Here is a 288,358-nt window from a genome sequence, read left to right as displayed (position 1 = left end):
GGACATTAGAGTGTTTAGAGGTCAGATTGCCATAGTTAACACATTGCATCCTGTCTGACCTAAACCATGAGAGTACAGTACCTGAGATACCAATGACTTCCAGACGAACAAGTAATATGTTGTGGTCGACAGTGTCAAAAGCAGCACTGATATCGAGCAGCAGTAACATTGATGAGGCACCGGAATCTATTGCTAAAAGGAGAGCATTGGTTACTTTAGCCAGGGCTGTCTCAGTAGAGTGATTTGCCCTAAATGCTGACTGGACAGTTTCAAAGAGGTTATTTTCTTACATGAAGTCATTTAACTGCGTTGCAGTGACCTTTTCAAGTAATTTTGCAAGAAATGGCAGATTTGACACTGGCCTATAATTACCTAGGCTTTCTGGGTCAAGGTTAGGTCGCTTAAGCGTGGGTTTAATGATGGCAGACTTGAAGGCTACAGGAACAATACGAGGATAGCGATATATTAATAATATTTAAAACTGATGGTCCTAAGATCCCAAACAGATCCTTCACCAGTAAAGCTGGAAACGGATAGTTTGTTTGGCTCTACTGACCATCTGTGTTAGACTATCAAGGTACAAATCATTGAAACTGGAGAATGTTTCTGAACAACCGTCGACACGTTACAGGTTACAGAGCGTTCATTCAAAATTTCATTCCTGATTAGTTGAATCTTTTTATTAAAAAAATCCATAAAGTCATGAGCAGAATAAGTAGAACTATTTGGGTTAAGTTGTTGTCTGGTAAGTTTCGCCATTGTGTTAAACAAAAATTTCGGATTATTCTTATGTTTAACAATAATCTTAGAGAAAAACGATGCTTTAGCTGAGGCAAGAGCTACTTTATATTTCAATGTATTCAATTTTATATTTATATTTCAATGTATTACTGTATTCTAAATAAAATAACTATTGGTTTTATAATCTTAAAATATGTACAGTATAGTGTTTTACTTGTTTCTGACAAAGTACGCCAGGCAGTACTTGCCCAAGACACACCACAGGAAGTGGTGCCCAGACAACCCTGGCGTTTAAGGGATCCATGAACGGTGAGTTATACTACACAATATATTAGTCATTTAAAAACAAATTCAAAAAGGTACTATACCTTGCTCTAATGTCCTATTTCCAATGAGTTTCTAATCAGTTAACGCAAATGTTATTTTAGCCAAGGCACAATTTCTGGGATTAAAAAATCTCAAGTCACATCGTCTCTCGAAAAGATTGAATAATTATTTCCTGGAATCAATTTATTTTTTAAAACGTTAAAGGATCATGTTGCTGTCACAATTGACCATTTTCCTCACTTGGCCACGCTCGTTTGGCCCCAGCTGCGGCTCATTGCCTGATTGGCTTCCCTCCTATTTAAACTCAGTGTTCTCATTCAGTCCTTGTCAGTCCGTCAACAAACCTCTGCACTTGCAAGACTTGTGTTTTGACTCTGTCCGGTTTCCTGCTCGTGTATTCAGTATCCGTATCGATCCCGCCTGTCTCGTCCTGTCCGGTATCTTGCTCCAGTTTCCGGCATTGACCCCGTCTGTCTCGTCCTGTCCGGTATCTTGCTCCCGTCTCCAGTATCCGGTATCAATCCTGTCTGTTGCGTCCGGGATCTACCCTTGTGTCCTGTATCAATCCTGTTTGTCCCGTCCAGTATCTACCAGTGTGTCCTGTATCAATATCATCTGTTCTGTCAGGCCTCAATCTCGTCTGACTTCTCTGTCTCATGACTTCCCCATTACCGTAAAATAAAGCTTGTGTGAAAACGTTACGTGTCTGGGTCCTCCGTCTGAGTAGGTTCTGACAGTTGCCTAAATTAACAGAATAGTCACCTCAGCTCAGCAGGTAATACAGGTTATTTATTTAGTGAATAATTTTGTTCTAATTTTGGATTTGACAATATTTGTAATCAACATGAAATAAACATGTTACCTGCTCAAAAGTGATTTGTATACGGCGTGCATTACCGTTCGATTACATTCACAACAAATACAAAGACGGAATGGTTTAAGTTGTATTACATTCCCAACAAATGCAAGACGAAGTGGTTTTGGTTATATGTTCGCCATTAAATTCCCTAAAAGTGATATAAAAGTGAGATAAAACGAGGTAAAAGTGGTTGTAGTAGCGAGGGGATGGATGCAAATCTCCGCATAACGCCGGCTCGGCAGCTTTTATACCCGTGGTCCACACGAGAAAATGACGCGGAAATGACGCGATGAGGAAGCGGAACAGTCGCCGGCGTCTGTTTTGCGGGCATACCACCGATGAACAGCGGGTTGGCCAATTTTGCGCATTTTCCATCGCGGGCAACCACGGGCGAAAAAAAAAAAATCGCAAAATTTTACCCGCGATACAGACGCAAACGGCTGTGTGACCGGGCCCTTAAACAGCTTCATGAAACAAGAAAAGGTTAATAAAAACATTTCTCTGTAATCCTTTATTTATAAAATATAAATCCTAAGAATACGATACTGCTGATATGGATAAATGTTAGTTACTCGGCTGATCAATGGAACTAAGATAAACTAAAGTTAAGCATTTTCCTGCAGACGTCTCATGGCACACTTTAAATTTCAAAAGACTGATTAAACGCTCAATTAATTGCATTGTGTCAGTTGTCGATTATTAATGTCTGATTGAAAATTGCTGACAAACAATACAACATAACTTATATTGGACATTCGGTCACAAGGTCTGTCCTATTCAGTGACGTGCAGTCAGAGGAGGCTGTGCCTCAACTGTCATCCTGGATATATCGTATTAAAAATACATTATGAAGGCAGTTTTAAAGTTTTTACTCAATTAACTTTACATTTAGGGGTATTTTTTGGTCACAATACCTGATTTTTCACATTTTATCATTAATATTGTTAATCCAATTAGTAAGTAACATTATTGTGTTGAGCATCTGCAGATGCAGGGTGAGGCACGCAATTCTCTTGCTTCATGGCAGAGGGCATTAATAAACCAAGAATTCTGATTTGGTGCACAACTCAGCCCTAAACGATAGAATTACTGATAGTATTCGCATGCTAACAACAAGTCAGGCTTTCCAGTATTTTTTTCTCGATGCATGATTATTTTTTTTTTTTTCATAATGGACGATTACCCATCTAGTAATGCTTTTATTCAAAAAGAGCAACACAAATACTTCATTTTAAGTTAAGGTACAACAATAAAACGTTTTTTTGGGTACATTATTTGTAAATCTGATTGCGCCTCACTAGACACGAACCACACCAAAAGTCATAGATATTGTTTGTCCTATTATTTTTTTTTAATCAAAATTTTTTAATTTTTTTAATCAAAATGATCTTTTTGTGCCAGTTGCACTGATCACTCCGCCATAACCTTTTTTTTTCAAATGCAGGCATTTTTCTTTTCTTGCACTCGACACAATCACTGTAGCAAATCGATGCCTCAGCTTAAAGGAAGGCAAACAGGACGTGTCATAAGAACAATCGTCGACTGTTTAGAGGCTCCGCTCTTGGTCAATACGAAGCCAGGTTAACCAATGGCAGTGCTCGTTAAGGACGCGCCCTCCTCAATACTACTGATCCGCAAATCTTAACATGTAATATCATTCTCATCTCATCTCATTAGCTACACCGCTTATCCTCAATAGGGTCGCGGGGGTGCTGGAGCCCATCCCAGCAATCATCGGGCAGTGGGCAGGGGACAACCTGAACTGGTTGCCAGCCAATCGCAGGGCACACGGGGACAGACAACTCACTCGCTCATTCATACTTAAGGACAATTTAGACTGGCCAATTCACCTGAAATGCATGTTTTTGGAATGAGGGAGGAAACCGGAGTGCCCGGAGGAAACCCACGCAAGCACGGGGAGAACATACAAACTCCGCACAGGAAGTCTGGAGCTGGATTTGAACCCACGCAGGAGGTTCCCAAGACATGAACTGCGCTAACATGCGCTAACCACTGCGCCGCCGTGCTGCCTACAATTATAACTTAATGTCAGAATTTTCAATGATGCTTTACTTTGCTAGCATAGCGTTAGAGTTTTGGCTAAAGGTGCACAATATAATTTTTGTGTAGATGATTCAAGAACGCATAATGGTGTATTAGCAGCGTAACAATGACGTTAGAATTATTGCAGTGACGTGTGGTGAGTTTGGTTTCTGGTGAGGCACAGAATTGCAGAGCAAGAAAGCAACACATCAACTGAAACATAGAAAAAAATATTGTATCATTTTACCTTAACTTGTAAATGAAGTTATTTTATATAAAATCATCAATAAAAAGGTAATTGTCCATTGTGAAAAAAAGGAAAAAAGAATCACTGGATGGCTTGATTTGCTGTTAGCTTGCCAATGCTATCACTAATTCTATGGTTTGGGGCTAAGGTTGTCAGAACCAGAACAGGAGGACCCAGATGCATAATGTTCCTCACACAAGCTTTTTTTTACGGGAATGGGGCAGTCATGCATGTTAACACAAACGCCAATGATTCGGCGATCGCTTGGCGGAAGAAGTAAGGCAGAAGTTCGGCGTGGGACAACAGGCTGACGAGATCGACACAAGATACACGTTCAGATACCGGACAGACGGGGTCTATACCGGACAGGTCGGGACAGACGGGATCGAAACCAGATAAACGAGCAGATACCTGACCGACGGGGTCGATAGCGGACAGGATGGGACAGACAGGATCGGTACCAGATAAACCAGGAGATACCAGACAGACGGGATTGATACCGGAAAAGACTGGACAGACAGGATTGATATCAGATACAGGTAACTGGAGACAGATATCAGACAGGAGGAGACAGACGGGATCGATACCGGAAACTGGAGACTGGCGAAAGATATCGAACAGGACGAGATAGAAGGGAACGATACCCAATACTGGAGATTGTAGCAAGGTATCAGACAGGACAAGACAGACGGGATCGATACCAAACACTGGAGACTGGAGTCAGATATCAAACAGGACGAGATAGACGGGATCGATACCGGACAGGATACACAAGCAGGATACCGGACAGGGTCAAAACATACGTCTTGCGCGTGCAGAGGTTCGTTGACGGACTGACAAAGGGTGAGTGAGAGCACTGAGCTTAAATAGGAGGGAAGCCAATCAGTCAACGAGCCGCAGCTGGCGGCAAACGAGCGGGGCCATTTGGAGGCAATGTGCAACCTAGACAAAGGTGTCCGCCAAATCAGGATTTTTGGTCTCAAAAATACTACTATGGAAATACTACAAAAATACTGCAAATTAGTCATACAGTAAAGCCACAAAAGGCAAAAATATTGATATTAAATGAATTAACTTTAACATGTATGCATGTATATTCATTCATATATAAAAACATTTGATAAGTCTCCCAGACCCGCCCTTGTCCAAAATGTTTAACCCAATGTGAGAAAATCTTCAATTGTAAGGGTAAAAAAAAGTTATTTTTAACTAACTCACCCAAATGCTAATACTGCCGTATACCTAAACTCAAAGGGCGTTTGCTTGCTGCATGTTTTGATTGGTGCTTATTAATGAAAGGTCACCATTAAGGGAATGCGACTATTCCAGTTGTCATTTTTGTGGATAGTCTCATGCTGCAGCTCAGAGCCAAAAACAATAAATATATAGTCAGTCTTTTTTGTACTGTAAGTCTTCACTCAGGTTCAGACCTGCAGGGAAAAGTAGTTATGGTAATGCCGGTGTATGACAATAAATGCTAATCCATCCTTATTTTTTCTCATTGACGTAAATCCAACATAAATCGAGGTGTAATTATGTGTCATGTAACGGCAATTAAATGGATATTAAAAGGTTACCTGGAACCTCCCAGCGTTATTACCACAAATGACTCCACATGCTATTCAAGTGAAGTGGTTTTGTTTTTTGAACAAAGTTTCTTATATTAGGCAAAGTATGCAGGCAGACAAGAACAGTCAAGCTCCTGCTTTGTATACTGTAGTACTGTAACAATAAGCCCAAATCCATTGCGTAATCGCTAGACCACTTGGGATTTAAATGAGGTAGGAGAAGGCATTCGATTTTATCTCATCACAGTTTTTTTGGTCACGGTTCCACACTGAACATTTTGGGGCTGAACTCTTTCCCATATATCTCCATTACAACTTTGTATATCATGGCACAGTGAGTAGAAATAGACTGATGATGAGATAAAACCCAATGCATTATCCTTTTGCACCTACAATTCTATTGGCCTCATAAATAGAATATGGCGGTCCAGCTACTGCAATCCGGCATCGATTCAAATTGTAGTTGCATCCAGTGCTCAGCAATGTTTGTCAATTGATAAATCATTGCTCAATTAGGATGATACGATAGGTATTACGCGCCCTGAGACTCATATACAGTATTACCCAGAAATAAGCCGTGATACTAAACCCCCCAGTACCGGCCATGGGGTAGCCAACCACTGCCCTAATCTACACAAACACTGTTTGAGTTGTGAAACAGTATTTCTGTGATTTATTATTTTAATTTTCATTTCATTTCAATTTTGAAATGTATAAGGCACTGTTAGATTACTCACAAGCTAGAGCTCTTGTTGGTGATAGAAAGGAGTGGAGAGGTGTTGTGAAAGGATAGTGGGATTGTGGACCCGTTCTTAAGGATGGGCTGGGCACCCGTATGATGCGGCAGGGGTAAACCAGTGAAAGCTAAAGGGCCCTGCTGTTGAACAAAAGAGTGTGTTGTGTCACCCTGACCCAAGTGACATGGCCGCTTTCTGGTGTCCCATTTTATCTGAAGGGACGAAAGCATGACCAACTTAGGTGCCGAGGTGCCTAACTTGTTTGGGCAATTGGGTTGGCCATGGTCCAAAAATGTTTGTGTGTGTTTTTTGCTATTTTTTTCACTTTTATTTTCTTTGTTATTGTATGTGTTTGTCTTGCTGTCGGTCACCCCTCTTGAAGGATATGACCAAGATAGATAGATAGATAGATAGAGAGAGAGAGAGAGAGAGAGAGAGAGAGAGAGAGAGAGAGAGAGAGAGAGAGAGAGAGAGAGAGAGAGAGAGAGAGAGAGAGAGAGAGAGAGAGAGAGAGAGAGAGAGAGAGAGAGAGAGAGAGAGAGAGAGAGAGAGAGAGAGAGAGAGAGAGAGAGAGAGAGAGAGAGAGAGAGAGAGAGAGAGAGAGAGAGAGAGAGAGACGAGAGAGAGAGAGAGAGAGAGAGAGAGAGTAATCAAGTGTCAAGTTGTGTATGAAAAATCTAAAATCTAAAAAAAGGACTTCCTCAAGGGACAACAAAAATGAGGGACCAGGGGCATTTATCAATTTATGTATTCAATTAAACAAACAATTAGTGCATGGTTATTTTGAAATTAATACACTTTTACAATTTACATCTACTTAATCTAAAAAGGTTCTCTATTCTTGTCATGATTACTCATTGCACTCACCTGTGCCCGCTCATTTGGCGCCAGCTGCTCCTATTTGCCTGATTGATTCCCCTTTCTATTTATACCCAGTACTCCAATCACTCCTTGTCAGTCCGTCAGCAAACCTCCGCATACGCAAGTAAGGCACTTTGACTCTGGCTCCCGTCGGTCCCATCTTCATCTGTTTCATACTAGTCTGTTCCTGATTTACCTTTTGTCTCTGGCTATCGACCCATTTTGTCCATTTGACCACACTCTGATCTCCCGCTCCGGCTAACGACCCGTTTTTGACCACCGACCACGTTCTGATCTCCTGCTCCGGCTATCGACCCTTTTTTGCCTCTGACCACGCTCCGATCTTCCGTCCCGGCGAATCACTTCCGCCCCGGCCAATCACTTCCGCATTCCGATCACGCTCCAATCCCGTGAGCTCCTTGCTCCCACTGTCCAGGGAGCACTGCATCGCTGGCGTTTGTTTCCTCGACATCCCAATAAACTTTTGTGTGAAACGTTACGCGATTGGGTCTACCATTTGTTCTGGTTCTGACAATTTATAAACTGTATTAAAGCGACACTGTGTAATATTTGGAGAGTAAACATTTGCACTTGTATCGTACTGAAAAAAAAGCAAATGTATATTTTTAAGAATAAAATTTAGCAATGCATAACCTCAGTTGTTGTGCCAATATCCTGAGGTTTTTTTTTGGAAGAAAAAACACGAAATTGGTTCTATTGTTAAGAGACTGTGTTGTCCTTACGACAACTGTTTTTATTAAATAAATGAGTTATTGTGTTTGCGTTGAAAATGATAGTGTAATAATATAACTTCTGGGTTTTCTTTGTCACTTTCTGCTCTTTAATCTAGTAGTCATCAGTAGTAACACACAGGCTGACAGGACAAGTGCATGTTCTAATCTGTCTACATCCATGTTGAAGGATTAACAAGGCAATTCCATGTTTATATGATGGATACACAACTATATCTATAGTTTTGACCGCTGTTATGTTCATGTACTATATTTTGTTGAACTTATTGGCACATGGACTCAATGCATTCTAATGTACTTTGCAGTTTTCACCATTCGGAGAAGGTTTTGACCACTTGATGCCGTAATATTGTGTGGTGCAACCAAAAACAAGTGCTACAAAGCACAAGAAAGAAAACAATTACGGAGACTTAAAGTGACTAAAACGCAACATTTCACTTTTCCTTCTTTACCCCATTTTTTTAAGGGTGGATAATTATGTCAGCCCCATTTAGGTGAGACTAGTATTATGTAAAATAAATGTTCAATTGTTGAAATTACGAGTATTTTAAAAAATGCATTATTTGATGATAGTTCCTGTATTTTTTATTATTATTTAAATCAATATTATTAATGAATGTAGTTTGTACAACTGGGATGCACTAAATAATACACACTGTCCCCTAAAAGATGTGTTTGTCTTTTTAATGTTACCACAACAAAAATATTCATAAAAAATAATTAATGACAATACAGTACAAATATGGAGATTCTTTTTGTTTTTGTTTTGTTGTTTGATCAATAACTCCATTTACATAATTCTGTGTTGAATCTAATAAATGTTTCAGTATTTCTTAAATATGTAGGGTAGTATTTATTTTAATTATGGTCCTATTTACGATAGTATTCCACTTTTTCCACAAAACTGATTACATTTTCAGGTATTAAGATTAAAAAAAATACATTCACATAATTTATATAAATTCAAAGTATAGTATAATAGGACAGCACGGCAGCTGAGTGGTTAGTGCGTCCGCGTAACAGTTCTGAGGCCATGAGTTAGAATCCAGCTACCAGAATTCCTTTGCAGAGGTTGCATCTTCTCCCCGTGCTTGTGTTGGTTTCCTCTGGGTACTGCGGTTTCCTCCCACATTCCAAAAACATGGATGTCAGGTTAAGTGGCCGATCCAAATTCAGTTCTAGGTGTGAATGAGCGTGTGAGTCGTCTGTCTCTGTGTGCCCTATGACTGGTTGGCAATCAGTTCAGGGTGTCCCCCTGTCCACTGCCTGAAGATAGCTGGGGTGGGCTCCAGCACTACCGTGACATTACTAAGGATAAGTGGTGCAGATAAAGGATGGATGAATTATATAATAGTGTATTTTTATAGCAGATCCCATTGACTTTTACTTCCTGCTCACACTCAGGTGAACCCCGCCCTCCACCTGAAAGTCGATTGGCCACCTGACCTCGTCCTTTCCTGTGATTGGTCTTTCCTGTTAATATACTTGAGCTCAGGTAAAACACAAGACAGGTAAAGGCAGCGCGGAACATTTTGCAGGACTTAACCGTGTCGCTTCTTGAAGCAGCGGTAATTATAACTCCCCTCCCCCAACATAATACATGTGTTTTTAAAAAACGAGAATTCAAACTGAAGGGAACGTTTTTGAAATGGCAGCGAGTGTCGGGCCGGTCATGAATCAGCCGCAGGGGAGCGACGAGCGGGTTGTGTTCACGCAGCTAAAGCCGGTGAGGATGTCTGGAGCGGCGGAAGGCGCCGAGGACTTATCTGTGTTTGAGGACGCTAAACCCGGGGTGAGAATCTTGGCAGACACGCTGAAGTGAACCCGTGCTCCGCATTTGTTTGTTTTACGTTTTATACCAATATGCTACGTGCTGTGTGCTCATAGCTCATTTGTGCGGGGCAACGTCCTGCTTGTACACCTGACGTCTTGAATTGTGTAATAGACCAGGGGTTCTCAACTGGTGGGTCGGGACCCAAAAGTGGGCCGACGACCCTTTTTCCACATTTGCTTCACAGATATAATGCTAAAATAAGAAAAAACACAAATAATGGTCCGTTTACACCCCTTTAACAGTAGATGGCTATAATTTGCTGCAAATGCGAGTCGACACCCGCCATTTCACACCGCAGTCAAAGAGGGACAGAGTTTGTTTACACATGTTGAGCATGGTCAAACTTTGATACAGTGGAGTATATTTGCGAGTTTGATATTATTATCTTGAAGCCAAAGCTGTTGTGTATGTAGTCGGGTTGCAGTCGGATTCAGAGACAGGCACGGACGGTACAGTCATAGAGTGTTTACTCCACTTCTTCTTCGGTAGTTCTCTAGCACAAGTACAAGGCTGCGCATAAGTATACAGTGACACCGCAGGAAGGGGAGTGTATTACACGACACCACAAAAGCCACTGAAGTGAAGCGTTTTGGATTTCATTAAAAAATATATGTATTATTTGCCCACTAGGTGTTGCTGTTGTTGTTGTTGTTGTTAGATCGCTTCAAGTCGTCTAAAGATGATCTTTAGGAACGACATGGAACGCTTCGGTTGTGTTACGAGTTCCGCGAATTCGGATCCAACTGCCCATCGTTGACGGTCCGCGATGAAGGCGGGGCAATCGACCCATAGGAGGTGTTGCTGTATTGTTCAGTGCAAATTATAAGAGTGCTGAAAAGCACAAGGAACAATAAAAACTACAGAGACTCAAAGTGTCCAAACCGACAATAATATTGGCTCCCTCTAGGTGAGGCTTATGTTATGTCAAATAAATGCACATTTCCCAGCGTATGAGTAGTTAAAAATGCATGTTTATATGTATTACATGCATTTTAGTAGGAAGTTTTCTGACAACTAAATAATTCACACTGTTTCTCTAAAGGGAGTACTATTACTTGAATTTGTTTTTGGCTTGCTCGCCATTTTGTTTTTTTAAACACACACAAATCCATCTCTTGTTTAAGCTGTACAACTTTTTAATCCAAAAATGAATTATTATTATTATTACATATTTTTTCTTGACCAAGGTCACAGCTTCTAATTAGGGCGTTAGCAGTCTTTCTTGGAATTGAACACAATGAATATTTAAGGCTGAAATATTGTTAGCCATGTCATCACATGATTGGTTAGTTAATTTATGTAAAAGATAATTGCTTCCTGTGGAATTGGTGAGGAATTATCCTAACACTAGGGGTGGGCGATACTGGGATTTTTCATATTTCTCTGATCCTAGTAAATACAAGTTAATATTGATCGATACTGATCCTTTACCAATTATTTTTGCCTGGAAATGTCTCAATCGTTGAATATTATACCATTTAACCTTGCGTTAGCTTATGATTAAAATAAACACAGCACAAATATTTTAGGCACTAATGTTTTCTTTTTTTAATTAAGTAACTACAAGAAAACTTTAAAGGAAGTGTGTGTTTTTAGCACAGGGTCTCCGCGGTTCCTTGAAAAGTCTTAAAACGCATTGAATTAATTATTCTAAAAGCCTTAAAGCTTTAGAAACCCTGTCTTAGTGGTATAAACTCTACTATTAAACGGGCACTTAAAAATACATAGGTCTAAAATTTTGCTTTGATTTGCTATAACATGAGCCTCACCCAGAGGAAGCTGACATCATTGTCAGCCATCTTGCTGCTCCAGGCACGCAAAAAAACTCAAAAAGGCTGGGCAAAAAAATGAAAAGAAACATGGTGAATGTTGGTCATTTTAAGTCTTCATTGTTTGTATTCTTCCTTGTGATTTCTAGCAATCATTTTCTGTTACACAGTAAAGCGACATCTAGGGGTCAAATACTTCACACTGTTCCTTTAACAATATAAAAAGTAAATATAGATAGCTCTATTGTAACTGTTTCAGAACAAGAGTCAAGAGAGTCAAACCAAAAAACATATGAATAATGCCAAATCTGTATAACAATGTAAAAGACAACTGAAATACCTTACGTTGCACAATATTTTTAAACTAAAGTAAGCAATGCCAAGAAGGAGTAAAAATTGATCCATGCCAAGTACTCGCTTGGTATCGATATCAATTTGGATCGATCTTCCCCTCCTTGACACAAATTTCACAAGTGGCAAGATTAATTGATTGGCTGGTAGTAATTCTTAAGACTTGTTCCATTTATGCTGTTTTTATTCTTGCGAGATATCTAAACAGAGTATTTGTACGTAACTGAAAGTAAAGGGGGTAAACTTTTGCAGTAGTGATGTGCGGTGAGTTGTCTGGTGAGGCACATTCTGATTTACTATTAAGTTATCGTACATCTTATTCATCATGTGATTGGTAGAGCAAGAAAGTATTATATAAACTGTAACATAAAAAAATATTTTATTGTTTTACAAAAATTATTTTAATCATCCATCCACCGCTAATTCTCAGTAGGGATGCGGGGGTGCTGGAGCCCATCCCAGCTGTCTTCAGGCAGTGGGCAGGGGACACCCTGAACTGGTTGCCAGACAGTCGCAGGGCACACAAGAACAGACAACTGACTCACTCATTCACACCTTGGGACAATTTGAACTGGCCAATTAACCTGACATGCATTTTTTGGCAATGTGGGAGTAAACCGGAGTGCCCGGGAGAAACCCACACAAGCACGGGGAGAACATGCAAACTCCACACCGGAAGGTTCGATCTCATGACCTCAGAACTGTGCCGCACACACACTAACACTGCGCCGCCGTGCAGCCCTATTATAATCATTTTTGTGAGAAAAAAAAGTCCAAGCAACAAGAAAAAATTTACTGGATTGGTAGACTTGCTGTTAGCTTGCTTATAATATCATTAATTCTACTGATTGCCGCTGAGGAGTGCGCCAAACCAGAATCCTTGATCTCACTATTTCCCTCTGCAAGAGGCAAGAGAATTGCATACCTCACTCTGCATTAGCAGATGCACAGTGATACGTTACATACTAGTTGTAGTGTGTAAAATTCAGTGATTTAGAAATCCAAAAATTGTGAAGTAAAATGAGTAGTAAAAACAAGTATATTTAACAATTTTTATTTTTTTTTATATATCCATGACGACCCCCAAACCTGACTTACCTTGCTGTTCTGCAAGGATGATCGTTCATTCTTTCATCATCCAACCGCCTATACTGATGAACGTTGCAGGGTGCTGGTCTCCATCCCAGCTTTCTTTGGATAGGAGACACATTGAACTGGTTGCCATCCAATTGCAGGGTGCACAAAGACAATCGCCCAAACCTAGAGCAATTAAATCAAAACTTTCCAATCTACCTGCCATGTAAGTTTTGGCATTATGGGTTGAAACCAGAGACCCTGGACCAGAGAATCACTCAGGCACAAGGAGAACATGCATATTCAATATGGAGAAGCCAGTAGATGGGATTTAACCCTGTCTTTTTTAACTGCAAGGCGGTGATGCCTTCCAGTCCACTATGCCGCCAGAATAATCATATTGACGTTAAATCATAATTGCTTCAAAATACATCAAAAGCTATAAGCCTCAGACATGTTATTGTACAGAAAAATATAATAGTTGCTAAAAGTTATAAATTGGTTGAAAAAATAAACTAAAAAAATAAGAAAATGTTTTAAATAGACATATTCTGTTTGTTGCTAAAAAGGATTATTTTTGCATACCAGACAGTCTTGTTACTTAAGTGCCATTTTAATAGTCAATTGTCACGCTTTCATTACAACAACAAAAATCTATGCTACACGTTAATAGTGTAGTGCACAAACCAAACACAGTTGGTAGAACAGTCAAACTTTTGGCTGTTACCAATCCTAAATGTACTTAGCTTGCGGCCCAACCTCTACAACCGCTGCTAACATTGAGAGCACCAACAGTGAGCTCTCTGCTGTTGGCTGTCATATTTGATAGTTGTATGTCTTCAGTAATTGTTTAGGGGTAAGGGGGTGTGCATTTCTGATGGTTTTTGCATTAAATAGCAATCTATAGCTACAGAGGAGTACAACGCAAAGAGAACAAGCAGTGCTAGCATGAGATGTTCAAGAACCTTTTATTAGTTAAGACCCATGCAGTTCGTGCTATGGTTGCAGCACCACGTTATTGTAAGCAAATTAAGTAAAAAGTATCAAAAAAGATGTGAGTGCGGATTGTTAAGATTGTAAAAGATGTGACACATGTATATGCTGAATTTGGTCCAGACATTATATCAAGATTAAGTAAATAAGAATATCTCTGAAACACTAAAAACACCAAGTCTGACTTCTTAAGTGATCATGCTCAAGGTACAGTTGTACAACAACAACTTTAGTCAAGATGTCAACAGCCGTTAACGCCTTTGATGCTCATCTTCAATATTTATGAAAGTGTTAACTGGTGTTGTATACATGAATGCTAACATTAATAAATGTTTTTTGTCCTTTTGGGAGGAGACTTCGATGACAACTGTTGTAAAATTACAACAATGCTATTTTTTCAAAGATGACTATTGCTTAAAAAAAATGCATCAACACAATTGTTCTCATGCTGGTTGCTATAAAAAGAGGTTAAGCTTATTATTATGATTACATTTTAAAGGACTATGTAACTTTAGGCAGAAAAAAATGACAGAAGAACAAACAAAATACATTTAAGAAAAACAAATGGTATTCAGTCTTATCAAGTGTTTTAAGATGTTTTTAAAATAAAGTAAAAGATCCCGCGCTGACTATATTGATTGTGCCAGTTATTGATTGGATTGAATGACAGCAGTTATTGTAAATTTATATTCTCATCGAAAATGAATTGTAAATTTGTGGTTTAAATGCGGACTGCATTTCAAGCCCCTATAATGCCAAAACATGACCATGCACACTTATCCACATATACTTGTTCCCGTATTTCTTCATCATTTTATTCATTCAAATTGTGTACGCATTATAACAATTTTTGTGAGGGTAAAGAAAAAAAAATTTGTACGGCCCCGAGTCGGCCATTAGACCGATATCGTCTTGCCCATTTAGGCTTTAACCCGGATACTCTTGGTCACTGGTGGCAGATGACAACGTAGTTGTAGATTGCTAATATTGCGGTATTCTACTTAATCTGTCATGCCGTGAGTAAATAGGTGATGTGTTGTGTTTGTAAGGTTTATTATCGCTTAATAAGGGGAATTGCAATCAATAATAAGGGGAGCAGTTGGCCTCCTGTCGCCAACCCCATCAACTATTTATACTGACCTTAGTATTTGTTTTTTTATTTCTGTTTTTCTATTGCTCATCTTCAGCCGCATGCTACCTTGTTTGTTTTCTGTCATTCTTTCTCCTTTCTTTGTTGTTTTGAAGTGAGCGTCTCTGTCGTGACAGCAGTATGCGGTCCAACCTGTCTGAGCAGGGCCCACATCTCCATAAGCTGCCTCGGGGCACTGCCGTCAAAGGCCCACCGCCATGAGAAAGTCAAGCAGAAGGGCTGGTGGGGGATATGGTTGAGGGGAGGGCGGTTGAAACTAGGGGTTGTACAGCTTTACCTGTTACATGCACTTTTATTTGAGTTGTGATGTCTGTGTTCGTACCATGGAGTAGACACTGATCTATTAAAGATTTATTTAAGTTTGATTACTTCTTGGCAGTTTTAATTTTGATATATAATAGGCAAAACTGTTTTGCCTGGGAAAGTGGAAAACTGCCAGGTTGACTTTTTTTCCCCATATTCCGGTTTTAGAAATTGTTTGGCTTTTACTGGTGCACAGTGTGGAAGAAGGAAAAAACTGTATGACACTTTTTACTACCTCAAAAGTCGGCAAATTCCAGAAATGACTTCCATCTATGATGCCAGCCAAAAGTTTGGGTGCACGTTATACAAAGTTTTACGGTAGTATATTACCGTATTTGTGCGATGAATGATCAGTCTAAAAATATCGCTGACCACAAACGCAAAACATTGGATGCAACAGGAATCGAACCCGGGTCATCCAGGTGACATTGCAAGTCTTAACCACTAGACCACCGGTGATGGTGTTCGTTAACCTTTTCTGTACCACAGACCAGTTTAATGTCTGAATATTATTTTGTCCTAGCCCAATAATAACATTAGTGATGATAACAATGATAATAAAAATACATGCTAACAATAATAATAATATGCCTAAGCCCATTGTGTAATCACCAGACCACTAGAGATCTGAGTGCCATGATAGGCGTTCAATTTCTGTTGCATCCAATGCCAAGCAAATGAGATCAGTGATAGATGTCCACTGATAAATCATCATTGCCTGATTACTGTGATATACTGCCATAGACCTAAGTAGACCGTGCACCCAAACATTTAATTTCTGTGGATGAAAAAAAATATGTGTTTACACGATTAAATACAGTATAAGCAAAAAATTGAACCTTTTATTTTTTTGTACGGCCCCGTGTCGATCCGCGAACCAGTGGTTGCCTACCACTGATAACCATGACATACAACAAGGCATTATATTTCATCTCATTATCACACTATTTTTAGTCAAGGTACCAGAGACGGATGTTAAATAATGAAGGAAACAGACATTAAATAAGTACATTGCACATTTTATGTTGGTATTGTGTTCATAGTTTACGTCGTGAATAAATAATTTGAATTATGGACACACCTGTTCCAACAAAGTGTGTCACTTACAATGCTAAGTTTGACCTGAGAAAAAGTGAGAGAAAATTGTGTACAGATTTTTAAAACCCAAATTAGAGGTGCCTGATATACACGTGTGCAAATTATACACAAATACAGTACATACACTAACTGCCAAATTTTAAAAAAGGTGTTGAAAACTGGCCATAATTTAGGTTATTGGGCATTCCTGGGGAGTGACAATACCAAGCACTGATTCTTGGTGAGGAAAAAAAATAACTTTTTATTTTTTTAAAGTGCCAATGGTAATCAGGACACACCATTAGTTGGTATTTAATACTTAAATCAGCCTGTGGAAAAAAAAACTTCTTCTGTATATCATGCAAAAATGCCACTTTTTGCCAACAGTGTGACGATGCCCTTTTCTTATAAACCTAATGTCATTGCAGTAACCTAATATTTCTTTGATGGGGACGTCCCCCGCTTTCGACCCTGCCATCCGTAACTGCAGAATGAGTAACCCGTATGAAAGCCTGCACCGGATTCTTTAACCATGATATCAGACGCCGTAAGACGGCAGGGTCGGTTAATCTTTAAGCGTACGGTTACGCGTGATGATCTCGCTGATCAATACTCCGATACAGAGGCCAGGATGATTATAAATGTAATTGTGGCAGACTTTTTCTGCGATATTTTCCAATAAGTATTTATCTTCCACGACGACGTGCATTCATTTTTTGCATTTAAGCAAAGCGTCAAGGAAGGATTCCCTATGCGCACTCTCATCCCTAAAAAGGGCAGTATAGTAGGTAAAGGGACATTATTTAATGTTAACTTTTACGAATATTCATGAGTCGAGAAATTTGTATTTCTCTGACATCGCGAAATCCATGCCTAGTAGTCGGCGCCATGTTTGTCTGAAATGTTGCTGCTCCGCTGTGCTCATTTGGCACCGATTTTTGTTCGGATTACACAATATAGTGCTAAATATTACACATTGTCACTATAAGGTTTGTGTATTTATTATCTTAAACTTATATTTGAAATGAATTTTGCATTTGGAATCAGTCTGTTGTCCATTGAAGGTGTTATACTAAATCCCACAATGTAACACAGTTAGCCGTTAGCTTGAGAAGAGTATAGCAATTTGATTTAGTGTGATTGGCTATCGTGTGTATCGCTATTTTGTGTATGCCACTTCTTGAGCGACTTTGCTTTGTTTTATCTTGAGAAACAGTTACAGGTCTTGTTGTTATCATGCGTTGCTAGCAACCTTCAGGATTGGTCATGGATTTTTAGTCTCTTATTCAAAAGAATATGTTTAACTGCCTAAATAAAGCTTAAAGGATAATGCCTCAAATGGTCAGACAATCTTGAAATTCTCTAAACATTTTTGTGGAAAAAAATAATTTGCTGGGTTTTCAGGATTATGGCTAACCCCCATTGTTGCTGATCATGAAAGGCTCAAAGATTATTTTAGTGATAGCTGTGCAAATACTCTATTGGCCATCCCTAGCACCACCGATTAGTATTCTTCTCCACCATTAAAGACACATTTGGTTTGAGTGTGTTTCATACTAAAAGTGAAATTAAAGGCAAATTAGAGCTCATTTCATAATTTTTACAGGCAAATGGCCTGGCGTTGCCTCCCCGATAGAGGATTGGATTTGGCTGTTTGGAGTGGTCGGTGTTCGGAAGCTGCTGTAACCAATTTGTCCCTTTGGGTACTAGAGACCCCACTTAACCAGGCCACACGAAAGCAGTTTATCGATTTTCTTGATATTTAATGGCGGTGCCGTGACGAAAAAACAAGCCACTCACGGAGGCCTAAGTAAAACTGTTTACAGTTTAACAAGAATTAGTTCAGCCATTTGGGAGCCTATAAATCACAAACAAATTCACACACACATAAATATATATCGATTAGATGTGTTAGATTTAGATAAGATCATCAAATGTAAATTTGAATTGTATGTTACGACCAGGATTCCAGAAGAAAAAACACAATAGACATTCAAAACAGGCCTTTTTATCCCTCACTGCATCAGTAGACCATAAAATATCAGCATTGTCTCAAAGGTTTTGATGCTGACATAAAACTGATCCGGTATTCAACAAGATTGGACAAGATCGCATTTTAATGAAAGAAATAAAAGGTGTTTTCATCGGTTGAATAGCTCGTAATCGCGACTGGCTGGCATATGAAGGGGAGGAAAAAAATCCTTAACGACACGCATGCTTCTCACATAACAAACACAGAGTTCCCTCCAAACGGGTGTGTCGATGGAAGCCTATGCACAAGCCAAAAAAACACAAGCCAGAGGCATGCGAACCATCCAGTGAAACGTAAACTCCGTCACGTAAAAATAGACACAAAAGAGAAAAATGTCTGAGAAAATCGCTTGAGAAAATTGAAAGTTTTAAGAAAAAAAATATTCGGAATAAAGTTCATCGGATGTGTAAGATAATCTGACCTGGACATAAAAAAAAAATTAAAAAAAACAAATTTTCTGCACTAAAAGGTGCACCGGATTTTAAAGCGCACCCCCCAAAAAATAATTTTGTGATTTTTTTTTTTTTTTTTTTTTTTTTTTTTTTGGGGGGGGGGATTTTTTTTTTCATATTAAAGCGCCCCTGACAGGTACAATGCATGGAATTAAAATTACAGTCAGGGTTAAGTTTACACAACAGAAAATAAAGTGGAATATTTCAGTCAGAATATATCACTGATCACACTTGAATACGGGAATTGAATCTTCTGTTGAGTGCACCAGATCTTATCCACTGGACCTCTAGGGATACAGACAACTCATGAAAAGGCATTAGGTCTTAAGTCATTACAAAGCGCCCAAGATTATGAACTCAATGATGATAAAGGCATTGTGGGAAGTAATTTGGTAGTTCTAAACTGAATGAAAATGATGGCATTGTGGAAAGTAATTCTGTCGTCCTGAAATAAATAAATATATACAAAGAAACACAGGGCTGCACCAATTTGTTAAATTAGGCCTCTCAAATATTGGATAGAAAACTTGGGCTCATCCACTAGGTAGCTTTTACCGTCATTGCTTGGTGTATTACTATCTAGAAGCACTCCTGCACACATTATCCAGTTTGATTTTAAAATAACACAATCAAACAATTGGTTCCGGGTGCGTCACAGTTATAAGATTCAATGTGATCTTCAATACTTAAAGCTTTTTGTCACTTACAATGCTTAGTTTGAACTGAGAAAATGTGAAACAACATTCCCTCCTCTCTAATATATGTAGTACTGTGAATTAAAGTAGTGTGATAATGAGCGATTACCATTTCTACCCGAATTGATCCCCGTCGTCTCCATTATTTTGCAATTATGGTCAGCGATAATTAGCGACTAATCAATGTTTGCACAAAAATGGTCATGCATTTCCAATTTTGTCCATATATAAGGCACACTGGATTATAATACACACGTTCAAATCCAGGCCAATTATGGGTTTTTGGGTGCGCCTTACAGTCTGGCAAATACGGTACAGAATTAAACCAACGTTTTGAGGTTACTGAAGTATAGTAATGATTTTTATGAACAAAGTACCCAAAGGTCTACAATAAAGCTGCAAAAATATAAAAGCATCTCAGAATGTTTTTTACAACGTCTCCATGAATTCAGTTAATAATTGTAGAAGGCGGTCGCCTGATCCTGCTCTGAATCCTGGCGTCCGACGATAACAAAACCGTATGAGTCGCTTATCAGCTGCCTTTTTGACTTTATTGAATGAGAAGGGGAGTTTCCGTACTTCCGGTCCACCAAACATTTATCTTTTTATATGACCTCCAGTATGTTCAAAGCAAAGATTTGTAGTTTTATTAGACGGAACCTCAATTCCAAAAAACAGGTAATGCTTTACAGTTGCTGTTTTGGGCCCAAATCAATCAAGTATTGTGGAATTAAAAATATAGTCCAAGGATAACATTTGAATAAAACAGTCCATATGCAACAAACTTTAGATGTTTGTTGATGCATTTTACAAGGCTACCTTTGGTAAATTTGTATTAATTTGCAGTTAAAAAAAAAGAAGTCAAGTGACTTCAATTCATTAATGTTTCAACACAAAATGGCCGCCCTGCACATATGTTGCCCTTCATGGCTCAGTGGAATGCTGAGAAAACTGGTCATTGGCCTGGCGCTGTTTTTATGATCTTCCGATGGAGCATGAGATAACGAGGCTTGTTTTTGGATTATTAGTAAGACGAAATGGCTTTGCAAAGAGAGGACACAGATAGTTGGCAGAAATGGTAAGGTGCTAGGTGAAAATTATTTAAAGCGCAACCTATCCCATTGAACACAGAGGACCCACATGAATAAATAGATAAATAAATACCTACAGAAATATGCCATATAAATATGTAAGAAATTAAATCTCATAATATGTAAATATTAAAAAAATACATTGATGGTATGTATTCATTTATTTAGGCATTTTATTGTATTTATTTTTATTAAATTATTTTGGTATGTATTTTGTCATTGAATTTGTCACAACGAAATGTCATTCAAATGAGGCAGCCCAGTCACCTGAGCTTTTCAGATTGGTTGGCCTGTAATGAACATTATCTATAGGTAAAGGACAGACAGTTTGACCCACCCCCTCATTTGAATAACATGATGTTGTTACAAAATACGAGACAAAATTAATCGCCAGATAAATGAACAAATTATTGTCAATCCACAAAATACATGATGAAAATAATTACTGAGAGAAATAATTTAATTGTCTTTGCCATTGATAACAACCTAGCGAGCAAATAAATGATTCAATAAGCGACAAAATACACAACAGAACAAATGACTAAATGTTAAAATACCCCACAAGACTCATAAAAATGCATAATAAAAAAATACAGACACAAATAATTTAATTGTTTTTGCCATTGATAACAACCTAGTGAAAAAATAAATGATGAAATGGATGACAATATCTGCGACAAAATTCAAAATACAAAAATGAATGCTCTTTTCGTCATTATTTAACAAGGAAACAAAAAAAATGCCCAAAAGCATAAATATCTAAATACATTGCAGTTATGTATTTTAGATATTAGATGATTTGTTTATGTGTTTGATTATATAACATGCACAGTATTTATAGGTATTTATTCATATTTATTTCTACATATGGCAGGATCGGTCCTTAATAATTAAATAAATCTAGTGATGATTGTCCCGCTTTAACACAAATTTTCACTTTTGGTGTTGCTTACCACGCGGACACATTCATGCTACAGCAGAATGGCTATCCAACATTCCACTGTATAAGAGACATAACAGCTACAGACCTGAGGGAAAAAAATCACAGTCGAATTTTGCTTGTACAGCGTTTGATTTCGCTCGAGAGCAAGCAACCTATTCCTCAAGAGCAACATGTCTTGCATGGTTTTGAAAGTTTGTCTTCAGCTAAGGTTATCCAAAATAATAACTCATTGTAACAATCCTGGTGACAGGAATCAGCTGTATAAAAGCAGCGAAACTCCAAATCATGCAAGACATGCCGACCGGGTTTGCCCAACTCTGCTCTTGAGTGACAACTGTGGCATATCTCCTTTAGTTGTTTTTGACCAAATCATCACACTAGATGCAAGGGTAAACATGATTTGCACGTCTCCTGAAAAGGCACGGTTGTTGCGCTATCTTGCTTTGATGGGGGCCATGCAACCAAGTGGTAACGCAGATGTTCTTAACCTGGGTTCAATCAAACCCTAGGGTTCAGCGAGTCAGTCTCAGGTTAGGTAGAGCCTCTTCCGTGGAAGTCAAGACACAAACTTAACATGTCTTTACACAACGACATGTCCCTCTTCGCCATTAATAGTTGCATAATCACGTGACGTTGCTTGGCCAGTTAGTGCTGTGTACAATTTAGCCCACTCAGGAGTGATACATGTGAATCACATGGTTGAACGTCGTGTAATTACTTCCTTCATACTTCATTCAATAATACAGTATGTTGAACAAAAAAAGGGTCTGTCAAATATGTACCATGTGGATTCTCATGTTTCACGAAACAGGATGGGAGTCAGGATCGCATCTTCATGATTTACGATGCCAAGTTAAGCAACTCCAGCCTCGCAGGCTAAACTAATCACTTTGAGAAGATGCGTTTAAATGGGTAATATAAGAACATAATGCTTTCTCAGTTCAAAGTGAAGAGAGAAAGACTTGATGATAAGGCCCTTCTGTCTACTCTTAGATTTATACATTTTAACAACCAATCCTCACAGCATCACATACAGTAAAGGTGCACACATGATTGAAAAAGCAGGGCAAGCCAAACACCATTGGTGAAACATTTGTAAAGCCAGCTGCGTAAAATATGGCGAATCTGATACTCAGAACAGCAGCTGAAGGTAAATTATCCCGAATTACGCTTTCAAATGACATCATTGGTGACAGGATAAACAACATGAGAAAAGAGAAAAAAATGATTGAATTTTCTAGTAGGTTTCAGTGAATGCACATATGAAACTGGTGGGGTTGGGTAGCTTCAACAGGGTTAAGAATCACTGTGTTAATGCTAGCCACCTGATGGACTACTTTTGTGAGACTGAGTCTGATCTCTCCTTCCAGGGGCAGTTGGAGATGGATAAATACCTCTCCCAGGTCACTAGCTCGCTGCTGAGTCCTGCCATTGACCTGAGTGACAAGAAGTATCGGCGGGAGAGCGCCTCAGTGGTGGATGAGTACTTCTCCGAGGACAAACCTGGCGCCCCCTACAGCCTCAACATCAACCTTATCTTCCCTGGCTCTGGCCACCTGCGCACCGGCCTCTATCGCCACAACAAGACTCTACCTCCACCCCATATTAAGACAGAACCAGGCTTGGAGGTGCCCTGCTCCTCCGCCGGCACTCAGGCCCTACCGGACTTCACTTCAGTATTCAACGTGCCACCTGTTTTTGTCAAGCCTGACATGAGTTCAGGGAGTGTCAACCTTCCCAGCGGGTCCCAGCAGCAGCAGCAGCAACAGAGTTTGGATGCTGACCTTCACATAGGACCCACGCCCCCGCAACCTCAAGTCTACCACATGCCGGTCAACAGCACAGCAGACCTGGCTATGACTTTGTCCCATTCCGGACCCTCGGTGTCAGGTCCTCGAACCATGCTGAATCTCAGCAGCGCCAGCGGCTACATGTTAGCTGAGCACCAGTTGGGGACGCCCCACGGTTACTACCAGGCGTCCGCCGCACCACACAGTCTGCCCCCCTCTCCTCCGAACTCGCAACCAGGCAGCCCCGAGGCTCAGGCAGAGCTGCTGAGTTTAGCTAGCCAGCCACCACCCCCGTACCGACAGCATCTGGTGGGTGGGATTAAAGTGACTGGGTTGTCCCCGCATGCCATGCTGATGACACACGGCCAAGGCGTCCTGACGGGGCCTAAATATAATCGGCGAAACAACCCAGAGCTGGAGAAGAGGAGGATTCACTTCTGTGACTATCCAGGTCTTTAGTCTGCTCATGCTAACATTTCAAAGCTAGGTCTACAGCTCTGTTTACAGTGGAACTCAACATAGTTGCATGGTTGACACCCATATGTTCAATTGCGAGGTCATTCCTTCCTCTTAGGTTTCGGTATTTTTCGTGAAAAATAGAGAAGAAAAGGGGGTTCTTTAAATTATTCACCTACACCCCGTTTAAATTGTGGGCTATACATTTTAGTGTGTGTTTAATTTCTTCTATTTGAGGGTTTCCCAATTGCAGACTAGTCCCTTCAACCGTCGAGGTTCCACTGGACCTAGAGGGTTACCTAGTTAGCTTCTATTTATTCTGAAGGCTAGCTCGTAAAACTAGTTAACTTTTAATTTAGGTCAGTTTATTGGGTAGATAACTACTGATTACCCTATTCAGTTCTTTTGGACTTCTTTGAATCATAGTTTTCTGCCCTGCAGGTAAAAAAAAATGATTCAGCCTTATTAGCAGAAAGTTTTACTAATTTAGGTAACATTTTTGTTATTGTATATTTTCATTTTTTGCACTTCATGTTCAACTTGTTTCTTTAGTAGAAGGAGAAAAGGGCAATGTGTTTTTCAGACAATTTTGCTTATGTTAGATAATAAGTTATTTTTTTTATGAGACCAATAAGATTGAAAATATAGAATAGGAAAAATACTTTCCCAATACTTGAAGATTTACCTTGTTAGTTTTATTGATGGCAAAGGTTTGTTAACTTCTTAATGCTAAATAACTTTTAGGTTAGTTTATTGTGTCTGGAGCTGCGAATCTTGCCTTGCAACTAGTGATTGGACTATTTGGAATATAGCTTTCTGTCTGCGCCTAAAAAATATAATCAGCAGATAATATTCCCAATTAAGGTAACATATTTGTTATTGTATATTTTTATTTGTCATACTTTACCTGAATTTATACTTATGTATCTAGTGAAAAGATGTAAAAAAAGATTATATTTTGTATATTTTGCCTATTTTAGAAATTAAGTTATTATTTTACCAGCACAATACGTATTAAAATTTAATATGTGAAAAACAGTACTTCAAATAATCAACATTTTCTGTCAAAGCGGCTAAGATTTGTTTTTCACTTTGTTCAGCTAAAATATATAAACCATATAACGCGCAACAGCCACTAGCACGGCAAGACGGTAATGAAGTCTTGGTACTTATTTTCTCTCAGGGAAATACCTCAGCCATCATTTGCCACCCAATTTTTTCTTTCTTGGCACACAATGCGTACACCGCATTTCTTTTATATTTTAAAAATGGGTTAAACATTCTTATATGCAAATTTGTTTTTATCAGAGGTGCCAACTACTTTTGTTTAGATTTTATAAAGGTGCTTAACTTGTTTGCCTTTCTCACTCTGATTTTGTTTTTCTTCATTTTTCATTTTGGTTCAGGTTGCACAAAGGTTTACACAAAGAGCTCACATTTGAAGGCGCACCAGAGGACGCACACAGGTAATTCTTTTTTAAGTAAGGACATCGGGAAGCGTTCTAATATCCTTGTGTAACTGCAAAAGAATTCACATCTTTTCTCCGGCTGTTCTGCGTGTCGGCACTTGCCCTGGTGAGAAAGAAAAAGCACAAAGGGGGCGGGAGGGAAATGAAAATGCAGTATAACTCACTCAAAAACTAGTTACTCCTGCTTTTTAGTCCTTTTTCAGAAGAAGCTATGGAGCAAGGGGGGGTTGTTGTTGTACGCACTGGATCGGCCGGTTTCGATACTCACTTTGTACGGCGAAACTCTAAAAGCCTTATCCCTTTGTTTTAGTTTTCCTTAAGTTTAGTGATGATATACTCCAAAATGTGAGGTTGAATGAATGTAAATATCATAAAAAGATAACACAGATGGATACTGTGGGAAAGGACTCGTTGTAAACGGCAGCAGTGAGAAAGTTAAACAAAAGAGAACCTACTGGAGGTAGCCGCAATGTTAGGCATCTGAAGCTAGGGATGCTAGCATTTAGCTAATCATGAATTAACTAAGAAAGATTGATCCTTTAAATCAGGGGTGGCAAACTCATTTTTACCAAGGGCCACAACAGCTCAACGCAGTCCTTGAAGGGCCTGATGTAACTTATGAATGTAACTGAATGTAATTGATATGTAAAATATATGTGACTACTCATTCATGTAAAGTAACTCAAAATGTATTAATTATTTAAGTCACAAAAATTACAGTTCCCTTGAAAAAAAAAATGTCAATGCACCATATAAACAGATGAATGTATTATACATTAAAAACCCTACTTTCCGAAGACAGCTGGGATGGGCTCCAGAAACCCTGCGACCCTTCTGTGGATGCATTAAAAACAGTAATACATCTACATACAAGCTACGAATTAAGAGTTGTCTTATGAGTAAAAAAACGTTCCTGAATTTGCAGATGTTACCACTGAAATTGTTTTATTATCATTGTTTCTTACTTTATTTCAATGTTCAATGACTAGTTAAAGGTGTTTTTAGTGATCAGTAAGATGTGTTTAATAGCTATTTTGGGTTAACTTGGATGCTTTTGGGAGGCTGGGGACAATTTAAATTGTTTTCAGTTATTTCATTTCTGGAAAATTTGCCCAAGATACAGGCATTTCTAGATATGAGCACAATCCAGGAACAAATTAATCCCCTGTATAACAAAATAACAAAATCTTCTTGGACATTTTTAGGATATTTTTTTTTCTCAATTTCACTCATTCATATTGATTTTGGAAATACTGACGTGTTGCGGAAATTAACAAAATCATGTGGTGTACCACATTTGGCCCATTTGAGTGTGACACATATGGTCTAAGTTATTATTCATAAACGTAATAGAAATGAGCTACTTAAATAGATAGAATCAAGCTTGCTAATATAAGAATCTAGCTAGTTCGCCATGTGGGAATCCATATAGCAGAATACTTACCCACTTTATCAGCGTATAAATGTTTTATCCTGAATGCTAGCATATTTTGTATCACAAGTAGTCTAACCATGTCAGAAAAGAAGCAATATTAAGGTTAAACGTTTTTAGAGTGGTTAGAATGTCTCATCAGCAGGTTTTACTTGCAAAATGGCACCTGCCCAGTCTTGTTTTTTCCGTTTGGTTGATGGCAATGACTCATGAAAGGAGTATGTGGAATGGTGAGGTCTTTACTGGCACATAGAATAAGCACCCAAAAAAATAGCTTATACAAAATCTTCCATTTGTCCAGGGTGTTAATTCGGTTGTCCCATAAATGGGTTTAAATGAGACCACCGAGTGTCAGGCTGAGTGACAAACCTGAAGGGACAGTGTGTAATATTTAGCACCTCTTAGTAGTAAAAAACTGTTTCATTTAGTTAAAAAAAGAACATTGATATGAATAGTTGCAAAAATACATGAACTATCATACCAATGTTAATTTTTGCAAAAAAAAAAACCATAGGACAAGAAATTTGTATATCTTTGACATAGTGGAATCCCTACCAAGAAGTCGCCGTTATGTTTGTATGGCATCTCGGGACTGGTTTTTGTTCACATTAGACAATACAGTGCCATCTAGTGGTCAAATATTTCACACTGTGACTTTAAGCCTCGTGTACACGTGATGCGGTTAGCTGGAAAATTTGCAGAATTAAGTTGGGCTGTTTTCTGATCTACTCCAAGTTGTGAAGGTCAATTGTTTTCAAACTCAGATAGTGTATACAATGCACATTGTGTAAAGTGTGGCCTTATATTTATTGACAACAGCATACAGCATTTCCCACATGAACAATACTGTGGAGAATAGTGCCAGATTGCCACGCAGATGTGAGAAGTAATTTTTTTCTGTCTGGCACTGATGTTTGCCATCAGACCAAATTGCATTTGCATGTCACATTTACCTGAAAATTAAAGGGACTGTACAGTGACTTAGATCAGAGTTTTCAACGTGGTGCCCCAGGTAGAACTCTAGGAACTGCTGAGTTGCCCGCAGGCTGGTTCTGAAAATCGCTCACCAATGATGGATCATTGCGATCTTTTAGGAAATTTGATTTCAAATTGACATGAGAAATTGAGTTGATCGATGTTTACAAATAAATCATCAATTCATGTAATTCTTCTTAAACGTAGCCTGTAATTGGGTCTTCCTGCCTTCCTACCGCCTCTTGGACAAAGCCCTGGAGAATGATCTTGGAAAGTCCTGATGATCTTGTGACGTGACCATACCACTGAAGTTTTCATCCGTTCAGTTAACAACAGTTGTTCGTAGTGTCCACTGTGCCCCCCTGGTGGCGTTGCACACTGTTTTGTTTGTAACACGGGCTATGTAGAACATGCCTACAAGATTCCTATAACATCAAATATCCGTGGCCTGGATTTTCTTTTCCAGTTTTGCTGTGACAGTCCATGTCCTCGCAAGAGTAGATGAAGATGGAAGTAGCCAGCGCTTGTATGAGTCTGATCTTTGATTTCATTGCTATGTTCTAGCCTCTCCAGACGGGTTTAAGTCTGGCAAGTGCGGCTGGGTTTTTAGCTATCCTGGCCATGGTTTCTGGTTCTGACCGTTTTTTGTTTGTTTTGTTTATGTGACAGCTCCAAGACATTTAAATTTGGTCACAGGTTCAAGCACTTGGTGGTTTATGGTGATGCTTGTGGTGATACCTGGAGGGTTGTTGGTCGTTACATTTGTTTCTTCTGTACTTATTTCCATCTCATACTAGCATTTGACCAGATCTCTGAGTTTAAACAGAACCTCCTGACTATGTGGCGGGACGGCTGACGAAATGTTACTCGCTTTGAACCTTAGTAATGCAAATTTTGTTGCTCTCAGTCATCATGAGACATTGCGATTGTTGGCTTTTGCTAACAAATGCTAATTTAACCCTGCGTTTTGAGCTCGTGGATGTAAACAAGGCAATCGAAAATCTTGGCGGACTTTGTCACAAGTAAATAAGTGTGTTATCGTAACAATCAGCCCTCCTCTATATGTAGGGGCCCAAGGGTTGGTCTAAGGGCAACCTTGACCATGGACTTGTGTGTTCGGATCCTCGGCCCCGCCCACAGTCAAACCACACTGCCCTCTTTACAAACACTAGCTGAGCTGATAAAGACTTTATGGGCGTCCTGGAGAAGTCTGTTAAGTGTTTGCTCTTTGCCTCAGTAAAAGCATGCGGAATTTGTCATAAAATATCTTTGTTGTCATACAAGTTTGTGTTTTTGGAGGTATAAGGGAAAACTAATGATACGGCCGAGAATGAATCGAAAATGCAGTGATGTGCAGTAAGGTTACTGTCTGGTGAGGCACAGTCAGATTTACAGATGTATGAATGAAATGAATCTTCATCTTATTCAATATATTATTGGCAGTGTCAGGAAGAAATACAATATATAAACTGAAGGATAGAAAAAATGTTTTATTGTCTTACCTTAACCTAGTAGTCCCCAAACTACAGCCCGCTGGCTGCATATAGCCCATCTCCACATTTGGTCCGCCCCCTTGAACGATACGAGAAAGCAATTTGAATGCACTTTTCTTTTTCTTTTTTAACCTAAAAATTAACCCCAAGTCGGATTGTGCGTTTTTGGTTGTAACGAGATTCAATCTTGGGTCGCAGCGGTGATGGCGCCAAACTCTTACCACATATCAATCTATCTATCTACCATGGTCATATCCCTCGAGAGGGGTTTACCGACAGCAAGACGAACACATAGAAAAACAAAGAAAATTATAAGAAGGGGAAAAGTAGAAAAAAAACACACACAAAAAAAATTGGGACCATGGCCAACCCAAATGCCCAAACACCCAAACAAGTTAGACACCCAAGTTGGTCATGCTTTCGTCCACATATATGATATAGGAAAAGGCATTGGGTTTTATCTCATTTCCACACAATCTTTAGTCACAGTACCATGTCATTGTTTAATGTGAAACGCACAACAAAATTAACATTTTTCTCTGTTATTGTGACTAAAAATAGAGTGATAATGAGATAAAATCCACTGCCTTTTTGTAAGTCATCTATACCACTGGTGGTCTAGTACTCAACAACTAACAACTAAAATGAACTTGGACCTGTTAAGACTGTCAAAAGCACAACAAAAAGGTTATATTACATTGACTTTCTATCCGTTGGGGACCTCACAGAGTGTTATTTGGTTATCATTTATTTCGTAAATGGTGTTGTTATTTATTTTCTGCCTTTTGTTCTGTGAAGAATACAGAGAGTTATTTGGTTATTATTAAAGTCATTGATAGTGTCAATATTTAATTTCTGGCTTTTGTTCTGTGAAAAGTCCAGATTGGTTATTCGATTGTGGCTTTCTGGAAAGCAATATAATTTTAGTTACTCAGCAAATCATCATGTTTTTTCTTTTTTAAACTGACCCTGGCCCCTCATCGGAGAAGGGAAAAGTTGTGTGTCCCTAACAGGAAAAGGTTTGGGGACCCCTGCCTTAACATATAAATGAAGTTTATGTGCTGTTCCTGTTGAATAAAAGTATTAATAGGTAATCAACCACCATGGGGGAAAAAAAGTCCATACAACGAGAAAAAGAAAATACTTAATGGCTTTATTTGCTGTTAGCTTGCTAGTGCTATCACTAATTGTATTGTTTGGGGCAGAGGTATGCACCAAATAATAATCTTTGGTGTCACTATCGCCCTCTGCCAAGAGGCAAGAGAATTGCATGCCTCACCCTGCATCTGCAAAAATAGCATACTCATTGTATTAATGATGTGAAAATTCAGCGATTTTGAAAAAGAAAATTTAAAAATTGTAAAACTAAATGAGAAAGAATACTATACATTAATACTGAATAAATATAACCATTTAACATCCATCCATTATATGCACCGCTTATCTTTGGTAAGATCGCGGGGGTGCTGGAGCCCATCTAAGCTGTCCTCGAGCAGTGGGCAGGGGACACCCGGAACTGGTTGCCCGGCAGTCGCAGGGAGGAAACAGAGTGCCCAGAGGATACCCATGAAAGCACAGGGAGAACATGCAAACTCCACACAGGAAGGTTTGAGCTCATGACCTTAGAACTGTGCCACAGACGGGCCGACCACTCAGCTGCCGTGTTGCTCATTATTTAACATACTTTTCATATTATATTTCCATGATGGCCTGCCTCCCTTGTCTGCCCTTCACTGCGACAAAGAAACAATTTGCTGCACTGGTCAAATTGTCTGTTTTCACATTTTTAAATCTAATAAAAACCCGATGATTTTATTTTTTCCTCACTCAAAAAAGTAATATTTTTTTGCATTGCAGCTTTTGAGCCTTACTTTGTTGCACTTTCAATTCCCCTCTTAGAAAAGAAACGTCAGGTCTCTTTTAAAAAGGCACACAAAGAGCCTTTTGTGTGTTGAGGAGAGTGATGGATGCACTTTCTACGCTGTTTTGTTTTGCTGTGTTTGCTAGAGCTGTAGCCTCGTTTGAGAAGACGCTTCTCCGCAGACGTTGTTTCGGGTTTCGGATTTGCCAGCTGCTCAAACAGTTGAGTTGAAAATGCTTTTAATGACATTTACAGCAGTGCGAGGAAACTAGGGCCCGCAGGCCACATGCGTCACATCAGGCTTTTTTATCTGGCCCACCAAAAGAAAAGCTCAAGATAAAATAAGAATATATACTCTAGTAAATAAAGTACTACTAATAAAAATGTTTTTTGGTGCCTACATTGTCCCCATTGTCCCTTTGCGTGTCTACACGTAAAACTACCCCAAAAAATACCACAAATTACTTCAAAACTGAATATCAAATTTAGTACTGAAATAACGGAACCTAATCTATTATTTTGTTTTCATTCTAAAAAGAAAAACTATAAAAATACTAGTAGAGAAATTCGATAATACAAAAATACTACTCCATAAATATTAAAACAGAAATATTAGACGAATATAACTACAACAATATGACAAAACTACTACAGAGGTATGACAAAAGTACTATATGGAAATACTACAAAAGTAATATATGCAAATTTAAAAAAAATATTTCTATAGAAATACTAAAAATATCACTACAGGAATACTATAATACATAAGTAGTTCTACAGAAATATTACAATTGAAATACTAAAAAATATAACTACAGTAATACTATAAAAATACTACAGATATACCACTCAAATACCACAAAAATAATACTATGGATATACTACTGCACAAATATTATATAAATGAAAGTAAAGTAACCCTACAAAAATACTTTAGAAATACTAAAAAGAACCGACTGCATAAACACTACAAAAATGGTCCAAAAATACAACTAAATAAACAAAAAATAAAATAATAATGTAACAAAAATAAACAAAAAAAAAATACTACAAAAAATACTAAGGAAATACCACTATGGAAATACTCCAAGAGTACTTCTAGATAAATACTGAAAATACCACTTCATGCTCAAAAATACTACATTGATACAATGACAGATAGACTACAAAAATACAAGTTCAATATGCTACTACAAAAATACTACAGAAAAACTACATAAATACTACTATGAACATATGACAAAAACTATTGTAGAAATACTACAAAAACACGAAAGAAATAACTAAAGTCATACTACGAAACAAAATATTAAATTAGGGGTTTAAAACATGGACTTAGGACATTATTAACCAATTTGATGAAACTAATATTTTTAAAAAACAATATCAAGGAATGTAACATGTAGATGTCTGCATGTATATTTATTCATAAATGGAAAAAGAACTGGTTTGGTCTCTAGGATCTGCCCTTTGGTATATTTTTTTTTTTAACCCTATGCGGCCCCCGACTTCAAAAAGTTGCCCACCCCTGCCTTACACTGACTTTTAGACTGTCAAGCTTTGCAATGTGAAAATTCAGGCCATGGCATCGGTAAGAAAATCTACCAAATCATATCTCTTTCCATTGGTAGGCGTTTAAATCGTAAACTAATCACGTCTTTAAAGGCAGCTTGACCTTTTTTGTTTGGAAAAGTACGCCAGCAGAGAGTGTTTGTTTAGCGCGAGTCGGGTTTCAGCCGCCGTTTTGCGCACCCTGGAGGGTAATAATCTTTGTCAGGTGACCAAGCTTTTGACCAAACACACCATCAGGCCCCTTTGACTATACATTACCATGTTGTTTTCTATTGTATGGCATTTTGTATTGTTCTGAAAGAAGCTGCGGGGAGAAAAAAACACCGTATTTTGAAACGTTTGCTAGCGTCTGTTTATCATGGTCACCTGCCGCCTGCTTTTTGGACTCTCCCTGTCACCGCTAATGACTGCCCACATTGTGATTGATTGATTGGTCAATGGCTGTACGCCAATCTTATCAGCGTTGGCAATTAGCTAGCACTTTTTCGGACCAAATGATAGGATTGCTTTGTAGTTATTGCTTTCTTACTCTCGAAGACTTCATAGACAAGGTCACTTCTTTTAATTATATTTGGAATATTTGCATGTTGGCTAACTTTATTTTGAATGACTTCTGATGTTAGCATGTAAGCTATGCTCTGTATTTGACAAAATGAATTTCAGAAAAAAATAAACTCATTATAAGATATGATCTTAACAAGTTTGTTAACTCATTCAAAATCCGTCAGCTAACATTTTAAAGGCATAAAAATCTCTTATCTTTTGAAAAAAATTTGCCATTCCGAAGTCCAAAAGGGGGACCTAGGTGAAATAATTGTATAGATCCAAGGTGAATTTTTTTTGAGGTGGGGAAGTGTTTTTGTGAGATTTCCCAGAGTGAATCAGGCGTTTGAGGTGGAATTAAAATGAGTGTGGGTCGTGCGGGTAGGATTACTGTATTTATTTGTGTGTAACGCACGTTATATTTTATCTCATCATCATACTTTTTTTATTCATGGTACCAGAGAAAAATGGAGAAAACAAAGTCGTCCTGAAAGGTACAAAAAAACGCAAACAATCCCAACGAGGGAAACAATTCTTTTATGTATCTGATGATGAATTGGACTTTTGAAGGAGATGATATAAAAAGTTTTATGTTGGTATTGCATTCATAGTTATCAAATTGAATCCCGGCAGCATGTATTTGACACTGTTTGTCACTTTCAATGCTTATTTTGAGCTGAGAAAAAGTCAAAGAAAATGTTTTAATCTAAAATTTTTCGCACGTGTTATATTCAAACAAACACAGAATTTCCTCTTAACTTATTCTAACCCATGTACACGTCTGATTTTAGGATGCTAATTGTATAAAATGAGTAAATAATGGAATTTCAGCACTTTTACTATTTGTTTTTAGTTACATTTTAGTTTGACAGAACAGATCCAGACAATGTTTTGTACCATGTAGCGATTTTTATTTCGTGGGTAATTTATTGCATGAATCACATTTGCAAACATTAAATTGTTGACATTAAGCAAATTAACTGATCATTTCACATTTTAGCTTGCAATTTTGGGGAATAATAACTGTATTTTAAATAATTGAAATGATTACCACTTTAGGATGTTAGCAATTGTTTAGCTTGTCCACTCGCTTATTTAAGTGATATATAGCATTCTGTGAGGTAAGTACGTGCTTTACCTGATTGTTCACATATTTGGATAAAAGGGTCACTTTTCAAGATGTCAAATGGTTTGCTAACTTCTCAGAACAAAAAAGAAAAGCTTGTAGCACTAAGTGAATTAATATCTAATTTTCTTATCTTCTTTTCCGTTTGTATGTTTTCCTTCTTCCTGCTTTTCTTGTGGTATGTTTGCATAGGAGCCCATTCAACTTCTTTCTTTTTTTTTAACCTCATAGTTGATGATTAGCTGGCACTTTGGCTGTTACACATTTCGAATGTCAAACAATCGGTATTGTTTGTTGAACATCTGGTATCTATATTTTTCATGTTTCTGAATTGTTATTCCACAACGGTAAAAAACGAAAATAACATTGTATTGGCTTATCTTTTTTCTTGTGTATTGCTGAGGTAACAGATTTAAGACTCTATCATCATATCCCCAAAAAATTGAATGCAGCCATTTTTTTCTGGCCCGGCCCGAATGCAAGTTTTGTCAAACCCGTGCCCTATATCGAGTAGCGTCCAAGTAAATTAAGTCTGAGACCCCGGATGTCAACAGTTCATAATAGTCAAAACAACAAATAACAGTTAGCAATAATAGTCAACATAACCAACTGGCATCCTATGCAATCTCCTTTGCAGCTGTCCAAATTCAAAACAGAATACAGTGGTACCTCTTTATACGAGCACCTCTAACGATGAGAATGTAGGTATGTGAGTTGTTTGTTTTCTAACAAAACTCTACCTTGCTTTATGAAGTTTAATCCTGTTAGCGAGCAGTCTCAGAGACTACCAATAGAAACTGCATGAGATAGCTCAATGCTCGTAACTGCTTACTGCCGGGCATCAGCTCATCCTATTTGTGCAAACTACTAAGGAGACAAAGCAATAAGAAATTGTACTGTATTTTTTTAATGCCTACGTTCATTTTAAGTTACAGTAAGTGCTTACTTATCGAGAGTTTCTCAATCTCTTGCAACCTCTGCCAATTGCTCCCTTTATTAATGATTGCAAATACTCCTTACTAAGTGATAATAAACTTTAAGAGCACTACATGGCACCTATTTACTCACAAGAAGACAGACTGTAGGATACCGAAACAATACTAGCAATCTACGATGACGTCTGCTACCAGTGACCGGGTCCAAAACGATCCAGAATCGAGCAGAAATGGGCCAGTCGAGGTTGTTGTGGTTTTTTGGATGTTCACAGAGTGGAATGTTAAAAAAAGTAAAAAATATGGGGAAAACTGAGTTGACACATATGCACTCTCGTTGCAACCTATTTCCCGGCAGCACGCATACATGTTTGTTAGTGTTCATTATAGACTCATTTTATTTCATTAATATCATTTTATTTACTATTTGAATGTGTATGCATTGCATAGCTATTTAGGGTTCACATTTACAGGGCGGCGCAGCAGATGAATGGTTAGCGCATCCGTGGCACGGTTCTGAGGTCATAGGTTCAAATCCAGCAACCAGCCTTAATGTGTGGAGTTTGCATGTTACTCCAGTTTCCTCCCACATTCCAAAAACATGCATGTCAGGTTAATCGACCGGCCCAAATTGTCCCTAGGAGTGAATGAGCGAGTGAGTTGCCTGTCTCTGTGTACCTTGCGATTAACTGGCAACCAGTTCAGGGTGTCCCATGCCCACTGCCTGAAGGTAGCTGGGATGGGCTCCACCGCTGCTACCCTATTGAGGATAAGCTGTGCAGATAATGAATGGATGGACGGATGGCTCCCTACACAAGCAATTCTGGTTACGAGCACAAATTGCGCTCGTAAGATGTACCACTGTAAACTTCTAAGTTGGATTAAGTGGTTCTGTTGGGTTTTTTTTTTCAGGCGAGAAGCCGTACCGCTGCACGTGGGACAACTGCGACTGGCGTTTCGCCCGTTCGGACGAGCTTACCAGGCATTACCGCAAGCACACGGGGGCCAAACCTTTCAAATGCGTAGCCTGCAACCGATGCTTCTCACGCTCGGACCACTTGGCCCTTCACATGAAGCGTCACCAGAACTGAGAAAGACACAAAGTCGGAAAAATTCACTGCGTTTTTCTTCTCTCAAACTTTTTGCCATTACCAATTTTTTTCCTGGACTGCCTTGTCAAATTGACTTTTTTAAAAATGTCTTCTTTTTATATCAATATGACGAGATTGAATCCTTCTGAGTTGCACATGGATTTAACCTAGTTTTCCTTGAAACATGCACCTCAATATGTTGTCACTTTTGTTTCTCAGTTCTGGCAAGATAAAGTGTTGCCGAAAAATTGCAAGAAAATTAACAAAATGTTCTCAAATTCAGTTAAGTTTGAAAGGGATTTTCAGATTCCATTTTAGCTGAAAAATTAAAAATACAAACAATGAAAAGTTGGGTTTTATTCAAAGGAACTGTGTGTATTAGTTTGTGCCTTTGAGTGGTAAAAGAATAGATAATTTTAAAAGAAACTTGATTTGTATAAGCAAAAGTACATGAACTATTATACAAATGTGTATATTCTTTAAATACTCCTAGGTAGATAAATGAATATTTAGTTCATAACATGAGTCATACTTAACCTTCTCGCCAGGGATCTTTAACGAGACAGTGTCTATTATTTAATGCTTCCTAGTGGTGAAAAGAAAATTAAAATAGTCATTGGTTGAGAAATTGGCATTTATTTTACATAACTTGAGCCCCACCTAGAGTGAGCTGACATAACTATTGGCCATCTTGCTGCTACGGGTACCCAAAAACCTGTCATTTTTCTTTATTTTTCTCTCTTTGTTCTTTTCAATTTTTCTTTCTTTTTTTTATTTGATATTTACTTTTCCTTTTTTGTCCTCATTTCATTTTGCTTCTTTTATTTAAGCCTTTTTTCCCTTTGTTTTCTTTTTTCCAGTTTTTTCTCTTTATTTTCGCCCTTCACCCAAGGTTTGACAAAAACTAAATAAATCAATACGAAAAATGGTTCTTTTTGGTGACTTTGAGTCACCATAGTCTGTATTCTTCCCTGTGCTCTTTTGCACTCGTTTTCAGTTGCATGACACAATACAGCGACATTTAATGGTCAAATAATACACATTGTCTCTTTAAAAGATGTGTTTTCCTTTTTTTTCATCTCGTTTTATTCTTCCTGCTTAGTGAAACCTTTCCAAACTTTGTGTGGCTGATGTGCCCCCCCCCCCCGATCTCATGTAAATACATATACATATTTTATATTTTTAATTGAGCATATGTGTGTCCAGAAGGGGAAAAAACAATGAATGTATTTAGATGTATACTTGATGTTTTTTCTTTCTAGATTTTGATCGTTAGTACTCTGCATAAGTGCGCAAAAAAGCCTTAAGAAAAGTCAAGTTGGATTTAGTCATGAACTAGTTGGGCCTGTTTTGGAGCTTAGTTTGTTGTTTGTGTGTGTTGCTATGGTGATAAAAAGCTTTTGTAATTAACGAGTTTATGTGGTTTCTTTTTCTAAAACATTTTGGACTCCCATCACGGTTGCACAAATGCACTGTGTTGAAATTGTCTTTAATTTCAATCTATTGTTTTTTCTTATCTTAGTAAGGATTCGTGTTCTCAAAGAGCAACATGTACATATATAACAATAAGTGTCTTTTGAATTTGTAATGCTTTTGTAAATATTTTTCAGGATTTTAATGTTTAATCAGAATGTGTGGCATATGCTGCAGTAGAGGTTGTTTTTGTCTGTTTTTTTTTTTTTTTACAGATTTTGGGAGATAATTTAAAAAATGATATGTGACTTTTTTGCTGTTTTTTTTATTTCCATTAAAAAAAAGATGTTTTCATTCTTATCTGAAAAAATATATTTTGTATTATTATCCAACGAGTTTAGTATTTGGTTTTTATACGGACCTATACCTCAAAAATTAGCATTTCTATATATCGCGGAAAGAAATCCTTATATTCTTCTGTTAAAATAATGGTCCAATCAAAAGCATTTCTTTCCCAACGACATATTTTTACATTTTTATGCAAGATATAATCAAACCTTAGACAGGGTCCATACAGGTGCTTGAAATAATTGAAAATGCTTGAATTGTAATGTGTATTCCGAGATTGAAAAGTGCTTGAATTTTGGGTAAAGTGCTTGTAAGCGCTTGAAATTATTGCCATGTTTCACAAGTCTTCTCAAAAAATGCTGCTGACACTGCCCCCTTTCGGCTTCGCTTTGCCATTGCATTTTTACCCCATGATTAACGGCAGCTGGCATAAGTTTGTATGACATTGTCTTATGAAACATTATTGCCTCCCAAACATGCTACACCTAAACTGGGCCAATTCAAATGTGTGTTAGTTCAAGGATTACGAATCAATTCTGGACATTTATCACGGACCTTACAAAAACAAATGTTGCGTCTCCCACTGGTAAATTGCATGGAAATAACTTCGTGCTACAGAATAGAAAGCGAGATATGACTCTCATTTTTACCCAACAACTCTATTGGGAGATTTGTCTCCACAACGAATATATTAGTGATTTACTCAAGATCTAAAAAATATATTTCTTGATAAATGCACACTCAAGATTAAAAATCGCATATGTAAATCACTGATTATTATTATTATATTTGTGACTCAGCAAAATACGTGATTCACACTGGATTTATTTTTTAATGACACTGGAGAAATTTGAAATTTGTCTATGAAAGTCCTTTAAAAGTGCTTGAATTTTGTGATGAAAAATGTGTAAGAAACCCGGTTGGATAGGATTTCAAACAATTTTAAAAGAACATTTGGAAACGCGTTTTTCATCATAGTATGACGTTATAAGTCATTTTTTAATTCATTTTCTGGAATAAGGGGGGCATCACCCTACATACTTAAACACTGAAACCAAAGAAAAAACCCTTTTTACCGGCTCAAGAAATTGCTTAACAAATAAAGGTACTGTATAAATGTTTTGTTAATATACTTTTGTTTACTTTATCATCAAATAACAATGAGCAGTGGACTGCTTAGCTAATCAGAATCCAAAACACAATGCACGATGCGAATCTGTAGAGTACCAACACTGTGAAAAGTAAACCACCATATAGCAAAAGATGACTGTACTAGTTAGTATCCACAACCATAACAAGGAGCTGAGATATTGTTTAAAGCAACACTGTAATATTTGACCACTAGATATTGCTAAATGAAGGCGCTAAATATTACACACTGTGCCAGTTTATAAACAGGAACAGTCTACAGCTTATGATAGATGACCAATTTCCTTGAGTTGAATCAAAAACATTTTGCTGAAGCCTAAGCTTTCAATTTAAAAATGTATTTTTTTAATTTTCAAAAAATTATTACTATTGGTCATCCCACACAGGCGTGTTGTTTTGCCTATCCATGCATCCATCCATGATCTGCACCGCTTATCCTCAGTAGGGTTGCGGGGGTGCTGGAGCCCATCCCAGCTATCTTTGGGTAGTAGGCAGGGGACACCCTGAACTGGTTGCCAGCAAATTGCAGGGCACACAGGGACAGACAATTTGCTCGCTCATTCACACCTAGGGACAATTTGGACCAGCCAATTAACCTGACATGCATGTTTTTGGAATGTGGGAGGAAACTGGAGTGCCTGGAGGAAACCCACGCGAGCACGGGGAGAACATGCAAACTCCACACAGGAGGTTCGATCTCATGACCTCAGAACTGTGCCAAACACGCACTAACCACTGCTCCGCCGTGCTGCCCGTTGTTTTTCATAAATAAATTAAATTAGCGATTTGTGTAATGTGAAATTATTCACATTTGAGGTCTCATTTAAAGTGATTTTTTTTTAGCCAATGTTTTTTGCACATTATTCAAATCAAAATATTTTTTAAATTTTTTTTTATAGATATTTCTCTTTAATGTATTTGTGGGGTCTGTATTTGGAATTGAAACGATGATTACTTAAGACTAAAAGAAATATGAATCCATTTGAATAAAATAATATGGGAAAATACAATTTTTTAGAAAACAAAAACAAGTACTAGAAACTATTTAACCCCCACCCAATACAAACTACCCGTAATACACCAGGACGTGCTAAATAATACATAATGTCCCTTTAAACTAAATACAAGTTAGTATCGAAAACAATAGTAAGTAGTTAAGACTTCTAGGGCGTAACTTGCTTGGTGAAAGTTGAACGTGCCGTTCTTTTTAAGCTGAAGACAGAAGAACAGCAGGTTATGAGAATCGTCTTCTTGACTCCCATGATAATAACAATAGTTTCTAAAAAAAATACTGAGAGAAGCAGACTGGGTGTAGTCGCTGTTGTTATTGAAGTAATTGTAGCGTGATTTGCCTGATCGCGGTGACACGGAGACAACGCCTTCATATTTTTTTTGCCATTACTACTCCTTTCATTTGTGCAGAAGTTGCTGAGCATGTTTGTGCAAGGTAGATGCCCCTTTCCATCGTGCATTATAAATGGCTTAGCAGGAATTAAAGTAGGGAAAAGCAAAATATTTTCTTTTACATTTTTCTTTTAAGAAAAATATTTTTGACTAGCAGCACGGCAGCTAAGTGGCTAGCGCATCTGCGGATCAGTTCACAGGTCCAGGGTTCAAATTCAGCTACCAGCCCTTCTTTATGGAGATTGCATGTTCTCCCCGTTCTTGTGTGGGTTATCTCCGGGCACTCCGGTTTCCTCCCACATTCCAAAAACAAGCATTTCAGGTAGGTAGGTAGGTAGGTAGGTAGGTAGGTAGGTAGGTAGGGACAGTGGGTTGATAGGTACAGTGGGTAGGTAGGTAGGTAGGTAGGAAGGTAGGTAGGAAGGTAGGTAGGTAGGTAACTATTAGATTTGTCTAGCTGGACTGTATTTTATGTTCATTTTTGGTTATTTCTGTCTTGTGTTTTTATGCATTCTTTCTGGTATTTTGAAATTACATACAATAAAGCAATAACCAACATGTTTTATTAGTTTAAAAGCCTGCTTTTAAAACTAATATTACAAAAACATGTTTAATTATTAGTAGCCATGTTATTTCATTCAATATATTTGTTTATCTCTTGAGTCCGTTCACAGTTTAAAATGAGCTTTTCTTTCACTCAAATCATTTGAACTCGTTGGCTTGATTATGCCTGAAATACTTTCTTTTAGGTCCTAACATCAATGTTGGATTCAATTGAGCAATTATTAGGAGAACCATTTTATTTGGCTTCTACTCTAAAGAGCAAAATAACATTGTGCAACATCAACTGAAATCCCGAAACGCACCAAACATACGGTTCAAAATGAAGACATAGCTTGAAGTGCATATCGGGTGAAACTGCGGTATATAAACCCAGCGACCTGTCACTCACTGGAAACGTTTTTCAGGACGTGTCCCGTCCCGCCTCTCTGTTAAACAAATGCATTTAAATAGCTTTCCAGTGATGGAGCCAGACTTTTTTTTTCTTTTCTGGCAAACACTGCAAGTAAGAAGTATTTTAAATTGATTTGGGACTAGTACGACTGAAATTGAGGCCCAAACAAGGTTTTCACTTTTATCTTTAACAGCCTAGTCCTTAGTTTTAGGCAAAATTCAGCCACCAACAAATGCGGAATCCATGTATTTATTTTTTTGATGACAAACGTTAAAAGGACATCATATTTGACCACCCGCTGTGACTGTATTGTTTAGAGCGAGCAGGAACGAGTGCTCAAAGCACAAGGAAGATTACAAACTACAGAGACTCAAAGTGCCCAGACTGCACTATTTTTCATCTGAAATATTTTGGTTCAAGAGGCGGGGGTGCGGGATTAGAAACGAGTGTATGCTCTAGGTTTCGTCAAGGGTGGCGCGAGGAACTTTTTTATTTTTAACTTTTCCAGAATTATGTGCAATTGTACCTCCGCTACGTTAAGGAGTAGTGGCACTCTCATTGTCAAAGTGTTTTGTTTACATTTGGCCTCCACACAGTGCATACAGCACAGAGTATTAGCACTGAATAGTATAAACACAAGTGGAGCAGACCTCATTAAAATATATTCAACCCAATGAGAAGGGCACCGAAAGACGGGGTAAAAAACTAAAAAGTCTCCCGAAAGCTAAGACGAGGATGTTTGATAAAGCATTTGTATGCGTGACCTTGATGCAACCAGGAAAGTGGATATGAGAAAAGCCTGGATTGCTTGCCATGCTAAAACTGTTGGCAGTGGACAGCATGAAGCCAAATAAATGAAGCTTTTACTTCGAGACATTACACCTGATAAAACGCTTCGGTTTTATTCTGAAAAAAACGTGCCGGAAAGGGGCGATGATTTTGGCATGAACGGAGGTGATGTCTTAACACCAATATCGAGCAATCGTTGTTTTGTACCTATCAGTATTGTGAGATGAATTTAAAAAATGATTGATCGATCAAAGCAGTGCAGAAAGGCTTAAATTACGTTCTCTCATGAAACGTTGACGCATGAGACCAATGTATTGGTGGTACCTTTACCTATTTCACAGACGGAGAGAGAGAGGGAGAGAGAGAGAGAGAGAGAGAGAGAGAGAGAGAGAGAGAGAGAGAGAGAGAGAGAGAGAGAGAGAGAGAGAGAGAGAGAGAGAGAGCTAGCCGCTTAACGCGGCTCAAGTTATTTGTCAGAGGACTTAGATGTGCATCTCTTCTGTCTCAGCTAGCAGTTAGGGTTTGTTGAAGAACATTTAAAACAGGGGGGGGAAAACGTTTCAAACTGAATTCTGGAGTGTTTATTTTTAGAGTTGCGTGAACAATCTTGAAGAACACTTACAATGTACATTTTTAGTTTTGTTTTGCTAGTGTGTGATGAGTCAGTGGTGCGGTTAGCATGCTAACAAGGTTAAAGCTGTTCATATGGTAGTTTTATGTTTAGTTGCTATTACAGAATGCATTGACAGTGGAATCATTTTGGCTTAATTGAATGCTAACAATTTAATATAGCTATTATGGTCGTAAAGTACTTTTGTTTTGAATTTTGTTATACAGTAGATTAAAAATGTAGTTCTACTGAAATTGGTATTGAATAAAACTGAAATAAAAATACCTGGAGTTGAACTGCAATCCTAACTAACGTTTAAAACACAAAATCACCTATTGCAAATTGATTTGGTACCAAATTTAAAAAAAAAAAAAAAAAAACCTTAATCATTCTGAACCTCAACTTGAGGACCTCCTTTTCGTTTGAGATATTTTTACAAACGTCATTTTAGTTTGAAAAGAACCTTTGATTTAGAAACTTTTAAACTGTAATCCCCGTTGAATTTTGGTTCCTTGCTCCAACATAAAAGAAAAAAAATATTTTTAAAACGCTGATTTGAAAGCTCTAACCCTCGAGTCCGTTCGTTGGGGTTGTCCATCGATTCGATGATGACCATCTTCTTTTATTTGTGAGTCTGCGAATGTTTGAACAGTCCGATCCTGGATGTGGTCGGAGACTCAGGTAAAAGAGGATATCTGCGCAATGACGGTTTTTAAAGTGGCGTAAGGGGTGCGCTTTCCCCAACGCCACTATCTTGATTGTAAAGAAGATGGTTCCAGTGGCTAGAGTCTAGGGTCTCCCTTGCCACTCCCTAGACGACCGGCATCTTTCTACAACTGCAGGCGGCTAACGGGATCCAGGTCTGTAGGAATCCGCCTCAAAGCGTGCCGCCACCAGCTTTTGGGATCACTCTTAGTCTGGACTCTACCCTTCGACCTGTATGGCTTGGGTAACCCTACCAAGAGTACGAGACTCCCGCCGACATAGCTCTAGGGGTCATGGAGACGCGCAAAGTGCCCCACCACGATAAAGTGGTGATCCGTCGGGACACAACCCTCGAGTCCACATTTGATTGAACGACGTTGAAAAGCTTTGTGCTTTGTGTACAGCGCTCCTCAGTGGTAATTTGATCTTACTACATTTGATATTTCTAGGAAGGTAATAAAAGCCTCGTGTGCAAAAGTAAACAGGACAAAATAAACAAAAACAAAAATTATAATGCAGTAATAAAAAAATGGGGATGGGGACTATGAGTAATAACCACAGGTGTAAAGAAATAAAAAAACAAATTTTAAAATTCAAAATCTCCAAATTAAAAAATGTTTATATTGGTTAATTTTGTTTCTTCTTTAATAACGTTTACATAGTTATTTTTTTGTTCTAGACACAAGACAAAATGTATTTTTATAACAATTATGTTTATAACCCTATTAACTGCATTGTACTGGATGAATAAAGACTACTTGCCCGCACAATTTTTTTGCAACAAAACTGAAAAGGGGGGAAAAATATGTCTGAGGCACTCATACAATGTAGTGCAGCGTTCACAAACTGTTTTGAAGCTGAGAGATAGTTTTGTTACTAAAGAGCTACCAGTTTGATATGCATTTCTGAAAAACAATGGCTCATGTTATTACTAAGTTGTTACCACTCAGGTGTTCATAGGAGCTACCTGTTGCCAGCGATCAGCATGTTGGTGACTCCTGATCTAGTGGCTCATGGTTCACAGTTCACAGATCCCTTTACCACCTGGGTTGTCAGGGAACCAATGTGGACGCAATTCTGGACATCGTTCTCCACTCCACTGTTGACGGTTCCTGGCCAGAGTTCAGGTCATTGCAAAGTTGCTACCTGTCTATTCCTTGATTTTGTCGGTCCTGTTCTTTTTCTGTCCTCCTCTCTTCCTGCTTCCTTGGACTGTGCCCTGGTGAATTATCTTGGCCAGTCCTGATGATCTTGTGACCATGCCACAGAAGTTTCCGTCTGCACAAGGTTGACAACATTTCTTTGTCGGGTCCAATGTGCCCTCTGATGGTGTTGCGCACCATAACTGATGCCTAGAAGTTTCCTGTAGCATCGCATCTCAATGGCCTGGATTTTCTTTTCCAATCCTGCTGTGAGAGTCCAAGATGGAAGTAACCAGCACTTGCATGAGTCTGAACTTTGATTTGCCTGCAATGTTTTTGTCCCTCTAGATCGGTTTGAGTCTGGCATGTGCGGCTGTGATTTGACCTATCCTGGCGATGATTTCTGGTTCTGGCCCCTCTTCTGATATAGCAGCTGCAAGATATTTAGATTTGGTGACAGGTTGTAGCTCTTTGTGGTTGGTGGTGATGTTTGTGGTGATGTCTTTGTGATTATTGGTCATTACTTTTTTTTTCTGTGCTGGTGTCCATCCCTAATGCCCCCAAAGGGCAGGTTGGCGCCTTGCATGGCTGCACAGCCGCTATTGGTGTGTGAATGGGTAAGTGTGAAGCACATTGTAAAGCGCTCTGGGATGTCTTCATTGACTTGAAAAGCGCTATATAAATGCAGATAGTTTCATTTTGGGCAGCATTAGCTCAGAAGGTGCGCTTGTCTTGGGATCAAGAGATCGCAGGTTTGATTCCCGGCTCCTCCGTGTCATATGTCGAAGTGTCCTTGGGCAAGACACTGAATCCCTAATGCCCCCAATAAGCAGGTCGGCGACTTGCATGGTTGCATGGCCGCTATTGGTGTGTGAGTGTGTGTGTGAACGGGGAAGTGTGAAGCACATTGTAAAGCGCTTTGGGAGGTCTTCATTGACTTGAAAAGCGCTATATAAATGCAGACCATTTACCATTTACTACTACTGATGTCATGAATAGCCTTTACATCACTATCCATTGTGGTACAGATGGCTAAATGCTAACAGATTAGCATGCAACACATTAATTTTGGGGTTTCAATCTCTTTTTCACCGAGGGTCTTATCAGCATAACGGCTGTCCTCAAAAAGCCGGATATAATTAATAAATATACCTGAATTTGATAGAATTGTATGTAAAAGAAACATACCGACTGTTTAAAAAAAAAAAAAAAAAAAAGGCGAGTCTCTAAGTCAATTCAATAGAAATAAATGCAAACCAAATGCTCTCTCCGGCTGCTAAAGGGTAGCGTTTAGTTTATGTAGTGTGGTGAGTTGGTTCAGGTGTAAAACTCCATTCATTCAATTGTTAAAATAACTGTTAACACACCCAATATGAAAATATTTTGTACTTGTTTTTGTACTTGTTTCTAACAAATGTCATGCGTTTAGAAAATATCTGCTGTCATCTAAGACTATTATACAATACAGGGGTGGCGAACACGTTTGACACAAAGAGCCGAAATTTTTAACTGTGAGAGTCAAAGAGCCACACAACGCACTGACCTGCCATGACAGACAGACACACACAAACACACACACACAATTTAAAACATATTATATCCCATAACACAAATAATATAACACATAACACTATTTCCGTTTCACTTTGAATTTTGCCATTTTGACCATGAGGGTAAAAGTATGCAATATCATCTCATCTCATGAAATGTTTACTTAATTTCCCAGCATTAGACGTAACCTACGCAGATGATTTGCAGTCAGTTATGTGTCCGGAGCAGCATAAAAACAACAAATCTGCCAAATTAATTTCAAAATATTATTTATTATTAACTCTGATGGATTCAAGTGTGTTTTAAGAGGGGAAAAAAACTATACATGAAACGAGGCAAAGAGCCACAGTATATAGAAAATATGATGAGGCAAAGAGCCGCATTCTGATTGGCCAAGAGCCGCGTGTTTGCCACCCCTGCTATAATACATTGGGTAAAGTTACTTATGTAGGCTGAATGATAAAGTATGATACTGAATAACGGGCCATGAGTTTCACACATGTGCACTAAATCCTTCCAAAAAACAACATCGAACATCCAAATAACAAGAAAATGGTCAATAGTAGCATAAACTGAAAATAAACGCAACCAGGATAAGTTGCAAATACAAAAAAAATCTTTAGCGCTAGATTCTGATTAACTAGCATAAGCACATATGCATTCAATCAAACATGTACAAAAATGCAATGGCAATTAGTTTATCATTAAAAACAAACAATGATACCAACAGGTGTTGTTTTTTTGTTTTTTTTGCATATCAAACGCTTTAATTTTATATGTAGGACAATTTAATCCCTTAAAGAAATACAATGTTTCACAAACAAAGTGACATGCTCACCAAGGTCACTATTGTAAAACAAGAAGGCGACTCTCCATGCAATACAAGTATGCACAACACAAGTGGGATCAGTTATTGTTCTTTTTCTTATTACTATCAATATCAGCATTTGTAAGAAACTACAAAAAAATGAGAAAAGAAGAAAAAAACAACAAAGAAGAATAAAAGGGAGGGGCAAAGAGAAGAGAGGTTCACATTATTTAGTCAGTGTTAAAAATAGAACTTCACCGGTTACATTTACTTTTTCATTATATACATTTATGTACATGGATTGTGTTTTAAAGTCATTTTTTCATTGTTCTTATCATTTATGTTTACAAAAGAATGCATAAACTCTTCTAGAAAAATGTGCTTTTTCCCTTTTCATGTCGTTCGAACAAGCAAAACAGGCGGGAAATGCGCTATTTAAAAAAAAACGAATCAGATTGAATGCATGTTTTGAAAGTATTTTGGTGGTTTTACATGTATTCCAACCGTAAATTCACAAAATATCTTCCTATTTTCGGGCTAGTTTTTGAATTAACATGGAAATTATAATTAAAAATAAACAATTCGTATTTATAGGTGATTACAAAAAGGGAAAAGAGAACTGATACACTTATTCTGTTTTAATATTGGACGCCAACAAAGGAGATTGCATAGGATTTATCTTGACTATTGTACCTGACTGTTTTTGTTATTTTGACTATTATGCACTGTTTACATCATTGTCACTATCGGCCAATGATGTTGGCATTCTATGATTTCACACCCTTTTTGAGATTTGGTATTGTAAGGGGGGTTTTGTACAGTCCTTTCCTGTTCTCCTTGCATGTTCAAAATTAAAACAGAATAAACTTATAAATAACATTTGTCATTTTTCCCTGGTGTAAAACTTTTCCAGGGTTATCATACATCTTTGTTTTTGTCAAACCGGAAATCTCCCAAGTATCTCAGAGGGGTGAATATCTATTTAAAGGGACAGCCTGTATTATCTGACCACTAAATGTCGCTGTATGGTGCAGTGGTGTACTCCCTTAAGGATTGGCTGATGTTATTTAAAATAAATCCTAATACCTCAACCTATGAATAATTAAAACATGCACTTATATGTAATATTTCATGTGTTTTTTATTATAATGCGTAGCAATATTTTATCATTATTGGATCGTTGTTTGACCAGTAGGAGACACTAAATAATACACATAACACACAAATAATAATTTACCCTTTTAAAATATTAAGATAAATCAATTATTTTCGTCAAACTTAGTAACTGAATTTTGGAATATTTTTGAAAAAAAAAAATATGTGAACCAAGAATGTGGAATCAAGTACATAGAAAAATACTCAAATGTAAAGAAAAAAAATAATAAAATAAAATATAAATGATCATCTTTTAAAATTATCTTGAATGTTTGGACAATCATTTTGCTATTTTAAATAACATTTTTTTAGATCGTATCATTCTTTTCTGTAAAATAAGGTAACTCAATCTAACTAAATTATCTACTATATTGTTTAACTAATTTCCCAACCTGCGAGTATTTTAAGAAATGCAAAGGATAGTTCATGAATCCTTGCTCATTATGTAAACAAATATTTTTTTAATGGATAAAGTTTTTAACCACTAGAAGTCGCCAAATGATACACACTGTCCCTTTACACAAATGAGATGGTATGCTGCTTTTAACACACCTGGGATGTTTTATGAGGAAAAGTGCAAAATTCCAATTTTCTCAAACACTGTATGAGCAACATCCCAACGTGCGATACTCCAACTCTCACAGTGGAGGCCGTTTTAAAACAAAAAAAAACAATGGTGGATTAATGCGGCACAGTCACAACAAAATTCGAATTTTTCCAACTAACGATTTTGCAGATATTTCTGGGTTTAACTTCTGAATTCTCCTGTCGACTTCGGTTCGAAAGGCTCAACAGGCAAGAGTGCCTGTCCAAATGCCCGTAACACACGTTTGTTATTTAAAAATCTAACGGGGGGAAATTTTATCTGAATTCCGGTCATGTGGTTATCGCAAAACATACACACAAACTAACATACGCACACAAAAATATGCCCGATCACTCATCAACGACTGAAAAAAAATTGCAGTAATTCACCACAAGACCACTTTACCTTCCCCGCCGACTGTGTCTTCACAGTCATTAAAATATATCTAAAATGAAATTGGCAAGAAGAAAAAACACAATAAAGACAATTAATCTTGTCACAAGGGAGAGGAAAACAATAAAACGCAAATACTGTTTTTATGTGATATTAAAGTGAGTGCAGGAAGGGTATATGCAAAAAACAAGGTTACATGAAAAGTTTCACAGTTCTCACAGGGTGAGTACAGTGCCTAGCGAAAAGTATTTCAACTCCCACCCCCCAAGAACGTCTTGTCATCTTGCCACATGCAAGTTTCAAACTTAAAGCTAGTAGATACAACATGTGAGACACATTCGTGAAGTGGAAGCAAAGTATTTCAACATTTACCAAAAGAAAAAAAAGAGAAGAAAAGTGGGAGTTGCAAAAATATTGGCCCCCTGTTTTCTCAGCTCAGCCAACTGACTCCAGAAATTCCCTTATAACTTCTGAATGATCAAATGCCAAATGACTAACAATGACAGAGTGTCAATAAGTCTCAGTTCATATGCACCTGCTCTGTGATAAGCTCAAAGGTCTGGAAAAGTAGACACTGGAGGAATGACAGCCTTACAGAGAACAAAGGAACACACCAGGTAGGTCCCGGATAAAATTGTGGAAAAGTTCAAAGCAGGAACAGGATACAAAACAATTTCGCAACATTTGCACATCTCCCGGAAGAGTGTGCAAGTAATAATATAAAAATGGAGAAAGCATAAAACCTCTCCAAACCTACTAAGACCTGGCCCACCCTCTAAACTTTCGGCCCAAACAAGGACAAAATTAATCAGAGAAGCAACCGAGAGACCCATGATCACATTGGCTGACCTGCAGGCATACTCAACTGAGGTGGGACAATTTGTGCATATAACAACTATTAGTTGCACTTTGCATAAATCTGCCCTTCATGGAAGATTGGGAAGAAGAAATCCCTCTCAAGGTTTCTTCATTTTAGTCACGTTGAAGTTTTTGAGTTTTTCCTTGCCCTCATGTAGGTTTTAGATCAGGGGATGGTGTAATAATAGTCTGTGGTTTGCAATAATCTGTGGTCTGTGCAGCCCTTTGAGACTCCTTGTGATTAAGGGTTGTACAAATAAACATGACTTGACTTGACTCTGAAGGATACCATAAGAAGGCCCGTTTGCAAAAAAAAACACAAACAAATGTGCTCTGGTCAGATGAAACCAACATTGAACTTTTTGGGCTCAATGCAAAGCGTTACAAAGTGTTATGTTTGGTATAAGACTAACACTAACATCAGCCTGAAAACACCATCCCCACTGACAAGCATCATCATCCTCTGGGGTTGATTTTTACTGGCAGGTTCTGGGAAGATCGTTAAGAGTTGATGGGAAAATAATTGGAGCCAAATACATGGTGTTTCAGCAGAAAATCTGCAAGAGACCTGAGAACAGGGCGCAAATTCAACTTCCAGCACGACAACGAGCCTAAACATAATGCAAAATCTAAAAAAGAATGTTTCAAGACAAGCACTATAAAAGTGTAAGAATGGCCAAAGCCAAAGAGAATTTGAGGAAATATATAAAATAATGCTGTGCACAAAGGATCACCGTCAAACCTAAAGGAACTTGAGCTGTTTTGTAAGGAAGAATGGGCAAATATTTCTGTTTCAAGATGTGCAAAACTTATAGAGACATACCCAAAAAATACTTGTGGCTGTGAGCGCATTAAAAAGAGGTTGTACAAAGTATTAACGCAAAGGGTCCAAAATGTTTGCAACTCCAACTTTTCAATTTTATACTTGTTAGCAAGATCTAAAATGTTGAATACATATGTTTTCTATTCACAAAATTATTTTTAGTTTTAAGTTTGAAGCCTGAAATGTGGCAATATGTCAAAATGTTCTTGAAGGGGCAATACTTTTGTAAGGCACTGAAGATATGGGGGTGTCAAGACACTTTCTTTTAGATAAAACAAAAAGGTTGTAAATTCTGAGTTCAATAGAAAACGTCTTTTTGATCGTAAAAATGAAAGGCCATGAAGAAAATTATGAACGTGAAATTACTTGTGCTGCATTTAAAAAGCCTCACAAATATATTGCCACACTTTCGATTTCTTTTTGCAATAAAATTATTACATGTGATCCTTTTAACAGACAACTATATGGGATATTGTGTATTGTTTAGCACCTCCCAGTGGTTAGAAAACATTTATCATTTAAAAAAACCTACATATTGACTTGAATAATGAGCAAAAACACATGTGCTATCATAATAACATGCATTCATCAAAGGAAATATATATTTTTTCATTTTACATAACATGAGGCTCACTTACAGCTTACTGTCAGCCATCTTGCTGCTACGGACACCTCCAAAAACCCCAATCTAGTGAAAGTTGGGGGGGAAAATGTGCAGTTCAGTAATTTTGGGTTCAGAAGTTTATCTTTTTTAATGTGCTTTGTAGCCCTCGTTTTAGGTTGCACTTAACCAGGGGTGCTCGTTACGTCGAACCGTGATCTACCGGTAAATTGCAGAAGCACTACTGGGTGATCTCGGAAAAGAGATTCAGTGCTTTTATATTTGTTGGGACACGCTGCCAATTAGAGATCAAATGCAGTAAATCAGCAGTACAGGAGTACAATGTTTCTCCTTGTTTATTTTGATAAATGGCTTAGCAAAAATCTAAATTTTTTTTTGTCCTAGAGCAATATCAGCCTTTCACAAAACTACACTATACAGCAACATCTAGTGGTATTATAATGTTTAACAATCCATTAGTGCAACCAAAGGTACCCGTAGAAACCAGATGGCTGACAATGATGTCAGCTCCCTCTAGGTGTGGCTCATGTTATATAAAATTGCTACAAATTGCTCGACTTACGAGTATTAAAAAAAAAAATGCACTTTAAAGGATAGTTCGTGTACTGTTGTTACTATTATTTAATTCAATATTATTTTTTTAAGAAGTTTTTTTACCACTAGGAGGTAGTAAAAATAAAACACATTGTACTTTAAAAATGACACTTTTATAACCTGTGGTGCAGTAAAAGAGCGTTTGAAATTTCAATGACATACGTTTCCAGACAATTGAGTTATGTGCTTGTCTGGATGTCGACCTGTAAAATGAAACAGCGCCACCTGACGATGCAAATTTTGTTCTGTGCGGCAGCAAGACGGCTCGAAAAACATGGGTTCAGAGATACAGGCACTCATGTACACGAAAACAGTTTGAACGTCATCTCACAATTTGTTTTGTTTTGCTTTTAAAACCTCAAAATCAAACAAAGTTAAAGGGACAGTGTGTATCATTTGACTACTAGGTGTCGCTGTATGGAGTAGTGCAACCCAAAATGAGAACTGAAAAGTACAAGGAGAAATACAAACTACAGAGACTCAAAGTGACCAAAAAGCACAATTTTACTCCTGTTTTTTCCCCAGCCTTTTTTTACTTTTTGGGGTACCCTAAGCAGCTAGATGGCTGACATTTATGTCAGCTCTCTTTAGGTGAGGCTTGTGTTATACAAAATAAGTGCATACCCATATGATGGTTGTATGTGTTCTTGCTTATTATTTACAATAAGTCTCTGGAACTTGAAATGGTGCTACTCCCTGCCACCACCTCCTGGTTTAAAATCATGTTCACAGCCTCAAACACCTCATTCTAGTCCTAATAAACCCGTATTTCTTCACCTTTTTGGGGTGTTTGGGTTTGCGTTAGAACTGAATTTAAAGAAAGGCCTTTTCTTACTTTTACCATTTTCAGGCTACACTGACAAAAAGCACCAGGCACAAGCATGAAATTACTTTCAGCCCCTCCTCCCACATCTCCTTTTCCCGCCTCCTAATGTGTAATTCAGTGCTAAAAGTAAGATAAAAGCAGACAGGTGCTGTGGAAAGAAAATTATAAAGGCAATTAATACATACTTATTAAAGAAAATATTCTGAATACTGCAAACGATGCACCCAACCTTTAAAGCAATATTCATTTTAAGGAATTAACTTTTTACCACTAGAAATTGGTGAATAATACACAATGTCCCTTTAAAACTAAAAAAGGAGAACATCTGAGAACCTAAAAACCTACAAAAAGACCTATGGTTATAAGAACGTCAGTTTTTATGATCAAAATGCCATACTCGGCTGATTTTTTTTCTTTTTAGGGTTCTTTGTCGCAGTGAAACTGCCTTACTGAATAACTATAGTCGGCTATCCTGCTGTAAAATGAAACGGGATGATGTCTGAGAAATTAGCTTGTCCAGGAATCTAATCTTTCATCATAAAAAAAAAAAATTACTGAATCCCAAGGAGGAAACATGAATTACGTGTGTGCTGCTTAGCTTGCTAAACGCATCAAATGGGATTGTGCATTCCTGTCAGAAAAAAAGGGTAAATTCCAAGTGGGTTATCCAGAAGTCTTTCAAAATAAAAGCCACACCCCAAGCAAGAAGGAGTAGAAATCCCAAAAGTAACACTTCAGTCTGGATGGGAGGATGGACGGATGAGCAAAAAAAAAAAAAACTCGCCAACCTCCGTAAGTGCCTGGTAGTACTGCAGAAGATCAGTGGTAGAAATTGCAAACTTTGCTTTTTGTAGGCGGTGTGAGGGGCGCTAAAAAATAAAAATAAAAGAATCCAGAAGAGTTCACATCATGACATGGCGGCGGCGGTGCAGGGACAAGTGGTCGGAACGCGAGAAGGAGCGGTCACACTCGGTGCAGCGGAAAGGTTTTATTCCCGTGTGCTTGCGAAAGTGCCGAGTCAGCTCGTCGGAGCGGGCGAAACGCCACGTGCAGCCCTCCCAGGTGCAGTGGTACGGCTTTTCACCTGCGGGGGGCACAATGTTAGTGGGCACAAAACCTGGACTAAGAAGTACAGTAACATAAATTCGAGACTACAAGTCACGACTTTTTTCTACAATTTAAACACTGCGGCTTGTTCTTTATTATTATTATTATTATTTTTAGGCAAGGCCCATGGTCACAAGGGTGTAGGCAACGCTTTAAAACGCACACCGAGCCCTTCCCGCCAATATTCCAAATTGCGGTGCACAGCGCATACCAGGTGGGTCGTCTCAGCCGGCGCCTCGTAGCTGGCCTAGAACTGGTGTGGTTCAGGTTAATCTAACTGTTTTATTAAAACAAAGCATGGCAACGGCGCGTGGCCGGTGATCACGCAATGTATTTCTGCCAAGTGCTCTGAATGTCAAAGTGAATACATTCAATGAAGCACAGGTTAATGACAGGAGTAACCATGACTCCCTCTGTATCCAAATACCTGATTAGGCACAAGCATTATTAGATGAACCAGATTCCCACTGTTCCTATAGCTAGTTCCTATAAGATCAGGATCTTGGTAGACACATTGTGCCGTGATCACTCGTCACTCATTTACGGACTGTATCCGAAGCTGTCTAGATTGATTAATTTGGCATAACATATACAGGAGTACGACAAAAATATACTAAAAAAAAACTGCCTAAAATTCAAAAGCTCGTACAATGACAACTACTTCTACTCTATAGCATATGAATAACCTGTTTTTTGTTGATAATATCTGTGTATTATTTGTTACTGCAACATCCATTGCAGCCTGGTCATCCTGGAAGGGGGATTACCACATGTGCGGTCTCTTCTCAAGGTTTCTTCATTTTCCTCAAGTTGAGGTTTTTGAGTTTTTCCTTGCCCTCATGTAGGTTTTAGACCAGGGGATGGTGTAATAATAGTCTGTAATAATAGTCTGTGGTTTGTAATAACCTGTGCAGCCCTTTGAGATGCTTTGTGATTAAGGGCTATACATATAAAAATGACTTGACTTGACAAAAACCTGTAAGCTTGCTGTGCCATGCGACTGATCTCAATAAAATGTATCTAAATAAAACAAATCGTTATACATGCCGTTAGTACTCACTAACTAGGGAGGGCAATAATTAACGGACTGACTGTTATTACACTGATCACAACCTAATATGACAACAAAGTTTTTGTCCCAATAGGAATAATATACCAGATGAATTAGTGACCTGCTGGCACACTAAAATATTCAATCAGCTGACACTACTTATTAGAGAAATTCCAAGCATTTATAGGTATAATCATGTTTGTTGCACACCTGCATATATATTAAAGCCAATTAATATTGACTGCAGCACTAATTGAATGAGATCGACAGCTGTGGAAAGGACTCTAAACGCGGCATAATGTGTCATTTTCTGTACTAGACATTTCCCCACTGATTTTTCAATGGACGTATTATACTTTGTTTTTTTTGGGCTGTGGCCTGGGTGTGCGGCTTGTAAAAAAACAAGGTTCAGTTTCTGCTTTGGATTTTTGCATTATTATTTACATATTTAAACAATTAACAATGTTAAGGTTCACGTTTTATTCATATTTTGGGTACGTATTCCTTATAATATGTGGCTATTTCAAAGCAGTTCTGGGGGGTCGGCTTATATGTGAGTATTTATAGTAAATACCGTGTCCTTTTTTTAGGTGCCCCGCATTTTTGAGTTCAATAAAGCAGTAACACACGTAACTCAGACCGCACTTTTGTCGTGAAAATAGGTTAAATTAATACAAAAAAAATAATAAACATCTGCCCAGTGTTTTGTTTCTGGACTTGTATGGGGGCTTGCGTTTACCTGTATGTATCCGTCTGTGGGCTTTAAGGTGCGAGCTCTTGGTGTAAACTTTTTTGCAGCCCTCGTAGTCGCACATGTGGATCCGCCGCCTCTTCACATCCGGGGAGTCTGGATCCACCGGCTCCAAGTCCAACACAGACCTGGGGGCCAGAAAATGATGTTGAATGAAATTATGGGAAAACACCAAAGGATTAAAGGCCAACCAATTGGAACAATGGGAAAACAGTGAGTGTAGGAAGCCACTTAGAGGCGCCACAGTGCTGCTCAAGTTACAAAAGAGGCGCACTCGCCAAGTGGTTAATTATCTATTCTAACGCTTTCCAAAAATCATGTTTATTTTCTGGTTGGGTTTAATTCTGAATTGACACATTGAATTATATTCTGTTTTTTTTTTAATCAATTTTCTGTTTCTGGTTGATTCTATTTTGTTTTCTATCATTTTTATTTTTGATCTCTACATTTGTTTACATGATTAAGTTATGTTTTGTTTAGTCTCTATTCATAACAACTTTCTATGTTCAAAATTTGGTTTTAACTTTTAAATTATCCAACATGAATTATTTTTATATAAAAAAAGGGTATTTTTGTCTTTGTATTGGTTATTTTCATCAAATGTTTTTTATGTTTTGTGTTGTTGTGTCCTTATGCATTTATTTATAATTTTTCCTTTTGTATTTATTTTGTTCAAATTTTTCTTTTTAAAATTGTTATACACCTAATAAGAAATATTGTTATAAAATATTGTTATTATTTATTATAAGAAGAATATTTTCACATATTTTTATGGGTTTTATTACTGTTTGATTGTAGAGTTTAGTACTTGTATTGGTTATTATCTAGCTACTACCACTATGTTTTTAATCAATATACTTTGTTATTTTTTCGTATTTAAATAACTTTATTTTTGAAAATGTAATTTTAACATTTAAGTCATGTGGATTAACCTTAAATCTTGGTGTTTTTTATTAAAATTTTGTATTTCGTCTGCTTGTACAATATAGAACTTGAAAGTCTTCTCTGAGTCTGAAAGCAAAATCATAGAGTGGGCTCAATATCAGAAAGGGAAGAGGAAGAGGGACATAAATACTCTTACAGGTCAGGACATTTATGCTCATATTTTGCATAGATTGTTTGGTTTCCTGTGTACTCATTTCCTTTTACATTGCAAATCCATACTACATTAAAAGAAGACTAAACCGCCATATAGCGTTATGCAAAATGGTTTGGGGATTATGCTCGTCTTAAGTGTAAAGAAACACTCTTTCCGTTGCTTATGAAGAGCACTGAGAAGCAGGTTTGTGTTGCCCCTATCGTTGTGTTTAGGTATTGCTTTTTTAAATGCAACCCTGTAGTTATAGTTTTGTGCGCCTTATAGTCAAGTGTGTGTGTGTTATGTATGAAATGAATAGCTCAAGAGAGAAATATTTTGAGGGTGCGCCATATAATCCAGAAGACACAGTATATTTCGTTCATCTTTCTATTCTTGAAATTGGGTTTTAACATTTAATTAATGTAATATGCATTCGTTTATGTAAAAATACTGTTGTTTTTATTATAATTGAAAATTACTTTAAATCTATCCATATCATGTAACTATGTCAGAGGTGGTCAGTTAACTACATTTTATGTAAATACTTGTTTTTATAAGTGTTATTTTTTTGTTATTTTTGTTTTGTTTTCTTACATTACTTCAAACTTCAGGGATTTTTGACGTTTCCTTGTATAGACCCGGCAGAGAAAGGTCAGTGACAGGCAACATGGAAAACATGGCGTGACACACCCGCTGAGTGCACACACATCAGATTAGAGCAAAGTCCACACCCTAACTTTCTGTTAACGTTGTAAAGACACACCCAAGTAGCTGCACGCACTCAAAACAAGTCGATTAACGCCCTAAATCAGACATACATGTTTCTGCATAATACTAACGCTAATAATAAAAGCCACTCGTGCTTACCCTACGTCAAGGCTCTGGGCACTGAGTGACGCCGATCCTGATCCGGTTCCGCTTTCCGCATCGCTGTCGCTGTGATATTCCACTGGAGACGTCGAACCGGGCTTTATGCGGACTGTGAGACACAAGACATAGCAAATTCATGTATTTTCTAGACAGAAAGGCACACCGAAAGACCCCAAATTGGCCAGAAATTTGAAAGTGTGCCTTATGAACTGGTGTGCCATACAGTATACACAGGAAAATCCAGTAGATAAAATTTGAAAATGCATAAAATAACTATGCAGTAAAATTAAAATGTATACAGTAACTCTTCTGCCTTTGAGAAACATATACGGCGGTCTTCCAGTGCCCTTTTGTGGTTAGCATGTTCATTTTTTCTTGCTAAAAGGACTCAAAGAAGAAGCACAACTTCCAAACGTTCATTGCAAATCTTCTTTTGTTATTGCTTTGGACAGTAATTGCAAGTATGAAACATATTTGTGATGACTTGAATGAATTTTTGTTAATGATAATGTATTGTACAAAATAATGTACTCTTATGTTAATTGTTTTTAAATTATACTGCACACAGCAACTGTTCTGCGTTAAAAAAACAGTTGCTGTAACATGTCCCCTCTTGTGGTTCACATGTTAATTGTTTGTTGTTAAAATTAGTTTTGGTGGTAAATCCAGAGGTCATAATGTTCATTTATGTTCTATAAAACAAATTATTTGAATTTAAATGTATTTATATATTTTTATGCAACCCAGCACTGACTGTAATTTTAAATAAATGCATCTTATAGTCCAGTGTGCCTTATACATGAAAAATATATCACAAGACTATTTTCGGGGGGTGAGCCTTATAGTGCAGAGAATACAGTATAAGGAAATCTGAAAAACCGCGAGGTAAAAAAATCATCTTCATTCGGTTTCTCACAGGTACATTTCCCTAGGTCAGGAGTGGGCAAACTATGGCTCACCGGCCACTTGTGGCCCGCAAGACTTTTTAGTCTGGCCTACCAAAGGTAAATAACATTTCATTATTATTTATTTTAAATGTAATGTATTTATACACACACACACTTTACATCTTAGTAGCATTTATTATATACTATTTTGTCACTAATGTTTAATATCTATACAAAATGTTAATGTTTTTACCTGGGACAACGGAGGTTTGGAATCCAAAATATTCAAACCGAAAGGAAGCTTAAAGCTATCAGGCGCTGTCTCAGTTAATAAGTCAGGGTTCTTTGTTCACATGTTGGCATCAATGGTTGAAAATGTATGAATGGACCATTGCATTATTACATTATGCAAAGTTGACCCCTTCATGCAAAGGTATCTCACCCTGACATGACTTTATTGCCCGAACGTCTCTGCTAAGATTTTGAAATATGGCCAAAGTGTCGACTTCAAATGGAAGAGTGCCTAGCTGAGCGCAAGCGTCACGCCCTGTACGATAAACAACGTCCACTCTGCACAGAAGCCAGGGAAAGGATCATGGGTGTGGCGCGCTAAAAGAGTGACGCACTCAATTTTGTGCACGCACACATTCACAGCAAAAAGAAGCGCTCCTTCACTCTGGAGACAACGATTATACCCACACCCACTTCGACATTGGCTGTCTGAGAGAAAGCGAAAGAGAAGTCCCATGCACTGGCTTCTCAACAAGATCAACTTATTTAAACAAATGTTAGACGGACAGTAATCTTGCTATAAGTAAAGGAAGCACATTGATTAGACAATTAAAACAATTAGTAACTCAAGGAAAGTAGGGTCAAGCGGATCGAGCCAAACACAGCAAACATTCGCTATGAGGTGGTATATACCCATAGTAATTACAGCCTGGTAATAGTATAATATTAACATAGTACAAGCATAGTAATAGCGTGTTAAGTTCAGGGGTCCCCAAAGTGGTTCTAGTAAGCCCCCTAAAACACCTGTGTAGCCAGCGGACTGATTCTGAAATTGCTCACCAGCAATGGGTCATTGTGATTTTCTCAGAAATGTTATTTCTAACTGACAAAATAAATGATTAGTCTTTTTAAGTACATGGTTAGTTTTTCCCAAATTATTTTTAGAATAAGCCTACAATTTATACATGTGAATCACTCAATGCACTAAGCATGGTAATGACATATTTGTAACATAGTACCATTATAATAATACCATGACACGCTGTTATTTTAGAAATGCTGATTAAAATGATGGCTATTTGCCCTAATCAGTAACAAAAAAAAGCAGCTTTTAGCTTCAAAACGTTGACCCCTGCTTTATAGTATATTGGGACAAACTCAACCACATGACCACAGAAAGTTTTGAGACCAGTTTTGGTGTTCCTCACCTGATCCTTCTGACCGGCCGTCGCTGCCGATGAGCGGGACGGTGATTGCGGCAGTGGCGGCGGCGACGCCGTCCGCAGGCACGGCGGTGTAGACCACTGGCAAGGACTGCACCACCACGGGAATGGTCTGCAGCTGGCCCACCTTGCTGGGCATGCTGACCGATGGGATAGTGTGAATAACGTGCAAGATCTGCTGGCCGCCCGCACCCTGCGTGGCCAAAATGGAGCCCGGGGACAGAACCTGAGGGGATAGAAACAGTTCAAACATCGGTTCCAGCTGATGACTGATTATACAAAAAAGTGAAAGTGGGGCACAAAACCAACACTGGCACACCTCAGGAATGTGTGTGAGTCCCCTGCTCTACAACCTCTGCACATACGACTGCACCCCTGAACACGACAGCAACATCTTTGTGAAGTTTAGCTGATGACACCATGGTGGTGGGCCTCATTTCTGATGGAGATGAGCCAGCCTACAGGGAAGATGTGGAACACCTGGCAATATGGTGCTGCCTGCACAACTTACGAATCAACACAGCAAAGACTGAGGAGATAGTGGTGGGCCTAAAAAGGTCAAAAACCGACATTCCACCCCTCATCATCAATGAGGATTGTGTAGAGCAACTGTCCAGCTTCCGTTTCCTGGTGTCCCCATCAAAAAGGGTCAAACATGGAACACAGCACACAGGTCCTTAAAAGGAACAGCAAAGATTCCACTTCCTAAAAGTGTTGAGGAAGCACAACACCAAGCAAGAGCTGTCCTATTACAGATGCCGTGTTGATTCCATCCTCAAATACTGTGTCTGTGTCATCAGCTGCATAGCTGCCCAAGTATCTCCACTTCAGAAGGTGATCAGCACAGCACAGAAAATTGTGGTCTGTCCCCTTCCATCACTTGATGAGCTCAGAAAATTGTCAAGGACACTTTGGACCATGAGCAATACTTGTTTGAAATGTCGCTCTCGGGTAGGCGATTTAGGACTGTCAAGTCGAGAATTAATCGATTGAAAAACAGCTTCTACCCTAAGGCAATAATCACCCTCAATGCTGCAAAGTGAAACATTGGTTACCATGCCTGGAAAGGAAGGTGCAATACTGTAATGACAAGGGATGATTTACTTCTTTATTTTTACTTAATTTCCGTAGAATAATACTTGTTTTTATACTATTACCCTTACCTTATTATTTTTAACTGCGGTATGTTATCTTGTTAATGTTCTTTCACCATCTGGATTTCAATTTCAATTTCATTGTACATTTCAGATGTCACAATAGCAAAACAATATATTCTATTGTCTTTTATTCTAGTCTATTTGATTCTATCCTGTTCTATTCTTTTATATAACCGAACGTTTTTTTAAATTTGGCTCACCATGGATCCTATGGACTGCACATTAGAAGTGACGGGTGTGGCGGTGAGTCCCGGTTGCACCAGGCCACTTCCTGGCGCAGGGTTTACGGGCAGGGTGACAGATGTGGGGGCGGAGGGGAGCGAGGACAAGCGTGGCTTGTGGAGGGACAGGTCCACCGGTTCCGTCTGATCTTCGGCCGGGCTTGGGCTCGGTGAAGACGGCTCAGCTTTGAAGCTTCGTCCGTCTGTCTTTGCTTCAGGGTTAGTCTGGCGGGAACCTTCGTCACCCACGTCAGCCTGGAAAACAATGCCACATGATTCCTAACTTTTTGATTTAAAAAAAAAATCATGTTTTTCTGTAAGTTTGTTTTGTTTTTACTATTGGACGAGTAGAAAGGATATTTCATGGGATGCCAGTTCCTTATATTGACTCACTGTTGTTCATTGTCACTGTTGTGCAATCATGTTGCTGTTCTTTCATTCCCACAGGGCTGATCTGTTTTTTTTACAATAAGGAGTTAATAAAAAGTAGGGGTTTGGGAGAGAGCTTTAGGATGGGATGGCATTTTATTATTTGAAAGCTCCTCTTTCAGTTCTCCTTGCAAGTTCAAAATCCATTGATGTCTTTTCACCTTATTTTGTGTGTCTACTAAAGTGTTAAACTTAAACTTTCCTAAATTGAGTTATTGAGTAAAGTCAAGAGTAGGTCTGCAACGATTAGTCGACATTGTCGACAACAATTGATAATAGAAAGTCGACAACAAATTCCATTGTCGACTATTGTTGCAGCCACGTTGTTTCAATAGTGAGGCATCTCTACATGATTGTAATCTTAGTAGAGAGGCACTCATGCGCAATAGAGACTGTGTCTTGAGCAGTATAATACAAAAATGGTGACGTAAAAATCAAGTACGCTTACCAAGATTTCTCAAATTTGGGAGCATTTTATCCTGAATACGGCAAACAAAAAGACTGAAGTTTGCACCTTGTGTATAATGGCAGTACCTTTTGAGAGAAAGCATGTCAAACACTTACACTAAATGGAGTCTGACTTGCCTCAGTAAAATCAAAGCAACATTCAACCCAAAACAGTTTTTATGACATCCATTGTACATTTTATATGCATATATTATCTATGAAAAATAGCTGTGAGACTGCCTGAAAAACCTATTGGACATTAAATGCATGCAGTCCGGAGAACCAATGTCAGTTGTTAAACAGTAAAAATGACAAACGTCAGTTGTTTAAACCATTTGTTGCAAACTGTTGAGAATAGTTAAGTTCTTTTGTTACAGACTTTGCAGTTGACCGTTGATTGTACTACAATAAACACGTAATATTTGTTTTACTGTTGCTAATGAAACTGTCCTTGGTTTACAAGGATTGAAAAAATTAACTTGATTTTAATGTATCATTTAATTGCGTGTCCCTACAAAATGGACATAGGTCATTCATGGATTCATGTCTCTAAGGACTGAGCACAATGCCTAATCTGATTTAAATATTGTGTTTTTTTAATTTTTTTTTGTGAATCTGGAGTAACTTCAATAAAATATGTATTTTTCATTGAACCCATTTTCTTGAGCTAATTATCATCTGCAACATAAATAAATCAACTCCAAGCTAAATTTAAGTAAAGCTCCTTAATTATTTGATTATTCAACTGAGCGTTTTTCATTTTTGTGACTAATCGTTCGTGGCAGCCCTAACTGACATAAAAAATAATTTTGTTATTTTATGTGACGTTAAGATGGGTCACTTTTGCATGGGGCTGAATGCAAACCAAGATTTTCCCCTCTGCTTTTGGTGCATGTGGTTCACCAGGAAACAATGACCTGCTGTGTGGGATGCAACAGGAAAACAGGCCGAGCAGCTAAGTAGACGGGGAAAAAGAATCAAGAAGAAGAAGAAACTGGCCCAGCTCCAGTTCAGTTGAGCGTAGCTCGGCTCTGGGCGAGGGCCAGGGCCTTGCCTCTACAGGGCCCTTTTAGCTCGGGTGACGCGGGGCAAGTGGAGAGCCAGGCAAAGGCATACACACAAAAAACATCTACGCTTTTGGTAAGTTTCCCTTACAAAGGAAAGATAACGCGGATAGAGCAAGAAAAGAGGTGAGGCGTTGAAAGGAAGGGGGAAGAGTAGGCGGGAAAAAAAAGGGCCTTGTGTCGCCATGGAAACTGGGGAGCTATCAGCCGCCTCCATGTTGTGGCACTCCTTTGCCTTCCCCGGCAACACCCTCGTTCGTCCTCACTCACCTTTCTCGCCTCCTCCCTCCGGTCATCTCCCACACCCTCCCGCCCATGCCGCCATTTTGTAACACCCGCAATTGAAAGTGGGTCAACCATGCATGTCGAACCGTCTGTGACGTTTACCGAAAAATAATGCTTGTGTTATTGGGTTTGCACAGAAACACAGCGAATGCTGGATGGTCCTTCAAAGGAACGCGTTCCTGGAACGCAATGACTTTTTTTAATAAAGGCTACTGTAACATGTTTTTGTAACTCAACTGTCATTGTAACACTGTAACATCTGAGCCGTATATACAACTATAAAAATAAAATACAGTTTATATGCTCAGGGGGGCGTGGCTTATACAGACAAAATAAATGGAGCAAACATGAGCATATAATTTATGGTTAAGGAGTGATTTTCTTATTTATCTGTAAAATAGTTTTTGCAATACACCATGCCTGGAGAAAAATTAGAAAACTTCTTGGACATTACCCAGAAATAAAGAAGGAAATATTCGATTGGTTTGAAGACAAAAACAAAATGGATATGGAGTATTTGTTTGAGATTATATAAGCCAAGAAATATGAAGGGCTCACTGCTTCCATAGGTTGGTGTTCATGTTTTCTTCTACTTATTTGATTAAAATGCATTTAAATAACTCTTTAATCAGTCACTGAGGACCTCCAAAGCGCTTTAAAATGCTCTTCACACTTTGCTCATTCACACACACACATACACCAATAGCGAAGTCAGCTGTGCAAGGCGCCTAGCTGCTCTTCGTATTTTATTATTTGTATTAATCATTTTATTATGTGGCTATTTTCTGTCCGTTTTGGGGGGTCGGCTTCAATGTGTGTATAGACAGTAATTAGCAACTTCCAGAGTAACGCGCTACTTTTAGGCGTCAGTAATCTGGGGGGTAACGTGATTACTTTATAAATAAAGTAACTAGTAGCTGTAACCTTTTTTTTTTCAGGAGTACGCCCAACACTGCCATTCAGGCATAGGCCATTTGGGCTCCTGTCACTGTAAAATGGCCTTTTTTATCCGATTCATACAAGACAACCACTTAAATCATCACGTGTAAAACTCAGGGCCCATGGGCCAAATGTGGCTCACCACATCATTTTATGTGGCCTGAGATACAATGCTAAGTCAAGCACAATACTAAAATGAGATGCATCATGTTACACATATATGTTCCACTGGATGTCAGGCGACACTCGCAAAGCACCAACTATATCTGTATTTGCCGACTACCAATGATCAACCAAAGAACATTAAGGAAACCCATTCTGATGTTATTTTACTTAAGTAAAAGTCACACATGTGGAATTTAAAGGGGCTTTTCGGAATTTGAACTTTGATACTCTCTGACTCCATGTCCTGGCTTAGAGTTATAAGTATATCCTCAGTCAGATCATTCATTGTGTGCGTGCAAGTACGTGCATTTCTTAGATGCACTCAAATAAATTCTTCTTTTTTCATGTTTGGGGGAATTTAGATTGGGGTTTGAACTGTATTTTTTATCAGGCCTCTTATACTTTTACCATTTTCTTGCTACACTAACAAAGAACTGCAATGACGAGCACAAAGTCACTCTCCAACCCTTCCTTTAACCTAATCTGTTGCGCGTTCCGAACAGCATTGCTAAAACTAAGAGAAAAGCAGATAGGAGCAGTGTAAAAAAATAGTAAGGCTCTATGAACTCAGTCGGGCATTGTTAACACTTACCTAATCAAGAAAATATTCACTTTCAACATTTAAAGGAAACCGCAAACAACGCACCCACCTTTAAGGCGATATGAAAAATACAAAGGTTTTTAAAAAATACCACCCCGTCTATATGACTTTGGGGTTAAAAAATTGTTGTGAAAATCAATTTTATTGTTGCTTTTCTTTTTTTTTAATGTTTAATAAAAAAAAATATTTTCACCTTTTAAATATCACTGTCTGTCTGTTAATGGAACGGGAATTCCTTCCATAACAACCAATGATTTATAAAGGAAAATCTTGAAAATGATCAGGGGTGCCCAAACCGTTTCATAAAATATTAACAACATATTTTGACAGTGGTGTCCTAACCCTTATAATATGCACAACATTTGCTTTCCTCTGACAAATCCGAAAATTAAAAATCATGCCATAGTTTTGTGACAAATAATAGATCTCGGTCCTCCCAACTTCTTTGACTAGTATGGACTCGGTTGGTGAAGTGATAGTTAGCTTTCAACCGCCTAACTCGCTGTCCAGTCATGTCACCAGCGGGGTCACTGAGTTTAAAGTTGAGTCCATTACTTTTTTGCAGAACCAACTATATGGCGGAACGGGAACAAACACATTTGTCACTGCTGACCCAAACCATTCTAATTTAAGAAAAATGTTGATACTTAATACTAGCTACTTAATATTTTAAGTGTCTTTGACGTGCCTTGTACCTGAAAATTGCTCGGAAATACATCAAACGTACCTTGTAAAAAAGGTTTGGTGCAAATCCTGGAAAACTTCAGGGCTACCAGTGTTGGCCTCGGGACAACACAAGTCCCTTCGTTCTATTTGCAGATATACATTGCCGTCTTCTGTCTTTATCAAAAGGGATACAATTCCAAATCGGGCTCACAACCTTGCCCACTGCACAACATTAAATCACCATCGTAAAAAGTGGTGGTTATATTTTTCTGTCGTCGTTATTGACATTTGTTACAACTCAAATACTAATTCAAGTGCTGACTGCTAGGGTGTTTCTGCCGTCCAGCATGGATGGAATTCTGCTGGGGTAGGCAACGTGACGTCAAGTGCACAGGGTCAATTTGCATTATAAATATATGAACACGAGAATAAATGTGCTTTATTTGTATATTTTTAGGCATATGGTCATTCATTTTTTCATTTATTTATTTTGGTATTTATTTTTTCATTTATAATGACATGTGTATAGTCACTTATTTTGTCATGTACTTTGTCCAGTATTCGGTTGTGTATTTCGTTGTGTACTGTCTCCAGTAGGTTGTTGTGCATTTTATCCTGTATAGGTCCTGCATTTTGTTGTCTATTTTGTCATGTAGTTAGTAATAAATTTTGTTGTGTGGGGCGGCAGTGGCTCAGGAGGTAGAGCGCTCGTCTTGGGATCAAGGGATCCCAGTTCGAATCCCGCCTCGTCCGTGTTACATGTCGAAGTGTCCTTGGGTAAGACACTGAACCCCTAATACCCCCAATAAGCAGGTTAGCGCCTTACATGGCTGCAAGGCCGCTATTGGGAAATGTGGAGCACATTGTAAAGCGCTTTGGGAAGTCATTGACTTGAAAAGCGCTATGTAAATGCAGATCATTTCATTTATTTTGTCCCATATTTTGTCATTTATTTTGGAGTGTACTTTGTCAAGTATTTTGTTGTATATTTTGTCTTTTATTTTACCATGTACTTCAACATGTATTTTGAGTGTATTTTATTGTGTATTTTATTTTTTTCCATTTATTTTGTCCTGTTTTTGGTCATATATTTTTTGTGTCTTTTGTCCTGTATTTTGACATTTATTTTGTTGAATATTTTTTCATTGATAGTGTCATTTATTTTCTGATGTATTTTGTCCTGTATTTGGTCGTATATTTATTTGTGTATTTTGTCACGTATTTTGTCCTGTATTTCGTGATGTACTTTTTTTCTATATTTTGACTTGTATTTTGTTGTCTATTTTTTTTCTACCATTTGTTTTGTTATGTGTTCTGTTCTGTATTTTGTCAATTATTTAGTCATTTGTTTTGTCGATTATTTTGTTAAGTATTTTGGCATTTATTTTGTGCTGTATTTTTATCATTCATTTTGTCATTTATTTTGTTGAGTATTTTGTCATGCAATTTGTCATGTATTTTGTCATTTCTGTTGTGCTGTATTTTGTTGTGTCTTTTTGTGTATTTGTTGTGTATTTCATCATGGATTCTGAGTGTATTTTGCAATGAATTTTGTCCTGTGTTTCATGCTGTATTTTTGTCCTGTATTTTGTCATTTATTTTGTTGATTATTTCGCCGTGTATTTTGTTCGGTATTTTCATCATTTATTTTGTCATGTATCTTGTCACATGAGGGAGTGGATCAAACTGACCAAGCTTTTCACCTCTTGGTTGATCAGTGCAGTAGGCGATTATTTCATCACGAATCAACCAATAGGTTAAAAGCTAAGGCAACAGGGCCACTTCATTTGAATAACATTTTGTTGTGACAAAATACCCAACAAAATAAATGTAAAAATACTCAACGAAATACAAGACAAAATTCACAATAAAATACACGAGAAAATACACGACAGAAGCATTAGCAAATTTTGATAAAATGACAAAATAAATACCGGAATAAATAAATGACAAAATAAATGACTGAATGCCCAAATAATTAAATAAACGGCATTTAGGTCAAATATTTACGTAATATGATTAATAATGCTTTTATTTATCTATATAGGATATATTTGTATGTATTTATTTGATTATACATTCATTTCTACATGTCAGGATGTCAAAGTTTTGAGCCTTCAGGTCCCCCTCCTGAGGCGTAGCCGACAACTTTGTGGCGTTTCCGAGCAACCGTCATGTCAACAGCCCTAAAGGATTATGTCACGTAAGGGCGTGGCTAGCTTGCGCGCTACGCCAACAGGTGGGCGAGGCAGGCAAAGGCTATCCTGCTGCCATCTTATGTTCTTTCTATCCAGGGCAGCTGTTGTTTTTATCACACTTTTTTCCGTTGATAGTGGTTGTTGTTATTTCCAAGTAAAATAGACACACAATCGGTTGCGTAACGTGTTGATGAAAATGAAGAGTCATGCATGGACCCCCAGGTCCCCAACACCCACCCAAACTATTTCTTGGTGTATTGCTTGTAAGGGAAATAAAGGTCAGTCAGTTAAACTGTGCAAAATCTGTTTAAAAGGTAACCTGAAAACGTTAAAACTGGTCAAATGAAAAACATTAAACAAGATCATTTGAAAATTTAATCTCAAGTTATTTAGCAAATATAGCTGCAGTGGGTGCTTTGCAAGTGGCACCTGGCTTTGGCGTCATCCAAGTCATTCTTTGACGGGATGCTGCTAATTTATTCCTTGTGCTTCTCTCAGCATTGGCCCGCAAGACACATAAAATGATGTGGCGGGTCAATTTGGCCGGCGGGCCATGATTTTGACATAGGAAGTTTATGGGAAGGATACAGAAAGCAAGCTCAGAGATTTCCGCTGTTATTTCCCACTGTTAGAAAAGTAGTGAGTAAATGGAAATGCCCTGGCACAGTTCAAGTTAAGGCCTGTAGGGGGAGGCAATGAAAAATCTTGGGTAAGTACAGGTGAAGAATGGTCAACAGTCGAACTTTATGCCCAGAGCAGTTCTGAAAACCTACTTGATCTTTCTGCACATGCTTTTCAGACTTTTCAAATATCACTGCTTTTGTCGAATATATCAGTGTTCGACAACCACTAGGCCTAGTTTTCGACTATCCCGAAAATTATCTTATGCATCTCGAGAAGTTTTGGTGCACACATATTACTGTGTTTAAGCACTGAACAATCAGCTGCCGCTGATCTCAATGACTCTGAATTGCACGCAATAAGAATGGGACCCAAATCGCGTCAGTGAATCCTAACCATAGGTCCACTAGGATAGTAGGGTATCAAATAAAAAAGGCAGGAACTTTTATCTCATCATCACAGTAGTTTCACAGTGTCATCACAACGTGGCAATGGGAGTAAAAATAGGGTGATGGTATCAAATCGAATGCCTTTTCCTATATCATTTAGATCCCCGGAGGTCTGTTGTTCTTACAATGTGTTTGGGTTTATTTTTATTGTTATCAATTTATCTATTGGGCCGGGCCGCAAGAATATCGGTCCTCGGTACAGAAGGGTTGTCGACCACTGTACTTAATGATGTATCCATCCATTATCTTCACCACTTATCCTCAGTAGGGTCGCGGGGCTTAATGATATATATGAAGAGAATTGCTGATCCAAACTCCATTGATTTATGAATGAAAATCTTAAGTGACCAAACTTTTTCATGACACTGTATTTAGTTGTACAATCACAGCTTATCTTCACCCTTCTCCTTATTAATAGCTGATCAAAATTCCGGTTGGTCTTGAACGCACCATATTTAAGTGATGACATCATCAGCCCGCACCAGCTTAGGCGTTGCTGCGTTTTCCACCGCTCCTTTTTTCAACCGAGAATCAAGCGCCCACCCGGCCCCTCGAAAATTGTGCATCCTTTTTCTGATTCGTCACACAAACACACACAAACAGATGCAAACAAGACAGCCTCCTGGCTCGAGTACGAGGCCACTAACCTCTCATGACACAAACATGTGCGTGTTGGGTTTGTGTGTTTGTGCATGCATGTGCGAGTGTTGCTAATGTCGTGCATGGCTGCTCTTGTTTGCTGGAGGACAACCGACTTGTTTATGTGCACACACGCACATACACACACAAGGCCTTGTTTGTGCCAGTGTGTATAGCAGAGAAATAGAGATTACGGAGCTATTCAGTTTGCTATGTTGGTAGCCGTTCAGTGTGGTTGTGTGTGCAAGTGCGCGTGCATGCCATTGGCTGAAGTGGGAAAAGGTGGCGCAGGGAGGCAGGGTGGGAACGGGGGAGGGTCTGGGAGTCTTTTTGGGTAACTCTCGCCGTCGCCTTGGCAACCACGGCGGCAACGGCGAGCGGAAGCGCAGTCCGGCCGCTCCTATCGACACATCCTATTAAGGGTATTTCAATTAGGCACAGGACGTGTAGTGTTCCTCCCGACAATTATGCAAATGTTTTGCAAAATACTCGAGATTTATTTCTCAAAATTGACACATCTGGTCAATTACCTCTAGAGCAATGTTTCTCAACTAGTGGGTTTTCCGGGGACACAGGCCTTTCCCATGGCAAAATAATGTTAAGAAGAGAAAAATGTAGGAGCAATCGCACTCATTAACAGTAGATGGCGATAATGCCCTGCTCAATCTTATCTTCCCATCCAGTCAATCAGCGCATTTGAGGGGGACCACATCTCTTTTTATTTTAATTTTTGGGGTTATGTTTCCTATTTTTCCAATGAAATGAAATGATCTGCATTTATATAGCGCTTTTCAAGTCAATGACTTCCCAAAGCGCTTTACATTGTGCTTCACATTTCCCAATAGCGGCCGTGATGTGTGCAGCCATGTAAGGCGCTAACCTGCTTATTGGGGGTAATTGGGGGTTCAATGTCTTACCCAAGGACACTTCGACATGTAACACGGACAAGCCGGGATTCGAACTGGGATCCCTTAATCCTAAAACGATCGCTCTACCTCCTGAGCTACTGCCGCCCCAATAATAATGGGTCCCAAGAAAGTTAGTGATAAGAGGAATGAAAAGTGGAAAACAATGACAGCAATGATCAATTTGAACAAGGAAACGCTTGCGTAATAGTGTCTGCCATTGAAGCGCTGCTGGAAGGTACAGTAAATGTTTTAATTGTTTGTCAAAGTCCTGCAGTTAGCTTTTTCTCTCTCAATTGTCCTTTCCTCATTTTGTCACTCACTTCCTGGCTGTATTTTTCAACCCACACCTGGTGTCACTCGTCTTGATTACGCTCCAATCTTTCCTCTCTCTCTTCACTATTTAAAACCTCTGTTTCTTAGCCTTGTTTGTTTCCAATTTACCGACCCTTCGAATCCTTTCCCGACTTTCCTCTTCACTGAAGTGAGTTTACCGGACCACCTACCCTTAGAAACTGAAGCCCCAATACCAGATTCTTAGTCAGCCGAACCCACTAATATTAACTAATATTTGCATTTTTGGATAACGTAAGTCCTCGTGTGCGCAAATTTCATAACATGTTTCATCCAAGGGCTGTAGAAGGAACATATAGACTATGGAGAAAAATGCTAAGCTAAATTCTTGTATGAGTAATTTTGTATTTTTCATTGCCTATGCTCGCATAAAAAATGCCCGGTACTTCTCGCAAGGACAAAAAACTTTCCTAATCCTTTTATCTTTGACAAGGGGAAATGTTTTCCATTTTGTCCTACCCCTTGCGAAGTGCTACTCACCCAACCCCCAACATTTGTGGCCCCCTACCATGGTGACATCACACAAATGCGGATAAAGCACACATCCATAGATGTTCAATACTTCTGCTAAACAGACGTCCCACTGTTATTCATCAGATGATGCGTTCGATGACTGATTGAGATCTGAAGTTCAAGATCTTATGTAAAGGGTCAGGGAAGCGAGCTATGGGGAACACCTCTGATCAAAATCATGACGCTCTAAGGCTCTTTTGAACAGTGCATGTTTTGTCTTGAGCAAAACGCGCCACAGGTGTTAAAATATTTTCCACAAAATTCACGTTTGCCCTTTTCACACTGAGATACTGCAAAATTACCTTTCAGACCGTGACGCGATGTGCTAGTTCACTGCCGCAGCACCAAAAACATACGGAAGCAGTGCGAGTCGGATGTGAAACTTTGCCACACTGTCCCTGCATCACGCAATACAATTTACACACAGAGAAGCTTCTGTTGTATGTCTGATTTTACCTCTAAAGGCAGAAAATTGTGAGGCTGACTATTTGCAGCAGCTCTAAAAAAAAAAAAAATCTGCAGTGGGATGATGATATAAAATCGAACAGCCTCCAATTTTCTTGTGTACTTATCTCCCCAAAACAACATTGCCGGGCTTCTTCATTTTGCCCTACTGTCACAACTTTTCTTCTCATCTCTCAAAATGTTTGGAGAAAGACATCAACATCTTTAAAGAATCCATTGATAATATGTTAAATTATAAGACTATTGCTAACTATTAGATTCTGTCAGCTACATACAGTAAATGTTAACTACTTGTGGCCATTCGAGGTATACTACCATGATTTTTTAATGTTAATTGCTGCATCCCAAGATTCTACACAGTTAATACACTAGAAGGTAGCCCTCAAGGCTAACTACAAAAATGGCTCATGCTACATTAACTATTTGATTTCACCTCCAGACAAACGATGCACTATACTGAAAATTTGGAGCAAAAAATGAAACTTTGCAGGTTAACGCTTGGCAGAAATACTGAAAAGCAAAACCTAAATAAATTAAATAAAGAAGAATTTAGAAAATCTATCTCACACTTTCTTGGAACAAAGGTACTATATCAAATGATAAATAAATAACTGACTAGCATAAAGCAAGATCAATATAATTATTATTTAGGATAACAAAATGATACAGAAGTAAAACCGCTGAGAGATCTAAAGTGCTAATGGCATTTCATTGGTTAAAGTGTCTGGTTATGATGAGAAATAAATATATCACATTTGCTATACTGAACAGTCTTTCTCTCTCTTTTAAAGTACCATATTTCCTGGACTATTAGGCACATCTAAAACTCAAAATTTGCCAAAAATTCTAAAGTGCGCCTTATAATCGGGTGTGCTTTATATTCTAGAAAATATGTTAGGTTAGAATTTTTATTTGAAATGTCTAATAATAATAATGTGTTAAGGTCCGGTTTTCACCTGGTTTGAGACCGGGTGGAAACATTTGTTGGCCTGGAGGGATGGGCACCACCAAGCTGTGCTTGCCAAAGACACCACAGAAAATGGTGCCCCTATGATACTTGGTTAAAGGTTCCAACCGTAATAATAATAATTATAATAAGATTGGATATGCAAAAGCACTGTACATCAACTTTTGAAAATCCCCAAAATGGCGTTTAAAAAAAATATGTACACAAAAGTGCTAAGCTCTGATTAAACAAAGATCATTGGAAAATATTTACTGTATTTTCAGGACTAAAAGACCCACCCCCTCAAAAAAAAATTAAAAAAAAAGTTTAATAGAAATTCAAGGGTGCTCCTTTCAGTCTGGTGTATCTTGTAGTAATCCAAGAACATTACAGAAAGTTTTTTGGGGGCATCTTAGCTTTAAATGGACAGGGTAGTGAATAGTAACCGAAATAAAACGGTAGACGGGAGGGAACTGATGATTATTATGATGCAAAAACGAGTCACATTTCTTAAAGTAAAAACATAATAACAAAAGTGAATTAATCTTTCACCTCACATAGCTTACCATAACCCTCTGCAATGAGGCAGGAGAATTGTGTCCCTGACTCTTCATCTGTAGATGGAGCATGTTACACACTAATTGTAATGGAAAAATAACTTTAACTCTGAATAAATTGAACCATTTAATATGACTACTTGCTCTGGATAATCATTAGTATGTGCTATTTTTTGGGAACAAGCAGTTATGTCTATTGGCTGTTGTCAACTTTTTTTTTAATTGAATTTAAATAAAAAACCTTTGACTACATGGTTACAAAATTGCCAAGAAAAATAAAAAGGTATTTTGTCATGTATTATATCATGTATTATGTCCAGTGTATTGTTGCTTTTTACGGACATGTATTATGTCCTGTATTTTGTCATGTATTTTCTTCATATATTTTGTATGTACTCTGTCATTTATTTTGTCATGTATTTCGCCTTGTAGTTTTTCAGGTATTTTGTTTTGTAAATTGTTGTGTATTTTGTTTTGTCATGTTTATGTCATGTTTGTTGTGTATTTGTGTTTTTATTCTGTAATGTTTACGTCTTGTTTTGTGTTGGGGGCGGCATTAGCTCAGGAGGTAGAGCGCTTGTTTTGGGATCAAGAGGTCGCAGGTTCGATTCCTGGCACCTCTATGTTACATGTTGAAGTGTCCAGGTAGGTCTTCATTGACTTGAAAAGAGCAATATAAATGCAGACCATTTGTCTATTTTGTTTTCTTTTTTTCTTACGGTCATGTACTTTGTTGTGTATTTTGTAATTCATTTTGTTGTGTGTATTGTTTTTTTTTGTGTATTTTGTAACAAATTTTGTCATTTATTCGGACTTGTATTTTATCTTGTGCATTTTTTCGTGAATTTTGTTCTGTATTTGGTCATGTATTTTTTTGCATATTCAGTGATTTATTTTGTTATGTATTTTGTCAGAACAAAATGTTATTTAAATGAGGGGGCGGCCCAGTTCACCGATTGGTTGCCCAGCAATGATCGAATCGGTTACTACACTGATCAAACAACAGGTGGAAAGCTCTACCAGTTTGACCTTCACCCTCATTTCAATAACATTTTCATGGTGACAAAAAACATGGCAAAATACTCGACATATACCAAAATAACAAAATGACACAATAAATGATGAAATGCATGTATTTCGTGTATTTATGTACTACCTGATTTACTTACAGTATGTGTTCATTTGTCTGTATGGCACTTATTTGTAGATATTCATTTATGTATACATTTGATCCGCTCCATGCTAACAGTCATGGGCTACCTGGCCACACCCTCCGCCCTTCTTCCCGCCTCACCGTGCACTCCATCTCCTCTGGCTCAGCTTTGACCTGGACCGAGGGCATTTCGGACGCTTCTTCTTCCTCTTTTTCTTCCTCCTCTTCTTCTTCTTTAGTTGGCGATGGCGGCCTGGCCTCCTGCGTCAGGACGGCCACCTTCTTCTTCTTCTTCTGGCCTCCGCTCCTCCTCTGAAAGAAGAAGAATATTTGATGAAAAGGAGGCAAGTTCAGGAGGAGCTAGGACGTGAAATGGTATCTTACATTCAAGAAGCAGAAAAAGTTAAGACTTTTTTATGGACAAATACACTAAAAAAGAGGAGAGGAAAGAAGGAGGCCTAAAGTGGAGCCTTCCACGGAGGGAATGAGAAGCCGGCGAGGAATAACAAGCTCGGGAACGTGCATTGGGGGGAGGGAAAAACAAGGAAGGAGTCGTCCCTCCTCTCTTTCAGGCAGGCAGGCGGACACACCCTTTTCTGGAAACGCTCACAATGAGGTGTGGCCAGGACTTTTTTGTCCACACACACACACACTCATGCGTACATTTACATGAGTCTCGAGTCCTGATAAACAAGCCATTTCCTAAACTAACTTCCGCCAATGTCCACAACAATCCACCGGACTCTTCAAATAGAGCGCAACAAGTAGCACCCAAAAAAAAATCTTCATTGTTAAGTAACAGTGGCGGAGAAGGTCAAAGTGTTCACCAAGGGTAGTTTTCTATGCCTCACCGCAGCTCAACAACACGAAGCTTTTTGCACATCAAAGAGGTGCCAATAAGGCAGGGGTGGAAAAACTACGGCCTGTGGGCCACATGGAACCTGTTGAGTTCTTTAATCCAATCCTGCCAGAGCAGGGGTCGGGAAGAGCCATAATAGCAAAATAATATTTTTTTGGGGGGGAGAAAGAAAGAGATCCAAACTATATGTTTTTATGAATCGTATTTTCTTATAAGGCGCACTTTTAAATTTCTGGTCAATTTGGAGTTTTCAGGTGCATCTATAGTCCAGAAAATATGGTACTTTACCCCAAGTTTTAATCTGGAGTTTTCAGTAATTACCTATTTTCCAGAACATGTCTGAAGAGGTTACAAAGGATTACTTGCATCCATCATCTTGCAGCTCTTTGAACACAATCAAAGGTAGTTAAAAATGTTATGTACAACCATCTTCTGGGGGTGAATTTGAGGAAAATCATTTCTATCCGCTGATTATTGTTCTAAAAATCGTCATGGTTGCATTAACAACGTCATGGTACAGAGTACGGACCTCTGTGGACCCCCTGCGCTGAAGCATGTTTGTCATGTGACCCGGCTCTAGTGGATTCCACAGTGAGGTGTGGCCTCGACCAATCAGATACGGGGTGTGACTGTCCGCCACACAACTCCCACGCACTCTTGCATGCAAACGCAAACTCACACATAGACACACACGGGTGCCCTCCAGGCCCATTGTGAGGGGGACAGAGCCCCCTCTGTGCTTCTAAACAAAGGTAAAGGCCTCTCCATGCCACACCTTCCCCCCTCCCCTCAGCTGACCAATGCAAAGCTCTTAGCACTTCAAAAAGTTTACTTTCCATTAAACTTTAACATACTCAGTAATAACTAGTTGGGACTAACACGTTAAGAAGGAAAGTGATTATTGAATGCAATCACGACTACTGAAACCCGTTATTCATAAAATGTTGTACTTCTACAGTAGTAACTACTTGGTGAGTTTCTTTATTTTCCAGCTACATTATCAAAAGTAGTGTCCTCTGATTGTTGAGTACTCTTGCCTTACTTAAATTGTCAAATAAATCCCTCAATCTGCTAGAATACGTTCTCTGGAAGGTGTTTTTACCTACAAAATACAATTGAATACAGTTATTTTGGCGCTGACTCAAGCGAAGTGTGTGTGGATTTATTGTTATGTAGCTATTCCCCCTCCCTCACATACTCGAATCCAAGAGAAATTTGAATCAATAAAATAAAATACTGAAACATAAGAATCAGCTTATATTGTATGTGCATAAGTGTTTGGGTGTCATCAGGAGCCAGTGGTAGGCAGCATATGGGGAGGGAAATGTTTCTTATACGGGAACAACAAAACAACGGTAATGGGGCGAACATAAGCACAGTGTATGATAAAAGTGTGCTGAATTTTGACGTTTTTAGAATAGAATGGAATAGAATGTAATAGAATTGAATTGAATTGAATGGAATAGAATAGAATATACCTTTATTGTCATGGGTTGAACATTTTGTAACAACGAAATTGGACGTGGCACTCCAGGTTCACATTTAACAGTAAGGATAAAAGAAAATAAGAAGATAAAGGAACAAAAAAGATAAGGTTATGATTTACACAATTTAAAGGAACAAAGAAGATAAAGGTTATGATTTTCACAATATTTACACAAGAAATGTGGGCATGTAGGATGTTACATACAGTTTTGGGATCATATTAGTACAATATGCGTTTTTTTTTAATTTTATTTGCCGTATTTGTTTTTTATTTGTATTTTCTTTGTTATTTTTGCAATACACCAGGTCTGGAGAAAAAAAAATGCAGAGGAACGAAAGTTGATAGATGACCGATTTGACGACTGGCTTGTTTCTAGCAATTAGGTGTCTTTCCATGTAAATGGCAAAATTGAGAAGCATACCACCCACGCATAAACTTCTTGAGCATCAGTGAGATTCCCCAAAGATGACCGTGTTTGTCGAAGTAAGCTTTCTATGGAGCATGCGTTTTTGAAAAAAAAAAAAAAAAAAACAGTAAATGGTGAGACGTACCTCAACATGCTGGAAAACCAGTCATGGATAAATTGAGCGAGAGTCTGGTGACTTCATTTTTAAACAAGATGGTGCATCACCACACTGAAGTATCAGGGTTAAACATTTTCTTAACACAAAACTGCCAGACGGATGGATTGGGCGGTCTGGACAGAATGATCACGATCTCAATTTCTAGCCACCCAGACTTCCAGATCTCACATCATGCAATTTCTTTTTGTGGGGAGTTGTAAAAGGATTGGTCTACTGGTATGTGTTCCTATTCCAAGAGACTTGGATGAGGCAAAGGCACAAATAACAGAAGCTGTGAAACTATTGACAATGCAATGCTGGAATGCGTTTGGCAAGAGTTTAATTGTCCATTTGTGTGTATTGTGACCAATGTTGTTCACATTGAACATCTGAAAATTCCATGTAAAAATGAGACACGCTTTCTGAATAAACTGCAAATTTGGAGGCCTGCCTCACTGAGATAAAAGAGTGGATGTCACTCAATTTCTTGCGTCTTAACTCTGAAAAGACCGAAATGTTAGTTATTGGTCCATCTAAATGCCGCAACTTATTCTCTAAAACTGCTGTGAACATTGACAAATGTCACAATACACAGAGTGACTCACTTAAAAATTTAAAAATTTAAGTGTCACATTTGACCCCGATCTGTCCTTTCAAACACATGTGAAGAAAATTACTAGAACCGCTTTCTTCATCCGGGCACCGGTGTTGTGGAATGCTCTTCCCCCTGCAACCTTAGTGGAAATGTTTAAATCTAAGCTTAAAACTCACTTCTACTCTATAGCATATGAATAACCTAAACTGCTCACGTGTAATAACCTGTGTTCCCTTTGAGATTATTTGTGATTAAGTTCTATACAAATAAAAAGGACTTGACTTGACTTGACCAGATGTGTTTTTACATCCTTCATAGTTTCCAAGATATGCAATGTCAAAATGTACCTGAGACTTTCAGAGCACCCTTTATATCATGATTTTTTTGTGATTTTTTTTTTTTTTAGGACACATGATTTCCAACGGGCATGATGTTTAGTGGTCGACTGCGCCTTTTTTAACCTTTAATAATTACAATCTAGTAATATAGTAGAAACATAGTAACTACATAGTAATAACACAGAACATAGAAATGCATATCAAACTAGTAGCCATTCATGCTAATCAATAATTAAAAATAAGCACCAAGCTTTACATAGGTTGGCGACCCCTGGCTTAAGGCTAGCGTCCGTTCAACTTTGCAAAGAGAAAATACAGAACAATTAAACTAAAAGGTTTGTCAACCCTTTTCATGACCAAATGCTAGCACTTTTCAAAGATGTTTCAACCCAATTTCCCAAATTTTCCCGTATCATTAAAAGAATACATTTTGGTGTATTTTGCAAAGCCACAAATACATCTGCAATTTACATGATATATTTTGTCTGCACGATTTTTAATTTTGCGTGTGCATTTTAGATCTTGAGTAAATTACGAATATATTTGTGGATGTGAACAATATGTGTGTAAATAATTTTGAGACAAATCTCTCTCCATGTGGGAAGTGGGTATGATATGGTGATATGTAGCTTACATTTTCAGTTGCAAGAAGTTCTTTCCATTACAATATAATACAGGGAAACAGCACCTTAATTTTTTGTATGGCTCAAAAGAAATGTCCATAATTTATTCATATTACTTGCACTATTACACGTCATTGTGCCCTGTTTGGATGTAGCATGCACCGATCTTATGACCCGTAAGGGGTGATGACACTTCGTAGGACAATGTCATACAAACTAATGCAGCTGCCCTTAATCACGAAGGAAAAAATGCAACGGCAAAATGAAGCCACACGAGAGCAGTGTCAGCGTTCTTCTTTAAACAGACGCATTGAGAAACATGGTAACAATTTACAAGCCCTACACCCAAAATTCATCATTTGGAGAACACATACAAACCCTGAAACTATGATCTTAAAGTTCTCAAGACCTTGTAAAATTAGCCCCCCTACTTCCACCCCCTCATGCAAGAAAGATTCAGAACACAGCCGGGATTCTGAGGCCTGGGTCGTGAAACCAAAGAGGAAAACCCAACAGGGGGCTTGCTTGGGAAAGTGTAAGGACGACACGCTCGCAAAACAAAGGTGGTTGTTACGCCAGCAGTTGAAACAAAGATCAGACCAAAGAATGACGATGAAAATTTCCTGCCTGTTTAAACAACTGCATGTTTGACGCATACAAATATAAAACCACGACAAAAAAGGTCACTCAAAAATGTCATTTGGCCCATGCATGTAAATTTACAAACTTCAATCATCAAATAATTACAGAAATGCCATTAATCTGTATAAATATGAAATCTGAAACATAAACCCAAAAGCTGCAAGTCTCACTACATGATCTCCTCGAGTTGGTTCACCATTTGTGTTAGTACAGTAATGGGAATTGCGGCTCTTTTTGAAAAGCCGGCTCTTTTGGCTCTGCCTTCCATATGGATTTGTTTTGATGCTTTAATCAGTATATGACCAATAATAATGTAACATTAAGCACAAAATGAATAATACATTTAGAAAAATTATAAAACTATTATGTAAGTGAACTTTTAACTCATTTCAACTTATAACTAACAAAGGCACAAAATATCGATTAAAACATTTACAGTTGTACCAAAAATAAATTAAACAATCCAAAATAATTGTATTCTTTAATATACTCAAGTCAAAAATATACAAAGAATCCCCGGGAAAAAAAAAGAACATTGACCAATCACGTCCACCTCAAGAGATAAAGAAGCGTCTCATGGTTGCCAGCTCCTGATTGGTGGGGAGCCAACTCCTGTCATTCACTTCAAAGAGCCGGCTCATCGAGCTGATATGTTCCAAAAAACAAATTATCATCTGGAAAGGAGACAGCTCCTGATTGGTGGGGAGCCAGCTCATGGAACAGTTATGATCACGAACGACACATCACCATCTCGGAAGGAGCTGTCATTTACTTCAAAGAGCAGTCTCATCGAGCAGTTATGTCCTCAAACAATACATCATCATCTCGAAGCGAGCCGGCTCATAGAACTTTTATGTTTGTGAACGACACATTACCATCCTGAAGGGAGCCGGCTCATGAGGGTGAAGCGCAGACACCTGCAATTCACTTCGAAGAGCTGGCTCATCGAGCTGTTACATTAGCAAACAACACATCACTATCTCAAGGTGGGGAGCCGGCTGAAAGAGCCATCACGTTCGCGAACGACATCATCATCATCTCAAAAGGAGCACCGCTCTCTTCGATCACTTCACTGCCTCAAAGGGAGCCAGCTCTTCACTTTAATGAGCTGGCTCATTGAACTGTTATGTTCGCAAAGGACAAATGACTACCTCAACGGGAGCAAGCCGGCTCCCTTCGCTCATCTCATAAAGCCAGCTCATAGAGCAGTTATGCTTGCGACCATACATCACTAATTTGCGTTTTAAAATGGTAAATAATAAATGGACTGCGGGTAGCACATGGGTCATGGGTTCATGTCCAGTTACCAGCCTTATTGTGTGGAGTTTGCATGTTCTCCCCGTGAATTTCCTCTTGGCACTCCGGTTCCCTCCCACATTCTAAAAACATGCATGTCAGGTTCAAATTGTCCTTAGGTGTGAATGAGGAAGGTAATTGTCTCTCCCTGTGTGCCCTGCGACTGGCTGGCAACTAGTTCAGGGTGTCCCCTACCCACTGCCCGAAGTTAGCTGTGATGGGCTCCAGCATCTCCGCAACCCTACTGAGGATAAGCAGTGCATCCAACGGATGGATGGATGAATAGATAAATGGACTGCATTTATATCACGCTTTACCAATCACAGAGGACCTGTGAAGCGCTTTAATCACACACTTCACACTTTAAAGTATTAGCAAGACACCAGGGCTGTAAAATTTAAGCAAAATGAAACGTTTTTTTAAACAAGACATAAAAAGCCAAATCACAGGACTGGGGATGTTTGTTGAGAACTGTCTACGGATGTGTGGAATATCGTGACAACCCCCCGCCCCCCAAATCGAAAAAAAAGTTTGAAAAATGTCTTTTGGCCTTATGGGGGCAGCCCAAGAGGCCATAACCACAGGAAGGACTAGCCAATAATTCCTTAAGGTTTGTTTTGACCTAATCTGGAGCACCCCCGCCGGGCAGAGAATTCAGTGGAACGAAATGAAAAAGAAATGGTGGAGTTGAAAGGGGGCAACGTCGATTAAAAAAAACTCATATTAAGAAGTCATGTAGACACCAACCGCGCCCAGTCCGAACCAACAAGAGTAGGAATCTTCTGCTAATCCCACTCAGACAAGCCAGTAAGTGTGGAAGCCGTGGAGGGGTGGGATTTGGTGTAGGAGGTTGGGGGGTTCAGTTAGACCTTATGAGGACCACTGGACTGCAAAAGGAGGGGTCTCACTCTTGAGAGCAGAGTTCCAGGAACTAGGGAGAAAAAAAGGGCGGGGTGGGTGCGACCCTGTCAGCTTGTGATCTCCACACAGGAAGTCAGGGTGGGGGTAAGTGGGAGGGAGGCGGAGAGGGTGGGGGTTGGTTGGCCAAGGAGACGACCGAGAACGAAGACAAGAAGGAAAAACAAGAGTGAGGAGTCAGTGAACAAATACTGATGGGAAAAAAAACACATTTGCTTTTAGCAAGTCAAAAATCTCCACAAAGTATTTTTTTGTTTTGTTTTTGTTCTAAAACACAGCACCAGCACTACCCTTTGAAGGGTGAGTAGGTATATATTTAATAGAGTTACGGTGGTGACGTCTCAAGGTGACTGAATTTCTCCTCATGGAGATATTCTCCCTTGCATCTAAACCAAATTGCTATAAAACTATAAAATCAAATACTGAAATCGGGGGTCAACTGATATGCGCATATTTGGTTGTGTGTCACCAGTGACTACTGGTGCGGAGCAAATGGGGAAGGGGGCGTGGCTTATACAGGAAGAACAAACCAACAGGTAATTAATGGAGCAAAGTGTGTTGCATTTTGGTCTTTTTATTTGTGAAATTACTTTTGCAATACACCATGCCTGGAGAAAAAAATGAAACATCTTAGACAGTACCTAAAACTGGAGAAGGAAATCTACGAGGTGTTTGAAGCCCAGAGACAAAATGGATGTGGAGTGCCTTGATAAAGTGTTTGCAAGCTCTCAAGATTGCACAATGAAAAATGTATATGTATATGTATATGTATATAATATGTATATATGATAATTTGTAACTAGATAGTTACTTTTTATCAGGAGACCAGAACAGACCAGGAAACCCCAGAGCATTCGTTTTAGTTCTTTATATAAGGAAGCGTTCAGGGCTTGCGGGAGGCTTGATGGCCGTCAGACATCAGCAGCGGAGCCGAAGAGATAGCTTCGGATCAAGTGGCCAATCAGAGTGCGGAAGTAAGGCAGGTCGAGTTTACCGGCGCTGGAGAGGAGATCGAAGCGTGGGACAGAAACAGGTCGGATTGGAGGTAGGCAGAAACAGGTAAGCAGAGTTCTTTGACGAACGGGAAATCAGGAGAGTCACACAGAGTTACAAACGTACACTCTGACGAGGAGGTCTGCGCGCAGCGTGCTTAAGAGCGAAGTGCCAGCCAATCAGAAGGCACCCACATGATTGCTCCAGGTTAAGAGTTAGTAATCGTGACACTTTTAGAGTTACACACTACCTTTTGGTGTCAATTATCTGGGGTGTTCCTCAATTACCATTTAAAGGAAGTAACTACTAACTGTAACTAATTTATGTTTTTAGGCACTAAAGACAAATGTAGTAGAGTAAAATGTGTATAAATTGACTGGTAAGAGATTTGTTTGATAGGGATGAACCAAGTTTAGACTTGGTTGTTACGGGGGGAGTCTTTGCCACAGGAAAATCCTGGGTGCAGTTTTTTTTCAAATTAGTATTTATTTGTAAAGCACTTTTCAGATTGTATGCAGCTCAAAATGTAGGAGAAAAGATTCAATGTACAATAAGCTAATTTCCCCCCCCCCCCCTTTTTTTTTCCCCTTTACCCAAACAACCAGGAACGCAAAAATACACACCCGACAGTTAAAATAAAGTTTTAAAAAAAATAAAAATGAAATAAAAAATACAAATAGAAAGATATGAGGTTGGCAAGGCACAGCCTAACCATGTGAGGAAAAAAACCTGAGGGCGGCTAATGCACACTGCGTAATAATCATTTCACTTCAGGTTGATGTTGTATGACTGATAAGTTAGTTAAGACAGTTAAAATACAGAGAATAAGCATCAATGAAATTTGAACTTGCAAGGAGAACAGGAAATGACCCAAACCTCATACAATAAATTCCATCCATACATCCATTATCTGCACCCCTCAGTAGGGTCGCGAGGGTGATGGAGCCCATCCCAGCTATCTTCGGGCAGTGGCCACGCGACACCCTGAACTGGTTGCCAGCCAGTCGCAGGGCACACCGGGACAGACAATTCGCTCACTTATTCTCACCTAGGGACAATTTGGACCGGCCAATTAACCTGACATGCATGTTTTTGGAATGTGGGAGGAAACCGGAGTGCCCGGAGGGAACCCACGCAAGCACGGGGAGAACATGCAAACACCACACAGGAGGTTCGATCTAATGACCTCAGAACTGTGCCGCAAACGTGCTAACCACTGCGCCGCCGTGCTGCCAACAAGAAATTCCAATCCGTTCAAAATACCCTCCCCTGAGCCCTTTCTTTTTATTAAATGTTCTAGGTTACAAAAGCAGATCGATTCAATGGGTGTGGGTATCAAAGAACAGCAACACGATTGGCCGACAGTGACAACGATGCATACAGTGCATAATAGTCAAAACTACGAACAACAGTGAGGAATGATGGTCAAAATAACGAACTGGCACCCTATGCAATCTCCTATGCAGGTGTCCAATATTAAAAACAGAATAAACTCATTAATGGCATAGACCTAAATCCAAAATTTTGGAACTTGTGATCAGGATGTTGAAAAATATTCCCTGTATTTGTGTGTCAGAGGTCTTTCTGTTATAAAAGTAGTGTTTTTGTGCCAAGTATTTAGGTTGAATTAAGAGTGTGAGCTCATGTTGTCAGGCTGATAGAAAAGTATAACTTTTATCGATGCTATAGTCATCCTTTGCCAAGGAACTACATCGGAGAATGGAGAGGAGTTTCATTCTTGATAGTCATACAAAATAAATAGTCAAATATTTTTATGACTCCTGCTGAATCCCATTTTAAGAGCAAGTGAAGTATTTGTGGAGCAGGCTTCAAAAGAGTCTCCCTCCTTAGCACTTTTTTAACCATCTATTTTTATATCCTGAAAGTCCAGGCTAGCGCGAGTCGCATTTGCGCGTTGGCGACCGGGCCGGATGACCACTAGCACGGGACGACACGCAACGATCGCGTCTCAAGTGCGTTGTCCAAAATTTCAACCAGTGAGTGTTTTACTTTAATAGGCACTCTTTTGATAAGAAGTAAATCCCCAGAAAAAAAAGTTTTTTTGTGGTTTACCGTTAAATGATGCGTTCATTTAAGCGGTCTACTTTTTTAAGCTATGCTCAATATAAAAATGTTCCAGACTGATAACAGTAAAAATACTCAACTCTAAAATCGTCACCAAAGGCAAAAGGCTACTTTTAGGGACAGTGTGACCACTGGATGTAGCAGTTTTGTGTAGTGGGACTGAAAACAAGGGAAAGAAAGAAGAATCCAAACTGCAGAGAATCAGAGTGACCATAAAGCACAATTTTCCAACTTATTTTGAACAACTTTTCATGAGGTTTTCGGGTACCCTTAACAACAATCGTTATGTCAGCTCCCTCTAGGTGAAGCTCATGTTACATCAAATAGATGCAAATTTCTTGACATATGAGTATTTTTTATGTATTGAAAAAATTGTGTTTTTGCTCATTTCTTAAATCCATCCATCCATCCATTATCTGCACCGCTTATCCTCAGTAGGGCTCCACCACCCCCCGCGACCCTATCTTCAGGCAGTGGGCAGGGGACACCCTCAACTGGTTGCCAGCCAGTCGCAGGGCACACTGAAACAGACAATCCCCTTGCTCATTCACATCTAGGGACAATTTCGACCGGTCAATTGACCTGACATGCATGTTTTCGGAATGTGGGAGGAAACCGGAGTGCCCGGAGAAAACCCACTCAAGCACGGGGAGAACATGCAAACTCCACACAGGAGGTCCAATCTCATGACCTCAGATCTGTGTCCACACGCGCTATCCACTGCGCCACCTTGCTGCCGTGTATTATTTTTGGATAGCAAAAACGTTATTCATAAAAATGAACACGATTTATTTAAGAAATGCAGTGGTTAGCGCGTGTTGGACACAGATCTGAAGTAGGCAACCAGTTCAGGGTGTCCCCTGTCCACTACCCGAAGATAGCTGGGATGGGCTCCAACACCCTACGGAGGATAAGCGGTGCAGGTAATGGATGGATGGATGGAAAATAATACACACTGTTCCTTTTAAGAAAGTGGGTTGCTAGATCCCAGTGTGGAATTTTCCATAAAATTTCACAGCATTTGGGCAAATTATTTTTAATGTTTATTTTTCCCAGACATATTTTTTTTCCAGGTACAAGTTGTCAACTCGATTTTGTTGTATGTTTAATGTGGTGTTAAGCAAGTACCAACACTAGGTGTTCTTGTCCTAATCTCACATATTTCTAGAGTTGGAGAGTTATGTTTTGGGGTAGGAAAATTACTTTGATTTAAAAGGACAGTGTCAATTATTTGACCACTAAATGTCGCTGTACTGTGTAATGAAACCAAAAACGAGTCCTACAAAGCACAAGGAAGAACACAAACTAGCTGTAGCAGAAAGATGGCTCTCTTGAGGTGACCATAATGTTAAGTCAAATAAGTACAAATTTCTTGACTATGATTTTTTTTTTAAATGCATATTTATATGATAGTTGATGTATTTGTGCTTCAATCAATGTTTTTTTAATGAATGGAGTTTTTTTTATCTCTAGAAGGAGCTAAAAATACTCTTTTTTCATATGTATGAATCTGAAAAAAAACATCACGAGATACAAGATAAATTGTAACGTAGGAGTGTGCTTGAGATCCCCCACCCGAAGCTAGCAACAGCAAACTTAACAAGGTAAATTTACATCAGTGGAGGACAAGTCCATCGGTGGCGCTATTTAGCACCAATAAACATCTCAAAGGAAGAAATAGAAATGCCTGCATCAGGGAAGTCAAAGTCAGTTTAGCTCTGGAGCAGGATCCAGACTTTCTGTTCTCAGGCATGCCTGATCAATAAAAGAATTTCAACTCAAAATTCTTTGCTTTGTTTTTCACCACTATGCTTTATAATTCAGACTACTTTAGTAGCTTCTCTTCATATTATAATCACGGATGACAAGGGAACTTTTCTAAGCATAACACATTTATTCACTCACAATAGGAAAAAATGCATTTCTTATTTGGCACTCAATGTGTCAACTGGTTTATTTTGACAGTTGAGTCAATGCAGTTTTACACCTGAACAAACTCACCACACTATGAAAACTCAAGCGCCCCATTAACCGCTATAACCGAGAGATTACTGGACTCAGAAACGTATGGCAGGCTGGATTTCATCATTTAATGCCCCGGATCCGGCCCGCGGGCTGTATGTCTGACATACCTGGCCACATAGTATGAGGTTAAATTGCATACACATTTCTGTACTCATCATTTTACTAAAGCTATCCCATTAAAATCTGTTACTTCCTAAAACCGTAGGTTGATCCAAAAACTTTGAATGGCAACTATGTAAAAAAACAGAAACACAACAACTGGTCAGACATTGGTTAACATTGCGATTTGCCACCCTGATTAGCGTATTAGCATATTTGCATAGCTCCACATAAGTGTTTTAACATGCTTCCCCTTTTAAAGCGTGAGAGAAAGAAGGCGGGACAGCGAAGTCTAACTGGGTCAGCGCTCTGCTCGCTCGCTGTCACTGCAAAACCCCCCCACCCTGGTCCTTACCGTGTGTGTGTTGTGGGTGCGTGTGGGCGTGGATGTGTGTGGGTGTTTTGGGTGGGGGCTGGGGGTTTGCCCCCTGCAGGATCCACACATATGCGCTCGTAACGCGGCTGTCCGCTCCCACGAACTGCTTGGAGGCCGAAACCATCGTCAAGCACCCCAGTTAGAGAAAAAAATAAATTATATATATATATATATATATATATATATATATATATATATATATATATATATATATATATATATATATATATATATATATATAACACAAAATACAATGAGGTAGAATTATTTTTGTTTTGCACACAATGAGCATGGGTAAAGAGGCTAAAAATGCTGTGACCGCACGCTCCGGGTTCACATCAAGTTCACCCAAAAAAAGCACTCCATAAACACTGGATCGCATTGAAATCTGAAAAGGGGAAAATTATGGGATTTAAGAGGCGTGAGTTGCAAGCAACAGCAAAGAAATGAAGTCGAAATAAGTAAACATGAATGGAATGTCTAGCAGGCGTTAAATTGAGCAGGAAAGACAATGTTGCCGGATATAACAAAATGTGAACAAAATACGTACTTTGGTGCCGTTATGTGACATGACATTTCAATAGACTCTATAGGTGGCATGGGGACTGTTTGTGGCCCTTTAGATGATAATTTGAGACCCTTGCTTGTGTATTATTTGACCACTAGATACCGTACTATTCTGTCATGTAAGTGACCATAAAGCACCATTTTTCTTCTATTATTTTGGCAAGTTTTTTTAACCTGGAGCAGCAAGATGGCAGTCAATATGTCATCTCCCTCTAGGCTCATGTTATGTAAAATAAATAGAAAAATTCTCGCCTTACGAGTATTTTAAAAAATGTCACATCTTATATAGTCATGTATTTTTTCTATTTATTTAACCCCCTAACGGCCGTCGGATTGTTGAGAAAAAATGTGTGTCTATACGATGTCACCAGTCAGTGAAATCCGTCATGCAACATATCATTGGAAAGCTCTTGGAATTCAAAATATCCCAACCAATTCAAAATATACTCATCACAAAAACATCACGATCGGTCTGAAACAAGATATCTGAAAACTATAAAGCCGTCATAACTTACCAAAGGCGTCATCTTGCAGCCATCATATTCGTTGATAATATGTATGCAACCATGGCCTCCTTACATCGCGAGAGTTTAGTGAATCCAATCGTGTAAAATATATACTCCAAAACACACGATAATACTGACAGATTGAGAACATTTCGCCAAAAAGAATCTCTTCGTAAATGGTCGTTCCTAGCTGTCTATTTAGCCCAGTAATTCCCGTCTGCAAATGAACAGACTAGTAAAATTATTTTCTATAGGCTGTTAGCCGCTAATTTTTTGACTGACAAGTTTCCGCCAATTGCAGGCTTTGTTTCACGGTCCACAGCCCGCATGAGCCTGTACAGACCTGTATTGATAAAAATGACCGGCCTTCTTTAGCTCCGAATAACATTAGCCAATAGTGACGGATTCAAATGATGATTGACGTATTCGAATATCTGAATAAATCGATATGAAGATCTCTCGATTGTATTCAAATTAGACCCTGAAATAAGTGTGCATAACACCACTAGTGATTCATATTCACGCACCATTTTTAGTGTGCACAATAGTATAAGAGACGCGGAAAGAGAATTTAAACATTTACAACTCTTTCACAATGTCTAAAAAATCGGCCAAATTAAAATACACATTCTGTAAGGTTTTGCTGTTGAAAACTGGTTGTCTCAAAATGGCCACTTTTGGAAACGCCTAAACCTACTTTTGGAATCATTTGTAAAATACAATGTTTAGTTTTTCAGAGTGTAATCACATTTGACAAGGTATGAGGCAAGGCTTCAAGCTATTATCTACCTTTTTCCAGCTAAGATGCCCATGCTACACTCTTTTGATTGCAAAAACAAAATTCTGGCATGAATGGAAAACTTCTATTCACGTGTGTTTGAACTCAGATTACTCGATGTTAGTAGCACTTGCAGTGATTAATTCAGTTTGGGGCAAAACTTCAGTCTTAACTTTCAAAAGAGACCAAAACCGTCTATATTCTACAAATGGTACAAAAACAGCAATTAATTTACTTTGGTTGTGTCTTGTATTGGGAAGTTTTTTTAAAGAATGACATTTTCACCACTAGGAGGCACTACAAAAATTACACTGTCTTTTTTTTGCAGCATTAGCTTTTATTTAGATCTTATTTTAGTAGGGAGGGGAAATGAGTGGAATCTTTTTTCCCAAACTTTTTTGTGGTAAACCCAATTTGGCCCAACCTCACCCAGAGCCTAGCTCTGGCAGCTCCCCGATTAATAGAGTTTGAGAACCCTGCTATAAAGTTATGCTTATCCAAGTAAAGTTGGGAAAAAATATGTTACAAAGACACAGAATCGAAATATAGACATTTTACCAAAAGAGAGATTCCGGGCAATAATAAAGCAGAGAGGACAATGGTACAAAAACCAATGTCAATACAGAGACAAGAATCTAGTCTTGCAGCCATCACATTCGTTGATAGTATGCTACCATGGCCTCCTTACATCACGAGAGTCTAGTCACTAGATGGTTCGGGGACCATCTTCAACAAAGATGAGATTTAGGGCATACATAAATGTGATCCTCGGGGTGGGCAAACTTTTTGAGTCGCAGGTTGTATTGGGCTCAAAATGTTTGCATGGGCACTGGACCAGGGAGGCAAAAATGGCGGATTGATGTATTTAATTGGTTTGTACACTTCTATACAGGGGCAGCACGGCGGCGCAGTGGTTAGCACGTGTGCGGCACAGTTCTAAGGTCTTGGGAACCTCCTGTGTGGGTTCAAATCCAGCTACCGGACTTCCTGTGCGGAGTTTGTATGTTCTCCCCGTGCTTGCGTGGGTTTCCTCCGGGCACTCCGGTTTCCTCCCACATTCCAAAGACATGCATTTCAGGTGGATTGGCCGGTCCAAATTGTCCCGAGGTGTGAATGAGCGAGTGAGTTGTCTGTTCCTGTGTGCCCTGCGATTGGCTGGCAACCAGTTCAGGGTGTCCCCTGCCCACTGCCCGATGATTGCTGGGATGGGCTCCAGCACCCCCGCGACCCTACTGAGGATAAGCGGTGCAGCTGATGAGAGATGAAATGAGACTTCTATACAAATTATTTAATTCAATACCTCTGGAAATTTGATGGAAAAAAATAAGCCAATTATCTGGTTTATTTTTTTGTTGGAAATTTGTTTCTAAAAGGACCATTTCATGTATGTATGTAAAATTATTAATAGTACTTTTTTAACAACGTATATATTTTGGCATCATATTTTTACCATTTTGATTAGGCTTCCCGGGTTAAAACGCATGTATGTGGCCTGTGGGCCATAGTTTGCCTTGTCCGAGAGGATAGTATGGGGGAATAGTTGGAAGTACTTCAGCCCCTAAATGAGACAGAAGGCAGTTATATGTCTGAATTTGGAGCAAACCACTCCACAGTCTGTCCGTTACTGAGCAGTGTCCTCAGTCTCTTCCTGGATAAAATGTGTCTGGTTTGGTTTAAAGGAGCTGGATGGAATTTGTAACTTTCAACTCGCAGCTGCTATCTCCTGGCTTGTGTTATCATTGTAGCCTCTCTTAGCTCGTTCATTACGCACGTGCAAGTACATGCATTTCTTTGAATAAGCTGTTCTTTTTTCAGCTTTGTCTGAGTTGGCATTTGAATTGGACTTGAAGTAGGGCTCTTCTTACTTTCACGATTAATATTCTGCACAAAAAACACTAGGACAAGCATGACGTTCCTCTCCAGCGCTTACCCCACACCCCCATTCCTCCTATAGTGCCATGAAAAAGTATTCGCCCTTTCCTGATTTCTGTTCATATTTATCATTCACAAAGGATTTAAATCATCAAACCAGTTTTGATATAACACAGAGACAACCCAAGCAAATACAAATTAAAGTTTTGAAATGTTGATTCCATTTATTAAGACACAAATGTGAAAAAGTAATTGCCCCCCTGGACCTACCTTGGCGGTGATGTGGAGGATTAAAATAAAAACCAAATGAAGGTTCTTGAGTGGTCAAGTCGAAGTCAGGAGATTCTGAGATGTGACCTCAAACGGGCATTTAGAGCTAGAAAACCATTCAATATGGCCGTTTTGAAATGATTTTGCAAAGAAGAGTGGGCCAAAATTCCTCCACAGAAATGTGAAAGACTCATTACAAATGTTTGATTTTTGCCTTTGCTGCTAAAAGGAAGCTCAACTTGCGTTTAGGTCCAGGGGGCAATTACTTTTCCACATAAGACTAGATAGGTTTGGATTTCTTTGTGCCTCAATGAAATTGAATCGTCATTTTGAGACTGCATTTTGTTTTTCTTTGGGTTGTCTCTGTTTGATATCAAACATTGGGAGTGATAAATATGCAAAAAAACACACAGAAATCAGGAAGGGGTCAAATAGTTTTTCACAGCACTGTTCCAGCACTGCGTTCCACTCTGAACAGCTTTGCTAAAAGTTAGTAAAAGCAGATAGGGTTGGTTGTTTGGTTGATCCCTTAACCACTAGGTTTGTAGATGCACCATTTCCTGTGATATGTCTTGGGCAAGTACAGCCTGGTGGCGCCCATCACTCTCCAGACCAACAAACGTAGCCGCAGTGGAAAATAAAGCACTATGGCTCTTAAACTCAGTTGGTTATGTTAACACATACTAAATAGGGAACATATTTAACTTTCAACTTTTTTTAAAATCACCTCAAATGACGCACCCCACCTTGGAAGTGTATGATTGATAAAAACAACTTGTATAACAACCATTGTATTTAACAGTCTCATTTTGAATAATAACAATAAGTGAATATTTACAATACCTGATCAGTCCTGCTAAGATTTCGCTGAGCGTGTGTCACTGTGCTCCACAGTCTCCACTTTTCTGCCCTAAATCTCCTCTTAGGTCAAAATGTGTCTGATGCGTTCACTGCAGCATGGTCTTTGCAGTCTCGGGCCAGTAACCAGCGTCACTAACGGAGGTGAATCGACAGACGGTAGTGCATGCTAGCACACAAACACACACTCACAGAGAGCACGTAAGAGTGAAACGGAACACCGGGTGTGTCCTCCATCTGGTGAGCTGCGAGGCGAGCGAGAGAAGACGCCTGACTGTTATCACACCACACCCTACTGACGCAAAGCCGTCCGCCACTTCCCTACACACCCTCTTATCCGCACGCACACACCCATACAACAGACACAAACGCGCTTTGGACAAAGAAAATACACATTCAAAACAAGCACGCTCGGGTATCTTCAAAGGTTTTGTGGTCAGAAAGTTCCTCAAATGTGTTGAAGGACATCGATAGTTAATGAGAAATAATGAGCACAAAGAAAATTGAAGGCGCCTCACTTCTAAAAACTTTTTTTAAACGGTAACAAAGCAAGCAAAAAACCTGCATACAATTGAATGCATCATTCAGAAGATGCAACATTTTGAATACAAATTTATAAGAAAACTTTTCAGTGTTTTGCTCCAAGATGGGAGGTTCAAGGTTCACAGATCCCTTAATCAACTGAGTTGTAGGGGCACCATTTCCTGTAGTGTCTTGGGTAGTTTTTGGGTAGGGGGTTGCTCTCCCACATGAAACAGTACTGGTTTCTATTGTTACCAGTAGCAGGGGAAACCTGATCTGACTCAGATTTAGAACCTTCATCATTTAGTCACTGTTGTTTTTTGGTGCGAAGCTTCATTTCGCTCTTCAGAGACTTGCTGGATCTTGGCATTGACGGGCAGTGGCCTGTGACAATACTGATACTCGAGGGGAAAACGATTTAGTTCCGAAATAATGAGTATCACATCATACTATACGCATTGCATCACTTGTGGCTTTCATATAAAAATTTAGTAGTGATGACTTCATAGCAGGTACATCTAAATAATGATATGTGGCCCCCCAGTAATGTTGATAGCAGTATACAAAAAAAATTCGTACAAAAAAAAAAAAAATCACCATTTCACCAAATGTTGTCAGTAACCATTTGGCCACCTTTGTCATGGTTGTCATGACGCCCAATTGGCCCCGCCAGTGTGGCGCCAGCAGCAGCTTGTTGACAGATTGGCTCCCTGTCAGTATTTAAACTCTGTCCTGTCAGTCCCCTTTTGTCGGTCCATCTGCGAATCTCTATTTTTACACGGCAAGCCCTTTTTCGGCCCTGACTCACGCCTGCCCCGTTTTTTTTGCTTCTGTTTGTCTCCCGCTACGACCTGTTTTGATCTCGACCACTTCTGCTCTCTCGTCCCGAATAACGATCCGTTTTTGATCTCGACCACGTCTACTCTCCTCTCCTGGCTTTTGACTCGTTGCTGATCTTGACCACGTATTTTTGCTCTCCTGTCTCGGCTACTGACTTGTTTTTTCCGCTCCCGACACCGCCATCGCTCGCCATGGAAGGGTCACTTCCGCGTTCAGAGCGACCTGCTCCCCGCGACGAGCGATCACCGGATCGTGTGTGCAATCCTTTCCCTTCTTCCCAATAAAACAGAGAGAAACGTAACGCGAGTGGGTCCTGTCTCCATTCTGGTCCTGGCAACCTTGCCCTTGGCTACCCGTGAGTATTTTAGCCCACCACATTTCGGACATGGCGACTGTAAATAAAAAAAGGCGAGTTGACTGTAAGGGCAGCTGCTTCCAGGACAAGTGGAAATTGGAATACTTTTTCAGCAAAATACAAAACAACTGCGTCTGCTTAATTTGCCAAGAGACCGCGGTTGTTTTAAAAAATATATAATATCAAGCAGCACTGCCAGACAAAACATGCTGACTACAAAAAAACTAACTGGAAACAAACCCTGTGAAAAGGTGAAGCAACTGGAAGCTGTTTTAACAGGACAGCAGAGCTTTTTCACGACACCCTGTGAGTGAAATGAAAATTCTACAAAAGTGAGCTATGCAATGGCGGCGCTGATCACCAAGCATTGCAAATCTTTCATACGGGGTGAGTTTATTGAACACTGAAGAATGCCAGGCTGAAAAGTCGGCCCTTAAATATTTTCAGCTTACAGAATCTGGCCAGCTTTCTGAAAAGTTTGGACACCCTTGCGTTAGATCCTTTGCGCTTGTGAAATATTAAAGGCTCCTTGTCCTGTATATGACTTTGCATTTTGTATATTTTTGTAACTCCTTTCAAAATATTCATGTATTCAGACATATAAGTACGGTAACGAAATAAATTAAAAAATGAATCGGTTCCTTCAAAAATAAACAAAAGAGTTAGTACTGTCAATATTACTTTCAGAGTAACGCGCGAACGCGCTCCACAAAGTCAGAACACCTTCATTTCACATCTTTTGATTTAGACATTTATTTATTTTGATATTGTGTTATGCATGTCTAATAAAAAAATACAAAGCTATTTACTTGAAGACACGTTAAAAATCAGACTTTGGTGTGCTCCACTTAGGCAACATGCACGTTCTCGTTAGAAAGTGTGTGTTTAACTTTGTAATTTTTAGTTCTTGCCACTTTTTAATCAAGAAAACATTTAGCCAATAGTTGGCTGAGGGCAGTGGTCAGCCAAGTGGAAACTATGGAATATCACAAACAGCAAGATGACAGAAAGGGAAAAAAATTGCAAATTTAGCCTGCGGATATTGATATTTTTCATAGGTTTAGAGCAGTGGTCGACACCACTGGGCCCGCACAGAAAAATAAACAATTTGCTTTATTTTTTGCTTCTAATATAGTTGTTCATGAATACACACATTTTTTTCATCCCCCAAAAACTTAAGTTTGGGAGCGCGTAAAATCGAGATTTTACAGTAGTATATCGCCGTAATCGAGCAATGGTTGATCACACAGTTCGTTTGCCCAGCATTGGATGCAATGGGAAACAAACCCGCGTCATAGCTACAAGGATTATGGATGACAAAAAAAAGGTATTACATTTTATTTCATCATCACACAATTTTCCCTCCACATTGTACAACGTTGCAAAATAGGGAAGGAGTTCATGTCACGGTTGCCCATTGCCCTCAATTGGCCCCGCCCATTCGGCGCCCGTTCGGCGCCAGCTACGGCTCGTTGACTGTTTCTCGATGTGCAAAACAGTGCTCTCACTCACCCTTTGTCAGTCCGTCAACGAACCTCTGAACCCGCAAGATGTGTGTTTTGACTCTGTCCGGTATCCTGCTTGTGTATGCTGTCCGGTATCGATCCCGTGTATCTCGTCCTGTCTGATATCTGACTCCAGTCTCAAGTGTGGGGTATCGATCCCGTATATCTTGTTTTGTTTGATATCTGACTCCAGTCTCCAGTGTCTAGTATCGATCCCGTCTGTCTCGTCCTGTCCGGTATCGATCCCCTCTGTCCAGGATCTGTTCATGTATCTGGTATCGATTCTGTCTGTCCCGTCCTGTCCAGTAACGGCCCGTCTGTACAGTATCTGCTCGAGTATCTGGTATCGATCCTGCCTGTCCCGTCCTGTCCAGTATCGACCCCGTCTGTCCGGTATCTGCTCGTGTATCTGGTATTGATCTTGTCGGTCTCTGGCTTCCTATTTTTCCAGGCCCGACTTCTGTCTTACTTCTTCCACCCAGCGATCGCCGAATCACTGGCAGTTGTGTTCACGCGCATGACTGCCCCATTCCCGTAAAATAAAGCTTGTGTGAAAACGTTATGCATCTGGGTCCTCCTCCTTTTCTGGTTCCAACAGTTCACCCAAATTGATGTTATATAACGTAGTACCATGAGTATAAATAGGATGATGATGAGATAAAATCTAAGGCCTTTTTCTAAGTCATCTAGATCCCTAGTGGTCTAGTGATTGCCAGCAAGATTTGGGCTTCTTCTTATTATTATTATTTGTTTTTATTGTTATGAATCCAAATGGTATTATTTGGCTGAGCCACAAGGATATAGTCAGACATAAAACCGGTCCGTGGTACATAAAATATTGCAGACCACTGTACTAGCTTACTTAGTTTGTAGTCATATGTGGACAAATTTTATCCAAGAAGAGACTGTGGGCAAAGTTCATCAAATTAAAAGCCTTTTACAAAACTAAACTGTGCCGAAGTTGAGAAAGTAGCAAGAGGTTTGTGAACTCTGGTTACTTATTTTTGTCATTAATATTTAAGGTAGAAATTGTTCTGGGGAGACATTCAATTCCAAAATGGTACAAAATGCCGCAGCGAGGCTTTTAACTAGGACAAAAAAGTACGATCACATAACACCGATTTTGGCTAACCTGCATTGGCTCCCAGTTAGCCATAGATGTGACTTCAATGTTCTCTTAGTATTGTACAAAATCATACATGGACTTGCTCCCTCTTATCTTTCAGATCTGATTTGCCCCTATGTCCCGGTCCGAAGCCTACGATCTGAGAGTGCCGGTCTTCTGGTGATCCCAAGAGCAAAGAAGTGTTCTGCTGGTTCGAGAGCGTTCTCCATCCGGGCACCGGTGCTGTGGAATGCTCTTCCCCCTGAGATCCGATCTGCAACCTCAGTGGAAATGTTTAAATCTAAACTTAAAACACACTTCTACTCCATAGCATATGAATAACCTACTTTTCTCGCCGGCTGAAAAATAGTCTGTGTAATATAGTGTAATAATCTGTGAAGCCCTTTGAGACTCTTCGTGATTTAGGGCTATACAAATAAAGATGACTTGACTTGACTTGACTTGACAAAAGAGACAATGGACGTCATCGCCAAGTGGAATTTTTTATAGTACAACATTGTGGCATTTACAGCTCTGACAAAGCTCCATGCTAAGCTAACATTATAGCACGTGCAACTTTTGTTATTTCATATTTTATTCTTGATTATAGGATGTTTGCACAACATTAGATTAGATAAAAGAGAAGACAAATGGCAAATATTGCAGCATCAAGACTAAAGATATTGTTAGCACCTTTGTGTTAATTTTTGCCATATGTAGTTTCCATTTAGTCATCAGTGATTGTGGCGGTTGGTTAATTTTTTGGGTGGGGCTCTAAGAGGAGACAAAGGACACAAAAATGTTGTCTGAATTGATCTAAAAGCCAGACTGAACGGCAAATGAAGAAAACAACTTCCTCCGTGCTGCTTGAGGAAATGAGGCAACTTCACAGACAGTTTATTGCCTCAATAAACATGTTCCTCGATCCGAAATTGAAGAAGTTATCAAGGAAGAAATCAAGGAACCAAGATTGGATCGTAGGTACCGTACCAGAACATCATTCTGTACATGTTCTTGAAAATGCTGTGCTGTATTTATGTCATAATGAAAAAATTTTTTACAGATTTCAACACAGATTTCTTTAGCTCCTTTTTTCAACTTTTTGCTGCATGAGAGACAATCGTTAAGTCAATTGAAGATGCACTTGCCAGTAACCAAATACGACTTTGGGTATACTCTATTAAAGATGCTTATTTACCAATCAATTTACCACAATTATTGATTAAACTACTGTTGTCAGGTGAAATCATAGTGAATCACTTCAAATGATGTAAATTTGGCACTTACAGGGGCTTGCGAAACTATTTGGCCCCCTTGAACTTTGTGACTTTTGCCACATTTCAGACTTCAAACATAAAGATATAAAACTGGAATTTCTTGTGAAGAATCAGCAATAAGTGGGACACTATCATGAAGTGGAACACACTTTATTGGATATTTGAAACTGTTTAACAAATAAAAACCGAAAAAATGATTCAGCCCCATTGATTTAATACTTTCTAGCACCACCTTTTGCTGCAATTACAGCTGCAAGTCGCTTGGGGTATGTTTCTATCAGTTTTGCACATCGAGAAACTAATATTTTTGCCCATTTCTCCTTGCAAAACACCTCGAGCTTAGTGAGGTTGGATGGAAAGCGTTTGTGAACAGCAGTTTTCAGTTCTTTCCACGGATTCTCAATTGGATTGAGGTCTGGACTTTGACTTGGCCATTCTAACACCTTGATATGTTTTTTGGTGAACCATTCCATTGTAGCTTTTGCTTTATGTTTTGGATCCTTGTCTTGTTGGAAGACAAATCTCCGTCCCAGTCTCAGGTCTTTTGCGGACTCCATCAGGTTTTCCAGAATGGTCCTGTATTTCGCTCCATCCATCTTCCCATCAATTTTAACCATCTTCCCTGTCCCTTCTGAAGAAAAGCAGGCCCAAACCATGGTGCTGCCACTACCATGTTTGACTGTGGGTATGGTGTGTTGAGAGTGATGAGCTGTGCTGCTTTTATGCCAAACATAAGGTCTTGCATTGTTGCCAAAAAGTTTGATTTTGGTCTCATCTGACCAGAGCACCTTCTTCCACATGTTTGGTGTAACTTTGGTGTGGCTTGTGGCAAACTTTAAACGACACTTTTTATGGATATCTTTAGAAATGGCTTCCTTTTTGCCACTATTCCATGAAGGCCAGATTTGTACGGTATACGACTGATTGTTGTCCTACGGACAGATTCTCCCAACTCAGCTGTAGACCTCTGCAGTTCATCCAGAGTGATCGTGGGCCTCTTGGCTGCATCTCTGATTAGTTTTCTCCTTGTATGAGCTTAAAGTTTAGTGGGACGGCCCGATCTTGGTAGGTATGCAGTGGTCTGATACTCCTTCCATTTCAATATTATTGCTTGCACAGTGATACTTGGGATGTTTAAAGCTTGGAAAATCTTTTTGTATCCAAATCCATTTTTAAACTTCTCCACAACAGTATCTCGGACCTCCCTGGTGTGTTCATTGTTCTTCATGATGCCCTCTGCACTTTAAACAGACCTCTGAGACTATCACAGTGCAGGTGCATTTACACAAAGACTTGATTACACAAAGGTGGATTCCATTTAACATTGTTAGTCATTTAGATTAACATTGAATCATTCAGAGATCCTCACTGAACTTTTGGACAGAGTTTGGTGCACTGAAAGTAAAGGGGCTGAATAATTTTAAATTTATGGATCAAGTAGGGGGTATGCCTCAGCAACATTAACTCAATCACATATAAAAAGTGTACAGCTACTTATGATATTTTAAAGTACGAACATACCTGCTAATGAAAGTTAAAACATCTGGTTGGGAAATTGCATCATGTCACGACCCACTTTGTCTGTTCGTTGACTTGCATGGGTCTTGAGAAACATTTATAGGTGGCAGATAACATCCCTGTTCCAACTGGAATGCCACGAACAACAAACCAACCCCAAAAATATGCTATAATTACACAAACGTCAACTTGGCCTTTTAGGTAAGTGCCCCGTTAGTGCTGTTTTTCTGACACGTTGTTTTATTTATTTGATTATTTCACAGTATGATATAATTACAATGAGGACAGAATGAACTAAAAACTTATAGAATCAGCCCCTATTTGAGATAAATGCAAGACCATAATCAAAATATATAAATACAGTGATAAAAAAAAGGAAACCATGATTTTGTTTAATAGTCCAAAATCATACAAGTTTTTTAAGTGTGTTTTTGAAGGGACACTGTGTATTGTTTGACCTCTAGATGTCGCCGTATAGTGTAGTGCAACTGAAAACGAGTGCTACCAACAGGCATTGAAATGGGTCAAGGCTTAAAAAGGTGAGAAGAGTGTGGAGGAATTAACATATGTATGTATAATGCGCACCCCTAATTGTTGATTGAAATCGATATAAAATATTGATTGACTTTTTCTTAGCTCAAACTAAGCATTGAAAGTGACAAACTTGGTTGAATACATGCAGCCACTATTAAGATCATATATTGAAAACTCTTAAAACATGATAGTTTGTGTATTTTTGCTCATTATTCAAATCAATACTGTTTTTATATAATTGAATGTTTTTTTAACTTCTACAGAATGCTAAATGACACAAAATGACACTTTAAGGTATGTTATCAAAACCTAGGAAACTTTCCGTGAATCTTGTTTTTTGTACTGTATTTTAAAATATCATTGCACTATTTTTCAATGTTCTAATGCACCTAAAACTTAGGCCAGTCTCCAAGCATTACCTTGTAAGTATTTTTCCCTATTCATCCTACGTTCGCTTTTAAGTCCGTATAACATGTTTATCCTTGAGTGGCACGTCTAACATCGTCTTAAACAATGTTCACTATGTTGTTATCTATTATGTTTTTGAAAGATGATGGACCCATGTGGGGGGAGCAGGAAAAGGAAACAGGGGAGGCAGGGGTGTTCACAAAACAAAATGGCCAAACAAAAGTAAATCAGACGAACTCCAAATGAGAAACAAAGACCAAAACGGGAAAGGAAAAATTCTAGAAGCAACGTAACAATGAAACCGGGAACAAACGAGCCTAACTTTGTGGTGGAAATGAAATGAATATAAAAGTTGACCCGAAGATGTTTGCCGTCCAAAATGTCTCTTTAAAGGGTTCAGGATGTTTGGGCAGAGGTGTGTCGTGATTGGACACATGTGTGCCCAGTTTAAACCCTGGTTGGGGCCCTCTGTTGGTAGGAGGTTTATAAGACCCTAATAGTTATCAATGACTATATAGACAATTCAGATATAAATATATCATGTTAAAATATGAGCACATTTTATCCTTTACTAGAGTAATGGGTGCGGCACACTATCGTGTGTGCCTTGTAGTCTGTTTTTACAGCATACATTTGTGATAAAATAAGACATTTCTCAAACAGAGAGGTAAATATTGGAAAATGATAACTTGAGTGTGTTATACATGAAACATGGGGGGGTGACTTTACATTGTTATTATATAGCAGGACAAAATGATATCAATATCCCGTCCCTCCCACTCCCACTCCCACTATCAGTGCCCCAGTCTATTAGAGCAGCACATTAATTTTGCTCCCACTTGTGCTGCGCGCCGATCTCTCTACCTGCCGCTCGTTAATTCTCGCTGACAACGTCTCGACTCGGCGACCCGGGCGCGCCGCCACCCGTCGGCGGCGACCCTCGGGCTGGCCCTGAAGCGTTAGGCCCATTCCTCACCCAGCGTCGTTCTACCCCGCTCGTTTGTCTTGGCCGCAGCCGCGAACGAGCACGCACGCACGCGCGCAGCTGGCCGGCTAAGCAGCCATGCGCTGCGGCCACCTGATACCAAAATACTGAGCCACGGCGCGAAACATGCTTCTCCCGTGTCAGGCTTGCGCTCCATGAAGCCCGAGAAGCTTCTAGAAAGTTTCTACAACATTGACACGACTAACGCTAGATCAGGGGGTGTCAAATTCAATTGAGCTCAGGAGCCACGTGTTAGAATAGGCATATTAACAGGGGCCGAACTAGTGAATTCAAGAGTCTGATAGAAAGCAAAACAAATTAAAGAAAGCGAGAGAGCAATGTAGTAAAAAAGAGTGAAAAAAGAGAAGGGGTATGAAGTAAGAAAGAGAGAGGGTCAAAGAAGAGAAACACAGAAAGAGAAAGTTAGAATGAAGGAGTGAGAGAAAGTAAGAAAGAGACAGAGAGGATGAGCGAGTGTGAAAGAGAGAGAAAAGAGAGGGATTGAAAGAGGGAAAGAAAGAAATGGAGAAAAAATAAGAGAACAAGAGAGGGAAACAAGTGACAGAGAGAAAGACAAAGAAAGAGAGAGTGAGAGTGAAATAAAGAGACAAAAAGAAAAATAGAGCAAGAAAATAATGGGAGAAAGACAGAGAGAGACAAAAAATAGAGAGGTAGATAAAAATCGTGCAACCATTGCTTTGAAATAGCCATGAGTTGCCTAACACATAATTTTATGTGGCTTGAAAGCCAATGCCTAAAGAAGCACAAGAGAAAAAGTACCCTCACCGCGTCAAAAATGTCATCCAGTTTTAAATACGTCCACTGTATGTCGCTAAAGCCAGGCGCCAATTGCACAGCCCACTGAAGCTGTATTTGCTGACAACCATTAATCAACCAAAGACTATTGAGGAAACACACTCTTATTTTATGAGTTTTTATGAGTTTAATAAGTTTTTCCCAGTATTGCTCTCATTTATATTTGTAAGAGAAACCTGAAAATGGTGAAGGTAAGAAAAGGCCTGTTTCAAGTATGGCTGCAAAGATTAGTTGTTGACAATAATCGATAATAAGAATAGCTGACTATTGTCAACAGACACGTTTTTCCAACCAAGTGAGGAATCTACATGATTATAATCTTTGCTGAGAGTCGCATATTTGCAATATCATCTCTGCCTTGAGAGGTAAGATAAACTTACAGAAATGGCAGAATCAACATCAAGTACGCATGCTCAAAACCTTTTAAGTTTGCGATCATTTTAGTCTAAAACGGCGAATAAAAAGACGACTTGCAAAGCAGACATTGCGTATCACGGCGGTACATCATTACACAAGAACATTTAAAGAGCGTGTCAGACAGTTAAACAAAATGGACTCGGACTCGCCTTGATAAGATTCATGTAATATTCAAGCCAATATGGGTTTGATAACATGCCGTGTACATTTTTTACGTGCATATATTTTTAAACCTATTCATGAAATCATGATTTGTGTGTGTGCGTGTGTGTGTGTATTTGTATGTGGCTTACAACTGATTATTGCGAAGGTTTACACAGTAATACTTTGGGCCTCTTTTTAGCTAGGTTTCGTGTCAGTGCACCCACCAAAAATACAAAAATTGATAAACACGTGCCTTCGTTGTGGAAACCCAAGATCCCCCCTACATGTCAGGCAGTACTGGGTGAGCTGACATGCCCTTTCCTATCGGGCGGGGTTGTGAACCCCCACTACCTCTCAGTGCACGCCCTGCAATCAATTGACTCCAGAGAGTGGTCACACCTGAAGACAATCTGCTAACAACCAAGGGAGATGTGTTCAAGGACACCAAGCTGGTGAAGAGAGAGTGCCAGCAACTTCAAACATCTAGGGTCAGCGGGTACTGGCCGATTCGTAGTTGGGAGACTAAGGAGAGGAATTCTGTTTTGTTTGGAGTGAGGAGAAGTCAGGACTTGACGGAACCCTGACCTTTCGGGAGCACTGGAAGGCAGGCCAGATTTGAGTTTTAACCGTTTTCTCTCTGTCACCTACCACCGGAAGCCCACCTGCGATTAAAGAACCTTTGTTTTTTGACCTCATCCCTCATTCCTCTGAAACTACTTGTTATAGTCAATAAAGATTTTGTTCAAATCTGGAAAGCTGTCTCTTGGTTGTGTGTTTCAAAGTTTAAAACCTGCTTTTGATTCCATCGTGTACAAACGGCTGCTGAGGTGCATACTGCCAAGTGCCTGACACTTTTAAATTAAAATACATGCAGTCCAAAAAACAAACGTCTGCTGGTGAAACATTAAAAACAACAATTTGATGAAACCATCTGATTTCAAACTGTTGAGAAATGTAAAGTTCTTTTGTTACAGACTTGAATTGACCACGGAATGTACTTTACAGAATGCACATGATATTGGTTTGCTTACTGTCCTACTAGTGCTAATGAGTCGGTTCTTGGTTTGCTGTGATACAAATGTTAACTTGATTTTAATTCATTTGCCTGTCCCTAAAAATGGACAGAGGTCTATTTGTCTCTACTGACCCACCACTGCACTTAAATTGTCTTTTTAATTCAAGTATGAATCTGCAATCCATATACCAAATCCATATCCCTCTAGTGGGAGGCAGCTAGTCAACGATATATTCATTCTACTTGGCTCTTCCCAAACTGACACTGAACATTAAGCCCATAGCACAAGGGGGGAGTGGCTGTCCCTTGCCACCCTTCATCAGCAGAGAGGCCCGACAGCATACACTGGTTTACCCCCTCCACATCATATGGTTCGATCCCAGTGATGGCTCAAGATGGAGCACTATGTTCAATAAAAGTAGTTTTTTTTTTATTCATTGTACACATTTTACTCGAGTATCATTTTCCACATCTCCCAATCAACTTCATGCTAAATTTAAGAAAACAATTATCAGAGTATTCGACTAATTGTTTCAATATTTCGTGACTAGTTGTCCACTAAAATAGTCTTTAGTTGCAGCCATAGTTCTAGTACAGTGTAACCACTAACCCAAACCCAAAGAAAGATGAAAAAATACGAGTTTATTTGAGCACATCTGAAAAATGCACATACTTCCACGTTCTTTACAAAGGCTGCAATAATGACACAAGATAGCGGCAATGAGTAAAAAAGATTCAAACTCTGTACACTTCCTTTAACTTATACCTTATTTTCCGTACGCTGACCCTTTTGAATGACTCTATCAATAAAATAAACGAGAGAAAAAAATTATTGGATGGATTAATATGAAGTTAGCTTGTTAATATAACTTGTCCTAACTGTGGGGCTGAGGTGTGAGCCAAATCGGAATCCTTGGTCTCTCTATTGCCCTCTCCCATGCAGCAAGAGAATTGTGCGCCCCACTCTGCCTCTGCATATGTCATGGCTGCCATGGCGCCCACTTGGCCGCGCCCGTGTGTGTCACAGTCGCCATGGTGCCCAATTGGCCCCGCCCATGTTGTGCCAGCTGCGGCTCGTTTAGAGATTGACTTTCTGTGTATATAAAGCTCAGCGCTCTCTTGCTTCAGGGTCAGCCCGTCAACGAACTTCTGCCCCACAAAACTTGGATTATGTCCTGTTTTCCTGTCAACGAACTTCTGCCCCACAAGACGTAGGTTCTGTCCTGTTTTCCTCTCAACTAACTTCTGCCCCACAAGAAGTGGGTTCTGTCCTGTTTTCCTGTCAACGAACTTCTGCCCCACAAGACATGGGTTCTGTCCTGTTTTCCTGTGATATCTGCAGTCCGGTATTGTTCCTGTTTATTTTTGTACTGTTTAACCTGGGGTTCCAGTTTTGTTGTCTGTTTATTCTTGTCCTGTTGGTTAGTTTCTCCAGTTTTGGTTCCCGTCTAGTTTCTCCTGTTTATTTTCGTTATCCTGATTCGTTATCAATCTTGTCGGTTTCTGGCGTCCTGTCCTTCCACGCCAGACCGGCTTTCTATCGTGCATGACTCCCCATTTCCCGTAAAAAAAAAAGCATGTGTGAGAACGTCACGCGATTGGGTCCTATATCTGTTCTGGTTCTGACAGCATATGCTAATCTCAAGGATACAATGCATACTAATTTTCTAGAGTCATAGTGTAAAAAAATAAGCGATTTTAAAAAAAGGAAAATCCCCAAATTGTAAAATTAATTGAGAAGGAACCTCAACACTGACTAAATATAACCATTTCATATATTTTTCTATTTTAGATTTTTATAATGACAGGGGAACCACATCTTCACCTAACTTCCCAGACTACAAGTCACTGGTCACCAACAAATAGCTCACTAGTCATTAGTAATTGTGATTCTTTTTTTTTTACCTGCCATGAGAAATTATTGACATGACCAGTGTCTTTAAATACATGATCAATTCTTCCAATATTCATTCAAAAAATACCCTGCAATTTAAATTTATAACTCACTCACTTACTTATACAAGACAGATCTTTTAGTGGTTGACTCAGTGTGAATTGATTAGCGCCTCCTAGAGGTAAAAAAAATAGTCCATTTAAAAAAACTATATTGATTTAAATAATAAGCAGTAAATACATGAACTATCATCTAAACATGCATGTTTTTAAAATACTTGTAGGTCGAGATTTTTGCATTGATTTTACATACCAGCTCAGTAGCCTAGATGGTAGTGTGCCCTCGGCCGAGACATACCTAATTGGTATAATGGCGGCGCCCTCTGTTGGCTGCGGCTGCATCGACTCGCTACAACGGGTCAGGTGTATCGACATTTCGTTCTGTGTACATTGTTACAAAGAATGACAATACAAAGGAAATTATTATTATTATTATTATTATGACACGAGCCTCACTTAGAGGAATCTGACATAATTGTCCGCCATCTTGCCGAAATAGGTACCCGAAAATCAAAAACCATGCGAGAGGCTGCGCCCAAAAAAAAATTGTATAAAAATGGTGGTGCTAGGGCTTTTAGTTTCTCCATTGTTTGTAATATTTTCTTCTGTCTTTTTTTGGCTCTTGTTTGGGTTGCACTACACAATACAGTGACATCTAGTTTTCGAATAATACTCAATGTTCCTTTTAAACCTACTTCCAATAGTTCAAACCTGGCCTGGAGAGGGATGGGTGGCACTAGGCTGTACTTAACTAAGACACATCACAGGAAATGGTGCCCATACATCCCCAGTGGTTAAAAGATCCAACCAACCAACAAGTTCATAAAATAGAGTTAAGTCTAAACTGTAGCAGTCACTCAAAGTAAGGAGAGAAGACATTAAGGGATTTAGAAATTGCAAGAAAGACCGGGAAAGGGAGGGTTCAAAAAAGAGGATTCCATGCCGTCCTAAAGCACTCCTCTGCGCCCCTTATTTGTTTTAGAACCTCAAGGTCACAAAAAACAGATAAGCCCTAAGAGAGTCGACATCAGAGAACAGCAACATGATTGGCTGATAGCGACAACAATGTAATAGTCAAAAGAACTAACACTGGAAAATAATGTTCAAAATAAGGAACTGATATTCTATGAAATCTCATTTGGATTCGTCTAATATTACGAACAGCATAAACTTGTCATTCCCTCCATTTTATTTAACGGAAACAAAAATAATAAAACAGGTTGCATTATTGTAAGCTTAAGTGGAGGCCAGTAAGATCAAATAAAGATTTAGTATCATAATGCTGAAAAAGCATGTTCATTTAACAGTCCCTAATTTTATACTAGCCGGATAGCAACAATAATGTAATCGTCAGAACAACAAACCACAGTGGACAATAAGAGTCAAAATAAGGAGCTGGGAACCAACGAAATCTCCTTTGAATTCGTCCACTATTTAAAAATGAATAAACTTATCACATAGTAAAAACAAGATACATTATTTTATAAATCCATATCTAACTGGTAGCCATTTGCGCTAATTACTAACAACAAATTATTTCTCAGCTTCAAAAAAGGTTGGTGACACCCTGATGTACACCTTTGTCCAACTCTTCTCAGCAGATCACACTAAAAAACGCTGACATCTGTATTATGATCTGTTTTACTGCCATTTCTTTCTCCATCTCACTCTCTCTTCTAATCTCTCTGTTGCAAGTTACTGATGACAATTTAAGTTCAGTCATTACTTCCCTCAGGAAAAAAAAACATGATTAGTAGCCCCGCGATGGTCAATCAGCATGTTAAAGGACATCCGCATCCAGTATGAGCTGACAAATAGTTGTTTAAATGTGCGGCTTGTTTTTTTTGTACAAAAGTGAATACTGTACTGGCTGGGTGTTTTAAATCACTGGTTCTCAACTTGTCTGACTTGAAGACCCACCATTTAACCTTAATGACTCAGCTGCGACCCAAATCAAAATCCACATCTCAAATTCATCCAATGGAAGGATTCCGCAGTTTAAAGCAGAGGTAATTAATTATGTTCTCTTTTTTTGTCTAAACACAAAATGACCAGCAAAACCAAAACTACTTCAAGTACTGTATATACTGGCATATAAGTGACCCTTGAAACTGCTTTAAATAGCCACAAACTAAAATAAATTCAAAATATTACTAAAGTGTGTACCTAAACATTGATAGTTATTTCATTATATAATTAATAAATACAATACACTGGTAAAAATCTAAAAATATGAAAATTTTAAACCATTTATGTTCCAGCAGCGCTTTAATGGCAGATTCTTGTATACCGTTTTTATATTTTGCAATTGCTTCCTTCTTCGACTTGATCATTGTTGTCACAGTTTTCCACTTGTTCTTCCCCTTTATTATGAACTGTCTTGGGACCCATTATTCTGGGCAGGAAAAGGAAACAAAACCAACAAAATCACTATAAAAAGAGATGCGTTCCCTCTCAAATGCAGCTATTGATTGAACAGGAAGAAGAGATCGAGTAGGGCATTATTGCCATCTATTGTTAAGGAGTGTAATTGACCCTCCGTTTTTTTCTACTTCTTAGCATTTTGGACAAAGAAACGGCCAACAGCCCACTAAAAATGGGTCTGCGACCCACTTATGGATCCCGAATTGCAAGTTGAGAAATACTGTTTTAAACACTGGGTGACAGCCAAGAATCTGAGGGGGAAAAGATCTAGTCGTCATAACTACTCCATTACAAACATGCACACCCACTTTTTAGGATTTTGCTCAGTGACCATGAGCAAGGGCGGGATAACAACTTTGTGTCAAGTCATCCTCTCGACTCAACTCAGACCCGCAATGTCAGGATGACACATGTGATCATGAGATTTGATTGGCAGCCAAAAACACACAGACTAGCCATGTGTGATCAAACTTTGTTCAGCTCTGTTAACGATTGACAACTTTTGTGCATCATCCAACCACTTTAGACACACCAACAAGCACAAACAAACACGAGAGACACAAAAAAGACTGCTTTCGAGGAATCAAACGCTGCCTTCGGTAAAACTCGGAAATCCCATAACTCTTCTGAAAGTCATCACTGGCCCCTCCCATTGTCCTCCACCCCCAATATTTAGTTCATGTAACAATATATTTGTTGGCCTGGAAGGGATGGGCGCCACCTGGCTGTACTTTCCCAAGATACACTACAGGAAATTGTGCAGCCACAACCCTAGTGGTTAAGGAATCCACCCACCTGATTACCATGATACTTTGAATACATAATTTGCTTCAACTAGACATGAAAACTTCGAACTGGATAGCAGTCTAAGAAACTACCATATTTGGTAATTTTCAGTTGCGACCTAGCCAACTATTAAAAAGCACATACAGTACATGTGAACCGTTGGACACTAAAAAGCACTAGATTTTATAGCTTTGTCAATTTTAATGCAGGAAAACACAATCTTCTCCAGTGTACATACATACATATAGATACTGTACATATATGAGGGAGAGAGACAGAGAGAATATTAATAAAAAACAAACATGTGCTTGTTTAAAATCAGAAGTGGCAAACGGAAATCGAATGCAATCCTTGGAGTGGTTTATGCACGCACAAAGACTTTGTCTTACTTCAAAATAAAAAAGCTCTATACTTACATAGCAGTTTTGATGCAAGATTTTTTTTTTGTTTTTTTTACAATTTTAAAAATGTGTAATTTTTTTTAAAATTGATAGGCGTTTTTAAGGAGAGAAAAGTGGTAGTCTAACGCATAAAATGGGAGTGTCGGTGAGTATGACTTTTTGGCAATAGTCAGTAAAGGCCTGGCTATCTAGTAAGGAACATATTTAATTATGTAAAATTTACATATTTGTCAACTCGTTTTTTGTAAAACCCACCTCGTCTTTCCCATTTCAGTTCTAATCTGGATCGTCTCAGTCATTTGTAGCAGACAATAATGTCATCTTACAAACCTAGTCTGCTAAATCCTGCACTGCTACATACAGTATAATAATCAACACTGACTGTAAGTGGGGTAGGAAACTGAGAAAGATGCTGAAAGAATTGTTTTCTTTATTTGGTAAATAAAATAAATTTGTTTACAAAAAATATCTGTTTTTGTTTCACATGGTTTGTCTTGCTAAATATGTGCCTCACTGTGTTTGTTAGATTTATTTCCGCTGAATAATGAGAATAGATAGTTTTCTTGATATATCCTAAAGTAAACAGTCGCCCATACTGGATGGGTCCAATTATGCGGTTTGATGTTATCATGGTTCTACACTGTTATGTTTTTGGCCATTCAAATGAAAGTGTTAGGAGTACGGTGTTGTTTTTTCATCTCCCTGCTATAGTTATCTCTCAGGGCAAGAGATGAGAGGAATTGTCGAAGAGGGGGTGGCAAATTCGGTTATCAAGGCTTAAAAAAGCAGACCTAACACCCAAATCGTATCCGCGTGCGAGAGTTTGTTCTTAACGTTTCGTAAACGGGAGGTAATCAGGAACACAATGCAATTCTAAAATGTATAATAGGGAAACTTGGTCATATTTTTTTCCTGACTGTCTTGGCTGAACAGGAAACTTACCATAACTTGCCAGGCCAGACATTTGATTTTTCCTGCCAAGTACCAGCTATGACATTAACAGCACTTGTTTTTTTCCTGAGGCTAGCTAACAACTATCTGTACTTTTCTCAGATTCTCTCCACACAAGCCAAAACAGATTTTTTTTTTTACATATTGTAATGAAACAGCCTTAAACTCCAATATAACTAGTTTTTTTTAATATTCCAATGAACTTGTATTCAACAGACAAACCATCTACCTTGTACTCTTTGTAAAATCATAGCTATCAGACATCGAATAGCATAATTCCATAGAAAGACATAAAAAACACAAAAGTACAAAAACTACAGAACATGACTACTTTTGAACATTTATCGTAGTAATGTAGCCTGGGAGGTTCGTTTAACGAAACAACATTGTAATCATACAAATACCCATCCTACATGGTCGCCACCACTTGCACGGATATAGATCACATTATTAGGAACCATCTATAGCAGAGGTGGGAAAAATAGGCTCAGCAGGCCAGATGCGACTCAACAGGCTTTTTCATCTGGCCCTCCAACCGAAAATGGTCAAAATATAATAATGACAAGATATAGAATAGTAAATAAACTACTACTAATAAAAAAAATGAATTACTAAAAAAATAAATATTAATTTAGGTGCTTAAAACAGGGACCAAATATGTCAATTATCTTTTTTTCTGAATACTAATATTGATACTGAATATGATAGAAATACTACAAATATTCTACTACAATAATACTATAATACAAAAAAACTACAACATAAGTATTACAACAGAAATACATTACTACAAATTACAACTACAGTAATATTACAAAAATACAAAAGAAATACCAAAAAAAATAATACCATGTAAGTAGGACTATGGAAATATTTCAAAAATACTACAGCAATACTAGAAAAAAAAAACACTTAAGTAATACTAAAACACAAAAATACTACAACATAAACATTACGACAGAAATACTACAACAATACTACTACACAAATATTACGAAAGAAATGCTACAAAAATATTATAGTTACTTCAGAAATTCTACAATGGAAAAACTACAAAAGTACTGTCCCAACGACCATAGTGGTTAAGGGATCCATTGACCCACCCACCAATACTACAGAACTAAATATCAAAATTTGGTGATTATAATAGGGACCTAATATATGAATGTATTTTAATTGTGAGCATTTACAAACAAATTTGATTTAACTAATCATTTTTAAAACCAATATAAAGAATATAAACATATAGATGTATGCCTGTATATTTTTTCCAAAAGGTATTCAGGAGTGGCCCCATGGTCAATTTTTCAACCCATGCAGCTCACCACTCCAAATAGTTGCCCACCTCTGATCAATGGCAATCATTAATAAGGTGAGCATTTGGCTAAGGTTGACAGTTATTACTATATAACAAATTTACCACAAATAGATTTCACACTAGTCAATCGCAGTGCCATAATGTCTTGACCTTTGAATTAAAAACCCAAATTGGACGTACTTCCTTAAAAGACGAGTTTGATTCCCACACATTAATTCGTTTTGAAGCCTTCTAACCTTGATCAACAAAGGATGTGAAGGAATGGCGGCCGGAAGTGCACCTGGCTCTTCTCCCATGCGCATGCGCGTGGCACAGGGGGAAAAAGGTACTGCTGGCCCTTTAAAAGCTAAGATGGTATCCTTCTGAGGTTGCAGATCGCGCTTTCCATTTGTTCCCTTTGGCCGTTTTCGCCCGCAACTCCGTTCGTCAACACGATAAAAGAGCCGCACCGTACTGACAACGTCACAATGTGTCAAATGGAACGTGCACTTACTTTTTTGTGGCGGCTCTCCGTGTGCATCTCGTGGAAAGGGGCAAGGGGGAGGGCGGAGGGTGAGGGGGGTTGGGTGTGTATAGCTGTAATGTGGGGAAAGGGGGAGAACGGAGGGCTTATTGGAGAGGACAAGGAGGGGAAGTGGGCGGTGTGCTGTGGATATTCGCACGGTGGTGCGTGCCTCTTCTGTTCAATTCATGTCCGCGGCGTCGTTGTCTTTGCGACCCCCTCCGAAAATTCACAATAATAAATAAAATTGGAATAAATCAGCCAAGCGTCTGTGGTTGTTGCCGTTCGCCGCCTTGCATTGAAGGGCTGGGCTCTCTCTCTCTGCCTGTTCCTCCTCCGCCTCTCCCTGCTTGTGACCCCACCCTGCGTCCCCACCCCTCATCTCTGTCACTCACTTGCTGCGCAGAGAGAGCTCGATCGAGTCGAGCCGCTGCAGAAAGAGCGCATGTGGTGCACGGAAAAACACACGCAGTTTAATTTCAAAATGCATGGAGAGTGCCTCCGATGCCCCCTTCAATATTTGCTATCATGCGTGGAGAGCACCCATGTCACCTTACTGACGTCATCCGGAAGGCAAATTGAGGACACTCCAGCGGGATGGGGAGGGCTCTTGGTCTCGGCGCGTGCATGAAGGCCAGTGTTGGGCACGTTACTTTAAAAGGGTAATTAGTTATAGTTACTCACTACTTCTTTCAAAAGGTTACTGAACTCCGAGCCGAATTACCCTATAGTGAAAGTAACTAGTAGCTAGGAAAAATAACCTTTCCGAAGTTTTTGTATTTTAAATAATTTGAAATTTTCTGAGAACATTCAATACAAAACACAGCGTTTACGCGAAGGGATGGGATTCCGACTATTTCGGAGAACCGTTTTTTTCGGCTCGGGTCACTCAAAGGATATCTTTTGCAAGTGATGACTTAAACAGGTGGATAATAAAGAAAATAAAAAGAAGTTGGGGGTGTCAAGAGGAAAAATGCAATGAAAACAGGAAAAGGAAGGATAAAAAAAGAATACATTTTAAAAATAAATTTTGTATAGACACATTAAGAATGAAAACTGGAATTATAATTAAAGTATTTATAAATACACAAAAAATACAAAACAATTTCAACATCTTTATTCCCAACAAATTTATAGTCAACAACAACAAAAATTCATATTGATCAATGACTAGAGGAAAAAGGGTGTCTCAACGGGAAACAGCTGCAATGCACTACTCTCCGGTCTCCTGAAGTCCAGAATCAAGAGTCTTCAGCTGGTACAAAATGCTGCAGCGAGGCTTTTAACTAGGACAAAAAATTCCGATCACATCACGCCGACTTTGGCTAACCTGCATTGGCTCCCTGTTAGCCTAAGATGTGATTTCAAGTTTCTCTTAGTATTATACAAAATCATACATGGACTTGATCCCTCATATCTTTCAGATCTGATTTCCCCCTATGTTCCGGTCCGAGGCCTTCGTTCTGAGAGCGCCGGTCTTCTGGTGATCCCAAGAGTCAAGAAGTGTTCCGCTGGTTCGAGAGCGTTCTCCATCCGGGCACCGGTGCTGTGGAATGCTCTCCCCCCTGAGATCTGATCTGCAACCCCAGTGGAAATGTTTGAATCCAAGCTTAAAACACACTTCTACTCTATAGCATATGAATAACCTATACTTTTTGTGGACAATATATCTGTATTTATTGTGATTGCAACATCCTTTGCTGTCTGGTAATGCTGAAAGGGGGATGCCACATGTGCGGTCCCTTCTCAAGATTTCTTCATTTTCCTAATGTTGAGGTTTTTTGAGTTTTTCCTTGCCCTCATGTTGGTTCCAGATCAGAGGATGATGTAATAACAGTCTGAAAAATAGTCTGTGTAATAACCTGTGAAGCCCTTTGAGACTCTTTGCGATTAAGGGCTATACAAATAAAAATTACTTGACTTGACTTGATGCAAAGCTGGTTTCTATTAATTCGAAGAGTCTGCTCATAAAGACGTTTCTTTCACGAACGACACGAATCGTGTGCTGCCAAAAGTCAGCCCTCATTCACTTTTCTTCTGGCGCATTAGTCAATACTATATTTGTACTCGCTATCTAACCATACGAGAGTCGTTATTTTAAATGGTGGTGTGTTCCAAAAAGACATGACGGTAACAATGGAACACGGTGTAAGGTTTGCGGGGGCAGGCCGCTGTTGGCGTTCTGCAGTCAAAATAAACACCGCTTTGGACCCTCAGTAACGATAACGGCGTTGTAGAGACAAAACGATAAATAGTTAGATTACCCATTTACTGAAAAAAATAGTGCCGGTACGTAACAGCGTTATTTATAACGGCGTTATTCCCAACACTGGTGAAGGCTTTGCAGTATCTGATAAATATGACACCGTACACCAGTTGCTAGGACGCTAGCATGATCTGTTTTAACTCAAAGTCATTTTACGTCATCACTAGATCGCCACAGGATGCGCACGCATTGTGGACCCAAAACAGCAGGAGATGCAGTTCGAGTTTGAATGGAGCAGAGAAAGATTTGTGAGTTTTTGGATTCACAATTTATAAAAACAATATGCTCAGTTCTTGTGTGCACAGTAGGGGTGGGTTATAAAGGGATGTTTGGGACCATCTCATCTCATCTCATTAGCCGTACCGCTTATCCTCATTAGGGTCGCGAGGGGGCTGGAGCCCATCCCAGCCATCTCCGGGCAGTGGGCAGGGGACACCCTGAACTGGTTGCCAGCCAATCGCAGGGCACACAGGGACAGACCACTCATTCGCTCATTCACACCTATGGACAATTTGGACCGGCCAATTCACCTGAAATGCATGTTTTTGGAACGTGGGAGGAAACCGAAGTGCCCGGAGGCCAATAATTATTATTTAACTCCAATGAAAACTTTAAAAATATGAAAAATTATATTATATATATTATATACCAGAGCCATGTCCCCCTAGTGGGAGGTGGCTAGAGTCTTTTTCTGACTCTTTCTGGGAAATCGATACAGAGGAAGGGATTCCCAGCCCCCTCGCACTACCCAACTGAAGTGTTGGGAGTCATTAGGTGACCAAACCCCCCAATTCCAACCCCTAATGCTGAGCGCCAAGCAGGGAGGCAATGAGTACCAATGTTGTAAGTCTTAGGTATGACCCAGCCGAGGCTTGAACCAGCGACCTCCCAGTCTCAAGGCGGGCGCCCTACCCTAAGGCCACCGAGCAGGTATGTATGAAAAATATACATAAATATTTCTATTTTGTGACGATGGTCCTCTGCTGGAAGAGCAAGAGACGGAGGGCCAGCAACAGCTTCATGGCCTGCTGCTGCAGCAACTTCACACCCAAGTTGACGTAGAGAGGGGGATGTAGTCTCTCTGAAGCATTGTATTGCGTGTGTTTTTAACTGTTTGCATTATTTTACATTTACTGAATAGTTTTCCTGCACAAATTGGTTTAGGTGTGTGGCCAAGAAGAGGAGCTTTGCACCAGCGGCTCTATACCGCCAATTTGGCGAGCAAGCATCTGGTGTGCGGAGCCTATCTCAGAAAAAAGTCAGGAGGGTCATATAAAAAAAAGCAGCAACGTATCAAAAATACAAATAATGAATATCAATGTCAACAAGCCAACTAAGAAACCATCCACTACAAAATATTTGGAAAATGAAGTCATAGTCCAAATAGTGTAAGCAACGGTATAAAAAATAGAATACTTCTACTACACAGGTGTTAAACAGGCGGCCCGCGGGCCAGATCAGGCCAGCTAAGGGATTGAATCCGGCCCGCGAGACAACACTCAGAGAAACGCAAGAGAAAAACAAGCTGCAGGTTGAAATATGTCAACTTGATGTTGCCAAAGCCAGGTGCCTCTCACAAAGACACTGTACTTGTATTTGTTTCTCTCTCTCTCTGTCTCTCTCTCTCTCTCTCGCTCTCGCTCTCGCTCTCGCTCTCGCTCTCGCTCTCTCTCTGTCTCACTCTCTCTCTTTTCCACCCCTTTTCTCCCACTCTCTGTCTCTTTGACTCTCTGTGTCTCTATTTTTCTCTTCCTTTGTTGCTCTTTGTCTCTTTTTCTCTCTGTGTCTTTTTAACTTATTTTGCTTTAACTTCCTTTTTTCCTTTTCTCTCTTTTCTCTCTTCCTACCCTTCGCCCTTTCTTTTCTCTTTTCTCTCCTTCTGTCTTTCAATTTCTCTTTGGATTTTTTTCTTCCTCTCCCTTTCTTTTCCCCCTCTTACGAGTTTTTATCTTTTGTTTCTCACGCTCTCTCCCTCTCTCTCTTTTTCTTTCTTTGTCCTGCCCTCTCTCCCTTTCCCTCCCTCTTTCTCTTATTTCTTTATCTCATTTTCTTTCTCTTTAATCTACTATTCTGGCCCCCGACAGAATGTTTGTTCTATCGTGTGGCTCCCGAGTTAAAATGAGTTTGACACCCCTGTTCTACTACAACAACCGTTTCAGAAAAGTCAAACCAAAAGAGCAGCTGTTTTATAACAATGTCAACAAGACAACTAAAATACCTTCTGTCGCACAATTTTTGAAAAGAAAGTCAGTAATGAAAATAAAGTGTACACACAACTGCAATGAATTTGAAAGTTATAACGTATGTATAATCTTACAACCCAAAATAGGAAGACAGTATCGAGCCAATACCATAGTAATGATTCCATCCAAGTACTGACTCAGTATTGATAATATCGATATTTGGATCGAATGCCTGTAGACTGTAAGTTTGTTACTAATTGTGCTAGCTAGTAGATCATTTCTAATAATAATTTGTATACCAATAATACTAACATTGTTAACATAATAATTCGTTATGTATACTTTGTATATAATATATTTGATAATAATACATTAATATATTGTTAATAATGATTATTATTGTATAATTTTCATTATTGGGTAATTCTCTGTTTTGGGCAACATTTCATGTCCGCATCTTTCTCTTACCTTGATTTTGCTCTAAAATCTGCAAAACGTATTTAAAAAGTACTTTAATTATTCACTAGAAGTGTTCTAAATCGTTTAACCCTAAACGGAATACATTTTGAATATTACATTGTATTTTATTTAACTTTTTGGTGACACACATGCTCAATTTTATTGTGTACGTAGTGCATTGTAATCAACTTCGTTAAATATTAAAACCATATATGAAAAAAAATCTTTAATAATTTGATAAAATACACTAAACCTGATTTCATTATTAAATTAAATGTAAGAAATTTCTATTTTTACTTGATATTTTGTTTAAATTCTACATGTTCCAGTAGTAATTTTCCACCCTGTTAGAATTTGCTCAATTGCCCCCAAAAAGACTACAATTCCTAAAAGCGATTTACAGGAAGTGACATGAATTTGATCTTTACGAGAGTTCAACTATGGAAAAAGAGGCAAGCTTCAACTTTTACTATTTTTTTGTTATGGTCGAAATAAAATGTAATCCATCCATTCATTTCTACTCTCCATAGTTTTTATTTTATTCTAAAAGGTATTACACTTGTGTGAGGCACTCTTAAAATTCTACCCTGTTATGGCAAATTATCACTATTTTTTTATCGAGTACAATTTAAAAAAAACATTAGGATTAGCTTTTAAAGTTGAAAATTAGCTAGTTAAAAGTTGTTCAGCTAAGGAACTACAGGTAGATTAGCTAAAAAATGCACCCCTTGTTGACTTTGATTCCTAAGATCAAGTTGCTTTCTTGCAGCTTGCACATACTTTGTGCTTATTTAAGATGTTACTATTTACGATATACAAATACTATTAACACGTATTGCCATCAAAAACCTACAGCCTTAACAGTTTTACTTTTTAAATAACGTATCTGAAACTAAATACACATAATGGTTAGCGAGATGATTGTTGAAAATGTAACTACATTTCCCAGAATGCCAAGTACCGTTTGTCCACGCGAAAGTATTTAGGAGGAACTATTTTTTATTTTTGTTTATTTTCAAATAGTGTGTTAACGAACACGGGCTCATTATATTGACATTTTACATTTGTATGTCTCGGTGTTTTCTGTTATTGCGCGTAAGCAAAGAAGCGACTCAGTGACCGACGACACCCACAGCGTAATACAGTAACCTTTCCCATGATGCAACTTAGCGGAAGTGAAATTCCTACGCCGAAGTATGCGAAGGTAAATAAAGCGCGTTTGTTTTTCTCCTACTAATTTGCAGCTTTTTTTTTCGGGTTCGATTTCATTCATAACCACTCCAGCTCAACATTTATGGTTTAACTAAATAGTTTTATCTAAATTTAACTGTTATTGTGATGAGGATGTGAAGTCGAAAAGGTGACTATTCGGGTAATATTTGCTTGATTGTGGGCCGATGTTCACTGCGTCGTTATAAATGTGAGTAATTGATACGAACCGTAAAGCGTGATGCTGATTCGAAGAAATTATGAACTATGTCAAACACAAATTCTAATTCGTCTCATTTTAGTTCATTCTTGTTGTATCTTTTAGTAACTGGTGTTTTATTAATAACATTTGTATTAGTATTTTGAATCAATTATTCATTGTTTGCTGGTTTACACGTTGAGTAAAGGTCGTCGTTTGAGGTGTCCTTAATTATTCGAGGGTTCGATATTTTCTCTATTTAGTATGCGTTAACGATGTCCAACTGAGTTCAATGAGCCCGTACTCTTCAGTTTCCACTGCGCTTATCAGCTTTTGTCTTACTTTTATTAGAGCTGTTCGGGGCGAAAACATAATTGGTTCGAAGAATTTGGCCCTTGGGGAGTGTTGGAGAGTGACATCATTCTCGTCCCCACAGTTTTTTTTTTCTTTGCTATTTGGCAGTTTAGCATGAAAATGATGAAAGAACAAAAAGGCCTGCTTTGAGTCAAGTCCACATCCCAAGAGAGATGAAAAAAGGGTTTATTCGAGTGCGTCTAAGAAATGCATGTAGTTGGACATGAATCAGAAATGACTTGACTGTGTCTGCAATGATGACACAAGAGTAACAGAGTTCCAAACACTGTACAATTCCTTTAATTGTTTCAACTAATTTATAATTTACTTCATTTTTTTATTTAGTTTACACTTTTTTACTGTCTTCTACAAGAGACCCTGTGCAATATTTTTTTAATTTGGAGTGTTTTTTCACAGAAATCTGAAACAATTGCGCCTGACTAATTTGCCAATAGGCTGTTCTCTAAGAAGATAATATCAGGAGGCACTGCCAGTCCAAACATGATGACATCAAAAAGCTAACATGAAATGAACGCTGTGAAAAGGTGAAGCAATGGGAATCTGTTTTAACGGCAGAGCAGCACTTTTCACAATACCCTGCGGGTCAAATGAACATGCTACAAAGGCGAGTTACGAGGTTTCAACGCTGATCACCAAGCATGGAATTTATTAAGGACCCTTCAAAGAATGCCAGACTGAACAGTCAACCCTCACAGATTTACAGCTTACCAAATCTGGCCCATTTTCTTAAACGTTCTGACACTCCTGTTTTACAGACTTGACGAACCAATAAACAAATGAAACACGAACAAGGCAATTAAGGCTGTATAATTATTCTGTGTGTTTTAAGAGTGAGCAGGCAATTTTGTGAGGATGGTCCTCTGCTGGAAGAGCAAGAGACGGAGGGCCAGCGACAGCTTCATGGCCTGCTGCTGCAGCAACTTCACACCCAAGTTGACATAGAGAGGTGGATGTAGTCTCTCTGAAGCATTGTATTGCGTGTGTTTTTAACTGTTTGCATTCTTTTACATTTACTGAATAGTTTTCCTGCACAAATTGGTTTAGATGTGTGGCCAAGAAGAGGAGCTTTGCACCAGCGGCTCTATACCGCCAATTTGGCGAGCAAGCATCTGGTGTGCGGAGCCTATCTCAATTCCAGGCTTTGCAAGAGCACGAGCAAGAGCTGGCTGGCCTGCGGGAGCTAGGCCTCACGGACCCTGAGATTCAGCTATGGCAGAACAGAGATGCCCCAGAATTGCCTGAACAGGTAGCTGCCATGATTTCGTTTTGGGTAGAACATTTTTTGGTAAACCCTGTTTTTTGTTCCAGTGTCACGGGGTTTGTGCTGCTCCAGAGGTCAAGCGTCAGCGCCTGCAAGCCATCCAGGATAAGATCTCGGCCCGGGCGGAGCTTTTGGCAAAGCCCCAGCGCTTTGCGGCCAGCCGACCTCTCTCTCGTCGTGAGATGGAAATTGAGAAAGCACTTTTCCAGGGCAGTGACCGCAATGTTTTCCTTACAGCGCTCTATCATCATGGTAAGGAAGATACTGTGGGTCTTTTTAATCAATGTTTTTATATGTTGCTATTTTACTGAGCGTGTTTATTCATTGAGAACTCAAAGTTTGGATGCATGTTATAGTATCTAATATATTACCGTATTCAGGCAATGATTGATCAGTCAAAAGGATCACTGATCACAATGTGCAAACATTGAATGCAACCACATCTCTTGACCCACAGATACCTAAGGCCTTTTTTTAGTCACAACTTCCTAATCACTTGCACGGACGTTTCAAAATAAATGCAGTAATTTTTGATGGCTCGTGCGCAGGGGAAAGGCGCCTTTTGATTACTTGCCTCGTCCAGACTGAAACTGGCTAAGCATTGCCGTTTTGGGAAATTACCATATCTAGAGTTATAAGGTTTTATTTCAGTCTTATTTATATTTTTAATGATATGTTGGTACACATTAGATAGCAACTTGGCCTGGAAAGAGAAAAGTTTCTGCATATCACTCTCATCTGAATTTAGGATTATGATGAAATTCATGGATATCAAGCAGCTAGACCAAAATTCACTGTACCAGAGCCTAATATCAGAAAATGTAGAAAGCAGAAAGTTGTCTTTAAATATATGAATAAAACGGGAAAAAAAAGCACAACAATTGAAACAACTCTGGTATATCTCATGACTTTGAAGGACATTAATTCAATATTGTAGTTTCTTGGGGGGTATTGCGTTCATAGTTTATTTTGTCAATAAATAATTTTCATCATGGCCGCACATATTAAACACGTTTGTAGCTTAAATGCTTATTTTTGGTAAAGAAAATGTGAAACAAAACTTACTACTGATTTTTGATCAAAATATAGGCGTGCACGTTACTCACGAGTGTGTGTTTTACTCGAATCACTACCGTAGCATCAACGTGAAGAATTAAATACACCTTATCTTTTCAGATGAAAATGATCACAGTGGCTCACAAGCAACATCAAAAGATCCAATGGACTCCCTCTACAAAGATCTTCTCACCAAGCCACCTCAGGCTGTTGAAACCTCCAGAACAATACAGCTTTCTACAGATGTGCCATCAACTGACTCACTAAAGGAAGAAAACAGCCAATCAGAGGAATGCTCACTAGAACTGCCTGAGTGCTATTCTACTCCCTTGCTGCAAATCAGCCAGCCAATTAGGAGTCTGTCTGGAGCAGGGAGTGCCGGCCCACTTACTGTCACAGGTCCCGTGGCGAATGTGACGGACCAGGAAATCCAAGAGAATCGGGAAAGCCCAGAAGGAATCAGGAGCATCTCGAGATTCCAAAACTACCAACCTGGAAAACCCTCCAAAGTATGGCCTATAGATTTGTTCAAAACCAAAGATCGGTTCCCCTCTATTCATTTTGAAAGTATCGGTAGTTGCTATTTACGTTAAATTAACTGTGTTTTCCCATGGGTGGTACACAATTATGGCGAAGCTCTAAATCAGAATCGCAATGTATGACCCACTGGTTACTGGATAATGTGTGCGAGATCAAAAAGTGCCAAGCGAGGACAAGACCCAGCAATCTAGCAGAACAGCTCAAGTTTTTTTGTGTCTAATATATGAGAGGCCTAATCCAACAATCCCCCTGTATGAGTGGCCATAAGGGTCACTCAACTAAATAAGATTAAATGTTTCTAAATCAGGATGGATTTCTCTTATCTGTAACCTCCATTTTTGGTCCTCCTTGCAAGTTCAAAATCCATTCATTTTGTCTCTCCTTATTTTGAGTGTCTACTAAAGTTTAAACCTAACAGTCAGATATTTATCTCTCTAGGTGCTCTGTGTCAAGAACCTAAGCCCACAGGCGTCAGTTGCTCAGCTGGTGGCGCTGTTTTCTAGATTCGAGGGCAGTGGAACTCCCCTGCTGTATCGCCTCTTGACAGGACGTATGAAGGGTCAAGCTTTTATTACCATGCCAGGTGCGTATGCGCTGACTTTTAGACACATTGTGATCCTAAAGACAGTGAATTTATTTTGTGTGTGTTTACGTAGACATCGAAACGGCCCAGAATGCTTTGCAACTACTCCATGGTTACCGGTTGCTAGGGAAACCCTTGGTGCTGGAGTTTGGCCGTGAGCGAAGGAAGGCCGAGGAAGAGAAGACGTGAAAAGTAAACACAAACTTTTTAGATGTAACTGACATTGTATATTGTATTTTTTTGTTTTTTTGTTATAGTTGTGATATTAAATGTACATGGCTGGAGGGAGTGAAAATTTATAAGCACAACTTCGGCCATGAATTATTATGTGTATAGTTTTAATAAAAAAAATATATATTTTGATCTAATAGGGTTTCAGTTAATCCTTGGTCAATATATTCAGGTTTGAGTATCCATGAAAATGTTCCTCCAAATTTTCCTGTTGTTTACAGGGTTCCTATGGGTGCTTGAAATTCATGAAAATGCTTAAATTTTTGAATTTGTGTTTGAATTTTGGGTCAAGAGCTGGTAAATTTGATCATGTTTCTCAACAAATCTGCTTGAAAATGACGCCGGCACCTCCCTTAGGTGGCTTTGCTTTGCCGTTGCATTTCTTCTTCTCTTGTGATAAATGGCAGCTGGCATTAGTCTGTATGACATTGTCCTATGAAGCTTCACATCGCCACCTATGGGTCGCGCCCAATAGGTGCATGCTACACAGGGTTATATACCGTATTTTCACCTAAAAGCCTTTATTTTTTTCAAAAGCTGACCATGCGCCTTATAATACGGTGCGCCTTATTTATGGATCAATTTTAAAATTGCAAAGTTTTCCAACTAACTTGCAGCCGCCGATTAGATTTTCCCCCGAACGCCAAGTAGTACGCGGTGTATGCTGGGATTTATTTACCGGCGTTTCATTGGCTAACCAATGTGTCAATCATCATTTGAATCGATCACTATTGGCTAAAGTTATTCGGCGCTCAAGGGGCGGATCCTTTTTATCATTTACAGGCTGGCATTGGCTTGAACGGCAAAACAAAGCCTGCAATTTGCCGAAAAAGATGTGTCAATCATCAGTTGAATCGATCACTATTGGCTCAAGTTATTCGGAGGTCAAGGGGCGGATCCTTTTTATCATTTACAGGCTGGCATTGGCTCAAACGGCGAAACAAAGCCTGCAATTGGCCGAAAAAGATGAATGTGTATAGCACGTGGCTGACAGCATAGAGAAAGCATTTTTTTCTATTCTGTATTCGTAAATATTGTATTCTCCTGGATTTACTACCCTCACGGATATAAGAGGACATTGGCTGCACATTATTATGATCACGACGACTTCGGTGAGCTACTCCGGGTTTTATATTGTCCCTGTATCTTGTTTCAGACTGAACTCGATGTTTCTGTGATAAGCGGTGCAGATAATGGATGGAATGGAGTGTCTATTTTTAAATTAAACTCAATTCCAAGTGTTTATTGTCATATGCACAGTAAAGTTGCGAGCGAAAAAGAAAATAGATACTAAGGAATGGTTGGCATTTCTTGAATCCCAAGACTAACCTTCCGAATGATGGAACGATGCATTTGAGTGACATCGTACGGACACCGCATCTGCACGTGTTCTCGACACGTATTTGCGTCTTTGCAAGCTTTCGGAATGTTCAGGGGGTAATAAGTTGGACTGAATTATCTGACTGTTTTGTCGACGTTCCCATTGTAGCGCCTTATAATCCAGTGCGTCTTATGTATGTCAAAAATAGGACCAAAAACTATTTTTTCGGGGTGCGCCTTATAGTGCGGAAAGTACGGTATTTAAAAAAACATAAATTACATGTTGTATAAATGAAAAAATACCCTTTTAATTATTTACACTTTGTTAACTACATTTTAATGCCTAAACTTGTATTTTGTAGGTTTGCTTTTTTAGTCTTGATTTAGGCGAAGTTGGTTCGAGACCAAGGGGAAACGTATGTTAGCCTGGAGAGGGATGTGCGACACCAAGGAGCGTTGTGACAGGGTGATGATGTTTTTTTGTGTCCCCCATGGTCCTGGAATTCTTAGTATTCTTTAAAATAGTTTTTTATAAGTTACTGTCCAGACCCTGAAGATACAGCACAGTACAGTTAAGCCTACAAAGTGAGCCTGCTGGACCTGTGCAAAGAAATTTTCCCCATCTCAAGTGTAGCTAAATAATATATTTATATCACACGCGTGTTCATAGTTTTCTTTTATCCCAGGATGAAAAGGGTGAAGTAAGGATTTTTTCAGATACAGTCCAAATGACAACCCAAACTCCTAAAAGATTGAAAAGAAGAGTTTATTGGAGTACGTCTAAGAATTTTACATACTTGCACGTGCAACAAAAGGTGCTGCAGTCATGATTTCAGCCAGAAGATGGCGTCAGCAAGTATAATATTCTGAAGTTACATACTTTGAAGGAGCTGCACGAAAGTTTTTTTTTACTCTCAGCCGTCATCATTGCAGCCTCTGTCAAGCTCCTTAATCAGTTATCATTAATTTCATATAGGGAAAATAACGAGCACGATTCTGGAACGAATTAATCTCATGTAGAGGTACCACTGTACGTGCATTTCTTAGTCATGCTTGAATAAACTCTTCTTTTCTCCTTTTTCTTGGGGTTTGCGTTTAGTTGAAACTTCTTATTTTCACCATTTACATGCTACAATAACAAAAAGAAACAAAAAAAAAAGAACGCGGGGACGAGCATGAAGTCACTCTCCACCCTTCTCTCACCCAGTGCCGACATTCCTCCCAAGGCATAAGCGAGCTAAGCGGCTGCTTAGGGCCCCGCAACCACTAGGGGGCCCTCAAGATTGGTTCTTTTTTTATGCCAACATTGCCCCATTGTCACTTTGTGTCCACTGAAAAATACTTCTACGAAAATACAACTAAAATACTGCCTTGGAAAGACATAAATTATACTTCTACTGAAATACCCAAAAAAATACCGATACATAATACTTCAATATAAAAAAAACTACTAGAGAAATATTACTACAAAAATATTACTACAAGAGGTTTAAAACAGAAATACTGGAAATTACACCTATAGCGATACTACAAAAGAATATCCTATGGAAATATCACAAAAATACTGCAAAAATAAAAATACAGTAACACTCTACTACAAAAATACTACAGAAATACTGCAGATATACAACACACATAGGGGCTGGTGGCGGGGGCTCCGCCCTGGTTTATTCCTGGACGCTGGCTATTTCAGCTGAAAATGAAAATCTCCATTCTGATCCCTGTATACAACAAAAAATCTTTCGGAAAACAACAAAAGTACTACAGAAACATAAAAAAGTACTGCTTTGGAAATACTACAAAAATAAAACAGTAACAACAAAAAACTACAGAACTTCAATAAAAATCCGACTTCAGAAATACTAAAAAAAACACACAAAAAACATACAGTAATACTTCTAAACTAAATAACAAATGAACTGCTTAAAACTGGGACCTAATATACTATTTTCCTCTAATTGTGGCCGTTTTAAAACCAATATGATGAAACTAATCTATTTAAAAAGAAGTATATCATGTCACATGCGGCCACCGACTCCGAGTAGTTGCCATCTCCTGGAGTAGGAATGAGTTCTAGTAGGTATGCAAATTAACAAGTAATTGGGGCCCTAAGTCTAATTTTGTGCAGGGCCCCATGAAGTCTTGGGCCGATCCTGCTCCTACCTAATGGGTTCCGCCCTGAAGAACTCTGATAAAGGAAAAATACAAGCAGATAGACACCGTGGAAAAAAAATATTTAACTTTGAACTCATTTAGACATTGGTAACACAACATTAAACAGGCATGAAAACCTCTCACCTTAGTGAAAAATGCACCGTTTTGAAGTAAAAAAAGGGTGACCTATGTGAATGGTATAGATCCATGGAGAAAATGTTTTGAAGTGGGGAGGACGGTATTTTGAATTTTCCCAGAGTGTATCCGTTATGATTACTCATTACACTCACCTGTGCCTGCTCGTTTGGCGCCAGCTGCTTCTGGTTACCTGATTGGTTCCCCGTCCTATTTAAGGTCAGTCCTTTCACTCGCCTGTTGTCAGTCTGTCAGTGAATCTCTGTTTACACAAGGCAAGCATTTTTGACTTTTGACTCCCGTCTGTCCCGTTTTGTCACCTGTTTTCCACTCGTCCCTTTCCTGATTTCCCCCTTTGTCTCCGGCTACGACCCATTTTTTGACCCCGACAACGTTTTGATATCCCGTCCCGGGCTAACGACCCGTTTTTTTTACCCCGACCACGTTTTGATCTCCCGTCCTGGCCACGTCCGCATTCAGAACATGCTCCAATCCCGTGAGTGCCTTGCTTTCCGAGAGCAACGGATCGCGGGCGCTGATTTTCCTAAACTTGGAACGTTACGCATCTGGGCCCTCCTTCTGTTCTGGTCCTGACAGAATCGGGCGTTTCAGGTGGTTGAATTAAAATCAGTGTAGTTCGCACAGGCAGAAGTACCGTATTTATTTGTGTGTAACCTGCATTAGATTTTATCTAGTTATCACACTATTTTTATTCACTGTATGAGACATGAAGGTTAGAGAATGGAGGAAACAAAGTCGTCCTGAAAAATATAAACTCAAAACAGCACGAGGGAAACAACTCTGGTGTATGTGATGATGAATCAGACTTGGAAGGACATTAAATACATTATAAATTTTACATTGGTACTGTGTTCATAGTTTACGTTGTCATTGTCAATATATGATTTTAATCATGGCCGCATGTATTCAACAACATTTGTCACTTAAAATAGTTAGTTTGAGCTGAGACGGAGTGAAACAAAATTTTATACTGATTTTTATTTTTGGCTTCCTGATTGGTTCCCTGTCCTACTTACACTCCGTCCTTTCACTCGCCTGTTTTTAGTCCGTCAGCAAACCGCTGTTTCTACTAGGCAAGCATTTTTGACTCTGACTACAGTTGGTCCAGCTTTTACACATATTTTCCATCCGTCCGTTCCTGATTTCCCCGTTTGTCTCCGGCTATGACCCGTTTTTTGACCCCAACCACGTTCTGATCTCCCGTCCTGGCCAACGACTCGTTTTTTGACCCCAACCACGTACTGCTCTTCTGTCCGGCTATCGACCTGTTTTTCCTTCTACTACTCTACAATCTCCCGCTCGGGAAGATCCACTTCTGCATTCGGAACACCTGATTCTCTGAGCTGCGCACTTCCTGCGTCCAGTGAGCACCGGATCGCGGGCGCTGCCTTTCCTCCATATCTCAATATAGTTTCCATCTGGGTCCTAATTCCGTACTGGTCGTGACACGTGCACATTATACATAAATAAACACAGTATTTCCTCCACGCCCTTCTCACCTATTTAATCCCTGAACCATATTCTACTTTCAGTTTTTTAAGAACATCTCAAATGACACACCCGCCTTTATTGTAGCATTCAATGGCAGTAAAATTGCTCAACAAGAAAACAACAAAATGTCCCATGATACTATTTTATTTGTGAACCATTTCTTTGACAAACACTTGAACTCAACTCTAATTTAGAACCTTGTTGGGAATTAAACTATTAAAAATGTAGCGTTTACCAAATTTTTCGAATTAGTTATCTGACTCCATTAACCAAACATAACCTTCATTCACCCAACAATGCATGCTCGTTTCTTTTTGGGAAAATATGGGCAAGAGACCGGCATTTCCACACGGGGCAGATTTAATTTCTTAAATAATAAACTAAGTGAATTTCATAGAATCAGGCAAATTATTGTCGCTCGAGGCTTCCTCTAGCCTCCTTTTTCGATTGTCCCTCTCATTCTCCGATCTCCCGAAGCTCTTTCTCTGCCCACGCCTTCCTCCCAAGCCGGCGTGTCGGCCTCCCCCATGGGCGGACCAGTAACGCCCATGTGTCTCGTCGCCACCTCGTCTGGAGAAACTCGAAACAACACCAAGCGCTTCCACATCTTCAGGGCCTTGTTCTCCAAACATTGCCCACCTTCTGGGTCAGAATTCTGTAATCAACAGAACTAAACAAAACATTCGCATTCGGAACGGCGTGACCGGTCATTGAACTTAAGCCTTTTCTGTGAAAAATCTTCATTGCGTTCAATAAATGTAACTAGTATAAAATCGTATAAAGTATAAAATCCTTCAACCTGAATCTGTTGTGGCAAATACACTTGCAAATGTAGAATGGATTTGCATACATGTGGAAATTTAGAAAGACTTGCTTACGTTTGTGGGAAAAGGTCGGGTAGACATCCTTGAAGATACTCTTGGCAGACATTAAGTTTCCTTGAAGATAGCGTGCAAGGGACGGGACGCTCTGTACTTGATACGTGATACAGGACCGCCTTTTGGGGTGTACTCAATCGAAGCCTAATCGTCACTACCAGCTTTAAATACATTGTCATGTTCCTAGCTCTGTGAGATCTTTATTGACGCATCAATAAAGTGACATCTCCCTCCATAACGAAAAAAAAAAAAAAAAAAAAAAAGTGGAGGGATTACTTAGTTCGTCAAGTGCTCCGTTTGCGTGTGGCCTTTTGATTTGTGAGATCTTGTTCCGATAAACGTGATAAGTATAGTTTGGGTAAATTGAGGAAACAATTTGGCAAGCATTTTCAAAAGACAATGAGGGGCAGATTACTTGATCTTGAGGAAGACCATGAAAAATTTAAGAATTTAATTGCTAAGGTGATGTCTTCATGGTCATTTAACCTAGACTAAACGTCCGAGTTTGTAAACATAACCGATTTAACAGGATTCAGAAGTCAGACGGACTGTTGAAAAGGGCTGAAGATGGCAAAAAACAAAGACGTTCACTCATCCGTTGTCTGCGCCGCTTGTCTACAGCAGGGTCGTGGGGACACTGGAGCACATCCAGGCTGTCCTCAAACAGTGAGCAGGTGGCAATCTGAACTGATTGCAGCCAGTTTCGAGGAGAAAGAGGTAGACAACTGGGCGCCAAGGTCAGTGTGGCACTGATAAAGCTCATGGCACATTCCTGCAGCGGATTACGAGTGGAACGTCACGATGGACTGAGCCAGACGGCCAAGGCCGTCGACGAGGCGGTGATAACGAACAACACGAGTCTGCATTGAATCACGCTAGAATCTTGTTGATTGACGTAGTGTTTACAAATCTGAGGAATATTGATACGTTTGGATTGTGAATTATTTTATTTTTAACACAGAAATACTGCTAAAATTGTATTTTGAATCTGCTTTCCAGGAAAACGGTGATGTGTCTCCAGATGCAGGAGCATCAGGAGGATTATTAAGGAGAATAGGTAACAGGGGAATACCTTTGACTTTATATCAGATACAAGTGCACAATTTAAAAATATTATGCAAGGGGGGGTGTGAAATAGCTGAAAAAACAAGGTTACTGGTCTCCGTATTTACAGGCCACGGTAGAACGGTGAGAATAATAATAATAGGAGTAATAGGAATAATAGGAGCAGTGCCATCAAAAGATCTAGGTGCGGGAACAGTAATTAGGTTTTTGATTAGAGAAGTTATTCCGCGATTTGGCATACCGTCAGAAATAAGCTCGGATAACATTTGTTCAAAAGGTCGTGAAGGGCATCTTACAAAAACTACACATTAAACAACGGTTCGGTGAGGTTTATCAACAAAGTCAAGGGATGGTGGAAAAGAGTAAATGGAATATTAAAATCAAAGATAAACAAGATCTTTGTGAGTACTAGGCTCAACTGAGGGGATGCGCTACAGTTAGCGCTGATGAGTTATCGCATGCAAACTCATTGGATCACGCATTTAACACTGCATGAAATGCTAACAGGCAGACCAGCGCCGCATCTAGGAGGTCCCTACAAGGGACCGCCACTTGAGCAACTACAAACTGAACTGAGAGACTGTATGAGACAATTGACGGCTGTCATCTACCGGCTGACAAGAGTCCAAGGTCGAACAACCATTTGAAAAGACGTCCCAGGGGATCTCGTCTACATCAAGGTTTCGACGAAAGAGGAACCATCCGAGGCGTGAGGGACCGTACACCGTCGTGAGGGCAACGCTGGCCGCAGTCCAGGTCGAGGGCAGCTCAAAATGGTACCATCTGAACCGCGGTACCACGGCTCACGCTGCCACCGTCAACGAGACCAAGCAAGATCAACAGGGCAGTAACGTTAAAATTAGGAAAACAAAATGTGGATGACAAAGCTGTGTGTGATAATAAATTGTCTGATATGATTGTTACTAGGAGCAGAGCTCGAGAAATCGCAGCGGCGAATGGAAATTGTGGTTCCGAAAGTGCAACCGGAGATCCAAAAAGCGACGCTGCAGTTGCAGACCATGACGCATCCTAGAGACAGCGGCCCGGTTAAGTGTGACACTACTGTATAACATGCCAAAACGGTTGAGGATTTGGGAAGTACAAGTACATTTTACCTCATGAAGGGCTCACTGGCCCTGAGGTATGGAAGCTCGAAAGTACCAAAATCAAAAATATTACAGGAAAAGAGAAAAATGTGAGATATGACGAAAATGTGTAAAATATAATGTTTAAAATATGGTGCCATAAGAAACATGCACTCGAAATCTTTTAAAGGGACAGTGTGTATACATTGACCCCAAGATGTCTTTGCACTGTGGAGTGCAACCGAAGTAAAAGTGCTGAACAGGATAAATAAGGAGAGTCACAGTGCCCAAAGAAGCACTATTTTCTTCTAATTATTACTCTAGTTTACAGTCACGTAGTCACACCAGCGGTCCCTGTTTTGGATGTAAGTTGCTAAAAATACTTTATAAGAAAGCTAATTAAACGATTTAGGTTCACTATCAAGACATTTCTAATAAAAACTCGCAGGAAAAAACCTTAACCGAGAACGAACGTTTTATCCAGAAGCTGTAGCAAAGAAACTCAAACGTTTTGATTGGGTAAGTGTTGGGAACTATAAACAGGGCATGCGCACTTTTACTCCATTGCCCAGCGCCTGTGCTAAAAGTAAATACGTAAGTATCTTCAGTTGTAGGAATTTTTGACATTTTCACAAAATAACTTGGCTTGCATCAGGTTTTGAATCAATAATTTGAGACAAAATGACAGACAAAATGAGCCTCAGCACTCATAAGTGACGGCGGGAGGGAGTCGAATTTTAAGTCACTCAACACTCAAAACGTCACACAGTGAAAATTAAAATCGCTGAATGAAAGTACCGTAGAAATACTACAACAGTAATACGGTAATAGAGAAATGCCCCTAGAGGTATACTAAACAGTATCACAAAACTAACGATTCAATATAGCACTTTAAAACAAAGACATAGTACACTACATCAATTAAAAATAAATAAAAAATAAATAACTACAGAACTAAATACCAAGTTAAGTGCAAGAAGGGCATTTATGAGCTGGCTCTCTTCAATAAATTGAGAAAAAAGCAGTTTTGTCCAATGAAAAAGACTGACTTAACCAATTACCAACAGCAATGACGTAATCTCGAAGCGACGAGATCTCATTAGCTAAGATCGGCGTGCAGAAAAATAAAATCTCATACAGCAAAACCAAAGTAACGATGATGTAATGCGTTGAATCTTTGTTAAAGAGGAATTAAATGATAATGACAATTTAAAGGAAAAGGTTGCGTCCCCAGCATGGATGATGCATCTGGGACACAGGTACATGGTGAAATGAGAACACTGAGTGTATACAAGATAATTATACAGAATAGTTTAAAAAGAAAGAATGTTTAAGTAACAAAACTAATCATCTCTCGTTGAATATGCGAATGGCAAAAGGGTAAGAATTTTTAAGACGTGTAGTTATGCTCCTAATAAAGCAAGGGCGAGTAAAACAAAGAAGACGACTGGAAACCGTCCATAATGTCAGTGTCCATCTTTTCGTTGGTTATAAATGGACAAATTCAAAAGAGGCGTAATACATAAAAAGATTATTTCCTTAGTTTTTCTCATGTTCAATAAAAGATTACTAGTGGTATGAATGATTTCGAATTATCAAAAAATTGAAAGAAGTTTGAAAATGACGACATATTATCACAGGGAAGAAAATTCGAGACTAGAAATCATTAATAACGTAGCTGAAGCTATTTCAGTCACTGAATGAAATATTTCTTTTAAAAAGAAAAGGAAAAAAGAAACAAAGGGAACTAAGACAATTGCGTAAAAACGAAGATTGTTGCGCGGAATAAAAGATTATGATAATAATATAAAATAAATACGAGTCAAAAAGATAATTCATGAGTGACAAGTAGGTATTGCTTTATATCGAATCAACAATAAGAGATTATGATTACAGAGGGATGAAAAGACAATTAGAAATTTTTGACATTGAGTTCGAGTTGGCAGTTTTTTTTAGGACAATTGAGTCCACACTGAATTTTTTAGAATGAGTGTTACGTTTGACAAATGATTAATAAATGTGAAACAAATGCTGACTTATGGTTTGGTTAAGTTAAAATGAAACAATGTCTATGGAAAAGAGCATTTTTGTTTTAGAAGACAATGAGAAAAGGATTGATCAATCCTGGAAAGGATTAAAGGAATTAAAAATAACGGATTAGTGGATTTCGAGACATATCATGGTGATTTAAAAATATAACTGCATGGGAAATGAATGGAAATTAATTAAACTGAGATAATTAATGTCTACTAGTACTTAAATTTAGAGAAAGATTTAGAAATTGAATAAACTGGCTAATTTACTAAAACATCTCAGTACGTAAGCACGATAAAACCTAACGAGACTCTAAGTGCCCCTGAATTCCACAAAATACTTAACCTAGTATATTGTTTTGCTTTAATTCTGAAAGAAAAGGAAAAAGAAACACTAAGACAAACATACAACATAAGTTATTTAAATAAGGATAATTTGCTGAAAATTGGGTATGAAAAACTTGAGACAAAAGTATGAAAAAACAACACATTTGGTAGTGTTTTTGGAGTTCCCCAGGGTCTTGAAAAGTACTATATAAATCCAGACCATTTATGATGGAATGGAATATACCTTTACGGACATAGTTACAAAACGGGTTCACATATTGTAACTGACAATTAAATTTGGCATGACACTCCATCTTCAGAGTTAGGTAAAGGATCGGAAAAGATAAGGTTATAGTTATAATTAATACAATATTTACACAAGAATGTGCATTTAAAATGTTACATACAGTTGAGGTTTGTGTAAATATGCATTTGGTGAAAAATAGTCATTGTAGTGCAAAAAAGTTGTCAGCATTGTGCAAAACATATAACAGTATTTTTATAGATAAGCTATAAAAATAAAAGGAAATTAAAAGGATCAATATCTAATTGAAGGCAAATAAACATAGACATAACATGTTGTTTTGCTTTAGAATAAGAAGATACGTACCACGCAATACATAAAATTTTATTATAGAAAAAGATGCTGAGCACAGGGGTGAACGAATTAATCAGATGGATAGATAGATAGATACTTTACTCATCCCCTGAAGGAAATTCACATTTCCAGCAGCATCCCTGAGCTGAGAACAATACAATAATAAAGCCAAAAGAATACAATATACAAATACCCAGTGTGACGTGCAAATGCCCACTTTAGCATGTTATATAGGGTAACTAAATAGTGCTACACAGAATACATATTGCAGTAAGATTCGGTAATGTCCAATGTAGGTGGTGTTGTTTAATGTACGTATTTTTGCGAGTTGAAACTCATATCCGTAGGATAGAAAGTAATCCAAGTGTTGCAAGGCACTGATAAAGTACGCAAAAATAAATAAACAAATAAATAAATCACAAAAGTAGCGAAAATAACACGGGAGCTGCTGGAGTGGCTGCCATTCGTGACGGCGCCGGAAGTAACATTATCAAATACATTTTTCCACAATTGGGTCAGAATTAAACCTCTAGGGTTTAATCCAGCCATTCATGTGCAGTAAACCAAAGGAGAACAAGAAATGGGATGGTAAAGTATTACGATAATGTAAATCCTACTACAGAAATTCTATGAAATTACTAGAAAACGGAATATAGAGCTTGGAAAACGGGACATAGTATATGGTACGGCTATAATTCTAAAAAGACCAACTACAGAAGTTCTGCAAGAATACTGCTACAAAACTACAACAGCATTAATACTAGCGCTACTAAAAAAAAAAAAAATCCTTCAAAAATACTACAACAGACTTCGAAAATATTACAGAATCTTATTTTGTAAATATTATAAGATACTACTGCAGGAATGGTTGAGTTAAGTGCAGAGCGGACCAGAACTCAATCGCTTAACGACCGGTTACTTCTATTCAGCAAATTGTCCAACGCTCAGGGAATAAACAAAACAGCAACTGGCTTACAGGCAAACAGGAACTCAGACTAGGAATACTCATAAAACAGGCTTTTACTCAGAACGGGCAAGCCCTTAAGAAGGACACTCGCAAATTAGACGGTCGCCACGGCGACCATGCTGGACATGACAGAAATACTACATACGTGCACAACTACAATAACACAGTTGTACCTCTACTTATAGGTTTAATTGGTTCTAGCAGTAAATATGGAATGATGAAACTATTGTAAATCGAAACACATTATCAATTTGAATCAATTGGATTGAAACGGGATTGGTCCGTTCCGAAAGCAAACGAACCTTGTTGAATCAACTGCAATTGCCCTGAAGGTATGCTGGTGTTCAGTAGGGGTTCATACATATACACAAAATAGATAAACATGAAATAAATATAATGAAATATAACATCATAACTGTGAATGAGAAAAACTGGATGTGTCCCCAGGCTCGTGACGCCAAAAGTTTGCCCACCCTTGACTTAGAACCATTGTTTTTGGGACGATGGACTGGTGGTGAATTGCGCTTTTAATGACGGATTTCTTTTTAGGTTCTTTTTAAGAAGCAGAATGTTGGAAATTTTTTTTTATATAATATTACAAAATTTACAATGTTTGTCAAATTGATTAACAAAAATCAATTAAGATAACCATTCACCATTAGCAAATCGCCCACATTGAGAACATTTTGGGATGGTATTTTTCATTTTTGGCAAAATCATTCACTTTGAGCGTGAATTACCTGCTTTCTTTGCAAAATACTGTTATTTTGAACAAGTTTACTTACTGAAGAGATCATATATAGGTTATGATTTTTATAAAAGGCAAGACAAAGAGTGAATCATAACAATAAAAACGTCTTTTCTTGGGTTAAATTGACAATTTAACAATCTATCCTAGTCATCTGCCTCGGGGGGAGTGGCCGGCAGCGGGATAGCACATTGAGGATCGGAAGAGAATGCAAATAGGAAGTGCATACAAATTTTTTCTCGAATGTGATCAATCTACAAAAGAGAACACTCAAACACTCAAATCAGGGTAAATGATTCTGACAAGGATAATGGTTAAACTGATCCAGTGACTGTATTTAGTGAAAAAGCAAAATTTGAAATTTAGAACTGACAATTTAAAAAATAAATTGTTTATCTTCTAGTTAGAATTTTGGGATAGAATGCTCAAAATGGATAGGGCATCTTATAGTGGGGATTTTGATTTCCACTTAAAATAAATATAAAGACGTGCAACCAGTCGGAGTGCCGATGGACTACCAGAAACCGAATGTGTTGACGACAGTACAGACTAAAGTGACGGATAATATGCTAAACCTTAATGTGACGATACAGGCGAGAAGGGTACCGACACACCAAAGTCCAGAAAAACCTACACCCACGGCGACAGCACTGAAGAGTGAGGTTACAACGCCGACGGCCAAAAATGAGTGCACGGCCAGTACGTAAAATTCGGGAAATTGTGTAGAAGAGGAAAACCATAACCCTAACTCGGTAGTTGTGTAGGCACATGGCCTCAATGTGCACTGACTTAATTTGACTAATTAACTTAAATTTTTGTGGGCCCTCTGTCTTGTCATATGTTTTATGTTTGTTCAATGTTGTAAGTGTTTGTATTCTTTCCTGTATTCTTATCTTTCTTGTCTATATGGTTGTCCAGCGTTTAATCGGCCCACGTAACTGAAAGGATTAAAAGAAAAATATCGAAGGAAAAGGAAAAAGGGAACAATACAGTGCTCAAAGAGACGAGAAAAACGTTTTTAAAGAGGAAGACGGTTTAAAATGTATTGTTTTAGATAGAACCGATAGCACGTCTCGTTAGGAATCGAAAACGTTCGTTTTTTTTTAGAAATCGTTTTGACGCTAAGGGTGTGCAACATAACGTCCGAGAGCCTATGGAGTTCCCAGAATAATAAATGTTTTTTCAGTTGGAAAACGATGAATTTAGGGGTGAAAAGTCTAGAAAAATTATGTTTGGTTATTTTAGGTACTTTAGATTATGTTAATGCCAGAATAACACCGAGAAGGGATAGAATAATAACAAAAAGAAAAAAGTTAACATATTCCAGTTTTCAGTTCGAAATTGGAAAATTAAGGAATGTGAAGACGAGGAAAAATCCAATTGAGTGAATTGGGATGGAGTAATTTGAGATGGAAGCATTGTTGTACGAGAATAGTGGAAAAGCGTGAGTAAATACTTTCTTTTCATTGAATATGGAGGAAATATTCATTGGGTCGAATAAAAATGAGTAAGATGAATCATTGTGGATCAATGCACGTCGTTTTCACATTAAGTAGGTGAAGCTAAGATAGTAGATTGAATTGGTTTGGAAAGAAAAATAAATAAGTAAATAAATAAATAAATAAATAAATAAGTAAGATGGTTATATGTCAATTTCCCATGGGCTAAAGTGTTAGAAGGCGTAGGAGAAGGGAAAGTTATGTGGAAAATGGATTGTTGACAGAGCAAGTAAGGAAGTTACAAATACAGAAAGATAAAAGTTAGTAAAAGAAGGTAAAAAGGGGAAAAGAAAGTAGGCGTTGAGGAAAAGAGAAGAGGGGGACATGCAAGTGACAAAAGAAAGGAATGTAAAGGGGAAAAGGTAATTGAATGAAATATTTTTGTTGACAATTGGCCGCAGTAAAGAAAGCATATGTTCCGGATGGACGTGTATAGCTAGATACCATCGGACAGCCGAGAGGAATTCCAGAGGAATTTAAAGCTAGGAATGAAATTAAGTCTGGATTAGAATCGATATTTATCTGGATAACTCCGAAAAAGAACGCAGAATGGATTAATTACATTTATTGATTTATTACAACCAACGACGTTTTATTAATTACACTAACGAGGCCTTTAGTGCAGTAGGAGAGCAATTACATGAGACATCTAGGATGGCCTGGCAAGATCGTCAGGCCCTCGATTTTCTCTTAGCCAGTAAAGGAGGCGTGTGTCATATGATAAAGGAGGAATGCTGTACTTATATACCTTTAAATACATCCGAAGCAGGAAGCTTCACAAAAGCACTGTCGAAGATTCGTGAGTTGAGCAATGAAGTGACAGTAAATACTGAAAAGAACAGTATCTCTTTTGATTGGTTCTCGTCTACATTTGGGTACTGGGGTGGTATGTTAGCGAAGGGGAAATTTTTGTACTAACTGTCGTAATAATTATGTGTTTGTTGTGTTTCTGTGCCATACCTATTCTTAAAAGAGGAATTCTTAAGACTTTTGGAGAACAAATGACAGTAGTGGCTAATACTAGGGTGGCAGAAGCTCAATGAGCACGGTTAGTGATTAAGTATCCAAGCCTATTCCTTAGTGAGGAAGAACAGATGACTCAACTAAATTCAACGCCTTGAATTTTATCTGGCAACGTTGATAGTCAGTCTACATTATAATAAAAAATGGAGCATCTGCGGAAAGAGACACATATGATGATCTGGACTGAATACGATATCAATTAGCACTATTGTTAAACACGCAACACACTATATAGCACTAGGAATAACAGCAACAAATATATTGGTTTCTGATTGTGATTCTTTTGTTGGTATGTCACACTGCCGGGGAGCAAGCTGCTGTCTGGGATGGTCAGGATGCATCGTCGCTTCCGGGTTTTTTGCTGCATGGAAACTGAGCGTGATGCCTGCTGGGATGAACATTCACTCCAACATCTGACTTCACGACACCCGTTGGCGAATACGACAATGCATGGTCTTCAAATTGTTCACGGGGGTCAGGCCAAAGGCCAATGTGGATATCACTATCCAGTCATGCACTCATCTTGGAATGTACCGACGACTGTTACCGAAATTTGTTATCACTCACTTATCAGTTCATTTATTCATTTACCTTTATCACGTACCGATCAACCGTCGACGGTCCGCGTGTATAATCCAGTGTGTACGGATAAAGATAAATGAAGGGGGGGTTAGTGCATGGGTCAGATGTTTGGAGTGTTGGGGGTTTTTGTAAATGAAACATGAACAATGAAAGTTAGAATGATCACAGCAGGCTGACCGCCAGAATTTTATTTTATTTTCGATTCGCGTAAACTCTGTCCGTGTATTGATGTCTATGATTTGTAATACTTTGCCACTACTCTGTATTGATTTTCAATTTTAATTTCCATTCAAAATGGGAGTATGAACTCCCAAAAGGGGGGATAAGGTAACAGAAGAAGAAAAAAAAAAAAAAGGGGGGGGATATGTTGTGGCAAATACACTTGCAAATGTAGAATGGATTTGCATACATGTGGAAATTTAGAAAGACTTGCTTACGTTTGTGGGAAAAGGTCGGGTAGACATCCTTGAAGATACTCTTGGCAGACATTAAGTTTCCTTGAAGATAGCGTGCAAGGGACGGGACGCTCTGTACTTGATACGTGATACAGGACCGCCTTTTGGGGTGTACTCAATCGAAGCCTAATCGTCACTACCAGCTTTAAATACATTGTCATGTTCCTAGCTCTGTGAGATCTTTATTGACGCATCAATAAAGTGACATCTCCCTCCATAACGAAGCTGGCTCCTGTCTATGTCTTTTATCCACTTATGAGAAGACTTTCTCTCGATTATCGGACCTCCAATTTCTACAACAAATCACATTACTAATAAAACCATATCTAAGATGTGAGGCGAATATCTTGGGAAATCACACGTAACGCGTGACATCATATGTTGATACATACTCTCTGTATTAAAACGACTCCCGTGTAGGTCACGGAGCCACTTTGACCATCCCTGTTGTTCACGGTAATGCCCCCTATTGGAATTGTGCCGGAGCTTTGCGCCACAGCCACATGTAGCCGACTCGCCGACTTCCGCAAATATGTCTCTTGTAGAAGGACATGGCCAGCACGTATCCGCCAAGCACAGAGATCACAGCTGAGGTTATTCCGAAATAAACACAATTACCCGGCACGAACTTAAGCGTGGAGTTGACTCTGTCAAAATTTCTGACCGAATTGCCGGCCTTCAATGAAACCATCATCAGGATGCCGGCGGTGAAGAATAAGGTACCGCCCGCCCCTGCTACACCTCTCTTGAGTGCCGGCGAGTTCTCCAACCAGTTGGTGCACAGCATTCCCACGGGAGTGATGAACAGGCTCAAGGTAGACAGGCTCACGGAGAATAACATTAGAAAATGGCAAATCTTGAAATTATCGGACGGCATCAGCACGGACTTGTGCATAGAGCATGTGGTCCCACTGTTCAGTCTGTGGATGCATTCCATCCAAAGGCCTTTTGTTGTATCCACCGTTGTCAGAGCGCTGGAGTCAACATCCACTGAGACCGTCCAGCAGGGGAGCTCAGCGGTCCCAAGGCTTCCCAGTAGGCCAAACAGGCCCAGGTAGTAGCCCACCAGCTCCAGACCCATAGAGGCCATGGCACTGAAACAGATCTGAGGATATGCAGGAAAGAGTGGAAAGTGATTTCTACACAGTTTGCTGGACAGGTGAAAAAAAATGTCTTGTGTTAACTGCAACTACTGTGGTTGCATAACTAACCCATACCTACCATCACTACCGCTTCACACCTTGGACTACCATTTTTCTCCCTCTTAAAACAGCCCACTGTTTTTTAAAATAAATATATTGCTTATTTCAAATCTTGACTTAAGAGTCGTATTTTAGTCTTCCCCTGCTTTATCTTGAAGCGAGACTAAGTCTTTTTTTTAAATGCTATGCTATGCCAACTTGAATTTTGCTGACCCAAATTCTCGTAAATTATATGCGAAGCTCGCATTCAGCAGTTATCTTTAACATTGAACATTATATGCTAATAAATGGAAGAGTTGTTGACATTTGAAGTATTTGTCTCGAAGCAGGTGTTTCAGACTTTTTTTAGCTCGCGGGCCACATGGTAAAAAAAAACATTCTTGTGCGGAACAGACTAGTAAAATAATGGCAAAAATTGCGTTAGCTGGAAGGCAAAATATTACACACTGTACCTTTATTTCAACGGTATGATTTCTTCATCGATAACCTTTTCATTATTTCAAGTCATTCACTTATTTATTTATGGACTCCTTGATTATTCATTTGAATGTAATTTTTGACTTCTTTATATGTCCATTAATCACTTGTTATTCAATCTCTACATTGTTTCAAGTGGTGTGTTTAGTTTGTAGTGATGAGACGGGTTTGAGAATTCGCAGTACCAGACAGAACCTGTTTAAACATTGGGCTGGTGTTAAGTAGGTATTTTCCACGACCTTTTAAGATTGTTTTTTGTCAAAACCTGACCCCCCTAGTATAAAAGTGATTGTCAGCCATTTTTATTAAGCACTTGTGAATCAAAGAGCTCCGTCCCGTACCCTATTTGTGCCCGGAATATTCAGAATTAAAACTGTCAAACAAACACTCAAAGGAAGAAGTGTCGTTTTCAGTAACAAGGCAATGATAGCACTGGCCAACTAGCACACTTATCCTTTGGAGCAAAAATGTCTTAAAGTTTTATTTCAGAGAACATTCTCCATAATTTTGATAGCTTACTTTCTAGCTAGAAACTCCCCAGCTACAAACCCCCATACCAACATTGGATAGTAGCTACTTTGCTTTTGTCTACTGAGTTTGCCATGGCGATTTTGTGTAACTAGCAACTTACTAGGTGCCAACCTGTTGACTAATAATTTTAAGTACCTAATTATCATTTGAGAACTTTTAAAATACTCCACTTCCTTGAAATGATTCAGTCCATTAGATTCCTAGCACCGCTCCTCTTTGGCCCAGCTAGTGTCACTTTTGGCGGAGTCCATGGAGGCTCCAGTGTATTACCGTGAAAGTATGTTATTATGGAACCCCAGAAGTGCCATAATTCAATAAAAAGGAACATTCAATTAATAAAAAAGGCTTGAAAACGAACATTCAATTGATAAAAATGCCATTTTGAAATAAAGAGCCTTTAGCAAAATATCTTAATTAAAATTTATCATAATCGAATTTTACATTATATCACTCTGAGTGAAATAAATGTGAATTTCCCTTCGGGGATGAATAAAGTATCTATCTATCTATCTATCTATCTATCTATCTATCTATCTATCTATCTATCTATCGAAAGAACAAGTTTTTAACCAGACAGACACTCCAAAGCCCTGAATCTAAAATCGCCCCTGGTGCGACACCAAATTCCAAGAGTTTGGGGCTATTATAGTGTCAAACTGATTGAACATGAGTTTTAACGACCAAAGTACAATAAACAAATGGAAGAGAGCAAAATAAGCCCTCAATTCTTTTTTTACATTAACTGCCGTTATGCTAATTAAAAGGCAGAACCATCCATCCATCTATTATCTGCACCGCTTATCCTCAGTAGGGTCGCGGGGGTGCTGGAACCCATCCTGGCTATCTTTGGGCAGTGGGCAGGGGACACCCTCAACTGGTTGCCAGCCAATCGCAGGGCACACAGGGACAGAAAATTTGCTCGCTCATTCACACCTAGGGACAATTTGGACCGGCCAATTAACCTGACATGCATGTTTTTGGAATGTGGGAGGAAACCAGAGTGCCCGGGAGGAAACCCACGCAAGCACGGGGAGAACATGCAAACTCCACACAAGAAGTTCAATCTCATGACCTCAGAACTGACAATTTTTAAATGTCCCAAATTAGAAACCAATATCTTCTCTGTAAAGATTTTACAAACCATACACTTGACTAATCTGGTCACAGACGAGGTCATAGAAGTTGGTCAGAATCGTAGAAAACTTATTTTAAAAAGAGCTTTGGTGATTATGAGAAGAGTATGATGTCTTGTGTCTTTATTGCTTCATAATGGTCATCATAAACTCTGATGTAGATTTTGCATAATCATTATTTTGCTTTCATGTTTTTCTTATTTGTGACTCATAAAAAGCGGTTTTAAAATTATACAAAAATGATCAAGCAGTGCTGTAATGGATATTTTAAAGTGATGTGAAAAATTTGGCATAATTCTTTCAGTAGGATTGGGCCTAGCTCAGAAAGTTTTTATTGAATGGAAATCAATATCTTGATAAATAAATTGAATGCATGATAAAAATAGCAAGTACAGAAAATGCTTAATGAAGAATATATTTTTGATTAGGTGGGGACCCTTCATGAAAGAACACTTGGGACTAAAGTTGCAGTGGTAGCAGTCAAGTCTTTTACCATTTGTATTTGACTGGCCTGTTTCAAATGGCCAAATGTAACCCAGGGGCTTTAGTTTCCCAACCATTGGTTAAGATAGTGACCTTTACACAAAATGGGATTACTGCTTAATATAGTACAGTATGACTCCATTTGCATGACTGTCTTGTTGTAATTTTTCTGGCAAGTAAAAAATGAATAGAATTTGATCCACGTGTATTTTAGACAAGTATTATATATGGTCTCATTCCAAAAACCTGTATCTTTCTAACAATAAAATGAATGTTTTCCTGTCTAAACTGTTGATGTTACATCCCTTCTAAGAACGTGTTTTTGTACCTTGAACATATCTAATTGTGAACATTGTGTTTGTATGTGGCAACCAATTTTCCTCCCCTTTGTGGGTCTACATCTATAACTTTTGATCATATAATATTGAACCATAATACTAAAGCTAAGTTCCCAAAAAGGAAAATGGAGACCAAAATTTATATTACACTAAATGTACATGTCACACTTGTACAATGCTTGTAGCATAATCTCTTTCTCTGGGCGTTTTTCCAAATATGAACCCTCTTGTTAGTTAAGATCAGTCACCACATATCCAGTATTGATCCTTGTGTGTATATTTGTTTTTGTCCAGTTTCTGTTTGTAGGTCAGTTGTGCTCTTTGATGGACTTTGTTGTGTGTTTTACGTTTGTAGGTTAGTTCAGGGAGCTATATTAGTGAGGCCTCATTTGAGTTGCCTAGCATTAGCATTCGGGTTGAAGAACTTTAGGAATATCTAGAAAAACGACTTGTAACAAGCTTTTACCTTAGCAGGGTCACGTTAGCTTTTTGCTACGACTTGAACTACCTGCTGAATAATATGGTCAAATACAGTGACGTGCAGTCAGGGGAGGCAGGGGAGGCACAGCCTCATCTGTCATCATGTAAATATGAAATTCAAAAATTAAATTAAATTAAACTTTAACATTTTTGTATTTTATTTTTTTCAAAACTGTGCATTTTCACATTACATTATGAATATCATTAATACAATTAGTATGTGATGCCATTAATCCATTATCTGCACCGCTTATCCTCAGTAGGGTCGCGGGGGTGCTGGAGCCCATCCCAGCCATCCTCGGGCAGTGGGCAGAGGACAACCTGAACTGGTTGCCAGCCAGTCGCAGGGCACACAGAGACATACAACTCACTCGCTCAGTCAAACCTTGGGATAATTTAAACCGGCCAATTAACCTGACATGGATGTTATTGGAATGAGGAAGGAAACCGGAGTGCCCAGGGGAAACCCACACAAGCACGGGGAGAACATGCAAACTCCGCACAGGAGGATTTGATCCCATGACCTAAGAACTGTGCCGCAGAAACGCTTGCCACTCAACCGCTGTGCCGCCCGTGATGCTGCGACGGGCTGGCAACCAGTTCAGGGTGTCCCCTGCCCACTGCCAGAGGACAGCTGAGATGTGCTCCAGCACCCCTGCAACCCTACTGAGGATAAGCGGTGCAGTTAATGTATGGATAGTATGTGATGTATTTCTGTGTTGAGGATCGGCTCATGCAAAGTGAGGCATGCGATTCTCTTGCGTCTTGGCAGGGGGCAATAGTTAGATCATGGATTAACCACAGCCCCAAACAATAGAATTAGAATTACCAAACTAACAGAAAGTCAAGCCATCCGGTAATTCTTTTTCCTTTTGCATGGAATTTTTTTCATATTGAAGGATTTCCAATTTATTGAGGATTTTATCAAAAAGGAGCAGTATATAAGGTTTTACTCTGCTGAGTGTCTGCAAGTGCAAAGTCAAGTCAAGTCATTTTTATTTTATAGCCCTTTATTTACAAAGAGTCTCAAAGTGTGGTATGCAATTCTCTTGCTTCATGACCGAGGGCGATAATGAGGCCAAAGATTCTCATTTGGTGCCCTACTTAGCCACAAACGATAAAATGTGTGATATTATTAACAAACTAACTAACTCTTTCAAAAACAGCAGCTCATAGAATTTATTTATGAGTTAAAGTAAAACAATTACACGTTTTTTTCTTTATACTACAGTTTGTATATTGCTTTCTGCCCTATTAATCAATAAGGAATAAGATTTGGGTTCATTTATTTGTAAATGTAGGTTTTAGATCAGGGGATGGTGTAGTAACAGTCTGTGGTTTGCAAAACTCTGTGGTCTGTGCAGCCCTTTGATACTCTTTGTGATTAAGGGGTATACAAATAAACTTGACTTGACTTGACTTAAATACAACTGTGCCTCCCCAGAAACGGACCTCGCTTCTCGTCACTAGCCAAACGAGTATGAGTACTTTATGAGTTTTTCTAAGCAGAAACTTTGGGAGGCAGGCCTTTTAGTAGAATATTGATGTCAGCATTTTGTTTCAATATTCTTGTCCTAGTGGCTTTATCCTGATATTTGTTCATATTTAAACAAAATGTATTAACCTGTTTTGTCACAATTCTCTAAAAGTCTGCAAACAAGAAGCCATTTATTTTATAACAACACAAATGGAGTCTCTCTTGAGCATTAATACTTCAAACATATCCCGTGACATCATATCCTGCTGCAACGGGTTTCCCGTGTACCCCTCTGGAGCTCCCGCTTCCACTTCGGACTAAAGTCTGCCCCCGACTGTTCACATTGATGCCTCCCATTTGCAGGGTGGTGGGATTTCGTCCAGCTGGCATATTGCCTCCACCCATAGGGTATGGATAACTTCCACCCCCATACCGCCTCCCTCTGTGTCCTCCACCCTCTTGCCCATCACAGAAAGACATGGCAAGCAAGCTGCCACCCAGCATAGAAAGCACAGCCGACACTATGCCTAAGTAAAGACAGTCGCCGAGCTCGAATTTGAGGGTGGCAGGTACACTGGGACTATAGAAGTTCTGTATCACATTGTTGGTAGTCCAGGAAACGGGTACAAGCGTCAGAAAGCCAGCCACAAGGAAAAAACACCCGCCTACGCCAGTAACCCGTTTCTTAAGTTCTCCGGAGCTCTCCAGACATACGGTGCACTGCATGCCCAAAACAGCGACGACGAGGCCAAGTGTGGATAAGACGAGAGAGACCACCATGAGAGCTCTGGATGCTTGGAGGTCAGAGGACAGAGCCAGGATGGAATTGAACGTGTCACACTGGAAAGTTCCGGTGCTCTGGTAGACACATGCCATCCAGAGGCCCTTCACGTTGCCCGAGGCCGTAACGATGTTCGAGCCGACGTGAGCCGTGTTCTCCCAGAACGGGAGCACTGTGGACACCAGGCTGCCCAGGAGGCCCAACAGACCCAGGAAGAAGCCCACCAGCTCCAGAGCCGCAGAGGCCATGGCAACCCAAGAATCCTGAAATAATTGGAAAATAAGGACAAAGTTGGCTCATCATCTGTTGAAAGTAAATGATGCTAACTGTGTGTGTTGTTTACAATAACATACTCACTAATACTACCACTTTACGCGTTAGACTACTGCTTTTCTCCCGTACAGATTTTAAAAAATGAAATCTAGCGGTTTTTTCAAATTTAAACAGCGACAAAAAATCTTTACTCTAGACTAGTAATTTAGTCTGCAGCTGCTTTATCTTTAAGCGGGTCCAAATCTTTGTTCGTGAATAAGAAACCTCAAAAATCACATTGGATTCCTATTTTGATCCAATTTTGCCGCGTACGATTTTAAGCATGCACATATTTATATATATATATATATATATATATATATATATATATATATATAAAAGTGGTCGGCGGCGCCCTCTGTTGGCTGCGGCTGCATCGGCTCGCTACAACGGGTCAGGTGCAATCGACATTTCGTTCTGTGTACATTGTTACACAGAATGACAATACAAGGAAATTATTATTATTATTATTATATATATATATATATATATATATATATATATATATATATATATATATATATATATATATATATATATATATATATATATATATATTTATTTATTTATTTATTATTATTTTTTAATTCTGGAAAAAGATTGTGTTTTGAGTGTCATATAAAGCACGCGATAAAATCCACTTTTTAATGTCAAAATGTTTGCATGTAGGCTATGCAACAAAGAAATGCTAAAAGGTTAAGACTGAGTGTTTCTAAATATTCTTTGGCAATTACAGTCCAAGTGTATATTTAGAGACATTTCCCTAAAATTTTGGCTAAGTAGATAATAATAGCTAACCAGCTACTCAGCTCCATTACAAAATTCATACCTTAGTCACTAGTTAGCTTCTAACAGTAGAGAGTGTTGTTTAAATGCTTAGAATTATAGTGAGTTGACAGGCATAAAGTAACTACCTAGCAGGCTAGAGATAGTAGCTATCACAGGTCTTGGATCCTTTAATGACCTGGGTCATAGGGGCAGCACTTTCTGTGATGTGTCTTGGGCAAGAACATGCTGTTGGTGCCCAGTCCTCCTCTACAGGCTCTTTGCTTCACATGAAACAGCACTGTTTTCCATGGTCACCAGTAACAGGAGGAGTCTCCTGATCTCACTCAGATACAGGACCGTCATCATTCTGGTCGCCGTTGTTTTTCAATGTAAAGCGTTATCCCGCCCTTCAGAGATGACCCGGACCTCGGCATTGACGGGCAGCGGCATGTTAAAATATTGCTATGAGCTACCACCAGAACTTTATAGAGTAATTAATTGCAAATGGTAGCATCAGTTTTGATACAGTATAGAAAAAAGAGTCAACTATAACTACATCGATGCATACATGTCAAACTTTTGACACTAAAAAGTGGTAGATAGTATTTTACATGCGAAACACAATCTGTCTCCAGAAGATTAAAGAAACACATTATCCGCACTGCGTATCCCCAGTAGGGTCCCTGGGGTGGTGGAGCCCATCCCAGATATCTTGGGGCAGTGGGCAGGGGATACCCTGAACTGGTTGCCAGCCAGTCGCAGGGCACAGAGAGACAGACAACTCACTCGCTCATTCACACTTAGGGACAATTTGGACAGGTCAATTGACCTGACATGCATGTTTTTGGAATGTGGGAGGAAACCGGAGTGCCCGGAGGAAATCCACACAAGCACGGGGAGAACATGCAAACTCCGCACAGGAAGGCTGGTTGCTGGATTTGATCCCATTACCTCACTACTGTGCTACTGACGCGCTAACCACTCTTCCGTCGTGCCGCCAACAATAACATGTGCTTGTTGGAAACCGGAAGTGCCAAACTTTTACCTAAACTTAAAACGTATCCAATTGTTACAGCAATTCATTCACACACAAACACTTGGTCTCACTTTAAAATAAACATGCAGTTTGGTCACTTTGAGTCTTTTTTTTTCTTCCTTGTGCTTTCATACCACTCGTTTTTGGTTGCACAACACAATACAGCGACATCTAGCGGTTAAATAATATACATTGTCCCTTCAAAAGACACACTTCACCTCTGCTTTATCTTGTCTCATTTTGTAACCTTAAACCATTCAAATCTGACCCAAAAATATCAAATTGTATTCTAGTGTAGAGAGCTGAAAACGTTTTGTAAAAGAAAAATCTAAAAAGTTACTTACTTTGCACGCTGTGTAAAATAATAGGCGATCCTGTTGCTGCTCCTTTTGTTCCAGAAGACCCCCCCTCAAAAAAATCACTCTACTTCAACATATTTGGAGCTTTACAAGCTGACCTAAAAAGTCAAATTGAACGACTGTTTGATTCATTTTTCAAAAGCAGGTGGATTTGTAAGGCAGGACAAAGGACTCGTGTTTTGTTGCATAGCATCTTCATCCCCATCGGACACTTGCTGTTGCCGTCCGGTTTGTCACCTGTCAAACACACGCGACAGTTAATCATTCTCTCATCAGTAAAAGAAAACAACCTTTGCCATCCTTCCCCCGTTCTTTGTACAGTATTCCTGGCCTCACGCGGTGTTTTAATGGGATTAGAAAAACAAAAAAGCGGAATAATCCCACTGCGCTGGCAAGTGGTCCTACCACCGGTTTCACACACTGAGGCCTTTATTTGAAAACGGAACAGGGACCTTATTATTCAGAAATGCGGTGTTAAAAAAGTGCCTTGGTTAAGTTGTAGAAATATTTATATGTCAGCCTTGTTTATAGTTTCTCACAAAAATCATATATATCTTGAAAAAAATAGAGTAAAATGATGCAATTGCAAATATGTGACATTATAAATACAAAATTTATCAAGCTTATGGCCCAAAAATATTCTTTTATCGTTATCAAACTCATATACAACTAAATCATATATCATCCATGTCAAACCTACGACTCGTGGGCCGGATGCGACTCATTGGATGATTTAACCCGGCCCGCCATAAATTTCTAAATATGGCAAAGAAAAAGAAACAGGTCTGGAGGACAGGGGTCATTAATCTTTTTGACCCAGTCATAAAAGCAAAATATTTAGATTTTTTTTGAGAGCGAGACATATTATATATTTTGAGACAAAATTCAACAAAACTGCCAAAAACTCAAAATCTTCAGCGCATTTTAGTTCAATGAGTAACATTTAATGATTTGATAAAATTCATAAAATGATACTCATGCCAGAGCCTGTATTCCATTGTAAAAATGTCACAAAATACAGAGAGAAGGGGGTGCGTGCGCTCTGTGCATAGCTCTGCCGATCCTCACCCAATCAAATTGCTCTGGTTGCTAGCCAAGCATCTTTGGTCTTTTACAGTTTGTTTTGTAGGTTTTCATCATAAAGTGCCCCAACAGTGGATTTATAACAGCTAAAACTTGGTCTGTTGATGTGACACTCTGAATATATACTGTAGTTGAGTCTATGTCATATATATACTGGATGGAACCCTTGTATTTTTTAATGTTGCTTTGGCTTCGCATGAATGAATTCTAACCCCAGTCATATCCGAATTGTAACAGCCAGGAGTAATGTGCATGGATTGAATTTTGTCTCAGAGTTAGATGTACTCATGAAAAATCCATATATGGCTTGCGAGCCATGGGTTTCCTACCCCTGCTCTAGGTGATTTCTATCAAAAGTTATTATTTTTCGTCTTTAAAATAAATGCAAACCAAATGCTCTCTCTGGCCGCAGGAGTACATCATTAGGGTCACGGAGGGTCTGGAGCCCATTCCAGTTATCTTCAGGCAGTGGGCAGGGGACACACTGAAATGGTTGCCAGTCAGTCATACAACTCACTTGCTCATTCACACCTTAGGACAATTTGGACCGGCCAATCAACCTGACATGCATGTTTTTGGAATGTGGGAGGAAACCGGAGTGCCCAGGGAAAACCCGCACAGGCACAGAGTGAACATGCAAACTCCACACAGGGAGGCCACGGTGCTGGAATTGAACCCTGGACCTCTGCACCGTGCTACCCTCAATTAAACTACATACAATTATATTCTATGTATTTTATTACATGTTTATCCTGTGGACCAGCTCCTGGACCTGAAGCATGTCATCATCTGCATTGACTAACTGGCTGAGATGGGAAGCTGCGTTATTGTTGTATCGGAATTTTTGAACAATTTTACTTATTACCTGTGTTAATTGTTGACTTTGACTATGTTTTGAGTATTGTTTCCCAATCCAACATCTATTGCAGTTTGGACATCCTGGAAGGGGGATTACCACTTGTGTAGGCCTTTCTCAAGGTCTCTTAGTTTCCAAATGCTGAGGTTTTTGAGTTTTTCCTTGCCCACATACCGGCTTCAGATCAGATGGTGGTGTAGTTGTGGCCTGTTGAGTTCTTTGAGACATTTTGTGATTAAGAGCTTTACAAATAAATGTGACTTGACTGGACTGGCAAGTATAATTTCAATTTAAAAAATGAACACTATGTTGTAAATAATGACAATAAAAACAATTATATTCTTTGGTATTTGTTTTTTCATATTTTTTTCATATTTTAAGTGTTTTATTACATGTTTATCCCAGATTGACATGTTTAATCTCCTTCCAAACAATGTACTGCTGTACTTAATGGAAAATGAATACATTTATTTATATTATATTCTATGGCGTTTTGATTCAAACACTGGGAATTGAGTTGGGAAGTGGAGATAAGCTTTTAAAGCCCCAGTGGGTAATATTTGACCACACGATGGCACTGCATTGTCAAATGAGAACAAAAACTAGTGCAGGAGAGCACAGCTTAGCAGCAAGTTGCAGACAAACATGGAGGCGACCTTAGGTAGGGATTCCACTATGTAAAATAAATCCAAATTTATTGACCTTTGATTTTTTTTTTATAAAAATCAACATCAGCATGATAGTTTAGGTAGTTTTGCCTTGTGTTGAAATTTAGTGAGCTGTTAAATGTGTATTGTGCCTGTGGGTGGTAGACAGATGCCTCTGGTGAATTAAATGATAGGTAGATTGTGAGGGAGAAGATGGGAGCAGCAGTTGGGTCGATGAATGAAGGGAAGGCTGCTGGGTTGGATGGATGCACGGTAGAGCACATCAGGAGAGATGGTGTATCTGTGATAGTGTGTATGATGATTGAATATATGTTTCGTGCTCGGAGTGGCACCAGAGGACTGGCATAGTGTATGTGTGGTTTCCTTGTACAAAGGGAAAGGTCACAGGCTGATGTGTAGTAATTTGTGAGGTATAAGTCTGTTAGGTGTGGTGGGAAAGCTTTATTGCAGGATTTTGATTGGACGAATAAGGGATAAGACAAAAGAACTGCTTGGGGAGGAACCGTGTGGGTTTAGAAGAGGAAGGGGGTGTACAGATCAGATTTTTTGCAGTTAGGCAGTTAAGTGAAAAGTGACAAGGAAGAGAGGTATATTGGGCATTTCTGGATTTAGAGAAAGCATATGACAAGATACACCGGAAGGCATTGTGGCAAGTGTTGAGGATATGTGGGCTGGGTGGCAGGTTGCTGTTTGCTGTGCAAAGCTTGTATGGCTTTGGTATATAGTTATGTAGCTAGATCAAATCAATGTTTTTTGTAATCAATGAACATTTTGTACCACTAGGAGGCACTAAATATTAAACACTGTCCCTTTGAGCAAATTCAAAAAGTGCCTAAATTCCTATTTCCCAATTATCTTGTTCCATTTTTAACCATTATTTATCTGCGGTAGCTAAATGACTAGCTCTCTGATAAATACGGTTTGTATAGTTCTGGTTTTATGTTTTTACTCTGTTTTTGTTCTGTTTTGGGTGAATGTGGTTTGTTTTATTTTAGGAGACAAATTTTGTTTAATTAAAAAGAAGAGAATGACTTCAGTGCTTTGAAACTCGGCTCTTGCAGTTTTTTGCTGACCTCTAGTGAACGTGTGGAGGAACTGATGCTTGAAAGCATCAACAAACATGTTTTCTTCCTTTTCCTTGTTTTCTTATATTATTGTATATCCGACTTAGAAACATTTAAGAATTAAAATAATAATAATAACAAAAGTTTGACACGTTAACGCCAAATAACATGATTGCGTTGGGTGGGCGAGGGCGCGTCAAGCAACACCGCTGGAGATGTGACCAATTGGAGCGCTCTGATGTTTTACCAGCCAATCCTGTTGTTCTCAATCTTGCCGGCCCGGAAGTGGATCCTGGGTACTTGATTGGAATTTTATGTTAGGTTTTTTTTTTTTCAAAATAAAATCAAATAATGATCACACGTCAAATGTTATTATTTTTTCTGTATTATGCCATCCCATAAAATATTATGGCCGTGTGTAAAATGTACAAATTCCCCTCCATTGAATTTTGATATAAATGTTCGTGTTTTTCGAAAATCTGTTTTTTTAGTAACAATTAATTTAAAAAGTATGCCTTTTTCTAAAGGTCAATGCTTATGTTTAATGTTGATTTGATTCGGCGTGGATTAAATACCAGATGGCGTATTTTTTCTACAAAATTAATTACTTTTATTCGTTGAATTCCCAGATGTTTTCGATTTAGCGAGGCACACGTGAAACCGGTGTATGAAAGCCTACTAAGGGATTTGACGTCACTGGGTCACATATTTCACAATTAATATAGTGCCAAATTATGTGTAGTGTAGATGTAAATATTAAAGCAGTTGATCAAACGTTGTGACTTATACGTATTAGTCAAAAAACTGTAGGAAAAGTATATCTCAATTGTATTAAACTTAGTCTGGGAAGTATGTGGGAGTCAGATTATAGTCTTCATATTCGTCCCCCAGGAGGCTCCGCTTCCTCAGCCCCTTTTGTTCCGTTTTGCCGGTGTGGGTGTCGAGTCAGTCACGGGGAGGCTGCGCTTATCCCTAACGAGGGACAAATAGGAGAGAACCGATAAAACATCCCCGGGGGAAGGCACGCAAAGACGGACGCCGCCTTCTTAGGAAAACAAGAAAGAAAAGTTGCTTCCGATGCGTTCGCGGTCACGGGGAAAAAGTCGGAGAGACGGATTGTGGGGTGCGAAAAAGACACGTCGGGGAGACCAGAGCGCTTTTCGGTGCTCGCTGCGGGGAAGCTAAGTGCTAACCGATCGGAAGACTCCACGCGGCGGACTCTCCCTTTCTGCTTCCCTGAGCATCCATATTTGCATCCCCTCCGGTTTAGGGAGTGGCATCCTCCCTTTTTTCCCCAGCAAGGAATATTTCCAAAGGCTCCCTTTTATATTTGGACCCTTGTGCCTCATTGTGAGTATTCACTGTTAGGTTTGGTTCTTTGTTGAATGCGATGAGATGTTTTTTTCCCTCTTGCCGCAGTCTCTCTCACTACAAATAGGTTAAACAATGTGATTTTGAGGATCAGGTGCACATTATTTACGCCTCTCAATTATTTTTCCTCAGCACTATCAGTTGCAGGCCTCAAGATGACGGGGCCTTTCATTGTAACAATTAGAATCACAATTGACGCATTTATTCGCCTTGTATATTTTCTTCTTGACCGCGTGACAAAATAATGACAACGAAGATGATGAATATAGAGCAGGGGTCTCCAACCTTTTTGAAGCTAGCAGCTACTTTTTGTATAAAAAAATCCAACCGGCAACCAGTTTTATATGCATTTCTAAAATAAGAATTTATCATGTTATTACTTTGTTACTGTGACATTTTAATTGCCATTGATTTCAACTAATTATTGGCACTAGGGTTAAATAGATCCAGCCAACTACTAAACAAAACCACTTTATTAGAAAATCACAATGACCCAGCACTGGTGAGCTGTTTTCAGAACTCGTCCCATGCTACTCAGCTTTCCCTAGGGACCGGAGACCTTTTGTTTTGGAAAACACTACACTAATGACAAGCTGTGACCCAAATAAAAAAAAAAATCAGCTTCTCAAATGTCTCATCTCATCTCATCTCAATAGCTACACCGCTTATCCTCAGTAGGGTCGCGGGGGTGCTGGAACCCATCCCAGCAATCATCGGGCAGTGGGCAGGGGACACCCTGAACTGGTTGCCAGCCAATCGCAGGGCACACAGGAACAGACAACTCGCTCGCTCATTCACACCTAGGGACAATTTGGACCGGCCAATTCAATTGAAATGCATGTTTTTTGGAATGTGGGAGGAAACCGGAGTGCCCGGAGGAAACCCACGCAAGCACGGGGAGAACATACAAACTCCGCACAGAATTCTGGAGCTGGATTTGAACCGACGCAGGAGGTTCCCAAGACATGAACTGTGCCGCACACGCGCTAACCACTGCGTCACCGTGCTGCCCGCTTCTCAAATGTATCCAATGAAAGTATTGTGCACTTTAAAGCAGAAATACAACCCCTAGCAAAAAGTATGGAATCGCTAGTTTTGAGCAGACCCTCACTCAGCTACTTTATTCAGTGAAATAAACTCAGAACACAAACATAAAACAATTGTAAGGTAATTCCAAAGTGCATGATATTGGCATTCAGAAACACTAAATTAAATTAAGAAAAAAACATTGCAATGGTCACCAAATGTTACTTTTATATAGCAAATGCAGGGAAATAAATAGGGAATCACTCTATCCTGAGGAAGAAAATATGGAATCAGTGCATTTTGAGTAGAAAGTAAGGACACACATAGTCAATTTCCTTTCCTCAATTGGACACGCTCGGCTTGGTTTAGGTCTGCTTGTTAGTCAGCAGTTAAAATCAAAGCAGTTACCACACCTTGGAGGGCTCCTGGACTAAGTGGATTGGCAAGAATCATGGCTCCAACAAGAGAGATGTCTCTTGAGCCCAAAGACCGGATTATCCAACTCTACTCATAAGGTTGTCAAAGATGTGGGCTGTTTAGAGTCAGCTGTATCAACAATTTGGACTAAGTACAAACAGCATGGGCAGGTTGTTAAAGTCAAGCGTACTGGTAGGCCGAGAAAGACAAATAGGCGTCAAAACAAAATACTAAAGGCTATATGTCTTGAAAACAGGAAATGCACAACAGAACAAATGAAGAGAAAAATTGGAGGACGTTGGAGTCAATGTATGTGACAGAACTCAGCAAAATTGCCAAGAGGAAATTGGGTTTTCATATACAAAAGTCAATTCCATTGAAGTTGGGAAAAAGTTTAAAATGTCAGTAAAATTAGAATAGAATGACTTGCAAACCTTTTCTAACCCATATTTAAATGAATACACCACAAAGACAAGATTATCCATGTTCAAACTCATAAACTTTATTTCCATAAGCAAATAATGATAAACTTAGAATTTTATAATTGCAACAAGTGCCAAAGTAGTTGGGAAAGGGGCTTCTTCACCATTGTGTTACATCACCTTTCCTTTTAATAACACTCAATAAACGTTTAGGAAGTGAGGAGACTAGTTGTTGAATCGTTGATAGTGGAATCCTTTCCCATTCTTGCTTTATGTACAGCTTCAGCTGTTCAACAGTCCGGGGTCTCCTTTGTCTTATTCTGCGCTTTATAATGCGCCACACATTTTCAATGGGAGACAGGTCAGGACTGCAGGCAGGCCAGTCAAGCACCCGCACCCTCTTACTACGAAGCCACGCTGTCGTGAGACGTGCAGTGTGTGGCTTGGCATTATCCTGCTGGAAGAAGCAAGGGCGCCCATGGTAAAGATTCTGTTTGGATGGCAACATACTTTGTTCCAAAACCTGAATGTACTTTTCTGCATTAATGGTGCCTTCACAGATGTGCAGGTTACCCATTCCTTGGCCACTCATGCACCCCCATACCATCACAGATGCTGGCTTTTGCACTTTGCGTGCATAACAGTCTGGGTGGTTCTGTTCTTCTTTGGACCGGAGGACACGACGTCCACAATTTCCAAACACAATTTGGAAAACTGACTCATCAGACCACAGAACACTTTTCCACTTTGTATCAGTCCATTTTAGATGGGCTCGGGCCCAGAGAACCCTGCGGCGTTTCTGGATGTTGTTGATGAATGGCTTACGCTTTGCAACATAAAGTTTTAACCCACACTTACGGATATAGCGTCGAACTGTATTGACTGACAGTGGTTTTCCAAAGTGTTCCTGAGCCCATGTGGTGATGTCCTTTACACATTGATGTCGGTTCTTAATGCAGTACCGCTTGAGGGCTCGGAGGTCACGGGCATTCAATAATGGTTTACGGCCATGCCGTTTACGCACAGTGATTTCTCCAGATTCCCTGAACCTTTTCACAATATTATGGACGGTAGATGATGATATCCCTAAATTCCTTGCAATTGTACTTTGAGGAATGTTGTTTTTAAACTGTTCAACAATTTGCTCACGCAGTTGTTCACAAAGAGGTGAACCTCGCCCCATCCTTGCATGTGAATGACTTAGCTTGTTCGGGTCTCCCTTTTTTATACCCAGTAACAACTCTCACCTGTTGCTAATTCATCTGTTCACCTGCAAATAGTTGGTTGATTTCCATTCATCCACTTTCTGAGTAGTTATTGACACCTGTCCCAACTATTTTGGCACGTGTTGCTGTCATCAAATTACAGAGTTGATGATTTTCTCCCAAAACAATAAAGTTTATGAGTGAAGACAATAAATATGTTGTCTTTGCTGTGCATTCATTTAAATATGGGTTGAAAAGAATTTGCAATTTACTTGGATAAATTTTTATTTGCAATTAACACACTTTCCCAACTTCATTGGAATTGAGTTTTGTAGTAAAGCTAAAAGGAACACATCGTTGACAATTAAACACAAAAGAAGACTGCAATGGGCTAAAGAGAGGCAATCACGGACTGGGTTATCTTCAGTGATGAGTCACAAATCTGCATTGTAAAAGGTGATAATGCTGGAACTTTTGTTCTGTAGCGTTTTGGTGGGATTTAGAAATAGGACTGCCTAAAGAAAACATCAAAATTCTCACAGTCCTTAATGATATGGGTCTGAATGTCATGCAAAGGAACTGGGGAGATGGCTATGGTCAAATCTGTAATAAATGCAGAAGTTTAAATGAACATTTTGGACAGCTTTCATTCTCCTTCAATTGAAAAGACGTTTGGGGATGAAGAACTCATTTTCCAAGATGACAAAGCATCATGCCACAGAGCAAAAACTTTGAAAGCATTTCTTTGAGAAAGACTCATTAAGTCAATGTTGTGAACTGCAAATAGCCCAGACAGATCTCAACCCAATTGAAAACCTGTCTTGGAAATTGAAAAAAAAGTCCACAGCAAGGCTCAGACCTGCAAAGATGATCTGGCAATTGCAATCAAAGAGAGTTGGCACCAGATTGAAGAAGAATACTGTTTATCACTTATCATGCCTCAGAGACTACAAGCTGTCATGAAAGCCAAAAGTGGTGCAACTAAATATTTATTAGTGATATGTTTTGATTGTTATTTCTTTGTTTTTCATGATTCCATATTTTCTTCCTTTGAACTGATTTATTCCATATTTATTTCCCTGTGCTTGCTCTATAAGATTAAAAATTTCTGACCATTGCAATGTTTTTTTCTTAATTTATTTCAGTGTTTCTGAATGCCAAGGAGTTGCACTTTGGAATGACCTTAAGATTGTTTCATGTTTGTGATCTGAGTTTGTTCTACAGAATAAACTGTCTGAGTGAGGGCTTGCCAAAGACTGGTGATTCCGAACTTTTTGCTGGGGGTTGTAGTAGATTCTACTACAACCCCCTAAGTAGAATATGATCACTTTTTCCTAAAAACAAAATGACCAGCCAAACCAAAATGACTTCAAGTAACGTATATACTACATCACATACAAGCTGTGTTGGGAATGTTACCCTAAAAAGTAATTAGTTATAGTTACTCACTACTTTTTCCAAAATTTAACTGAGTTAATAACTGAATTACTCTATAGTAAAAGTGAACTACCGTAGTCACTATGGAAAGTAACTATTTTCGTTACTTTAAAAAGAAGTTGTTCCATGCCAAAGAATTTGTTTCCTGAGCAGTATTTGAGTCAGTTGATTAGAGAACAAAAAGGTAGTTGAACCTTGTCATATTTGTTGCACCTTACCAGCAACATATTAATCCTTCACTTGAGGTGCAACAAAATAAACAAACAAAATAATAAAATAACAATCTGCAGTAAACAATATAAACTGAGTTATAAAAAATAATTGCAACCTAAGATAACTAGCCAAGTAGACATTAGCAACTGAACCTAAACTATTTTCTTCACGACAAAAGTCGAGAGTAAAACCAAATGAAGTGAGTTTCACTTTGTAGCATAAATCACAGTCTTTGGTCAACTATTTTTTTTCTCAACAGAAGTAAGTAGTTCAACAATAAAACACACAACAAAGTATGTTTACTACTGCAGTGTAAATCTAACAACCTGAGACAATTTACACATTCTGTCTTTCTATCATGTAACCAGCCAACCAATCTATCCTACCCCGTCTTAAACCACTGATCGTATCTAAGGAGCAGAAGCTTCCCAAACCTCATGTCAGATAGTTTGATCCTCAACACAAAAATCACTCGAACCAAGGGATAAAAACAAACCAGCTTTTGCGTTGCGCAGCTTTCGCATAGTGCAGCTTTTGCATAGTGCAGCTTGGGCTGCTACTGGCACTACTCTCGAATGTATAGGGATGACAAATAAACAGATAAGCTATGGCTGGTAGTTTCTTCAGTTTATTTTATGCAATGCACCTCTTTTGACCCTCAGTAACGGTAACGGCATTGTAACTGCGGAAAAAATAATTCGTTAGATTACCCTGTTACTGATAAAATAACACCCTAACCCTAAATATGTGGTTTTTATGTGCGCCTGTTTTCCTCTGATATTTCTTAAATATCCCTTCTGCCTAACTTTGTGGGTTTTAATGTTGATTCTCTTTCTGTGTTTAGCTGCAAACATGGAGCGAGAGCGCCACTGCCCACTGGCTTAGTGCCTTGTCCGCCAGCCTTCAGCGCCTTTTTGAGAAACCATGAACATGCTCAAGACTAGCGGGCTGAAGATCCCAGGGCGTGGTGCCAAGCATTCCAGCCCCATGGGAAGGAGCGCGACCTCAAGCTCCCCCGTTCCCCCCAAAGACAGTAAGTCACTTACTCTTCATCATCCACTGCTGGGGAAAAAGTCTGGTCGTCATCGCTGATGTCTGCAGTGTTTACTGACTCACAGCTGTACAGCGTGAGAGTCTATTTCACAGATTACTCCCCATTCTTTTCCCCAAAGTTACATTTTACTAGCCTTGTAGCTTTTTCGTGGCCTGGCAAATTTTGTTTTTATAATTGTTTTGTATTAATCTAAATCATCTTACCATTATGATTGCATTTTTTATTGTCTAAGCTTTTAAAGCAAAAGTGGGCTACTTTTTAAGAAGTCTGATTAAAAAGTTTTCTCACCCCAGAGACACTGTGCAATATGTGACCACCAGATGTATATGTATTGTGTCGTGCAACTGAAAATGAATGCTAGAAAGCACAAGGAGGAATTCAAACTACTGAAAGTTAAGGTGACCGATCCACACAATTTTTCGTTTCTTTTTATCCCCAGCCTTTAACAAGTTTTTGTTTTGTTTTTTGGGGTGCCTTTTGCAGGAAGATGGCAGAAATAAATATCAGCTCCCGCTAGGTGAGCTCAATATTATGTAAAATAAATACATATATCTCGACCTACGAGTATTGAAAAAATGCATTTTTATGATTGCTCATGTTTTAGTAATTTACTAAATCATACACAGTGTCCCTACAGGTTTTTAAGAAAATATATTAACAAGTTCAACAAAAAAAAAACTGAGATGGACCAGTCTGGCATTTACCATTTAGTGAAACTTAGTTGCCCGAGATGCAAAATGCAGTGATTTTTATCAGCAGATAAGTAATTTTTGCATCAAAGTATTGCTGTACTGTCCTTGTACTGTTTGTGTCCAAATGACTATTACCAAAAAGGTTTTTACACTGCCACATTTATGCTAAAATTTTAAGTTTGTTGATAGCCTTTTGCAACGTGTCCTGCCTTTAAGCTAGTGGACAATTATATTGTTGAAATGTATTTTGGTTGCTTTTGTCAAACATCACATGATTACAAACAAAATTGTCATGAAACAGTTAAAAACAATACAAAATTGTCAATTTTCAAAGGAGCAATACACGTAGCAGAAGAGAGATCCTTAAGTATGTTATACATCATTTGCACATTGGGATAAGCTAGTGGACATCTAAGGCAAAAACGCTACTCGGTCTAAATTCAGTTGGTATAAACGCTTCGACTCTTTGTACCAGTGATCAATCTCACAGTATTAAATCTTGGCAGTATTTGAGGAAAAAATTGGTTCAGCCAATTGGTTCTCTATCTTTTTACCAGCCCTTCTTAAAGTTTCCATAAAATCAGTTTGCTCGCTTTGAAATAACAAACTGAAGTAGTAAAAAAAAAGAAAAGGTTTTATATCGGCAACTTACGTCATGCTGAATGTAAACACAGCTGGTTGCCACACATCAGCCGCTAAATTACAGCCGCCTTGTCATGTTAGCATCCTTGTAACATCACGTTCAGTCATGTTGACATTTTAATTATGGGTGCTATTTTAAAACTTCAAATTGTGGAGATTAAATCATTTTAAGATGCCAAGGTGATTGACAAGTATTTTGGCAGTGAGAGTAAGTAATTATGTACAATAACAACTACGCTGGGATTTTTTCCCCCCACCAGATTTCATATTTCGTATGTGCATGGTAGAAATGTAAAACACTTAGAGTGAAGCCTGCTAAATCGATCACAGACTGCAATGTGTTCAGGGCACTGATATGCAGTCAGAGGAGGCAGGTAATGCTGTGCCTCAACTGTCATCATGGAAATTTAAAATAAAACAGATATTATATTGTTATATTTAATCAGTTTTGAGGTTAATTCTCATCACCTTAACAATTTCTGGACTTTCGTTTTTTAAAACCACTGAATTTTCAGATTATATTATGAATATTATTAAGATTATTTGTGTGTAACGTATTGCAATGAACCCTTGTTTATCGCAGGGGTTACTTTCCAAAAGCGTGTGTTAGGCATAATCCGTGAAGTAGAAACCTTTTTCTTTTTACAATCATTGGAAAATTAAATATTGTATTACACATAGAAAAACAAAGAACAAACCCCATTTTATAGCCCACAGCATTTGTTTAACAAATAAAAGTGTTGTATACCGTACTCGTAAACATTTTTTAATCTTTCTTTCTTTTTTTTTTTTTTTTTACCATACAATTCACATTAAAAATCTGTGAGGCAGCGAGATAGTGAAAAGTGAACTGCTTCATTGGCATGGATGACCGTCGTGTGCTGATTGTCTGCATATTCAGAGCAGGCCAGGCAATTTACTTGCCTCATGGCAGAGGGCGATGGTGAGACCAAGCATTTCTTATTCGGTGCACACCTCAGCCCCAAACAAATGATTTATAAATAGTATTAGCAAGCTAAGAGCAGGTCAAGCCATCTCGTAGTTTTTTTTTTGTTGCTTGCACTTTTTCTCATAATTGAGGATTATCTATCTTTTGATGCTTTCATTCAAAAAAAGCAACGCAGAGACTTCATTTATAAGTTTAGGCAGGACATGTAGTGTTTTGATCCTGTATTTAGAAGGAAAGAGTTATAGGATGTCTGCAAACCGATTGCTTTTGCCTCATATTACCAAAAGAGGTTGTCTCAGGTCCACTCTTTAAAATAACGATCAGTTTCGTAAAGTTGAAGGAGCTAGATGTTTATTTATTATTTCACAGTTCATTAACTTGACAATGGATGACTAATTCCGTCAAAAACACACATTGATTGATCAATATTACCGTATTTTTCGCACTATAAGGCGCACCGGGTTATAGGGCGCACCCCGAAAAAATAGTTTTTGGTCCTATATTTGACATACATAAGACGCACCGGATTATAAGGCGCTACAATGGGAACGTCGACAAAACAGTCAGATAGTTCAGTCAAACTTATTACCCCCTTAACATTTCGAAAGCTTGCAAAGAAGCAAATACGTGTCGTAGACATGTGCGGATGCGGTGTCCGTACGATGTCACTCAAATGCATCGTTCCAAATATCATTCGGAAGGTTCAAGTCTTGGGATTCAAGAAATGCCAACCATTCCTTAGTTTCTATTTTCTTTTTCGTTCGCAACTTTACTGTGCATATGACAATAAACACTTGGAATTGACTTTAATTTAAAAATAGACAATCCATTCCATCCATTATCTGCACCGCTTATCACAGAAACATCGAGTTCAGTCTGAAACAAGATACAGGGAAAATATATAGCCAGAGTAGCTCACCGAAGTCGTTGTGTTCAATAATAATGTGCAGCCATGCTCCTCTTATATCCGTGAGTGTAGTAAATCCAGGAGAATAAAATATTTACAAATACAGAATAGTAAAAAACGCTTTCTGTATGCCATCAACCACGTGCTATACACATTCATCTTTTTCGGCCAATTGCAGGCTTTGTTTTGCCGCTTCAGCCTATGCCAGCCTGTAAATGATAAAAAGGATCCGCCCCTTGACCTCCGAATAACTTTAGCCAATAGTGATCGATTCAACTGATGATTGACACATCTTTTTCGGCCAATTGCAGGTTTTGGTTTTTTTGCAGCTTAAGCCTATGCCAGCCTGTAAATGATATAAAGGATCCGCCCCTTGACCTCCGAATAACTTTAGCCAATAGTGATCGATTCAAATGATGATTGACACATTGGTTAGCCGATGAAACGCCGGTAAATAAATCCCAGCATGCACCGCGGACTACTTGGCGTTCGGGGGAAAATCTAGTCAGGGGGTGGAAGTTTGTTGGAAGACTTTGTGACTTATTATTGATCCATAATTAAGGCGCACTGTATTATAAGGCGCATGGTCAGCTTTTGAAAAAAATAAAGGCTTTTAGGTGCGCCTTATAGTGCGGAAAATACGGTGACTAAATGTATACAAACCGAAGTAAATAATCAGATGTTTCAACAAGATTGAAGTTTGAATGAGATGGGTTTTCTCCACTGTTTAAAAAAGTGGTGGGTATATTGTGGAAAGTAAAAATTGCTAATAAGAGAAACTAGCAAAGATTTTCTATGGCCTGTTTGAAGCGTTTGACCTCAGCACCAAATCGGCAGTTCTGTTTGTTTTTCTGTTGCATACTAGTACTTTGAGAGAGAGAGAGACGGTGGTTCAGTTATTCGGGGTCATCTCTGGCTTCGGAGAAGTGGAAAAAGAGAGACTGCGTTTATTCGCCGTGTATTCTCAGCAATGGCATCGCCCCTATAGACAATTGAAAAATGTTTTCTATTTTACAGCTTATACAGCTTTCTTGCTCTGCCAATCAAATGATGAATACGATGTAAGCTCATTTATTTGTAAATCTAACCCTGCCTCACAAGGCATGGACTTCAATTGCAAATTGCTGGTTCAGGGCTAGTGTCCTTTCAGGGGCCATTGCTTTGTTTTTTTTTTTTTGTATTTCACATTTATGTAAGACATCCTAAATTGTGTCTCCTTGCAATTAGTTAAGGATCAGAAAGATAATCCGTGAAATGTTGCATGCGGTCACACATCTGTCCGTTAGCTGTTATCTGAGGACGAGAACTCGACTTGCGGAAAATGTGATCGTTTTGGATGGCTGAAAGGGCCCAAGTGATTATTCTCAACTAGTGTTTCATTTGTGAAATATTTTTCCCACACAAACGGAAAAAGGCTCAACGGGGAAACCTGCGCTAAAATGCAGCCAGCTGCATCGTAAATAACCCCAATTTGATCTTTGGTTCGGCCTCCTCCATCTGCTTCCGTCGGCGACTGGGTCTGCAGTGCTTGTAAATAACCAAGGCGGGCCGGAGACAAGAGGTGTGTCTGCTGCCCACGTCGGGAAAGCTAAAAAAACTTCTGTTGAAGCTTCATTGTGAAAAGGTTTAGGGGGTTACACTAGATTTTTTTATTTCCCAGCACAATGGCCAAAGTGGATGTTTGTGTTGCCAAGTCTTTGCTCTGGGCTGCCTCTCTTTTAAACCAAATTCTCCTCTTATTGTCTTGGCAACAAAAATTGGGGGGTGAGGCAAAGATGTGCATGGTCATGGATGAACCGTCTAACATTTCCTGTTTTCTTTTCTATATTTAAACTGGTCCTGTCATGTCCATTTTGCTCCAGTCAGCCTGAAAAAAACAATCCCTGGTGGTTGTTGCATAAAATATTTTTAAATTTCCACTAAGCAGCGTTAACCCGTTGAAGATATAAAGCTTAATGATTTTGATCAATCATTTTCTCAAAGATAAAGTTGCAATCTGTAAAAGATGTTTTTGTTATTATCCCACCCAGAAAAGCATTCCAGAAAACGTTTTTTTATGGGTGAAAGGTTAAAGTAGAGAAAAAAACAGACAGTAGTTCCCAAGATGTTTAGAAGACAAATTTTCTCAACAAAGTGAGGCATCTAACATGATTATAATCTCTGCTGAGATTCGCTCATGATAAGTTGCGTCTCGAGCGGTTACATACAGAAATGACGACATCAATATCAAGTACGTATTCCAAAACTTCTAGTGTTTGGGAGCAGTTTAGCTTGGATCCGAATAAAAAGATTACTTGCAAAGTTTTCAAAGCAGTTCTTGTGTATCATGGCAGTACCTCGATGACGCATGAACATTTAAAGAGTTTGTCGGACAGTCGAACAAAACGGAATCTGACTCTCCTCGGTAACTTAAGCCTTTGCCTGACCATCGTATTACAACTTAAATGCACGCTGTCGGATAAATAAATATCAGTTTTCAGAACATTCAAAACAAGAAACGGCAGTTGTTAAAATCATTCCAACTTTTGAGAATTTTTAAGTCATTTGGTTTCAAACTTTGCAGTTGATCATTGAATGTACTCCACAAAATGCTCATATTTGTTTTATTTACCGCTTTACTGCCGGTAATGACCATGGTTTACAGAGATAAAAAATGTTTACTTGATTTTAATTATTTTGCCCGTCCCAAAACATAGGTATACTTATGGACGTATGTCTCTGCTGACTGAGCACTGTGCCTAAATGGTTTTAATTTAATTTTACTAATTTTAGTATCAATCTGCAGTATGTTCAATAAAATATCTATGTTTTCATTGTACTGTACCCATATTCTTTTGTTAATGATCATTTGCTACATAACTAAATCGATTTCATGCTAAATTTAAGGGGGAAAAAATCTGATTATTCAAATAATTATTTGAATAATCTTTGACTAGTCGACGATTAAAATAGTCATTAGTTGCAGCCACAATAACAAACCTGTCCCAATACAACCCAAAATACAATGTCCAAAAGACGTTTAGTGCTGTGTGTTGGATATAAATTGTGATTTTACAAAACGATCAAGATTAGCCATAGTTCAAATTATGGAATTCACCCCAAAATGGCTGCTTTACACCAAAATGGTTGACCTATGCTTTCAGGCATGTGATTTATCCACTCCTTTGCTAAAAACACACTCTTGGGCTGATTTTACTTTCATATATTTTTCAAATTGTACTAAAGAGTTGAATGAGAATTTGATGTGTGTTGTTTTCTCATTCATTCCCACAACAACGGCAACATATGGCAGCAATGGGGGCATTAGGCTTTGTCAATGGGGCCACGAAGCCTCGGGCGAGTCTTCAACTCGGGGTGGTGCGGAGATGGCCGTGAAACACACACCAAACGCTTGCTACACGTCGCTGCACCCGTCTGCGTGGGAAAACCGCCAAAGAATTGCGGGTTCAGTCGCAGACTCATTCCCCTGACCCACTTTTCTGGCACCAATCAGCACCGAGGCGCACAATCTGCACCGTTGTGTTGCGTGCTTGCACATGCGGCTTGCTATTTTTTTTCGTGCCGGCTCGACACAGTCAAAGGGGATTGATGAGACACAATGTCGCCACTGTTTCAGATGCTGCTCGCTCTAAAACCTTTCTTTGAATGTAAGCAATGCAAACCTATCCTACCCGTAAGCGTGCCATTTCAATGTGAATGTCCCTACGTTCGAGTTTGACCGATTATTGGGCGGGACGATTATCGGCACAGATATCTGCAAATTTAATGAATATCGGTTTTGGCATTTTTATTTATTCGACAGGCCTATTGTTTACGCTCAGACACAGCCGAGCCTTTCTCTCCCTCTATACTGCCTTCGGTCTCACACGCTACCCACTCCGCGCCTTCTGATTGGATAAGCGGCATGGGGAGGAGCCACTGAAGCAGGAATAATAATGTTAGAGTGGAGTAAACAGCAGCAGCTCTGCTAACTCCTTAGTCCCGACATGTAATGAATCTGAATCTGAATATATTTCACATGACACAGTGGATCATTTATGATCTTGTAAAGTTTTGAGCACTTTATTAGTTACTTCTATAAAAAAGTAATTGAACTACCTCCCGATTACTGACAACAAAGAGTAGTGCGTTACTCTGTAGAGTAATAGTCTCATTACAAATAGAATAGACCCCCTAGAACTACTTTAAAATAACAGCATTATTAAAAACAAATAGAAGAAAACGTGTACACCAACCTTTGGAAGCAGTGAAACATTCATATTTCTTGACTTATGCAATTTTGAGAGCTTGCAAACAAACACTTAGCCGAGACATTCCATATCAATTTAGTCTCTGGGCTTTAAAAGACTCGAAGATCCCCTCCTGTATTTATGAGTACTGTCCAAGATGTTTTCTTTTTTTTCTCCAGGCATGGTGTATTGCAGACATAATTGTACCAGTAAAAAGACTAACATTCAGCACACTTTTACATCAATTTTCTGCTCACGTTTGCCCCATTGATTTCCTGTTAGTTTGTTGTTCCTGTATAAACCACACACCCCCTCTCCATGCGCTGCCACCATTTGCTACTGGTGACACACCACTACATCTGCGTATATAAGCCGACTCCCTGATTTTAGTATTTTATATTGTACGTCTTAATTGGGCTTGGATGCGGGTTCATACCGTAGGGAGATATATCCATTAAAAGTAATCCAATACCCATGTACTGTGTTTTTGAGTTGGCACCGCAATATCAGTATTCAGTTTGTAGGTAAATCTATACATAGATGGATGGATGAGTTCTCGAAATAGTATTAGTAACGGGTTTTAGTACTTGTCACTGAGAAAAGTAATTGCACTCCAAGAACGCATGCCTTTGTAACTCGTTAGTCGCAACACTGATTGTAATATATTTTCCTTGATTCAACGTTGTCTCCAGATGCTCAAGTCAAGCCCAGCACGCCGCCTAAAGCGTCGGAGGAGGGTGACGAGGTGGTGGGCGACTACACAGTGGGCGAGCAGGTGTGGGTGAACGGCATCAAACCCGGGGTCATCGCCTACCTGGGAGAAACGCAGTTTGCCCCGGGCCAATGGGCCGGAGTCATCCTCAACGACCTCCTAGGCAAAAACGATGGCTCGGTTGGCGGCATCCGCTACTTTGAGTGCCAGCCCCTGCAGGGCATCTTCACACGGCCCTCCAAGCTCATGCGGCAGCCGGCCGTCGAGGGCGGAGAAGGCCTCTCCGCCGAATCACTCTGCGCCCATAACCAGACTCTGCAAGGCGGAGGGGCCCTGGTTGGGCAGCGGGTGGGAGCCCCGCTGCGGGAGGGCCTGCTCAACAGCACCATTAAGACGGGAAACGAGTCCGGGTCCAACATGTCAGACAGCGGCTCCGTCAAGAAGTCCGTCGACAAAGACCTGAAACCTGGAGATCGCGTTTTGGTGAGGGGGGATGACTCGTGATCAATTAAACAGTGTGTTTCAAACTGATCAATATCCTTTGAGATGTACTGTAAATATCCTAGAATATATATTTTTAAGGCAAACAAAATTAAAAAGTATCATGTTGAAGATCATAATATTTTCTTTCAAACCTGAATGACAAATGAAAAAGCATGTAGATTGTGTGAACGATTTTACAAAAGTTCAATATGCGCACCGCCTGAGAATTGGCATACATCATGTCAGTAATCCAGCTCCTGCCAAAAACGCTGTAGCATATGTTGGGTAACAGGCTCCAGCAGCTAACCACCGTACAATAAAGATCTGCTTTATGACTAAAACAGAAAACAAATTAAAGTGCATCTAAAAGTATTAAATAAAAATACAAGTCCTAAAAATATAAATATTTTTGACTGACCATTTCAAACCATACACTGAAAAATGAGATTACAGTTTTTGTCTTTTGCTTTTTTTAATCAAAGATGATAGGAATGAATCATCTTGTTTTGCTATAAAAATATTTTGAAGCAGAACCGCTCCATTTTGTTATGTCTACTTAAGTGATCACATAGTATTGGTGAGGACAAAACAACTATTGCTCGACATTAGTAGGGACACCTCACCTTCTTCTGCATGTTCCCGCTGAAAAAAATAATGTTTTTTTGCTGTCATCGGGTTGTAATGTCTTGAAATGACAGCTTAAGTGATTTTGCTTCACGCTGTCCTCTGCTAACAAATTTATTATAGCAAGCAATCCTGTTTTTTCTCTTCTCCACCTCTGTGGTTGCAATGAAGTGCTACAGTACGCTATGTCAAACTTCCTTGTCTTAGTGTTTGAGAGTAGCCTTTTTTTTTACCCTGTCTCTCTCTGCCTGTTTCCTCATCGGTGTCAACTTTTTTTTTTTAATGCAGTAACTTAAGGGTCTGCTGTATGCATTGCACCACATGTAAACAAAACACTTTGGTAATACACTCCCTAGTGGAGTGGAGGTGCAATCTCACTTGATTCTGATAAAGTTGAACAAATAAAATTCCCTAAATCAAACTTGCTCGCGCCCCCTCATTTCCTGGTTGTAATGCTGGTTTCGGCCACGGTTGCGGGTATTACTATCTTAAAATAGGGCTGATATTGGTACTCTGCTATCTCTAACTATTATTTTTAGAATCCGTTCCAATATTTTGAAAACAAATAGAAATGTGATAATTTTATTATATATTACATAATAAAACAAATTTCCATTGAAAACGATATTTTCAGAAATTGTCTACTTTCAGGTGGGAGGCTCCAAGATGGGTGTGATTCGCTATATGGGAGAGACGGACTTCGCCAAGGGGGATTGGTGTGGTGTGGAACTTGATGAGCCGCTTGGGAAAAACGACGGTGCTGTGGCAGGTACTAGGTATGCAAACCCCTAAAATCTCAGAACATACAACTTTGGTCTAATAAAGTCCAGTGCCCAGCTGGGCGCCAATCGCGTTCGACGCCACTGACGATCAGTATTTTGCTATTGGAGTCAGGTCTGCGGGGGGACTTTTTGGAGGAAAGGGGCGCTAATGAAGTTGTGTATTAAACACGTTTGATAATTTTAGTGCTCTGTCGCCAAATTTCTCAAACGTGTGCGACACCAATGAAAATGGAGAGCTGCTTTTTTTCCACAATGCATGTGCTTTAAACACAAAACACCCCACTGACATCTTGACACATACAGTATAGGATGCCCTTCTAGAGGCAAAATTACTCAATGTTTTTGCCTTCATTATTCATATAACACAAAACAAGAGACAACCGAAAGGTTTTACAGTACTTAATTCAATGTTTAAAACATACTCATGATTTTTCAACTTTTTCACCTTAAACTCACACCCTCAATTTATACACGCAAACTAAACAGCAGTGGAAGTTATCTATCATAAACACTACAGTTCTGTTTCCGTATCACCAGCCTCAATGTAAGGTCACCGAAGTTTCTTTTAATCCTCTAGGAACGATAATAAGCAAATACAATTTGGTCCCTTACCTCACCGCCAATGACAAAAAGACTAATATGTCCGTGTTGCAATCTGACACTATTCCCCACGGTATGGTGTCCTCGGACTGGCGCTGGCACATCAAAGGTTACCTATTCCCCACAATAATTTGCCTACAGGGCAAACCGCTCCAACGTGGGGCCTACATCAGGATGCTCTTTCTGGACTTCCACCCTGACGCTAAGCACAGAATCCCCTCTAAGATATGTACCGTGACCTTAGTGAGACTCGTCACTGATGGGGATGAAAAGGCATACAGGGAGAAGGTGGAGACGCTGATAACGTGGTGTTTGAAAAATAAACTAATAGAGAGCGAAATTCAAAGAAGTCATACTCTACTTTAAGAGGGCAAGCACAGACCTAGCATTACTCATCATAAATTAAGACAGGGTGGAGAGAGTCCACTCCTTCAAACTCCTTGGCATGCACATCTCTGATGAACTCACCTGGGCTGTCAACATCAGGGCTGTAGTGGAGAAGGCCCAGCAGCTACCATTTCCCGAGGGTTTTCACAAGGAACAACATAAAACAAGCTGCTAGTGTTGTTCTACAAAACCACATGGGGACTATTCTGGCTGTGTCACTGTGTGGCATGTTGGGAGCACAGCAGTAGACAGGAAAAAATATTCAGAGAGTAATCAACACAGCTCAAAAGATTGTTGGCTGCTCCCTGCCCAGTCTGGAGGACATTGCCAGTTTGCGATACCGCAGCAAATACTTCAACATTATAAGACTCTTTTAACTCTGGCCACCACTTCTTTGACCTGTTTCCCTCTGGTAGGTGTTACAGGTCCCTTAAAACAAAGATTAACAGGCTCAGAGACAAATGAAAAAATATATCTTGCGTTTTACTTGGAAATTATTTTGTTTTGCTAATGTTTATTATTGCTGTTATCGCACTATTATTACAATGCAGTGTCCTTTCATTGCACTATTATCATAACTTGGGCCAGTCTCTAAGCCACCAATCATGTTTCCTTTTGGCGCAGTAATAAATCTATGCTCGTCTTCGTAATCACTATCTTGAATAGTCACATGTTCCGAAAATTTGTGACGTAAACAACCTAAACCAGAGCTGAAAACAGCGTCAGGTGTGTGGGGGCACAGTGCTGTTGGCGTTCTAGAGCCAAAGTTGTCAACGCTAAATTCTCCGTGCGGTTTGCGCCAGGTGTAATATAAAAACCAACATGCTTCTGTTTTATTCCCTATTAGATATTTCCAGTGTCTTCCCAAGTTCGGCTTGTTCGCCCCCATCCACAAGGTGATCCGCATCGGCTTTCCATCCACCAGCCCGGCCAAGGCCAAGAAGAGCAAACGCGTGGCCATGGGCGTGTCGTCGCTGGCCCACAGCCCCAGCAGTTCGTCCATCAGCTCCGTCAGCTCGGTGGCCTCCTCAGTGGGCGGCCGACCCAGCCGTGCCGGCCTGGTGAGAAAGCGAACAATACGGCTGTTACAAATGACCATTTTAATCGTAGACCCGTCACCAAGTATTATAACGATTAGTTGAATAATCAGATAATTCTTTTTTCTAAAATATAGCATGAAGATGATTTGATTATGTGTGGCAAATGACAATAAACAAAAGATAAATTGTTACAATGAAAAATACATATTATATTGAACATACTGCGGATTTGTACAAACTTTAAACAACCATGCATCTAAAACCAATTAGGCACAGTGCAGTCGGTAGAGAAAATAATCCGTTAAAATCCTCTCTTGGTCTTTTATTGACAGGCAAATGAATAATAAATTAAAATCAAGTGAACATTTTTCGTCCCTGTTAACCAGGGGTCTCAAATTCAACTGAGTTGGAGGCCGCTGAAGCGAGGGTCTAGGTAAAGTTGGGCCGAATGGCGTTTTCCACAAAAACAGGACTGATGAAAACATGCCGCTTTGTTTTACATTTGTCCACTAGATGTTGCTGTAATGTGTAGTGCAACCAAAAATGAGTCCAAGGAAGACTGCAAACTAGAAAGATTTAAAATGAGAAAAAGCACCCCTTTTCTTCCAATTTTTACCCCAGCCTTTCACAAAGAAAGACAAAAAAAGGGGAACATGATCTTTTTTAAAAAGGAATTAAAAATAGGGGGGGAAAATAAGACAAATAGGTAAAAACGAGAAAATGGAAATAAAAAGAAAAGTCGGGGAGAAAGAGAGCAAATAAAAGGTAAAGAAAGAAAGAAAAAGAAAGACAAACAGAAAAGAATAATTTTCTGTTTTTTCTTTTCATTTTTTTACTCTTAAATTTTTTTGGTGTTGTTTTTTATTTTTTATTTATTTTTCCAGTTTTTTTCTTATTCCCCTTTTATTGTAAATTAATAAAGTGGGTATTGGTCACTTTGAGTACCCGTATTTAGTCTTCTTCCGTTGTGCTTTTAGCACTCGTTTTCGGCGGCACGGCAGGAAACACCGATATCGAGTGGTCGATTAATACACACTGTCTATTTAACTTTCATATTGAGGCAAGGGGCCTCAAAATATCATCCAGGGGGCCGCGAGTTTGAGACCCCTGCGTCAATCAAGGACAGGGTCATTAGCTGCAGTAGAACCGCAATTAAACCAAATAGTATGTGCATTTTGTGAAGGACTTTCAGTGGTCTACTGCAAAGTCTAACAACTGTACTTATCGATTCCTAACAGATTGAAATTGAATGGTTTAACAACTGATGGTTTTCGTATCAACAATGTCGCCGGGTGCTCGTCTGCCTCTTTTGCAGAAACGGTCCGTGGTGACTCTTCTTCAGACTTCATGCATTAAATTTAAAATCCATTTTGCAAGCACAGTCTGACATAACGCTAAATCTCGCTTTTATAGCAAAATATATGCGTATAAAATGTACAAAGCATGTCGTGAAAACCGTATTGTCTTGAAAGTTATTTAAATTTTGAGTCACACTGCGTTTCGTTCGACTCTCTGACGTGCCTTCTCTTTAAAGGTGGAGTGCGTCATTTGAGGCGTCCTTAAAAAATTGAAAGTAGAATATTTTCTTCATTAGGTATGTCATGGTTCTTGCGGATCCAGGAAAAGTCTTAAATGGTCATTATTCTAAAACTAAGGCATTAAATGGAATTGAAATGTCACGCATGAAGATTTATATTTGTTTAAACTAGAGATTTAGTAACATTTATCTAATGTCTTTTTAAATAATTCACCGAATAACTTTTGTGGCAAAATGGCGAGTGGAGAGTGACTAAATGCATTACCTTTTTGTTGTTGTAGCATGAAACTGGTAAAAGCAAGAAAAGGCCTGTTTCAAATACAGTCCAACTGACAACCCAAACCTCAAAAAACATGAAATTCGAGTGTGTCTAAGAAAGGCATGTACTTTATGGATGAGGCTGCAAATATAACTTTAAGCCAGGAGATAGCGGCATAGAGTGACAAAGTTTCAAATTCTGTAGAGCATCTTTAAATGTCCATGCATCAACAAGGTACTGCCATGATACACAAAGTCTGCTTTGCAAGTTTTGCAAGTAATCTTTTTTTTTTTTTGCTGTAATTAGACTAAAATGCTCGCAAATTTACACATTTTTGAGAGCTCTGCGTATCTGATTTGAGACTATACAATCTAGCATCATTGCTCGTTTTTTTTTTTTTTTACGGGCATGTGTGCTTGTGTTTATGCTCTTCAGTATATCTCTTCATAATACTCTCATTCCCTTGCATCTTTGACTCCTAGCTGGTTTAAGCAGACAGGAAACTCACAGAAGTGAATGATAGATGTAGGAGGAATAAGATTGAAAAGTTTTGGTACGCGTACTTGATGTTGACGCCGTCATTTCTGTATGTTTCCGCTCAAGACGGAGACGTTATTGCGCGTTAGCGACTCTGCAGAGATTCTTATCTTGTAAAATATCTTATTTCGTTGGAGAAATGTATCTGGTGACAAATAATCGTCAACAAATTCCATTGTCGACTATTTCGATAATCATTATTTTTCGTCTATGTCGACTAATTGTTGCCACCCAAGCGACTAGGCAACTGTCAGTATAAATAAACACAACGTCGTATTGATTTCGCTTGGTGGTCCACACCCCCTTTTTTACTTTGCGTGATTGCCGGAAAGCTTTCTGATTAAATTAATCCTCCGTCTGTTGCAAAGGTGGAGGCGTAAGCAAGAATGCTCCGACTGAGTGATGGCAAACTGTCCCTTGTGATTAAATGCCATTGATTGTCCTGAAATACAGTAATCCTTGTTCTTTTTTGCACAGGTTACGTTCCAAAAGGTCCCACAATAGTCAAAACTAGCAAAGTAGAAACTTTTATTAATTTATTAAATACTCTACACTCTACTATAAATTGAAACCAAATAACAAACCCGTTTTACATACTCAAGCATTTGTTTAACAAATAAAAAATCTGTAATTCATCAACAAATAAAAGTCTTGTAAACATTTTTTTTTTTACTAACATCTGTACTGTTAAATTACCGTATTTTCACGACTATAATGCGCACCGTGTTATAAGGCGCAACCCCCAAAAATAGCTTTTTGTCCTATATTTTCCATACATAAGGCGCACCGGACTATAAGGCGCTACAGTGGGAACGTCAACAAAACAGTCAGATAGTTCAGTCAAACTTATTAACCCCTTAACATTCATACAGCTCGCAAAGAAGCATATACGTGTCTCAGACACGTACAGACACGTTGTCTGTACGATGTCACCAATCACTCAAATGCGTCATTCCACATATCATTAGGAAAGTTAAACTCTTGGGTTTTAAGAAATGCCAACCATTCCTTTGTTTCTGTTTTCTTTTTCGCTGGACACTGTGTGGACAGCAAAGTAAAAATTTCATTGTGCAGGGAAACTTTACTGTGCAAACCACGATAAACACTTTGAATTGCATTTAGAAATAGACTCTTCACAGAAACAACAAAATCAGTCTGAAACAAGATTCCGGGAAAATATAAAGCCGGGGCAGCTCACCAAAGTCGTCTTGCAGCCATCACGTTCAATATTAATACGCAACCATGGTCCTCTCTCATCCGTTAGTGTAGTAAATCCAACTGTGTAAAATATTTACGCACTCCAAAACATGCAATAATGCTAACACATAAAATAAAACACGTCAAGTCATTTTTATTTGTATAGCCCTTAATCACAAAGAGTCTCAAAGGGCTGCACAGGTTATTGCAAAGATAGATAAATCAATCAAATTAATCCTTTTTTTTCATGGTCCGGTTGGTAAATTTCTTACATTTAACTTTCTATCATCTTAAAAATGTTGCCCAGTCTTAACATCAGTAATATTCACAGGGTAATTTTCAATTGTTGACACAATTCCAGGCCATGGATAAAATGGGCAAACACTGTCCTCTAGTGGCTTACCCGTACTCACCAACACCAGCGTTTTATGCGTTAGGCCTGTTTATTTCTATAGCACTTAATCACAAGAAGTCACAAAGAGATGTACAGACAACTATTACAACACCCCCCTGATCTAAAACCCACAATAGGGCAAGGACAAACTAAAAAACCTCAGCATGAAGAGAACGAAGAAACCTGGAGAGGGAGCCTCACATGAGGTAATTCCCCTTCCAGGATGACCAGGCTGCAATAGATTGCAAGGGCATCAACAGACGATACACAGACTTTATCAACATAAAATATAGATTATAACAGGATGTGTGGTTGAGCGCTTAAAGAGGTCAACATAATCCATAATCTATTGAATAAAAGTGTGTTTTAAGATGCAAACACTTTGACTGAGGACGCAGTTTGAATCTTAGAGGGCAGAGCATTCCACAGCACATGGGCCCGTATGGAGAATGCTCTCGAACCTGCGCATTTCTTGACTGAGGCAAATTAACCCTACATCTTACTTATCTCTCTGCTTCTCTTTCATTTTCATATTTCTCTCTATCTCCTTTTCTCTTTCTTTTGCGCTCTCTCTTTTTATCTTCCTCTCTCATTATTTCTCTTTATTTCTCCCTTTTCTCTCTCCCCTTTCTCCTTCTTTCACTCTCGTTCTCTTTCTATTTTTTCTATCTTTTTTTCCGTCTTTTTTCTTTCTACTTCCAATTAACCTGGTAATAACGCACTAACAACATAGTAAGTAGTACAAGATAAGTTATTATTTTTGAAAATGTATATCAAACTGGGTGGCCTCTAATAAGTAGCAAAAAAGTAGCTTTCACCTTAAAGAAGTCTAGAGACCCCTGATCTAAAGCCTTAACCAATGTAATTTACTTCTCTAGTGGTCCAGTGGTTAAAATTCAGCATGCTCCTGTTGCATCCAGTGTTGTGCAAATGTGGTCAGCGATATTTTTTGACTTAGCAATCATTTCTCAAATATGGTAATATACTACTTTAAAACATTATGTATAACAAGCACCTAAACTTTGAGTTATTTTTGGGGTTTAAAAAATGAATGTTATACAGGTATAGGCAAAAAAATAAGGCAACTTTTTTACTCTCTCTGTGAGGCCCGGTACCGGTCGTCTGATTTGTGGCTGTGGACCACTGTTAATTATTATTATTTTTTTTTATTCTGAAGACTGATTGTATTTCGCACATGAAAATAGAGCGCGCAAAAACACCTACCGCTTATTAATGTTGAAAGCTTGGCGTGTGTGCTTACTAAAAAAACGCTAATTCTATAGTCTTTTTTTGCCTGCTTTTGTCCCTGGCAGCTGACCGAGACGTCGTCCCGCTACGCCCGCAAGATCTCGGGCACCACCGCCTTGCAGGAGGCACTAAAGGAAAAGCAGCAGCACATCGAGCAGCTCCTTGCCGAGCGTGACCTGGAAAGGGCCGACATGGCCAAAGCCACCAGCCGCATCTCCGAGGTGGAGAAGGAGCTCAGCGCTCTCAAGACGCAGCACGTGCAGGTAAGGATCAGTATTATCATTACTATAGCTCTAATGCAGCTTTTTAGGGAGCCCTCACTCATGCCCTGATGTCTTCTGTAGTACGTGTCAGAGAACGAGGGAGCCCTACAGCAAGTGACCGCCGCATTGGCCAGCGTCCAGAAAGCGAAGGTGGAGTTGGCCAATCAGTTGGAGGAAGAGAAAAGGTGAGCTTGATTCTTATCAGCCTTTATATTCAAAATAAAACAATTGCAAAGCAATTGCAAGCAACATGAAGTAGATCATGGGTCACCAACACTGTGTCAGTGGGATCCCAATAGTCCATCAAGAACACTTGAGCAGCCTGCAGACCAGTTTATGAAAATAGCTTATTGTGGGTCTTTGTCATTCTCTAGGAAATTTGATTTCTAATTGACATGAGAAATCTTTGACCTCGGGGAACGTTTTTTTTTAACTTTCCAAGAGAATCCAAAGAATAAAGTGCAATTGCACCTCTTCTACTCTACGGAGCAGTGGCGCTCTTATTGGCAGTGTTTTGTTTAAATTTTACTTCCATGCTAGTATAAGCATTAAGTGTGAGGTGTGGATACGAAGTGGAGCAGACGCTCAAGTGACCCGATGAAAAAAATAATTAAACCGGATGTGGAGACAGACTCCTTTTATGGGCGCGAGAGGATTTCTTCTTCCGAGGGAAGCGGACGTGACAGAAAATAACAGAGGAGCACTCCTTTACTGTAATCCCTGTTTTTTGTTTTGGTTTTTTTGCGGGGATTGCGTCCCAAAAAGGTCCAGCGAAATTCAAAACCCGCCAAGTAGAAACCTTTATTTTTTAAATACTATATTATACATTGAATCAAACCCAGATTTACAAGCTAAATCATTTGTTAGACAATTACAAATGTGTACTTTACAATCGTGATTTTAGAAATAACTTCAATATTGTCAAATTAAAATTGTAAAAATAACATTGCTGCTTTTATTGCACTACTGTATTGATTTTGGACATTAGGTTCTTGACTTCAGATGATATTTTGTCGCTATCATGTGGATGTTATTAGAAATCCAAAATGTGTCATGAAAAAAATATCTGTACTTTATAAACAAATAACTTCTTTACTGTTAAAAATAATTTTGCTATTTTATTCTATTGCCCTATTGATTGGTTATCTGAAATATGATTGGTCAAGCAACTTCGGCACTTGTGCAGATAAAGCAGCTTTCAATGGGAACCTGAATTAAGGAAAAAAATGTCAATTTGGCCCAAAACCCTCGGAGCATGTTATCATAGTCCCCTTGATTTTTTTTCAGGAAGGTGGAAGACCTCCAGTTCCGAGTTGAAGAGGAGTCTATCACCAAAGGAGACTTGGAGGTAATAAATCATCTTCGTCATAGCTTGTTGCTAGGTAGATTACAAAGGACAGAGTTAATTGAATTATTGTCGTTAGGCAGGACCGGCTACAATATGTTCCCACTCTGCGCAAAAACACAAAACAATAATGGCTGTGTGAAAAGAAACTCAGAAAAATCCACTATGACAGATATCCAGGTGCAGTAAAATGTGATTTTGCCAACAGGGAAGACGGAACCATGACTTGGGCTCCTTTGGGTCTGGTAAGAGGACCAAGGTGACAAATGTTTGATTTCATGAACTGAGCGCTATCAATAACTCTTGCTTTACTTCCTCTCGTGCGCTGTGATGTCTTCCATACAAAATCAAGTAGTGACTTAAAAACAGAAATTGACTTTTTCCTGGTCCCTTTTGCACTCCTCTCACGATTTTCTACTTTCACACTAGCACGCTGCCGGATTGAGATGTAAACATTTGGTAAAGCGTGTAAATTCCTTTCTTTTCATCTTAATGCTTTTCTTGGACATAAAACTTTGCTAACTATTCTCAGAAAAGTGATTACTTTGGATATTCTGTCTCTTTTGTGAAATAGAATGTCAGCCCTGTTGCAGTTTGTGATAACTTCAATTGAAATAAATGGGAAATAATACAATTCTGTTTAAAACCTTATACACTAACACACCTGCACATCAATATTTGGAAAAAGTTTTACATACTAATAAGACATGATTTGTTTGAGTCAACGAACTCAATTTAAAAAAAATACTATACTATATTAAAACAAAAGTATTTTTCAAAAACGCCAACATTTATTCATACAATTTTAATGAGCCGGAGAAGCAGTTCCCATAAATACAAACACAAGATAATGCGATTTTATAAAAAATATTTATTTACGAAAATAGAATCTGAATTGGATTGTGTACAGAACAAAAAAACAAAGGTAACTATGATATAGACATTATATCTGCGCTAACTTGGCTTAACTATACATCACTGCCATATAATGTTAAAATATTGACTAAATCTCAGTGAACAAAACATGAAGGTAGACACAGAATATGTGTCTAGCTCCAAACTAGCTCTGACATTAAAAAGAAACATAAAAGAAGACAATGCGGGATATGTTGTTGTTGAACTTGTTCTATCTGAACACGAAAGTCAGATTTGGTTAGAACCAAAGTAGTGCCAAGTGAAAAAAAGGGAAAAAACATAGTGAAGGATATGTTAAAGTTGGTTCGTTAGTTGGATCCCTAAACCACATGGGTCTTGGGGGCACCATAACCTGTGGTGTGTCTTGAACAAGTACAGCCTGGTGGCACCCGTCCATTCCCAAGCCAACATAGAGGGACCAACCATTTATAGATGAACCAAACACGAAAGGGAGAGGATAAAGTGAAACATGTATTGGTCAAATAATACTAACTGTCCCTTAAAGAAATACAAACCCTGTCCAAATAGCAGGTAACCAATAAAAAACCTTTTGTAGACTGATCTTTGGTTTATTATATAAATTATTAAGTCTGATGGTCAATGTTCTTTTGGTCTGGGCTTGTTTTTGTTTTTTTGATGACAGCAAACCACAGTGGAGGAGCAGAGTCGCATCATGCAGCTGGAGGAAGAGCTCAGCCGAACCAAGTCCGAGATGAAGAACCTGCGGGTTCAGTTCCCGGACCAAACCGGCACCGACAGCCAAACATCGGATACACATCCAATGGCGTCGTTGGCGGCTAGCCAACAGGAGATCCAGGTGCTAAAATCGCTAGCTGAGAAGCAGAACCAGGAGATCTGTGAGCTGAAGCTAAAAGTCCAACAGGCCAACAAGGAGAACATGGACATGATGGATGCATGGAAGGTATTTAAGAAGATTTTTCATCAATTTCTTTGTGTTAGCATCTGCTCGTCATACTTGGGCTGTGGCATTTGAGAGGTTGGTGTTAGCACATGTTAATTTTACATGTTTTGGAACTTACTGGAACACATATTAGCATACTGTTGGTTATAAAAAAGGCTGGACGTTTCGTCCTCCGTATGTTCTCTACGAATCTGGTTTGTGAAACGGTCAAAATATAAGCTGAGATGAGCAGTTCCTTTTGAAGTTTTATTTAAGAAAATCCCAGGCACTAATGAGCCAAAGGACATTGGCTGTAGCATTAAAAAGTGCACAGCAAAAATTGGTGACAATTCCTTTTATACTAGGAGGGTGGTCGTACGAGTAACAACTAAACCTAAGGATATAGAAAATGGCAAACAAGCACTTTCAAATCGAGAGGGCGGTTGGGAAAACCAAAACTATGTTTTGAGGAAAACGACCCTTGGATTTAACTGGTTCTAAAAAGTATTGATATTGTTCAAGTGCTCTTATAGCTAAAAAAAAAAATCACAACTGCTATAATTGTGATGCTGATTAATAAGGACCGAATGAATGATAAAGCAAGAAGTCAAATATTTACAATCAAATAATAAATCAACCAAATAGTAAATTATAAAGTATTGTATTATCGTTTTAACGTAGCATGTTTAGCTCAATACTCTAATATGGTCATGTTGGACTTCTGTTAACTAAACAATTGTTCATCATGTGATAAGTATGTTTTTGCTTGATGCTTTCAAAGAATTGTCATCATTTCGAAGTTACTTACAGTACACACGTTTGTTTGCCTAACACTCGGGCATCTGTTAGCATAATATGTCATTCATTTGTTAGGCATCTTTAAGCTTTGTTTTGGCCAATATTACATAGGCTTTTGTTAACATAGCATCTGACAGTTTTGTAGTGGCCTGTTAGCTTAGCGTGTTAGGCATCTTTAAGCTTTGTTTTGGCCAATATTACATAGGCTTTTGTTAACATAGCATCTGACAGTTTTGTAGTGGCCTGTTAGCTTAGCATGTTAGCTCAATATTTTTATTCATTCATCATATGTAGGCCTTTGATATTTACCCTAAGGCCTCTGCTGTCTTGAAATCTATTAGCCACATGATAAGAAACACGCACGCTTCTGTTAGTTTAGCATCTGTTTGCAGTGTGTTAGCAACTTCTACCCTAAGTTGTTTTTTTGCTGCGAGGAGATTGTAAGCTTTTAATATTTCATTATTTGTCCCCGTGCAGGTTAAATTTGACTCTCTTGTGAGCGACCACCAGCAATCCCTCGAGGATCTGAAGGCCTCGTTCTCCGTAAAGGAGTGCACGTCCGAGGGACAACAGCCGGGGGTTCAGGAGCTGCGGGCCGCCCTAGAGGGCTTGAAAATGGAGCATCAGCTCGAGATAGAGAATCTCAAAGCCAAGTACAAAATCGAAGCGGCCATCCTCACCAAGGAACGTGAGGACCTCACCGCCCGCCTCCAAGATGCCAAGGAGCATACCGGCAGAGAATCTCTAGAAGTGGCCGTCGAAAAACTTCATAGGGCTGAGAAGAGGTTGGTGGAGATGGAGGCACTTCAACGGGATCAAGACTTAAACGCCCAGGAATTGAAGGAACAGCTTGCGATGTCAGAGAGCAAAATATCAGACCATCTTGCCCTGCAGGAAGAGGTCCAGGAGCTGCACGAGAAGCTGAGGGTGACAACCAATCAGCTGCAGGCTATCAAGACAAACAGTGACGCTAACGTGAGCAATGCTAATGTGAGAGATACATGGCAACAATATAATCCGCTGCCTGGTTGGATGTTGTATAATGTTTTTTTTTCTCATAGGTGATTGATGATAACCACCTTTCTGATGAGAAGCTAAAACAGAGCATAGAAGGTATGAATTCCATTTAAAACTTTACCCAGGGCTCGTACAGGTGCTTTAAAACCTTGAAAATGCTTACATTTTTTGCCATGTTTCTCAAAAAGTCTGCTTAAATATGACGCTGACACTGCTCTTTTGGCTTGGCTTTGCCCTTGTATTTTCCCCATTGCAGTAATGGCATGATTAGCAGGAAAGTCATAATTAAATCGTATTTAGTTAACTGCAGCTGGTGTTAGTTGGTATAGCATTGTCCTATGACGCGCCATTGCCCCATGCATCGCCAGGTGCATGCTAAACCTAAAAAGAGGACTATGAAATGAGAATTGGTTCAAGGATTATGTATCAATTATGGACATTTATTGTGGCCTATGCAAAAATTGAAGGTAGCGTTTCCCAGTGGTGCATTGTAATGGGAAGGATTTCCTGCCACTGAAAATGTAAGCTACATATTACTGTCACACCTATATATCGATAGATTTGTCCCTAAAACAAATATATTCTTGATTCACTCAAGATGTAAAATTGAATGTATATTAATAAACGCACACGCAAGATTAAAAATTGCAAGGGTAAATCACGAATATACAATATTTGGCTCTGCAAAATACACCATTCACACTGGATTTATTATTTTAATAGTACTGGAGAAGTTGGAAAATAAGCTTTGAAAGTCCTTTAAAAGTGCTAGAATTTGGCCATGGAAAGGTGTACGAAAGCTGTTCACAATAAAAAAAATCATTACTGTTTTGTTTTGTTTTTTACGTAGAAACTATGGAAAAGCTGCTGAAAAGGGAAAAAGATGTTGCAATGCTCAATTCACAAGTTGAAGCCCTCAAATCTCAAATTGGAGGTAGATCCAGCAAATAAAAATACAACTTTTAATTGAATCCCTAATCATTTTGCACGCCTTTCCTTACTTTTTTAAACGGCAGTCCTGGAGGGTAGAGTTCGAACAAGCGAACGGAGGGCCGAAGTCTTGGTGCGGGAGAAGGTGCGCATGGAGGCAGAGCTTGAGTCCATGACCAGGAAGTCCCATGACGCCTCTGGGCAGCTTCTTACCGTCAGCCAAGAGCTATTGAAGAAAGAAGGGTGTGTTGAACCTCTTAGCTTGGAATATTTTTTGCCGCTTTGTCACAAATTGTCTACCTTTTGTTACTCATTTGTCCTGTGTATGGCTGCAACGATTAGTCAACAATAATCAATAGTAGAAATAGTCGACTATTAATTCTATTGTCACCAGACATGTTTTTTCAACAGATTAAGGCCTCTTACATGATTTTATTCTCTGCTGAGAGTCGCTCATGATCGATCGTGTTTCTGTCTCAAGCGGTAACATACGGAAATAACGGCATCATTTACGCGTACAAAAACGTCTTGTTTGGGAGGTTTTTTTTAGAATTTTTGAAAAGGAAGACCTTATGTGTCATGGCGGTTGATTGGCGATGCATGAACAGTCAAAGCGAACGCACGTCAAGCCAATACCGTTTTGACGACATGCATCGTATATTTTCTATGCTTATATTTTACGTTAAAAGTGAGCTTGAGCGTTATGTGCCTGACAAACAGGTTTTAAATTAAAACGTTAATAACGACAACATCCGCTTTTGAAGCTGTTTGATTTCAAACTTTTGAAAATCGTTCTTCTGTTGCAGAATTTGCATTTGACCACTGAAAGTTCTTCACAAAATGCACATATTTGTTTTATTTATTGTTCTACTGTTGCTGTTCTTGCTTTACAGGGAGAACAATGTTTACTTGGTATTTACTCATTATTTGTATATTATTTCTTTATTCATGGATTTTTCTCTACTGACGATTATTTTTCGTATAATTCTGCAGCATGTTTAATGAAAGTGTTTTTTTAACATTGTACCAATTTTTCTTGGCTATTTTTATTATGCAAATAATTAAATTGGCAAATTGCTAAATTTAAGAAAAAAATATTATTATCTGTGTTTTCGACTATTGTTTCAATAGTCGCCGACTAGTCAATTATTAAAGTTGTCGTTATTTTCAACCCTACCTCTGTTTGTAATTTGTCAAATAATTTTCACCTTTTGTTACTCATGTAATGCTCCTTTTTTATGCTGGTGGTCGCTCACAAGAGTCAAATTTAGCCTGCATGGGGACAAATTATGAAATATTAAAAGCTTACAATCTCCTTTCAGTGAAAAACCGACTTAGGGTAGAAGTTGCTAACACACTACAAACAGATGCTAATATAACAGAAGCGTGCGTGTGTCTAACATAAGATGATGCTTATCATGTGGCTCATAGATTTTAAAACATCATAGGCCTTAGTTTTTGTGAACTCAAATGTTTTCTGGTACATTGCAATTTTCAGGAGCCTAAACGAGCTAAGAGTTCTGCTCCTGGAGTCGCGTCGCCACTCTCGGGAGATGGACAAAGACCTCAACCGTGAGTTACGCAAGGCCGAGTGGAAAGTGAAAGAGCAAAAACTGCAGGCCGATATCAAGACGCTTCGGGATAAACTCCTTATGCTGGCAAGAAACCCGATCACCCCTTTCTGATTTGGATATTAGAAGCCGTACACTCCTTGCAAATTTTTTCCTACCTGTCTTTTTCCCAGGGCCGTGAGAGATTCTCCCCGGACCACCGCCGGCACTCCATGCTGGACCCCTCGGCACTAGATTCGGAGGTGACTCGCCTTCGACAGCAGCTGCTCAGCACAGAGGACGCGCTGAGGACGGCTCTGGAGCACAACCAGCAGGTGGACCAGCTGGTGCAGGCCATGGGCAAGAATCCAGAGAAGAGCCCGGTAAGGTTATACGATATTAATGCATTCTGAGGTGGGGATTCAAAGGTGAAATTGAAAATTGGGGATGAAAACCTTTGGTTATTAGCTATTGAGTTCCAATTCCCCTGGTATCATAGATGAGTGGTTCTCAACCGGTCTGACTTAAGGATTGACATTTGCACCCAAATGACACACTGCAATCCCCCCAAAAATTCAACTTCTCAAGTTTATTCAATGTAAGGGTTGTGCAGAGTAAAGCAGAAATAGTCAAATAAATTCAACATATTTTCCCCGAAAAAAAAGAGAAGAAATCAAAACAACTTCAAGTACCGTTTATATTCTCATATAAGCCTCTTGCATATGAGCAACCCCCTAAAACTGCTTTAAAATAGCAAAATCCTAAAATTGGAGCAAAAATATTAAAAATGTGTGTACCTAAACAACAATAATGGCTTAATTGTGTTGATAGTAAAGCTCAATATACTGGTAAAAAGCTAGAAAAATACATTTTTTAGACTATTTATTGTACCTTTAAGTAGTGGTTCAATGCCGGAAACTTGTACAATATTTTCATATTTCGCAATCATTTTCTTCTTTGACTCGATCGTTAATATCACGGACAACATAAACATGAAATGAGATGTGGTCCCTCTCAAACAAAATTGGGACGGCATTGATTGACTGATCAGAAAGAAGAGATCAAGCAGCGCATTATTGTCATCTACTATGTAATTGACCCTGTATTATTAATTCTTCTTCAAGTCATGTTTATTTATATCACCCTTAATCACAAGGAGTCTCAAAGGGCTGCACAGACCGCTGATTATTGCAAACCACAGACTATTATTACACTATCCCCTGATCTAAAACCTACATGAGGGCAAGGAAAAACTCAAAACCTTAACATGAGGAAAATGAAGAAACCATGAGAAGGGACAGCACATGAGGTCATCCCCTTTTTAGGATGACCAGGCTGCAATGGATGTTGCAAGGCCAACAACAAACAATATACAGACATCATCAACATGAAACATGGGTCATTCATATGATATACTGTAGCAGGGGTAGGAAACATATGGCTATTTTCATGAGTACACATGTCTCGGAGACAAAAAAAGAACTTGCGCAATAATTTAATGTAAAGTTACACGTAGAGATGATTGTCACATGTGCAAAGCTGAGTCTTTACGGGTTCAGTCCAGTTTTTATAGGACACAATCTTCATTATAGTTTACAGCCTAGGTGTCACACCAACAGACGTCGTTTTGGCCGTAGATCTGGAAATGAAAGCTCACTAAGCATTCTATGTTCGTTGTTAAGACTTTTTATAATGTAAAGTCTCACAAAAGCTCTAAGCAAGGTACCTAGGGCAATTTTATTGGGTGAGTGGTAGGAATGGGCAGAGCTATACACGGGACAGGATGGTGTGGCTCTCTCAAAAGCATCAAAATGCTTTTGCTTTTATGGCTCTTTCGGTCAAAGGGGTTCAAGACATCTGAGCTTTAGAATATAAGTGTACTTTAAGCCAAAATTTAAACAGTTCCACTGATGTTGCAGGTGTAATCTCAGAAGTTAGAGCATTCCACTGCACCGGGGCCCAAATGAAGAATGCTCTCGAACCTGCAGATCTCTTCTTGGCACTTGCATCTCTAAAAGACCAGCATTTTCCGAGCAGGAACATATTTTGCCAGTGCAAAGGCCACTTTTGGATCCCGACTTACTAGCTGAGAAACCCTGCCCGAGATAAAAAAAAAGAAATAAGAGTATGAACTAAGTACTACGTATATGTATATTATTATACAACATTAAATCGCATATTAAATACATCTACATGTAAATAAAAAAAAAGAAATTTGACTTGACTTGAAATGTAGCCTTGGGATGGTAGAGTGGAGTAGCAGATGGATGCAGAGGGAGTAGAAGACAGTGGATTCATCTCAAAACGTATTTTAACGATGCACCTGCCTTCCTATTTATTGATGATCAGTGTTGGTTATGTTACTTTAAAAAAGTAATTTATAGTTCCTCACTACTTCTTAGTATCTGAGTTAGCAACTGAAAACGGCATCAGATTTTCAGGGGCACTCTGCTGTTGGCGTTTTGCACCACTTTTGACCGTCTGCAACACTAACGGCGTTACGGTGGAAAAAATAATTAGATAACCCCATTTCTGGAAAATAATAACGCCGTTATGTAATAGCGTTATTCATAACAGCATTATTCCTAATACTGTTGATAATTGCAGGCTGTTTCCTTGGTTATAATGTTTGGCTTCTACATTTAGCATTGCTGCAAGCCTTGGGACCTTTTGCAAAAAAATTCAGTACAAAAAATACAGTATCGTACTAACTCACATAGTCTTTACAAAGCACACGAGATTCTGAACAGAACAAAGAGTGAGAAAGGGGGCATTGCGAGAGAGTTCAGCCAATAGCTTAACGGCATCTTCATAATACTGTGACCTAAACCAATAGCAGACCAGTGTCTTATACAACTTCGACCAATAGCAGACAGTCATCTTTAGAAATGTAACTCTTTATTAGCACAAACACTGCAAAGTTTGGATTTTGTACATTTTTGGGCTCGTGAAATCATTTGTTCTTGATGTCGTGTAGTAAGAAAAAGGCCATAACTTCTTATTCTACATCGTAAAGTTGGGATCCTGTATCTTGGGAGTTTACTGTACTGTATACTCTTAGATGGTGACCTCTCTTTGAAATCATACCATACTAACATTTGCAGGTGAACTGCTGAACAAGTTTCATAAAAAGGATATCAATCAACCGACATTAAAACATCTATTTGCATCCTGACGCAAAATAAATGGTCTCCTTTAAAATCGATACAGTCCTTCAAATAAGTCCTGGTTGTTCTGTTTCAGATGCATGGAGCCCCCAAGTCAGCCAACGGAATTCACCATCAGGAGCCTGACAGCACTCAAGATGTGCGTACTATTTTTCATGGGCTTTTCTCAAACGTCGTTTTTGACACCGACTTGTCCTAAACCAAATGTCTGGGTGGGGTGTTTCCAGGAGCAGCACTGATACGAGTCAAGAAAGCATCCGCTAGGACTCGCAGAGGAATGTCTGATCTTGCAACTGACGTATGAAGTTTTACTGTAACCACACACGGATGCTGGAAAAGCACCTATTAGCCAGTTACACGGACCAAGTACTGTAAAATAAATGCCTCATGGGATTCTTTCAAGAAATGATCTACCATCAAAGGCTACAGGAATAGCTATAGTCAGAGAACTTTCAACTGGGTCACTTTTTTCGTTTGTTAATTTATTACTTTGAAATAATTTACCAAGTGACCTGTGAGACAACAAAATTGTGCAGTTTAAGGGATTGACGCTATCACCAACTTAAATATCTTCTCGGGAGTAGGATGTTCCAAATGCAACTTGTCCAAAAATGTGTGGGGCTTGGAACAAAATTCTGGAGTGAGTTATTGTTCAAAGCCATAATTACGCACCTTACCTCAACATTTCTGACAAAAAACTCAGTAATATCTGTGAGCTAATTGGAGTGGCAAATACTGTCCAAAGTACTCTAAAACAATATTATTTTCCAGAATGACTCATTGTTCTAAAATTTGAGGGTTGTAACGGATCCTTCCGAATCATCACTGGTTGTGAAAGCATGTACTCTTCTAGTTCAAATATTAGCCGTTGGTGAACAAAGTCTCACTCGGTCTTTGGTCCGTGCTTGTATGGGTCATGACTGTCAATGCAGCAGGGTGAATCGTAGAAGTCAGTCTTTGTCTCCGGAGTCAAGTCTTCACCGAAGCCTTCGCCAACGTTCAAAAGTCTTAAAAAAGTAAATGTCAAAGTTGATTGTTGAAGCTTTTATAGTGTACCTGAGTCCTAAAGCCTTGAGCAGTACATGTTCGTTTTTCCGCATCCCAGTGTCAAGCTATTTTGTGCCGCTTACCTTCTTGTTTCACGGCCTAGAGGATACCAACTCACATTGTCATGGGTGCAAAAGAGAAACAACCCAACTGCACCGTTGAATATACATTTTTGTATAGGGCTACTACTGTCTGCACCTGTTTTAGAGGCAAATAAATATTTGCGTTCTGAAATCTGTGAATGTCATGCTAAGAGGTACAAGACATTGTGCCTTTTCAAGTAGTCTTTACCTGCTCCAGAGGCAAAATGTTTTCTACAGGTCAATGTGTACTATCCTAGTGACAGCGAGTTGTATCACCAGGCAGCACTGACTGTACTTGCTGCAGCAGACAAAATATTCCTGGTTTTGTGGCTAATTTGTCAAACTCAGACTACCAAAAAGTCCAATTTGAGAGTCCTACCATTGTGACAAGATTCCTGTACCTCTATGTATATTAATATTTAGGGCTGAACGTGTTCTAGGCCCAAAAAATTGCCAATCATGTTTTGTTATGTGTCTAATGCAAAACTTTGTATGGGTACCGTACTTTTCTCTGATTGTGCAGAAACAGGGATGCAATGGTTGGTGGTTTCTTGGGCTAAAACCTGCCAATATCCAAAGTCTTCCCCATCAGTGCGAGAGGAAGGGACTCTTATACTGTAACAGGAATGCTCACGCAATGCTTTTCCAGACTGACTCATTAAATATTTACACCCCAAAACTGATCTCTACTCACTGGCTTGTACTCCTTTTTGTTTGCAGAAGTACTACATTGCATGCTGGAGCAGAAAAGTTCGACATGGAAATTTTGAATGGCTTTTGAATTTTAAAATAATTATTTTTCCAAAAACCCAAGATTAGAATTGTCTTTATTGTCATTGATAACAACGCAATGAACATTGTTTACAGTGTGATTTTAAATGGCCCTCTAGGATAAAACATTAAAAAAAATTGATAAAAATGAATATTAGGACATGCAATATTTCAACTTGGTGCTAAGTTGTAAGTGCATCAGAACAATAGTACAATGATATCAGCAGAAACATTGCAAAATATAAGACTAAATAAATAACATACTGTTTAAATATACTTTGTTTGAATAAAGAGCAAACACATTTGTCTTTGCTTTGCTTTTATAGCCTAATATTGCCAAAGCCGGGCCCCGCTTGTAAAGCACCCATTGCAGCTTTTTTTGCTGACTAGCAATAATAAACCAGAGAACATTGAGGAAACTCATCATTTTACGGTTTTAAATTACTCAAAACCAGTCATGGACGAGCTGTTTAGGGCAGTACAAATAGTACTTTTTTTTTTTTTTAATAGCACATGGCTGTCCTTGCAGAAGTTTAAAGACGTAAGAAACCTTACAGCCAAGTTCTCTTATTCAGGTAAAGATTTCACAAATACCGTGGAACCTCGGTTTTCGAACGCCTCTCAGTTTGAACAAATCGGAGTCCGACCAAAAATTTCGAGAAATTTTTGCTTCGCTGTTCGGTCAAATAATCGTAGTTCGAACGCCGGTAATGCATGAGTGGCTACGCTAGGGTGCGATGCTGAGCGGCATACGGGTGTTTTAGCCCCTTATTATGCCTCCAAGGAAAGTCAGTGCAAGCAGCAAAGTTGCTACAGGTGAAAAAAGAAAAGTAGTGCGTACAACTATTGCATTTAATGAAGAAATAATAGCAAAATATGAAGGAGGTGTGCGAGTGTCTGATCTTGCTAGGGAATGCAGCATGGCTAAATCTACGATCAGTATGAGACTAAAGAATAAGGAGGCTGTGAAATCTAGTGATGTGGCTAAGGGAGTGAGTGCTATAAGCAAGCAACGCCCGTCCACCTGTGCCTTCTGCTGACCACCACAAAGGTAAGAAATCCTATCCATAATTATTTTCCTTATCCTTTTTTTTATATATTTTTACACGTTCATGTTAGCGTAAGCTTTCGTACGAAAGATTACGATAACGCGAACGTACAATTAGCCTGGGTTAGCTTTATGTTTACGTTAAACATTCAAGGTAAACATTCAGGGTGTTGGAACGGATTAAAACGATTTACATTATTTTTAATGGGAAAAATGATTTCGGTGATCGAACAAATCGGTTTTCGAACAGAGTTCTGGAAGGGATTATGGTCGAGAACTGAGGTTCCACTGTAATATAAATAGCAGAAAGACTTAATTCATAAAATCAGCCATTTGGATAAGCTTCATGCTACTTCCATCATTTTCCAGTGTGCATGAGTTTTCCCGAGTTAAACTGTAGTGGAAATTAATTCAATGTTTGTTGTTGTTGTTTTTTTCTCGCAAATGCACAGTTAAACACTACGGGACATTAAAGCTTAGTGAGGAAAGAAATACAGTATTGAGTGAAAAAAAAACCACTCAATAATTGTTTGATAATTTGATCTTAATTTAATTGTGAGCTTCTGAAAACATATCCAGCTCTCCAGTGACGCCACACTTCTTATGTGATTACGTTACCATTCAGGCCCCCGAGAGAATGGATTTTCGACTTTGTGGCCACTGAGTGAAGAACATGAGTTTGACACCCCGTTTGAAGAGATCTGTAGCATCTGCCAGAGGGCAGCAGATCAATGAAGTGGTGGCCGGAGTGAAGGGAACCTTTTATGATGTTGGCAATGTCCTCCAGACTGGGCAGAGAGTAGCTGATGCTATTCTGGGATGTAATGACTCCCTGTGAGATTTTTATGTCTACCTGCTGCCCCAATTATACATAAATTATTACACATTTAGATGTGATATATATATATATATATATATATATATATATATATATATATATATATATATTTGTGTGTGTGTGTGTGTGTTTTTGTTTACAACATATAAATAAAGAAATATGAAAAAAACACGTATCAAAATCGCAATGAGAGCTCTCATATGGGCCGTCCAATCTTGCCTGCTACAAGTGCTGCTTTCCCTCTGGTTTTATCTTGGATTTGTTTAGAGAAATGCAATTAAACAAAAAAACACGCCCGGAATTTCCCTCGCCCGTCTTCCTTCCCGGAACTTCTCCGGTTAATCCTACTCGGCCCCGCCGGTCGTAGCCAATGGACGCCGCCGTTGAGTTGGGGTTGAGATTAGCAGGAGGGCGAATGACTTTCAATTTTACTGGATTACAGAACAAAGAACGGGGAGAGTGGTGCGAAAAGGACACTACTATCATAACCACTGCGTTGTCAGGGGGGGAACAGGAGGAAGAGGGAGTTTGCGAGATTAAGATTGGGATTACGGTGTTTTTTTTTCTCAGGCAAAATGGGTTTGAGCGACATTTCTGCGTTTTTTGATGATGGATTAAAAAAACTATTCCGGGATTGACGGCCAGACAAACAGCCGGATTTAATCGCGAATTAAGGTAGGATTTTGCTTCTTTTAGGTCGTTTTTCGACTTTATCACAACAAATGTATAGGATACAATGTACAGCAGTTGAGAAATTTTGGGATTGAACATGAAAAATGTGTAGATTATTTCGCGACGACATCAAGGAAAAGGAGGGGGTGGGTGCTAATGTTAGCTAACTAGCCAGCTATTTAGCTAAAAGCTAGCTAATTAGCTCGTGCATGGTGAATTCCTCCTCTGATATGAATGTCAGCAATAAAAAACAGACAATATTAAAATTGAAAGACTCTTTTGGATTTAAATGCTACCAGTACGAGACTGTAGTTGTTCTATTTTGTTATTTACGTCCCCCCCTTCGCACAAATGCCTTATCAAAGGTTATTAGGCACGCACACGAAGCCATCTGCTGCAGACAACAGATTGTCTCAAACCATTATGTTATTCATGAATGTAGTGTATATACTTTAATCTTACTTTGTTATTCTAAGGGATAGGTTTTAAACTAGCAAAGACTCACGTTTCGCCAGTGTTAGCAGGTCAACCTCACTATCCTGAAATTCGGGTTTCAAGTCCCAAAACTTATTGGCATTTAAATAAAAAATATTTTGATTGTTCAAAAATAGCGTTTGAATACGCAACGAGTATTTATCTGTTGTCTTATTTATGTGTTGCTGAAATACTCTGTCATCAATGCTAATTTACTGTATTTTATCTCGCGCATCTATCTCTTTGTTTTTATGTTTCATCACAGACAGTAAATAGATTATGTAATAGAAAGAACGTCTCGCACATAATTACGATTTGTTTTTATATTTACTTCTGGTAAGCAACAGTTCGCACTGTTGACATAACTACTCAAACGAACTAATTTTCTAAAGCGTTTTACATTCCCGACACGCATTTTAATAATGGGGGGGTGTGGCACCGTTTCTCATCTGGCTACACCCACTTTGTTGTAAGCAAAAAATAGATCAGAATTGTGGTTATTGTTTATTTATAAACTGGCCATGTTTTGGAGGGGTCAAAAAAGTTGAACACTTCGGCCAATTTCAAAGCCGTTGTAAACTCGGTAAATCATCCTCATAACCTTACAAACTGTTAACTGTATCTTTTTTCTTTTTTAGGAGGTGATGTTATGCCCCATTTTTCGATACTCACACAAACCGCACATCACTGCCCAGGAGTACGCCTAAAAGTTCCTTGATATCAATACAATAAATTTGGTGTGTGTCTAGTATTCTTAACTAGTAATAGTTAGTAGTGTATTAGTGACGCGTGCCACCCCTTTTACACTTCCTATTAACCCTGAGAGTCCAATTGTGGGCAGTGTTTTTCACTGTTTTATTCACACATAATCTTAGTCCAGCATCTTTATTTACTCTGTATGATTTATAATTCTCTTTAAATTTAGCCCCTCCTTTGTCACTTCTTCATATGGGTGTATGTTTTGAGGCTCATTTTTTTTAAGGCTCTAATCATTTCAGAAGGGAAAGTGGGGGTTTGTTTGAGTGTTTGCTGTTGCCTCAGGGGAAACGCATTTAGTCGGCCACGCCCGCCTCTTCCTCTTCATCCATTTTCCTCTGTCGATTGAGTTAGAGACCGGCATAATGGTTGGCAGTGTCTGCAGAGATTAAAGGGCCAGCGTCACATTGTTCGCATGCCCCGAGATTAGTTTCCAAGGAGACGGGTTGCAGTTACTGTGGCGACGCTGCAGCCCTTGGCTGGCCTATCTTTGTTAACTCGGCTAATTGCACGTGATTGAGAGGGCTAATCAATGCTAAGCTATCAGAAGGAGACATGGTCAAAGAAAGGCAATAACAGGGCAGATTTGTCCTTATGCTAATTAGGCAGCATTCAAACATAATTTCACTTAAAAGAGTCAAATTGGTTACTAAGCATTTAGCATATAAATGCTAAAATTTTAATCTGACTCACTGGTTAACTAATCAGAACTCAGGCCAGGAACTGTCAGCAGTGGAGAAGGCTGACCGGAATTGCGTCCTCACTTGTGCTGAGACGACCCAGGTGGTTAAGGGATCCATCAGTGAACCGTAAATAGATATAACTGATGCCAAAGTAACCACAGCCCATATAAACTATGTCAGTGGATCTTAACTGATCTGATTTTAGGACCGACCCTCTGTCCCAACCCAAATTAAGAAAAAAATCCACTCCTCAAATTGATTAAATGAAAGGATTGTGCAGTTTAAACCAGAAGTAGTATAATATGTAGTAGTATAATATATGACCAGCAAAACCTAAACAACTTCAAGTAAAAAATTCTCTTTAACGCTCAGTTACTGCAGCTGCATTTTTAATGTAATCCAAAAAAACCCCACCTCTGTGTTTTTGTCTTTAAGATAATAAAATCCATATCTCATATATTCTCTTCTGTATCTGCATGTGTAAACAAACTTTATCGGTCTGTGAAATGGGGGGTGCCAACTTGCATTTGCAGGGAATTATCGCCATATACTGTTTAGGAGTTTTATAAACATTATTTTGCCTAGGCAAAGGCCCACGACCCACTAAAAACGGGTCCGCGACCCACTTCTGGGTCGTAACCCACCATTTGAGAAACACTGTGCTTTGCCATAATTGATGGCGCACACGCAAACAGTTGGCAAATGGCAATATAAATTAGCCAACCTGTGTGTACCCAGTGTCTCAAAGATGCTAAGAAACACACCAAAATCTAAGCAAATATTGTAGCCAAAATATTCATAATGCAAAGCTAATAAATGAAAAGAACATAGGAACAATTGTCAAAAGGCTAGCCTGTAGCTATCATTCTTATTGGATGAGAAGTGTTAGTTCATGGTCTGGCAAGGTCAATAAATGCAAAAACATGCTCATTAGAGCCAAACATTTGGCTACAAGACTATGCTACTACAAGCTAAATAGGTGCGGAACTTTCATGAAACGTTATATGACAAACTAAATTTTAGCTTTTTGCTGACGAAGGCTAAGATATATTTGATGCAACATGCTGGTAAAGTAAGGGCTGACACTAATGTGACCCATATTTTGCAAAGCTAATCTCGAGTGCTAACCGATGATGAACAGATGCTAAAATGTTGCTAACCGATGCCAACTCATACTGTACTTAACAGATAATAGCAGGTCTAAAGTGATTTGTTGTCATTTGCTTAGAGGCGATGTCTCAGATGAGGAAGCTGGCAAGCGATGGCGTGCGGCCCACCTCCCGCTGTGATCCACCCGTGCTGTCGGCCAGGCAGGAGATCCTCACCAGCTTGGTGTCAGCTCTTGACTCGGTGGTAAGCTCTTTTTTGGTAGATATTCAGTTCATCAAACAAGTGTTGTAAATAAGGGTTTTGTCCAGTGCATGGCCATGTCCAAGCTTAATGCTGAGGTGGCCTGCGTCACCGTCCATGAAGACAGCGTCATTGCCGTCGGCACGGAAAAGGGACGAATTTTCTTAAATTCAAGGAGAGAAATCCAGACTGAATTCTACAAGTTTTGCCGTAAGTTTTTCATACAATAACTGGAATTACTGCCAACGTACAATGGCGTAGCAACGATTAGTCGATGGTTTCAATAATAATCGTAAATAAAAATAGTCAACAATGTCAACCATAATTGAGCATTGTAGCCAGAAACGTTTCTTGAACAGAATGAGGAATCTCTGTATGAATATAATCTCTGTTGAGAGTTGATTATGTGCAATAGAGTCTCTTTATCAAGCAACTAAATGCAGAACTGACGATGTCAACCTCAAGTACGCGTACCACAACTTCTAAAGTTTAGGATCATTTTAGCCTCGACATGGAGGATAACAAGTCTACATGCAAAGTTTCCAACGCAAAACTTGCGTAACACGGCAGTACCTCAATGATGCATGAACATTTGAAGAGAAAGCTGACGTGCTTTCTCTTCAATTAAATGAAACGGAGTCCGACTCTTGGTAAGATTCAAGTAATATTCAAGCCAATTTGGTTGTGTTGACCTGAATTGCACATTTTATATTTTGCAATAAAAGGGATATTAAGCGTTACTGTATGCCAGACTGTGCTTGACAAACATTTTTGGAATTCAATGCATGGGGTCCGACGAAGGACAAATGTCAGTAGTTAAAACCTAAAAAAAACAACCAACATAAGTTGTTAAAACCGTTTGATTTCGATCCGTTGAGAATGGTTAAATTCTTCTGTGAGGGGGAACCTGTTGACCACAGAATGTACTCCATAAAATGCACATATTATTTTCATTTAGTATGTTCAGTAAAATATATTGTTGAAATTTTACCATACCGAAGATTTACAACATTGGTACTCATTGCCTCCCTGCTTGGGGCTCGCCATAAAGGGTTGGAATTGGGGGGTTTGGTCACCCAAGGACTCCTAACACAGCATTTGGGTCTAAAATGGCGGCAGCCCTGTGTATCGACATTTATTTCTGTGTGCATGGTTACAAAGAATGACAATAAAAGTAAATTCTTCTCTTCAGATTATAAATATTATACATAATTCAAATAACTTCATGCTTAATTTAAGGAAAAAAAAATATCTGTTGATTCGACTGTTTCAAAAGTCTGTGACTAGTGGATTACTAAAATTGTCGTCAATTACAGCCCCAACATGCACTTTTTTTGGGTGCATTAGAGTATTTAGAATGGCGATTGGTCTCTTATTTTATTCCCCTAATTTAAAAAGACAAAATATTACAATGAGCAACCCTTTTCACAAATCAGCAAATCTAGTTTTGATTATTGTGTTGTATTTCCTTCCCCATTTGACATCCTAGTTGTCCTGGTAATTCCTAAAGAGACAGTGTGTTTAATTAGCACCTCCCAGTGGTAAAAAACGTAATTAAAAAACAATTAAAATGTTTAGTTTAAATAATAAGAAAAAATACACGAACTGCCTTATAAACAGTTTTTTTAAAGGTGGGGCGTTTTATTTGAGGTGTCCTTAAAAAGTTGAAAGTAAAATATTTTTTTTCCATTAATATGTGTTTACAATGCCCAATTACTGTGTTCAATGAGCTTTTCAAAGAGCGCCCATCTGCTTTCATCTTACTGAGCTGTTCTTTATGCACAACACGATAGGAGTAATTGGGGAGTTGGAGAGTGACTTTATGTTCGTCAATGCAGTTTATTTGTTAGTGTAGCATTAAATTGGTAAAAGTAAAAAAAGGCCTGTTTCAAATACAGTCCAAACGGCAACCCCTTAAAAAGATGAGAAGAGTTTATTCGAGCCGTCTAAGAAATGCACGTGCAACATAAGGAGCTTGACAGAGGCTACAATGATGACACAAGCCGAAGATGGCATCAGAGAGTAGAATCCTTCAAGTTCCTCACAGCAATACTAGTGGGTGTAGAAATTGGTGTTGGTTTTCCACACCATGAGCCTCACTTAGAGGAAGCTGACAATTGTTCGCCACCTTGCTACAGGTATGTGGAAACAAAAATTAAAATATTCTCAAAACGGTTTACTCTGTAGTTTACTTCCTTTTGCTATTTAGCACTCGGTTTTGGTTGCACGACACAACACAGTGACAGACTGTATAATGGTCAAATAATACACACTGTGGCTTTTAAAGACTGCGAGACAAACACATCATCAGCTGCACCAGTCAGTTTGTCAAGCACATCGTAATTTCTCTGCCCCAAAAGGAAAAATCATTTGTCTTCTGCAGTGATCCTATAATTACATTTTAACACCTCTTCTGATCTCTGGCTTTAGGGGCGCCCCCTTGCTCGCCCAATTCGACTCACACCAAAGACCAGGATGTCGATCCGGGCAAGTCCAGAAAGGAAGTAGAGCATGGGAAAATCAACAGAGCCCCCCCGCTACAGGCGTCACTAAAAACTCCACCGGCAGACGCTCAGTCAAACATCTTTGTCTTAAGGAAAATGGTGGACGAGGTCTTCACCGTTCTATACAGTAAGCCTTTCTTAACTTTTTACGTCCAAACGGTTTGAAAATGCACTGTATTTTTTAAATCATGTCTAGCCATTTGTGAGGATGCCACATAGTCCTCACCAATCTCAGACACTAAAATGATGAAGCTTGTAAACTAATAGATTCTTTGGCGGGTTCCTTCAGGTGAAGCAGCTGGAAAGAGCAACCTGGTCCCTGTGCCTTACGGTTTGCTACAAAAGGAACCGGCTTGCCTTGTGGCCCACGGACTACCAGAAGGTGTCTCCTTGAGAAAGCCTTCTGAGTATGATTCCAAGACGCTTTTAAAGATTCTAGAGCAAAGCCACAGAATCCATTTCACCGTCACAAGGTCAGCACCTAACCCAGGCCAGGTATCCCTCCATGCCAGTTTTCCTTTCTCTTAACAGAAAGTGAATTTGTTTTGCGCCATTTTCCCGAGATGCTTAATTTGCTACACAATTCATGGATTGTCAACTTTTTGTGTTGTTTTGGAGTGCTGGATTTCAAAGCACTGCGACTCATTTAATCTTCCAACAGTTGTCCTTGGAATGTTCTCTGGCCTTGCAACTTAGTGTAGCATTGGCTATGCAACATTTTTTGGCTCTGTGGAGTAGGCTTGGGCTGATATAGCACAAATATCAGTGTTAAGTATATAAAATTTGTTTTCTGCGATATAATTTTAAACTAAAACAGGATACTTTCCCCCAATTAACACAATTTATTTTTTTATCAAACTACACTAATCCCTTATTGCGGTTAACAGGGACCAGAACCTCATGCAGGATTGTCGCATCTTCATAAAAGTCTCCAAGGGTCAAACTTACCTATTCTTGTTATTTATGCTATAGTTAACTGAATAACTAACTCCATGTCATGTTAAACATACCAGGTATGACTTTAGTTGTCATCTTAAAAAAAGCATACCGTTCAGCCTATTGTTGCGTTTACTTTATTTTAAATTGATTGTAATTAAATAACCCCTCGAAAATGCGACTTATACTCCAGTGGACTTGTATATTTTTTTTCCTTCCCTATGATCCATTTTATGGCTGGTGTGAAAAGTCCGGAAAATACGGTATTTCTGTCTTGATAATAAGGTCCCCAACTATTTCCATCCCAGTTTACAATTTGCAAACCTAGTACAACCAGTTTAGCTTTTTGACTGCCGTATTTGTTTGTGTACAACGCCCAATCATGTTTAAGGTGCTCCCCAATTTTTTCAATTATAAATGGATGAGGAGCGAATGCTGAAGAGGATCTACAGAGCAGAAGTCAGTGGAAGGAGACAAAGAGGAAGGCCGCGATTGACGTGGATGGATGGTGTTATGAGTGCACTGCAGGAAAAAGGTCTAAATATAATGGAAGCTAGAGCTCTTGTTGGTGATAGAAAGGAGTGGAGAGGTGTTGTGAAAGGATAGTGGGATTGTGGACGCGTTCTTAAGGATGGGCTGGGCACCCGTATGATGCAGCAGGGGTATATCAGCGAAAGCTGTCGGGCCCTGCTGTTGAACAAAAGAGTGTGTTGTGTCACCCTGACCCGAGTGACATGGCCGCTTCCTGGTGTCCCATTTCATCTGGGGGGACGAAAGCATGACCAACTTAGGTGCCGAGGTGCCTAACTTGTTTGGGCAATTGGGTTGGCCGTGGTCCAAAAAATGTTGTGTGGTTTTTTTGTTATTTATTTCCCTTTTATTTTCTTTGTTATTGTATGTGTGTGTGTCTTGATGTCGGTCACCCCTCTTGAGGGATATGACCAAGGTAGATAGATAGATAGAATGTATTTAAAGTCCTTCAACGTCCAACCACATACACCAAAGGGCTGTTTCCCCCATCGTGTTTTTTGCGTTTATTTTTATCTTTGAGGACAACTTTGTTTCCTCTATTCCCTACCATTTTTCTCTTGCACCCTGAATGAAAAATAGTGTGATAAAGAAAGATAAAATGCTTTTTCGTATGTCGTCAATATCACTGGTGGTCCAGTGGTTACGATTTTTCGCTCTCACTGCCACGACCTGGGTTTGATTCCTGATGCATTTACATTTTTGCAATTGTAGTCAGCGGTATTTTTCGGTAGATAAATCATTGCACAAATACTGTAATATAATTCTGTAAAACCTCGTCTGTAAAGCGCACCCAAATTTTGAGTTATTCTTAGGTAAAAACAGAAATGCGTGTTATCCACAAATAAATAAATCCACACTTAATCAACTGGGGGCGGCGTTGGCTCAGGAGGTAGCTTGAGTGCTCGTCTTGGGATCAAGAGATCGCAGTTCGAATCCTCATCCGTGTTGCATGTCGAAGTGTCTTTGGGCAAGACACTAAACCCCTAATGCCCCCAATAAGCAGGTTAGCGCCTTACATGGCCGCACGCCCGCTGTTGGGAAATGTGAAACACACTGTAAAGCGCTTTGGGAAGTCTTGACTTGAAAAGCGCTATATAAATGCAGATCATTTCATGTAAAATACAGTGTGCAATGGTATTTTTGAACCACTAGTTTTGATTAAGTGAGGATTTGCGTTCTGCGACAAGTATCGGCTTCAAAAATAATTTTGTGGCTAGTTGCAGAGCTCTTTAGAGCGTCTTTTTTTGATGCGTCTTCCGCATTTTGTCTGTAGGCCGACGGAAGACTTGTCTCGCGAAGCCAAGTGTGCGAACGGCGAGCTGGGCCATCAAAGCCTTCCCGGAAGCCCCGTGGCTCAGGGCAGCGCTGGCCCAGGCAAGACTACTGCCCAGGTAGTCACACCGTCAAGTCCCGCCACATCAGCCAACTCTGTTCTTTCAAACTTCCTGTACGGCATGCCCATGTCCTCCAAACCCCACCCAGATGGCACGCCGGACTTCAAACCCACCTCACTACTCAGCCTGGGCAAGGACCGACTAACCAACTGGACAGAAAAGGGCGCATGTGGGAAAGATTCAGCTAGCAATGGTAACACCTGCGTTTTTACTTCTAAAACATAACTGGATACAGTGATTTTAACCTTTCTTTTTGTGTATGTTTTTGCTTTAGATGAAACAACAAGACTACCTAGTGAGCAGGGTCAGACACCTGCAAATGTCCACATATCCAAAAGGCTACTCTTCTCTATTGTGCATGAGAAATCGGGTACGCTTGAACTATTTTGCCTTTCACACTAAAACAGCGGTGTCGAAGTCGAATGGACGGAGGGCTGCTGCAAAAACTTTGCTATAAGCCAAAGTCCGGGCTGGTCATATGTTGAAGATGAAAGAAGCTGCTAATGCTAAATGCCAATGTTGTGCTAATCGCAGCTAGCGACCCCCAAAGCAATGCTAGAGAATACCTAAGCTAACTGCTAAATCTAAATGTTTTCACTTCTTGAAATAATTATTTCTATGATGTATTATCTTCATTCAGTTTCAACTTTCAAATTTTTTATATTGAGTGAATTGATGCTACAAAAGGGCTCGGCAACGCTAGCCGCCATTATTCAGGCACCATCATTTGCCTATAGTTCCTACTTTAGCAAAAGTGAGCTGAATTGACTTCCAAGAAAAAAAAAAGAATGTTAATTTTCCTTCATTCACTCAACTGGAATATTTCTTTAGAAATATAATTGGGTTGATATACAAATACAGCGCAAACATTTATTGACTACAAAACTACACTTTCTTCAGGGAGAATTATGTACAGTAGAAAGTAAATAAATACGTGATTCCTGGTGTATGATACAATAAGGTCAATAAGATAATTTCAGGGTAAGTAGCTCTGTGTTGTTTTGTCGTCAGCAACTTTGCTGTTCTTGTTATCAAAATAGGCGCGGGATCTGAGTAACTATGTTTAGCTATTAACAACCCGCTTGAACATCTCAATTTCTTTTTGCGGCTTATTACATAGTTTCACCCGGCACAATATTGCTATGACTGATTTTTTTAATATGAATCAGAATTTGGATTCTACTCTATAGATTTTTGTCTATTTGCTGCAAATACCGGTGGTCGTTAACACATTCAAATTTTTTATTTTTTGAAGCAGCATGTGGAGCACTGTGCCATGTAAAATCTTCCAAATCGTCTCCAGATAATACTTGCTTCAGTTAGGAACTGAAAATACTCATTGCTATCATTTTGTGCCGTCTACCACAGAAAAATGGGACTCATTCATTCGGGAGACAGAGGACATTAACACGTTAAGGGAATGTGTCCAGATCCTGTTCAACAGCAGATATGGTGAGAACTGAGAAATGAATTGAAATCTGATATTTGGTGATCAGTTGCAGTAAATATGTTTAGTTGAAGCCATTCCCATCCTAGGTGCCATTAGCAAGATGTTGTGGGCAATCAGAACCATCACTGTCCTCATGTGACATTCAAGAGGGCGACATCGGTTACTGTATTTTTGCAATTTTACGGCATTCATAAAACGTTTTCAGGATACACATTACCTATATGCAGGAAAGCCCGTTTTATCTGAAAAGGAATACACACTAAAATAAGACAGCATACCCATGCAAAAGATACTATGGAAAATTACTCGTGCTCTCGCGCGGCGATCTCCTTCACTGTTATTGATGGTTGCTACAGTAACTGACTGACTGTGAACTTAATAGCAAGACATTTGTTATCATTCCGGGAGGATTATGATGAAAAGTGTTTTTTTTATTGATGTTTTTGCAAAACAAAACAGGATGCAGGCTAAGACAATACCAAGCAAGAAATGTAGTGTGTTTGATGGAGAACGTTTTCGTCAGTTCAATTTGAGTCTACAAATAGGCGACTTTGATGGTTTTGTGGATGCAAAATTTAAAAGAACACGAGCACCTTGTTGATTAATATAATGCAATCAAATAGACTGTATTGCTCCGGTTGTGAATTCCATAGTAAAGGGTCACCAACTTGGTGCCTGCGGACTAATTTTGAAAAGAACTCGGCAGAGATTGACAATTGTGATTTTTTTAGAAAATTATGATTTCTAAGTGTCATGAAAAAACATTGACATGATCAGTACAAATGATCACTTCTTCAAAATTTCTCTGCCTATAATTTATGTAAATCGCTTAGCGCCCTTATACAAGGCATTTAGTGGTTGACTGAGCCTTTTTCAACCTTAATTCTTATAATTACATGTTGGTAATAACATAATCGTATTATAGTAACATCATAGTCATATTTTTTTTTAAATGCATTTCAAACTGATAGCCCTTCGCATTAACCAGCAACAAAACAAAAGAGTAGCTCTCAGTTTCCAAAAGGTTGGTGACCCCTGCCATAGTGTATGTAGTCTGCGCAATATAATAATAACAGCAATATAATAATAACAAAAGTTGATGAAACGCAATAATAACACCATTAATAGCAGTGAGGTAGAACGTTTTATTTGAAAAGATAAAAATATGGCTGCTTGTTGGAGATTACTTCTCTCTTCATGTCCTCTTTCTGCTTGTCCTTAAAGTTTAGGGACGAGCTTACATCTAATGGTCTGAGCTTATATCTACTAAGTGATCCTCTAAAAGGTTTTCAGACGTCACGGTCGCGTTTGAATTTAAAGAACATGCATTGTGGAAAAGCGCAGTGTGCTAGTTTTCCCTTGCCCTGCACACAACCATAATTTGGCAACCAAATGAAAAATGTATAAACATGTTTTGCATTGGCGACGCTCGCGGATATTGGCTCTTGTGCGTGAGGATTAAACGATTAAGATTCACTCTGAATTATTTTGTGATCTAAAGTTACACTAATCATGCTTATTGTGTGTCTCTAGCTGAGGCCCTCGGCCTGGACCACATGGTGCCAGTGCCATACCGCAAGATTGCGTGCGACCCGGGCGCCGTTGAGATCCAGGGCATTCCAGACCAAATCCCCTTCAAGCGCCCGTGCACCTATGGTGTCCCCAAACTTAAACGCATCTTGGACGGGCGACACAACATCAGATTTGTGGTCAGGCGGTACGTCCTAACAGTTCTCTGAAAAAAATTGCTTCCCCTGCTCAGTGTACCTTCACTGTTTAAAGTTCAGACTGGATTGTGTGTAACTACAGCATTAATCCCCATCTGCTAATGTTATATCCCGGTGCTCAATGACAACCAAGATAAATTTTCATTCAGGACTTTGCCCAAGCGGCAGGTTTGAAATATCGTCGATTGAAAGTAATTTTAAAACAAAGAACACTCTTTATGTCTCAGGCTGTTTATTCAGCAGGTACGCGAAGGATGATGCCATTGACTCCTTTTCTGCTTTGCCTTACAGGATGTTTGACGAGAAGATTTTCACAGGTAAGAGTGCGCTACTTTTCAAAATGCATGTGAACTGTAGTAAGGAACCTCAATTACCCCAGTAAGGACTGAAGCACTAGGCAAAACATGTCTCAAAAATCCCTATGGAAGTTCCCATAAAACTGACGTACTTTCCTGGAAAATAAACTATATTGTCAACCCCTAATAAATCTTTATAACAACCCCTTAAGCACATTTAAAAATGATTTCAAACAGCTGACCATTGTGGCTTTCGCACAAATGTATTATCACGAACTAACCATATGTTTAGGAAAATCAACAAACTTCACACGTGCAAATCTAATACGTTTGAATAAAACAGACGGTTCATATTATGCAGCATATTGTTTATATTATTTTACAAAATTTATAAAATACCGTATTTTCACACCCATTGGACGCACTGTTTTAAAGGGTGCACGCTCCTTGCTTCGAATTATTTTTTTCGTCGGCTCATGTGTCGCACTTGCCGATTAGACGCAAGTCTCACGCGACCGCCTTTAATACAGACACAAGTGTGCGTAGCAAAAAAAAAAAGCACTGGGAACAAAACTGAGTTTGATTAATGTTTATTAAGTATTTATCACAAAGTAAAACACTAGAACACAAAAGAATTGTAAAAAAAAAAAAAAAGCTGACAGTTTGAGATTCACATTTTTACACAAAGCCCTCGAACTCTTCATCTTCCGTCTCAGACATGAAAAGCTGACTCAAAGCTTCATTTTCCAAGTCACTTTTTGTGCCGTGTGGCCCTGAGGGGATTATGCCGGCTTTTGAAAACGATCGGACGACAGAAATTCCCGTCCACATGTCCACAATCCATTCACAAATGGTGGCGTAATCCGCCCGGCGCTTCCTCCTACTCTTTGTGCAACTGTGAACCCCTTCAGTCATCAATCGCTCCCACGCCACACTTGTTGTGCCGAGAATCATGCCCTGAATTGTCCCACCTATTGTGAGCACGCTCAGGATTTGTTTATTCAAGTAGAATACAATTTATTCATGTGTTAGTCTTGTTTGATGATGACAAGAAATCAGAAACATTAGTCTCCTGTTTTATCAGTTGATAATTTGACAGTTCATTTCGGCGTGATAAGCTTTATGGTAGAGCATCTAACTTTTTCAGTACCAGTAATATTAGGAAGACAAGGCAAAATAAAGATGCGACTTGCTCAAATTATGCATTACCGTTTTATTACATTCCCAACAAATGAGAGACGTAGTAATTTTAATGACATTTCCGTTAAGTGATTTCTATACAATGTGCTTTACTGTTCTATTTAATTACAAACATATGCGAGACAAAATGTTTTTGTGACATTTTCGCTATTATATTTCCTGAAAAGTGCGATACGAAGTGGTTTTATGGTTTTAGTGACATAGCTTGTGACGCGTACACGCTCCAGCTAGGGGGAACAATTCTCGCCAGGGGGACAATTCTTAGCACAACACCGGTTGACACCGATGTCTAGCGGTTGAAGCTTCTTCGTCAAAATGTTGTAATAACGATGTGCGATATGATCCCCTTATTAATAAATAGCCTAGTTAGTTTGTTTGAATACTGGTTTTAAATTATGGTGCGCTTTGTTTTTGTGAAAACGTGATTAATTATAGCAAACAAATTGGTAACCGGTGTATTTACTAACTAAAGTGCTGGGGCCTGATTCTAATGTTATAATGTTAGGAATCAAGTGGTAAAATATTTGCTCTGAAGATTGTTGTAAAACCTATTTTATTGTCTAAAATGTATGTCCTAATAAAAAGATAAATTGCCAAGTCAAATTGAAAATATCTAAAAAGCGTTGTTTGGCATATTTTTAATAACTTGCACTGAATTCTGTCTAAAAATTGCTCCAAAAAATCTAAGAAATTCTCCAAGGGCGTTTTATTGGCCCGGACACCATGAGGAAAAAAAAACAAATGGTGGACATATTTCTATCCTTACAGCCCCAGTGTATATTATATGGGGGCTTAAAATGCAATTCAATTACATAAACCGCTGTTCATTCATTAAGACAAGTCAACTCACAATGATTTGTATAGCCCTTAATCACAACATGTCTCAAAGGACTGCACTGGATTACAATTACACCATCCCCTGATATGCAAAATCACACATACTATCTCAAACACAATTTGTAATTATATTACATACCTTGGGACATTTTGGGCCGTCATCTTACTACTACAGAAGCCTAAATTACGATTTTATGAAGGTAGCTTTTCCGGCGGTGCGTTTAGCACTTAATGGTTCTTTAAATTCCACAACTGAGCCCTGCATGTAATAGTCGCCGAGTCCCGTGATTCAGTCATGTTTACCTTTTTTTCTCACTTGTTTCCTTCTCTAACCGGTCAAGTTAGCCACTTGGTTGTAGACTATGGCTACTGCAATCTGTTACCGGCTTTTTAAGTTGCTACTCCCTCTTTTTGGCCGCTCTGGGTGTATATCAGTTGTTATGTCTTTTGTTGTCACTCATGGAATTGAAACTATCGTTTATGATTTGCAGCTTGCTAGAAATTATCTTTGCTCATGCAAGGATGTATGGAATTAATCTCTTTCGAATTTTGCGAGGGGTTATCATGCAGGCTTCAGTAGTGCATCTTCTTTGAATGCACAAACTTCAGCTCAATTTTAAGCTTCTGTGGCCTCTACTGGTAAACTAATACACACATGTTAGAGAGAAATGTGCCACAGCGTTCAAGATGCTAATGGTAGATTTTCACAATTGCGCTTTCATCTTAGATGGGTTAAAAACAATTGAAAATAATCATAAACTACAGAGTTTGTACTGCTCCCTAAGTCCTTGAAAATGCTTGAATTTCAATGTTTTGTTTTCAAAGTTTGAAAAGTTCTAGAATTTTGGGTGAAATTTAACGATCCATGTTTCTTAACAAGTTTGCTCAAAAATGACGCTGACAATGCTCTCTGGTGGCTTTGTTTTGCCATTTCATTAAATTTTCCCTTGTGATTAACGGCAGCAGGCATACATTTGTATGGCATTGTCCTATGAAGCGTCACTGCCTCCTATGAGTTTCACCCAGAGGACATGTGCATGCTATTACAGTGTTATTGTTCTGTTTACCTGACTTGTTTACCTGACTTGTTTACCTGACTGCACATTTTGCACATCTGGTTAGCTACTCCTCTTGCACTCTTTGCGCTACTGTAAAATACTATACATAGCCATAGTTATTTAGTATATTATTAGCACTCAATACTACAACTCAATACAACATTTTATTCATATCTGTACATTCAAGGAAACTGTGCGGGTCAGATGTATCGACATTTCGTTCTGTATACACGTGTACTAGAATGACAATAAAGTAGATCTGAAATGAATCTACACCTAAACAGGGCTCTATGAAATAAGTATTGGTGCAAGGATTACGCATCAATTATGGACTCTTTTTATGGGTCATGCAAAAAGATTAAGGTAGCCTTTCGTAGTGGTACATTGTAATGGGAAGAACTTCCTGTAACTGAAAATATAAGATACACGATTTTGGTAATTTTTACCTATTTGCCTCCGAAATATTTGCGCACAAACTGTTTAGATCCACAAATATATTCACAATTTATTTAAGGGCTAAAAATCTTATGTCTTGATAAATTCACACACAAGAGTAAAAATCACATATGTAAATAGAAGATGTATTTTTTGATCTGCAAAATCCATGATTTACCCCTGATTTATTCATTTTAAAGGTACAGGAGAGACAGGAAGCTTTGAAAATCCTTACAAAAGCTAGAATTTGGCCATGAAGATTCTGTACAAACCTTGCCATCCTAAACAGGTTAAAAAAATGGAAACTAAATTGTTTATCATAAAGGTATTGAACCACAAACCTTAAAAATAGTCATAAACAAACTGTGAGGGTCATAAGCTAGAAGCTCAGGTATAAATTGTGCTCACACAAAATTTAAATCTCACTAAACACTAGAGGCTTCATATTTTTTACTGTTCTTAAGCTGCTGGCAAGATGTTGAGGGAGGAGGGCAAGCCGGACCCTTCTGAAGATGCTGTCCCAGAAAACCTGAGTCTTACAACGACCGTGACAGAGCCACTGGTCAATCCTCACAGCGGCCGGTCAGAGCGCATCGCATCATCTAAAACGCCAATTGAACCCCCCTCGTTGTTCCTAATGAGCCGTCCCGTGTATTTCCCAAAAAAAAAAACAGGTTGACCAGTGTGAGTCCTCAGTCCGAGTGTGATGCAGGTAAAAAGGGACACCTGCGACCACAATTTGGACAGGATGATCATGATAAAGATAATTGTGATGATACTCCCCTCAGGCCTGTCTGCAGATGTCCTTCCTGTGAAGAGAATTAAGGCGGAGCCTCAAGATGCGGACGTTATTCAAGTTACAGTGCCAGGTAAGTGACACAAATGGTGCTCAGGCCGGTGTTACGACATAAAAATTTCAGAATTCGAAATGTCCAAAAGAGATGTCCATCCTGAGAAAGAAACCGTGTAAAAGGCTTTCAACTATCGTCTTTAAATTTGGAACAAGTAAAGCCAGAAAGGTCAGGTTTTATTTTGTGTTTTATTTTTATTACATGACTACATTTTCTTTAGTGTGTTTTCAAATGTGTGTGTTTGTATTATTTAATGTAAAATAATTTCAAGCTATTTTATTATTTTATATTATTGTTCTCTTCGCATTTTCTACAAATATTTGCCATTTTTATGTATACATTGTATTTATATTTTTTAAGCAGTTGTGCAATTGACAAATATATGTACCTCTTTTATTAATGTTAAATATGTGTCTTGGCAATTTGTGGGTGGGGAAGATGGGCTATGGGGTTAGGGAGTTTGGAGGGGGTAATTTAGTGTATTACTGCCGCTGATCCTGGGATCTGACATTAATCTGTTCTGAGGTAGGGATTGTATGGTGAAATTGTCATGTGTTGGGGCATAGTAACCTATGTTATTTTCCTAATGTGATTCAATTTCTTGCTAATCGTCAGCTTCATTTCCATGGTTAGCTTGTTTTTGCTTCTTCATTTAGAATCACTTGATTAATACATACAGTACAAAATATAGTATTCTATTGCCAACTCTCAAATCTTTGCAAAGCAGAAGAGATGCTCAACTCACAGTTGGTATGGGTGCTTGAAATCCTTGAAAATGCTTGAATTTGATGTTCTGTTTTCAAGGATTGAAAAGTGATTTAGTTTTGGGTGAAGTGCTTGTAAATGCTTGAAATAGTGCAGTGTTTCACAACAAGTCTGCTTCAAAATGATGCGGAGACTGCACTCTGGTAGCTTCACTTTGCCATTGCAATTGCTCTTCCCTCGTGATTAACGGCACCTGGCATTAATGTGCATTATCTTACAAAGCGTCATCTCCCCCTATGGGTCCTGCCTAAGATGACAAGTTCATGCTACACCTAAACTGGTCACTATGAAATCTGTATTAGTGCAAGGATTATGTATCAATTATGGACATTTATTATGAGCAATGCAAACATTAAGGTAGTGTTTCCCTGCAACTGCAAATGTAAGCTACATATTGTGTCATTTTTTTACCCAACACCTAGGGGGTAAAAATGATTCACACAAGAACGTGTTGAGATCCACAAATATAATTACAATTTACTCAGGATTAAAAAAATCATGTCTTGAGTATGTGCCCGCGCAAGATTAAAAATGGCATATGTAAATCTGCTGATATATTTATGTATATGCAAATTACATGAGTTATACCAGATTTTTTTTCTTTTAATGGTACTGGAGAAATGGGAAATTTGGTTTTAAAAGTCCTTACAAATTGCTTAAATTTGGCCACGAAAAAGTGTAAATCTCTTGTAAACTGAATGGAGAGAAAGGCGTTGTGAAAGAGTTCAGCCAATATCATATCACCATCTTCCTGATACGTGCGCAAACAATAGCAGACACAAATCTTAAAGACGTGACTCGTAGTCATACAGATAAACATCGCAGTTTCAATTTTGTAAATTTGTAGGCATGCGAAATAATTTGTTGTGGATGTTTTTTGGGAAAATGCTGTAATGAGGGGCCATGTAAACATCCTTTTCCATGTTATTAGATGGAATCATCGTGAGGTAGGGGCACCTAACGCCGTCTATTGTACTGTTGCGACAAAGTTCGTAAAGGTCCATTAGCAACAAACTGAATGGGATCCTCAAAGTTGGGGTGCAGGTGTCCTTAAAGGGACAGAGTAATAATTATTGTCTCCTAGTGATACAAAAAAAAAACCTTCAGTAAAAAAAAACATTAATTTCAATATTAGGCAAAATAAACCATTGTTATTTAAAAAAATAAAAAAAAACATCATAGGGTGAGAAATGTGTATTTCTTTTACACACTGGGATCCTAACTTAGGTCACTGCCATATTTGTCTGGCATCCTGCCCCCGCACTGTGCTTTGTGGCACTGGGCCTTGCTCGCACCAGACAACACAGTGCCATCTAGTGGTCAAATATTACTCATTGGCTCTTTAAAAATTTGAATTGTAAAATCTTTCCTCTATTAAGTATGTGTTAACAATGCCTAACTGAGTTCAAAGAGCCCTTATGCTTTATTCTCCACTGCGCCTATCTGCCAGAGTGCTGGAGAGGGACGTCATGCTTATCCTCCAAGTTTTTTTTCTATTTGTTACTGTTGCATGGAAATGGTGAAAGTGAGAAGAGTTCATCAAGGACAGTCCAAATGCCAACCCAAACCTCAAGAAAGGTGAAAAAAGCAGTTGGTCAAGTGCATCTAAGAAATGCAAATACTTCCACGCGTATCATAAACTAGCTGGCAGAGGCTGCAATGATGACACAAGCCAGGCGAGGGCAGCCACGAGTAAAAAGGTTTTAAATTCCGTACAAGGTCTTTTAACTACTCATTATAAATTGTATAAAGGGCCATCAACTGTAAACCTAACACAAATTTAGATACTTTATGAAGGGACTTAAAGACTCTGCTTGTGTTCAGAAGCCGGCTCCAGCACAGATGACACTAGCAGGCAAGTGTCTGAGCCCCCCTCAGGTCAGTCCAAGTCCACTCCGTCGGGTCCCTCGGCTGCCTCGTCCCTTCACCACAACGCGGAGAACCATGCAGGTAAGCGTCGCAACTTCCTCCTCCTCCCAGACTGCCACTGGGCCCACCCCGGTTTCCAGACCGCCCACCGTCCTCGCAGCCTGCTTTTGTTGTATCAAGTATGAGTTTTTTGAGTCTCAACCCCCCTCACTGTAGTGTTGAAACTCCCACGCCTCCTCCTGACCCAATTCTGTAGAGCTTTTCCCCACTAGAAACTTCCACTAGAAAAATTGATTTCCCAACACAACTATCCACTCTAACACAAGCTGCTCTAAGACTACACACCCAAGGCAACATTTGTGCTGTCACTCTCTTTAAATGGAAAAGAAAACGAGAGTCCACACAAATGAGTACTTTGGGTTCAACCCACCCACTTTTTTAGTTTATTCTTTTCTTATTATTTCTTGGTTCTTGACTGTGCTTTGCTTAAGTTTCTTTTCTTTCGCAAATGACCACTTCAGGAGACAAAATGGAGGTAAGCTCACGTGACCACCAATCCAAGCGCTCCACACGAACATAAAAATGTCAAATACACGCCCAGGCTTGTGACAGAATGTGTAATTCCTAAACCATATAAGTAAAAATCAGTAAAAAAAAAAAACAATGCACCTATGTTGTTTAAACTGCACAAAAAAACTCTTCTGCATTTGTTTTTGCATTTTGCAGATTCTGAATCCTTGTCACCTAACGTGGCACCGCAGAACATGCGAAAACCACCTGAAGGTAATTAATACAAAAAAATCTTGTTGACCATTATCTTGTTCAGAATTTTTACTAATATTTGGCACTGTTTTGCCATCGTCCCATAAATCATTTAATGCCAAACGTTTCTCTGAAATGGCCAGACAATTTTTGCGCTTTTGACCCATTTTTGAAGGCCTACAGAAAATTTTGTTCTGTAGCTATATAGAAATAGGGCATATGAAAAGTAAACTATTTTAATGAAGGTTGAAGCTATGTTTCTAGCTTTTACCATTGTCAAGTCAAGTCATGTTTATTTGTATAACCCTTAATCACAAAGAATCTCAAAGGGCTGCACAGACCACAGATTATTGCAAACCACAGACTATTATGACACCATCCCCTGACGTAAAACCTACATGAGGGCAAATAATACACAGCTATTATCGACATAAAATATAGGCTATTCATATGTTATAGAATAGAAGTGTGTTTTAAGCTTAGATTTAAGCATTTCCACTGAGGTTGCAGATCGAATCTCAGGGGGAAGAGCATTCCACAGCACCGGGGCCTCAATGGAGAACACTCTCGAACCTGCGGATCTCTTTTTGGCTCTTGGGATAACTAGTAGACCAGAATTTTCAGAGCGAAGGCTCCAGACCGGAACAGAGGGGGAATTAAATCTGAAAGATATGAGGGAGCAAGTCCATGCATGATTTGGTATACTACCAATAGAACCTTAAAATCACATCTTAGGCGAACAGGGAGCCAATACAGGTTAGCTAAAATTGGGGTAATGTGATCAAACTTTCTTGTCTTAGTTAAAAGCCTCGCTGCAGACTTCCGGTGGCGCAATGAGGTAGACGGCAGCAAGGAAAGTAGCTCTGACAAAAATCACTAAAGAGTAATGTAATACTTACTTGGAGAAAGACAGAAAAGGTATAAATTGTGACTCATATTAAAGACAAATTATTCAACAAAACATGGTCAAGAAGGGGAAACTTGTCGAGGAAAAGGGCGCTAAGGAGAAAAAGATCGAGGGAGCAAAAGGAATGGCATCGGTCGACGAGGGACGTGACTCGGCCATCCTCCACGAAATCCGTAAATTACGGCAAGAACACACAGAAGCAGCAAGGGAAAGCAAGACTGCGATGACAAGACTGGAAAAGAGCATCGAAGAACTTCTGGAGCGCACTGTGTTGCTGGAGCGGAGGGTGGAAAGCATGGAGGAGCTACATGCTAACACGGAAGAGCGAACGTCAAAACTAGAGCAATTAACAGTCTCCTTGCTCCAACAAACCACCAAACTAGCAACAAAGTGTGAGGACTTGGAGTCGAGATCACGGCGGAATAACATTAGGATACATGGGATTCCCGAGGGTGCCGAGAGAAAAGACACAATCGGCTTCATAACAAACTTTATTAAATCGAACATTCCGACAACCGAACATATGGATGTGCGCATTGAGAGGGCACACCGCTCACTGGGGAACAAGTTTCAAGGTAAAGCACTGCCACGGGCAATTATCGTACGTTTCACCGACTACATAGTGAAAGAATCCGTAATGAAAGAAGCATGGAAGCAGAAGACAACGTACGAAGGCAAGACCGTTTACTTCAACCAAGATTACACCACAGAAATCCAAAAAAAGAGGAAACAAGTAAGGGACGTTATCAAAAAGTTAAAGGAAAAGAACGTAAAGGCACAATCACCATATCCCGCCCAGCTGAAGATGTTTTTGGACTCAGGAATAAGAACATTCTCTACACTGATGGAGGCAGCAACATTGCTAAAAGAAATGGGGATCGAAGTGGAAGAGGACAACACGGAGACACTGCAAAAGATGTTGTCAAAGAACATTTGGACCACAGTGACCGGAATCGAGAGGAAGACAAGGGAACACCCCCATCATAGAAGGTGACTTACAAGCTCCTATGGAGCAAAACGAAGCCATATTCGGATTTGGGGAGAAAGAGTAAGGACCATATATGCCCTTTCTATTATAAATTCAATAAGTTAGAAGTAAGTAAAATAACAAGTAAAATTGTTATCTTTAAATTAAAACAATGTATGTATATATATTGGCATAGAGCTACTTTAAAATATTTAGTTAGTTATAACTATGGACGACGGTACAAAAGTTGTTCACGCACTGAGTGCATATTTCCAGGAGGGTAGCCACAACTCTCCAATTGGACTCTTGGAAGACATGGGTTTTTGTTTTTTGGGTGTGTTTTTTTCTTTTTGGTGGGAAATTATGTGTGCTTGTCAATATGTTTGTTAGTAATTTGGTTTGTTTTGTCAATGGAGGTGTTAGTAATTAATGTAGTGTTTCTGTATGCTTCAAAAATCAGTGAGACTCAATACAAAGCATGAGCAATCTAAATATTGTTTCATATAATGTACATGGGCTAAACCACCCCATCAAGAGAAAAAAGATATTGAATCAACTCAAGACATTGCAGAGCTCAATAGCCTTATTACAAGAGACACATTTGACCGAGATTGAACATAAGAAGCTAAAAAGAGAATGGGTGAACCAGGTGTTCTACGCATCCTATGGTAAAAGGAGGGGAGTAGCAATTTTACTTGGAAAAGGGGTGGCGTTTAAAGTCGGAAAAGAAGTGAAGGACAATCTGGGGCGATATATAATGATTATAGGGTCAATGGCCGGTTGGGAAATATCAATAATGAATGTTTATGCACCAGTTGAGGAAAAGGGGACTTTTTTTCAAGTATTAGCTAAAGTAATAACCAACTGTGCGAAGGGAATGTTACTTATAGGAGGTGACTTTAACACTGTACAGAATTGCAAAGTGGACAAGTATCCTTCAGTACATGGAACAAATACAAAGACGTCGAGGATGTTAAATAACATAACTAAAGAATTGGGATTGATAGATCCATGGAGAGAGAAGAATCCCCAAACTAAAGACTATACTTTCTATTCAAACCCGCATGGCAGCTACTCGAGAATTGATTACTTTTACATTTCAAGACAACATATGCATACAGTAGTAGAGTGTGGTATAGAGAATATTACTATAAGTGACCATTCTCCAATTACTTTGAAATTAAGTTTAGACAATGAACCCCATTTTAGGTATTGGAGGATGAATGTATCTCTCCTCTCAGATAAAAACGTAGTACAGGAAATAAAACGGTGTATAAAAGAATATTTCCAAATCAATGACAACAATGAGGTTTCTCCAACAATATTATGGGAAGGAGGGAAAGCTGTAATAAGGGGGAAATTAATAGAAATATCGTCCCGGCTGAAACGAATACGCTTAAAGAATCAGACGGAATTGGAGGATAAGATTAAGGAACTAGAAGAAGAACATAAAAAAACACCAAATGAATCCAGATTACAGGTATTAAAAACAACCAGAAGCAAATTAGATGAACTTTTGACAAATAAAGCAGAAGGGGCTCTGCGCTTTGTGAACCAGAGATACTATGAAATGGGCAATAGAGCCAGTCGACTGCTAGCCTTCCAACTTAAAAAGGCCCAAACAGATAGAATTATATCACAAATAAAACATCCTATCTCTAAACAATGTTTAGTAAAACCCAAAGGTATAGCAGAAGCATTTGCAGATTATTATAAAGAATTATACAAGGACTCAGAAAATGACTTAGATAAGTACACGGCACAAAACTTTTTAGGAAAACTACATTTACCAACACTAACAGGGGGGGATACATTAGAAATTATTCGCCCCATTACAAAACAGGAAATACAAGATACAATAAATAACTTAAAAATAAATAAATCACCAGGAACGGATGGATTCCCGGGGGTGTTCTACAAAAGCTTTAAGGAAGAATTAACACCAGTACTGCAGAAAGTATTTAACTATGCTCTAACAAAAGGAGATCCCCCCAAATCATGGTCGGAAGCCATCATAACAGTCCTGCACAAAGAAGGAAAAGACCCAATATTGTGTGAAAGCTATAGACCAGTTAGTTTACTTTGTAATGATCTAAAAATTCTTACAAGCATACTGGCAAAAAGAATGCAGAAATTTATAGCGAAATTAATTAGAAATGATCAAACAGGGTTTATTCCGGGAAGGCAGGGTGCAAACAATATTAGGAGGATACTAAACATAATTACGAGCACAAAATCTAAGACCCAACCCTCGATGTTACTGAGCTTGGATGCACAAAAAGCTTTCGATAGGGTGAAATGGAGCTTCTTACATCAATCACTTATAGCTTTTGGCTTCCCTCCAATATTTGTTGAATGGGTGAAAATAATCTATAAAAAACCGAAATCTCGTCTTAGAGTAAATGGTCACTGTTCAGATTTCTTTGAAATCAAAAGAGGAGTCCGGCAAGGGGATTGCTTAAGCCCACTCTTGTTTGCAATAAGCATAGAACCACTCGCAGAATCAATTAGACAAAATGAGCAAATAAGGGGGATATTGGATGAAGGAGGAACAGAACATAAAATATCATTGTTTGCAGACGACCTGTTGGTAATGCTGAAGGAACCTTCGTTATCAATACCACCACTGTTGGAGAGCCTTAAAATATATGGAGAAGTAGCTGGGTATTCAAATAATGAGAGCAAATCAATAGCAATGATGATATCAGGAAAATGTCCAACAGATGTGATTGAAAGGTTTGATTTTAAATGGACAAATAAAGGGTTTAAATATTTGGGGGTGACCATTACACCACATTCCACACAGCTGTTTGATGCAAATTATGGAATGTTGATAAAAGAAATAAGGAAAGATTTGGAAAAATGGGAAATTTTGCCCTTAAGTCTTATCGGCAGGATAGAAACATTCAGAATGAATATATTACCAAGACTATTATTTCTGTTTCAATCCCTTCCAATTCTGATCCCGGCATCCACATTTAAAATGTTAAATAAGTTAATAGCAAAATTCCTTTGGCAAAACAAGAAACCTAGAATAAAATACAAAACCCTGTTAGCTCCTAAAGAAAAGGGGGGCCTAGACCTACCCAATATTAAATATTACTATTGGGCAGCTCAAATTAAAGCACTCATCTTGTGGATTACTACAGACAAAGATGCGATATGGGTGGACATGGAGCAACGATCTTGTCCAAATATGCTGGTGGAATCGTTACCATACATATCAGTCACGAGGTGGAAGAAATTAAAAATCCAGAATGAATGGATTAAGGGAACTATTAAAACTTGGTCAACAATACAAAAAAAAAAAAAAAATATCAAGATCTGTGAATAGGGCTACCAAAATAGCGAAAAATCCAGACTTTAAACCTGGGGGTATGGAGGTAGGGTTTCAAAAATGGGCCCAAAAAGGACTGATGTTGATTACCCAAGTATTGGAAGCACAGGCAATGAAATCATTCGAACAACTCCAACAAGAGTTTGACCTACCCAGAAATGATTTTTACAAATATTTGCAACTAAGGCATTACCTCCAGAAACATGAGGAATGGGGGAAAATATGTAAGGAGCCAACTAAGGTAGAGGAATTATTAATATCGTATACAAAAGGACAATCAATAAAGGGGGTTATATCAAAACTATATAAAGCCCTGAGAATGGATCTCAGTAATGAGGACATGGCAGTTAAGGAAAAATGGGAACAAGAAACTAATGTAGCGATAAAAGACAACGAATGGGAAAAAACATTGAAAGAGGGACACAAAATAACCAACAGCCCGACATGGAGGGAGTTTGAATGGAAAGTAAAAATGCGATTCTTCTATACACCCTCTATCACTTCAAAATATAAAAATACCTCAAATCTATGCTGGCGTAACTGTGGGGGGGTCGGTGACTTTACGCATATTTTCTGGAATTGCCCTGTAATATTAAATTTTTGGAGAAGTATCCAGAGAGAAATAAAATTAATCACGGGCTGGGAGTTGCGGTTGGACCCAAAGGCTTACGTAATAGGAATTTTGCCAGAAGAATTACTATCTGGTCAACAGAAATATATACTAAGGGTAATGCTTCTGGTAGCAAAGAAAATGATCACAGTGTCCTGGCTGAAACCACAACCTCCTGACATAAAACAATGGAGAGACAAATTAAAGCAAATGTACATTATGGAAAAAATCACTGCAAGACTTCAACTGAAACTTGACCAATTTGAGAAAAGATGGAAGCCTATCACACAAATTTTACTTGATGTCTAAACACCTCCCCCTATTTATTATGTGCGTTGTTTTTTTTTTTTTTTTTTTTTTTTTTTTTTGGGTGTATATTTTGATTTATTATTTTATATATATGTATTTATATATATATATATATATATATATATATATATATATATTTCTTTTTGGATGGATGTATTGTATGAACGTTTATTCTTCCTTTCTATTAATAGTATTTTTTTCTTCTTTGTTGTTTCTTCTGTTATTTATGAGTGTGTCAAGTGTATATATTATGTGTTGATGTATGATGGAGGAATCAAACCTCTGTCAAAATTGGTGTGAGAAATAAAAAGTTAAAAAAAAAAGCCTCGCTGCAGCATTTTCTACCAGCTGAAGGCTCTTGATTTTGGACCGGGAGACCGGATAATAGTGCATTACAGTAATCGAGACGGGAGGTAACAAACGCGTGAATTATAATCCCGGCATCCGACTGAGACAGCATAGGGCGAATTTTAGCAATATTTTAGTAATATTCTTAACGTGTGTTTGAAAGGACAGATCGGGGTCAAATATAACACCTAAATTTTTGACTGAGTCACTCTGGGTGATATTAAATTTGTCAATGTTCAGAGCACTTTCGAGAACAAGTCTGCATTTAGATGGTCCAATAACTAACATTTCAGAGTTAAGGCGCAAGAAGTTGAGTGACATCCATTCTTTTATCTCAGTGAGGCGGGCCTCCTAATTTCCACAGTTTAGTCTGGCAGATTCCTTAAAAGAAGATATGGTTGAGTGTCATCTGCGTAGCAATGGAAACTGATATCATACTTGCGAATAATATCACTTAATGGAAGCATGTAAATGCTGAAAAGAAGGGGGCCAAGTACTGAACCCTGCGGAACACCACAGGTAAGACTAAAGGGCTCGGATGTCATTTCTCCATATTTAACACAATGCGTCCTATCTGAGAGGTAGGATATGAACCATAAGAGGACGGTTCCTGACAGCCCAATCCATTTTTCCAACCGTTCTAGTAAGATATTATGGTCCACAGTGTCAAAGGCAGCACTAAGGTCCAGCAGCAGCAAGAGTGATGAAGCGCCGGAGTCCATTGCCAGTAGAAGATCATTGGTTACTTTAATCAGGGCTGTCTCAGTCGAGTGGTTAGCCCTGAATCCTGATTGCATGGATTCAAAAAGATTGTTCTCAGATATAAAATAATTCAGCTGCTGTACCACAACTTTTTCAAGTACTTTAGAAAGAAACGGTAGGTTTGACACAGGTCTATAATTACTTAATTAATTAATTATTAGCTTTCTTAATCAAGGCTGCGTCGTTTCAGTGTAGGTTTAATAACAGCTGACTTAAAAGCCGCTGGAACTACACCTGAAGAGAGTGATATGTTTATAATATTAAGAACTGAAGGTCCAAGGACCCCAAAAATACCTTTAATCAGCGAACCCGGAAGCGGGTCAAACAGGCAAGTAGTCGGTTTGGCCGTATTCACCACCGGGAAAAAATCCCTGGACGGCCACCAATGTCACGCATCTATAGATTTCAGACCTTTTAATATATGATCTATTAACATTGTCTAAGAAACAACAGTAGAACATTTCTAAGTTATTTTGAAAATTGTTTCAAGAAAACGTTTTTTGAAAGAATGTATTTTAAGCTTAACTTACACTGCATTTTATTGCATTTGTGATACCACCAACATCTAAACAATGCTTTTCATAAACATAAGGGAAGTTACGCTTGCAAAATAACATTTAATTGCAAGAACACTGAACCTATGCATAAAAGATGCATGAAATTAGCAAGAATTTTTTTTCCGGTGACGTGATCACACAATTTCAGTCGCAATGGGGATCGATGACCTGACGTTGACGATAGGATTTGGTCATCTATTTTGGAAAGGAAAATAAACTTTTCAAAATGTATTTATACGTTATGGTTTTGAAGGAGTTAATATCATTCCTCAAAAGTAGGAATGCACGATAATGATCAGGTTATCGAACTGATGTTACAGAAATAAAGATTTCAAATTGGTTAAGTAGGATCCGAAAATATAGGTAAAATATTAAAAAATATAAAAGGGGAGACTAATAACACTCAAAATTTCCTAACTTTTTTTATGATTCCTTTATTTATTCAGCTGGCAGCCTGGTGGAGGACATTGGTGAAATGATTCTCCAGCTACGCAGACAAGTAGAGAATTTATTCAACACCAAATACGGTGAGTTCACAGCAGAAGCCAAGTTTTTTTTTAAATAGCAAAGGCAGTTTAGCTTTAGCTTTATCGTTTCTTAGCTGAGGCCTTGGGACTCCCCGAGCCTGCCAAAGTGCCATACTCCAAGTTCCAGATGTACCCCGAGGACCTTTTCGTCACCGGGCTGCCTGAAGGCATTGCCCTGAGGCGGCCCAACTGCTTTGGTGCGGCCAAGTTGCGCAAGATCTTGGCTGCTGGCAGCCACATCCAGTTTATCATCAAAACGTGAGCAGGAAGCGGACACTATCTGGTCTCGTGTTACAGAATTACAATTTCCCGCTTTGTTGTGTCTGCAGGCCCAAGCTGCTGAGCGAGTTAGTTAAACAAGAGACACCTTCTGCTTGTGAGACAGGTAAGTCTTAGGCTAGAAATGCAAACAACTGAATTGACGTTTAGGGTTTTTCCTTTTTAATGTTTTTCCATATAGAGTTGGACAGCAAGGATGCCACGCTGCACACGGAGGACACTGCTTTGTTATCCAAAAGACCCGCTTTCTCAGGTACGTCAGGCAATACTCCAATTGGAAATTATATTTAGAGAAATCAGAATTACCCGTTTACATGCCTAGAGACAAGCAAATAACCTCGTATATATCGTGTTTGCGAGCATTCCCATTACAAAGGTCTAAAGTGAGAATGATGTCTATACGCAAATAGACGTCTTCACATTTAACTTTTGGCATTGACTAAAGGAGGATTTCCTTCAGTTCACTCACGATGATCAACAAAGTAACGTGCTTGTTTGCTCCATTGATGTGTAGTTTATTCAGGAGACCAATGTATAATTTAAAAAATAATCGATTGATGAATTTAATTGATGAGTCGAACTTTAATACTTGTTCTATAACTTTGGTGCTTGGTCGCCAAATTGCTCTAGTTTGCGTGGTAGAGAGAAAAGGGCGATCTGCTCTTTTCCACAACCCATGTGCTCTAAAAACGAAACACCACGATGACTTCTTTGACTAGTTTCCTTTTCATCTTCGAGGAAAATGATAAGCGAATGCAATTTGATACATTATAGCGGCAACCACCAATCACAACAACACTGGCGCTGTCAAATTTTCATTGTCTTTTAGGGCAGTAGTAAACTTGTGCTGTCATGAATTCATTAATTTATGGAAGATGAACACTTCTCAAAGAATACTCAAAATTGTAACACCTTACAGGATTTCAACAGCATGTCGTAAAAGTTGTTGCTTTTGGTGTGAGGGAAAATAAAATGAAGATGTTTCTGAGAAATCAACCAATAACCAGGAGGCTTTTTTTAATGCGTAAATCATGTATTATTTTGTACTTTGTAGTAGAAGTCCTGAGGACCGTGCATCAAAAAAAAAAATCCCAAATGGAGGAACTGCGTGCGCTTAGATTATTCGATTGCGTAGACATATACGAGTATGCAGAAAATAAAAGGACTATAGCATAGGTTAATAACCCAAAATATTGAAAGTGCCATAACATACCCAAAAACTAAAACGTCTGGAGCCGCAAAAAATGAAAAGCCTTACAGAAAAACTATTTTTAAATTAAAATAAAAGGGAGATTCAAACATAAAAGTAAGTCAAACGAGCCACATGGGGTTCTAGAGCCGCTGGTTGCTGACACTACCGTGCATAATAACCAATTAACCAAAAGCGAGTGAGAGCACAAAAAAGCGTACAAGCGATCACACCACGGCGTTGGCAAGCTTTCATGTAATTAGGTGTCTTAGTTTTTTTTATTATCTAAGCATCGATATATATTATTATTATTATTTTTTTTTTTAATACAAGTTTATGAGGTGCTGGCGGTGATCAATTAAATCATAGCAAATACCAGAGACTTCCTATAGTATGGGAATCACCAAACAGAGATCCTCTTCCACCCTCCAGAGTGCCTGGAGTCCAAACTGTCCAGGATCGACTTAGCCAACACATTGCGGGAACAGGTCCAGGACCTCTTCAACAGGAAGTACGGCGAGGCGCTGGGGATCAAGTACCCGGTACAAGTGCCTTACAAACGCATTAAGAACAACCCGGACTCGGTCATCATTGAGGGGCTCCCGCCCGGGATCCCGTTCCGGAAGCCTTGCACCTTCGGCTCGCAGAACTTAGAGCGCATCCTGGCCGTGGCGGATAAAATCAACTTCACCATCACAAGGTGAACGCCAAGTGTTATGGGTATTACATGTCAACTTTGCCTGACTATGACCGACTATCCTTTGATTTCCAGACCATTCCAGGGCCTCATTCCAAAACCTGGTTAGTGCCGCACTCGCAGTTATACTTTCATAAAGAAAATTAAAGAAAGAAAAATAACACTTTTAAATACTCCCTAGCACCTCGCCGGGTCACTTTACTCAAGAAGGCATATGCTTCAATAAATGGTAAGTAGACACTAACTCAGGGATGGGCAAACTATAGCCCCAGTGCTACATGCCCGTCAGGCTTTTTAATTCGGACCACCAAACAAAAATGGTTAAAATAAAATGAGATTATTATTGTAACGAAAGTACTACTAATAGGAAAAAACATATCATCTGCCCGCTTTGTTCTCATTGTCCATTTGTGTGTGCACTACAAAAATACTTTATCGAAATACTACAAAATTAAATAGCAAATTTAGTGCTCAAAAACAGACTTAATATATTACTTTGCTTTAATTCTGCAAAGAAAAGGAAAATACTACAGGAATTCTACTACAATGCTACGACAAAAATCTTTTGACAGAATAACTATAAAAACAATACAAAACTAAATATCAAATTTTGTGCTCGAAAACAGGGACCTAATATATTACATAAATCTAATTCTGAGAAAAAACATGACAGAATACTACTTTAGTAGTATTCTTAGAGTTTAATTTTGTATTATAGTATCACAAAAGAAATGCTTCAGAATCCTAAAACAGAAAAACTACAAAAAATAAACAACTAACAAAATATACAAAAATTCTACATAATACCTAAAAAAAATACTTTCTAAATTCAACTACAGTAACAATTTAAAAATACTTCTATAGAAATACAACAAAAATAATACTGCAGAAATACTACTACAGTAGTATTATAATACAAAACAAAAAAATTCTACTAAGGAAAACTACAAAAATCCTAATACAGAAAAACTTTAAAAATCATACTAGAGAAATACTACAAAATTACTACCGAGATCCTACTAAAAAACACCTCAAAACAGCTTATTATTTTGCTGTAGTTATGTGTTTTAATAAATATCTATTTCATCAAGTTAGTTTTCAAACAAATATCAAATTAAATTTCCTCCTGGTATGGCTCCTCTAACAAACATTTTAACCCAATGCGGGACTTGAAACGTTGGCCCACCCCTGTGCTAACTGCTTGGTAGCATAGCTTAGCTTATGAATAAATGCAATTTATAATCCGTTAGACGAAGAAGACGTCAACCAAGTGGGTAATAAGGTGATTCTACGCGAGCAAGTAAAGGAACTTTTCAATAAGAAATACGGTAATAAAATAAAAAACAGCATCATCCTGCATATTGTTAGCATGGTTGGCCTAAAGTTGCCACGTCTTCAGGCGAGGCTCTGGGGCTGGACTGCGCCCTGGCTGTGCCGTACAAGTTAATTCGCGGCAGTCCGGAATGCGTCGAGGTGGACGGTCTGCCAGAAGACGTTCCCTTCCGGAACCCGAGTTCCTACGATGCCACCTGCCTGGAGAGAATCCTTCACGCCAAAGACAAAATCAGCTTCAGCGTCAAGAGCCAGCTAGAGTGAGTGCAACGAGTAAGCAGCGTTAGCCTGCAACCGGGGAGGGGAGAGCGATATACATGTGTACCCTGAAATTACAGACTACGATTCTCTACTTTTTTTCTACAATTCAAATGTCGCGGTTTACATGACGATGCGGCTTATTATATTTTTGCAAGGAAGACGGGTCGCGAAGGTGTCTGTAGTGTCTTCATGCAGATCTGCCCAGCTGCAGTGCCGTATGGGCCCCACTACGTCGCAGAAGCTGACTAAAAGACCCATTCAATCACTACACCCTGTACACATGCTGAGCCATGCGACTGATTTTAAGGTCTCCCATCCCTTGCACACATGACAAATCTTTAGAGGAGGCCAAATATTGCTTGTATGTCATAATAAAAATATTATACATGCCGACACCGGTTACTGACTAAATAGGGGTACACGATAATCATCGGACTGACTGGGTTTGTTCCGGGGTCTTGAAATCTTTGAAATTGCTTAAATTTACATGTTGTGTATCCTATGTTAATGATAATTAATATTGACTACTGCACTAATTGATTGAGATTGACAGCTTCAAATAAAGTCCGCGAACAAATGGGCGTGAATAAGTTTGTTTATATAGCTGTTTAAGCCTGTGGCTTAAAATCTGATGCGTCTTGTACAAAAAAAAAGTTGAGTCTTTCTCAAATTTGCGCCTACGGCTTTCAACCAGGTACTCTCTGTAGTCTAAGAGATAGGTAGATCTTCCATTTTGTTCTTGCCCCTTAAAATTGAGAAATTCTACCAATGCTAATGGTTGGCATGCTTTAGATTTTTTTGTATAATTCATTTTAATTGACCCAAATGCTGATGAGGTAGATGCTTCTAGCATGTAGCATTTGAATTGGTTTAGTGTTCTGCTGGTTCGAGAGCGTTCTCCATCCCGGCACCGGTGCTGTGGAATGCTCTTCCCCCTGAGATCCGATCTGCAACCTCAGTGGAAATGTTTAAATCTAAGCTTAAAACTCACTTCTACTCTATAGCATACGAATAACCTACTCTTCTCGTCGGCTCCAGGGCAGGGGAATGTATAATAATATTCTGAAAAATAGTCTGTGTAATATAGTATAATAATCTGTGAAGCCCTTTGAGACTCTTTGTGATTTAGGGCTATACAAATAAAATTAACTTGACTTGAACATTTTTTTCCCCAAAACACAAAATAATACAGTGTCCCTTTAAAAAGTCTGTCCAGATGATGTGAGTGCAAACAATCTAATACACAGCCGATTCTAGCAGTTAGCTAATTAAAACTTTGTCACCTTTTTGAGCAGTACATAATAAAAAGTGATATTTAGTAGTTAGGTGCTATTATGAATGACATTGTACAAGAGTCTTAACATGAATCAGTTTTACGAGACACTTTAAGGTAATTTAGTATTAAAATGGATTCCATGCTAACAGGCTAACGGTGGCTTTATTGTCTCTCACAGGCCTTTTACAGAACTGTGTAGTCAGCCTTGCAACACAGGTATGCATATGAAAGTTTTTTTCCTTGATGTTTCTGTGACAATTTAGCCCCTAATCTGGCAAACTGTTTTTATCTTCGTTAACATTAGCGCCTGAAGCATCAACCAGTCGACGGAAGCGGAAGAGAGTCCTGGAGACTCAGCGAGGCTCCATCCCTCCCTCTACAGACCTGGCCTTGTCGGCCAATCAAATTCCAGTCATGGTACGCAACACATAAACTGAGAATTTTTCTTTATCCTAGTTTAACACTAGCAACGGTAGCTAGCTAATGTAGCAGTACACATCGCTCTAGTAATATATTAGAGAGCTACGTAGCACAAGAACTAACACATCTGCACCCACGATTAGCATTCAAACAGGTAAAATCGCTTTAATCCTAGCTTACAGTGGCTAGGTAGCGCAATATGACAATTCAGCAATCAGTCTGTTGTTGGTTAGCATAGTGGTTATGCTAACCAACAACAGACTGACTAGCTAGCATACATAGCAGTCCTTGTGGCTCCTGTTAAATATTTGAGAGCTCTATTGCATCTGCACTCAAGCTTAGTCCTGGAATATCACTTAGCGCAATATGCTAATCTAGCGATCAGTATATTGTTGGTTAACATAGTCAGCTTTCTTTGCTTTAAACACTAGCAGTGATAGATTACTTATACCAAGCAGTTACCAGTTAGCTAGCTAACATAGAATTCTACATTGCTCCACTTAAATATTCGAGAGCTATGAGCATAAGAAGCTAACACATCCACACTCAAGGTTGGTTAGATAAAATCACCTAGCACAACATGCTAATCCAGTCATCAGTAAATGGTTGGTTAATGTAGTGGTCTAACTTTGTTCTAAACAATAGCATTAATAGCGTAGTTATGCTGAGCAGTTACTGCCAGGCTAGCCAGCATAATAGTCCACATTGCTCCAGTTAAATTTAAGGGATAAACAGTGATCCCTTGGTTATCGCGGTTAATGGGGACCAAAACCACCCGCGAAAAGTGAAAATCCGTGAAGTAGCGACGCCCCTTCCAAAATGCTTAAGAAAAATATTAAAAAGATAATATTTTTTTTAATTTTATTTTATTATTATTATTTTTTAGACCCGCGAAGCTCTGAACCCGCGAACGTCGAACCGCAAAGTAGCGAACTTCCACTGTATAGATCAGGAAGCTAACACATCTGCACTTAAGCTGGCAAGTTAGGCAGGTAAAATCACTTTATCCTAGCTTGAAGAGCCTAATCATGCTAAAATCTCTTAGCCAGCTAATATAGTGGTTTGTTTTTGTTAGAAACACTGACTGTAATATCTTAGTTACTAGTAATGCGAAACGGTTACTGACTAACTAGCTAAAGTAGCAATCCACATTGGCCCAGTTTGATATGTGAAAGTTATGCAGCATAGGAAGCTAACACATCTGCACTCAAACTTGGAAGCCAGGCAGGTAAAATACCTTTAGCTTAGTTCACAGTGGCTAGCAAGCGCAATATGCTAATCTAGCAATTAGTAAGTACTTGGCTAACTCAATGGTCTTAGTTCTGAACAGAAGCAGTGGTAGCTTTTTTATGCTAAACAGTATTTGGCTATCTAGCTAATGTAGCAGTCTACATTAAATCCGGTTAAATATTTGAGAGATGAGTTGCCCAAAAGTTAACACATTTGCACTCAAGTTTAACGGCAAGGTGGGTATTGTGCTAACGTGGTGGTCTATCTTTGCTTAAAAAAGCATAAAAGTCCACATAAATATTTGAGAGCTATGTCACACAAGGAGCTAACACATGCATTCAAGGTTAGCAGTCAGGCACATAAAATCATTTTATCTTGGCTTACTGTGGCTTGATAGCGCAATATGCTAATACAGCAATCAGTAAGTAGTTAACCAAGATAGCAGTCTCTTATGCTAAGCAGTTACTGACTAGGTAGCTAAATTGGAAGTCCATGTTACTCCAGTTACATATTTGAGAGCTATGTAGCATAGGAAGCTTACTCTGCTTTGTCAGGTTCAACTCACCTTGCGCAATATGCTAATCTTGTCATCAGTAAATAGTTCATTAAGGTAGTGGTGCAACTAAACACGAGCAATGCTATCTTAAATATGCTGAGTTGTTAGTAGCTTGCCAGCCAGCATAGCAGTCTACATCGTTCCAGCTAAAATTGAGAGCCATGTAGCACAGGAAGCTAACACATCTGCATTCACGCTTGGAAGCCAGGCAGGTAAAATCCTTTTAGCACTGTTTAGCAACTGTAAGCGGTGTTAATCAAGCAAACAGTATGTAGTTGTCTAACACCGTAGTCTAAATTTGTTCTGAACACTAGTGGTAGCTTAGACATGCTAAGCAGTTACTAGTTAGCTAGCTCATGTAGCAGTCCACATTGCTCCAGTTAAACGAGAGCAATGTAGTCGAGGAAGCTAACACATCTGCACTCAGTCAGGCAGGTAAAATCACTTTAGCTTAGCCTACAGTGACAAGATCCAATATGCTAATCCGGCATTCATTAAGTAGTTGACTTATATAGTGGTGTCTCAGTTATGATAAACAGTTACTGGCCATTTAGCTATCTAACATCATGGTCCACATTGATCAGGTTAAAAATCTGAGAGCTATGTAGCACAGGGAGCTAACACGTCTACACTCAAGCTTAGTAGTAAGGCAGGTATTATCACTTTATCCTAGCTTACAGTGGCTAGCTAGCACACTTTGCTTATCTAGCAAATTGCAAGTGTTTAATCAGAGGTCTAGCTTTGTTCTAGCAATGTTAACCTAGTTATACTCAGCAGTTACTGGCTAGCTAGCATAGCAGTCCACATTGGTCCAGCTTAATTTGAGAGCTATGTAGCACATCTGCCCTCACGCTAGTCAAGTAAAATCCCTTTAGCACATTGACTAGATAGAACAATAATGTTAAACATTGCTATTCCAGCAATAATATAAGTAGTTAGCTAACATAGCAAGTTTATTTTGCTCTAACTAGCAACTCATCTAGTGATGATACATGACTGACACTTCCGCCACTTTGTTTCTTCAGCAGTGGCCGATGTACATGGTGGACTACAGCGGAGTCAACATGCAAGTACCAGGAAAAGTCCACCAATAAAAAGAGTTGTAGCCCAGGAATGGGCGTGGCCAACAATCATGACAACAAAGATTAGCATTTTGTTTTTGCTAACATTAGCACTAGGAAAAAAAAACTTGTGTGTGTGTGTGTGAGAGAGAGAGAGTATTATCTATGCTGTTATTACTGACTTTTAAGTCAGTGACATGTGCTATTGTTAATACCTTTATTTTTTAAGTTATTCTATTTATTAAACCGTAACATCGCCGTGTGCCCGGATGCTAACTAACACATAACGGGGGTGCTATACTCTGGATTGACAGTTTAAAAAAAAAATTGTATTAAGCCAGTACATGAACCGAGCAAATTAGCAAGTCCAAGATAGTTTCTAGAGTCATTTACTCGCATACCCAAAAAGTTAACATAGATAACGAGAGCTATCTGAGAAATAAGTCATTCCAACTACCAGATTGGTAGGTAGGGGGTAGAGATGCTTACAATGTCTGTATTTCAGTCCAGGCAAATCAGTGGCTAGTTAACAAAACCAGTACGGCTGGACTCAAGCCACCCTAATAGCAGTGAGTTAGCATTGCTACTTCCTTTGTCTAACTATCGTAAAACAAATTTGATTTTAATCCATTCCATGGTGCTAGCTAGTAACATTTTGCAGATAACTAGCATAAGATGTGAACTGCTGCAAGATGTTAACGCAGCAGTTCACGTCTTTAAACCTATTGCTAGCAAGGGGGAAAGAGGTACTAACATTTCAGTCTACATTTTAATCTACCAAATAAGTGGCTAGCTAACAAACCAGTACAGCTAGACACAAGGAACCCAATTAGAAATGAATTACTATTGCTACTTCCTCTGCCCAACAGGCTTAAAACCAATTCGACAGGCTATAAATTCATGCCAGCCGACGGGTTGTTAGCTAGTAGCATTTAGCAGATGACTAGCATAAGATGTCAACGCAGAAGGTCACATTTTAATAGGACATTGTTTATTATTTAGTGCCTCCTGGTGGTGATTTGGTCACCTGTAGTTTGTTTTCCTTTTTGTTATTTATAGTATTCAGTTTTCAGTTGCACTACTCAATTCAATGGGGGTCTCAAACTCACAGCCCTCAAGATGACGGTTTAGAGTCCTCTCCTTAATATAAAAGCGTAATGGCAGTACTGCCCACGCAAGGTTGATGTGGATGCTAACGCCGTGCTAAACACTTTGGCAGAGCTCCAAATTCACATGCTAATATTTGAGACTGATGTACGTCCACACTGCAATACGATTGGATAGCTACTCCCTGGTTTGACAAATGGCAAGGACTAAGTTTCTTCAAATTAGCTGATTGGTTTATTTCTTGCAAACTAATAGCAAAATATTTAATTTTAATTGAAATGTGGAACAAGGAGCTGGCGAGGTAGTTGGAGGCAGGTTGCTGATGTTGAACTGAAGCTTAAAGGACATTAAATGCATCTTAAATGTTACTTATAGCTAGCTTGTTTTTGTCTTTACAAACCTGATGCAGCCACACTTACACCTAATATCCAGCGTCCCCCAAGTAAGTTTGAGACATTTTGCATTACAGTGACATCTAGTGGTCGAATATTACACAGTGTCCCTTCAAATTAGCTACGCTCGAAGCTAATGCCACAGATTAAAAATGTTGTTTCTGGTCAAGCAGCTCGCTCTAGTTTTTTCACTTAGACCGTAATTTCTGTGCCCCCCAGAGTAATCCAGTGTATGAGCGCCCCCCCCCCCCCCCTTCCCCCCCAAATGATCTGCAGATTGTTACAGCCTTTTATGTTAGCACATTTATTAAAAAGCCAGTTGAGCATTTATTCTGAATTCCGTTTTTTTAGCTACCTTATTTCTCCGCACTAGGAGAAAATACCAGTATAAAATTGATTTGTTGCCAGTGATGCCAAGTCACATTTAGCGTAAACATTCTATGGTGCAAGCTAGCTATTAGGGACTTAGCATAAATGCTCAAGGCTTTCTATATACTGTAATATTACCTGAGTAAAACAAACCATCTGAATGTATCGAGCAGGGTTTGTCCCTGACTTAACAGTAAAGAATGCTATGACGACTAACCCCCATGTAAACATGCTGTACCTTAATGCCAATTTGGCCTTTCAAAATAAAATGTGTTGCCTTCACGAGTTGCCAGAGTTGCTTACAGGGTTTGTAAGGGTGCTTGGAATCCTTTAAATGCCTGAATTTAAATGTTTAAAGTTTGAAAAGTGAATTTTGGTTGAAGTCGCTGTAGATGCTTGGAATCCTTGCCATGTTTCTCGGCAGTCTGACTTTGAGGTAAGATTTTAAGGCCCATCCCGAACCGAAAATCGGGTCGGGCCTAAAATGTCAATCATTACGTTTGGGTCGAGATTTTCTCTTGCCATTTATTTTTCAATTATCCACCTGTCATTGTTCTAGTTTCTTTTCCTTTGTGTTACACTGTGGATTTCATCGCCGACCCGCACTGTATCTCTCGTCACTGTGCTAAAAAAAAAACTCATTTCGAGTCTTCACAAATAATGTGAAAATTGGGATTTGTTTTGGGCCAAGACCCTCAAATCAAGATCAGGCTTGGGCTGGTTCATGCTACATTACCCGCAGGGTAGGGCTGGATGTTTTAAGCTCATTTTTAGCTCTAGCCCAGCTCAATAAACCACACGTTAAATGATAAAAAACAAAAACGTTTGCTTAAAAATGAAAGGTTTAAAAGTTTATTCAAATAAGTCTAAAAATTGTACATGCATCTTAAACGAACTACCTGAAACTATCATGATTAAGAAAAGTTACAAATTCCCTACAGCTCCATCTTAAAAATAATTAACTTTCCTTGGCTTGCACCCAACTTAAATAGATCGTTAGTGTTGGGATTCGTTACAATGACAATAATTAACAATATAACAATGTATTATATATTCTTTGTAGAATTTGGAAGAATGGCTTTGAAAATCCTTAAAAGTGCTTGAAATTGGCTATGAAAATAAATGTACAAACCATGTTCTTAGTTGTCCATTTTCTTTAATTGCAGTGATAATTCATGTGAGTACAGAAAGTGATGCCAATGATTGTCACAGAAAAAAACGGTTATTTCGGAAGCTGATGAGTTGGTAAATATGGTGCAGGAAATATAGTGCTAACTAAGCTTTCTAATTACTACTTCACCGATTAGTGGGCACCACTCGTTTAATTAATCACCTTTCTACATTTTTAGTAGTATGCTAAATGCGGTGCCACGTTATGCTTTCACTTGCATAACAGTTTTCTGTGCTGTCATAACTAAAGTGCTTGATGACATTTCAAGTGCCGTTGCCATTTTGGCCCAGAAAATAAAAAAGGGGGAAGGTGTTAGGAAAAAAATGTAATGAAAGTTTTAAAAAAAAATTGATCTATGTTTATATATATTATACAGAGGGAAAAAAATGCTTAATATGAGAATATAGCTTCCCAGAAGGAGAAATGACAAAGCTGTGCCTTGATTCCCGATTGCTAAGACGAATGAAATAGTCAGGTTCCTTTCCCCCATTCCAGTGTCTTTATGAGTCTGATGTGAGATCCAGTAGGAGGAGCTAAAGAGTTTCTTTTCTTGTCCGTCAGTGACTTAGCTACTGCCTATGGCGCCCTTGAGACAGTCCTCGGTCACGCCCTGAGAGGCCAGCTCGGAAAGGACGTTGTCCAGGTAGTTTGGGTCCGGGAAGCCATGTCCCGACAGGTTGGACATCATCTCTGTCTTGTGATGGATTCCGTTCCACACCACTGTGTCGGGTTCCCCAGTCGTGCTGGAGGTGCCCACTGTGAAGATGAGGCGCCGCATCCACGCCACCTTCAGCAGCTCCAGAACCTTCAGATATACAAAGTTGTTATAGCGGTGTGCATCAGGGCAATTTCTCCTTTTTTGTGCAAAATAAACCCAAAGTTGGAAAAACCTTTTGTTTTTTTGGAAGTTATTGTTTTACCTGCTGCAAATTCCAGACTACATAGAACACTTAAATGAAAGATGCAATATTAAGGAAGAAACGTAACTTTATTTTTGTACTGGTCGCACTTGATATTAAGCTGCAGGCTTAAACAGGCATCGAAAGGAACACACAAATCCAATTTCTTGCATTTAAAAAAAAAAACAGCGGGGAAGTACCAAAAAGTGACGAGTATGCATTCTCAAACCAAAACTCAATGTAGAGTAAATTTAGAAGCCTGTACAATCACAAAAGCCTGTCCACATGCTGAGAAGCCATGCTACTGATCTTAAGCTATCAGCAATAGTCAACGGGGAATAATGGATCGCAGCCTAAACAAGGCGGTTCATTTTAAAACGCCACAAGGAAACGCTTCAGCGGCCCAAATCGAAAAATAAACTGGCTATGCCAGCCACTGTTCTCAGCAATACGCAGCTGAGGATAATGGATCATGACCACAACCGTGCAGTTCATTTTCCCCAATTCCATATTGGGGTGAAAAGGGACTGGCAGTAGGCACTTTTGGTGGAAGGCCGACCGTTCTGGGACAGTGGTTGGAGGCTGCATGGGTGTGAAGTTCACTTTAGGCGAAAAGAATGGAAAAAATCCACCGTGCATGACCCAAATTTCCTCTCTTAGACCCGCTCTCAGCAATAATTGATTGGGGAGAGTGGATCACGGACAAAACAGCACAACTTTACATATAAGGCAGACAGAACACCCGCATCCTGACAAAAAAAAAAAAAAAACCTTCTGCCAGTCCCCGCTCGCAGCAATGTGTAATTGGGTATAATGGATCGCTGCTGCACGAGTGCAGTTTAATTCAGACAGAAATACAATAACAGAAGAAATGCGCTCTGCTGCTCCCAGTTTGCAGCAATGTTGTTTATATCCCGGATAATGGATGGTCCCCGTGGTTCATTGGTGGGAAGAATGGCCCCCCAAAAAAGCTACCAGGCCCTGACAACACGAGTCCCCACTTGCACAAATATGCGATCGGTGATAATGGATCGCGGCTGTATGAGAGCAGTTGAAAAAATAGTCTGTGCAATAACCTGTGCAGCCCTTTGAGACTCTTTGTGATTAAGGGCTATACAAATAAAAATGACTTGACTTGACAGAATGAGCTCCCAGGCCTAAGAGAAAATGCGTTAAGCTGGTTCTCACTTGCAGCAATATTCAATCTGGATTGCGAAATATTTTTCAACCCACGATGCAGAGGCTGTGAAGTATGAAGGGGTTACAGTGTTTGTAAAATAAGTTATGTTATAACCAGCATTTCTTAAGGACTTTAAAGGCCAATTTTTCCAGTACCTTTCAAAGAAAAAAATCCAGCGTTGGTTAAAGGAACAGGAGCCTAAACCTTAGTTTCGAATCCTAACTCTAAGGGGCCGGTCACACAGACATTTGCGGCTGAATCACGGCCAGAAATTTCTGCCTCTGAGGCGGACGCTATTGGGCGCATTGAGATCGCCATTCAGACGAGATACAGCGGTGCTTAACACGAGGTCGCAAATTCGCGCGCGGGTGGCAGCACGAATCTTTTTAGCGCCACTCAATTCTCCAGAGCGCAGGTACACAGCCTTTAACGAGCGAAATGAGGCTGAACCACGGCCAAAAGTTTCTGGCCGTGAAGCAGATGCTGTTGGGCGCTGTTGGACGTTATGAGACCGCCATATTGACGAGATAGAGCAGTGCTTTACTCGCGGTCGGAAATTTTCACGTGGTTGGCCGCGCTTAAAACTTTTGAGCTGCTCAAAAGTTTGAGCACGTGTTAAACCGCGTGCCGCACACGTGGTCAACACGAGGAAATGACGGCGGAACGACGTGCTCTGGCCGCGGCCAGGGCGTGCTTACACATGGGTAGGACGGGAAATTTCAGCGGGTAATCGTGGGTGGAGCATGGTAATAGCATGTTCTGCGCCTGTATCGCGGTGTTATTACGTGAAATTAGCGTGTTACGCGTGTGACAGTCAAACGCCTTTCTCCGCGTATAAACAGCGCGAATGCCGAGCACACTTCAGTTGTACTCGTGACGTCAAGGGGGTGAACATGGATCCCCGTCAGTGTAGTTTCTCTTCATTTCGAATAAATCTTTCGGTGCATTCACATTGGACGCAGCAAGGCTTTAATGCTAGGACCTTAACTTGGTCTTTTGGCTGAGAGTAAGAGTCCCGACTCCTAAGCTTTGAAGCGTATTATGAACTGATCGATAATGGATAATGAATAAAAAGATAGAACAATAATCCTTAAATTCCCCCCCCCCTCAGCGTAGTGACCTCGTCTTAATTCATTTTATTTCTTGACATTTCTTATCAAGATAATAAAATAGAAATGATGCCATAGCTTGTGATATTGATCTTCACGGAACTGTGTCTTGTGCGGTTATGAATTATGCAGCCCGGTGCCGAGATTTGCATCCCCTCGCTAACACAACCGCTTTTACCTCGTTTATCTCACTTTTGGGGAAAGTAATAGCGAACATATAACCAAAACCACTTCGTCTTGCATTTGTTGGAAATGTAATATAACTTATACCACTCCGTCTTTGTTATTGTTGTGAACGTAATCGAACGGTAACTCCTCCCCCCCTCGCGTGAACGCGCATTTTGCTGCGCTTCCAACGAAAGCGATCGTGTTCTATATAAAACGCTTATCAAAACTATAAAGCGAGCTAATTATAACAATTGGGAGATTCTAGTCTTTATACCGCGTTTATTTAAACAAAGTGCGATCGTATTCTACAAAATGCGTTTGTTAACGTGGATGAAAAAGTCACGCGAGGGGGTGGGGCGGTGTGAGTGTTGCGTAGGAGTCGGATTTGGGCACAACACCGGCTCGGGAGCTTTTATACCCGTGGTCCACACGAGAAAATGACGCAGAAATGACGCGATGAGGAAGCGGAACAGTCGCCGGCGTCTGTTTTGCGGGCATACCACCGATGAACAGCGGGTTGGCCAAATTTGCGCATTTTCCATCCCGGGCAACCACGGGCAAAAAAAAAAAAACGCAAAATTTTAGCCGTGATTCAGCCGCAAACGGCTGTGTGACCGGCCCCTAACCTCAAGCTTAATTTGAAACCCTCAAATCGGTTTAAAACCCAAACTTGCAGCCAAAACCCTGTTTCGAACCATAACCTTAGCTCTATTCTTATTTTAAACCCCCATATTCAGTTTAGAACGCCATTATGGAGCTCAAACCCTAGTTCCAAACCCTAAGCCTACACCTAACCCTTGCTGTTATCCTAGCCCTTTACCCCGATTCAACTGTAACCCTTGCTCAAAACCCATTTTGGAACCCTACATTCAGTTTAGAACTCTAATATGGAGCTCAAGCCCTAGTTTCTAACCCTAAACCCACACCTAACTCGAGCTGTAATCCTAACCCCATATTCAGTTTAATACCATAAAAAGGACCCTATACTTTATAGTTTTCAAACCCTTATTCGAAGCCCAAACTTTAGCTCCTAACTCTAGCCCAACACCTAACCTCAGAAAGATGGCAACAATTTCAAGCATTTACAAGCGCTTCACATAAAATTTAACCCGTACCAACCCTGAAAAAATTATAGGCTAATTTGAAAAATAATTTTGGAAGAAATGATGATGTCTACACAGATCATGTAAATGATTTCTCATGACAGTTAGAAATACAATTTTCTAGAAAATTGTCATGAGCCTTCACTAGTGAACTATTTGCAGCATCACGTTGGTGAGCCCTGATCCTTTATATTGAATTCATGCAAAATCATCATGAGTTCAACTTTACAACTGCAGTTCTAGAAGCCTGTAAAAGACGGTCCACTACCAACATATGCATCAACATTGTTTGTTTGTTTGTACATGATTCAAATTGAATCTTTTCTTCCGGCGCCGTCACGAATGGCAGCCACTCCAGCAGCTCCCATGTTATTTTCGATTGTTCTCGATTGTTCTCAGCTCAGGGATGCTGCTGGAAATGTGAATTTCCCTTCGGGGATGAACAAAGTATCTATCTATCTATCTATCTATCTATCTATCTATCTTTAGTACGCACGCTATCCCCCACTGAACCATAACCATGTTTCACCATCGTACCTTCCTGCCTTTGTCGCTGTCGGGCAAGAAACAGAACCTGGGAAATCCCCGGCAGGAGAAAGGCCTTCCCGGGTTGGGGTGCTCAGGACCCTGCCGGGACAGAAAGTCATTGCCTTCAACGGTTGCGAGACAGGTGCGAGAGAGAAGGGTGGAGCCTACCTGTATACCAGGCGAGATGCTGTATATGATCTGGATGGTGCCGCAGTCCGGGTGTCCCGGTAGCGCTTGTGGGATGCTGTAAATCTCCATCTTGCCTTTCGGCTGCGTGCCCGTCTTTTCGCCGTAGATGGTCTTGCACGAGGGGCATTGGAGGCTGCCGTCCTGGTGGGAAGGGGCATTCAAAGCGCTTGAAATCAATGCAAATCAGTTAAAAGATGAGTGAGCCACTGATCGGAAGCGCTTCAGACGAGAAACTAACAGTTGCAGGAATGGAGACTGAACCAACACATTATTTACCATTAGATTTAATGATATTAATTTGTTTACTCTTAGCATATCCATTTTTACATAGGCAGGGACTGTGCAGCACATAAGGCAAGTGTTTTTCTTTAATGATTTCATGTGTTCACCATAATGGTACAAGGGTAAAAACTGCTGTAATTTTATTTAGAAATTGTCTTAGAAATATTTTGTGTTCTTTTAAGCTTTTGGTTAAAAAAAATACAGCAAATTATACTACTCACTGTACACTATGGCCGGTTTGACGGTTATGTGTCAAATCCATCTCCATCCACCCTAAAGTATTTTTAAGGAATAATAAATTTATATCAAACCAATCTATCGTGTTTTCTAGCTTCTAAAACACAATTAAACATACATTCTATTATATTTGACAACTACATGGCACTGTATTGTCTAATGTGAAAAAATCCAAGTGCATAAATGAGCACAGCGTAGAAGCAAGATGCCAAACAGGTCTGGATTTTGCTATGTAAAAGAAGTAAATCATTTTCGACCTATGTATTGTTTCCTATTATTCAAATGAATATTTTTTTAACTGAAAGAAAGTGTCTTTGTACCACTAGGAGGCACTAAATATTTCAAACAGTCTCTCTAAAGATACATGCTTATTATTTGAGAATATACATGGAAATGCAGATTTTTTTTTCCGTCTGCAAGTAATTCAGGAATTTGGCATCAGTTATCCTCCTCCTCACCTTGGTGCCGTTGTTGTACATGGCCAGCATGCAAAGCAAGTGCAGCGTGTGCCCGCACTTGACAAACTTCCCTACGGCGTCCGGCAAAAGGGCGTGGACGCTCTCTTCAGCCGTTGCTTGCTGCTCCGGCGGCGGCTGTGCTTCGTAACCCGATGGGTTGGACAGTTGATCCATACAGATGATGCAGTCCTGCTAGACGGGATGGAAAGGTGTCAGGAGTAAGGCTGCACCCATAAATCTACGCCAGGGGTCGGGAACCTATGGCTCGCGAGCCATATATGGCTCTTTCTACGAGTATCTGTGGCTCAGAGACAGATTTGATTGCATGCAAAATTTCTCCATCTTGTCCAAAAGTTGTTTCGTCTATCCTATTAAGTTACACGTAAAGCTAAGCCTAAACTTACTGACAAACGATTACTTCGCAGTATATATATGGCACGTTTTTCACTACAATTTACAGTCAAGGTGTCACACAAAAAAATGGGGAAAAAAAAACTCGTTTTAGCTGTACAACGCTAAAGAATCCTTTATATAAAAGTTCACTATGTAATCTGTGTTCAGTGTTCAGATACCTTATGATGAATCCACAGAACTGTAAATACGCCAAAACACCGGAAGAGAACTTAGTCATTTGATTGGGTGAGTGGGAGGGATGGGTGGAGCTATGCAAAAAGTACAAGCACTCCTTCCCATCTCTCGCCAAAGGTAAGCACATAAGGCTCCCTATTCTCAGAATGTTGTGACGTTTTTACAAAATAAATGCTTGCATCTGGTTTTGAAACCAATATGTATGATAAAAAAGGGTCAAAAGGAGTTTAACCGATCTTGAGTCATTGCAAGAAAGAGACAAGTTTAAAGTGGTATGTTTGTTGATTTTGGGACAGGGGCTCTGGCATTATTCTCTTTTCATAATTTTTATCAAATCATCAAAAATAAATGTGCTGAAGACTAAGCTTTTGTCTGGGGCGCGGGTTTAGCAATTTAGTAAATTTGTCTCATAATATATGGTGTGGCTCTTTCCCAAAATAAAATTAATATTTTTTGCTTTTATGGCTCTTTGAGTCAAAAAGGTCCCCGACCCCTGATCTACGCCATAGACAAAAATTGACCATACAAATAAATTAATTCCATTGTCAAACATTGTCGCTAGACATGTTTTTGCAACAGAGTGAGGCATCTCTACATTAATATAATCTCACGCGCAAAGGCAGTGTCTGAAATAACGTCTGCTCGTCTGCTTTTACGTCGGGCGTACAATCTACCAAACGTCTCCGCCCGGGTGGCCGATAAAAAAGAAAAAAAAAGGGGGTTTTTTTCAAATCAAACGTTTGCTCTGTCCCAATTTCAAAATCTTCGTTCGGTTTGGCAATTTGCATACTCGGCATCAAACCAGAAGCCTACATCAAATAACTTGGTGCTTCCGGACTTTCAGGAGCGTTATAAAGTCGTGCATTTGCATATCGTTTTCCAAAGTAGATGCACAGAGAACACAAGAAAAATGGATAAGTGGTTAGGAATCAAGCCAAAACCTCAGCCCCAGAAGAAAGATTCAAAAGAAGCTAACAAGATTTATGATGCTACAAAACGTAAACGTAAATTAAGAGCATCGTGGAAAGGAGTTCCCGTGGCTTGTAGCAGACGACGCAACGCAAACATTGCATGAATGAAAAGGAGTAAATACAGGTACATACTGATGGCAGATGGAAAACAGCGATGTCATATACATGCAATGAATGTTATAAGTAGATTTATCCATCCATCCATCCATCCATTATCTGCACCGCTTATCCTCAGTAGGGTCGCGGTGGTGCTGGAGCCCATCCCAGCCATCTTCGGGCAGTGGGCAAGGGACACCCTGAACTGGTTGCCAGGCAGTCGCAGGGCACACAGGGACAGACAATTCGCTCGCTCATTCACACCTAGGGACAATTTGGATCGGTCAATTAACCTAACATGCATGTTTTTGGAATGTGGGAGGAAACCGGAGTGCCCGGAGGAAACTCACGCAAGCACAGGAAGAACATGCAAAGTCCACACAGGAGGTTCGATTTCATGACCTCAGAACTGTGCTGCACACGTGCTAACCACTGCGCCGCCGTGCTGCCCAGGTAGATTTATAATATACTTAATTTTAAAGTATTGTTATGTTATGTTCTGTTCTGTAACTCTGAAAAGACCGAAATGTTAGTCATTGGTCCTTCTAAATGCCGGGACTTATTCGCAAAAACTGCTGTGAACATTGACAAATGTCACATCACACAGAGTGACTCAGTTAAAAATTTAGGTGTCATATTTGACCCTGATCTATCCTTTGAGATGCATGTAAAGCAAATTACTAGAACTGCCTTCTTCCATCTTCGCAACATTGCTAAAATCCGTTCAATACTGTCTCAGTCTGATGCGGAAACAATAATTCATGCATTTGTTACCTCCCGTCTCGATTACTGCAATGCACTACTCTCCGGTCTCCCGAAGTCCAGAATCAAGTCTCTTCAGCTAGTACAAAATGCCGCAGCGAGACTTTTAACTAGGACAAAAAAGTACGATCACATAACACCGATTTTGGCTAACCTGCATTGGCTCCCAGTTAGCCAAAGATGTGACTTCAAAGTTCTCTTAGTATTGTACAAAATCATACATGGACTTGCTCCCTCTTATCTTTCAGATCTGATTTGCCCCTATGTCCCGGTCCGAAGCCTACGATCTGAGAGTGCTGGTCTTCTGGTGATCCCGAGAGCAAAGAAGTCTTCTGCTGGTTCGAGAGCGTTCTCCATCCGGGCACCGGTGCTGTGGAATGCTCTTCCCCCTGAGATTCGATCTGCAACCTCAGTGGAAATGTTTAAATCTAAACTTAAAACTCACTTCTACTCCATTGCATACGAATAACCTACTCCTCTTGTCGGTTGAAAATAGTTTGTGTAATATAGTGTAACAATCTGTGAAGCCCTTTGAGACTCTTCGTGATTTAGGGCTATACAAATAAAAATGACTTGACTTGACTTGACTTATATATTCCGATGATCAATCCTTAATACTTTGCAACAATGGGGTTTTTTTGCGATTAGTCATCTTATTGTGTTTCAAGTTGTGAAAAATGGGGCAGGCAAGTTTATGGCTGGGCAGGCAACTTTTCAGAGTCGTCTGCCCTGGTGTGCGGTAACTTTTTGTCATGAGTTTCAGACACTGGCAAAGGCATCACTTTATCAAACAGTAACATACAGAAATAACAGAGTCAGCATCAAGTAAGAAAAGGCCTGGTCGATATGACAAAAATTGGTATCGCGAGAAAACATTAATCATTCAATATCGATATCACGATAATTATAATATCTTTTTTTCTTTCACATTTTAAGTGTAATTTTTGCCCCCGAGTCTAAGTTGACAAAACCAGAGACTGCTCTAACCAATCTTTAATGTCAGAACAAAGACACATGGTGAAAAACTACTACACAGCATTTCACAGATGTGAGAAACATTAAACAAATTTAAAAAGTAAGAAAATGAGGAAAAAAAACGCAGAACATAATCTGAGGTGGACCTACAATCCCCCAAAATTAAGTTATAATTTTCAGGTCTCTTGTTTCCGACTGATCGTGAGGTTTCTGTAATGAGTATATTTTGAAAAAAAAATCCCCCCAAAAAAGCTTTTCAATGATATGTGGAATGACATATATTTTAGTGACTGGTGACATTGTACAGACACGTATTTGTTTATCAAGGAACGTCAAGGGGTTAAAAATGTTTCAAGAATAATCTCATTATTCGATTCATCTTTCCAATAGTTGGTGACTTGTTAACGTTAAACGTTGTTGGTTTTAGCCCTGGACGGATTAAACCCCACCCCACAAAAACACATTAAACTCTATAAATAAGTAAATAGTACCTCATCCGGGACACCAGGCACAACCTCCATGTAACGCCGGATCACGTCTTCAGCTCTTTGGGCCGAACCTGGAACAAAAATAACACATGTGGAAACATCTGTGTCACTTCCCCATCCCTCCCCATGCATTTCAGACAAAAAGCTAAACGAGTTAAGGACAGCATGGACAAGAAAACGAAAGATTAGGATTTAAATGACGCAATAAACACAAGGCTTGATGATGCTGTGGGCGGACTCAATGACGTTCTGAGGGTTACTAGTAACCTGTTGAACTCGTGAGGTGAGGCAACGGATGAGCAGAAGCAACAAGCAGGCATGAAAATGTGTCAGGTGTGAAAAAGGTGAGAAGGGTGTGGCGAAAATATGTTTGGTACACTATATAACCCAACAAAATATTGAGGTCTGTCGGCCTACACTGATTAAGTGATCTGCAGGGGAAACCACAAACACATACACCTTGGGGATATCGCACAAAATCGATGTAAGGATTACAAGTAGAGTTGCCTCGTCATTGATAAACATAGTGAAGATCGTTTACAATAAGATTAGCATGGCACTCTAGGACAAACAAGTAATAAAATACTTTAAAGAGAAAAAGTAGGGTGAATGAGCTAAAAATATTATTCATTGCATTGGCTAGGAATTGAATTTGGGCGCCACACGTGAAAGGAAAACATTATTATAGTGTTAAGATCCACCGTGGGGTCTATTTGAGTTATCCGTGAACGTGCATTTATCCCAGATAACCACAGTAGCGATTTCATCCTGGCTCGGCAGACGTGCAAACGATGAAGCAAAACTGCGCGAGCCAGGCCTGAATTCCTTTATTCCACTTTAGTGAAATACCCCCCTGGAGCAACTCCACGCCAATTTACTACAAAATACTGGTCGGGATTGTAATTTTTCCATGGCAATCCATGTGACAAGAAATTAAAAAGACAAATCCACCAATAAAATCATCATAGTTTGTTTTCATTAGTAATTAGCAGCGTCCTTAGAGATTATGTACTATCTAATCTACTGTATTTTTTGGATTATAAATCGTTCCAGATTATAAATCGCACCACCTCAAAAATGCATAATTAAGAAGGAAAAAACATATAAGTCGCACTGGAGTATAAGTCGCATTTTTGGAGGGAATTTATTTGACAAAACCCAACACAAAAAACACACGTCCTCCTGAAAGCCAGTTTAAATTAAATATTAAAAATATATATACCCAGCGTGATATGCACCCACAAAGAATACGCCTCTTGCGCAAACAGTACTAAAACGACTTTGTATTTCATTTTTGGGGAATAGAATAGAATAGAATATACTTTTATTGTCATTGTTACTAAATGGGTTAACATATTGTGACAACGAAAATTGGGCATTGGAATGTATTGGGACCGTGAAAAAACCTTGTGTAAAAAGAAGTTTTGACTAAGAAACGACGCCTTATCTTCTGAACGTTCGTCTCCCGTTTAATCTGTTGATAATTTGACAGTTAATTTCAGCGTAATAAGCTTTAAAGTAGAGCACATAAGTTTTCAATATATGTAATATTCAGAAGATTACATTTCACACAGGTGCACATTTTCCAGCAAAACACTGGCAATGTTGAAATTATCAACGCAGGCCTTGCAGTTTAGTGCGAAAATAACATGTGAAATGATATACCTGGTAATAATGGGCTAATTATTTACACTCAAGTCACATAAGAGAATATGTCACATCGAATGAGCAACTGAAAAAAACTGCAATTTATAATCCAAAAAATACAGTTTAAATTATGCCGTATGGGCTGCAATTGACCATTCACCACCCTGATTGTCTAGAACCACAGGAGTTTGGTTTGATTCATCCTTTACTCCATATTCCACAGGCTTTAAACGTAACAGTTGCACGGCCAAAAAGACAACTAGTCCCGGTTGTACAAACTACACTGATTTTAATTCAAATGCAGCGTTTCAAATTCCCGATTCACTCTCTGCTAAATATCTCGATACAATCCTCACCCAGCCAAAATATTCTCTCTTTGATCTACACAATTTAATTAGGTCACCCTTTTTTTTTTGCTTCAAAATGACAAATTTTGCTAAAATGTAAGAGATTTTCAAGGCCGAAAAAGTAACGAAATGCTGGAACGGAAATGCGGGAACGGAAATGCGGGAACTGATGGAGTCGAGGACATGCTCCTCCGAGCATGGGCGGCCGGCAAGGTAGCTACCTCTCCTGTGCAGCCTCTTGGTTCTCTTAACAGGGCCACCGCCGCTGCCAGGGGTTTTGCTGGGCAGGGCGGCAGTAGCGAAGCGGACGCTAGGCGGTAGCGGCGGCGGCAGCGAGAATTGCTGGGGCTGCAGATGCTGATGCGGCAGAGGAGGAGGTGGCTGAGGGAGCGGGGCGGCGCTGGTGAAGTGCACGCCCAGTCCGACAGCTGACATCAAAATGGAGGCCATGCCTGGAGCAGGGTGGGGTTTTGTTTGAGGCGGGGCGGGGCCAAGCAGGTGAGGTGCGGGAGCAGAAAGAAAGAAATCGGAAATTCAAAACTGGATGAGGTGGACCGTCTACAAATTGAGTGGATGACCCATGTGGCGATGCAACAACCCATCCATTAGTCAAAAACAAATTGAATCTTTAAAAGCAGTAGTTGGCAATTAAGTTGATAACTGATGAATTGTTAGGATCACTTTAATGTTCTAGAAAATATATAGGATTTCATCTTGCGGCAAATATTAGTGTGAATATTTAGTAATTTAGTAATTAACTTACATAATAGAATGTTTCCCATAGAATTTTGTGAGACCCTGGTGTGGGTGGACAGTCTATGCCCCAATAAGAACATTTTCTTATTTTTAAATTCAAACGAACTGATGCATTTGAAGAAGGTAGATCTATGATGAATTTGTGCTCTAGTTACACTGGTTATGAAATGCAATGACACAGCAAACAAGTCACACCCACAAAGCATTGTAAACGAGATGGGAAAAAAATGATGCTCGCCATCTTTTTAGATTAAAAAACTTGTTATTCCGATGTCTATGCTATACTATTTTAAGGTATCAAATCAGCAAATTCAAGGACCAAATAACTAATATGAATTTTACATTTAACTGAATATAATACTCATCAGGGATTTTATAAATTACAGTCTTAAATATCAGTACCCCTGCTTGTGATTGCTGCTACGACAGGATGCCGGTTCTTGCGCAACTTACAAGCTACAGTTAGGGGCCCTGTCCACCAAAGCGTTTTCCGAATCAAATTGCTTGCAATGGCAGCACTGCGTTTTTATGCTCTGTCCAAAACGCCAGCAGTGCGACGAGGCGCTCTGAAGGTTTTCTGCGCGGAACGCTCTGCGCCAAACCTTTTTTTCTGATTGCCGAGAGTCAAAAAATGTTCAACCTGGGGAAAACGCAATTGCTCATGAATGTCAAATATTACCCAGCTGTGTAATCACAGTGCAGGCGAGGCAGGACAAGACGAACAGCATTAGCATGGGGGGAGTGACTGACCAGAATTCTTTGTCTTCATTAACAGACATGCTTAGCACAAATACACACCATGGCGTTTGGGATCATTTGTATAAAGAGAAATGTAAAAAAGGCATTTTGATTAACTTTGCTTTCATATGTTGAAATTTTTTTTGTCAATACAAGTTTATGAGACTCTGGTGGGACGAATTAAACCCAAGGGGCCCACCAGAATCTTCCTATGTATGTATGGGAAAACTGTGATTCATTGTTTTCATGCTAAATAGATTTGCCCAAGTCAGAACAAAACCTCAAAAGTCACAATTTGGTTAATTTATAATAATACACACCATACATTTATGCATTTTTTTATGTGATTTTTTTTCAAAGTCTATGGATTAACAGAATTTAAAAAAAATAACTTAGAAAACTGGAAAAAAATGTTATAGTTGTTTTTCTGACAACATTGTGAAAACCAGTGACAAATGTTTTTTTTCTCTTGCCAATTTTAAAGTGCTCTGTTTACAGGGATTTTTTCATGTGACTGAATATTTTCAGAGTAAATATTAAAACATTTTTTGATGCAGCAAATTATTTTTAATAAAAGCAAAAACATGATATTCCAAATCCAAGATCGAATCCTAATTTAGGGATTAAATGCCAAAATATGTACTCATTTTTAATTTTGCATGGAAAAATCCCCTGCCCACTGCCCGATGATTGCTGGGATGGGCTCCAGCACCCCCGCGACCCTACTGAGGATAAGCGGTGTAGCTAATGAGATGAGATGAACTGGCAAACAACAGATTTTAGTATTTCATTGACCTCTGTCTTTGCATATATATATATATATATATATATTTGTAATTTGTGTAAACTCTAATATTTTACTGAGGCTCATTTCAGTCTATTAAAAGAAAAACTGGTTTATGTTGTTGGTCCATTTGTAAAGCTGGATGTTAGACGGCCTCAAAATGACCCAAGCAGAAACAGCGGACATATAAATCCAATCGTGACAAGATTATGAACCACCCAAGAGTTAAAAACAAACAAAACAAAAACAGAGCGCATAGAGGACAGATTTAATCTGCAAGACACTCTGAAGCATTTTCTGGGTTTTACCTGCCAGCGCCGAGCTGACGCTAGTGGAGCCGTTGAGCTGAACTGGGATGGAAGGGACGCTAGCGAAAAGGAAAGAAAAATAAATAAGTTAGTTTATTTGCCTAACAAGAAAAATAACTTCCATTTTAATTAGATTTAAAACGTGCTCGTGTAAGGGAGCGCTGCAGTGTGAATCAACTAAATTGTTCACAAGGACAGGAAACATGGCGGGCGTTCCCATACAAGGACGTTTTGGCTTTCTCCTAAGGTAGACGACAGCCGCGTTCCCCGGGGAAATGCAAGTGAGGGGCATGTTAATGATGCTTCATTAAAACGGTGCCGCCTCTGCCCTGCATGGAGATAAAACAAGTGTGTATGTGTTCGATATCCAATTATTTGTCGGATATCGAATAAGTCGGCTGAATAATAAAAGGATCTTTGGCAATTATAGAACTGTTTAACATCCTTGATAACATGCATGAGCTTCATGCCAGAGTCAAATAGTTGCTAAACGTCTTACATTAGAGTTGCAGTGCCATAAAAATGCAATGATTTTGACTTATTTAAACAGTTTAGGGTTACCCCCAGGGTTTCATAAGCCTGGCAGTCTGCATGGAACAATGTCCCACACACAAAACACACTCAATACTTTGATTGTGCTTTCAGTTGGTAGCAGCTTTTGTCAAAAAATTTAGCACATGGCATCCAGGCATTCGCATGGGCCCATTTCTAAGCATTGTCATGTTGTTGTTGCTTTTTTCAAATTAAATGATGAATGCAATATTTTGGCATTTAGATAATGTTAAGTCAAAATTTAAAAAGGTATTCAGTTTTAGAACTGGGCTCTTAAAAGGACAGTGTGTGTTATTCAGCGCCTCTTAGTGGTAGGATAAAATTTTATAAAAACAAAATCGATTTCAATAATGACCAAAAATACATCAACTATCATATTGACCCTTTGCATGTGACGTCACGTAACATTCCCAGAAAGTAAGAGTGCCATGAAGGACGTCAAAAGCACCTGAGTGCACGGCAGTTGAATAAGCAGTTGAGTTGAAACAAATATCAATAACCACATCAGAAGAATGTAACCACTCATTTTTACAATGGTGATTTCTTGCTGTGCGAACCGGCAAGGTTCTAAGCCCAGTTTGGCATTTTATTTGATCCCTTTGGATGAAGACAGAAGACGGCAATGATATCTACAATCAATCAGAAGGACTGGCAGCCATCAAAGTATTCCAGGATTTGCAGCATTTTTACAAGGTAGGTTTGATCTATTTCACAACAATTTTCAGTCGGTACGAGTCGCATCACTCAATGCAGCTATCAATAAGTTAGCTAGTGCTACTGTAGTTAAAAAAAGATAAACAATTTGATCAGCTTTCAATTACAGTCCATTTGAGATTTGATGGCACCCTGGAAAGACATATTAGGATACACAGCTAACGTTAGTGTCTTACATTTGCCATTATGAGGTACCCCCCTGTCAACACAGCTATGCGTACCGGTTACCCAACCAGCTGCAAAGAACCGGTGAGCATTCAGACTTTTATAAGCTTTTAGATAAACACCGGTTTATGGGGATACTCCATTTACAATATAGTGGTACAGATCGTGTTGACTGAAGTCAGGCAAACAGGACGATTTGCTTAAATCTGTGAATATGTCCGGAAGAAAAAGGTACGAGTCGTAAGCTAGCCCTGCTATTCTCAGTTTTTCTAAATACTGCTCTTTGTGCTTTCCGGCGAGGTCACCCACATCATCAGGCAGCTGAACAATATTCGTTTGACGAGTCATTGCCAATGGTCTTGAATAGTATAGTCACTTTTGTGCAACGGGTCAACAAACAAGCATTGTTAAAATGCTCATAGGTCAAAAAATTTGCATTTATTTCTCATAACGTGAGCCTCACATAGAGGGTGCTGACATAATTGTTGTCCATCTTGCCGCTATGGGTATCCACCAAAAAACAAAAACCTTGTGAAAGGCTGGGGAAAAAATTGAATACAAATGTTGCGATTTGCTCACTTTGACTACCTGGTAGTTTGTATTCTTTTGTATTTCCTTTTTAGCACTTGTCTTATATTTCCCTACACAATAAAGCAATTTCTAGTAGTTGAATAATACATAAACCCTTTAAGTGAGTTAGAGTTGTGTGTCACATTTTTTTAAAAATTGTTGCAGAAATGTAGGTTTCAAAACGTGTGACATTGATGTTTGAAGGAGTTTTGGGCCTAAAATTTAGGTTTAAGTGGGGCATTTTGGTGGCTCGCGTTTTTAAAAAAATAGGTACACAATCGAATTGTCAGAAAAGTACGTTTTCAAGGAAATGTTTGTCAACCATGCAAACTCAAGTTCTTAATGTTAGAAAACTCAAGCACCAGAATGTCTGACTATTTCAATAGAGACATTGAGTTGCCACACCCTTTCGCTGCACAAGATATGGGCCTTATACGCAAGGAAAATAGTTTGGCGTATTTTTACACTACAAGGGGCACCAGGTAACAAAGCACACACCCCCAAAAATAGTCTTTTGTCATACATAGCGCACCAGACTATAAGGGTCAAGAAACTAATAATAATAAAACTGAGACTACAGTAAGAGCTACCAAGTGTACTGTACTTATTAATGCAATACATTAATATATCTTGCTGACCAAAATCATAAATTATTGTATGCATGGGAACCAAACCAGAGTAGCGTTGGGGGGGGATTTTGTGAGGTTTATTGTTCTATATTCTTTATCAATTATCCATTATCCGTTATCGGTCAAATCAAAATATGCTACAAAGCCAAGGGCAGAGACACTTGCTCTAAGCCAAAAGGCCGAGTCAAGGTCCTAGCCACAGAGCCAAGTAGCGATCATTGCGAATGCACCATTCCCGGAGGTACTGCAATACCGGGCCGATGCGTGGAGTGGACAGTGCAAGCTCTTATTCCATCTCCGGATTGCACCTGATAGTCACATGCCCGTCCAACCAAGAACTATACCTGATGCCCATGGCCAAACTTTAAGTTCCTCAATCAATTCAGAACCATAGTTGACACCTACACATTCCCACTAGACTGCCAATTGTAGAGATGACAATGAAACGGCATTAGAGCTTATTCCATTATCAAACTATTTTTACTCACGGTGCCAGCAACATTGATGTGCATAGTGTATACTGATTAAACCATGTCCACTTCCACATGTGCATACATTACCTCACAGTTTAATGTCTATGGGTAGGTAAAAGAGTTTGTATAGTACTTTGTGGAAATACTTTGTTTTCTGCATTCTCTAACATTCGTTGGTTAAAAAGTGGGAAGGCTGTTTAACCCATTAGAAGGCACAATGCAAATCAGTGTTCCTGACCCAGTAAGAAAAAATAGTGTAATAATAAGAAAAGGCCTTGTCGTATGTCATCTGTACCACAGGTGGTCTAGTAGTAAAGTGATGGCACTCTCACTGCTACTACTTGGGTTCGATTCCCGTTGCATACAATGTTTTGCAATTTAAGTCAACGATGTTTACCGGTTTGACCATTGCAAAATCATTCCTTAAATACGTAATAGACCATAATACCTTGTATGATATCGCAAAAACTGATAATTAATTTAAGCATTTTTAATCTCATCCACCTGTATCCTGTGATATATATAAGGCGCACTTTCAAACTTCGGGACAAATTGGAGTTGTTAGGTGCGCCTATAGTCAGGAAAATAAAGTAGTACTAACCTGAGGCTGTTGGCACTTGAAGAGCTGCTCAGAAGGGGTGCAGCTAACTGGCTAGCAGAAGGCGGCGGAGGCCAGGCGGTTCCCCAGGACATCCCGCCAACAGAGAGCGGCCTGCGGGGGTACGGGGAGTACACGGAGGTCGGGTGTGCTGCCGCCGCTGCCGCTACCCTACCCGTCCCCTGCAAGTTGGGACGATTTAAGCTGCCTGTTGAGAAAGAGTGCCGTGATCGGCTTGGCATGGGACCCGTGGCTCCGTGGCTAAGACACTGCTGGCATGAACAGGTCGAGACTCCAGTGGAGGAGGACGGAAGGGCGGCCGTAGAGAGTGCCGAGGGCCCCGAGGGGATGGCCGGGGGTCCCGAAGAAGCCAGCGGGTAGGGCTGGTTGCACTGCCGCCGCACAGGCCGTCTGAAACTTGTGGACTTGTTGACTTGTTCCAAAGAAGTGAGGTCCACAATGTAGTTGTAGCCGTGCGGGCCCAAGTCAGCCGTGCCCTGCCGGGCTTGGTAGCTGTGCTCCAGGAGAATAGATGTGCGTGTCTCATATGGAGTCCAGCCGTTCTCCTCATTGGCCCACTCCCAGTAAACGCCACTTCCCAGGCCTGATGACTGGGCGAACAAGGAGCGCCGCACTGAACGGGTCTTTCCTAGATAAAAAGAAATAGGTCAAACAAAATGTTAACCCTACATCAGGGGTCAGGAACCTTTTTGACCCAACACGTTATAAACGCTAAATATGTTGTTTTTTTTTTTTAAGATGCCACACATAATAATTTTAAGAAACCATTGTAAAAAAAAATCATGAAACCTGCTCCCCAGACAAAAGCCCTCAGCACTTTTTATTACATTGTGTGACGTTTGATAATTTGAATGTATATGTGAAATAGCAATAATGATAATAATGCCAGAGCCTGTGTCAAATAACAAATATACCACTTAAAACGTATTCCCTTCAGCAGTTGAGGCTCATATTGACCATCATTTTTGTCATAAATAATGGTTTTAAAATAATGTGTGAGCAGTTTTTTGACAAATTGTCACAAAATACTGCAATCGAGAGGGAAACTGATGTATTTTAGGGAGTGCAGAGATCTGCTTACCCAAATTACTCTGTTTAGCTGTCATTCTCAGGTGTTTAAGTAAAATCAAGTCATGTTTATTTGTATAGCCCTTAATTACAAGGAGTCTCACAGGTTTTACAGTTTGTTCTGTGGGTTTTCATCATCAAGTGTCTCAATAGTGAACATACATTGTTTTGTGCGCTTCCATAGAGACAAATAACCAAAATGGGGTCTTTTGCTGTAATACCGTGACTGTGAACCTATATATTAGAGACCGAACATTCGGCAGACTGCGACGCTTCAGCTTTGCATGCACCAAAACTGGAAATAAACAGAGATTACCATAGCCTATATTTTATCTGAGAGATAAAGGTACTCACGTTACCAATTATTGCCCTAAATTGTCAAAGGACTACCCTGGCAGCAAAGTTAGAGATATAATCTTTACCCGTAAAAGTTGAACCTCATTAGGCAGCTTTATATATCAGGATGACTTCAATTAAAGTACAGTAAATTCCGGACTATAAGCCGCTACTTTTTCCCCCAAACTTTCAACCCTGCGGCTTATTCAGTGATGCGGCCAATTTATGCAATTTTTCTAATGGCCGCCAGCGGCGCTCGAGTACAAAAGGAAAGATTTAGACCGGTGGAATATATGCGCCGAGGAAGACTGCAACTTTTTGGCTTGTGCATAAATTAAATTAGCGTAAACATACCCTCATCATGCAAAATGCAAAAAGAAAGGCACATGACGCAGCTTTCAAGCTAAAAGCAATCGGGGGCGTGGGACGACGTCTATATGACAAAGTTTCTTTCCGACACTGAGGAAGACGACTTTGATGGCTTCAGTTCTAAGGAGGAAGATGAGGACGGTTTACCGTGATTTTTACAAGTACGGTATGTTTTTTACCATACCCGTTTACTGTGTTGCGAGCGTGTTACTAGCGTGTTTTGGAATAAGGGAGTGCGGGACGACGTCTAGATGACAAAGTTTCTTTCCGAACACTGAGGAAGACGACTTTGATGGCTTCAGTTCTAAGGAGGAAGATGAGGACGGGTTACCGTGATTTTTACAAGTACGGTATGTTTTTTACCATACCAGTTTACTGTGTTGCGAGCGTGTTAGTAGCGTGTTTTGGAATAAGGGAGCGTGGGACGACGTCTATATGACAAAGTTTCTTTCCGAACACTGAGGAAGACGACTTTGATGGCTTCAGTTCTAAGGAGGAAGATGAGGACGGTTTACCGTGATTTTTACAAGTACGGTATGTTTTTTACCATACCAGTTTACTGTGTTGCGAGCGTGTTAGTAGCGTGTTTTGGAATAAGGGAGCGCGGGACGACGTCTATATGACAAAGTTTCTTTCCGAACACTGAGGAAGACGACTTTGATGGCTTCAGTTCTAAGGAGGGAGATGAGGACGGTTTACTGTGATTTTTACAAGTACGGTATGTTTTTTACCATACCCGTTTACTGTGTTGCGATCGTGTTACTAGCGTGTTTTGGAATAAGGGAGTGCGGGACGACGTCTATATGACAAAGTTTCTTTCCGAACACTGAGGAAGACGACTTTGATGGCTTCAGTTCTAAGGAGGAAGATGAGGACGGTTTACCATGATTTTTACAAGTACGGTATGGTTTTTACCAGACCCGTTTACTATGTTGCAAGCGTGTTGCTACCATTAACTGCCCTGTAACAGGCACCGTTTGGGATGAAAGTTATATTATTATTATTATTTAAGCTTTGAAAACTCTCTCGGTGTACTGTCTTTCTTTGTAAATATGTGTAACCCACAATATGTGTAATATGTATTTGCAACTGTATATTTTTGTAATGTATTTATTTTAGACACTTATTCTGATATGTTTTGCATGGGCGAATGAAAAAAGGAGGGGCAGAACAAACGTGGGGTGACGGGAAGTGGGGACCGGTAAAGGTGAGGAACAGACAGACCTGTTTGTGGACGCGGCGGACAATAGTGGATATATATTTTTTCCACCCTTACCTTTGGAAATATACACTTTTTTCCTTGGATTACTTTCAACGGGACCCGGACTCTGCAGGTCTGCATCAAACCTTAAATACCGGTATCATTTTCCATTGATTTTGCTGGCTGTGATTTTTGGACTGTGTACTTTAATGAAGGACATTTAGTTTCAATCGCGGGACTTAAAGTCGGGTTTGGGTTAATTTTGTGTTTGTTACATTTTTTAATGTGGGCGCATGCTGCTTATATACAGGTGCGGCTTGTGTAAGTACAAAATCGGTTTTCCTCTTAAAATGTGGTGGGTGTGGCTTATAATCAGGTGCGGAATTTACGGTAAATACAGTTTCCTTTACTTCATTATTTTGCTACATTAAACACAGTACAATGTTAAAATTTTCGTAAATAACCACCAGGATCCAACCAAAATATTCACAAGTCCCAAGGTGTCAATAACCTGGAATTCACTGCCCAGGCACTTATAAATCGAATGGCGACCAGATAACAAATGTGCTGTATCTGATGATCAGGAAGCTTTTCATACTACTGGTATCCATGTAAACCAATACTACAGATTTCATGTAGGGGATGGGTGCCACCAGACTGTACTTGCTTAAGACACACCAGCAGAGGTGGTGGCCCGATGACCCTGGCAGTCAAGGGATTTCAAGGGATTTGTGATCTGTGAAGCAGGGATACGCTTTTAATTTAGGGAATACGCAATCCACTGTGGCTTATTTTTCTTCTACTGGGCCATCACCACCCTAAACAAGTGCACAAGGCTGGGGAAAAAAATTACCTTGCCCATGTATAAAACAGAAGTATTCCCATATTATAGCTGGACTTACTTAGGAAATATGTTTCTGCTAAATCTCAAGCACTACTTTGTGAGTATTTTACCCATTTAACTCAACATTCTATTTGATCTAACCTGTCTCTGTTTATTCTTGATTAAATAGTTAACCTAAAGTGCCACATTTAACCTCGTTGCAAACAATGTTCACGTCGTTGGTATCAATCCTAATAAAAACAATTCTAACATTTCTAGTTCATCCGCCAGTGTCAACATTCTGATGACAACAACATACTAGTTCGTCACGGCGAACATGCTAAGCTAGTTAGCAGGGCCTTTTAAAATCCACCCCGAAAAACGCGTTTGACACAGGGACTTGTTTCCATCACTCACCGGTGTCCTGTCGGAACTGCTTCAGTGTGGCCACGTCGATGAGATAGGGCGACAAGCCGGGGTCCGACTGTCCCAGGCAGATGGTGGAGACGCCGGGTGCGCCACCGCGGTGGCCCCTCGGTACGAGGCAGCGTTCGATGTAAGCGCTCACCTGGCCGCTGTACGGCCGCCAGTGACCGTGGTCGTCCTGCCATTCCCACACGGCGATCATAGGCTGCGACTGACCAGGCGAGGGGGACGGAATCAGGCCTGCCGGCGCGGCCGTCGAGGGCCCGCTACGGGAGCCGTTGACCCGGGCGCAAGAACCGGATACGATCGCCATAATCGGTCCGCCTTAGCTTTAGCTCGATGTTCACGTATCTGTGGAGCCTCGACGAAGAAAGGCTAGGCTAGGCTAAGCTAGCTGGGCTCGTTGAAGAACATCATAACCGATGCGTTAGAATCCCGTTTTGGGCCATAGCACAACATTTGCTTACATAATTCGATATTAAATAAATTCTGAACAAATAAATTCAATTTGACTGAAAACAGAAAACAGCTAGGTTGATACTTTTTTTGTGACAGCGTTGCCAGGGTGCCTTCCTGCGTCTCGGTGCTGAGTTCGAAAGCACTCGTAAATCGAAGTACGTATATAATGTTTCTATTAAATGTCCTCAACTGAGAGTCTGAGTGAATGTTTTGAGCACATAACGCAGTCTACATCGTTTGTAGACACACATTTTGATAAGAAATATAATTTTCTGATTTATATACATTGATAGTTGTTTTTTCAAATTCTGTACTTGATTTAAACATTTCCAAATGTCGATTGTTATTAAAGGTAGCATTCTCTTCTTCTCCGATAACAAGAATCCCCATTGTCCAAACACAGTTTGCTCGAGGTCAACTATGCTACCGCCCCCAGGTGTGAAATTATAGGTATGACACAAGTGACAAAGGCACAGCATCCCACCCATCCATTTTTTGTGCCGTTTATCCTCACCAGGGTCGCGGGGAGCCGCACAGCAGATATTAGCATATACAAAAATCATAAAAATAAACAACTGTTTAACATGATGGTAGACTTTAAAAATAATCAATCACAAACTGTTATGATTGACAATAAAATTGTTTTTATGCGAATATTAAATGATAGGTCATACCAAGAATTACAAAATGGAAATTTCACAAAAGCTGAACCACAAAAATACTATCGTCCTTCGTGCTAACATCAGGAATGGCGATTAGGGGGCCAATCGGGCAAAGAATGTGAGGACCATCTGCAGATGGGACAGGCTCACCTGCCCCGTCTGGGAGATTCCTTTGAATAGCAGCGCATTGAGAAGGTGAGAGTTCAGGTGCTTCAAGATTAACAGCTGCAGAAAGACACCAGTTCAAAGGCGGAGGTGAAGTACGTTCCTGTTAACATGACTGCAGGACACCTTTTATTAGCGCTTATCAGTAATGCTCCACACAAAAAGCCCCTGTAGTCACAGTTTTAGAGTCTTTTATTTCGAGTCTTCGGTGCACTAAGGAGTAGGGGTGGGCAGGTTCATCCAAATATCAAAGGTCATTGATACAGAGCAAGTACTTGGATCGGATCGATACCTTGCTCTTCCACTGATTTCCGCAAAGAGCCGCCATTCTATGCAAATGGCACAACCCCTCTCTTCACCCAGCACCCTCTGCTAATCTTTATACCCGATTATGTGAGTGACAGGCACACTTTTGCACCTCTCACTACCTGGCCAGCTTCTGGATCCTACGTGCCAGGCAGAAGAAATGTACAGTATGTGCCCACCCCTACCAGAAGCTAAAAATGAAAACGGCAAACAGGAATCACAGCAGAGTGAGGATGTTTTTTCAGCTACAAAAAAAGGACAATGCTAGATGATTTTGTGTGGTAAAGGGGTCTGCTACTGTGGCAAAAACACTAATTTCCATGAAATTATGAAAAAAAGCTCACCTGCAGAGAGCAACAAGCTGCAATTATGAATGTAAACATATTACTGTTGCTGAACAAAAACCTGTAAATCTTTTGTCACTATGACAATAGAGCCAATAAGAAACAACTGGCACTTTGTTTTAATTATCAAGTTTATTTTCAAATATATTTTTCAGTGGAAGGTATTTCAGTTGACTAATTAACATTGTCCTACTGGTTTTGTATTTTTGATACGTTGATGCTTTTTTGGTTTGATTCCCTTGGCTTTTGTTCTGAAACAGATGAAACACGAATATTTCTATTTATTTTTAGATACTGTTAAAGTTTGTGTTGCAGTTATTTAAAAAATAAAAAACATTTCTTGCTTTGAACCTGCGTGCTGTGTATATTGTAATTATAAACTAACTGAAGGAGGGAAGGGTTCAATTATTTAATGATCAAGAGATTACCGGGCAAAAAGTATCTGCATCTGATTGATATAGATTGATACCACCATGTATTTACTTGGATGAGATTAATACAAAAATTCCTAGTATCGCCCACCCCTACTGAGAAGATCTCAATATGGTGGTAATTTGAGAGTGGTTTCAAGATTTTTAAGAACCAGCGGTTGGCAATTAGTCAATAACTATGCCCAAAAAACTAGTCTAACATTTTTTGTAAACTCTCAAGTGAAGTTGTTATTATTTCCTTTGTAGGGAAAATGATTTATTGAAAAAAGAAAGGGAACTTTTTTTGAGCTGACGAAACACAACGCTTACAGCTGAGACAGTATCAGGCATTCCTGACGCTCAGCACAGTAATACTTTATTTCCTAATTGTATTAATCATTATAATACAATGTGAACATTCAGCGATTTTGAAAAAGAAAATCCAACGATTGTGAGGTTACATGCAAACTTTGGTACTGAATAAACTGCTTAATACATTTTAAACTCTATATTTCCATGATGAGAGGTGAGGCACAAACTCACGTGCCACCTCTGACTGTACTCCTTGGTTATTGGTCAATAAAAATCCACAAATGGACAAATTTGAGGTGTGGTGCTTATTAAGTACAGATAACTAACTGGAAGGTTTTTGTCTTCCGCAAAAAGTGTAAACCCAGTTAAAAAGCACCTTTGAATTAATTGAGTTATAGAATAATACAACATTTAAATAAAATGATACAATTTGATAAGAAACACATTGTAGTAATATCTGACCATTTGAATACATTATCAAATGAAATGTATTATTTTAATTTGCAAAAAAAAGAGTTGTTATTCTCTGTTTAAACAATGTTTTGTAAGAAAAGACATTGAAGACCTCATCGACATAGCGAGTGTTGATAGCCAGTATCTCATCACTGCTCAATGCTCACTGTGGGAAGAACATGCACTTCAGGGTAGACGTCAGACAGAACTTGCAATTATAGGCTAGGTTCACACTGCAGGGAAATGCGATTTTTTTTTTCACAAATGCGACCTGTTTCCAGTCTGTTAGAGTTCGTCTGAACAACACATAACCGCTTTGTTCATGCCGGACCCAGGCAACTTTCATATATGGTCCTTAATCCGATATATATCCGATCTTTTGGAATGCGACTTCTATGTGAACGGTTAGCGTGCAATCATGCTCCTACGTCATCGATGGGCGGCAGACGTCACTATTCTGCCCTCAACCAGGCGCGAGGAAGGGAAAAGTTCAACAACCACGGCGGACAAAAACAAGGAGTGTTATTAATTGACACATTCATAGAAGAGGAACACTTGTTTATTTTGTAACTCACGGAACAGTCAACATTCAAGAATACGTGTATTCACAATGTCGCTAGTGGTAGTAAAAATATTCACATTCAAATCCCACCACACGGACAGCATTCAATGGAGCAAAGTGAGGTTTTGGATGTATTTAATATTTTGGGGGACAACGAGCCGCTGTTAACATCCATGAATACTTCCGCAAACACGAGTGCATTGCGTGTGTTGTCATGTGTCCTCTTCTGAGCATGCGGGACAGTTTTGGCGTTCACATAGGAATATCAAGTCCCGTACTAGTCACATTTAGTTGGAAATGTGAACAATCTCACAAAAACACCAGATTTCACCAAAATGTCGGAATTGAGCATTAAGCTCTGCAGTGAGAACCTGGCCTTTGATAACAATCGTTAGCACAACATTGCTTGGAATTAGAAAAACTAATCTCTCCTTTTATTCGTTGACTCCACCGGTGATGGTGTGAGTCACAATGGACAAAACATCTGAACAAGTTACAAGTGGTTGTGGAGGCTGTGGAGGTTGTCAGCAGTATCAAGTTCCTAGGGGTGCACATTACAAACAAACTCACCTGGTCCGTGAACACTGCATCACTGGTTAAGAGGGCACAGCAGCGCCTGTACTTCCTGCGGAGGATGAGGAGAGCCCACCTGCCCCCACCCTCCCTCATTACATTCTACAGGGGCACCATAGAGAGTATCCTGACCAGCTGTATCTCTGTGTGGTGTGGAGGCTGCAGCGCTACCGACTGGGGTAGTGTGAGGAGGGTAACGAGGACAGCAGAGAAAATAATCGGGACTACACTTCCCTCCATTCAGGACATTGGCCAGAAGCACTGCCTATCCCATGCTAAAAACATTACCGGGGACCCCTCTCACCCCCATCATGGACTGTTCACTCTGCTAGCCTCTGGGAAGAGGTACTGCAGTGTGCGGTGCAGGACCACCAGGCTCCGCAATAGTCTAGTCCCCCTGGCCATTAGACTGTTAAATGGTCAATCTAACATATAGTTAACTTAAATCTAAACGGCTGCTAATCTGACTTTTTGCACTACTGGCAGTTTTTTTTTATAGCTTGCCACTCCTTGCACATTGCTCTCTGCACTATTGTAATTACAGCGTTATTGTTACAGTGTTAATGTTACTGTGTACCTGACTTGTTAACCTGACTGCCCATTTTGCACATCTGGTTAGCTACTCTTCTTGCACTATCGGCACTATGGTAAAATACTATACGTAGCCAAAATACAATACAACATTATTTATATCTGTACATTCAAGGAAACTGTGGGGGTCAGATGCATCGACATTTCGTTCTGTATACACGTGTACTAGAATGACAATAAAGTAGATCTGAATCTGAATCTGAATCTGAAAGTTATTGTAACTAACTCGGGTAACGAGTAGTCGCCTCTTCCTTGTTTTTTGAGAATAGCCGCAGACTGCTCGACGTTGTCAAAGTTTATTCTTTAAAAACAGACGGAATTTATGTCTTATGTTGGCCAGGTTTTTTCCCTCCCGAAAAAACTCAATTCCCTGGACAATTGGAAATCTCAGTGATCGGAGTGGCGAGCTATCCCCGACCAAGAATCCAAGAAAGACCTGAATCAACATATAGCTTCACATCAAAATCGTGTTAGGAATTGGATTATTCATTGGATTTTGACTGTGCACTCATGAACTTTCAGAAACCAGCAGTACCCATGGATTTGGGATTCCCTGAATTAGAAAACAATCTGAATTCTGTTTTATTTCTGCTTATTTGATAAACCTTTTTGTTTTTCTTTGCTTATTTGATTAACTTTCTATTCATTTATTTGAATTGTCATTTATACTTGAGGTGTATTATTGTATTATAATTCTGACACAAAAACAGATTTAGGTTCATTCCAAAATCCTATTGGTGCGCATAAAAATACATTTTACCCCAGATAATAGATTTATCAACCAAAACTACAGTAGATGACCGGTCATCAAACTGAAATAAAATAAAACAGGGTTAGTAAACAAAAATTAACTGAATTGGTGATTTCTCATCTCACACCTTAAGCCAAATTAAATTGCCGGCTTTTGTTCAAATTCATTTTCACCTTGGTGTTTCCTCTATTAATTTTGCCACATATCAAACCTAAAACTAGTCCAGTAGCCTTTTCTTCCCTCTGCCCAATAGCATAGGTGAAACACGAGCATTTATGAAATACATTTTTTTTGTTTCTATCTATTGGAGGTTACCAAGCAAGTCATAGAGGTAGGGCATTTAGTAGCATTAAATTTTACACACAACCCCATTCACGTGTTATAATGCCTGTTAGTTCGCCCACGCTCGAATGAAAAACAAAGATGTACGACAGCTGTCTGGATTATGTTTCCCTTTTTTAATACTCATTTTTGATGAGGCATGCAGAGAACGTGGCAAACAATTAAAAGTCGAAATGACTAAACGGAGCGTTAATTGTGTGACTTGTGGGAAGCGCACCATGACTCTGAAATCAGGCAGAGATGAAGGAAAAAACAAAACATACAAAGATTAAATCATTTTTGACGTATCGACAGCCGGTAATTTTATTTAATCCGACTTATTTCAATTAGATGTATCTGAAAAAAATATTTTCATCTGTGCTTGGCTGTGAGGGCCAGCAAGGCCTTATTTGCTGGCCTAAAACATACCTGAATTATGTAATGTAAATTGTATTATATTCATCAGTACTTGTTAATTAATGATTGATGCTGTTTTTTGTGCTGTACCTAAATAAAGCTACGGATGATAAATACGGTAATTTACAATTCTCTGTCAGCTCCCTTACATTGTTTCTCCCCTGCTTGCGCTGCTTCCAGAAGTGGGCTCTCATCTACCAACCTACCTTCCTACCTAATTACTTCCCTCCCTCCCCCCTCTCTCTCTCTCCCTCCCTCCCCCTCTCTCTCACCCTCTCCCTCTCCTCTCTCTCTCTCTCTCTCTCTCTCTCTCTCTCTCTCTCTCTCTCTCTATCTATCTATCTATCTATCTATCTATCTATCTATCTATCTATCTGTCTATCATATGTCCAAACCATCTCAGAACACTTTCATTAATCCTTTAATCCAGCAACGATCTCACCACACCAGTTGTTTTCCTTATTTCCTCTTTCCTTAACCTATCCAGTTGTGTCCCTCCACACATTCTATGCAAACATCTAATTTTAAAGACATTTATCCTACTACGCTCATTTACTCTCAAACCCCGTGCATCTTTGTTGGTACCAGCACACCTGCATACAATTCTCGCTTTGCATCCATTCGCAAAACTCTACATTTGAACAATCCGTTTGGCACACTCAATGCCTTGCACCATTCACCCAACCTCTTCTTGGCATCCTCCTTCAAACAATCGCCTGCTGTCTCATACCAACCCAAATACTTAAAACCAGCTACCTCCTGCAATTTTACACCATTCAACAAAACGTCTAACCCACCTACCTCTTGTCAGGTCAAGTCAAGTCAAGTCAAGTCAAGTCATGTTTATTTGTATAGCCCTGATCACAAGGAGTTTCACAGGGTTGCACAGATCATACTATTGCAAACTACATACTACTTTTACACCATCTGATCTAAAACATACATGGGGGCAAGGAAAAACTCAAAAACCTTAGCATGAGGAAATATGAAGTGACCTTGAGAAGGGATCGCACATGAGGTAATACCCCTTCCAGGTTGACCAAGCTGCCATGGATGTTGCATTAACAAACAATAAAATTAGAAATAAAATGTAAAATAATCAAAGTATAATGTAAGATTAAAAATAAAATAAAAAAGTTGACCAGGTTGCAATAGATGTAGCATTAACAAACAATACACAGATATTGTAAACACGAAATGTACGTCATCCATAAGTTTTGGAATATGAGTGTGCTTCAAGCCTAGATTAAAATGGTTACTCTGAGGTTGCAGATCGAATCTCAGTGGGCAGAGCATTCCACAGCACTGGTGCATGAATGGAGAACATGCTCAAACCTGCGGATCTCTTCTTGGCCCTTGGGATCACTAGTAGACCAGCACACAGACCGAAGGCTCCAAAAAGGAACATAGGGGAACCTTAAATCTGAACTATATGAGGGAGCAAGTCCATGCATGATTTGGTAAAATACCAACAGAACCTTAAAATCACATCTTAAGCTAAAAGGGAGCCAATGCAGGTTAGCTAAAATCAGGGTCCATCCATCCATCCATCCATTGTCTTCCGCTTATCCGAGGTCGGGTCGCGGGGGCAGCAGCGTTAAAAGGGAAGCCCAGACGTCCCTATCCCCAGCCACCTCCTCCAGCTCATCCGACGGGACACCGAGGCGTTCCCAAGCCAGCCGAGAGACATAGTCTCCCCAACGTGTCCTGGGCCGCCCCCGGGGCCTCCTGCCGGTGGGACATGCCCGGAACACCTCCCGAGGGAGGCGTCCAGGAGGCATCATTATTAGATGCCCGAGCCATCTCAACTGGCTCCTCTCAACGCGGAGGAGCAGTGGCTCTACACCGAGTTCCTCCCGGATGACTGAGCTTCTCACCCTATCTCTAAGGGAGAACCCAGCCACCCTGGGAGGAAACTCATTTCAGCCACTTGTATCCGGGATCGAGTTCTTTCGGTCATGACCCAAAGTTCATGACCATAGGTGAGGGTAGGAACGTAGATCGACTGGTAGATCGAGAGCTTTGCCTTTCGGCTCAGCTCCCTCTTCACCACGACAGACCGGTACAGGGTCCGAATGACGGCAGACGCTGCACCGACCCGTCTGTCGATCTCCCGTTCCATCCTACCCTCACTCGTGAACAAGACCCCAAGATACTTGAACTCCTCCACTTGGGGCAAGACCTCCTCCCCGACCCGGAGGGAGCATACCACCCTTTTCCGACTGAGAACCATGGCCTCGGACTTGGAGGTGCTGATCCCCATCCCGGCCGCTTCACACTCGGCTGCGAATCGCTCCAGCGAGAGCTGAAGATCATGGCCTGAGGAAGCCAACAGCACCACGTCATCTGCAAAAAGCAGTGACGCAATGCTGAGGCCCCCAAACCGGACTCCATCCCCGCCAAGGCTGCGCCTAGAAATTCTGTCCATAAAAGTTATGAACAGAATCGGTGACAAAGGGCAGCCCTGGCGGAGCCCAACCCTCACCGGGAACGAATCCGACTTCGTGCCGGCAATGCGGACCAGACTCTGGCACCGGGCATACAGGGACCGCACAGCCCGGATAAGACTGTGCGGCACCCCATACTCCCGAAGCACCCCCCACAGGGCCTCCCGAGGAACACGGTCGAATGCCTTCTCCAAGTCCACAAAACACATGTAGACCGGACAGGCAAACTCCCATGCACCCTCAAAGACCCTGAAGAGTGTATAGAGCTGGTCCAGTGTTCCACGGCCAGGACGAAAACCACACTGTTCCTCCTGAATCCGAGATTCGACTTCCTGGCGGACCCTCCTCTCCAGTACCCCTGAATAGACCTTACCAGGGAGGCTGCCAGTTCGACCCTCTCCCAGGTTCACTTATTAAAAGTCTTTTTAGCGTCCTTGGGCCTTCAGTCCTAAATATTATAAATACATCACTCTCCTCAGGTGTAGTTCCAGCAGCTTTTAAGTCCGCCGTTATTAAACCCACACTGAAACGACCCAACCTTGATCCAGAAATATTAAGTAATTACAGACCTGTGTCAAACCTACCTTTCCTCTCTAAAGTACTCGAAAGAGTAGTGGCACAGCAGCTGAATGCTTTCATATCGGAGAATAACCTTTTTGAATCCATGCAATCTGGATTCAGGGCTAACCACTCTACTGAGACAGCTCTGATCAAGGTAACAAATGATCTCCTAATGTCAATGGATTCTGGCGCTTCATCACTTTTGCTGCTACTGGATCTTAGTGCTGCTTTTGACACAGTGCGCCACAATATCCTACTAGAACGGTTGGAAAAATGGATTGGTCTCTCAGGAGCCGTCCTCTCGTGGTTCAAATCTTACCTCTCAGATAGGACGCACTGTGTTAAATATGGTGAAACGACATCTGAGCCCTTTAATGTTACCTGCGGTGTTCCGCAGGGTTCAGTGCTCGGCCCCCTACTTTTCAACATTTACATGCTTCCATTAGGTGATATTATTCGCAAGTACAATATCAGCTTCCACTGCTACGCAGACGACACTCAACTATATCTTCCGTTGGAGGATACTTCCACACTAAACTGTGGAAATTTGGAGGCCTGTCTCACTGAGATAAAAGAGTGGATGTCACTCAATTTCTTGCGTCTTAACTCTGAAAAGACCGAAATGTTAGTCATTGGTCCATCTAAATGCCGTGATATATTCTCAAAAACTGCTGTGAACATTGACAAATGTCACATCACACAGAGTGACTCAGTTAAAAATTTAGGTGTCATATTTGACCCTGATCTATCCTTTGAGATGCATGTAAAGCAAATTACTAGAACTGCCTTCTTCCATCTTCGCAACATTGCTAAAATCCGTTCAATACTGTCTCAGTCTGATGCGGAAACAATAATTCATGCATTTGTTACCTCCCGTCTCGATTACTGCAATGCACTACTCTCCGGTCTCCCGAAGTCCAGAATCAAGTCTCTTCAGCTAGTACAAAATGCCGCAGCGAGGCTTTTAACTAGGACAAAAAAGTACGATCACATAACACCGATTATGGCTAACCTGCATTGGCTCCCAGTTAGCCAAAGATGTGACTTCAAAGTTCTCTTAGTATTGTACAAAATCATACATGGACTTGCTCCCTCTTATCTTTCAGATCTGATCTGCCACTATGTCCCGGTCCGAAGCCTACGATCTGAGAGTGCTGGTCTTCTGATGATCCCGAGAGCAAAGAAGTCTTCTGCTGGTTCGAGAGCGTTCTCCATCCGGGCACCGGTGCTGTGGAATGCTCTTCCCCCTGAGATTCGATCTGCAACCTCAGTGGAAATGTTTAAATCTAAACTTAAAACTCACTTCTACTCCATTGCATACGAATAACCTACTCCTCTTGTCGGTTGAAAATAGTTTGTGTAATATAGTGTAACAATCTGTGAAGCCCTTTGAGACTCTTCGTGATTTAGGGCTATACAAATAAAAATGACTTGACTTGACTTGACTTGATTCCCCTGTAGTTGGAACACACTCTCCGGTCCCCCTTCTTAAAGATGGGAACCACCACCCCAGTCTGCCAGTCCAGAGGCACTGTCCCCGATGTCCACGCGATGTTGCAGAGGCGCGTCAACCATGACACGCCCACATCATCCAGAGCCTTAATGAAGTCCGGGCGGATCTCATCGACCCCCGGGGCCCTGCCACCGAGGAGTTTTTTGACAACCTCGGTGACTTCAACCCCAGTGATACGAGAGCCCAACCCAGAGTCCTCAGGCTCTGCTTGCCCAGAGGAAGACGTGCCGGTGGCATTGGGGAGGTCTTCGAAGTACTCCGCCCACCGATTCACAACGTCCCGGGTCGAGGTCAGCAGCGCCCCATCGGCACTATACACAGTGTCGATGGCACACCGCTTCCCCCCCCTAAGACGTCGGATGGTGGACCAGAATTTCCTCGAAGCCGTTCGGAAGTCGGCTTCCATGGCCTCGCCAAACTCCTCCCATGCCCGAGTTTTTGCCTCGGCAACCGCCAAAGCCGCATACCGCTTGGCCAGCCGATACCTGCCAGCTGCTTCCAGAGTCCCACAGGCCAGGAAGGCCCGATAAGACTCCTTCTTCAGCTTAACGGCATCCCTCACCGCCGGTGACCACCAACGGGTCTGAGGGTTGCCGCCGCGGCAGGCACCGACTACCTTGCGGCCACAGCTCCGATCAGCCGCCTCGACAATGGAGGCGCGGAACATGGTCCACTCGGACTCAATGTCCCCCGCCTCCCTCGGGACATGGGCGAAGTTCTGCCGGAGGTGTGAATTGAAACTTCTTCTGACAGGAGATTCTGCCAGCCATTCCCAACAGACCCTCACAACACGCTTGGGTCTGCCGGGTCGGGCCGGCATCTTCCCCCACCATCGAAGCCAACTCACCACCAGGTGGTGATCAGTTGACAGCTCCGCCCCTCTCTTCACCCGAGTGTCCAGAACATGCGGCCGCAGGTCCGACGAAACGATGACAAAGTCGATCATGGAACTACGGCCTAGGGTGTCCTGGTGCCAAGTGCACATATGGACACCCTTATGTCTGAACATGGTGTTCATTATGGATAGACCGTGACAAGCACAGAAGTCCAATAACGAAACACCACTCGGGTTCAGGTCAGGGGGGCCGTTCTTCCCAATCACGCCCCTCCAGGTCTCACTGTCATTGCCCACGTGAGCGTTGAAGTCTCCCAGCAGTACGAGGGAGTCCCCAGGGGGCGCGCTCTCAAGCACACCCTCTAAGGACCCCAAGAAGGGTGGGTACTCCGAACTGCTATTTGGTGCATAAGCACAAACAACAGTCAGGACCCGTCCCCCCACCCGAAGGCGGAGGGAGGCTACCCTCTTGTCTACCGGGGTGAACCCCAACGTACAGGCGCCGAGCCGTGGAGCAAATAATATGCCCGCACCGGCTCTGCGCCTCTCACCACGGGCAACTCCAGAGTGGAAGAGAGTCCAACCCCTCTCGAGAGGACTGGTACCAGAGCCCAAGCCGTGCGTAGAGGTGAGTCCGACTATATCTAGTCGGAATTTCTCAACCTCACGCACCAACTCGGGCTCCTTCCCTGCCAGAGAGGTAACGTTCCATGTCCCAAAAGCCAGTTTCTGTAGCCGGGGATTGTCGCGCCAAGGACCCCTCCCTTGGCTGCTACCCAGCTCTCTGCGCACCCGACCCCTTTGGCCCCTCCTACAGGTGGTGAGCCCATGGGAAGAGGGTCCCACGTCGTCCCTTCGGGCTGTGTCCGGCCGGCCCCCGTGGGTAAGGGTCCGGCCACCAGGCGCTCGCCAGCGGACCCCACCTCCAGGCCTGGCTCCAGAAGGGGGCCCCGGTAACCCGCGTCCGGGCGAGGGAAATCGAGGACCAAAGTTTTGTCTCATCATTAGGGGTCTTCTGATCTGCGTTTTGTCTGGCCACTCACCTAGGACCTGTTTGCCATGGGTGACCCTACCAGGGGCTTAAAGCCCCCGACAACATAGCTCCTAGGATCATTGGGACACACAAACTCCTCCACCACGATAAGGTAGCAGATCAAGGAGGTAATGTGGTCAAACTTTCTTGTCTTAGTTAAAAGCCTCGCTGCAGCATTTTGTACCAGCTGCAGGCTTTTGATGCTGGACGTCGGGAGACGGGAGAGTAATACATTACAATAAACAAGACAGGAGGTAACAAACGCATGAATTAAAATCTCCGGAACAACATAGGGCAAAATTTTGCAATGTTGCGAAAATGAAAAAAAAAACTGTTCTAATAACATTCTTAAAGTGTTTTTGGAAGGACAGATTGGGGTCAAATATGACACCTAGATTTTGGACGGAGCGATATTACATTTGTCAATGTTCAGAGCAGTTTTTGAGAAAGAGTCACGGCATTTAAATGGACCAATAAGTTACATTTCGGTCTTTTCAGGGTTGAGGCGCAAGAAGTTAAGTGGCATCCATCTTTTTATCTCAGTGAGGCAGGCCTCCAAATTTCCACAGGTAAGTGGGGCAGATTCCTCCATTGAAAGATACAGTTGAGTGTCATCTGTGTAGCAATGGAAACTGATATTATATTCGCGAATAATATCACCTAATGGAAGCATGTAAATGCTGAAAAGAAGGGGGCCAAGTACTGAACCCTGCCACAGGTAAAACTGAAGGGCTCGGATATAAATTCACTATATTTAACATAATGCGTCCTATCTGAGAGGTGGGATCTGAACCATGAGAGGACGGTTCCTGAGAGACCAATCTATTTTTCCATCCGATCCAGTAAGATATTATGGTCCACAGTGTCAAAGGCAGCACTAAGGTCCAGCAGCAGCAACAGTGATGAAGCGCCGGAGTCCATTGCCATAAGAAGATCATTGTTTACCTTAACTAGGGCTGTCTCAGTAGAGTGGTTAGCCCTGCATCCTGATTGCATCAATTCAAACATATTATTCTCAGCTCAGCATTTTTTTGTAAAATAAATAAATAGATTAAAAAAAACTTTATACAATACTTTTGTCTATTAAACAAATATTTGAGCCTGTAAAAAGGTTTGTTCTTTGGTTTCAGTGTCTCATTGAGTACCGTAGGCACTCTGTGTGTCCCCACATGCTTAATTTAACAACCGGGGGTCTGTGAGATTGTTGGACAAAGAAATAAAAGCTAAATAAAAATAAAAGCTAAAGAGAGTATTCTGATGAGGACATTTAATGCAATGAAACAAAAATAAACAAACACAATATTGGGTTCCAAAGTCCCAAACAAGCATCGAAAAAATGGCTGACCATTGGTTTTATAGAAAAGGGCCTTGGTTTGACAAGAACGAAACTTAAGTGAAATGGGATTTTCCAGACATTTCAGAAAGTCGAAGCTTCACAACAGACTTTTAAAACTTGATCTAACTGGATTTTGAAGATGGTATGATAAGAATAGGGCAGGCTCAAGGCCTCCCTGTGAACATTAAATCAGAACACCACTTAAAACAATGTTAGAAAATACAATTAGTTAATAAATGGATACAATGAAACGTCAAGTGAATACAACAATTATACTTCAAGGTTCATCTATTAACAATAAATGAATAATGTGATGATCGCAATAACAATACAGTATATGATATGTATTTAGAAATCCATGATAAATGAAAAATGTCATACACGAGCAGAATGGTTAGCAGCGTTGCAGCAACATCTCCCATTTAGCCAATTACCACAGTCTTATTTCTTTTTTGTCGCGTAAGTAATATTCATAATTATAGCAATAACAATGGGGTGTGTTTGTCTGCAGCGGGGCGATGATGCAACACTTGTCACTAGGCCGAGTGAGTTACAGGGGACACAGCTCTTGACGCATTGTCCTTGTCCTGCAAGACGTAAATTTGTGGACGTGACACAGTTTTTGATAAGACTCAATACAAAAATAAAGATTTAAAAAGACTTAAAGCAAAAAAAGAATAAAAATGTTGTCTGGAGTAAGGTCGCAAGTGTTGCTATTATTCTACAAATGTCAATTTGACAAATACATTGTATTGAGTTTGTGGAATATGTGTTAGCCTGCATAACACACTCATTTTCAGCCAGGTGTCAATGTCATACATTTATTTGTTATAAAGGGACATTGTGCATCATTTAGTAGGGCAGGGGTCTCCATCATAATTGACTCGGAGGCCGCCGGAGCTAGGATCTGGGTGAGAAAAAGGAAAACAAATCAAGCAGGTTTTCCGCAGAAATGTTCTGTTTAAAACATTATACTGTTACCTGTTACAATTCCCTACACAAATATGATCTAAAAATAAAAACTTTAAGAATAAATACGAAAACAAATCAATCACTTAATTCATATTCTGCTAGGGCTGATCCCTAAGGGACAGTGTGTATTTGTCACGAGGATTACCAGAACAGAGCAGGAGACCCCAGAGCGTTCGTACAATACTTTTATTTGGGGAAGCACAAGGGTTAGCGGGAAACTTCGGACGACGTAGCCAATCGTAGCGTGGGACGGAAGCAGGTTGAGTTTACCGGGACTGAAGAGATGATCGTAGCTTGGGACGGAAGCAGGTCGGATCGGAGGCAGGCAGATAGAATCAGGTAAACAAGGCACAGGTAATCGGGAGCGTCATACGGGGTACAGATGTACAGAATTACAGGATTAATCCTCCGACCCCCATGTCTCGGTGTAGAATGCTTAAATAGGGAACATAACCCAATCAGAAGGCACATTCCAGCGCGCCAGATGATTGCCCCAGGTGGCTCCACTTGGGTAATCATGACAGAACCCCCCCCTCAAGGGACGGCTCCAGAAGTCCCTCAGAAAAAAAAAAAAATAATAAATTTAACCCAAGACACGTCACAGGGAAACACAGGCAGAATCAGACAGGACAGGCAGAATCAGAAGAGTCCAGACTCAGGGGGGGTCAGATTCAGAAGAGTCGGACTCCGGGGAGCGGAAAGGGAACAGACAAGACAGGAGAGGAAAGACGGGACAAAATCAGTACAGGCAGACTCAAGGCAGGCATGGGAGTCGAGCAGGCAGGCATGGGAGTCGAGCAGGCAGGCATGGGAGTCGAACAGGCAGGCATGGGAGTCGAACAGGCAGGCATGGGAGTCGAACAGGCAGGCTTGGGAGTCGAACAGGCAGGCTTGGGAGTCGAACAGGCAGGCTTGGGAGTCGAACAGGCAGGCATGGGAGTCGAACAGGCAGGCATGGGAGTCGAACAGGCAGGCATGGGAGTCGAACAGGCAGGCATGGGAGTCGAACAGGCAGGCATGGGAGTCGAACAGGCAGGCATGGGAGTCGAGCAGGCAGGCATGGGAGTCGAGCAGGCAGGCATGGGAGTCGAGCAGGCAGGCATGGGAGTCGAGCAGGCAGGCTTGGGAGTCGAACAGGCAGGCTTGGGAGTCGAACAGGCAGGCATGGGAGTCGAACAGGCAGGCATGGGAGTCGAACAGGCAGGCATGGGAGTCATTGCGCAGTCATACGCCCGGAGGTGCCTCAGCCAATTTCGCCATGTCGGAAAGGACTTGCCGAACTGCGCAATCTGAAGGGGAATTGCGCTGCTGATTCAGGCTTTGATAGTGGTCAGGGGGCAAATGTACGAACGCGGGGTCCATTCTGGTCGGAGGATTCTGTCACGAGGATTACCAGAACAGAGCAGGAGACCCCAGAGCGTTCGTACAATACTTTTATTTGGGGAAGCACAAGGGTTAGCGGGAAACTTCGGACGACGTAGCCAATCGTAGCGTGGGACGGAAGCAGGTTGAGTTTACCGGGACTGAAGAGATGATCGTAGCTTGGGACGGAAGCAGGTCGGATCGGAGGCAGGCAGAGAGAATCAGGTAAACAAGGCACAGGTTATCGGGAGCGTCATACGGGGTACAGATGTACAGAATTACAGGATTAATCCTCCGACCCCCGTGTCTCGGTGTAGAATGCTTAAATAGGGAACATAACCCAATCAGAAGGCACATTCCAGCGCGCCAGATGATTGCCCCAGGTGGCTCCACTTGGGTAATCATGACAGTATTATTCAGTGCCTCCTAAAGGTAAAAAATGTCATTCAGTAAAAAAAAAAAAAAGAATGTTGATTAAAATAATTAGGATAAATAAATGATCCATCATTAAAATATGCATCTTTAAAATACTAGGTCAAATTTATTTCACAACATAAGCCTCGCCTAGCAGAAGATGACATCATTGTCGGCACCCGAAAAACCATAAACCTGGCAAAAGGTTAGCAAAAATAGAAAGAAAATGAGTTTTTGGTCACTTTAGCCACCATAGTTCTTCCTTGTGCATTTCATCACTTGTTTTCCGTAATACAGCAACATCTAGTGGTCAGACAATACACACGGTTTCTTTAATGACATTCATTGTAATGATTATAGCAATAGATTTAGAATAGAATAGAATAGAATAGAATAGAATAGAATATACCTTTATTGTCATTGCTACAAATGGGCTAACATATTGTGACAACGGAATTGGGCATGACACTCCAGTTTTACACATTCATAGTGAGGTATGAGCAAGAAGATAAAGGAACAGAGAAGATAATGTTATAAGACAAGGGGGATAAGGCTATAGTTATAATTTAAATGGTATTTACACAAGAAATGTCGGCATGTGGGATGTTACATACAGGGTTGTCGTGATAACGTTGGTATCGTAACGGTTGTGCAATATTGCATTTGGTGCAAAGTCATCATAGTGCAAAAATAGTCAGCATGAAACAGGAAATGGTCAGACATTGTGCAATTTGAGCATTAAACGTAGTGCAGTCGACATGTGCAAGAACAAGACATGAGTAACATTATATTCGTATGAGGTAGTGTTGGCACGAGTTTTCAGGTTTTTTTTTTTTTTTGTGCGATGTCTGTTTGAGCAGTGAACAAACATAGTGCAGACAGCATGTACGTGAGTACCATTTTACATACGTGTGAGGTAGTTTTTTTGCAACAGTTTTCAGTTTTTTGTGGGGTGTCTGTTTAGGGTGGTAATGGCTGTGGGGAAGAAACTGTCTCTGAGTCTGTTCGTTTTTGCTTTGTGTGACCTGTAGCGCTTGCCGGAAGGCAGCAGGTCGAAGAGATGGTGGCCGGGGTGAGAAAAGTCCTTGATGATGTTTTCTGCTCTGCTGAGGTAGCGAGAGCAGGCAATGTCCTCCAGACTGGGCAGAGAGCAGCCGACGATTCTCTGGGCTGTTTTGATGATACTCTGGAGCTTTTTCCTGTCTGCTGCTGTGCACCCAGCATACCACACCGTGATGCAGTATGTTAGGATGCTCTCCACTGTGGCTTTGTAGAAGGACACCTGCAGCTGCTGTTTTAGGTTATTTTTCCTGAGCAATCTCAGGAAGTGCAGTCGCTGCTGGGCCTTCCCTACCACCGCTCTGGTGTTTGCAGACCAGGAGAGGTCGTCGGAAATGTGCACGCCCAGGAATTTGAACGAGTGGACTCTCTCTACACAGTCTCCTTTTATGATGAGTGGTGCTGGATTCCTGCCATTCCTTCTGAAATCCAGAATCAGTTCTTTTGTGTTTGTGCTGTTCAATATGAGGTGGTTTTCCGAACACCACGTTGAAAGTGACTCAAACCCCATCCCTGTATGCCGCCTCGTCCCCTTCAGAGATGAGGCCGATCAAGGTGGTATCGTCAGCGAACTTAATGATAGTGTTTGTGGGGTGGGTCGGTGAGCAGTCGGAGCTGTAGAGGGTGAAAAGCAGGGGGCTCAGTGCACAACCTTGGGGGGAGCCAGTGTTCAGTGTTAGGGTGGGAGAGACGTGGGTACCGAGTTTCACCGACTGTGGGCGGTTGGAGAGGAAGTCCATTATCCAGTGGCAGATAGAGGGAGAGAGTCCTAGGTGTGCAAGTTTCTCCACCAGGATCTCCGGGATAATGGTGTTGAAGGCTGAGCTGAAGTCCAGGAAGAGCATTCTGACGTAGCTCCCCCGGTGATCCAGGTGTTTCAGCACGGTGTGAAGTGCTGTGTTTATGGCGTCGTCAGTGGAGCGGTTTGCCCTGTAGGCAAACTGGTGGGGGTCCAGTGTGAGTGGCAGGGAGTTTTTGATGTGCCGGGACACTAACCTCTCGAAGCACTTCATGACCACAGGCGTAAGAGCTACAGGCCTGTAGTCGTTGAGGCTTTCCACTGCTGACTTTTTGGGGATGGGAATGATGGTGGAGGTTTTGAGGCAAGGTGGGACGGTCGCCTGTGACAGGGACCGGTTGAAGATGGTGGTGAAGACTCCAGCCAGCGGATTGGAACAGTCCCTGAGTACCCTCCCTGGTACTCCATCCGGGCCAGTTGCCTTCCTGGGGTTTATGGTATTCAGCGCACGCCTAACTTCGTGCTCCTGAAATGTGAGGGAGTTGCTGCTGGTTGTTGGTGGGTGTGATGTGGCTGTTTGTGGCCTACCAGCTTCAAAGCGAGCGAAGAACTGATTAAGGTCCTCAGCTAGTGAAGCCTCAGCCTCAACAGTTGCCAGGTTGTGGCCTCTGAAGTTGGTGATGTGTTGGAGGCCCTGCCACATCCTCCTCGGGTCATTTCCAGCGAAGAGGTGCTCGATCCTCCTTGTGTAGGCTGCTTTTGCTTCCTTGATGCCTCTCTTCAGGTCAGCCCTGGCCACCCCGTAAAGAGCCTTGTCTCCAGACCTGAAGGCGGTGTTGCGGTGTTTGAGGAGGGTGCGCACCTCGCTGGACATCCAGGGTTTTTGATTTGGGTAGTTTTTGATTTTTTTATATACTGTGACTTCATCCGTGCAGTAACGGATGTAGGATAAAACAGTGTCAGTGAATTTCTGGAGGTCATGGTGTTCAAATACCTCCAAGCAAGTTTGATCAAAACAGTCCTGCAGCTTGGAGAGGGCTTCCTCAGGCCACGTTTGTATTGTCCTCGTTACAGGTTTTGTTTTCCTTCGGATGGGGGTGTATGAGGGGGTAAGGGATAGGCAAAGGTGATCCGAATTTACTAGGTGGGGGAGGGGGGAAGCTTTGTATGCGTTTTTTGAGGTTGCTGTAAACGCGGTCCAAAGTTTTTTCACCCCTTGTTGCACAGTTCACATGTTGATAGAATTTTGGAAGAACAGTCCTTAAACAACTAAGAAAGTTTGAGTGCCCATAGTTTGTTTTCTTCCTTGTGGTTTTTAGCACTTGCTTTGGTTGCATGACAGATTACAGCAATATCTAGCGGTCAAATAATACACTGTCCCTTAACTTTCATATTAAGGCAGGGGCCTCAAGTCTCATCCTGAGAGCCGCAGTTGTCACGGGATTTCGGACAGACCCAAATGCAGGACACAAGAAGACGTAAAACAGGGATGTTATCAAACTTCAAAGGGGGCTTTTATTCAATAAACAAAATGAATTTACTAATGATAAGGGAGAGTGGAACTGGGACTGCTGAGGAGTGGAAACTTGAGAGGGGGTATTGGGGTGGTAAATGTCTTAAAACGAGATTTTGGAGCACCTTTAGGAAGATGGCTGGTGAGGAAGGTCTTGGGAAGGAGATGGGACTGCCAAGGATGAAAAACTTGGAAAAAAAACTTGGGAAGGTGGTCTTAGAGTAGCGAAGGTCTTGAAAGGAAGATTTGGGAGAACCTTTAAGAAAATGGCTGAAACTGATGAAGGAAGTCTTGTGGAAGAGAAGCTTGTCGTCTTGGTAAGTGAAAGTCCTGAGCAGAAATCCAAAATGAATCAGCGAGGTAGAATGGGAGGCTGGAGTATTTATTGTAGGGGTTGGATAATTGGCTGATTGAGAGTACCTGGACAGAAGAGTGAGAGGGAGACTGGAAAATAGGGAAATACTGCCATCCCCTGGAAAAAGAAAAGGATTGCAGGCACTGAACCATGACAGCAATTGGCCCCTGGGTGTGTTTCAGACCTGTGAATTAAGGCCTCCTAGTTGTGAAAGCAATCATAATTCATTACACAAAAAATATTGAAAACATGAGCCACACCTAGTGGGAAATAATATCATTATCCGCCATCTTGCTGCTGTAGGTGTGCAAAAACCAAATGCCTTGCAAAAAGCGGATTAAATAAATTACAAAGAAAAACGGTAGAGTTTGGGCAATTTGAGTCTTTGTAGTTTATATTCTTCCTTGTGGTTTTTAGCACTCATTGTCAGTTGCACTTCATAAAACCTCAACATCTAGTAGTCAAATAATACACATTGTCCGTTTCAATCAGGGGTCGGGAACCTTTTTGACCCATAAGAGCAAAATATTTACTTATTTTCTGTTGTTGTTGAAAAAGCCACACCATATATTTTATGACAAAATTCAACAAAACCGCCAGGCCTGGACCCAGACAAAAAGCTAATTCTTCAGTACATTTCATTTCACATTGTGATGTTTGATGATTTGATAACATTTATGAAATAAAAACAATGCCATAGCCTTGTCTGATATCAATTTAAATATGCCACTTAAAATGTGTCTTCTTCCTGCAAATAGGCTACAGAAGAGTGTTCAGGCTCATTTTTGTCCAAAATAATAGTTTCAAAACCAGGTGCCAACAGCGTTCTTTTATAAAAATGTCACAAAATACAGTACCTCAGATGGATATTGACCTATTTAGAGGAAGAGTAGCGAGGGCTTGCGCTGCGTGTGCATGGCTTCGGGCGTCTCTACCGCTTACCCAAACAAATTGCTCAGAATGATTTGCTTCTGTTTATGGGTGTTCACAGTTTTTTCTGTGGGTTTGTATCATCAAATGTCAGTGAACATACATTATTCAATGAGCTTTCAAATAGAGGATTCATAGCGATGTACAGCCAAAACGGGTTCTATTTGTGTGACACCATGACTGTAAACCCTATATATACTGGACCGAACCCAACAATATGTGAGTGTTTATTTGGCTCTGCATGTGCAAATATACTTTCCACACCACCAAATTTAGGAGCTACAGACGTACTGGCGACAAGAGCCATATTTGGCTTGTGAATAATAAGGTTATTGACTTCTGCATCAATTTGAAAGTACAATTTAAAAATAAATACCAAAAGTAATATGTCAGGAAGGCCATTAGTATTCTGGGAATATTTTTTGGGCAAATATTGTGTTTTTGAAATATGCGTTAGCCCCGCATAATCCACTTGTTTCTATCCATCTATGAGGGTGGCCATTTTGCCATTTGCTTTTAATTAAATGGCATTGCAGTTGAAAAAGCGCTCAGCTTGGCAAGAGCACAAATGTTTTAGAAAGCTAGGTCATAATTTTTTGTCATTAAAAAACACAAAATAAAAATAAATCTTCTTTTACTTTCAGCAAGCGTTGGATCAATAAAAAAATTTATTTTCTGGATGAAAATCAACTCTCAAAGCAGCCGATTATCATTAAAGTTGGAACTGCGTGTTTTAGGGGCATTTTATAATGCAGTTAACTTATTTCTGCACTTGTAAATCACAATTGGATAGCCATTATCTTCACCGTTAACCTTTTTATTCGAAGCCGTTTGACTGCACGTCAAAAAGTATAACGAGGAGAAAAAATAAGCAATAACATTAGTACGATAGGAGCGCAACACGTCCATTAATAAAGCCGTTAGTGGAAATCTTCAATGCTCATTTCATCAATAACGTCTCACCATCTTCATTCAATAAAGGACAATCAGACTGGCTGGCTCTCTCTAACACGCACCACTCTCCCGATTAATTTTCCCCCCTCTTTGGGTGAGAGAGGGGGGGGGGGCAATCAGAGTTTTCAAACGTTCTCAAGTTCACAGTGCCTACTCTGGTCTATTCTTGAAACGGCACTTCCGGTTTATAAAATAAGAGTGAACCGGCTTATAAACTAATCTAACCAGTTTATTCCCCTTGCTACTTTGCGCTTAAGTTATCGATGATTCACTCTTCTGCGAGAAAAAAGAAAGAATAAATAAATAAAATGATAATTAAAAACAACAACAGCAATGCTCCCTGCAACATAGAGGAACGTTTCAGACAGCTAAGATTCGAGCCGATTGGCCAGCACCTTTTGACTTGAGATCTCAGATGCCGATTGGCCAAATCATATCATAGCATCTTCCGTACTGTACTGTGACCGGACACCTGCTCTGAGTTCTTCTGCATCTTGCTGAGAAGAGTTTGTATCCCGTTTCTTATATCATGCTGCCTAAACTATGCATCTGTTACTCTTACTCTCTCTCTCTTTTGCTCTCTCTCCTTCTCTGTCTTTCCTCCGCTCTCTCTCTCTCTCTCTCTCTCTCTCTCTCTCTCTCTCTCTCTCTCTCTCTCTCTCTCTCTCTCTCTCTTGCTCTCTCTCTCTATTTCTGTCTCTCAGTTGTTAAGTCATAAAGTCTGAATTTAATGAAGACCCCCCCCGAAAAAATAAAAAAAATAAAATAAAAAATAAAACAAGGTGCCAACAGCACCTTCACCTGTGTTTTGTCCTGTTTATATATATATATATACATATATATATATATATACATATGTACATATGTATATATATATATATATATATATATATATATATATATATATATATATATATATATATATATATATATATATATATATATATATATATGTATATCTCATCTCATTAGCCGTACCGCTTATCCTCATTAGGGTCGCGGGGGGGCTGGAGCCCATCCCAGCCATCTTCGGGCAGTGGGCAGGGGACACCCTGAACTGGTTGCCAGCCAATCGCAGGGCATACGGGGACAGACAACTCATTCGCTCATTCACACCTAGGGACAATCTGGACCGGCCAATTCACCTGAAATGCATGTTTTTGGAATGTGGGAGGAAACCGGAGTGCCCGGAGGAAACCCACGCAGGCACGGGGAGAACATACAAACTCCGCACAGAAAGTCGGGAGCTGGATTTGAACCCACGACAGGTTCCCATGACATGAACTGTGCCGCACAAGCGCTAACCACTGCGCCGCCGTGCTGCCCTATATATGTATATATATATATATGGTGTGGCTTTTTCAACAACATATATATATATATATATATATATATAGGGCAGCACGGCGGCGCAGTGGTTAGCGCTTGTGCGGCACAGTTCATGTCATGGGAACCTGTCGTGGGTTCAAATCCAGCTCCAGACTTTCTGTGCGGAGTTTGTATGTTCTCCCCGTGCTTGCGTGGGTTTCCTCCGGGCACTCCGGTTTCCTACCACATTCCAAAGACATGCATTTCAGGTGAATTGGCCGGTCCAAATTGTCCCTAGGTGTAAATGAGCGAATGAGTTGTCTGTCCCTGTGTGCCCTGCGATTGGCTGGCAAACAGTTCAGGGTGTCCCCTGCCCACTGCCCGATGATTGCTGGGATGGGCTCCAGCCCCCCGCGACCCTACTGAGGATAAGCGGTACGGCTAATGAGATGAGATGAGATATATATATATATATATATATATATACATATATATATATATATATATACATATACATATATATATATATATATATATATATATATATATACATATACATATATATATATATATATATATATATATATATATATATATATATATATATATATACATATACATATACATATATATATATATATATATCTATATCATGCATGTGGTGAGTAGTAATATGTCGGTCGCCAAGGAAGCTGCTCAACAAGGAGCTGGTTTCCTTGAAACGATCTCTCTTTCTCCCTCCCACTCGTTATTTCTTTCTTTCTCTCTTTTTCCTCTATTTTTCTCTATCTCTCTTATTCTTTTGTTATCTCTGTAGTTATTTTTCTCTTTCTTTCTCTTTCTTTCTAGTGTTGTTTCTTGTCATTCCTATCTTTCTTTATTATCTTTTTCTTTATCCCTTTACTCTCTCTATCTCTCTCTTTATCGTTGTCTCGCTCTTTTCTCTTTACGTCTCTTCATTCCTTTCTCTCTCTTCCTCTCTTTATTTCAGTCTCTTCACTCTCTCTCTCTCTCTCTCTCTCTTCCTCTCGCTTTATTTCTCTCTCCCTCTCTCATTATTTCTCTCTCTCTTTTCCCTATTTTATCTTTTTCCCTTTGCATTGTTTTTTCTTTCTCTCTATATTCATCCCTCTTTTTTATCTTTTTTCTCTTTCTATCGTTTTATCTGTGTATTCCTCTTGTTTATTCTCTCCCTCTCATTCTCTTTATTTCTCTTTTTCTTCCTTTATTTCCCTTTCCCACTCTCTGTTTTTGTCCTCTCTCTATTTCTCTATTTTCCCTCTATTTCTCTTGCTCTGTATTTAATTTTCTCCCTCTCTCTTTTCCTTGTTTGCTTGTTTGCCGCACTACTTCATCGATTTTCAAATTTCCCCGAAGCTTCTAGTCCCCATTAACAGCCAAAAACGAGGGATCTCTGTAAATACAAAGCGTTTTTACCACATAATTTTACAGGGGTCCATTTCACAAAGTGGGTTTAGTAAGAACCCCGAGGGTTTAAACCCTGAAAAGAGTAAGAGTGGACGGATCAATCTAAATTATCATTTAATTATCAAGTACTAGGTTCAGATGCATACCATTGTCCAGGGATCAAAACTGTCAATTTAACTAGATGTTGTCAGTGGGTCGTAAGATTATACAAACATTATAAGTTTCAAATTAGATTCAATTGTTTTTACACTTTATTTATATCACCGACTTTATTCCCAAAATATTTTTAATAGTCAAGTCAAGTCATTTTTATTTGTATAGCCCTAAATCACGAAGAGTCTCAAAGGGCTTCACAGATTATTACACTATATTACACAGACTATTTTTCAGCCGACGAGAAGAGTAGGTTATTCATATGCTATGGAGTAGAAGTGAGTTTTAAGTTTAGATTTAAACATTTCCACTGAGGTTGCAGATCGGATCTCAGGGGGAAGAGCATTCCACAGCACCGGTGCCCGGATGGAGAACGCTCTCGAACCAGCAGAACACGATGGATTTGAAGTTGTCCTTTTAGGATTTCACTATGTAAAATAAATACGTTTTCTTGACCTATGAGTTTGGTTCAAAATTAACATAGTTTTGATATTTTAGGTCATGAGCGTAAGTCTGTTTTTACACCCCCAAAATTCAACCGAAACCCCCCAAAATTATAACATTTTAAAAACTCTCTTTTCCTTAATAAAGGACCGGATGGGCTCAAATATGATTAGAAACTCTGGATGAAAAAATAAAAACCCAAAATAAAATAAAAATGTGAACAATGGAGCATCAGAAATATTCCATTGCATTGAAATGGTTTAGTCCATTCGATTCCTAGCACCGCTCCTCTCACACTCAGCTACAGTCATTTGCGGCGTAGCGGCAGAGTCTGTGGAGGCTCCAGTGTATTATGGTGAGAGTATGTTTTACAGTGGTAATGTTGGACAACTGTTTTACTACTCAATACCATGACTTTGTTGCCATCAACAGGTATTAGTCTTTATTTTAGCTGCATTGAATCCAATGCAAGTTGCCTTCGGCACTCAGGGCGCTCAGCACCCCCAAGCTCTGAACCTAAAATTGCCCCAGGTTTAGGTATTTTCCCCTAGTATTCAGATCAAGGTTTTCTTTTACTGAAAGAAAGTTTTTTTCACCACTAGGAGGCACTAAATATTACACACTGAAATTTTGCATTGTAGGTGTTTAATGAAGATAAACGAACATTTTAGGGCCCAAAATCGTTGTACTCAGTTTATTGTAATTATAAACTAGATCTATTACTATTTATTTTGTTTTTATTGCATTTTAACCATCACGTTTGTCGGTGTAATAGGTGTTTCGGTTGTTTGGTGCTGATAAAGAATATCTTGTTGTCTTATTTCCACTGAAAGTTTTATACAGCACTTTGAGTGGAAATGTATTACCTGAAAAGTGGTTTGAAGATCAATTGTATTTGATTTCAAGGGAGAAAGGATTAAATCATTCAATTATTAGGACATTTCCGAAAAAAAAAAGTATTAGTATTCGATTGATATTGATCAATACTACGCTGTTTTTACTTGGATTTTATTGATACCAAAATTTCTGTATCGCACACTCTTGGCCATAGGTGGTTTAATCAACCAACAGCTTTGTATTAGAATAACTTGTGGCAAATACTAATCTGTGACCAGATTTTGAATGCAATGAACAATGTTTTTAACAACTTGATTGGTTTGCAGCTTTTGTATTTTCTTTTGTCATTTACAAGTGAATCCAAGAGCCAAGAAGAGATCTGCAGGTTCGAGAGCGTTCTCCATTCGGGCCCCGGTGCTGTGGAATGCTCTTCCCCCTGAGATTCGATCTGCATCCTCCGTGGAAATGTTTAAAATCTAAGCTTAAAACACTCTTCTATTCTATAGCATATGAATAACCTATATTTTATGTTGACAATATCTGTGTAGTATTTGCCCTCATGTAGGTTTTGGATCAGAGAATGGTGTCATAATTGCATACCTGTAAACCTGTAAGTCTTTGCTGTAAAAAGTACGTTTATTATGCATTTTAAGACGTGTACGACGTACAAGGAAATCTATACGGAAAAACGCAAATTTGTCAATGATGGGTACTATCTGGTACACACCAACTATCACAAAACGGCAAATCAATCAAGTCAAACGAGTTCGCCGCGGTAGCCTCTATCTCGGTATTGTTTTTTTTGTTGCAAACGAAGCGAGCGGTTTGATGCTACTGTGCACATGCGTCTGCCACCTGGGGATTTCCCATCATGCATCATTCCGTGGTAGTTGTGTAGTAAAAGGAAGTCCGTCTCTTTTTAGAGAACCGGCTTTTTCGGCTCAACTAATTAAAGAGAGCCGGCTCTCAGACGGCTCACTTAATTTGATGCATTATATTACGAATTATAAGGTTGTATAAAGAAGTTAAGAAAAAAGAAAGTACAAAAGGAGAAAATAAAAAAGGACAGGTTTATGGTAATCCTTTTAATCAGTATATTACCAACAAATTTAAATCAGAAAATGAATTCATAATTTGAATAAGAAAATGTATTATTCTACTTAATTATTTTTGCATGTATTTTTCCTTCTACAGTGAACGTCCATGCTACTTCATTTTTTAACTTTTTTTTATAATAAACCTCATTCATGTCGAGCAACTCAGTATCTCACGACAAAATGTACATTAACAATATATATGATATAACGAAACACATGTACAATTTAACATGTTAAACTACATAAATAAGCCCGTTTGAAATTAAATATGGTGTAAGATTATTTTGTATTTTGTAAGGGAAAATGCGACAGTTTGTAAGAGCATGGTGCCCTGGAGCTGGACAGGTATGTAATAGTCTGTAGTTTGCAATAGTCTTTGATCTGTGCAGCCCTTTGAGACTCTTTATGATTAAGGGCTATACAAATAAACATGACTTACTTGACTTGTTTAAGGCACAATGCCAATTTTTTTGTAAGATTAAAAAACATCGTATAAGCGACGTCCCTGTATTTTATTTTGATAGTTCTAACCGGAAGTCAGGTTCACAACAACCAAACTCACTTTATGAACAGGGTTCCAGCTTTCTTATCAGTAAGGTGAGCAAGTTCACTTTGAAAACACTCCAAAAGGTGGAACGGGTGAATGTCCGCTCCTCTCCGTTAAAACGTGGCATACAGACAACCGGCAGTCCGGGTGTTTAAGAGTCAGAAGACTGCTCCTTCCATGAGATCTGGTGGGACTCCGGTAGCTGCGATGATGCTCCGCGCCGCCCGCCTCCACAGCCCCAAAGTAAAACGCGGATAAGCACAGAAAAGAAAAAAAACGCCGGACTTGACTAGGCTCTTTACCTCCTCTCCCGGGCAACGAAACCTCAGCGGGCCAGTCAAAAGCCCCTGGAGTCGGCTGCAACCACCTGCCAGTTTCCTTCCATCCCCAAAAAGCAGTTCGAACCCCGCATCCTTCTTCAGAAGAATCCCGGGAAGTGTGAGTGACAGGTCGAACACGGCCGTGCGATCGAGCCGGGGTTCCCTCACCACCACGGACGTATTATAAATATATCTTAGAATTCCATTTTTATTTCACCAAGCCAATTTTCAGATAGGAAGACGACATTTTCGGAGTGATTTATGCTTTTCGGGGTGTCGCTTCGAAACTTCCAGAGGGGAGGCGACAACGCTTCATTTTCGCAGGGGGAGGACGCTCATCGGCGGGTCTGCGGTTGCTGAAGCTCCCCAGTAAGGGAAAGTATTCATCCACCCACCCGAGAGGGAGGCAATCGTTCTGGGATTAAAACATCCGCCTGCTGGGAATTGGACCATGTCAGGTGCAAGGGATCGCGCATGGACGCTCTTCGTCTTCATGGTGTTGGGGGCACTTGCATGTGGTGAGTAGTAATATGTCGGTCGCAAAGGAAGCTGCTCTATGAGCCTGCTCCCCATCAACAAGGAGCCGGTTCCCTTTGAAACGATCTCTCTTTCTCTCTCCCACTCGTTATTTCTTTCTTTCTCTATTTCCCTCTATTTTTCTCTATCTCTCTTGTTCTTTCGTTATCTTTGTAGTTATTTTTCTCTTTCTTTCTCATTCTTCCTTTCTTTCTCTTTCTTTCTAACGTTGTTTCTTTTCATTCCTATCTTTCTTTATAATCTTTTTCTTTATCCCCTTTCTCTCTCTATCTCTCATTCACTCTGTTTTCTCTCTTCTCTGTCTCTCTCTTCCCCTCTCTTTATGGTTGTCTCGCTCTTTTCTGTTTACCTGCCTTCCTCTCTCTCTCTCTTTCTCTCTTTATTTCACTCTATTTCTCTCTCTCTCTCTCTCTCTTCCTCTTGCGTTATTCATCTCACTCCTCTCTCTATCGCTCTCTCTTTATTTCTCTCTTTCGTTTCCTCTATCCTTTTACTTTTTCTTTGTTTTTTATTTCTCTCTCTATTTCTCCCTCTTTTTTATCGTTTTTCTCTTGCTATCATTTTAACTCTCTATTCCTGTCATTCTCTTTATTTCTCCTTTTCTCCTTTTATCTCTTTTTCCCACTCTCTCTGTTTCTGTCCTCTTTATTTCTCTCTTTTCTCTCTATTTATCTTGCTCTGCATTTCATTTTTCTTCCTCTCTATTTTTCTTGTTTGCTCTTTTTAACTCTGTCATGCTCTCTTTCTCTTTAGGCGCTCGTGACTGGTCAATATGTGTTTCGTTATCTCTGTGTTGTTTGATTAGTACAATCGATTTGAAAGTTTAGGTAAATTAGGTAAACGTTCACTGTACAGGTAAGATATATCGAAACCAAAATATAGTACAGTGGAACCTCGGTTCTCGACCATAATCCGTTCCATTTCTTTGTACGAAAACCGATTTGTACAATCACCGAAGTCGTTTTTTTCCCATTAAAAGTAATGTAAAATTGTTTTAATCCGTTCCAACACCCTAAATGTTTACCACAAAAGTAAACATGAAGCTAACCCAGGCTAATCATACGTTCGCGTCATGTTAGCGTAATCTAATCTTACGAAAGATTACGCTAACATGAACGTGTAAAAATAAAAAAATCAGGTCGTTTACAACATATCTAGCACCCGGGTCTCCACAACAAGTGGTGAGCAGTTAAAGGATAAAGAAAAGAATTATGAGTAGGATTTCTTACCTTGGCGGTTGTCTGCAGAAGCCATGCTGTATTCCTGAAAGAAGGGAAACTCGCACACCTTCTTCATATTTTGCTATTATTTCATTCTTAAATGCAGTAGTTGTACGCACTACTCCTCTTTTTTCACCTGTAGCAACTTTGCTGCTTGCACCAACCTTCTTCCGAGGCATAATTAGGAGTTAAAAAACTCCCTTCACCGCTTTTCAAAAACAAAAGCAGAGAAGGAGTGTGCGTTGCCGTGACAACAGTTCTTCACAAGGGGTGGGAGCAATCTACACCCATACGCCGCTCAGCATCGCCCCTAGCGTACCGGCGTTCGAACTCCGATTTTTTGAACGAAAAGCGAAGCAAGAATTTCTCAAAAATTTTGGTCGAGAACCGATTTGTTCGAACTGAGAGGCGTTCGAAAACCGGGGTTCCACTGTACCATAATACATTTTCAAAGTGTATCAATTTGGTATGTAATGTTTAATATTATTGGTAATATATCATGAAGAAGAATAATCTTTTGGGATCCAAAAGAGACGGCCTTTTTTTAGTGAGCTGAAAAAGCTAGTTCCCTAAAAAGCCGAATTTCCCACTCCTTTTCCATTCCCTCCAGTGGGGATGTCAATTGTGTTGCATAGAGGAATGATAGTGCCAAATTTGTGCAACTGCAGAGGTAGCTGCTGCTTCTGATTGGTCACTGAGGGAGATGGACGCATCACATATGCTGTAAAAGTTCTCCTTTTTAAGTAAACTATTGGATGACACAAAGCGAATATAGTGAACACTAACGGGTACCATCATCACAAATGTTTTATTGTACCGTGATCCCCTTTTTGATTTATTCACAATGTCTTGGTCCCTCTTATACAAGAGATAATCCTTGTCGTCTGTCCTACATACACCAGTGGATGCACAGATCTTTTGGTGTCATTTGCCAAAATTCCTTGTTTCGAGGTAGGGAAAACAAACAGTGCGCCTGTTTCGGTATGCAGAGTAGAATGTCTTTATTAAATGTATGGATATGTGTCTCGTTTAAGGGGTGGGCCCAATGTGTGGGCAAGCAGGAACAGAGGCAGGTTTGCTACGAATAAGATGTTTTATAACGAAACCCAAGAACAAAGTATCAAACAAGTGGCTTCAAAACCAACCTGACGTGGCAATGGCAATGACCCAACAACCTCTGCTGTCGGGTACTGTTAATACAAAGAGCTAGATTAAAAAAAAAGTGCAGGTGTGGAGACAAATTAGGCACAGGTCGGCGCTCAAGCCTCCCCCCAGGTTGGCGCCATTTAGAGGGGTTATGGTGTGCCAGATCTTGACAGATGAGGATATAAAGAATAGTATGTTGCTAGGGAATCTTTTATATGAAGGCTCATTAAACAATTTACGTTCACTGTTGAGTGACATGGATTAGAAAACTCACGGTTCGATTTGCGGATAAGAGTCACAGAATAGATCACTTTTAGGGATCAGCAAATAAAAAAATAATAAACAAATGTCCCTTTTATTATGTAAAACACATGTCAAATTAAACTATATAAAAGCATATTAAATTGGCAACTTGTAAATTAAGTGGGTACGTATTGATGTTTACAAACAATATTGACGTCATGAGATGGGTGCAAAAAGGGGTTAATGGAATCGAATTTTAGATGTACAGCAAATATCAGACACTGAAATGCAACTCATACATAGTGTTGTGAAAAAATATGAAATGAGATTCAATGTACAATCAGAAAAGTTTCTTATTATCTTCCAACTCAACATTCCGTAAAGTGAAGCCAACACACTGGATGGAAAAAATACATAGAACATGAATGAATGGATGATAAAAATGAAATGGCAAGTCAGACTCACCGTGTGGAAAAGCACCTGAAAAGGGTCATCCAAACTAATAGGGGTGGCAGCAGAAAAGGCTGTTCTTATGAAATGGTTTTTCGCATATTGTTTCATACTAGAAGTCTAATTTAAAAAGGTAGAATTCAAACAAGCTTTGCCAGATTTGAAGTGAGCGCTGCAAAAGCGAGCAAACACTGGAGTAATGTCACTTCAAATTTGAAGCCAAAGCACCACATTCACATCACTTTCTTATGCGAAAGTGCCAAAACCTTTACGGTTGTATCCAGTAACTTTCATGTTTGACAAAAAGCCAAAATTCAAATGACTAAAGAGATTTCTGGAGCTCCCTTGTTGCATTTTTTTCCGAGAGTGTGTTCCGAAACGTACACGTTGATCTGAATCAGAGGTTAGGAACCTATAACTCGCGAGGCAAACATTTGTTTTGGTAAGAAGTTTTAATAGATGCTAACATTGGTAGCTCATTATTCTCGTACATTTATGTAAAAAGTCAGTGATGGAATAACAGAAATTGTCTGACTCTTATTGAAACCTTCAAACAATTACTACGTTAACAAAAAAAAATAGCAGCAATTAAACTTTCCATCTAATTAGATGGATGTTTGTAAATAACGTGTTGGAAATATATATTGATTAAGAAATACTTCATGCCATGCAATACACAGATTTCACATTTTGTGTTTTAGCATTTTTAACCTGTTTTTGAGCTTGTGTCTGTAGAATTATGACATTTCAGCTGTTAATTTCAGCTGTTATTGAGGTAGTGGCACAGGTGGGATCCTGTGCTTGTGGAGGTGAAAGGGTGTGAAATTTCTCACACTGCATTGACTTGTAGTGACATGCTGTTCAGAAAAGTAACTCAGTACCTCTGGGACAGAAATACATGGTTCTTTGGTGAAAAGTTTAGACTCGAACCCAGACACAGAGATGCAGACGCTCAACGCTAGTACCATGTGTACCCAAACTTGGAAAAAGACAGGGAGCAACACCTATTGGTAAACCTCTTCAACTTAGAATTAGGCACATGGACGTGACATTGATTCTAGTAATAGGTTTGGACACACACTGTATATTCCAGAACGGGGTTTGAATTTTTACTCTAGCAGGAAGACAGAATCTCTTGGTGAACCTAGTTGATTTGGAATAAATCTCAATCACTTGGCTTTGACTCTGTTTCTAAGACCAAACACCTTGACTCTGGTAGAGGGTTTGAACTTTGACTCCAGAAGGAAAACACAATGCTTTAGCACAAACCATATTAAATTACCTCAGGGACTGCTATTGTACAACACTCAGACTCTTTCACAAGTAATATATTAATGAAGTATACACAATCCATGTTAGTTTCATTTTGCCTATTTGAGCAATAAACTAGCTATCTTGAGTTGAATATTTGTCATTTGGTTCATTTTGTTGATGCTTCATTCACAACATCCAGTGTCAGTTTGCCTTTAAATCCATTATCTTGTTTAAAATACATCTTGCACCTGTTGATACTTAATTTCTTTACCAAGTCAGATGGGCAAATACCAGTCCTTTTTGAAGGGCTGGACTGCAGTTCTAACAGCAAAGCCCCCCTGCCTGTTCAGCTCACTTCCTATAATTGGCTGCATAATGCAGTTTGTTCTTTGTGGATTGGCTGCGCAGTGTGCTCCCATTCAGGCATGGCTTCACAATCGTCCCTCTGTCTTACTCATTTTCTTGCCTCAATTTCATTACGGCACAAAAGAAACGCCTACGCCGGCATTAAATAAATAAAAACACACACAAAACCCTGCAATCTGCTCAACATCCTGT

At 39.7% G+C, this 288,358-nt stretch overlaps 9 protein-coding genes across 25 annotated transcripts in view; 5 read left to right on the top strand and 4 right to left on the bottom strand.

Annotated features, from left to right (window-relative positions):
* Nucleotides 1-9,634: 9,634 nt before the first annotated feature.
* klf5l (Kruppel like factor 5 like) lies at nucleotides 9,635-38,412 on the top strand. 2 transcript variants are annotated; one of them, XM_088321589.1, is made up of 5 exons: nucleotides 9,642-9,703; nucleotides 9,791-9,927; nucleotides 23,270-24,140; nucleotides 25,552-25,611; nucleotides 36,461-38,412. In XM_088321589.1, exons 2-5 carry the CDS (start codon nucleotides 9,808-9,810, stop codon nucleotides 36,637-36,639), a joined length of 1,230 nt encoding a protein of 409 aa, XP_088177715.1. In that variant the 5' UTR covers nucleotides 9,642-9,703; nucleotides 9,791-9,807; the 3' UTR covers nucleotides 36,640-38,412. The 2 variants fall into 2 exon arrangements, with proteins under 2 accessions (XP_088177714.1, XP_088177715.1); XM_088321588.1 differs by having other exon boundaries at nucleotides 9,635-9,927.
* Nucleotides 38,413-46,957: 8,545 nt separating this feature from the next.
* Nucleotides 46,958-113,202, bottom strand: klf8 (Kruppel like factor 8). Of its 3 annotated transcripts, none has more exons than XM_088320467.1 (7): nucleotides 112,859-113,202; nucleotides 75,484-75,654; nucleotides 61,926-62,201; nucleotides 60,554-60,794; nucleotides 58,225-58,336; nucleotides 56,268-56,407; nucleotides 46,958-54,454 (listed from the first exon to the last, which is right to left on the bottom strand). In XM_088320467.1, exons 1-7 carry the CDS (start codon nucleotides 112,883-112,885, stop codon nucleotides 54,273-54,275), a joined length of 1,149 nt encoding a protein of 382 aa, XP_088176593.1. In that variant the 5' UTR covers nucleotides 112,886-113,202; the 3' UTR covers nucleotides 46,958-54,272. The 3 variants fall into 3 exon arrangements, with proteins under 3 accessions (XP_088176593.1, XP_088176595.1, XP_088176594.1); XM_088320469.1 differs by lacking the exon at nucleotides 112,859-113,202 and adding an exon at nucleotides 93,077-93,271; XM_088320468.1 differs by lacking the exon at nucleotides 112,859-113,202 and adding an exon at nucleotides 75,727-75,852.
* A 5,664-nt stretch (nucleotides 113,203-118,866) lies between these two features.
* rbm41 (RNA binding motif protein 41) lies at nucleotides 118,867-123,366 on the top strand. Of its 3 annotated transcripts, XM_088320465.1 has the most exons (8): nucleotides 118,946-118,979; nucleotides 119,955-120,082; nucleotides 120,388-120,504; nucleotides 120,603-120,804; nucleotides 120,867-121,071; nucleotides 121,996-122,384; nucleotides 122,854-122,998; nucleotides 123,072-123,366. In XM_088320465.1, exons 2-8 carry the CDS (start codon nucleotides 120,066-120,068, stop codon nucleotides 123,185-123,187), a joined length of 1,191 nt encoding a protein of 396 aa, XP_088176591.1. In that variant the 5' UTR covers nucleotides 118,946-118,979; nucleotides 119,955-120,065; the 3' UTR covers nucleotides 123,188-123,366. The 3 variants fall into 3 exon arrangements, with proteins under 3 accessions (XP_088176592.1, XP_088176591.1, XP_088176590.1); XM_088320466.1 differs by lacking the exon at nucleotides 119,955-120,082 and having other exon boundaries at nucleotides 118,867-118,979; XM_088320464.1 differs by lacking the exon at nucleotides 118,946-118,979 and having other exon boundaries at nucleotides 119,209-120,082.
* Nucleotides 123,367-139,328: 15,962 nt separating this feature from the next.
* Nucleotides 139,329-143,036, bottom strand: LOC148349678 (claudin-2-like). 2 transcript variants are annotated; one of them, XM_088321057.1, is made up of 2 exons: nucleotides 142,962-143,036; nucleotides 139,329-140,715 (listed from the first exon to the last, which is right to left on the bottom strand). In XM_088321057.1, exons 1-2 carry the CDS (start codon nucleotides 142,995-142,997, stop codon nucleotides 140,077-140,079), a joined length of 675 nt encoding a protein of 224 aa, XP_088177183.1. In that variant the 5' UTR covers nucleotides 142,998-143,036; the 3' UTR covers nucleotides 139,329-140,076. The 2 variants fall into 2 exon arrangements, with proteins under 2 accessions (XP_088177183.1, XP_088177184.1); XM_088321058.1 differs by having other exon boundaries at nucleotides 142,967-143,035.
* Nucleotides 143,037-145,905: 2,869 nt separating this feature from the next.
* cldn2 (claudin 2) lies at nucleotides 145,906-149,389 on the bottom strand. Its single transcript, XM_088320470.1, has 2 exons — nucleotides 148,973-149,389; nucleotides 145,906-146,775 (listed from the first exon to the last, which is right to left on the bottom strand). Exon 2 carries the CDS (start codon nucleotides 146,758-146,760, stop codon nucleotides 145,969-145,971), a length of 792 nt encoding a protein of 263 aa, XP_088176596.1. The 5' UTR covers nucleotides 146,761-146,775; nucleotides 148,973-149,389; the 3' UTR covers nucleotides 145,906-145,968.
* A 4,003-nt stretch (nucleotides 149,390-153,392) lies between these two features.
* clip2 (CAP-GLY domain containing linker protein 2) lies at nucleotides 153,393-189,721 on the top strand. Of its 4 annotated transcripts, none has more exons than XM_088321033.1 (18): nucleotides 153,393-154,008; nucleotides 159,594-159,782; nucleotides 167,915-168,417; nucleotides 169,693-169,817; nucleotides 171,658-171,871; nucleotides 177,088-177,285; nucleotides 177,367-177,470; nucleotides 178,573-178,633; nucleotides 178,839-178,889; nucleotides 180,189-180,467; nucleotides 181,722-182,219; nucleotides 182,306-182,357; nucleotides 183,112-183,195; nucleotides 183,278-183,434; nucleotides 184,690-184,849; nucleotides 184,936-185,124; nucleotides 187,985-188,047; nucleotides 188,136-189,721. In XM_088321033.1, the coding sequence occupies exons 2-18, from the start codon at nucleotides 159,674-159,676 to the stop codon at nucleotides 188,145-188,147; spliced, it is 2,859 nt and encodes a 952-aa protein (XP_088177159.1). In that variant the 5' UTR covers nucleotides 153,393-154,008; nucleotides 159,594-159,673; the 3' UTR covers nucleotides 188,148-189,721. The 4 variants fall into 4 exon arrangements, with proteins under 4 accessions (XP_088177159.1, XP_088177158.1, XP_088177161.1 ...); XM_088321032.1 differs by having other exon boundaries at nucleotides 181,722-182,234; XM_088321035.1 differs by lacking the exon at nucleotides 178,839-178,889.
* A 2,318-nt stretch (nucleotides 189,722-192,039) lies between these two features.
* On the top strand, nucleotides 192,040-231,020 carry gtf2ird1 (GTF2I repeat domain containing 1). Of its 4 annotated transcripts, none has more exons than XM_088321506.1 (28): nucleotides 192,040-192,370; nucleotides 195,509-195,633; nucleotides 195,699-195,840; nucleotides 198,061-198,261; nucleotides 198,424-198,629; nucleotides 200,875-200,992; nucleotides 201,084-201,188; nucleotides 201,270-201,365; nucleotides 202,364-202,447; nucleotides 203,979-204,162; nucleotides 204,464-204,489; nucleotides 208,463-208,580; nucleotides 208,673-208,710; nucleotides 208,787-208,867; nucleotides 211,439-211,564; nucleotides 212,210-212,266; nucleotides 220,489-220,569; nucleotides 220,644-220,827; nucleotides 220,899-220,954; nucleotides 221,030-221,101; nucleotides 222,470-222,737; nucleotides 222,810-222,838; nucleotides 222,916-222,963; nucleotides 223,985-224,062; nucleotides 224,134-224,326; nucleotides 225,782-225,819; nucleotides 225,908-226,020; nucleotides 228,835-231,020. In XM_088321506.1, exons 2-28 carry the CDS (start codon nucleotides 195,514-195,516, stop codon nucleotides 228,901-228,903), a joined length of 2,931 nt encoding a protein of 976 aa, XP_088177632.1. In that variant the 5' UTR covers nucleotides 192,040-192,370; nucleotides 195,509-195,513; the 3' UTR covers nucleotides 228,904-231,020. The 4 variants fall into 4 exon arrangements, with proteins under 4 accessions (XP_088177632.1, XP_088177630.1, XP_088177631.1 ...); XM_088321504.1 differs by adding an exon at nucleotides 193,480-193,578 and having other exon boundaries at nucleotides 198,424-198,607; nucleotides 200,875-201,188; XM_088321505.1 differs by having other exon boundaries at nucleotides 198,424-198,607; nucleotides 200,875-201,188; nucleotides 211,442-211,564.
* An 800-nt stretch (nucleotides 231,021-231,820) lies between these two features.
* On the bottom strand, nucleotides 231,821-255,075 carry dtx2 (deltex 2, E3 ubiquitin ligase). Of its 4 annotated transcripts, none has more exons than XM_088321507.1 (9): nucleotides 254,459-255,075; nucleotides 250,227-250,872; nucleotides 246,523-246,581; nucleotides 244,158-244,388; nucleotides 241,946-242,013; nucleotides 238,063-238,254; nucleotides 237,065-237,226; nucleotides 236,906-236,995; nucleotides 231,821-232,714 (listed from the first exon to the last, which is right to left on the bottom strand). In XM_088321507.1, the coding sequence occupies exons 1-9, from the start codon at nucleotides 254,778-254,780 to the stop codon at nucleotides 232,475-232,477; spliced, it is 2,010 nt and encodes a 669-aa protein (XP_088177633.1). In that variant the 5' UTR covers nucleotides 254,781-255,075; the 3' UTR covers nucleotides 231,821-232,474. The 4 variants fall into 4 exon arrangements, with proteins under 4 accessions (XP_088177633.1, XP_088177635.1, XP_088177634.1 ...); XM_088321508.1 differs by having other exon boundaries at nucleotides 231,824-232,714; nucleotides 238,063-238,251; XM_088321509.1 differs by lacking the exon at nucleotides 244,158-244,388 and having other exon boundaries at nucleotides 231,822-232,714.
* A 27,516-nt stretch (nucleotides 255,076-282,591) lies between these two features.
* Nucleotides 282,592-288,358, top strand: part of tmem132e (transmembrane protein 132E) — a 508,399-nt gene continuing 502,632 nt past the window's right edge. For both annotated transcript variants that reach the window (XM_088320489.1, XM_088320488.1), the window contains exon 1: nucleotides 282,592-283,468. In XM_088320489.1, the coding sequence (XP_088176615.1) occupies nucleotides 283,402-283,468 (67 nt within the window). In that variant the 5' untranslated portion in view covers nucleotides 282,592-283,401. The remainder of the gene's footprint in view (nucleotides 283,469-288,358) is intronic.

The sequence above is a fragment of the Urocampus carinirostris genome, chromosome 17 (assembly GCF_059441175.1).
Source record: "Urocampus carinirostris isolate Australia breed hairy pipefish chromosome 17, RoL_Ucar_1.0, whole genome shotgun sequence".
Classification (NCBI taxonomy): Eukaryota; Metazoa; Chordata; class Actinopteri; order Syngnathiformes; family Syngnathidae; genus Urocampus; species Urocampus carinirostris.
This window is presented reverse-complemented; position numbering and strand designations above follow the sequence as displayed.

Coding starts and splice junctions, on each gene's coding strand:
- klf5l (XM_088321588.1), top strand. CDS start 9,784: ATGGCAGCGAGTGTCGGGCCGGTCATGAATCAGCCGCAGGGGAGCGAC. Junction 9,928..23,269: donor TTGAGGACGCTAAACCCGGG/GTGAGAATCTTG, acceptor CTCTCCTTCCAG/GGGCAGTTGGAGATGGATAA. Junction 25,612..36,460: donor GCACCAGAGGACGCACACAG/GTAATTCTTTTT, acceptor TTTTTTTTTCAG/GCGAGAAGCCGTACCGCTGC.
- klf8 (XM_088320467.1), bottom strand. CDS start 112,885: ATGCACACGGAGAGCCGCCACAAAAAA. Junction 75,655..112,858: donor CGGAGAGCCGCCACAAAAAA/GTAAGTGCACGT, acceptor TTCTTCTTTCAG/AGGAGGAGCGGAGGCCAGAA. Junction 58,337..60,553: donor CGGCCGGTCAGAAGGATCAG/GTGAGGAACACC, acceptor TGTGTCTCACAG/TCCGCATAAAGCCCGGTTCG.
- rbm41 (XM_088320465.1), top strand. Junction 120,505..120,602: donor ACCCAAGTTGACATAGAGAG/GTGGATGTAGTC, acceptor AAATTGGTTTAG/ATGTGTGGCCAAGAAGAGGA. Junction 122,385..122,853: donor AACCTGGAAAACCCTCCAAA/GTATGGCCTATA, acceptor TTATCTCTCTAG/GTGCTCTGTGTCAAGAACCT.
- LOC148349678 (XM_088321057.1), bottom strand. CDS start 142,997: ATGACCTCGTCTGTGACCAGATTAGTCAAGTGTATG. Junction 140,716..142,961: donor CCAGATTAGTCAAGTGTATG/GTTTGTAAAATC, acceptor GCATATCCTCAG/ATCTGTTTCAGTGCCATGGC.
- cldn2 (XM_088320470.1), bottom strand. CDS start 146,760: ATGGCCTCTGCGGCTCTGGAGCTGGTGGGCTTCTTCCTGGGTCTGTTG.
- clip2 (XM_088321032.1), top strand. CDS start 159,674: ATGAACATGCTCAAGACTAGCGGGCTGAAGATCCCAGGGCGTGGTGCC. Junction 177,471..178,572: donor CAGTTGGAGGAAGAGAAAAG/GTGAGCTTGATT, acceptor ATTTTTTTTCAG/GAAGGTGGAAGACCTCCAGT. Junction 178,890..180,188: donor GGTCTGGTAAGAGGACCAAG/GTGACAAATGTT, acceptor TTTTGATGACAG/CAAACCACAGTGGAGGAGCA.
- gtf2ird1 (XM_088321504.1), top strand. CDS start 195,514: ATGTCTCAGATGAGGAAGCTGGCAAGCGATGGCGTGCGGCCCACCTCC. Junction 220,828..220,898: donor ATCCAGTTTATCATCAAAAC/GTGAGCAGGAAG, acceptor TTGTGTCTGCAG/GCCCAAGCTGCTGAGCGAGT. Junction 222,738..222,809: donor ATCAACTTCACCATCACAAG/GTGAACGCCAAG, acceptor TTTGATTTCCAG/ACCATTCCAGGGCCTCATTC.
- dtx2 (XM_088321507.1), bottom strand. CDS start 254,780: ATGGCGATCGTATCCGGTTCTTGCGCCCGGGTCAACGGCTCCCGTAGC. Junction 238,255..241,945: donor TGCCTGGTGTCCCGGATGAG/GTACTATTTACT, acceptor CATCCCGTCTAG/CAGGACTGCATCATCTGTAT. Junction 232,715..236,905: donor ACAGCGACAAAGGCAGGAAG/GTACGATGGTGA, acceptor GTATATCTGAAG/GTTCTGGAGCTGCTGAAGGT.